The sequence below is a fragment of the Dunckerocampus dactyliophorus genome, chromosome 14, assembly GCF_027744805.1.
Source record: "Dunckerocampus dactyliophorus isolate RoL2022-P2 chromosome 14, RoL_Ddac_1.1, whole genome shotgun sequence".
NCBI lineage: Eukaryota > Metazoa > Chordata > Actinopteri > Syngnathiformes > Syngnathidae > Dunckerocampus > Dunckerocampus dactyliophorus.
The window spans coordinates 14,943,275-15,166,108 of record NC_072832.1 but is presented as its reverse complement, the minus strand read 5'-3'; the positions used below and the strand labels follow the sequence as shown (position 1 = coordinate 15,166,108).

The 222,834-nt window shown below is 40.2% G+C and overlaps 5 protein-coding genes across 34 annotated transcripts; 1 reads left to right on the top strand and 4 right to left on the bottom strand.

The window, feature by feature from the left end:
• Window positions 1–7,560: 7,560 nt before the first annotated feature.
• On the bottom strand, window positions 7,561–24,845 carry bmp5 (bone morphogenetic protein 5). The gene is made up of 7 exons (XM_054799572.1): window positions 24,048–24,845; window positions 18,338–18,530; window positions 14,406–14,554; window positions 13,509–13,706; window positions 11,748–11,824; window positions 11,027–11,137; window positions 7,561–10,906 (listed from the first exon to the last, which is right to left on the bottom strand). The coding sequence occupies exons 1-7, from the start codon at window positions 24,526–24,528 to the stop codon at window positions 10,757–10,759; spliced, it is 1,359 nt and encodes a 452-aa protein (XP_054655547.1). The 5' UTR covers window positions 24,529–24,845; the 3' UTR covers window positions 7,561–10,756.
• Window positions 24,846–30,197: 5,352 nt separating this feature from the next.
• On the bottom strand, window positions 30,198–53,443 carry col21a1 (collagen, type XXI, alpha 1). The gene is made up of 28 exons (XM_054799628.1): window positions 53,199–53,443; window positions 52,563–53,123; window positions 50,751–50,916; window positions 50,450–50,678; window positions 48,631–48,804; window positions 46,603–46,680; window positions 45,869–45,952; window positions 43,143–43,205; window positions 42,892–42,945; window positions 42,770–42,823; window positions 42,626–42,679; window positions 39,517–39,570; window positions 39,400–39,453; window positions 39,271–39,324; window positions 38,846–38,899; window positions 36,315–36,359; window positions 36,182–36,235; window positions 36,055–36,108; window positions 34,859–34,912; window positions 34,652–34,723; window positions 34,419–34,454; window positions 33,832–33,876; window positions 32,178–32,210; window positions 31,953–32,099; window positions 31,820–31,874; window positions 30,605–30,796; window positions 30,457–30,534; window positions 30,198–30,385 (listed from the first exon to the last, which is right to left on the bottom strand). Exons 1-28 carry the CDS (start codon window positions 53,431–53,433, stop codon window positions 30,198–30,200), a joined length of 3,021 nt encoding a protein of 1,006 aa, XP_054655603.1. The 5' UTR covers window positions 53,434–53,443.
• Window positions 53,444–63,425: 9,982 nt separating this feature from the next.
• On the bottom strand, window positions 63,426–81,038 carry zmp:0000000760 (collagen alpha-1(XXII) chain). Of its 2 annotated transcripts, none has more exons than XM_054799629.1 (26): window positions 80,899–81,038; window positions 80,227–80,350; window positions 79,054–79,447; window positions 78,899–78,976; window positions 78,740–78,835; window positions 78,607–78,660; window positions 74,069–74,122; window positions 73,936–73,989; window positions 73,803–73,856; window positions 73,676–73,729; window positions 72,545–72,598; window positions 72,421–72,474; window positions 70,725–70,778; window positions 70,560–70,604; window positions 70,424–70,477; window positions 70,241–70,294; window positions 70,105–70,158; window positions 69,920–69,991; window positions 69,816–69,851; window positions 68,759–68,803; window positions 68,655–68,687; window positions 68,422–68,568; window positions 66,811–66,987; window positions 64,184–64,274; window positions 63,987–64,064; window positions 63,426–63,892 (listed from the first exon to the last, which is right to left on the bottom strand). In XM_054799629.1, the coding sequence occupies exons 1-26, from the start codon at window positions 80,906–80,908 to the stop codon at window positions 63,675–63,677; spliced, it is 2,238 nt and encodes a 745-aa protein (XP_054655604.1). In that variant the 5' UTR covers window positions 80,909–81,038; the 3' UTR covers window positions 63,426–63,674. The 2 variants fall into 2 exon arrangements, with proteins under 2 accessions (XP_054655604.1, XP_054655605.1); XM_054799630.1 differs by having other exon boundaries at window positions 80,227–80,397; window positions 80,899–81,015.
• Window positions 81,039–83,458: 2,420 nt separating this feature from the next.
• On the bottom strand, window positions 83,459–211,011 carry dst (dystonin). 25 transcript variants are annotated; one of them, XM_054799098.1, is made up of 103 exons: window positions 210,042–211,011; window positions 209,788–209,882; window positions 208,694–208,764; window positions 208,477–208,508; window positions 206,323–206,514; window positions 201,179–201,392; window positions 182,690–182,751; window positions 180,052–180,141; window positions 176,485–176,562; window positions 174,053–174,145; window positions 165,553–165,719; window positions 165,084–165,196; window positions 163,037–163,143; window positions 162,836–162,955; window positions 162,143–162,238; window positions 161,939–162,066; window positions 159,123–159,216; window positions 158,090–158,244; window positions 157,577–158,015; window positions 157,354–157,482; window positions 156,272–156,349; window positions 156,027–156,188; window positions 155,845–155,949; window positions 155,617–155,712; window positions 155,421–155,546; window positions 155,188–155,340; window positions 154,740–154,894; window positions 154,532–154,658; window positions 154,280–154,463; window positions 153,230–153,387; window positions 152,982–153,160; window positions 152,761–152,899; window positions 152,500–152,693; window positions 151,840–152,002; window positions 151,684–151,767; window positions 151,462–151,569; window positions 150,968–151,066; window positions 144,965–145,111; window positions 143,903–143,991; window positions 143,076–143,215; window positions 135,886–142,544; window positions 135,654–135,800; window positions 135,341–135,556; window positions 135,126–135,266; window positions 134,349–134,585; window positions 132,964–133,116; window positions 132,645–132,878; window positions 132,279–132,566; window positions 130,677–131,225; window positions 130,304–130,480; window positions 130,101–130,224; window positions 129,792–130,000; window positions 128,932–129,249; window positions 128,680–128,846; window positions 128,299–128,455; window positions 128,005–128,131; window positions 127,844–127,894; window positions 127,199–127,434; window positions 126,167–126,296; window positions 125,709–125,908; window positions 124,382–124,880; window positions 122,274–123,742; window positions 114,654–114,815; window positions 114,346–114,516; window positions 113,943–114,109; window positions 111,834–111,993; window positions 111,345–111,671; window positions 111,124–111,208; window positions 110,804–111,045; window positions 109,532–109,738; window positions 109,337–109,456; window positions 109,154–109,261; window positions 108,862–109,080; window positions 108,577–108,780; window positions 107,773–108,004; window positions 107,474–107,700; window positions 107,281–107,403; window positions 107,097–107,198; window positions 106,173–106,274; window positions 105,620–105,793; window positions 105,383–105,538; window positions 104,509–104,706; window positions 104,043–104,171; window positions 103,510–103,680; window positions 101,651–101,806; window positions 101,316–101,522; window positions 100,333–100,452; window positions 99,567–99,736; window positions 99,274–99,433; window positions 98,522–98,845; window positions 97,636–97,779; window positions 97,331–97,519; window positions 95,585–95,714; window positions 95,229–95,392; window positions 94,972–95,134; window positions 94,739–94,893; window positions 93,501–93,575; window positions 93,331–93,348; window positions 91,205–91,322; window positions 86,523–86,713; window positions 86,243–86,353; window positions 85,592–85,718; window positions 83,459–84,367 (listed from the first exon to the last, which is right to left on the bottom strand). In XM_054799098.1, the coding sequence occupies exons 1-103, from the start codon at window positions 210,075–210,077 to the stop codon at window positions 84,111–84,113; spliced, it is 24,450 nt and encodes an 8,149-aa protein (XP_054655073.1). In that variant the 5' UTR covers window positions 210,078–211,011; the 3' UTR covers window positions 83,459–84,110. The 25 variants fall into 25 exon arrangements, with proteins under 25 accessions (XP_054655073.1, XP_054655050.1, XP_054655052.1 ...); XM_054799075.1 differs by lacking the exons at window positions 134,349–134,585; window positions 135,126–135,266; window positions 135,341–135,556; window positions 135,654–135,800; window positions 135,886–142,544 and adding exons at window positions 89,035–89,151; window positions 92,542–92,658; window positions 177,298–177,396 and having other exon boundaries at window positions 129,771–130,000; window positions 143,107–143,215; window positions 210,042–210,972; XM_054799077.1 differs by lacking the exons at window positions 134,349–134,585; window positions 135,126–135,266; window positions 135,341–135,556; window positions 135,654–135,800; window positions 135,886–142,544 and adding exons at window positions 89,086–89,151; window positions 92,542–92,658; window positions 177,298–177,396 and having other exon boundaries at window positions 129,771–130,000; window positions 143,107–143,215; window positions 210,042–210,972.
• A 291-nt stretch (window positions 211,012–211,302) lies between these two features.
• Window positions 211,303–221,463, top strand: znf451 (zinc finger protein 451). Of its 5 annotated transcripts, XM_054799107.1 has the most exons (13): window positions 211,303–211,413; window positions 212,404–212,464; window positions 212,861–212,944; window positions 213,031–213,144; window positions 213,774–213,885; window positions 214,000–214,153; window positions 214,233–214,359; window positions 214,438–214,597; window positions 214,730–214,877; window positions 215,593–217,031; window positions 218,599–218,700; window positions 218,987–219,064; window positions 221,009–221,462. In XM_054799107.1, exons 2-13 carry the CDS (start codon window positions 212,408–212,410, stop codon window positions 221,047–221,049), a joined length of 2,616 nt encoding a protein of 871 aa, XP_054655082.1. In that variant the 5' UTR covers window positions 211,303–211,413; window positions 212,404–212,407; the 3' UTR covers window positions 221,050–221,462. The 5 variants fall into 5 exon arrangements, with proteins under 5 accessions (XP_054655082.1, XP_054655079.1, XP_054655081.1 ...); XM_054799104.1 differs by having other exon boundaries at window positions 214,233–214,597; window positions 221,009–221,463; XM_054799106.1 differs by lacking the exon at window positions 221,009–221,462 and adding an exon at window positions 219,795–220,996 and having other exon boundaries at window positions 214,233–214,597.
• The last annotated feature ends 1,371 nt before the right edge of the window (window positions 221,464–222,834 follow it).

Below are 222,834 nucleotides of genomic sequence, written 5' to 3'. Positions count from 1 at the left end.
CAATCTAACATTTGGAATCATTTTATTACTAAAGCAAGCAGATTTATATTTTATCATGGCTGATTTACAACTCCAACTGGATGGTGAAAAAGTTACAACTTAAAGTGTGTCAATATTCATGGAGACAGAAATTGAATTTAACAGCAGCGGTAAATCCACATGACCGGGTTACATAGTGGCTATTGACAAGTAGCCTGTTTTAACATTTCACCACTGAGCCTTTTCTTGCAAGACTTTAGTAGGATTTTTAGGATTTTAAGATTTTAAGATCAAGATTAAGATTAAACAAGAGAGAAATGTGATAAAATGTTAATGCCTGTCTGAGAAAAGTGTTTGAAGTGTATGGCGAGGGGTTTTACAGCTTTAAAACCAACAGTCATGGAAAAAAGGATTAGACCACCCTTGTTTCTTCAGTTTATTGATCCATTTTAATGCCTGGTACAGCTAAAGGTACATTTGTTCGGACAAATATAATGATGATAACAAATATAACTCATAAGAGTTTAATTTACGAGCTGATATGTAGCAACTTCCATGGTTTTCTTGATAATAACCAAAATCACTTCAATTCTTACATGAAAACTATAGCATTGTACTGCCAAAAAATGTAACTCTTATGAGCTATTTTCGTTGTTATTGTTATATTTGTCCAAACAAAGGTACCTTTAGTTGTATCAGGCATTAAAATGAACAAGAAACTGAAGAAACAAGGGTGGTCTAATCATTTTTTCCATGACTGTTTCCATGACATTTCAGCACCATTTATACTATTTAGAAGACTCAAGGCACTTTTAGCGCCAAATGAAAAATCTACATCTAATAAAAGTCAAAGACATCAAGGAACTGGACAAATACGAAAGATGACATCATCTCCACTACAAGGAAATAAGACTGAAATAAGATGTTAAAGATTTTAAAAAGAAGACTTGAAGCAGCTGAAGTCATCATCAATCAATAAATCATCATCATCGATAACATAAATTATGCTAAATTCATCTATGTTAAGCAAGACATTTCATTCACCAATAAGCTATTAATGTATATGCAGAAATACTGAAAAATTGCGGGATGCAGTCGAAATTTCCATCCATTTTCTATACTGCTTTTCCTCTTTAGGGTCGCGGGGGTATGCTGGAGCCTATCCCAGATGACTTCGGGTGACAGGCGGGGTACACTCTGGACTGGTCGTCAGCCAATGGCAGGGCACATATAGACAAACAACCATTCACACTCACATTCATACCTATGGACAATTTAGAGTCACCAATTAACCGAACATGCATGTTTTTGGAATGTGGGAGGAAACCGGAGTACCCGGAGAAAACCCACGCACACACGGGGAGAACATGCAAACTCCACACAGAAATGCCCAAGGGAGAATCGAACTCTTCACGATCTCCAGACTGTTACTGTGTTGGCCAACGTGCTAACCACTAGACCACCGTGCGGCCCAATTAATATCACATTTTATAATGAATCCATCTTCCAAATCTGTATTTATCGCACACATTTTATGCAAATCTAAAAATAAGTACCAAAAAAAGACAAACTAAGGAAAAAAATAGTAGGTGATCTTTATGAGTACACACAAAACAAACACTAAAACACTAAAACAATACTGTGTTTGTCCTCAGTCGGCCAAATAAATGTGTAAATGTATAATCTGTTTGACTAAATTACCTCCAATTTACACTGAAAACAAAAACCCGGTACTTAACGATGGTGCAGCAGTGCAATTAATAGAAGTATGCCTGAAATCACCTGAGGGCCAAGTGAAATATACAAATTGCAGGAAATTATGAAAAATGTGTCATAACATTACAATTAAACTAGTTGGTTCAAAATGAAGCAATATCTGTGAGAACATTCACCACACTGTCTTTGTAGTTGTTCCTATCATTCAACCTTCAAGGAAATGAGAAGATTTAATAATTTGGTTGAAAGCATTCGCAGAAGAAAAGGAATGCTGAAGCCTTTTTTTTCCGCCAGTATTGATGCTGCCTTCATCGGTAATGGGAAATAACAAATCACAGCTCACACGCAGTCTGATGTAACCCTGACAAGCGGATATAATATATGCATACGTGGGTGACAAGCACAGGTAACCATGATTCAACATGGCCCTCTGAGAGGACACTTTCTCGCCGCAGCCTTGTCATACCAAACAACATGTAAAAATGTGACCCGCGTGCTCTCTTTTCTCAGGAGCGCCTGATTGAGCTGCATGGAAGCCATCGGCCACCCACAGAAGACAAGTAAGGAGAACCATATGTTGGGGGGGGGCAGGATGGACTGGGTAAACTGCACAACATTTTTATTAGATACAGTTTCACTTGCCTTTTGGATGGACTGCAAGGTGACACTATGAAAATAAACTTGAAGCTACGCAAAGAACATAAGGTTAACACAGCCTGGATCAATGGAACCAGACCAATAATATTAGGAAGTATGCTTCTTTATCACTTTGAATAAAATGAGAAGGAAAAAAAACAAAAAACGCATCTAAACAATCACAGTATACGGTATATACCCCATATTTTTGGCACACCATTTTTCTGGTAAAAAGTCTGACAAAAATGTCTTAAACTTGGAGTCTAGCAAATTATACATACCACACGTGGTGCCAAACGACGGCTTTTCTTCCTGTCACTCGCACACACTAGCGACGTGGGCAAAGGTTGTTAGCAAGTTAGCAAACAACAGAAGAGAATTTATGATGGTAATTGTAAAGGAAAATTGCCCATCATCCACAATCCTTATGTGGGACAGGAACACGTCTTTCTCTTTCCTGAGTGTTCTAGAAAGCCGCCTTGTGCTGACAGTTCTTCACTAACAATGCACGAAATTGGGATTCACCCATTCCATCTATAAAGCCCTTTAAAACGAATATCCAAAAACCTCCAACAACTCTGTATATACATGCTGTAACCATGTGGTAACAGGCACATTCATGATAACATGTAATATTTACAGTATTCTGGTCATTTTAAGCTTTACAGAAGCTTATTTCCTTCTTTTCCATTGATTTTAAAGGGCACATAGCCACTAATGGTACTACCATCAACAACTATAGCTTATAATGAGTGTGTTTTCTATGGCAGACTTTGAGAGAGCCGGCGACGATGACTACTTTGGGACAAATGAGAATCCAGAACTTTATCTTTTTGAGCCTGACTATACAGAGTGTGAGCCACAGGTTTTAGAAGAGACGGTGAAACGTCGGCGCATACGGGGGCTGAGAGAATCAGGACTGCCATGACTTGGTGGTGTAAATGTGGAGCTTGACAAGCCTTGCTGACAGACATGGAGTGTTTCTGCTGCACTGAGTGGCACACAGTGTTACCACTGGTGGAAAGGCTTTGTGTATCTGGCGAGGAGGACACTGCTCCAAGAGACTGCATCACAACTAACAAAGAATTGTTAGCGCCAACAAACCCTGCAGTGGTAGAAACCTATTTCCATCCATCATCAATTGAAAAAAACACCCCAGGTCAGCTAGACCAGATGGAAAATTGTCCAATGAGTAAGTCACCGTGATATTGAGTCTGATATATGGAGCACATAGTGCGTGATATCACAGCTATAGACACAGTCCATCTACGACATTGTTATGCAATAACAATGTCGCTACAGCTTAGTTAATATGCAGGTTACAGCATGTAAATGGAGCGGTTTGCAGTTGTGGGAGTTTTTTTCAGACGGACTTATGGGCAGAATAGATGAATCTCATTCATAGTGAAAAACTCCCAGCACTACGCGACTATCCAGAACGCACAGAAAAGAGAAACACGTGTTCTTGTCTCACATAGGGATTGTGGATGATTGGCAAAATTCCCCAAAAGCGCAGTTTTTCTTTAGGTTAATGGTGATCAATGAAGGAGTCATTGAACAACTTTTAAGCAGCTAGGAAATATATTTATTGCAATCTAGCTACCAGATGTTGTTTTACTGATATTGAAAATATAAATCTAAAAAAAAATGATTTTGTCTTAATTTTTTTTTTTAATAGGTCTCGAAAAGAGCGTTCATCTTACATTAAGGGTCATCTTATATTCGGGTCAATGCAGTAAATGTCCAACAGAATCAAAGTACAGTAGACGCCCCTACAACATAAATAATCCGTTCCGAAAACGTTTATGTTATAGGGTTTTTACGTTATACGAAGCGTAAAATACATGTAAATAGCCAAATCCGTTCCAAGATCTTCCCAAACTCACCCCTTTGGCCCTTCAAAATATTAAAAGTCCACCAAATATGGTGGGAAAATATAAGAAAATGTTAGCATAAACATAGTAGAGTAACATTCCAATGTAAAATAAGGTACAAAATAAGATTACTGTAAATGAATAAAACTGAAAGGCGTCACCAAGTGTACAGTACTCTTTTAGTCTGAACTTGCACCGACTTTAACATTTTTTTTTTTAAAACTTGCACCGACTTTAAATTTGCCAAAGTGAAACCCCTTTTTTATGTTTTCATGAAAGAACTGAAGCTGTACTTCAAATCAATATCCTTTGCTAATAACAAGAAAGCTATCAAGACTATAAATCTGTGCTCCCACTTCAATATCCTTAATTCAATTTAATTTTCATTGCTCATGTCCCCTGATGTAACTTACTTTAATAATTATTATTATCTTTATTTTTTTTATTTTTTTTATTTATTTATATATCACTTTTCTGTTACGTTTTTATTTCTTTAATTCTGATTTCTGTGTTATTTATTTTATGTGTTTTGTTATCCAACTGTTATTTTTCAATGCCCATGGTTTGATGCACTGTTAGTGTAATTTGTAAGGCATTAATAAAGTTCATTGGAAAAAAAAGATGCTTTACGTTATATGGAATTTCTTACGTAATACGATGCAAAAACTTTACATAAATTCTTTACGTTCAGTGGAATTTACGTAAAAGGAGGTTTACGTTATGCGAGGTACTACTGTACTTCTAAATCAGACACTTGAGATTTTGACATTTTTGTCGTCATTCTGTGCGTCTTATTGTGTTTTATTTTTTGTTTTTACATTTTGGTCAGAGTCTGTTGCTTTCAAATGAGCTCGTAAATAAATAAAACAAAATTTATAAATGCATTCACATTGCTATACTGCAAATATTTTCGTTACTTTTAAAAAAATCAAAATTAGTGATGTTTTTCACCAAAATTAAGAAAAATGGACTTTCAGCACGTACAATCGAAACATGCTACTGCACATGTGATGGTCAGTCACAGTAATCCTTTGTTTATCGTGGTTAATTGATTTCAGACCTGATCATGATAAGTGAATTTCTGCAAAGTCGGATTCCTTAATTATAAATCAAATATTTTTGTAGTTAGAGCATAGAAAACCTGTTTACAACCTTCTAAATATGATTTAGAAACATTATTAGATCCCTCTAGGCATGCAATTGATTACGGTTTGACAAGACCATGAGGACATTTGTGTTTCGCAACATGACTGCATTCATTTCTACCTGGTAACTGACTTAAATTATTTGAAAATGGCCATGGATTTGCATGTTTCGGAGATAAATAGTGCCAGTTTAGTGTGCCAGTTTAATAGAATGCTCATCCTGAAATGACCGTGTTGTATAACATTGTTGCACGTCCTCGTCTTAACCTAATCACAATTTTAAGCGATCACGTTCACAGAAGCAATCACAATTAAAAAAAAAAAACTGGTGTCCATTAATTTGATGAAAAGCACCAACACATTTTTGAGTCACTCCGGCAGCGCAAAGGGGGCTCAGAGAAGAATGGGTCACTACATTTTATGTGCCCTGACTTTCTTTTATTTTAGAAGTGGTGAAAAGTTACCGTAAGCGGGCATCGCAACTCGGGGGAGCTTTAATAAGAGCTCATTCATAGGAGATCCAGAAATATTGCTGAATTGCAAGGAATCCATGATATTAAACAGTAGATGCGATTGTGAAGTGCTGGGAATAATCATGCCAAGGCAACAGGCCGCAGGAATGCAAATCAGCCCTCAAGCCAAAGAGTTAAGTTAGCAGGTGGCCTTTTCTATTCACTGAACGTCAACACCGTCCACATAACATCTGGGCAGGCCAGCCACTGCTTTTAATTACGTGCAGTACACTCAATGTTCCAGCATGCGTGAAAAAAACCACGCATATAAACGTGTGCAGGGGGGTGAGGTGGCGCAACAGTACGTATCATGTGTTCCGTGAAGGTCAACACAGTTGTGTAAATAAATATTAATCCTTAACCTAATCCCCATTTCCACGACCTGTTAGAAATCCCTGAGCAGCCAGACTGTGGAAGTGCACCACTGGAGAAAATATGCTAATCCTGACAGATGTGCAACAACACTGCAAACTTTATACGCTCAGCTAAGCTTCCAAAATATGACAAATAATATGATGGATGTATCTTTCAGCCTTAATGTGGAAATGATTGCGTCTAAAATTATAAACCGTACAACTGGCGGACTCCTGATAATCACCGTTTTGGACAGGAAGGCTGTGGTACTTCTTTACACCCCGTGTGCTATAAATTCTCCCAAAATTGCATGATTTTTACCCTGACCAGCAATAGTGTGCAAAACATCTCTCCGAACCGAGTTACAGTAAAGGACTATTTGAATTACAGATGCTGTTGGACTTTCTGTGTTTGTTTCATTTGTGCGTAAAATAAAGTCAATATAAAGAAATCAGGGTTGTTCACGGCGGTAACTAGTTTATTTCATTAATTTCGTTCAAATGTTTAGTGTAATTAACGCATGCGCTTCATGGCAAGCCAAGCTCCTCTGTTTTGATGGCAGACGGAGGCACAGTGTAGCGTCCCCACAAAGTCACACAGTCTGACGCTATTTTATAGCTTCATTCTGACCTGAACACATCAACAACTGTGCATTACCAACTCCATATACTGCATGTTTCTTCAACTCTGTGTTTATCCTCTGAACGGCACTTCTCACTCCACGACCGCGAGGTGCATTCACCAAAAGTCCGCTCATCACAATATATTTATGATGCGTGTATGTGTGGTCTAAATAAACAGATAATAATGATCACGACTTTACATTATATACATTAAACAAAGTATTTGGTCACTTAAAGATATATAATCATCATTTGGACTCATTGCTTTCAGAAATATTGACGCTTAGCTAAACTAATTGATTCTGTATATCAGAGATTAAAGTCAACCCTACTGCCGTTGTGCAGGATTCAGATATAAAGCCAATGAAATACAGTATATGTCAAGTGAAATAGAAGTACTAACCTAAATAAATCAGAATAATGGACACACAACACTGCAGAGCGATCACCTGGAAGCTAATTTCCATCTCTCCATGAGATGTTTTATGCTCAGATAACTTGACTGAGAGTTTGTGTAGGTCCCTCATTTGATGCTACTGTTTCGATGAGCGAGGTCGTTCATGTCCACGAGTGAACCATAGATTCTCAGAACTAGGAGGTATTACAATTACCACATATATTGCTTTTTGATTAATAGAGACCCAGCATCTATGAGAGTGGAGGCCACTATTTGAAGAAGTACCGACTATTAAGTCAATAAAAAGCAAAGATTACGGTTTTGAAGTGGTATATTTATTAAAAATGCACAATACTCTACATTGGGATACACTTTGCCCAAACATCACATAAAAATAAGACCAGAGGAATGAGAAATGATGTCAAATAAAAGGTACATAAATGTCCAGTAAAAAGAGGACGTCTTTGGTAAAGTCAAGTAAACAATGATCATTGTAATTTCACGAGGAAGCTAGAAAATCCCTCTGGGCTGTTTGCTTTATCCTCCGATTGAGTTTATACACTGTGGTACACATTCGTTTTTGCTTCATTCCTCGAATGCTTCATATGTGTCGCTACTGAGTCCTGATGTTCCTTTCCAACGATATATCATGTGTGGGGGTGCAGCCATGCAAAGTAACCTTTGCATCGCTTCTGGAAATGGCTGTCATCACAACAAGCACATTTATTGGAACAAGGAACAGTAAGCATGACGTTCAGGTTTAAAATGGTTTTCAACGTTGTACTTTTATTGTTTTTAGGAAGTAAACATCTCAGGAGGATTTTCAGAGAGCGTTCGTAGCTGAACTTATTTTTTTCCAGGGGGAAAAACCACCAATGTATTAATGTACACTGTAGTGCACATCAGGACTTACTGTGTGTTCGTTGCACATTTGTTTAGTTGACATAATATCTATGACAGAGTGTGAGTTTTTAGAGCATGAGATTGTAAAGAGCATAGCTGAGACGGGAGAAGATGATGCCGATGAGGAGAAAGATGAATTTGACCAAGATGGAGAGGCTGTCTAACCTGCCGCATTCCTTCTAGTACTTACCCGTTTGTGTTTTCACTTAGCCGTTTTGCTCGCTTTTTGTTGTCTTTGCCTACATCACGTGTCAAACTTGTGCCCTGGAGGGCCGAGACGCTGCAGGTTTTCTCTCCAACCGGTTTCTTCGGCAGGTGATTTAATTGATGAGATCCTTCCCTCCAACTGAAGGTGTTGATCATTAAAATCCCCTGCTTTAGTGACTGGCTGGAAAGAAAACCTGCAGTGTCTCGGCCCTCCATGGCACGAGTTTGACACCCCTGGCCTACATGACTGTAAGTACCTGCACCTGCTTGTGCTTTATTAGAAACTCTTTTTTTTTTTGCACGTAGCCTCTGTCCCTGCATACTGGGAGTCCCGCCTTCAACAGTGCACAACACATTGACCAGGCACTAATTGAGGATATGTCCTTCTTCACCAACCAACACGTACTACTGGATCAGGCAGCAGCATGAACACAATGCCTGAAGTGATCAAAACCTCTTTCGGGATGTCAGTGTATACTTTTTTCCCCTCTGGGTCTTAGGAGGATATAGAGTATGTACAGGTGGTCCTCGGTTTACCATGTTCTGTGGTTACGTATGCGGTCCCATAAATTAATTACAAACTAAGTCTTAGTCCATAAAGACACTATGTGCTCAATATTGGCTGCACTTGTTTCAATCGCTTGACAGTCGTGACCATCATTAAGGATAAAGATAATATTGTATTGTCTACCTGGATGTTCCTATAATCCTTTAATGCAAAAACAAAAGAGGCTACTGTTGGCCAAACCATGCCAAAATCAGCAACCTGAACTGTCCTCTTTGTATGTAGCCGTCCTCAGTCTGCACCCACCCCCCCCACCCCCACACACACACACGCACGGTCAGGACTTGTGTCACATTCACAGACAGTCAGAAATCACAAAACTCTAACCGTACACATACTGTAACTGCCAGGTCACTGATCCTCTGAAAGCAACAGCAATAGCTACACAGTGTAATGGGCTTATTATTGAGATGGAAAGGTTGCTAGTGCTGTGACTTTTAAATTTTTTTTATTACAATTTCATTTAATTCTTGTATTTAGTGTTTAATTCTTGTATTTTATGCCCTTCAGGTGTTCTATGTACAGTGTTCGTTGATCAGTGACATGTGATCAAGGGAGGCACATGAGGCAAATAAAAAAAACAACTAAAATAAATATGAATATTTGTCCTTTGAACTGTATTATGAATGTGTTTCCTGTATGGTTCCAATGGTTTTTCACATTTCCGTAAGTAAAAATCGCTGAGTATGCACATTTCCTGATCAAATACAGAAAGCCAAGATAAGGCTGTCACCAGCATCTCTTGTCGACTTACTGTGCAAGCCCTGCTTACCGTTTGTGATTGTCAGCATGTTGCAATACAATGTTGCGGAAACATTTATTATCCATAATGACAGTCTAAAGCCTGCGTAATGTCTTTAATGTAAGTGTGACATCATTATTCTTGCTAATCGGACAATAAAATACATAAAAATGTCATATGTGGAGGTGATTGCTTGTCACTGACGTCCTTCCATAGAGGAAACATAAACTTTATTGAAACTTTAATGAAATACACAAACAGTAGTGTCGGCTAGAGCTAGTCAATTTCAAGATATTTTTCTGCTATGGTGAATAAATGAATGAAAGAATGAATGAATTTCACTGCCGAGATACAGAATTATATACACAAGCTCACCAGGAGGTGATCGGACTTTTACAACAAAGTATCAGAACTTTTCCTTGAGAAGGATAGGGTGCATAGATTTCACATATAGATTAAAAGGTAAGAACATAAACGTTCTTCAGTTGAAAACAATTTGAAAACATGTTTTTAACCAAAGTGAATTATTCTCATAAAAAACATAAAAAGCTCCCAATCAGTCAGTGCCTCACCAGCCATGAACCTCACCGCACATCACTGGAGTTAAGTTAGATTTAAGATCCGACTTACAAAACTCGACTTACATCGCAGTCTTGGAACAGAACTCGTATGTAACCCGAGAACCACTTGTACAGGAAAAGTAAGATTTTCCCCCAACAACCACCTCATCTTGTGAGGTAATCCCATGGGCATCTTTTTTGGGACATTTCTTTAATGTCCCAAAATGTCCCAAAATTGAAAATGAGTTTTTGAAATTTAGAAGACCTTAAAAGGTGTATCATGATGATTCCAGTGAAGATTTCTCTTAAAAGTAATGATTTCTAAAAGGGGGTGTATGCCAACGGACATACTTATGTGAGATAAGAACAATGTATAATCAACATTATTAATAACCATTTCAATATAACAATATTCAGTGCTATTTTTGACCAGAGAATAAATTAGGGAATAAAACTTTATATACATAACACTGTACAAGCACATCACATCCTGGGGCTGATGCGTTTTCCAACCTTTTCCTATTGCAGACAGCATAAATTAAACTAATGGCAACCACAAGACCTCACCACCATGTTTCGATACTTCTTGAGAATGACGTTGGAGCTGTCGTCAAAGTAAAGCACTGAAATAGCATTGAGTTTGGTGGGAGCGCAGCACGGCTTTGGCACGTTGTCAGGAAACATTAAATGGACCTATAAAAGACAACAAGTAAAGTAAGCTTGAGAAGAGGTGAGAATGTTGAGACGCTCACACGAATTACAGCCGTGGAGAACATGATGATGACGATGACAGAGAATGTGGAATGCACTCACCAGGGTTTGGACAATGGCGTGATTTGTTGCGTTCATGTGTGCATTGAGTGGAAATGAGCATTCGCCATCACAGTAAAAAGCAGCGTAGCCTTCAGGTGCTATGATCCAGTCCTGTGTCGGAACAGTACAGGGTCAGGCGAAATGATCTGACACATTTGTAGGTTGAATAAAAGGCAAATAAAGTAAAGAAACAAAGAAGTGTTTTTATTTTCGAAAAGTACATATAATGCCATTTTTTTTCATATAATGCCATTTTGCTTTGTTTCTTTATAATGCCATTGTTTTTCGTTTCTTTTTCAGTTGCTGCCATGAATTGGACTGGTGAGCATCACGCTTTCATTGTGGAAACGTTTATCAAAACAAACGAATCTGTAACTGCAACACAACGAGCGTTCCGTTTGCACTTCAATCTTGGTAGACATGATCCCGTACCAGCTCGAAACACGATCTTGTTATGTGTTACCAACTTCAGAGATACTGGATCTGCATTGAGTGTGTGGACAATAATGGATCCCATTTGACTGATTTAATTTTTAAAACATAATGAAACAGAATGGCATCATATGTACTTTTCCAAAATGAAAACACTTTCTTGTTTCTTTACTTTATTTGCCTTTTATTTAACCTACAAATGCGTCAGATCATTTTGCCTGACCCACTCCATTATTTGTGACAGAAGCGCAACGTCAGTCACTGTTTTTGTTCAATGTTTTTGTCTTACCTGCCAACCCAAATCACGGAAGCTGACATAGAGCTCGTGCTTCTTGCAGGCTTGCTTTTGCTCACTCGTGTTATAATCTGCAATGTAAGAAACGTTTCATTTGAAAGCGGGGCAAATAAGAAATTGCTGGAATAACAGTGATCACAAAAACCAATGGAGGAATAGAGCAGCTTAAAGCAGAAATAACTCTGAGCCGTAACGTTAGTGCTAACACAACATGAGAGCCAGTTGTAGGCCGCTAAACTAAACCGGTGAAACGTCTAAATGAAGGTCAAATTACAGCATATTGTTACTTCAGAAACTTCAGGTGCCTAACGCGGTCAAAACTACAAATGCGGGCAGTCAATGACAACTTTATAACCTGCAACCAATTTGTACCTGCAAAACGGTTAAAATATAAGTAATGCCCTAATGTCTGTGTAGCTTGGGAATGTTTTGTGAACATGTAAGCAAACATTTTGCAGTTAAAAACAGAATTCGAATGATGTTGGTTCTCCCAATGAATCGAACTGAAAGAGGTTGTTCATGTTAATTGCATTTATGCTGACTTTCCATCTTTTTTCTATGCCGCTTATCCTCACTGCTGACTTTCCACAAGGCCAAGTAACACTATGAGAACTACAAAAAATGGGTGCCATTGAACGCATCAGTCAGAGTGAGCCACCTTGAGAGGAGACAGAGGGCAGCAAGAATCTTGCTGTTGACGGTTTAGTTTATGTGTATTTGTTGATGTTTATTGTGGATAATGTTAGTGTCCATTGCTAAGGCAATGCAACAGGTTAAGTTAACATTAATATGTGTGTTTATTATTGTTTATGTATGTTTTGCAAGTTCAAGCTGTGTATCGCAATCTTGCAGCAATGATGTATGGCATTATCTGCCTGATACTACAAATAGTGCATCGTAGTAGTTGCTTTTGCCAATGGAAAAACATCAGTAAGCAGTGACGTGCAGTCAGGCGAGGCAGGTGAGGCTGTCATGATGAACATAACATTTTCTTAAGTAAAAATCGCTGAATTTGCACATTTCCTGATCAAATACAGGGCAGAAATCTAAGATGAGGTTGCTGCAGCGTTGCTTCTGGCTTAGTGCGCGAACCCAGCTTAGCGTCTGAGTGCACTCAGTGAGTGCGCTGACTTTTAGCATGGCACTTGTCAGTTTCTGTTTGTCAGCATGTTGCCAATAATACATTTTTTTAAAAGTTATTATACACCATGACTTTTTACAGTGCATGTAATGTCTTCAATGTAAATGTGACATTATTATTATTTCTAATCAGACAATAAAATACACAGAAATGTCATACGTGGAGGCGATTGCAGTACTCGCGTCATCCTGAAGGGATGGGAGTAGGAAGGTGCTTGTCACTGCCGTCCTTCTGCAGAGGAAAAGCCAGCATTTTTTTTTTAAGTCAAAATGTATTAAATATATTTTATGCTCTGTTGAATGAATGAATGAATTTGACTGCCAAGTTGAAGGATTATATACCCAAGGTCTGACTTGTACAAAGTATCAAAGCTTTTCCTGGAGGATAGGGTGCATGTACTGCATATACATGATAATGTTTTTCAATTAATGCAAAAAATAAATTAATGGGACTTAGAAGACTTTTTTTGTTGTCCTCTTAATGAGTATTACCTGTATTACCATTTTTAAAAAAGTCCAAAGGAGTCAGTGCCTCATCTGCCACAAACCTCACCGCACGTTACTGTCAGTGAGCAGTCATGCAGTAGAAAAGGAGCATCACAAAAGTGACTGTACCTCCACTTTTCGGTGCCCGAGATGATTCTTGTTGATGAGTGGATTTATTGCGGTTGTGGTTCTTCTTTTTCCCACCGGCGGCCCTGACCGATCGAAGCAACACCCCGCTGGCCTTGAAGAAAGCGACCAGGAATGGCTGCTGGGACTGCGGCCCATTGCGTCCCACAATGCCGGCAGATTTCATGTTGATACTGCGCCCTTTAAAGTGTAACAATTAGGATTTAATATAGCAGACAACAAAAGGGTACAGTGTCTTACACTACACTCTACTCGATACACACACACTACTACTATTTTATTAGGTGCACTGTGAGGAGACATTTTCAGTTCATTGTAAATGTACTGTATACTGCTATACAAGTTGTACACTGACTACTCAAAAAGCACCATAAAGTCCGATGTATAAACTCGGTGTGTAAGCCGTACCCACTAAATTTAGAGGAAAAACTGTATTTGTACATAGGTAAGCCACACATGTCCACGTCATAAAATTGTATATTTTGGCACGCACGAGTCTGTGAGGACCAGGCAGCTCTTTATTTGACAGGAGCCAATCATGAGCTATGAAAAAACTCACGACAAGCTTCTCAGCCCATTGGAAATTGCAGGAGGTTGTTACTCAATACAACAGTCTGACTCACGGTGTCATCCTACAAACGACACAAAACTCATCACACGGCAACTTAACACTCAAAGGGTATACCTAACATAAACATGTACCAATTCGAGTTTTAAATGAAAAAAAAAAACATTTTAAAGTTTTCCCATAATGCATTTGGTTTGAGCAAAGCATTTCATTGGAGGACAAGCAGCATCGCAAATGGATGGGTGGCGCTGTAATGCTGTCCTCTGTCATTGTTATTGTTATTATTAGGACAAAAGTTTTTCTTGACCTACCATCTAAAGTCTCCACACAGAGTTGGATGCCCAGGTTCTGCTGTGGGTTCATCACCCAGTGGTTACTGGTAGCTGTGATGTCAAACACCAGCCAGCCTCCATCAGTTGCCTGAACCCTTTTGGAGTCTAGCAAGAAGGTCTCTGCATCTCTGAATGTGACAGCACATAAATAAAACAACCATAAAATGACTTATAAACCTTTTACATACAACGTGTTTCATTTTAAATGTACTGTTCAGGTTGGTTATCAGCTATGCTCGTCATGCTTTTTGAAGCATAGCCGGTGAAATGAATGTAGGCACTTATTTGCTGCATTACAAACAAATTACTAAAGTCCTGGGTCAGCCTAGGCTCCAAAGCAAATAAAAACTTTCTGTGCACCTCAGCATTGCAAAGCCTTAATGGCTACACACACATAAAAAAAATATGGCTCTTTGAAGGCTTTTTCCCAAATTCAGGTCGCCACAAGTTAGAATAGAAGAGATAATAAATGAGGTAACAGAGGCTTATCTCTAATGGATGTTGAAGTCCTCTTGGCCAAAAAACGGAGTGCTTGTTGTTAGGTTCTCCATCTCTGTCTCTTGCTGCATTTCTTTTTAATCTGTCTTCTTTGAAAAGCCCTTCAAACTTAAAAACCCAGGAGTATGGTCCTTTTTTGGTTTGCAGGCTCTGCATTGCAACATCTTTGTTGAACTATGATCGATTGCAGAGCTCAAGTTTAATGCCATGTCATGGGCAAAGCATGTTAAGGGGTTTGTGATTGCCATGTTTGAGAATTTGTGTATTTCGGCATCAACATAAGGCATCAATCATGAAAAAAGGTCGGAAAACAACTTCTTAATTTGCCTTTCAAGTAGCAGATTGTTTCAAGCAGTGCCTGTTCTGCCTTTGTGGTTGCATTATGCTGATGTAGAAAGCAGCAGGATTTTCCATATGGCCTCAAAAGTTCAGGAGCTATGCATGTGTTTATTGCAGGTGTAATAAAACTGAAGCTCATGACAAATTTCACATAAATGTACAGTAGTGAACATAATTCCTGTTTGTACATTTTATACAGGTGTGCTGCTAGAAAAATTAGCCTGAAAAAAGGAATGTTCTAAATGAATGAATTATGCATTTCCATGCATTTTATGGTACCATGCTTTGGCGTGGTTACACTTGGTGATCAAACACTGTATGTTCCTGACATTGTGGCTTATTTACGAGTCATTCTGCTTATTTCTACTATGCAGGGTGGCACTTATGATGAATAAGTGGTGCGAGGAACATCTAGTTTGGGCACCAGTGATACCGTGCATGAGCGCAGCAAAGAGTGCTCGCACGAGGCAAACAACCAGGCGACATGAACTGGAAGTGATGTACCTCTACCTAGTGATGGGAGTTGGCAAATTCAGGTTTCATCAACCTTTCAAGCCCAAGTAAAAAGATGGAGGAGGTACAATGTTATGCCCATGATGATTACAGGCAGAAAATGTGTGCTACAGGTAAAAAAAAACTTTTTTTGCATCCAAATGCAACACTATAAAATATGAGTGCACGATAAATAATTATCAGGCCAATATGAGGAATTATGACATCATACCAATAAATCCGACAACATAAAAAAATGGCACCGATAGCCGATAATGAAAAAAATGTTCCAATGAGGCGAGATTACCCGTATTGTGCTCTAGGTAGGTTAGTGTGAGCAAATCAAGCGCTCCTTTTCTCCTACATGTGACGTGTTGTAAACACGTGTTGTAAACAAACATTGCGTCAATCATGTGGGACCTCTCCACTAATTGAGACATTTCACGCACTGGCAGCACCAAACGCTCAGCAAACACTTCGCAAAGACAGAAAAAAAAACAGCCACCCAAAACGCCAGCATCGCCATGACGGCGCCTCGAAAACTCATGAAGACCACTGTGCCGCCAAAGAAGCTATCCTAACGCCAGGTGCAAAGAAAGGCCCGGGGCCCGCTCCCATCACCGCAAAATCCTCCACCATTGCTGAAGACACCAGCCCCCGTTGGCCAGCAAACCACTCCAAGCCATGGTTTGTACCTCTGAGTTGTTGCTATTTTTTAAAAATATTTTGTTAATAGTAGTGATGTCATAATTTTGTTTAAATAGTTTGTCAAATCCAACTTTGTATGAGTAGTTCTTCCCAAAGACGCTAGCTATGTAAAACCGGATACTCTGCTGGGCGATATATTGATATTTTTAAAATATCGATATTTACTTTGAGCACAATATCAAAACCAACCATATCGTTGATATCCATATACACTGGATTTGCGCGGTATCGCCCACATCCCTGGATGCAGGAGGAGGGGCGGAGCAGAAGCCCGGAGGCTCCAGTTGAAGCTACAGCATCTATGGTGGAAGAATTATTCAGCAAGGAATAAGCGGTAGCTCAGTAATGTGGAGGCACTTTGAATTCAGAAAATAAAAAAATCTTTTTCACCACCTTAAAACTTGGCACAAACTCCAATACGAGGAATGTGTGAAGCTACGCGGTGTCTGCCGCGCTCCTGTTGCGTTCCTCATGAAAGGAAAAGTAAAGTTTTTTTGGTAAGGTGAACAACTTCATAAAAGATCAGATTTTAACAACTAATCCTAACTGGGCATCTTACCCTGCAGTGTGAGCAGCAATGTTGAAAACTACTGCAGTCCCTGGAGGCAAATGGCAAATGTGGCTGAAATGGCGGGTTTATCAGAACTGGACAGTTCATTGGCTGCCTTATTGTTGACTGGATTGGCCCAGACCACAGACTATAAATGAATCTTGCCAAAAAAAACAAAAACTATTCTGCATTTCTTTTGTTTGTCCAATCCACTTCCAAGAGTGGCACGAAGCCAACCAGCAAAACACCCTTGAAACAGGCCTGCTGCATTGTATTGTGCTAGTTCTAATACATTTACATTTTTATGAATTTAAAAATAAAATAAATGTTCGCTAAACTCATGTTACTTTATTAAAAATACATAATTTTCTTGTGTATCTAGGTTGGACACAGTTTTGGGTTAAATGTGTTTTACTTGGCTTCATACATCTTTCCAGGGGCCCTTATTGGCAATGGAGGGGGGGCCGCTAATCAATTATACATTTTTAAATTACGATCTCTACTACTTGTCATCAACTTTTTTCAGACTGTATACTATTTTTCTTCTTTTAAAAGTTTGCACCCCCTACATTTTGACATTTTTGTGCACAGGATGTAACAACGGCCCAGCCCCGCCCCCAGTGTTACTGCCACAACGATACTAAATGGTCCGCATTGCCATAAAGGTTGGGAACCCTTAGTTTATAGGATTCTTGTTTCAGCAACAGTACCTAAAACAGCCTATACCCTGTAAAAACAAATAAGCCAACGTAAACCTTTCCCCTTTAAGACGGTGTAGTTTATTGACTCTGGGCTATTCAAAGCCCTCGAGGGTCATATCTCGCCTTCGATCACCCGCACATATTTCTGGCAGAAAAGCCCACTTTTGCGCAGGCCCATGTGCATTCAGCTATGTCACTGTTTAAATTTCCGGAATCTTGTGGAGTCAGGCGAGCATGGTGGATATAACTTTGACCACAGAAGCAGTAAGGAAGCCCCCGCGCCTTTTAATATACAATCCCCTTGTGGTTTTGTCTGGGACTCGGCCAGCCAGGCAAGAAACACAAGACGAGTGATAACTGATGGACTCTCCAAGCTTCATAAGTGGCCAACTTGCTAATGGGCTTCTCTTTATCCGAGAACTATATTTGTATTGGTCGACATGGTGTGATTGAAGGAGAACAGAGATGGAGATACAAGGTTTAAGCACTTGGTAGACAACAGCTGCTACTGTTTCTTGTTGAACTGGTTAAAAAAAAACCTGAACCTTTTTCATTCCTTTTAATAAACCATTTTATATTCTAACGGCATTTAGATGACGTGGTGGTTTGGTGATGGCACTTACTTGTTGTGAAATTCCTTGATGACCTGATAAATAGTAACCTTCAGTGTGACGTTGTCAAAGCGAGCATGGCTGCGGTCCTTGTAGATTCGAAACTCTGCGGCGGTCACTGCCTCCCCATCAGGGATCTGGGTCAGATCAAAACGGAATTCCTTGTAGTGTCTTCGTTGGTGAGAAAAATCTTTATCTTTCTCCACTGGGGAAGAAAATATTTCAGTATGAATTTGATCACTACACCCGAGAAGTTCACACAATGACTTCACACCTTTTGAACGGATTGTATGAACCCACCGGGGACAAAAAAGTGAAGTAATTTATCACATCTTCTTTTACATTCCTGGTCCAATCCAAACATTTTGACTCCCAACAAAAGCACTTTCCACTTCATTAAATCAGTCAAGTGAATACAGGTAGCGGCTTGTAGACAGGCTCTCCACTGTGTGCTTAACTGCATTCTGTGGCCATGATGAATGGGCTGTCAGTTAAGGAAAACAGGCTGATTTCAATTAAAGACACTCTCATCTGCTCCTCATGACAGAAGAAAGAGCAGACAGGATTCCTAAATGTCTGCTCTGACCTCATTGCTGACAGTTGACCTTCTCTGATCATACCATCGTACCGTATTTCCGCAAACAGTGGTCTCAATTAATTGCCATGTGTCGTCCACTTGAAAGAAATCTTGCCAAATTCACGCCTCAACAGGTGGTGACTATAACACCTTCATAGAGACCGTTGCTCACACACATACATCAAGCGGGTTAGTCTTTTTGATGACCATTGCTGACCAAAACAGCAGCATCAACAGAGGCGAGTAAACAGTCTCTCCGATGAATGAAAGAGTGGAGTCTTACTGACTCCACCCGGTTGTTTTCTGCGCAGTATTTAAAGTGCTTGTGACACCAAAACACATGAAAGGAATAGTTCGGATTTTTTGACATGAAGTTGTATGACATCCCCATCAGAATTGTAGTCCAATAACAGTGATTTACCCCCCGCCCCACACTCTTAAATCCAGTACTGGTCAGATTTCCGTAATGAAGAACGTAGTTCCACTTAGTTGCTGGGGACAATTAAGTCAGGACTTTGGCTTCTCAAAACAATATGCGTTCAATATGCTTTCATGTCTGTGTGACGAAGACGCTCGCATCTACTTCCGTGACGGAGCGCCGCGGCCATCCTGTTTACGTATGTGTTCCACAGTGGAAGAAGATCAGAGTGTCTTCGTCACATACACATGAACGCACAGGCGCAGGGATACGGCAGTAGACAGATATAACGCCGAGCGTTTTGTGAGCTTTGAGTTTTTGAGAAGGCATTTTTGTGATGCAAATGTTTGAATCTTTTGAAGGCATATTGTATTTAGAAGCCAAACTCTTTACTTAATTGTCCCCAGCAACTAAGTGGAACTACGTTCATCACAGAAATCTGACCAGAACTGGATTTAGGAGACCAAGTGGGGGGGGTAAGTCTCTGTTATTGGACTACAGTGCTGATGGGGATGTCATACAACTTCATGTCAAAACATCCCAACTATCCCTTTAACCTTGTTATTTCCGCTGTGAAAAATAACATCGAAAGGCATATTTCCTGTGTTAGATGGATGCTTGAAAGCTGTTTTTTACACTTTTCGCCACTGAAACCAGAGAAGAAGGAAGAAGTGACCTTTCACTGAGAACCATCCAATCCGCAAGTGCCCGTGGACTCTATTGAATTTGATGTTGTTGTGGTGCAGTTCTGGTTGAATTTCTGTTGTTACATATATTTTTTATCTTATGCCCGCTCGTCTGCAATTGGCTGGTAACCAGTCAAGGGTGTACCCCGCCTCTCGCCCAAAGATAGCTGGGATAGGTTCCAGCATACCCCCGCGACCCTAGTAAGAACAAGTGGTATAGAAAATGGATGGATGAATGGATGAATGGATGCCTGCTGATTGTGTGGAAGGTTTTTGTTGCTTACATTTCCAAAGGATGCCATTCGCAGTGACAGATGCTTCGATATTTTGGCACATTCCGAGGCATTCACAGTCCAGACAATTGTTTTGATACTGGTAAAGGAACGTTTGAGACCGAATGTGTATTACCGGAGAGTGTTCCTACCATCCGCCTTTCCGACTATCTTCCGAGACCGAGACCGAGAAGACACAAGCACTGATGTAGATGTACATAAACAAAATGTCAAAAAACCCAGAAGCCATTCGACTGTGGAAGGAAAAGCGTGCCAAGGTAGCAGTGAGTAAATCCACATTTTTTCGACCAATATTCTCTACTAATATTCTGCTAATCTTAGAAAAATAACATGGGTTTTCATGCCTAATTGCGTCTTGCATCTTGCAGTTTGCACAGAGCTGTCAGGGTCAGTGTAAATCATTGCCAGTCAAACAACATACCTGTAGTGGCTGATTTTTAAAATGTTATATCATACTCATCATAACACAATATTAGTGAATGCTATTATTGTATTATTTTTGTGAATGTCACAACTTAATTTCACTCGTATTTTAGAGTTGTTTACTGGTGGCTGAGAGCAGCATGACAAAAACATTTTATTTAGTGAGCACTTCATTTTGTTATTGCTTCTTTCAAAGGTTTTGTTGGTGTCATTAGCACTTTAAGGCCTTTGGATGAGGTTTCTTTTGCAGCAATTAGGATTACAATCAACTCTGTGCCCACTCAAGTGTTGTGTGTGCACATTTTTATGTTTCCCGGCTGTGTGAAAGTGTGTCCCACAACACTATGTGAAGTTTAAGCATTCATATTATCTGTGAAAAATGATCAACAATGTCAAATATTATTATTATTAATGTTATTATTATTATTATTATTAAATGCATTTGTAAAAATACCATGTAATAATCCTAAAGTTGTACAGGATAATTTGGAGTTCAATCAAACATTTATGGAAAAACACACCTAAGACATCAAACAAAACTTCGGAGTTCAAAACTTCGGAGTTCAAACCATCGTCCGTCCATTTTCCATACCGCTCCGTTCTTCCAACCATCATTATACCTGATATCAGCACATTTTGTGATAACGCTACGGGCGAATACCAGGGAGAGCAAATAGGAAAAGTGTGACATGGAAATTGAAGTTCCCTCACCTTATGATAGTTAAAAAGAGTCTGGCTGCTCAGTACAAAATGGGCAATGCAATTAATTAAATAACAATTGCAGGAATCCCTCACCACTTTGCACTTTCAATTTCGCAACCTCATCACTCAATCACGGTTTTTCAAAAATATATTGTTGAAATTAATTTAATTTAAAAAAGTGATGTAATATAATAGGCCGTATTCAACCACAAAACGGCATGATTCATACGAACTGAATTTGTGAATTCACTTATCACACTTATCACATCTTGATCACTTATCGATCAAGATGAACGAGAGATGACTGTAACTACACAAATCAATTATGCCAAGCAGGTGACAGTATCACTCTGTGTGACGCGTTCCTATTCCCTCTCCAGCATGTGTTTGTCGGGCATAGTTTTATTTTATTTTTATTTTATTTAGTCAACCTGTGCCACAGAAAGTATTTTGTTCGGCTTTGGAGGTTCCACAGTAAAGGCCTATCCCCTACTAAGCACCTTGCCCCTAATACCTGCCTGGTCTCGGCAGAGGCCGCTACATTAGGAAATACAGTAAATAAGGAATACTCTATTTTTTGAAGTTACACTACACACACCAAAGAGGCTTGAACACATTCTCTATCATCGTTAAATGATGTTCCTAAAAGACAATGAAAGTTCCTGAAAAAAAAGGGACCGCCGGGTCTCATGCCCCCGCATGGAGGCAACCAAAATAAAAGGCATGCGGCAGAGGTCAGTGGCTTGTGCAGTGATATCATGCAGTGCACCTTCCTGATATTTTATCACAAAGGAACGCCTGTGGCTACTTAGCACACACAGGTCAGGGGTCAGTTCTGACTCTTTCCCGCTGAGTGTGTTCCATTAAACGAGCCACAGGCAGTAATTTGAAGCAGAAGTGCCACCGGGTATAAAACATGTAGCATTCAATAGGCTAAAAATTCAATAAGAGTGTCCATGATTACGTTGGCCTTCATTCAATACTAATGGATGTGATGCAGGTTGATACTTTTTCTGAGAAGATGAATCAAAACAGCTGTACATTCACCGAAAAATAGCCGATGTCGAGTAAGCCTTGTCACATAATGCACCTGGTTGGAGGAGAGCTGAGGTCAGTAGTTATATTTGAGTGTACTGTAATAAAGACAGAGGCCCATTGAACACTTTACTGACAGTCACCAGAACGAGAGCAGAGCTTTTAAGGCTGACAATGTACATGCCCCGGTGGAGTGCTAAGTGGAAACACATGGACTCAGGCCAAGGTGAGTTACTGCCAAGCAACTCTACACACAATTCACTTCTAGAACAAAACAACAAATATATATATACTGTATATATTGAGCACTTCAGCACCAGCAACCTTCAGCATCCAATTTCTGTTTAAACGGATCCCTTTAATTAGGGAATCTGTCAAAAAATATGAGTGGCTTGAAACTACTTGTGAACTAAAGGCAACTATCACTATCAGCCCCCCAACTTTAAAATGACAGGAAATAATTAACACCAATTTTCTGAAGGTCAGACGGTCACCTGATAAGGCACATTGAACTGTGGAGTCAAAGGTCGCAGCTACTGAACAAACAAAGCAATTATAGAGCTCAGCAGTCTTTTACAGGAGAGCAGCACAAATGACGTAAATGATCATATTGCACACTGACAAATAAAGATGAAAAGTTAGGTAAACTGAAACCCATACACTATATTTTTGAAGAAAGCCTGAAAATACCAAAGTACAGTATGAATTAGAATGAAATTATACATTATGGATCAAAAATACTGTGCTTCCTTTCGAAAAAGGAAATGAAATAAGGCAACTGATGTTTAACACAAACCAGAGGAAAAAAACGGTAAATCATTTCAGGGCTACAATGGCTTGTGTGCCTATAAAGGTCCGGCTCTTGTACCCATGACACTTTTACATGGATTTTTTTGCCTTGAACAAAGTACAAAACATTCCCTTGGATTCCAATACTTGTCATGTTCTCATGAGACACTCACTGACTCCCTCTTTTTAACAGCGTAAAATGAGTGCAATTTGGTAGTTGTATTGAACTCCAACATGGATGACAGTTGATTTCCAGTTGAGATCGACGAGAATTTTCTGCTAAAAATTGCCCATGTTTGAGGAGGCACAATTCAAAAGTCAAAAACTGCCGTTTTCCACTCCAAACCATGGAATATGCAATGGTTTATCACAGGGATTGCGCTTGTACCGTTGGCACTTTTGCCTTTATGTTTGTGGCCCTGAAGAACGTACAAAATATTGCCTTGGATTCTAACAATAATGCACACGAGATGAGAATAGGACTCCTACTGCCCTCTTCTTTAACAGGATAAAATGAGTGGAATTAGGTTGTTGTATTGAATTAAAACATCAATAAAAGTTGATTTCCACCTTAGATTGACTACAATTTTTACACTCCAAACCTTACAAAATTTTACATCCTTTTAGGGTGACAATGGCTTGTGCCTTGCAAATGGACTGCTTTTGTACCAATGATCGTTCGGCCCTAGAAAAAGTGCAAAATATTTTCTAGGATTGCAAAAATAAGCCCGGTGATGTACTGAGTCTCCTACTGAATTTGGACCTAAAAGTGGGTGCGAAAAATGTTTGTGTGGCTTACCTAAATTGACAAAACTCATCACCATGTCTGCGTCATTGAGAAAGTTGTTGTCATGTGTCATGGTGAGTGCCGGGCTCTGACCCAGCAGAGGGGCCGCTCGGTAGGGCTGGGCCACACGGGAGTAGCCTGCATGCTGGGGGCTGTAGAAACCTTTCCTGATGTGCCCTTGAGCCTTGGCAATGTGGCTCTTCCCCGCACCGTGCGTTAACCCTTCTTCCTCCACGGCCATGGCGTTGTAAAGGTCAAGCATGAAGAGCGGTGCCGAGGACGCCTGTTTACCTGGAGAGAAGGGCCTCGGGCGATGAGGCAAGCCCAGGATGGAGAGGATCTCCCTCTGGATCTCCCGTCGCTCGTGATTGCGCAACCTCCGGTAGATAAAACTGGAGTGCACATGGTTGTCAGTGAAGGCGCAGTGAGCACAGGACAGAAAAGTCAAACAGCTCCAAGTAAGTCCAAACACGGCACAGCTCCAAGGGGTCATGTTGCTCACTTTAGGCGCTAAAGTTCAACTACATTGCCCTTGTATGGAGGAGCAGATATCCAGAATCATGGACTGATGGAGGCAGCACAGCGTCCAGGCTGCTTGAGAGGAGACAAATGAGGTATCAGCTTGCAGCCCGAGCGGCACTCCTTCTCCCCTGTGCGAGTGTGGCTCTCCTGCACGGCTTTTTACTCATCCATCCAAAGCTTCAGGGACTTTTTATGGGCTTGTGACCCCGTCCCTCACCTCACGCCTCTTTGATGAAAAAAAAAAAAGTCAAAACATATAGTTACGCCCCAAAGGTCAGCAGGAGTGTCCCGAGGATGAAACTGCAGTTAAAGAGAGGCGACTCTTGCCCCTGTGCTCACTTTTCTCCCCCCACACAGAGAGAGAGAGGGAGTGCATGTGCACGTTGCCCTCTGAGAACATCCCACACTCAACTTTTTGTTTGTGCATCCACCTCTAGAGGCCGCAATAAAACGTCGACCCACTCCCACGGTGCACGTGTAAACGGAGACACTTGAAATCCGAGAGCCTGTCCTAACGAGTGAAAGAATAATGGCTGAGCCTTTTAATCACCTCTACTTGTTGAAGTCAGCATGCTTGGAGGAGAAGGCTGCAGTACTCTCTCACACACACAATGCCGAGGAATATTAATGACTGTAATAAATGTGTTCAAACTGTTCTGAATACCAGAGCCAGCATAAATGATTTTAGATGTGTGCACAGGATTCAATTCTTCTGACTGTGAGAGACATGAAACAATAACAACATTGTCTGATAGTTACTAACAAGCTGTGATTTTACACAATTGTAAGTAAGTGTTCTGAAGATTCTTACAAAAATACTAATATTAAGCTCGTAAAGTAGCTGTTCTCCCAGATGATACAAAAAAAATGAGTTTAGAAGGGCTGATAATGCCCTGTAGCTCCATCTAGTGTGCGGTACACGCACTTTCCACCTGTTGCTCAACGTAACGCAACAACTATATACAGTAACTCGTAATTCTGTCAGTTTTCAAAGCTATCTTATATTGTAACATTTTTGGGAGGTTCCTACAATATATATATATATATATATATATATATATATATATATATATATATATATATATATATATATATATATATATATATATATATATATATATATATATAGCATACAACATATATATAACAACATATATATATAACAACAGAACCGCGGACAAGTGAAAAGAGCGCTAAAAGTCGGAGAGACAATTAAAAAATAAAGAATCCTGACCAAAAAAGAGGGAAATACCAGTATTGTTAAGTTAGGTGATGATTTGTGACTGGAGTTGTCAAGCTAGTTGTTCGGTTGCCAGTGTCCTGTGAGGTGAAGCCAGGGGGTGTCAGGGATGTACCGTGAAGAACCAATGTCAGTTTTGCTGACTTTGCTTCAATACACAGTGCTGGGTAGCGGCGTTACTAGTTTAACTACATTTTTTAATTACTTTGAGTGATCGTAACGTTTTTTTCCACATCAAATATCTTGTCAGTCGTGAAGGTATTTTACTGATCAAATAACGTGATAGCCTCAACAGAAGCTACATTTAACCAGGTGTATCTAAATTTTAAATGCAGCAGAGTTTCTGCTGCTCGGAGCGGTAACCATGGTGATGACAGACGCTCCTTTAAGTGACTCCTGCTGCAGCAGGGCGGCTGGGGGTGACAGAGAAGGGGAGAGAAGTGTAGAGCGACTTCATGTCGTGATTCTTGACAAGCTTTGGGAAATACCTGAATGTATTTCCTTAAATTCTGCTTTGACGTCACTTGTCATTTTCAATCGGCCTGTTACCATTTGGACATTAACTAAGCTTTTTTTATATCAGGTTCAAGAATGTGATTGCCGAACCGGTGACCAAAGAGAAGGAAATGACCAAGGAGGCGCAGCATAATCACAGTAAAAGCATCAAAGTGTATTTCTAATACAGGCACGCCAAATTACCCTGACTCCTTTAAAAAAAAAAAGTAAAAGATTTTAACTCCCCCAATAGACTCAAAGTTACGCACTTGGTTCTACTATGTCCCTACATCACCCAGTAAGGCCTTAAGAACCTAATGAACCCGCAGTGGAACCTCTGACAACCCAAAAATGGCATCAAATCGTCCGTTTTTTTTAATACTATCGGGTACGTGCACAGACATTTCGGGAGTGTAAGTGCTCGAAGTCAGAAAAAAGGGCACCCGTCGCGAAACATATTAATGAAATTATAATTAAATAAATGCCATAAATGGAAAAAACTGAAAAAAATGTGTGCTCCGGCAGAGAGGGCACTCATGCAGGGCAAAAGGGCAGGTGCTTGAGCACCACTAGGTGTCTATCTGTGCTTGTGCCTGTGTACTACTATAAATGTAAATCAAATGTCAGTCGCTAAAAAGTGTTATAAATTGCCATTGCCTCAGTTTTCAATTTCCGCATTGACCCAAATTAAGATGACACAGACTGTAAGACAACTACTGTATGTACACTAGATGGCATCGTAACTACAGTATTCTTCTTAACACACCTCATGTCTACTGTAATGGGTAATATGAATGTAAGGTGACTATGGGGTGTTATTTCATGTCTAGATTGCTCTAATGTTAAAAAACGTATTTAGAAGATTGTAAACATGCGTTCTATGCCATAAATCTGAACATTTTCCATTTATAAAGAAGGAATCCGACTTCACGGAAATTCACTTTTCGTGGTCTGGAGCCAATTAACCGCCATAAACAAGGAATTACTGTATCGCTTTCCTGAAAGAGCATTGCTGTGGGCCATCGACTGGCACTCACGGGCGACTCCGTCTTTCTGGTGATGTAAAAAAAAAAAACACACACACACACATACACACAAAGACGTTATAGAAGTAAGTTCATTTGTATTTCTATTCATTTTTTTGCTCACTTTTTGTCTCCTACAGCGTCCATACAATTTACAAATTTACGTCTTCCCCTCCCTAACCCACTGCCACAAGTAGAATGCAGGAATGCTAAGGTGTTTTTGTGTATTAACGAAAAAAAAACAGTTTGCATCTAAGCTTTGTTTTTGCTGCCAAAGTGTATTATTAGGATGAACTTTCTTTTTGCATTCCACTTTTTTGCTTGTTTTTCTTTTATTTTCTCGTACATTTTATATTGTAACATGTCTTTCTTCTCATAATTTTCTGACTTTATAATATTATAACTTTTACCCAATTTTTATTTTTCCTGAAATTACAACATATTCTTTGTTTGTCATAATATCACGCCTTTTTAATGACATATTTTAGCCCTTAATATTTCAACTTTATGCAATTTTTTCGCTTAATATTACAGCTTTATTCCCCTAATATTTCATCTTTATTATTATTTTAAAAAATCACTGTTCTTTTTTTCCACTGTTGCTGTTTTTTTCTTGTTTAATTGTATTTTAGAATGTGACAAGGCTCGATTAAAAAAAACAGTCGGGGGGCCCATAAATAGCCCCTGGGCCACACTTTGGACACTGCTGCAGTAAATGACGTATGACGGACTCTTGAAAAAAAAAATGTTTTAATTTGGGTAAGACTGAAAATAAGGTTTACACAAAATCAAATCATTGCAATGCTAAAAATCAACAGTTATGACTCTGACTCAGAATTATAAATAATAAAAAATACTTGCTACAGTAATGAAGGGCTTGAGGGATATAAAAAGACATAATTTTGTAATAATAATATAATTGACCCTAATAATAATTGACCCTTATAAATGTAAGTAGAGCATTGTTCATTTGTGTTTGTCAATCCTTGTATATAGATTGTATACAAAAGTTAAAGGAAAATTGCTCTTTTTTGGGGGAATTTTGCCCATCATCCACAATCCTTATGTTCTACTGATATAAAAACAAGTAAAAAGAGACAGCTCATTACCACACGCAATGGGACACAGCTGTATCGCTTACAAAGACCGCTATTAAAACACCTCCAAAAACCTCCAACAAGGTTTTATGGTTTATATACTGTACATGCTGTGACCATGTAGTAACAGGTACATTCATGATAACATGTAATGCTTACAGTATTTTCCATATTTTGGTCCTTTGAAGCATTACTGGAGCTACTGTTCTTTCATTATTAACTGAAAACCTGAATGAAAAGCAGCCCGCGGGCACCACGTTGGTGACCCCTGAGCTAGTTGCTAGTCGGCTAGTAGCTAGCCCGTGTGGTGTGGCAAGGTGTCAATATGCCAGTAACGCAGTTCGAACGGTGTATAGGAAGAATATATGTTTCCCATTACATGCATTCTTAGCTCCTTCTTATTATCTGTTTATATATTTAAAAAAACTCTTCCCTCACCCACCCCCCATCTCCCCTGGTAGGGTGGTGGCTATTCATTTCAAGCTTGGGTCCTCTACCAGAGGCCTGAGATCTTGAGGGTCCTGCGCAGTTCCTAGGAACTGCGCTCTTCTGGACGGAGATGTCTGTTGTTTCTCCAGGTATCTGCTGGAGCCACTTCTCCAGTGTGGGGGACACGACCCCCAGTGCTCCTATGACCAGGGGCACTACTGTTGCATTCACCTTCCAGGCTCTCTCCAGCTCTTCCTTGAGCCCTTGGTATTTCTCTAGTTTCTCGTGTTCCTTTTTCCTGATGTTGCCATCGTTGGGAATGGCTACATCGATCACAATGGCTGTCCTGTGCTGCTTATCCATGATCATGATGTCCGGTTGGTTGGCCACAACCATCTTATCGGTCTGTATTCGGAAGTCCCACAGGATCTTTTCCCATTGCAATCTAGGGGTCTCCAGTCCATATTCTGCACAGATGTTTCTGTACTATACTGGCTACTTGGTGATGGCGTTCCATGTATTCTTTTCCTGCCAGTATCTTACACCCTGCTATTAGGTGCTGGACTGTTTCAGGGGCCTCTTTGCACAGCGTGCACCTGGGATCCTGCCTGGTGTGGTAGATCTGGGCCTCTATTGCTCTGGTGCTCAAGGCCTGCTCCAGTGCTGCCATGATTAGCGCCTCTGTGCTGTCCTTCAGTCCAGCCCTCTCTAGCCATTGGTAGGACTTGCTCATAACCGCCACTTCCGCTATCTGTCGGTGGTACATCCCATGCAGGGGTTTTTCCTCCCATGATGTATATATATATAATGTTTAGATATATATGTGTTCATGTCTCATGTAAGGATTGTGGATGAAGAGCAAAATTCCAAAAAGAGTGCTGTTTTCCTTTAAGTCAGAATGAATGCCTTAGGAGCAAAACAATGCAAGTTAATAATTAGCTACAGGCACCTTTACAGTGGATTTGTACACAAATATCACAGATTGTGGAATGTGATCAGTGTTTCCCAAACTTTTTATAACATTAAATGATGACTGAGTGACTTTCTGAATACATCCCGGGTGTAATTTAAAAACAGTTGGTTACAGACAGTTTGAGGACCACTGATCTTCAACCACGGGCCCATCAGACAGCGGTCGGTCACCAGGGGGCAATATGAGATCAGCTACGAAACACCTTCCATGTTTATCATGACAGTGATGAGATGTGAGGTGTTGAAAGGTCGTCTTAAAAGCATAGTCAAAAATCAACAAAACGTGATTGGATGTCACTCTGCAAAGGTCCATTTGTTAACGGTAAGGATGAGATCTTCCTGAGAATGGCTTGGCTTGTTTCATACCAGCTCCACACTGGTGCTAATAGTTTGGTCCTTTGCTGTATTGGGCCCGCCTCATCATGCTGCCATAGCATAAGGATGGATCACACACCCCAGGCTGGCCAGGAATACCGGGATTACCACTTTTACCCTCCACCCCGTTTTGACCAGGCGGCCCAGGCTTACCTGGAGTACCCGGTTTGCCATAGCCATGAGGACCAGCAGGACCTGTTAGGGTAAAAATTGGGGTGACATTATGTGCTAAAACTGGTGTGTTTAAGTTGATGGACGTGTCTTACCTGGAGGTCCAGGTGGTCCTGGATCACCGTGCGTGGTTCGTCCTGGGCTTCCACTTTCACCCTTCAGACCGGGTTCACCTACAAGCACAATTATCCATCTTAAAACGCTGTATACAAACAAAAAACAGCAATAGAATGTCGCTTTTACCTTTAAGCCCGTTAATACCAGGTCGTCCTGGATGACCTGGGTAGCCTGGTTGTCCCCTGGCCCCAGCCACACCAGGAAGTCCCCTGATGCCTGGAGGTCCTGAATCACCTGGAACACCAGGTAATCCAGGATGGCTGTGGCAGGCGGCACAGCTGCTCGATTGGTAGCTCAGCAGCATGGAGGGAAGTTCAGCTATGACAAAGCAGATAAGTGTTTTTCATATGAATGTATGTATTTGTTTGTGTAAGTTAAATCTTCGACTTCGACATGCACTCGTGCTAGATTTGCTGAACTGACATGCCCATGTATAAAAAATCTAAGCAAGACTGGTTGAAAAACATGGTCACCATCAACCGAAATATCTTTGCGGGGTGGGGCGAATTGTCCATAAATCACTGACCATTTTTCTAACAATTATAAATCTTAGATATCGGTACAGTAAATTTTTGTTAATTGCGGTTAGTTGGTTCCAGCGTGATAAGTGAATTTCCATGAAGTAGGATTCCTTATTTATAAATTCAATATTTTCATAGTTACAACATAGAAACGTGTTTACGACTTTCTAAATAAGGTTTTTAAAATTATTAGAGCTTCTAGACATGAAATGACACCCCTCCAGTCACCTTTACGCTCGTATTACTCAATATAGTAGACATAATAACAGAAAATTTACCATATAACAAGCTATTTAACAAATAAACAAATACATAGAAAAAGACTAATACTCGTGTGTGTTGCTGTAAATGTGTTACGGTAGCCAGACAGGAAGTGACGTTTACGGCTGCAACAGTAGTTTGTGTTAGGGATTATTGTGCCTGTTGTGCGATCAGTCATACCTGCAATAAAAGCCTGTTGTTCCGACAATCAAGTCTGGTGATTGTGTGTGTCACTGTATATTACAGTAATTCATTTAGGCAAAAAAAATTGCTTAAATATGATTTTTACTAATAATATGCCGTATTCACCCATGAAACTGCATGATTTGTTAATTGCTATATTTTAGAACAACAGTGATTGAGTGAAGCTGCAAAATTCAAAGTGCGACGTGGCAAAGGTATTGCATGTTCGTTATCGCATTGATTACAAAGTATTTTCAGTACAACCCATAGGTGGGACCACAAATGTCACCACATGGGGCATCCTAACATTTTCACACAATTGCATATGTCTATGTGTTGAAATGATCACATGTTAGCAGGTCACAAAGAAACTCACACTGAAGAATCTCTCTGCAAACTTGACGAATGTGCATGTCGGAAATCAAGCTGGCCTGTAATACCAAAAATCATAAACATGAACAATAAGATCATGAACAAGGCACAGTAGGCCAACGTGTGAGCAATATTACAGATCTTCCCGCAGGTCCAGCTTGGCCAGGTGGCCCTGTATCCCCCTGAGGCCCTCGGGGTCCCGGCTGGCCTGTCTGACCTGGCTGTCCAGGCCGTCCCATTTGCCCTTCTTGACCTCTTTCTCCCGAATCCCCTGTTGTCCCTTTCTAGCAAAAACACAAGGCCAATGTTAGCAGTGAACATCAAATTGGGTGGAGGTTTCCAGAATGATTAGGTACACGTACCTCCCCCTTAAGGCCCTGCAGACCTGGTGATCCCTGTCCATAAAAAAAACAAAAAAACATAGGATTTAAAAGCTAAGGTGTATTTGTCCATTTCATTAGTGCTGGACTAGGCTGCGATAATTTTAGATCTTTTAGCCAATTAGTCTTATGTCACGAGGTGAGAAGAAATAAGCGTTGATGCTGGCAAAATAAGCAGTGCAGGCAAAAGGTTACTCACTGATAGATCTCAGTCTACTTTCATCAGTGCATAATTAAGACACACATACTGTACACATACTGTACATACTGTACACTGTTATGCCAAAGCACTGTCAATTTCTTATTCATGAACACAGAAACGTATTTGGATGGAAACATATCATGTGCCAATGCCATCATTAACAGTCAAACTTATTACATAGTTTTTGTCCTCACCAAACCGCAGTACCGTATTACTAAACTGGTAGCATGCTTTTCATATATGCATTGCAATTATTTGAAATCACTACGGTGCCATCTACTGGCTAGACTGCATATAACTAATGAAAAAAGGATTGTATTTAAAAAAATATCTAAAATGTTTAACAGAAGGCAATGAGAAGATCAGTGAAATACTGAATAATAATGAAATGAAGTACAGTACAGTACTCCCGTGCCAGGCTTAATTACTAGTGACCCCTAGTGGCAATATGAAAAATGACAACTATCAAAGAAAGTATAGCACTTTTCATGAATGTAGACCAGAATGTTTCACATGGTAGGATCACTAAAATAAACACACATGCAGCTATTATATACTTTTATATACTTATGTTACTGATATAGGTGTGTGTGTGTATATATATATATATATATATATATATATATATATATACACTAGGTCCCCAACTTACGAACATCCGACTAGCGAACATTCGGAGATAAGAACGCATGCTGACTGGTCTATATTTTCATGTATTTTGCCTTGTAGTAACTCCATCAGTATTTACACTGCTACATGCTTGACCAGTAAAGGGCACTGTGACACTGCTAATGGGACCAACAGGTAGAGGAAGAAGAGGAAGAGGAGAGAAGAAGGCTAAGTTGTAGCTGTATAATGCAACCCGGACAGAGCGTGTGATTAAAGTTTATGAAGAGTTAATAGGCCTGCTTAATTCTACACCACCCACAGAACACAACCTCTTTTAGAAGAGTCTAACGACGACGACGATTTGTCCTTTTCTTCAATAACTCCTCATCCAACTCCACCACAACGACGTATGCTCCTCCACCACTCCTCTTCAAAGGTAAATAACGTTTATCATTACGTATTATTATACCATTTTTATTATTATTGTTTTTTTCATTAATTATCCTCGTTTAATATTACTACTGCATCCAAACTCATATTTACATACATACGCATATACTGTATATGTATACACGTACATGTACAGTATTACCTATATAATTGGTAAATTACCTTTTGTTGGACTTACAAACAAATCGACTTGCGAACGGTCGTCTGGAACCAATTGTGTTCGTTGGTTGGGGACTTAGTATATATATATATATATATATATATATATATATATACAGTATATATACATACACATACATAGCAAGCATTTTTCATACAGTAAAGGAATTTGGATGGATAAAATATTGCAGGTAATTAAAAAAAAGGACAACTTACATGATTCCCTGGTCTGCCGTGTTCTCCTTTTTCACCTTTTATTCCCTTAAAACACAACATAAAAAACAGGGACATGCTAAGCGCTTTAAATACTGAGTATCTTGAAAAGTGCGATATAATTCCAAAACATTATAATTATTATTATTATAAAAACATTATTATACACTGAAGTACAGTTTATCTTCCCAAAATGTTGATGTTTAGCTCGGAAGCGAGTAACCGAGCACATTATCTAGTCGTAGTTATTTTAAAATGTGACTTTGAATGCATGCTAAGTAAAAACAACATACTTATTAATTCCCATCGATATGATATACTGTATATATTCGGATTTGCACAGCTGTCACAGTCATGCATTTCATTCATTCGGTTGCTGAATAAGCTTTTCTGTTGACATATGCCGTTTCTGATGCCAAACCAAAATTTTAATATCAGTAATCCAAAACATAACATTAGAATTGCAATAAATTGTAATAATTTTGACTGAAAATTAGTGATCTGCTCGCAAACCTAGGAATCACTGTGTTGTATAGTTTGACATTATGGAAGGACATGCCCATAGATGTGTCATTTGTACACAGACTTACCATCTCTCCTCTTTCACCTCTGTGTCCCCTTTCTCCCTAACAGAAAAGACATGAAAGTACATTTATAAGACATGTGAGACCTATTATAGGACAAGATGTTTATATAATGTACCATACAATGGAATAACAGAGAATTATGTACGTTGTTGCACAGGATGTACAGTATATTAGTCATAGTGGTCTTGAGGTAGCTGTCATGGTGTTAGTTGTAATGGTCAGTGTTACATAAGTACCTTGCTTCCCACCAGGCCAGGCACCCCTTGGTGTCCTGGCTGTCCTGCTTGTCCTGGCTCCCCTGGTCTTCCCTTTTGAAAACATTGCACAGGGAATTTACAAAAAAGGAACATTCATTTAGAGTAATTGCTGTGGAAATGCATTTAATGCACATTGACGTCACCAAGCGTTAATAGCACAAAGGTTCACAATACATAGCAACATACCATAGAACCTGGTGTCCCTTGTTTACCCGGACTTCCACTTTCACCCTTACTCCCCTTCAAAAAAGGCACAGATAGCAAAACCACATGACATTATTGAGTACAGTTTACATGATTTACATTGTGTTCCCCTTATGCAAACCTTTAGTGGCTTTTAGTACATGAATAGAAGATTAATTTTAGCTTACTGCACTCTGGTTTCCATAAATGTGGAATTTACCTTCAGAACTATGAAAACGACTTGTATTGTGCATATGCACACCAGCGACGTGCAGTCAAGGAAGAGCGAATAATAAAAATAATAAACGAATAATGATGGCATAAAATAAATGTTAATATTTGTCAATTGAACTGTATTATAAATGTATTTTATGTATGATTCCAATAGTTTTTAACATGTTCCCAATTAAAAATCACTGAATTTGCACATTTCCTGATCAACTATAGGGCAGAAACCTAAGATGCAACTGCCGCAAGCCTCTCTCTTTTTGGCTTAGTGGTACAAGCCCTGCCCACTATTTGAGTGCACTAAGTGAGTGCACTGAGTTGGGCCATGGAGCCTGTTTAATGTGTTCAATTTGATGTATTTTAATGTAATTATTTTTGCTAATCAGACAATAAGATATATAGAATATATAGAGAATAAAATATATAGATGCGCTTGCAATATTCGCTTCATCCTGAAGGGTTGGGGGCGTGCGTGTGCGTGTGCTGGAAGGCACGTGTCACTGCTGTCCATAGAGAGGAAAAGCCAGCGTTTTTTTTGTTGTTGTTGTTTTTTACAGCAGCACCAACTGTTTAGCAGCAAGTTAAATGCAAGATATTTTATACTCTCCTGAATTAATAATGAATGTGACTGTCAAGATGGAGGATTACATGTGTTACATATCAGACTTTTACAACAAAGTATCAGAACTTTTCCTGGAGAAGGATAGGGCGTATGTACTTCATATACAGATAAAAGGTACACAAATGTTTTTCAGTTTAAAAAAAATACACGGGACTTAGAATTTTTTTTAACCTAAGTGAATTATTGTCTTCTTTTTTTTTGTTAACCTCTTAATGAACAAACTGTATTAACATGACAAAAACTCCAAAGGAGTCAGTGCCTCACCAGCCATTGACCTCACCATACGTCACTGATGCACACATACAGCACATATTCCTTGTGAGGTTGCTGCAAATTAAAAAATGGATACCTTTGGGCCGACTGGTCCATTTAAACCAGGCAGACCGGGTGGACCCATCTCCCCCTGTAGAAGATTAAAAACATCCATGTTGGATAATGGTTCAGAACTACTCAAGTGTTTAGTTCATTGCACTCACAGGTGGGCCTTCTGATCCCTGGGGGCCTCTTGATCCAGGAAATCCAGCCTCTCCCTTGATAGAAAAGAATATTTGTCAAACGTGACACTAAAGAAATAGCGTTTATTCAAGTGAGACCAAGGCAAGAACTTACTTTCTGTCCCATGAGACCTGCTATCCCAGGTAAACCAGGCATACCCTAATACATGGGGAAATTATTAGATTAGATGACGTTAAAAATCACAGCTCTGAATATTATAAACAGAGGACACTTGTAAAGTTAACCCCCAAGTCCAACACAGTAAATTGTCTGAATGTGTAAATAAATGATTACTGTCTCTTTTTTTTTATTACTGATGCCAACTTATTAGCCATATTTTACTGAGTTGCCATGACAGACATATGTTTACTGCTTTTGTCGCTACATTACTGATAGGTCAATTATCAGTCTATGGTTATCGTAATATATTTTATTTTATTGTATTGTATTTATTTCATTTTATTTAAATAAAAAATGTAAAAAATAAATACATTAAAATTAAGCGGAAGAAATGTAATATTTGCTTAATTTTTTTAATGTAATAAATAAATTATAAATAACATAAAACAAAGACTGACTTTATTCATGACTTGCTAGGTGACTGTGCCACTGATGTCACATTCAACAAAAGCTAATAATTGAGCTGCACAGAACATACTGTATTATGCAACACAATATATTCAATTCACTTGGGAAAAAACAATTGCAATGGCGATATAAATGTAATAAAAAACACACTGAACATTTTTGTGGTGAGCAGCGCTGCCACTAACCCTGGAGAGAAGATTTTTTGTTGTTGTTTTCTACCCAGATAAAGTCTTCCAGATGCTGAAATGGAAGCCCCTGACTGAGACTCTAACAAATAAGTTATATTTTGACAGGTTTAACGACAATGATCAGAATGACCAATCAGACAGAGAAGTCAACAGACCATGCAGGTTCTTGACGATCTATAAGTGAAGAATTCCCTGTGTGTCGGACATGATTAAGCAAATTGAGGATGTATTGTACCAAATCCGTCTCTGTGGATAGCCTCTTTGTTCTTGTGTGAGTTGGGGGGAGATGGCCTGTAGCCGTGTGGAGTGACTGAGTCATGTTTTAAAGACCCAACCTAGACTTTGGACAAGACTTCCAATCATGAGCAGGGGGATTGCGGCCCAGCTGAAACACTTTCTTCCGAAAACAGATTTGCCAGAGCTTTCCCTCGATTAGTCATTTTATGGCTTTAGATTAGAGCCAGAGACCTTCTTTCTCTGCCTTACATAACAAGGTTATCCTGGGATACTTTACAGGGGAAATACCCCTCAATTTCTACGTTGTCAGGTGTACTCATCACTGCTGTCAGAGAACAATCAAAAATCTTCCCTGCAGCATTTTTGTCTTATAAATTCTCAGCTCAACTTCCGAGTTCCATGTCAAAAGCTTCGCTTGCTTCTTCTTGGCTATATAATCATCAAACGCTAAATGTTGCAGACATACATGTCCACAGCAGGTTTTCATGTCCTTGGAGATGCTTATTCAGAGTAGCATCACATTTTGTTGTCAAGAGGGTAAACATTAGCCAGGATGAGCCTCTGAAGACTCCGTGATTCACCTTTAGAGGCCTTCACCGACTTAAATGTTGTTTCCACATAATGGAAGATCTTCTTAGGGAGCTTGTTTGAAACCACACTTCCACACTTTAATTATTCTAACTGTTTACATGCCTCAGTAGGTGCTGCTGTTTTGATTAGCAAGAGGGTATCTGAGGGAGAATATTTGTATATTTGAAATGGATGGACTCTCCCTTCCACTAATTGGAGCTACAAGAGTCCATAGTGACTAAGCTCTTTCCCGGAGTTTCCCAAACTGAGGGTCAGGATCCTAAATGGGTCACAGTCACAATTTCTTCACAATTTCTATGATCAATGTGTGTTGTAAGAAATGCATGCTTCCGTATTTATCACTAGCATAAGTACAGTACAGTATGCTGGGTGTGTCCGAAAAATTTCAGGAATGTTGATGTGAGGGCATTGTCCACTGCGAATTCTTGCCACATGGCCAGACGATCAACCAACACATCTCCTGCAGTATTTGCTTCATTCAGTGCAAGAGGTGAGAGTTGTTTCAGGACAACCCATGGCTGCTTCACCACGACAACACACCTGCTCACAGTGCTCTCAGCATCCGACAGTTCCTGCCTGAGAAGATCATTGCCGTGCTGCAGCGACCTCCCCACTCAGACCTGGCTCCATGTGATTTGTTTCCTTTTTCCCAAGCTCAAGGGGGTCATCAAGAGGACCCGTTTTGAAGACGTGGATGACATCATGATGGATGATGGAGCCGCAGAGGATCCCGGAAGAATCCTTCCAGGAGTGCATGAAGGCATGGCAGAGAAGACTGGGAAAGTGTGTTTGACTTCAGGGGGATTTCGTGTAAGGGGAAAACTTGTAGTTTGGATTTGAAATATATCTTTTGTGACACTAGCCATGGAACTTCTCTGTCAGACCTCGTATGTCCATGTTATGGTAATGCATGATGTATTTTAGTCTTCAGCTGAAAAAGTTTGGGAAACCCTTGTACTACAGGGATGGCCACTATTTTAGGAAGTACGGTAAATGAAAATAATATCCCACAAAACAGTTAACGCTGCAGTTATGACTCACTGGATGGCCTGCCCTTCCATCCGCACCAGGGATACCACTGACCCCAGTTTCTCCCTACAACAAAGGAAAAAAAATGTTGATGAACAACAGCTGATAAAGTATGACTAAAGGAGAGATATAAAAAGCATTTGCACACAAGTAATAACTTTGACTTGGCAGGTTCTAATACTATATAAACATAAGATGAACCTGTTTATATTCAATGAGTCACGTACTTTAATTTTAGATGATTACATACATATGTATTGCAAACTGCACTAACTCGGAGAAAACTTCTTGCCATATCTGTATGACTGCATTCCCATCGCTGCCAAACCTCAACGACTAAACTTTTGGGAACACCAAAGTCTTCTAGGAACATGCACACTTTGCCAAACTGCGTTTTCATCTGTCAGTGATCTTTGCACTGTATAATCAAATAGGACCTTTTGACCAAGTTTCCCAGGAGGTCCCTCCTTTCCATCTCTCCCAGCTTGGCCCTGTGAAGACAGCAACAAGGTTTAACATACTAGTAGCTGGTTAAATTCTAATATTAGTTTAATATCAATACATACAGTTGCTCCTCTATACCCTGAAGGCCCGGGAGGCCCCATGCTCCCTTTCTCTCCCTGTAAGTGACATCCAGTGTGAACACCTACACTCAATCACTGAATTAGTGTCAACTTCCTCACCGTTTGTCCAGCTTCACCCGGCATCCCTGCTCGTCCTGGTAATCCAACTGGACCCTGAAAGGTAGGCAAGGTTTAGATTTAGACTAGGTTACGACAAGGCAAGGAATTTCTGAGGCTGACCGGTGATTCCATATTTAGTGCAAGAAACCTCAACCAGTGACAGCATTAATGGAGCAAGACCGTTACAGCTAGTTGCAATGCCAATGATGTGTCTTTACATGCATATTCTTCCTCCTCTCTGGGGCTAAAAATACATTGGACGGTGGTATTATAGTATTGGAATTGAAGACAAAAGTATAGGTTGTGCAATGATTTCATTAATCGGCTGTTGGTTTTAACAGCGTGCACCTGCTTTGTAAATATTAATGGTGAGATAAAGGCAAATTTTTTTTTTAGTTACTGTGCTGCTGCATTTCCACGTAGCGTCTGTTGATGTAAAGGCATATCAGACTACCTGCCTTGCAGTGGCTTAAGGCTGCAGTCCACAGTTTGATGGCTGTATGACCTGATTGCACTGCAGTCTCCTGTTGCCTTTGGACTTACTGTAACTGTATATTCATAAACCAATTTTCGATCTACACACAACCTCTGCCAGGAAACCAAACATTCAACCCTTGGGTGGCCGTTCGGTATTAGAGCAACTGGCAAAGACACATGCTGCAGAAGTTCCTGCATGCTGTGGCAACAGTAGTCGTCTATCTATCATGGAAAATCCCCAGAAAATCTGTCAACGCTCAGCTCGTCGTGTCTTATTATGGGATTTTAAAAGACTACTTTTTATTGCTATTTCAAAGCCAGTACAATATCAGTACAAGACTATAACAAGAAATTGGACAGCTGGTGTAACTGTTCTTGATCACAAGCAGGCCTGGCCCGACGTTGACCACCTCATTGAGTCACTCCTATCATAAAATGAAATAAAACTTGAATTCCGCGGTTGTAGATGACCATATTGTATCCCATGGGGCATCTTCTACATTTCATGATACATCCAGAGGGTTTCAAAGCTTCTACTAGTTAAAGAACAATTTCTTAAACCTTTCAATCCACTAATTAAAAAAAAGAAAGGATTATTCATATTCTGTCTTTCACTGAGCTTTCAAGGATACTGTTTAAAACCTCAGTGTGAACATGTAGTTTGACTATCAATAGGATCTGTTTGAAAAATAATAAAGGACTAGATAGAGTCTGGATATGGATCATAGTGAACGCCTACAGCTTCAAAATATAGTATAAACGGAAAAGACTTTTTCGCTTTAACACATGCTCTAATATCAACATCGTCAGATATGCCTGTCAGATCTGTAGCTTCTAAAAAGAAGCTGTGACTGAACAGGGAAAGTGGCCAGTAATCCACCTGAGGCACCACTGACTCCACACTGCCGGGGACAGGATAGTGGGGTTTTTTTCAACATCTTGATACTTTTAATTTGTTCTGCAGCCATCTGAGGCTCGTAAAGTGGGAGTGGATGTCAAAGAGATTAGCCTGTCAGGCTCCTCTCTTTGGGGGTGTGATGTGTTTTGTTAAGCCAGTGTAGGTTTCTCGTGATAAGAAATGTATACGTATCTCAAACGCTCAAAAAGTAATTATGCACATTTCCTTGGGTATGTGCATATCAACTCTCAGGATGTGTTCTGCAGAAAGTGAGCGTTTAGGGTAGGACAGGGGTTAAGTTTAGTTCAATTTCCAGTCAATTTTATCAATCTCCAATTCACAACATAAGTCAAAGCACTCTCCATTTGGAGCAGACCCTGGACCACGCTTCCCACATGAGAATGCATTTTGGCGACAGAGGCTAGGAAAATCTCCCATCCACGCAACAAACCTTGAACAGAACCAAAACTCAGTAAGTCAGCAAATCGGACTCAATTTGAAAAGTGTGTTGTGGTCTCAAGGGATTTGCTTTTATATTGAAAACATGTGGCGACAAGAGAGATTGATGCAGCAGTGTTCAAACAGTGGATGTGTCTTGCAGAGATTTTCCTGTTAATTCACCACTTTATCTTTCAGAATAGCATCCAGTTGACTTTGAACTTGATGTTTGTATTGCAAAGAGGTACAACGAGTTCAAAATCCCCTGGATGTTTGCTTCTTGTATTTTGGTTAAAAGTCCTTTCTCTCCTGGAGCTACACAGGCAGACTTATTTGCAACAGCTGTCACCTCCACTGACGTGTTTATCATTTGGTTTCATCGAAATCAAACAGACAATATTAACTCCCATCGTGAGGCTGTTTTGGACACAATAGTACTACATGCTTCAAGTGAACGAATTCCGTAGCTCAGTTGGATATACGACATGATAGCACAATCAGAAAAAAAACGCATGGAATGTGATCTCCCCAGATACGTATCAGGCCTTGATCATATGTGGATTATAATCACAACTGGATATCTGTAAAATAGATTGGATATAATCTGGTGCTTGCAAACCAGTTGGTTTGCATGCATAAATCGCTAGACCCCGACTATAAGACAACCCTTCTTTTTCAGACGTTTTAATTAATAGTAGTATAATCATAAAGTGTTATACTCGGGTCAGTACAGTATTCTGTGATTGTTTATATCCTTTGTTTGTTTGCAAGAACTGTATTGTGGTTGTATTGTGTAACTTATCAGAAGTTAGATGTACAGTAATACAATGCTATACCTATAGTATTGCAACTTGCCTGATTGGCCAAGGATGATACACATTGCTTCGCATGAACCTTTAGTTACTATAGGCAATACTTTGCACATGAGACTATGAAATAAACCAGACTCACTGAAAACTCAGCGCTGATCTGATTGTGACTGATTGATTGTGCCAAATTTTAGCATATGATATGACTATTTGTTTACAGTATAATGGTGCCTCACAACGAGAAGCTGAGGCCTTTTGCATGTAGTTTGTGTTTCCTTCCCTGTGCTTGAGTGGGTTCTCACTGGTTTGTGTTAAAAAAAAATTGCTGTAGGTGTTGAGTGTGGACGCTTGTCTTTTTCTGTGTCTGCTGTGTGATTGCTGAGATCAGTCCAGTGTGTGTCACGAAGTCAGCTGGGATACACTCCAGCGTCCCTATCACCCATACATTATTTAGAAAATAAAAGGATGTATATAAGGGTATTATTACCTTCTCTCCTGGTTGCCCAGGTGGTCCTGGTAATCCCGGAACACCCCTTTCACCCTGAGTGAATGCATTACAAAATATCAATTTATAAAGCTGTTGATGATGAGTGAACAGTAGTGCCACAAATGAGCTTTTTGACCTTCCTACCGAAAAACCGGGTCTCCCGTGTTCCCCTTTCAAACCATCTGCCCCACGTTGGCCCTGACAAACAAAACACAAGTTTCACACTGTATTTTGTCGATTGATCTCGTCCTTAAATTATCAATTACCTTTAGTCCAGGTGGACCTGGAAACCCTGTACTTCCTCTACTACCAGGCACACCCTTCAATAGGAAGAACATACATGAACCTAATGGAATATTTAAATCCTCTAAACGGAGTCATTTGTTCATGTTTTACGCACTAGGATTAAACATTAGAACATTTTCTTTGATCAGATTTTTTTCCTATTAACTTGGTGGAAAATAGTTACCAGTGTGTTTGTTCTGTATGTTTGCATATTGAACTATGTAGTACTCACAGGCTTACCATCAGCACCAACACGTCCAGGCTGACCTGATTTGCCTCCATTTCCCTGTTCCCCCTATTAAAAACAGGATACAGGGTTTTATTGTCATGCTGATTTTGACAGAGCCTCCCAGAACTAGGTAATTGAAAACACAATTCATGAAAAGTCTCCTTCCTCATGGACTTGATCTTGCCTCGGACCCGCCACTACCTAGATGAGCCGGCCTCTTGTATATACTCACAAAAAACAGACTTCGCTACACATCTTAAAATAACTCTCTGTCAGTTAGTGGGAGTTTTCATTTTGTTTTTTCTTCAGCAAATAGGCTAACCTGGCATAATATTGCTGTTAAAATGTGACAGTAATGTTAGCATTCTAGATCACAGAGCTATGCTCTTGTTGGTAATGTCTGTGTCCTCCTGTCCCCCCTACTTAACTTATTCAATCGCAGCCATTTTTCAAAAGACAACCCCTTCAGTACCGGCCATTTTACCTTGATCTTTCAAGGCACACAGAATATTGTGTTCTATGGCTGTATAAACATGGAACCTACCAAAAGGAAAATTAGATTCCCACCTTTCATCAGAAAAAAAAGGTTTGTTTCTACCTTTTTCCGTTCTTTAGTAATCAGCAGTAGAACATAGGTAAGTTTCAGGAAAATATCAGTTCCCGACTAAAAAAGGGAGAAAACCAGCTTTTTGTGAAAAGATACATTTCAAGCATAACTTTCACTTTGATACAAATTTCTTGCTTTTGTGACAGCTCAAATGAACCTATCCCAAAACATAACCAATACACAACAAGGGTTGTTTTACGTCAAAATAACAATGTATATACAAATATAACACCATGAACTATTTAAAATGTTCACATTAGGACCTGAACTGTATGTGTGCATGTGTGTACATGTGCGTGCATGCGTATGCGTGCATGTGTGTACATGTGCATGTGTTAAAATGTCCCTACAATGCGTAACCTTCTGCACGCCACTTCCACTTCCTCCTTGCTGTAATCTATGTTTTTCCATTCAAATTCACAAGCCAAGCTCTTATCAAATGCACTTCTGCCACCTTGTGGCCGTTTTTATGGCTTAAAAATGCTCGAAAAGTGGCATCCATTAGTGTGCAGTTGCATCATCACTTCTTTTTGCCTCTTGCGCAAAAAAAACTAAAAGACGTATGAATACGTCTTTGGAATCCGGCGCTTGGGTTTATAAAAACGTATAAATACGTCTTTGGTATTGAATGAGTTACTGTAATGTTAGGTTGTTGTATGTGATCCATGTGATACACTGTGTATATGTAAAAAGTGGATAAAGTGCATAATCATTCTTGGAACTACTGTTCGAGGGAGGCGTGGATACAATTAAAGCTAAAGTTACACAAAACGGTGTGTTCCCAGCAATGTTCCCTCTAAGCTGCACGCGTGCACAATCGCACACTGCTCTCGAGCTCTCTGCGCACCGCAAAACCATGATGCACACAAAATACAATCCAACCGAAACTGTAAATGAAATAAACACATAACAATAACAATTTATTCTGTACTATTTTGCAATGCAACGGAGTGAGCGCCAGGAAACAACAACAAGCGGGACATATAACACAATGATGAGCACTGTCCAGCCAACGATAACATCCTGTTTGCACGTATTTACTACCACAGCCGATTAATTTATTTACAGCGCTACATGGTACATGCTGCTGTTTATGGCTGGTTAGCATATAGGTAATGCTGCTTGCTAACCCTGTATTATGGCGAAACAAACGAACAGTGCAAACAGTGTCTGCAAAAGCGCTGCTTTATAAAACATGCTGCAAAGCCGAAGTAGCAAGCCAGTTTTCTGAGTGAAAAGTGTGGACTGAATGTGTACGTAACGTAACTGCGCATGTTTTTACTGGCGTGCTTTTATTTTGATGAGCGGACGTACCGCATACAGGAAGTGTTACGCCGAGTTTGTGTTGCTGAAGGGGCAGGAAGGTCGGTTGTGAGTTCATTTTATTTTATATTAATATAGACAAAAGTATACATATACAACAAACATGGCATCAATTTCAAGTACATTTTCAGGATGAAATAGTGCCACAATGGGCTGCTTTAAAACAGAAAGTGAAAGTCAAATAAGGAAATTAAAGTATACCTCTTTAACAATATAAATGGTAAACAAGATAATAAATTGAAAATAAAATAATAAACTAGGGGTTTTCTACAAGATCCAGATGGTTACGTAATTGTATGAGACCATGGCTTATTTTGTCTGAGGTATAGAATAAAGAAAGCTACATTGTGGAATCCTCCTTGCCGTCTGTTTGAAACCAATCATATACAAAATATAACAGAATCGAAGTTCTCAGTTCTCGGGTTTTGAACATACTCATGTTTTGCGATACTACAGTGTGCACGTCTGATGCCGCTCACAGAGGTCCAAGGAATGCTCAGGTCGTTTTTGTGTACAGTATGCTCAGATAGTACATGAAAAATGAGAGGGAGCATTGGTTCCAAGTAGTACTCACTAAAAGCACTTTTAAATTCAATTTACATTTCAGTATCCTGGCTAGATTTTGGACAACACACTCTGAGACTTACGTAAAAATGGCAGAAAAATAGTATCACATGGAACCTTACTCACTATGACTAATTAGAGCTAGTATGGGTTACACAAGGCTCTACTACTAAAGTTTGTGGGGCATTTTGGGACCATTTAAAAGAAAACAAAAAAAATTTATGGAATAACTGACCTTCATTCCTGGAAGTCCTGGAGGTCCCGGTGGACAAACACAAGGTTCTTCAGTTGGCTCAGCGTAATCAGGACTGTTGGAACACTGCAGGACCATCAAAACAAGTCGTTTATTGTAGATTATAGTTCAGTGCACAAAAAGTGTCATTTGATCATGTATTTTGGTTTACTTTAGGCTTATTATAGGCTGTTAAATGCAAGCTCTTAATGTGTGAAATGAAATATATTCTACCAGAGAGATGTTTCATTGATAAGTGGACTTTTAAGTAAATCAATGAGAAGCAGATGCAATGAGAAGCTGTGATAACAGGAAAACAAATGTTTCGAGGGTATGCTTCTGAATTTCCCTTGCATTCGTAATCTGGCAAAGCTGTTAATCGTGAGTGCCAAACGACATAATGATGAAGCGCCAAAACAGTTGGAACAGTGGCCAAAAATATTTTTTAAAAATGGGTGTAAAACATGAAAATCAAAACTGCAGGATCCCCTCCAACAAATTACATAATTTCTAAACAGAAGTGCCGTAATATCATTTTACTGATCCATTAAAAAGGTAAATATGGGGTGACAAAATCATTCCATGCCATGTGTGCGGTTAACTGATGGTAAAATTGTGTGGTGTGTTTTCCGAGTGGAAACAGATGTGGTTGTCAAGAGTGAGAAGTGGGTGAGAAGAAGTTATCTGTTGGACAGAATAAACACAAGGACAACGCAGGCACAGGCTCTTGTACGTACCACTCCTGGTATTTCACATGCAGTCTCGCGGTTGTTCTGCTCAGGGTCACAGTAGATGCGCAACTTCTGGATTTCAAACTGAACATAATGGGTAAAAAAGATAGCACATCATTTTAAAAAAAATTGAGGAGATATAAAAGAAGCGAACAAAAGTTACAAAATAGTGTTACTATAGTGTCACTCAACTGCAGAGAGGACCAGACATCTCCAGTATTTGGGGTAAGAAATTTATTAGACCTTTACTTACTTTTGACCCTATTTTTTATACAAATACATTTCTATATCGTCAATATTATTTATTCAATCCTATGTTTTCAACATATAAATATTGATCTTAAATCTACAATTTAGCCCAAAATTATTCATGCACAGAAAATGACACAACAAAGTAGTAAAAGACGTTGTAATTTTTCATCCCCTTTCTCAGCATATGTACTGTCTATCCAAATCTCTACATTTTTATATTTTTAGTACAGTATTAGAATGGTTGTTGGAATGGTGCAAAATATTGTGTTACGTGTAAACTTTCAAATATCGGGGCCATAAACATGTTTTAAATGTAAACAATATTGAAAAAGGTCATTCATTTCATTATATTTTTATTCATATATTTTCGATAATATCTCTAGCACAACATTTTACAATAGACATGCATTCTTTCAAGTTATTGTAACCTAAAATTTTGTCTATATACTATAGTTTAAAACAAAATCAAGGGTCTATTATAGAGAAAATGTGGCGTAACAACAAGAACATTGGCAGGCGGGGCAGAATTAATTTGAAGACTCCCCAACTGGATGCACATTGTCGAGCGAGCAAGGAACTACAACATCAGACGATCACATGTTCTTCATAATGTAAGATAATGCATGTCATTAGGATCACGTTAATTCATGGAAAGACGGTTTACAGTATGTGCCTTGTTAGGTGCTGCTGTTTTGGTTAGCAACAGAGTTAGTTAGAGGTAGTTACATTTCCTTCAGTTTTTATTGAGGGGACAAAGGAGGCCTCTTTTTGAGGAAATGTGCTTATTTGTTTTACGTAGAAACATGCCTGGCAATTAATTGAAACTCCCTTATTTTGCCCTTCTTTCCCAGTGCCCTCCCGTTTTAATAGTTCCCTGTATTTTTCCCATTTTTTAACTTTTATGAAAAAAAATTCTCTCTTTACTGCCGGAGCAGTACAGCTTCTGGTCCGCTCGGGCATCATCTGCGTATCTCATCTTGTAGTCAGGAAAGTCAGGCCCTCCAAATAAAAGCACACAAGTAAAATAAGAGTGGAGACACCAGAATTTCGCTTATTTTCCCTCATTTTCTGAAAAGAAAAACAAATGCAAATTTTAACAGGTATTATAATGGCCAGTATTTGAGGAAATAAGCTCTATTGAAGCAGCTATGTGGTAAAAACTGTGCTTGGAAATGATGGCACACAAACCCATCATTAAAAGTTTTTATTTGGTATTTTATTGGGGGCGGTGATAAATTGGCTCCTCATTGTCCCACAGACTACTTTGACCTTGGAAGTAAAAAGCTTACGAAGGCAACATGACAACAGGGACGTGTATAAAGGTTGAAATATCATTTCAAATAGTTAATACGCCGCTCTGATTTACCTTTTTTAGGACCATTCCCAACAATTGTTTTTTCCATGTAAGAATGGATTTTCTGGACATGTATGGTATTATTTAGCATAAATTACCCTTTTATGCTGATGGCTAGAAATGGCTGGAGTATGTAATTTTACTCCAGTGACCATAATTATAGCAACCACTGCCACAATCAAGTCTAAACAGCAAAATAGTTTACATCTGTATCTGGAGTTTTGAATTGCCAGCTGCTGCTACTGTTGCATAACTAGAGGATTATCACAAGACCACTGATAATTATAGGACGTTTTATACGAAAGCATTAAAAGAGCCTGTTATAAAATGTTTTAACAAATAATATATAACATTTAATATATTGTGAAATAGTTATTTTAAAAATGTATATTGTTTATATGGACACTGGTTTCTCAATGCTAACTTACCGGTACTGTTGTTTCTTTACTGACATATTTTCCAACTTGAGTTTTTCCATTGATGAAAATGCCAACAGGAGGCTCCAAGGATAGTGATTCAACTTCCAGGTCGTCAACATACAGAGTGACATCTTCCTCTGTGACCAGCAGTCGCAGTTGATGCCAATTCTCATCAAAAAGTTTCTTTGGTCATAGAACAAATGAAGGAAAAAAATGGGAAATTGTCATTAAGACAGGGATATAAAAATGGTAGATTAAGCCTTTCACAGTTACACATATTGCAGGGATTTTTCTTGCTGATTAACCACTTTTTGAAAATGGCTTCATATAAAATGATTTTCTTTGGCACTATGTTTAGCATCAATACTCGACAGGTAACAGAAGAAGATAATGAACCCCTAAAAGTGATACTATCTCATCTGGGTGTCAATGTGAGAGAATGAGCTGGTTGAGTTGCCTCCATTTGCTTTAAGTCCTTCTTATTGTATTACCAGCTGGTCAAGTTTAAAGCTCAGATGTTCTGTTTTGTTTAAGTGCAAAGGAAATGATGGGTGCACCCACACTTGTCTCTCTCCCAAGACATTTTTGAGGAGTCAGGGTTTTAACTGACCCTTTCGGTGTTCTGAGATATACGCTAATGAACTCCCGAAGGAGGGTGCTACGTGGTCCCTCTGTGGAAAGCACGGCTGCTATAAACATTCATTCATCCCACTGTCTGTTAAACGTTTAAACAGACTTAAAGGGATAGTTAGGATTTTTTGACATGAAGTTATGTGACATCCCCATCAGCAGTGTAGTGCAGTGTAGTGTCTAGTTTATGTGTGTGTTCCACAGTGAAAGAAGACGCAAGCGTCTTGATCACAAGACTGCACAGACGACAGTGCTCAGGGATATGGCGGGAGACAAATATAACGCCGAGCAATTTGTGAGGTCTGATTTTTTGTATTATTTTGTAGAATGTATTACTCTTTTGAACGCATATTGTTTTGAGAAGTCAAACTCTTTACTTAAATGGCCCCAGCAACTAAGCGGAACTACGTTCCTCGTCACGGATCTCCGACCAGAACCGAACTCACGGGACCAATTGGGGGGTAAGTCTCTGTTGATACACTACACTGCTAATGGGGATGTCATACCACTTCATTTCAAAACATCCCAACCATCCCTTGAAGGCTTCCTACTGCTACAGCGTCACAGTGTCAGTGTAAGTGACGCAAACTAGCTCCTCCCCCTCCAAACCCTCTGGCAAGCTGCTTTAGGTATCGTCACTTGTTGTTTGGAGATTTTGTTATATGTCAAAATTCCCCAGGGATCGAGGATACAGCTCTCTAAACAGCCCTGGTCACAGCAGCCGGTTTTGAGAGACTGTCCTGTCTCATGCACATGAGCCACTGCTGGGGAAGCGACTAGAGCAAGCGAGTGAGGGCTGGGAGATCATATTCTTATGCGAGACCATCTGTGCATTCAACAAAACTGCAGCTCTCTTTCGACTTTGGCTTCGACTCTATAGTGATAATGTACAGTCACTTGCTAGTATAGAAAATGGTAGATCTTCACCCAGGAAGCTTCCAAGTTATGGATGGATACATGTAAATTAGCTTGATTGTCACAATTCCAACTTCTGAACAACACATTTGCTGACATAACATGTTTATACAAGCTATTAAAACGTCATTTTTTACATAATATGTCTCCTTTAAGCTAAACATGAACAGACCGATGACAGATGAATAGCAACTCCGTGTAACTTGTTTGGCAAGGGGCCGTGATTCCTTGTGATCATGAGCAACAGTTGCCTCCAAAAAACTCCAACACACTGTTAACGTACCATGGCTGTGTGTTGGGAAAATGTAGCAGTTTGTGTTCCACTTAGTGATTCACTGGTTGTGGTAAACTTGACAGTGCCATCAAGTCCATTCAGGGTCACTGCCATTTGAGGTCTCCCATCACGTGTCTGGATCCTCCACAGGTCCCACTCCTCCAAAGCCACTGATCCCTTGTATCTTAGAGTGGCGACGAATACATAGGATGGCGGGAGACCATCAGGGAAAAGTGTCCTGAAAACAACCAATAAATTAATTTTGAATACATCAAGGATAATGAAGATAGAATTAAAGTCTCATAATTACCTTGTGGCTTCACTCAAGTCAATACGATGTGTCACCTCATAAGCTTTAGTGCCATGATATGTTCCTTTTGTCTTTTTGGCTTTTTTGGCCAGATTTAAATGGAGTAGAATGTCAAATCCTTTCTCTTCTCGGGAATCAATAGGTATTCTTGCAGGACAAACAGTCTCTGAAAAAGGAAAAGGCGCATTAAAAAGTGTAAATCAACAAAATGACATGAAACTCAAATCATTAACCTAATGAGGACTGAATCATACTCAAATAAGATCACAAGATAATGCAACATCTGTGAAGAAAACTCATAATACGGCTCAGTTAGCCTGTATATAATCCCTAAAATATCTAAGTATGGTCCTGATGAAACAACGGTTGGTCTCCTGACCTGGATCAAGGCATCAGTCAGCTCCTGGACAGTCAAATAGATTCAATTTATCCTCCTGAAAAAGCTGATATACCCCAGCTGGACATTGTCACAAACCAGAAGGCACCCAGGGCCTACTGCACCAGTATGTGGTCTGACAATGGGTCAACAACAATCCCTAACCTCTGGTTAGTACATGAAATTCTGCTACCAGTTTTTGTTACTCTACTGAAGCGCTCTCCGCCTGTCCCATCTCCTGATAAGTGTCTAGGAAACACTGCAAATCTTCTGGTGAATGTTCCTTACCTGGACAGGTTGATATCCCAGAAGTAGGGCTGTCTTAGACTAAGGATTTTCATAGTCGATTCTGATTCGTTACATTTTCTCCCCAATCGTCTTATAGTCAAATATTGTTGTTTTTTTTTTTTTTTAAATAAACAAATCTCATCTGCGATTTTTTTTCCACCTAAAAGAAAAAGGCTAAACCACTCATATAAACAAATAAACATGGCAGGTGTGCAACAACAGTATCTTTATTTATTTAGTGACACAGAAAGCAGTTCACGTAGATGCACAGTCCTGGCAGCATTATGGATAGATGTTAAAATAGCTGCGGTTTGTTATTTTAAACTTGTATCGGTACTTGTGATGCATATTTCCTAGGTGTCTTTTGAGTGTTAAGTTGCTGTGTGAAGAGTTTAACTTTGTTTGTAAGATGTTATATCGAGTAATGACATCCTGCAATTTCCAATGAGTTGGCAAGCTCGGCGTGAGTTTTTTCATAGCTCATCTTTGGCTCCTGTCAAATAAATAGCTGCCTGGTCCTCATGGACTTGTGCATGCCACAATATGCCATTTTATGACGTGGACATGTGCGGCTTATACACCAGTGCGGCTTATATGAGAACAAATCTGTTTTTCCATCTAAATTCAGTGGGTGTGGCTTATACACCGCTGCAGCTTTTACACCACAATTTACAAAAATCAGAATCAATCTTGATCACGTAACATTTTCACATGATTCGACTGCGAGATTCATCGTTGAATTAGACTCTACCGAACCGAATCCACAAATAGCCGACTGAGACACTGACTGAGACACCCCTATTCAGAAGTGTGATTGACTAAAGATTTGCACTGCGATGATTGTGTGTGTTGCCCTTATTTTCTCCAGCAGTGTAGTAAAACAAGGATGGGTTTTGGCATCCCTTAAATGTTTACGTGCACTGAACAAGAGATGCAAAATTATGAAGAATGAAGAACAAGATTAGAACGCTTATGGATATTAACTATAAACACAGGAAATACAATAATTACACTAATTACATTTGAGAGAAGCAACAACGCTTTTCAAAATCCCGTTTTCAAATGTATTTGACGCTTTAAAACATAGTTGTCATGCAAACAACCATCGCGGCTCTCATTTTTCCATTCTGTTAAAAAGTATTTCTTACCTTCACACAGTTTCTGTCGTATGATCTGTATGATCCTTGAAATACCTTTGTAGTCCTCTACAGAGAAGACGTAGGTTGAAAAAGGCTTGTTTGCAATGTCTCTCAACTGTGCCTCCTCTGTCTCTGACCCCACACCGATAGCAAACAAAATGACTCCTTTCCTCCTCGCGGCCTCTGCTGCCTTCCGAACCTCATCTTGAGACTTTCCGTCGGTGAGGACAACTGCAATTCTAGAAACGCCCATCGGACTGCGTTCAGAGAGGCCAAACAATTTGTCCGTGGCAAACTCAATGGCCGTGCCCGTCCTGGTGTTTCCTCCCATGTACTCGATGGATTCCATTGCTCTGATGAGATCTTCGGTGGCGGAATACTTCCCCAGAGGTATTTCTAAAACAGGATCGTCGGTGTACTGAACAACACCTACTTGGGTAAACTTGTGTCCAATGTTGAAGTTTGTGGTTATGTTGACAAGCCACCGCTTTACTATTTCAAAGTTGACATCTTCGACGCTCCAAGAACCATCTACAATAAATACTAAATCGCCTGGTGCGGTCCTACAACCTGAAGCAGAAAGAAAACGTTAGCAATGTGATGGGTTTTTTTTAAGAACAAGCATACAAAGCAGTTACTTCTTACTTCTTAGGTCTTCGTCTTGTGCTGCATTAAGCCAATGAAGCAGCACGAAGCACAGGCACCTTAAGACACAAGCCATGGATGCTGCTTTGTACGCCATAGTGCTGCAACTTCCGATTGTACCTATAGAGAAAGGGGAAAAACAGGCCTTTACGAAATGGGCACTGGTAATCAGAATGATCACAATCAGACTGAATTTTATGTCTTTAGCCAGTGTTTTAGTGGTTGGTTGTCTCATACATTGTTGACATTGCTGGTTCTTCCTTGTTCTCGTTCTGCGTTCACCAGTTTAAGTCTTGTTCAACTATTATAAAGTAATGATTAAAGAAAAACACAGATTGTTGGAAGTTAAACAAATGGATATTTCGATGGCATGGTACAAAGAGTATGGAGGTATAATATCGCTTTAACTGTTTTCCAATTACCAGGATATAACCCAGCCAATCATTACATTTCCATACCCTAAACAAGGGGTCCCCAACCACTGGGCCGGGAAACTTTCAGGCGCAATGATTCAAAAAAAAAAAAAAATGCACTTTTCAAAAAATGCTTTTCTAAATAACTACATAAAATTTTATGGAAAAGCATATAAATTTGGGAAATATCAGCCATTATTTTATTAAAAATAATAATATACAGTTAGAAATCCCAAAGTTTTTGCATGTTTATGTTTCTTGCGAGCGGCGACGCGTTCCACTTTGTTTGATATCCTTGAACGTACCATTGTGTGTGTGCTAACGTTCTCCCACACTGCACAGATGCTATGCTGTATTTCTCCTGTTTTTCTTTCACCTCATATTTAGTCCCAAATGCTGAAACTATGTGGGAATGTATAAAAGGAAGTTTTCATTACGTTATTGAGTGCTAATGTGCATAGTACAACCTCAAGTTAAATCATGCTAGCACACGCACACATCAAACAGCTACGTACAATCTTCTCTCTGGAAAACCAACTCCAGGCTTGTACTGGTGTGTATATTTAATTTTAGGTATCTAATTAAAGGTATTGTGACCTCAGAGATTAAGAAAATATACTGTATAGTGCTAGTAAATCATGCTAGTGTTGTACTAAGAGAGCAGTGTTCAACACCAGCAATGACAAGGTAAGCTAACGGTGTCATAAAGACTACTTCACACTCTATCTGTCTCTCTGTACAGTATATCTTTACCTATCTATGTCTATGTCTATGTCTGGTAGCTCGCTAGCCATCTGTATGCCTGCCTACTATCAAGAACAAGGGGAAAATACTATTGTATGTTATATATTGGACTTGATCCCCACATCCATTCTGTTGCTCAACGCCTTTGGCACACCAAAGCATTTTTCTTTCAGACATGATCCACCACATCCTCACACAACTCTGTCAGTTCAATTTAAATGAATACTCCATTGATGCTATAACCGCAATTATCCTTTAACTAATGCTCATTCTATCCTGTTGGATCCTTCAAATCTCAGAACAAATCTTACTTGGTCCAAGCCCTATAAATATCTCCTTCATAAATTCATGCCAATACTCGTCCTTCACATGCCTTAAAATGCTTTATTGTTTTTCCTCCCTGTTAGCGCAGTAAATTCTAGTATTCAAATACACACTTGAGTTTGTGTCATGAATTGTGGGACTGCGGCTTAGGATAATGCACAGCTCATAATTTAATCACCGTCAATATGCATACTCTTAATTAATAATCATGCCCTGGTGACGCAGCTTGCTTTGCTTTTTAAATGACTAAATAATGTAGTAATGATTTAAGTGTGGCCATCCCAAAGGGCATCTGGTCAACAACAGTCTCATGATTGAGTTTCTAATAGAAGTGCACTCCTACTCTCTTTACTTTAAGCTGTAAATCTCATCTGAATAATGTTTTCCACAAATGAATGAAAATCACATTAAAACACTGCTGGCAACTGTTTCAAATGCATAATACCACGGACTCTTGATAAAAATCAATCGAGTATTACCACGTCATAGTATCGTATATTGTAGAGTACACTCCTGATCACTTCACTCGATCACGTTTTTTCAAAAATATATGAATTAATAAATCATTCTGTTTTGTGGTTGAATACGGTCTATTGTTAGTCAAAAAATATGTATATTTAACCAAATGTTACATATTTTTAATTATAAATTAAGCATTTTCAAGCATAAAAATGGCTGAAATACAAATATAAGGCATTCAGAGGACGCATTCAAAGACATGATGATATGTAGTATTCTACACTGGTCTCACTACAGTAGATATCAGTAATGTTACGGTAATGTTCACTGACCAGACTTGATCGCTGGAACAACAGGCTTTTATTGCAGGTTTGAATTATCTCAGAACAGGCACAATAATCCCTAAAAAAAAAAAACATAGGCTGCTGTTGCGACCGTACCCACGCCAAGCTGACATCCAACTCTTGGAATATATTATACATTTTATTATATATGATCTACTATATTGGGTAATGGGTCAGTCTCCTGAAAAGGGTACCAAAAGCGTGACATAGCAAGCAAAATTCCAAGTTATGTCCTAACCAATTTGCATATGAAAATATAGTATCACTTTAATATATATCACTATACCATCTATACTATCTATCACTAAAAGTGCTTTAAATTGACCTTAAATTGTCACAACCATGCTCCAAAATGGTGGCGTATCTTGCACATAACGCGGAGCTAGTGGTTGGACCCCGCTTCAAACTCCGTACGAGATTCAAAGCAGTGTTCTTTAAAACATTGTTTATACTCTGAAGTTCACATTGTGTGTCAAGGCAGAGGTCAGCTCATTTGCATATAGTCTTCCACGATTCAATCTGTCACACTCACACTGTGCGGACTACGCTGGTCACGTTTGCGACGGGCACACGTTTTTGTTGTACGTTATGGTCGGCAAATTGGCGCACAATGTGTTATATTTCGGAGATTGCAGCAGCTGAAACATAAGTTCCACCGTTTTGTATTATTTATTTAATCGTCTTTGTGACATACATTAGCATGTCACAAACGATGCGCCAGCGTAACATATTTGCATCACAAAACCATTTCCACAAGAAAGTCAGACCTCACAATCGCACTGCGCTACTTTCTCTATCACTGCATGCTGTTGCACACCTTGACTGATCGCTTCTACATCACAAGCCTCACTAGAGACGGGACCAGCATTACAACTTCTGGGTCTCACTTCATGAATTCATCATATTTAGCAATGTTAAGGAAAGCTGGCACTGCCATTATTACTAACAATATATAACAGAATCTAGATTGATTATGATGCTCGTCCTTAAAATGATGGACGAACTGATGAAGTTGTTTCTTTGTGATCGCTATATTAGCTTTCAAACATGTGGAAGAGAGAAACTGCTGACATACTCAAAGGCGGCAGTGCAAATGAGGACCAGATATTCTGCAATATGCTGTGAGAGGCAGGACTTCTGGAAGACATCACATTTGCATAGAAATGACAATAGTATGAATGTTGCTTCACATTGTGACCCAAGCAAAGAGTAGCTGCACCCTTGGCCTTTGCAAATCATCCATCCTTTTTTCAAAGGCATCAACATGACTCCATTTTTCCACCATTTCAAATCAACATTGAAGCAGTTCTCGTGAACAATGCTTCAACTAGTTGGGAAAGCCATTTTATTCCAAATTTTCTTCCACTAGAGCGCTAGGGGAGACTGGAAACCCCCTCATTGGCAGGGTCCAACCTAGATGACTTTCCCCTCAACTGACTTTCCCCAAACGGAGTGTTTCTACACCTCTACTTGAACCACATGGAATTCATTTACACCCGTCAGACAGACAAATTCCCGGCTGTCCACCGGCTCCAAACACATGTACTTCATGATGAGGGAGAGCAGCCTTCAGCGTGGAATAAGATGCTACTGAACACATGCTGTGAGCTACGAAATGCATGTCTCAGATTTAGCATGTTCTAAAACAGGGGTGTCCAAACATTTTCCAGCGTGGGCCACATACTGAACAATGAAAGGATGCAAGGATGCAAAACTGCATCTCAACTTTGTGATATAGGTGAAAAAGTGTATTATTAGTATGACATTTGGGTTTTTTTTGTTTTTTTTAAGGCTTTGGCTGGGATTTTTAAAAATTTTCTAAATATTTACATTTTCTTCTTAAATAATCTTTGTAAACGTTCTTATAATATTATGACTTTACTGTATGCCCATAATATCGTGATTTCTCATTATATTATAACTCCCCAACCTAGTTTTCCTCATTTTTTATTTTGTTGTGCTTGTTTCTCACAATATTGCGACTTAAAACAAAAAAAAACATGTTTTTTTCATTAATATTTCAACGCTATGTCACTAAAATGACTAAAATGAAGTTTATTCTTGTAAAATTTCTACTTTTTTTCTTCTTAAAAGACGATTTTTTTCTCTTAATATTTTGAATCGGTGACAAAGGGCAGCCCTGGCGGAGTCCAACCCTCATAGGAAAAGGGTCCGACTTATTGCCGGCAATAAAAACCAAACTCTGACACCGGTCATACAGGGAATAAACCGCCTAAATTAGGTGGTCCGGTACTCCCCACAGAATTCCTCGAGGAACACGGTTGAATGCCTTCTCCAAGTCCACAAAACACATGTAAACTGGTTGGGCAAACTCCCAGGCACCCTCTAGGACACTGCCGAGAGTGTAGAGCTGGTCCACAGTTCCACGACCAGGACGAAAACCAAACCTGAATCCGAGATTCAACTATCCAGCGGATCCTCCTCTCCAGAAACCCTGAATAAACCTTACCAGGAATGCTGAGAAGTGCGATTCCACAATAATTGGAACACACCCTCCGGTCCCAAGGGGGAGCACCACCCCGGTCTGCCAATCCAGAGACACCGCCCCCGATGTCCATGCGACGCTGCAGAGTCGTGTCAACCAAGACATGCCCACAGCATGGGCCTTGACGAACTCCGGGCGGATCTCATCCACCCGCCAAGGAGGAGTTTTTTAACCACCTTGGCAACCTCAGCCCCAGAGATTGGAGAGCCCACCGTGGAGTCCCCAGGCACTACTTCCTCATTGGTGGGCTTGTCGGTGGGATTGACTGCTTCCTCCTCCTGAGATGGCAGATAGTGGTCCAGAATCTTTTCAAAGCCGTCCGAAAGTCATTCTCCATGGCTTCTCCGAACTCCTCCTATGTCCGAGTTTTTGCCTCAGTGACCGCCAGAGCCGCAGACCGCTTGGTGTGTCGGTGCCCTATTGGGCCTTTTTGGCCCTTCTTCAGTTTGACGGCATCCCTCACTACTGGTACCCACCAACGGGTTCTGGGATTACCGCCACGACTGGCACCAACCACCTTCTGGCCACAGCTCCGATCAGCCGCCTCCACAATGGAGGCACAGAACATGGCCCACTCAGACTTAATGTCCGCCGCCTCCCTCGGAACATGGTGGAAGCTCTCCTGGAGGTGGGTGTTCAAACTCCTTGTGACTGGGGACTCTGCCAGACGTTCCCAGCAGACCCTCGCAATACGTTTTTACTGCGCTGAACACATTTATGTATTTTTATGACAAAAAATGTTGAGTATTGACTGAATAAACCAAACACGCAAAGGAAGCAACCACAAGGGTCACGACTCAACATTTATTCATTTCTGCACTAGCTATAAAACACCACTAAGTGACGGTATCTTTCTGCAACCACCTTCATGTTCCAATACATGTCTGCTAGAGTAGTTTTGCTTTATTTTAATTTGACTATACACAGTAATTAACTTATCGTCATACTTGTATGACAGCTAATACTACTAATGCTTACTTTAAACATCACGTTAACAAAGCTGTTATGATGGTGACAGTTTGAGCTTGGAGTGAATTCATTTACTAAACATTAAAAAAAATAATTGGAAGTCAACTTGTGTTTGGGAGCCCCACTGTATCTGTATTTGGTGTCATATAACTTCAGTGATTAACTCCAGTTGCCCTATTCAGATTGCGCAGCGCTTATCTTATATAAATTTGGCAAAAAGAAGCTATTCTATTGCAAAATCAACAACTTCTGTGGCTGAACCGCAGCCAAAGATCTTGGAGAATTACCGCTGCCAAGTTCTTCAAGCAACAAAGGAGCGCCAAGAATCCGTGTCAGTAGCGCTCCTTTGAAATCTGCTCAATAACCAGAAGTCTTGTAAGCATTAGCACAGAGGGGTCTCTTAATGCCTTCTAAGCAGCACGTCTAGGCTTTATATTTACACCTCCAAGTCACATAGACTGACCCTCATATGCTCTGCATTTAATGGTTACCTACTGTATTTGCAGCACTCAAAAATGTGAAGTGAGATAGCCAGGAAACTTTTGCAATGATTCTTGACAGGAGCACAAACAAGGGAATGATAACTACACCTAATGGCTTCAGTATGGTCCACGAAAAAGTAAAAATGTGCAGAATTTTAAACACAATCCATAACTAAATGTGCAAAAGTGAAGGTAAACAACCTGCAATGATAGAATGCACATAAGATATACATGAGAAGCCCCTATAAGCACAGGTGCATTGCATCCTACCTGCAAGTGTTCCAAAGCCTGATGCGAATTCCTGCTAATCGTCCTCATTAAGAGTGATCCCTGTTCATTACTTTCTCCACTACAGGATTGACAGAAAGTGAATCAAGCAGCGCACGTTTTGTCTGATGAATGAAAGAAGGTCCTCCCTCAGTCTCTGTGTGTTTCTGCCTTTCTTCTCCGTCTTCTTCCTCTTCTCCACCCCCCCAGCACTCCACACTCTTAACTGGCATATGGCCAGGCTCAGTTACCACAGCTGGAAAGAGAAGCTGATAAGGAGAGCATGAAATTGTTAAACAGGCAGCCCATCTCTTGACTGTCCTCAAGGAAAATAATAGTAATAATGATGAGACAGCAGCTTCCTTCCAAGTGTTGCGGTTTTGGATCCAGTAGCAGTTTTGCTGAGGACATAACCAGAAAACATGGAGATTTCTAGAAGCGAGACAAGCACGAGATCAACCCACAAATTTACGTTGTTTGACAGAATTGCACATTCAAAGTCCAGCATAAATGAAAACAGTCAATTTTGCCAAGTACAGTGATCCCTCCCCACTGAGCACCTCCAATTTTGTGGCTTCACGCTATCACGTTTTTGCAAACATATATGTATTAATAAACCATGCTGTTTCGTGGTTGAATGAAGCCAGTTGCATGCAGTCCCTTTAAAATAAAAATAAAACATAGTTTTGTGTCAGCAAATAGGCTAACCTGGCATAATGTTGCTGTTAAAATGTAACTATAACGTGAGCATTGCTCACAAAGTTATGCTAGTGTTGCTAATGTGTTTGTGCTTTTTTTTATGTCCTGTGCAGCCATTAGGGCAGATAGTATTGTTGATCTAAATGACTTTACGTGCTCAACAGATTTGCTCTGCCAGGGAAAAGTGTGCGATACAGAATTTATTCGATTTTATTTGATGTTGTTATGCAAATTTGGAGCGGCCGGACCGGAGCAGGAGGGGATAGAGAAGAAGAGAAAAGAAAACAGAGGGGGGAGCGTGGGGATAAGAGGGGGACAACACAGAGGGAGACAAGAACAACAGCAACAACAAAAAATTGCAACAACAATAATAAAACAACAGAAACAAACAGGACTACATCAGCAAATGTCTGTGACGGCTATAAAGTCCATGACGGAAAGGACAAACTAATATCAACAACCACAATGATAATACTGCATTGAAACAGTCATACATATTAGTAGTAATAGTGGTAATGAAATTATTAACTATGATAGTGATCAGAATGACAATAACTAATGCACACAATTGTAAAAACTATAATCATACTGCCGACATCACTGTCACTAATAAAACCAATAACATAATAACACCCTGGGTAACTCAGTGAGTAATGTGGGGAAGTACATAGTACATGTACACGTGTACAGGTGTCTCTGTGTATGTGTGCATGTCTTCATGTATATAAGTGTGCGCCAATGTGTGAACGTGTAATTGTCACTGAGAATGCATGAAAGGAGAGAAAGGACTGCCTCCCACCATCCAGTAAGCCCCGCCCCACACAGCCAAGCTGAGCCCCCACCACCAGAGAGCCATCGGCCCCACAGGAGCAGGCAGAACCAAGACCGGCCCCCACAAAGCCACCCCCCGGGAAGACCATCAAGGGGCCGCAAAAGAGGCGACCCCGACCAGAAACAGGACGGCCGGAGGCCAGCTAACCCCCGAGACCGGCAAGAGACCACACCCCACAAGGGCAGAGGGGCACTGGGGGACACACAAGCAGGCCCAGAGACGCCCCCACAACCGGACAAAAGCCCGCCCATGGCGCTCACGGCCAAAGTTTTGATTTCGATTTCGTGACAGAGTGGACCAGAAAAAAATGATGAAAATTGACCCTTTGGAAAAGCGGTGGATTTTCTTGCCATTTTGGGGTCCTGGCAGGACCCCTGATGAATGTATGGTTGGTTTCCTCCACTTCCCGGGCCAGAAAAGTAGAGTTCTCAGCAACTTGAAAAAATGCGATTTCGCGACAGCTGCGGACCTGAAAAAATGCAGAAAACTGACCCGTCAGAAAAGTGCCATTTTTGGCCATCTATGAATGTGTGGTACATTTCTCCCACCTCCCAGGCCAGTAAAATGCAGTTTCAGCAACTTGGGAAAAAATGCGATTTAGCGAAAGCCGCGGACCTGACAAAAAGCCTGAAAATTGACCTCTAATCTTGTCATTTCATTTCTACAGGGCTCTAATAAACACAAAAAACATATTCATCAACAGGTTTTCTATGCTGTAACACATTGCACATTGCCCGTATGGCTGTAGCTCAGCACACTAGGGACCTACCAGGAACAAGAAATAGGACCTCATAATACATGTTTGTCAGTGAAAAAGCAGGTAAAGCCATGTCGACTGGTCCTGAACCCCTCAGTTTGATACTTGTCAACACTGCAAGATGACTCAGAATTTCATGAAACGAAAACTTGATGCTGGAGGATGATGGCTGAAGGTTGATAGTATGCCGAGGAAACAAAAAGCGCCAGGAGAAGAATCATTCAGATATTCTTAGTGGGAGTCCCCCCCTTGGATGTGTTCCTCCCTTAGTTCACTTGTCATACAGAATTTCTTCAGGGCAGCAGGTAGTAGAAGCAGTTCTTCACAATCCCAAAGATAATACCCAGAAGTAACTTGGGGGGATCCAGTCCAATCAAGCAGCAGGTTTTTTGGCTGGGAAGTCCATGTTAAAAAAAAACACACACACACACACACAGGCCGGGAATCAAACAATGTTATTTTGGTTGCTGTGAAGTCTCCAGATGTTGGTGTCATTACAGTCCTCACTGCTGCGGCTTCTAAAGACCATATATGTATTGGATATCATTTACTCAACTGTTGACAGCTAAAGTCATGCCGTCGTCAGTTAAATTAAATGAAGCATGGTAACAGCTTCTAAAATATGCTAGCAGCCGAGAATCGGTTGAGGTGGGATTTCTCTTTATGTGTTTACTAAAGCAACTGGAAAGAATATGTCCGATGTGTTCATGTACCGTATTACAGGATGGTCAACATGTATAATAATGGTTTTAATAAGTACAGTATAATTGTTTTTTGGAAAGCTGTGTTGGTAGAAGTGATATTGTATGCACTTTATGGTAAATGATATAGGCAGATAGCGCTGCATGCTGTTCTGGCACTAATGTTTTTTGGGGGTGCTGTTAATCTTACTGGACACAATGTGTGGACAGCTGTGGCACAGGTGGTTGCTTTGCATGCTTGCATGTTCCGTGGGTGTTGAAAGCTTTGTCAGATACTACTGGTCATGGCAGGTCTTCTTTTAAATTGAATAAAGCACATTTTTATAGAATATATAGAATAAAGCCCCCCCACATTGGGGCTTTAACATGCGCATACATTTGGACTCCAAGACTGAAGTAAAAATAAGTTCTTTTATATTCTCAAATTTGATGGTGGTTTAAAATAAATGTCATTGTTATCTTTATTATTGTTATTAGATTTTTCAAATAATTATCTCTATTTTAAAAATCATTATTGATTTTGTTGCGAAACTGGCGCACCTTTTTAAAAATATATATATATATATATATATATATATATATATATATATATATATATATATATATAATTTAAAATAGTTTTCAGTGTTTCCTCAATTTGAACGTGTGTGTATTCTGAAACTGAACCAAATTAGAAATAAATATCAGTCTGATCACAAAAGTCAATCCAATTTTTTTGATTTTTATTATAAAGAACAGATGTGAAAACTCAGATTGTGAAATCACTTAAATAAGACTATCAAATAAAGATTGCATTTTTATACATAAATTGCCACACCACATTGCTGTTTATTGGGTGTTCATTTGTTCGGTATCTGAGTCTCAGTTAGCAGGAATATTTACATGAAAAAATACATTTTTATGACTGAAAACATATGAACATAAGATTGAATCCAACACCTTTCGGTCCTTTCAATATTCCCTCAGTCCACTTTTTCTACTACTGGCGGTTCCTCAATCTTCGAGGGGGTGCAGCCTGAGGTGCTGGCCGGGGTGCTGGAGTTGTAGCAGTGAGCTGAGCACACCCAGAGGTGAGGCACACACCGGGTGGCCCTCTGAGACCAGGGTGGCCCCTGACTCCAGGCAGGCCCACGTGACCACGCTCACCGGAATTGCCTGGTTGGCCGTTAAAGACCCGGCCAGGACGTCCACGCTGACCTGTGATTGACATATCATGACTCATGTAAATGAGGTTGTGGCTCCCTTTTAGCGATTATAAAGAATATTAAGCAAGCTTGTGATTTAATTTTACCCATTTTTCCCTGCTCCCCGGTGTATCCGGGTAGGCCGTGGCCCTTGGCTCCTTTATCACCTTGCTCTCCTCTGTCACCTGTATACACACGCACACATTTCTTTAAACACCAGCAGACTGATCAGAAGAAGCACCAATGTGTTCATGAATTTTGTGACTTCATGAGTCTATCCACAGCCACGCTAGTATTGTCACACCTGTCACTCCCTGCTGGCCTGGATCTCCGGCTTCACCGTAAAATCCTGGCAGGCCAACTTCTCCAGTATCGCCGTTTCTGCCAGTATCACCCTGATAACATCATAAAAATGAAAAACACAACATTCACCTTTTAATATATGTGTTCTGTGTAAATCTTGTTTTTTGTGTTTGTCTGAACGATCCTGCGCTCCAAATATGAATTTAGCTGTTTTGCGTCTTCATAATGTAAAAAATGTGATCTGTCGCTGGTCTAGTTTTGGCACACAAAATATTACAGAATAGTAGAGAATATAAAAGCGTATTTGCACCACAATACTACAATAATTCATTTGAAACAGGATTACATAAAAAAAGGCCAAATTTTACAAAAAAAGAGTTGTAATATTACGACAACAAAGTGGAAACGTTACGAGAAACGTTTTTAATTTTTATGAGAGAAAATATGTGTAATGTGTAATATTTTAGGGGGAAAAAACAGTGCTTATATTCAAAGAATAAAATCATAATACTGTGACCAAAAGAATTATTTAGTAAGAATAAAGTGATATTATTATATTATATTATATTATGTTATTACAGTACTAAGAAAACCAAATGTCTCTTGGAGATGAATGAAGTATCAATCCATCCTATCCACCCATGCGGAAGTTATTCTTATATCAATAGAAAAGCTTTTATTTAAGATTTTATTTAAGGAGATTGTAATATTATTATTAAAAAAATCATAATATTACAAGAAAAAAACTGTAATTTTCGAAACATAAAATTGTGATAATACTAGAATAAAGATGTATTACAAAGATGTAATATTACATGATTTTTTTAAACGAGAATAAAGTTGTCATATTCTGAGAATCAAGTCAAAATATTATGAGGCACATTTTTTTGCAAGAACAAAGTTGTATAAATATATAATAAATATAAATACATAAAGTTATATAAAGTCATAATATTGCAAAAAAAAAGCATAATTTTGACACATACTGTATTATAAAATTAACATTGTAATATTGCTAGGAAAAAGCTGTACATTCTTAATATTAATAGAAAAACTGCAGATTTTATTTAAGGAGATTTTAATATTACTAGAAAAAAATTATAATATATATGTGCCCTGCGATTGGCTGGCAACCAGTCCAGGGTGTACCCCGCCTCTCACCCAAAGTCAGGTGCTATAGGCTCCAGCATACCCTAATGAGGATAAGCGGCATACAAAATGTACCGATCAAAGTTCTAATATTACAAGAAAAATAATAATAATAATAATAATAATAATAACATTAATAGAAAAACTCGAGATTTTATTTCAGGTTTTAATATTACTAGAAAAAAGTCATAATACCTAAAAACAATTTTATGAGCATAAAGTTGTGATAATATCCATCCATCCATCCATCCATCTTCTATGCTGCTTATCCTCACCAGGGTCGCAGGGGCATACTGGAGCCTATCCCAGCTGACTTCGGGCAAGAGGCGGGGTACACCCTGGACTGGTCGCCAGCCAGTCGCAGCTCATATTGTTATAGAATTGATATTCCCATGACTACTACTAACTCGACACTTGCATCCCACTATATGGCAGAAGCAACACCACGCCTGTCATCATCGTAAGTTCACCATCAGGGAATTTAAAACTGCACCGCTGAAACAGGGAAGGAAGCTGAAAGGTACAAACGTCTGCATGAATGAGCATCTGACAAAACCCAATGCTGACATCACCAAGAAAGCACAAGACAGGGAAGGATACAAAGCACTTGGAGCACCAAAGGCAAAATCTACATCAAGCGAAATGGAGGACCAGTCGAAGCGAGACTGCTTGTTGTCTAAGATATCACCGATCTGGATTCATATTAAAGATCATATTACCATGACAACAAGGAAAATGGTGGACACAACCCACAAGAAAGAACCATGCAGTTAGAAGCATTGCATTCAATAACATTTTACTTGTGATATCATCATTGCAAGAGCCTGCTCAACAAAGTTCCTAAAATTAGGAAGCCATGTATCGACACTCAATGACACTCACAGTCCAACACGAAAGACGGCAGGACAGGAAGACGTGGAAGTGGATCCAGACAACAACATGGGAAAAGGGAAGAACTTTTTTGTTTGTTTGTTTGTTGTTTGCAAATAAACTCTGCTTCTTCCTACTCCTCCTCCTTTCGGACATGTGGGATTGCGAATTGTAACATGAAGCATTCAATGTAAACTTAATGTATGCTCGAAATAAATGAAACCATTACCAATTTACTTTTTAATTGTCCATTTTTTTCTTACCATTGTGGGCGAACACTCACTGATTCGTGGTCATAAGAATCATGGCGATAGACAATGTCGTGGAACGTAAACTGCTACTGTGCGGAATAACAATATGGAAAGGATTTGACAGCTGCCGAAACTCCAAAAAACATTCAACACATACCAGGCGTCTACCGTGCGACTCCATGTTTGTCCTCGTGGCGACGTGGAAATTCAGTATGTTTTCATTGCTAGTTTTTCTGCCAGATACTCCAGCTGACTTAGTCCAGACATGTGCAATGTGTTGCACAGAAGTGAACAATGTATGGGGAATGAACTCTGGTAGAGTGTTTAGGCTAAGGATGTGTAAACTGTTACAACTCACAGGAGGTCCAGGTGGGCCTTTCTGTCCGGGTGGACCGGGAGCACCCATGGGAACGTCTCCATAGAGAGGACACACTGCGGCGCACGTCCTCTTGACTGAGTTGGCGAAGGTGGACATCTGCTCCAGCACCACTTTCTTACAAACCTCAATCACATGTTGAGCCGGCAGGGCTGGACCCTGTGTAACGAATCATTAGCACATCCATCACAGGAAGTCGCACACCTCTGAAACATGGGGGATGAATATTCCAGCAGAGAGTGACGGCAGCCGTTCCGAGGAAACCCCAACAACAAATGAGGCCAATAGTATTTCCCATTAAAGACCCATTATAGATTTTTACGTACTGACTGATGGCTTGGCTGACAGTCTTGACGGATGAGAATCTTTTTACAAATTGCTCGTGACGCCAACAATTGTAACAGCCATTTGTACAAGTGATGATGTTGCTTCGCACAGCCATTGTAAGCACACATGAGTAGGCCTGTCACAGTAACAAATTTTGCTGGATGATATTTATCCTACAAATTATTGTCGATAATCGATTCTATTGACAACATTTTTTGAAACAATTTTTCATTAATGATATGGCAAAATAATGACAGTGCATCATATTTAACATCGAATCTGAAGAGTGTTTCAATAAATTAAAGAAACAACATAATAAACTGACAAAAATGTAGCAAAAATTGCACTTCAATAAAAATCACAATAATAACCCATAATAATAATAATATCCCATAATAATAACCCATAACAATACAAGACCGTGTCTCTGTTAAGAAAAAAAACACTCAAATAAAAACCACACACACGCATCTGTAGTGGCGGAATAAAATGCAATGTTGCTGATTGTCCTTCAATGCGTCGTTTTTCACTTGGTTACACAGTTCAGGAATTGCTGTTTGTGACATGTACATGTGTAGGTTCTCCCAGGCAATTCGTACTGTCTGTGAAATATATCTACCATGTCCTGAAATGTTGGCAAAATGATAATCATATTGAAAGTTTGCATTTCTTTTGCAATGTAGCGAGCAACACCGTCTGTGAGCGTGCACCATTTTGAGCTGTTTCGTTTTAGATTTACTTTGCCCATCAAACGACCCAGTAAGCGATGACTGTCGGGACGAAGGCTCTGCTGCACCGCCACATTGGAGCTTTAGCATTCGGCTTAGAAACCATAGCTTTTGTGCCTTCATTCATATTAGCGTTTGCTTGCTAACTGCTAGCTCTCTGTCTGTGTATCAAGTCACTAGTAGCCCTGCCTCCACATATTGGAAGCTGAATGAGAGGAGGGCTCACTCTCTCCGTTCATTCCACTATAGAAACAATGCGCACAGATACATGCAAAGTGAACCCTCTTGTCATCCAGCCTGTGTGGAACAGAGAGACAAAAAAAACAAAGAGGCATGCATGCATACGTCAATTTATCGAGGCGGCAAAATGATCAAATTAATTTTTTTTTAATCGTTTGACTAATCGATTTATCGATTATCGGGACAGGCTTACACATGAGATAAAATAGTAAGATAACATCCAGTGTAATACAATCGCACCAACATATTAAGAGTTCAAGGTAACAAACAACCATGAACAGGCTTGTTTTTTACATACTGGTGGTCCTGCGGGCCCTTGAAATCCATCCGGTCCTCCTTCACCTCGCACTCCTTTGACTCCCACGGGACCCGAGCGTCCGTCTGGGCCAGCCGGGCCGCGTTTCCCCCGTCCTCCCTGGGGACCCTGCTCCCCTCTGTCTCCAACCTAGACAGCAGGTTGACACCATTAGCAGTGTCACTAAGTGAAGTTAAGCTTAAGTGAAGATCCAGTAATAACACATTGGGACTCACCCTTCCTTTTGGCCCCCTGACACCTTTTTCTCCCTTTAAAAAAGCCAAGAAAACTTGGTGAGGGAATGACGATGGAGAGAACAAAAAGATGATGGAATATTTACCAGTGCACCTTTGACTCCTTGAATTCCTGGGATTCCTGTGTCACCCTGTTCAGAAAAATATCAGGAATTGTAATTGTGCATTTGCAAGAGCGGATTGTGTATGTTTTGTCATGCATTCGTTTGCTTGGGTCCGAGTCATAGTGTTTGTTTGTGATTAGTGTTTATCTATAATGTACATTGTGGCAGTTATTATTAATACTTGGCAGGAGGGGAGAGTGCTTCCAATATATGAGATGTACGGTGAATGCAAAAAAAGATTATTTTAACTTGTTCTGTTTATTTTGTATATTCAAAGTTATCATTACTAACCGGTGGGAAGATGATAGCCAGGCCCAGGCAGACTACTTCTTAGTGCTTCTGCATTTTGCATGCTTCTGAATGCAGTGTTTGTATTTTGCTTTTATTTAGCCTTTTTATGGTGTGCTATGTTTTTTTTTATTTGTTTCAGACTTGCTTAACAAGTTACATGAAGGAACATCAAATGGTTACATTGGCGCAATTCAACATGTCTGAAATTTAGGCAAAAAATACATAAAATGTGCTTAAATAAAACTTTTTTTTTTTTTTTTTTACTAATAATAGGCCATATTCAACCATGAAACAGCATGATTTATTCATTAATATATACATTTTTTAAACGTGATAAAGTGAAGCCGCAAAATTCAAACGGAGATGTGGCGAGGGATGACTGTACACTAGAAAACAGTTGTAGTTTGTATTTGAAAACGTAATAATAAAGTCACATATTATTAGGAACCATTTGTAATTTGGCTAGAATAAAGTTGTAATATTATGAGATTAAATATGTAATATTACAATAATTTTTTTTTTTACAAGAATAAAGTCATACATTACTAGGAAACATGCTTCTAATAAGTCTTACTGTAAATCTGAGTAGATTCATATTGCACTACTGGTGTGGTCTGTTCTGCCTTATAAAGGTGCTTAATCATATATTAAATAAATTATCGAAAAGTTGAAAATTGGAAAGAAAAAGCCATTGTAACGGTAAATGCATAGCTGGATTGGACGTCAGTTATCACATGTGAGACAGTACCTTGCTTCCTTGTTTTCCGACCACTCCCACATGTCCCTGTGAACAAATGACACATTTGAACGGCATTTAGTTGTGACGTTCCACTTTTAAACTTTTAGTCTTACATTAGGTCCTGGTGGTCCAATGAATCCGGGTCTGCCTGGTTTCCCTGCAGAGCCTTTGTAACCTCTTGGGCCCTCGAGAGTAAAACATTTGTTAAACTTATCTAAGGGACTGCTTGCTTCATTAATTCATTCTACTGAAAATGTAAAATAATACAAAATTCTTTTCTTCAATGATTCCAACTTACAGTTCGACCTTGGGGGCCCATTTCTCCCGGTGTCCCCAGAGAACCTTTCTCCCCCTGGCAAAGATGCACACACAACGAATGAAGCTACCAAAATGTAACACAACGTATGGAGCATTTTCAACAACATCTGGGTTACCTTTCTGCCACCTTGTCCCAGTTTTCCACGATGACCTTGTGGTCCTTGATAAGCCTGGGGCGGCATTTACAATGAGAACAATATTTTGTTAGAATGCATATATTGTAAAAGAAGGCATCAAAAAGTATAAAAATCGGTCCGTATTCATGCAACCCAGACCAAAAAATGAGCAACATACGGTACCTCTATTCCAGGGTCTCCATCTCTACCTGGTGTTCCAGGATCTCCAACAATGCCCTGTGGAAATGTTGCTTTATGTATTAGTATAAAGTAAACGAGGGATTGTTCAGTGGAAATGGGGCTGTGAGGGTGTCGTCACCTTTTGTCCAGTGGTGCCAGCTTTACCGCGACGTCCCGTGATACCCTACATTAGACAATAAAACTATGAATAGAACTTTGCAGTAGTGCAAGAAGTGTATGTGAACCTCAAATGCAAATAGGACACGTATTAAAACATTTCAGGTTTTAATGGTGGTATACGTACGGGCTTCCCCTTCTGTCCTGCGGCCCCTCGCTCTCCTGGATCTCCCACAATGCCCTGTCAAACATTTGGCACCAAAGAGATTTAGGCTACGTGTCACATTTTGTTGTTGTTTTAGTGTATAACAAATAACAATGTAGGGTCTTTATATTCTTTAATGAATTCAATAATAAATCATTGCTGGTTTGTGGTTTGTGGTGCTATTATTAGTTTTGTTTGTTTAATTTCAGCAAATTTTATATCCTCATTAGGGTCGCGGGGGCATGCTGGAGCCTATCCCAGCTGACTTCGGGCAACAGGCGGGGTACACACAGGACTGGTCGCCAGCCAATCGCAGGGCACATATAGACAAACAACCATTCACACTCACATTCATGGAGTGTGTCCTATGGGAGTGAGTCCTATGGACAATTTAGAGTCGCCAATTAACCTCACCTGCATGTTTTTGGGAATGTGGGAGGAAGCCGGAGTGCCCGGAGAAAACCCACGCGCACACGGGGAGAACATGCAAACTCCACACAGATATGCCCAGGGGAGAAACGACCCAGGTCTTCCCGATCTCCAGGCTGTTCCTGTATTGGCCAATGTGCTAACCACTAGACCACCGTGCGGCCAAATTTTATATATTTATATATTTACTGTATATTAAAATATACATATTTAAGCAACTGTTACATTTTTTTTGCATAAATTAAGCATTTTCAAGCGTCAAAATGGCTAAATAAACTAAAATACACATATAAGGCATTCAGAAGACTCATTCAAAGACGTGATATGTAGTACTCTACACTGGTCACTAGGTGTCAGTAATCTTACTGTAATGCTCGGTGAGACACACAAGCACCAGACTTGATCGCCGGAAAAACAAGCTTTTATTGCTGATTTGAATGATGATGTTGCGCATTGTCTCGCATGCCTCTTGGGGGTGCTGTTTTGCCAGTGGCAAAAACAGTGCTTGAAATTATTTAAAGGTAAAACAGCATTATTTAAACTAGAATGTGCACCGTCTGTCGAAATGCTGTACTGTAGCAAATGGTCCTGAACAATGTCAAATGTTGTATTTACAATAATTTTTTTCTCAAAACACAACAATTTTAAGCTTCTGGTACAATAATTTGTCATTTCCCATCTGGTAACATTGATTGTACGGGTAGTGGAAGTTATCTTAGCAGTGTGTTGCATCGCTTCGATTGACGAAAAAGGAAAATTGTCATGTCAGTCATGTCATATTTTACTGGGGGGTTTTTTTTGGTGTTATGTTAAATTATGCTCCATTTTAGCATTAGCATTGCTAAAACAAAATCTCCAAAGAATAAGTACAGGTTAGAAGGACTAATACACCTTTTTTGTGACATTTGAATCAGGCTAGCTGTATTGATGCCAAGCTAAGCTACTTAGCGTCTGAGAATAGAGAAATGTAACAGTGGCCTCCTATCCTAAGATGGTAGGTCAACCTGTATCTCAAACTTCTAGAATAATGACAATTCATTTTCTTCTCTAAAGTAAGACACGACATAATGGTGTTTATCACTGTCACCGAGGCTCTCATTTTAGTAACCCACTGTGGCTTACACAGTGTTTGTGGCGACGGCACATTAGTCAAAAACTCTATTCCGGACATTTTCCACATAAGAAATGTTTTACAGGGTTTCAAACGAGAGGGTTTTCAACAAAAATGTGTGTCTTGATTTGTACCCACCGTCGTTCCTCGCGGGCCAGGGTTCCCTTCCGGACCAGTGCTCCCTTTCTCACCCTGTAAATGGAATAAAATATGTTTTTTAAAAATAGCTAAATAAGAATGCTAACAGGGAAATGATGTTTACCTTTACTCCTTGATAGCCATCAATTCCTTCATATCCTCTTTCACCTTTAGCGCCCTTTACAGAGGAAGAGCAAAGTGACAAACAGTAAAATGCTGTAAGCTATTTTACATACATATTATTCATGTTTGTTCTTTTAAAAGTCCCCTATTATACTAAATGTACTTTTTACATATGTGTCCCTACAGCTAATTTTTGTGTCCTCCTGTCCCACTTATGTGCAATATTGTACAATAACCAAGATAGTGTTTGAGACAGAACTAATGCAAAAATTTGGTGAAAATTTTAATCGAAAACCAAATCATACAAAAATTGGGAAGTTTAAAAACTAAAGGTTTGACTGTTTAATGGCTATTTCTTTTCTTCCTGGTTATTTGGATCACGTTGCTGTCGGAGAAGTAGTCAATGATCAGACCATTTTCAAACTGGATTGAAAAACAAGAGCAACAGAGTTGCCACGCCCCTCTTGAAAGTCAAACTTAAGTTTGTGTGAAAGTGAGTGTTAAGCTGGTGTGAGAACAATGCAGCTCTCGTGTGTTTCCCAGTATCATTCCATGAGTCATATGTAAGTGACTCATGGAGGGTATATCATGGAGGGTGAGTGTGTGTATTATAAAGGCCACTATGAGAAGCAATTTGACTGAAATGCACCGAGCCATTAGACTATATAATATCTATATATATTAAAAATATATATAGAAAAATATCTATATAAAAAAATAAAAAATGTTTTTTAATTAAAAAATTAAAATAATAATAATAATAAAAATAAATAAATAAATAAATAAATAAATAAATAAATAAATAAATTAAAAAAAAGACTATATAATATCTAACCATAAATGTAAAACACGGATAAAGTAAACAATGTCGCTTCTTGGAGACACACACTCCGAGACAAACACAGCTCATTAGCATATTAAAGCCGGCATTAAAACCAGTACTCCTAAAAGCACTTTCAAACTGTCTTACATTCCGTCATCATACGTAGATTTTTGCCAACACGCATCCATTACACCTCAGAGACAGAGTTAAAATAGTTGAAATAAAGTTTAATATGTGACCTTTAATGTGTTTTCTTTTAAAGTACAGTATATGTTAAAGTTAAGGTAAATACAGGATGTTTGAACTCACCACTTGTCCAAGCCTCCCAGTATTTCCAATGTCTCCTGGGGCTCCACGAACACCCTTTCAATGGCAGTCACAAAGTGTCATTATAAAGCATTTGAATCCAATGTTGCATTAGAATGCGCATATTCACCTTGAAGCCTGCTGCCCCTTTTAGTCCCTTCAGTCCCTTAGTACCTCGCTCTCCCTGTTAAGAAAACATATTTGTATTCTAAAACATTGGATTATAAAATAGTGGGAATGCTCATGATAGATAAATCCGTTACCACAGGGCCCCAGAGTCCCCTCATTCCTTTTTCGCCTTTGCTTCCCATTTCACCCTGAGGACGATGCAATGTGAGTTGTCAATAATGAATAAACGCAAACATCACCTGCTAGCGGTGTGAAAATGCAGCTTACCTTATGGCCCGGCTCACCGATGTGGCCGTAGTCTCCCGTGTTTCCCCTGATGCCCTGCAAGACAAGTTGTCGGGGAATCACCAAGCAAATTTTTGACAGCATCACAAGTGGAAGAAATTTTGCTTTGTGAGAACACTTTAGACAATTTGAACACAAAATATATCAGTTTTCACTGAAAGATGTGCTAATAACTTTAATAAATAACTTTATAAAATAGAAATACTGTATGTACAGTATCGTGCAGTTTCGCGATTGCAGTTTTACATGCATTCAAAATGCATACAAAAACATAAAAATTATGAATGAGAGATAAATGAACATTTAAGGCTATTTTTACCTTGTGTTGACAGTCGCGATGTGGCAGTGAGATCAACAAAGACACCACCTTTGTGTTTTTTAGTTATTTCTTGAATTCAAAAAATATATTTTTTAATTGTAATATTAGGAGAAACAAACAAAACAACCAATAAAGTTGTATTTTTTTAGAAAATTATGTTGCGGAAAAAGTTATAATGTTACGAGAATGAAGTCAAAATATTATAGGGGGAAAAGTCATAATTGTGAGAAGACATTTGCAAGAAGAGAGTTATAAATAGTTGGGGGAGAAACAGCAGCAGAAAAACAGCTGTAATTGTCAAAATGGTACGAAAAAAAGTTGCATTCAAGCGAGAAAAAAAAGTTGCAATTTTATGAGAATAAACTCGCAATGTTATGAGGAAAATAATTTTAGTAGCAAAGAGTTGAAATATTAAAGAAAAACATGTTATTTTTTTAAGCCATAATATTACGAGAAACAAACAAAACACGTTTGATGTTGTCATTTTGGGAAAATTACATAGGGGAAAAATTTGATTACTTAAGTCCAATATTATGGGAATAAAGTCATCATATTATGAGAAGAACATTTGCAAAGATTATTTAACAAGAACGGTGACATATTTGGAAAACTAAAAAAGAAAACAACAGCAAAAAGAGACAAGTCTATTCTAATAATACATTTTTTCACCTATATCACAAAGCTGACATGCTGTTTTTTTCTGGAAATATATGTATATGTGAAATATATGCATATCAAAGTGGCCCTTAAATCCTATGTGGCGCTCGATGGAAAAAGTTTGGACACCCCTTGAGCAGACAGATGTCAGAGTGATATCTTATCCAGCTCCTCTGGCCTTTTAGTCAATGTCATATTAGTCACATTAGTGGAAAATGTACACTAGAATATTCCACACTCACTCTGTATATACACACAGCAATCATAAATGCAACTAAATGGAGCGCTATTGTTTAGACAGATGCTAACCACCTCAGAAGTAAAAGGAAAAGTGTTGCTCTGGATCAACAAACAGGGGCCAGAACGCGGACCCTTTTTAACCACAGAGATGGCCGACAGTATGGAGACAGGCAAGACCGTGAACTTTAAGGCATTTCTACCGCCGTATAGCTAGGGTGAGCTTAAAAAAAGACCACCCACCACAAGGGATTGGATGGTGCCTAAATGTGTGCCAGGAAAGCGCCTCCTCAGATGCAAGCACAGGAAGAGATAAACATGTTGGGTCCCTGTGATTCAACTTGTTACAAAAGACACATGTTTACTCCCAAATGTCCTCCAGCTGAAAAGTCAGGAGAAGAGAATGTGGCATGAATGGCTCTGGAATTGTGATCTGTGTAGGCGGACATACTGTACTAGGCAGTGTGGGGGATTTTCCTTGACTAAATGCATTCAAGTTCGCTTACAATGCCGCAATACAAGGTGATTTCTTTGTAGTTTCACATTTTCTCCAAAAGCCTTCTTGAGGTCTGGTGGAGAGCCCCCAAATTAAACTCTACTAATAAAAAAAAACCAGTTCATTAGGTCTGCTTCGACTTCACAGCGACTGCAAAGCATCAAGGAGCAAGGAATTTAAATGTGTTCAGTTCCCCGTGAGCCAAAGCAGTTCTGAAGCGCAATGTGCCAAATTTCACACTCTACTAAAGCAGACATGGTGTCATTAGAGACTCAAGGGGGTCTTGGCAGACTGGCTTCCATGTCTGGGGTAGGTATCAGCATGTTCTCAGGAGAATTTAGTAGGAAATTGAGCAAGAACCTAAGCACTATAGACTGGCCTATTTTCCAGTACCATGAAGAATCTTCCATAGTGACATACTTAAGGATGAGGTGAATAGAGCGCGCCGTACTGCACAAACATGGCTGGAGACATGCTATAATAAAAAGGGATGAATTAATCCTGTAGAAATACCGCATTGCCCTAAATACAAAACATGCTAGTGACCTGGAGAGTTGCAGCAGTCACACAGAAACACACTCACAAACAGTGGAGGCTTGCCAGTTAGCAAGTTAGCTTTGTCTTAAAAAGGTTTTTCCAAAAATGGATCTTGAAAAAGAGTCACTTGTATTATATTCAGGGTTGTCGTATCATCATGTCAATAAGACCAAATTGATTTAAATCACGGCAGAATAGTGGTAGACTAATGTGACCACTGTATCGGACAGTCTAGGGGAAGATCTGTTCCGATTCAAGTCTGGTCAGGCTTCATCAGTCGTGTAGCGAAGGGTTTCCCAAGATTTTTCAGCTCAAGACCCAAATAACATACAGTCAAACCTGTCTTAGCGGCCACCTGTATAGAACAGCCACTTGCCTATAGCGGCCGCTGAAAAATCCCCTGCAGAAAATTTGCGTGTTATAGACCCTGTGTATAGTGGTCACCTGTCTACCGCAGCCAGCGGCCACCCATTTTGTATCCCTTGGTCAATATCTGACCGCATATAGCGGCCAGAAGCTTCATGCACGAAAAAGTTTTGTTTTTTAAGCAATGAAGCCGTCGTGTGTAGACTTTAACTCCTGAGTCCTAGCTCAGTCACAATCATTCACAAGATCCACACAAACTGTCAGTTGTTCGACATAAAAAAAGCTGTCTTCTTTGGAGCTTGTTGCAGTGACACAGACAGTGACACCGTTTACTTCCTGGTGTGAGACAATGTGCACTGGTCAATACTGTAATGCCCCTTGTTGTGGGGAAGGAGAGACTCACGTCGCCGATGCACTTTAATGGCTTTATTAACAGCGGTTTATTAACCTAGTAGTGCTTTACAACTTTTATCCGCAGTCCCACAGTGCCCTCTACTGGTCAACATGTAACAGTATAATTACATGTATCTGGAAAGACAACAAGCTTCTAATCACAGACATGTTAATATGTGTGTGCACAAATTGAAAATGGCTGCCAACCCGTCTATAACGACCACCTGCCTATAGCGGCCACTTTTGCCGTCTCCCTTTAGTGGCCGCTATAGACAAATTTGACTGTATTTGTTTCCTCAGTGGAGCCCAAACATATTCAAATATATAATGTATTACCATAACATGGACATATTCACTAATATACTGATAATAAACTGATTTTAAAAAACACAGAAACCATTATTTTTACTAAAACAAGCACGGATCATGGTCCACAACCCAATGCGAAGTGACCTACGCCCCATTTTCGGTCCTAACCCACAGTTTGGGAAGCCCCGGTCTTGGGTACAGGGGTAACAATGAACGAAAGTTGGATTTCTGCCGTGTCAGAAATTGTCAAATGAAAAGTGGGTGAACGGACAAGTCCCGCGGAAAAGTGTCCCAAAGGTTGGGTAAGTTAGCAAACAACTAAGGAAAATATATGATGCTAATTTTAAGACGATGATGAATGAAGCAGAGTCATAAAATGAGCAGCTAAGAAATGCAACCGTTTTAATTGGTTTTATTTAACAGATATTGAAAACATTTTTTCTTTTAAGGCAATTAATGTAGTCGTTGATGTTGTCTTAAAAACATTTTTCCCAAAACAGGTCTTGAAAAAGAGGAGCTGTCTTATATTCAGGGTCATTTTATATTTGCATCAATGCGGTGTTTTGGATGCCTTCTGGACGCATCCATGGAAAGGAGTTCCTGGCATGTCCAACCAGGGGTAGACCTATGACTTGCTGGAGGGGCTACGACCCACAGCAGGTCCGATAACACCTCAGTATACCTATGGTGGGACGAGAGGAGTTGACCAGTGATAGGGAAGTTAAGGCATCCCGTGTTGGGTGGATGGTTGGTGGAATCTAGCATCGTTATGGCGAATAAACATAGTCTGTCCACTGTGTTCCCACCCAGTTTTGAACACAATACGGTGCTTAACTTTTTGGAGAATGTCCTGCAGACATTAAGTACCTTTGGCTCTGTTCCCTCCAAAATGCACAACCTTCCAGTTGGTGATGAATCACATTGATGTACACCTGAGACTCAGGTTTCAAATTTATCGTCACATCTGTGTTGGTCCGGTTTGATCTTGACTTCTTCCTGAATCGACTACAGGGCGGACACGAGTGTTTTATCTACCACGCGTTTACTATCCCTAAGTGCTTCTGGTTCCATGCCTGTTTCCACTCTACGGTGTCTCTGCTGTGCTATTTTCCACAGCTTCACTGTCATCTCAAGACTTAACTTTTATGGTGACATACACCCACCAGTCGCTTTAACCCTTAGTTATGCAGCACTGCATTCACTTACCCAGTTTCCTTGTCTTCCTCTATCTCCGGGCTCTCCGGTAAGACCTCTGTGACCCTGTGCAAGAAAAAACAACATGTTTCAATGTCTTATTGGTGTTGTATTCATACAGTTTTCATTACACGTTCGTACTCACCTGTGGCCCTGGACGTCCCTGAATGCCCGGCTGTCCGTGCATGCATTTGCAAGATGCTCTACCGGCTGTCAGACCAATCTCTGCATAGCCTCCGCACTGACGCAATGAGACACCACTGTTTGAGACAAGACTGAGAGCGAGGGCCGTGTTAGGACTCACCACACTAGAGAGTTCGCAGCATCCTTCGGAATAGGCTTTCTCCGGGTCACATGACACATCCATCTGCTGGAGGTCCACCTGGAATGAGATATGTGACATGCATGCTACAATCAAGGATGGAGGATTAGATTATTTCAAAAGAGAGACAGACATACTGAAACAGAGCGATCTCTTGCGGCTCGCTTGACGATGGAGGTGTACCCATGACGGATGACCGGCATTGGCTCATCGATGGACTCCACACTGACCTCCTCACAGTCTAGCAGCAGCTTCACCTGGCTACCCTTCACGCTCAGTGCCAACTTGTGCCACTCGCCATCAAACAGCTTATCCACACCGCGGAAGGTCCTTAGCATCTGTCTCCCGCCGGGACTGATATAAAAGAAGTCCAGCGAGAGGGCATCCCCCTGGAAACGTAGGCCCACTTGCTCCCGACCTTCTGGGTCGCTGACCTGCCACAGGTTCCAGGACGTCTTCATCGCGTCTTTGGTCAACTTAAAGGTTGCGATGACAGAATAGTCGGAGGGGAGACCATCTGGGTAAACGTCCCTGTGGTGTGAGAGTCATCACAACGTAATGAAAGTCTTCTATTGGTGTAATATTAAAAAAGTAGAAACAGACCTCGAGATCGTCTGCTTATAATTGATTAATTTGTTCAATCACGTCTGTGTGACAGCTTAAATCACGAGCATTCTTTGTTTCTCTCACGGGGCCGATCAACGGACACTACAGTTACAAAACTAAAGCTTCTGAAGGCCCACAGAGTTAACAGCATGTGGTGACAACCAGCTTTGAGCGCTTCATTTCAAACTGTACTTTGTAAAGATGAACCAAAACGGTCTGGTCTGGCATCAGTTTTACGCAATCGGCGATAGAACAGGCATGCAGACACATTCTCATCTTATCTGCATCAGGATTGCTGGATTGGGGGGGTGGAGTTGGGAGTGGGGTGGTCGGTGTCAGGCGCACCAAAAGGAGTCCAAGAAAAGTGTCACAGTATGATATTTTGCTGTAGGCTTTGAAAAAGGGGGAAAGTAGCGCCCTCTGGAGGACAAATAAAAAATTGAAAGTCAGTCGTTGAAATTGAAATGTTACCTACCATAAAGGATTGCATTATTTTCTGCTGTGGGATCAAAAATGCCATTTTTAACTGTCCATTTTCATGTCTCTTTTTGTGTAGCCTTCCCATTTTAGCCTAACTTGATGAACAGAGATGACAATTCTGAAAAAGTTAAGGTTCACAAAATGTCCCTAGGAAATAATGAAGTTTATGCAGCATTTGTGTGTTCACTCGCTCCCACAATGTATTTTACGCCCAACCGTTGTACCTCATGGTCTTCTGCAGGTGGATGGCAGGGTTGACACGGTAAGCCACAGCCTCTGGTTCAGAGCCATCTACTCTCTTCACTCCTCTCGACTCGGGTACACGAAACTCCTCCAGGAGATCAAAATCTCACAGCACAAGCACACACACACACACACACACACATGCAGTGAGCCTAAGTCAATTAGAGATGACATTTTTGGCATTTTTAACTACTGTCACTTGATGTTTATATTTCATGAGCACTCTTTGACCTCTTGTGTGAGTATATGGGCTGAAAAGTCAGGCGCCATACTGGTGGTCAATAAAACGACAAATACTGACACCTTTTGGCCTTTGTTTAGTAGTGCAACATTCACACGGTGTTCTGTTCCACCCATCTTAGTGTTTTATATTAGTGGTCCCCAACCTTTTTTGACCCACGGACCGGCTTGTGTTCCCACAAATCTCACAAATTTATGTTATTTATTATGTATTGTGTAAAACTAAGACAGGAATAACATCAAAAGCACAAAATGAATGGCGACCCACGATTCACCAGTTCAATTTTCAGCCAAGTTTTTCCAGAGAGATTATTACATCACTGTTTGACATGTGTGATAAAAGGCAGTGCGCTAGCATGAATTAACTTGAGACAAATGTGCACATCAGCACTCAATAAGTCATCAAAACTTACCTTTATGCATTCCCACATAGTATCAGCATTTGAGACCAAATATGAGGTGAAAGAAAAATGGTAAAAAAATACAGTAGTAGTCTATCTGTGCGGCATGAGATAAAGTTAGCACACGCACAATGGACATGCGTCAAGTGAGACGGATGTAACAGAGAGAATCCAGCCACTTTTCAAAATAAAATATATAAAAAAATTAAATAAACGAAATTATTTTTTCTTTCTGTGGGGCCCGGTACCAAATGACCTACGGCCCGGCCAGGGGGTTGGAGACCACTGTCTTATATAACTCATAATTGAGCGCTGCATTAGCATGTATGCTGTGAACAGTTACAAAAAAGAAAAGCGTACAAACTTACCTGGTAATGTTTGACCTTGTGTGCATCCTAAGATGAGAAATAGTGCTGCAAACACCAGCATGTCCACTGTGGCTGGCATTTTCAGATTTGGGAAAAGTCCAGGACTATAAGTGCCTGTATAATACACAATAAAACAACAATAAGGAAATAAAAAAGTGCATCTGCAAATGTTTTACTGTAAAAGTAACAACCAAAATAGATGCATAAATGACCAACACTCACCTGTAGTTCCTGTGTTTTAACATTTACAGAAAGTTTATAACATTATTATCAGGGTATCCTGATTGAAAAGTGCACCACCATCTTTACGCTAGTGATAGTTTTTTCATATTTAACATTTTGGAGGTGCATAAACAAGATCTATATTTTGCCCTCATTAGAAATCCAATCTTATCTTCATGAAGTCAAGTGAGAGATGAAGTAAGATAATGTGATAACTTACATATTCATAAAAATAGAAGGTTCTGGGTGCAGATGGGTGTATTCCAGTTCAGGCTGTGAGGTGATGTCCCACTCTAAAGTGCCATCCTGGGCCACACTTTGAACTCAACAGACAGGAGGACCAGTCAAAGTGGAAGCTCTGGGGATCAGTCCAGCGCAACCCCTGTGCTCCGCTCCACCTTTGGTCCCGACGGGATCATCCATCTCTCATAGGCCAGTTACATATCCAGTCACTGCAAGCAAACACTCTCATCACATGCAGGACAGTGGGACATAGCACCATGCAGCTCTATAATTAGCTGTGGACTATATTTGATAGTGCTTTTGCTGAGTGTACCTCTTTAAGATCTATTTTTTTGCATGCATCTTGTGTTTGTCCTGCTTCTTAAAAGCAGACATATAATGCATAGTGGCTTTAGTGTGGTGGGTTCACTGGGGCCAGTGTGTCAGCATCCTGGGAGACAGATGCAGTATGTCACAGCTGAACGCAAGATGCTGAGCAAACATTCCAAACACACAAGACCACACCTTCTACATTCATAGCCATCCAACAGGTCGGTCACAAATGTACAGCAGATCGGTACCCACTTTGAAATAAATCCAGAAGAAAAAAAGGAAATAAAACAAGCGGAAAATGCTATTATTGAAACCACTGCAGTAAGTCTTGTTCTTGTCCAAGTATGAACAAAAAATAAAATAAGTGAATACTCGATAAAATAAAATAAAAATGTTAATATAAAAAATTTAATGTTAAGTACATTTATGCATAAATCCAACTAGTCGACCTTTATTAATTTGTACTTAAGAATTATAAATCTGAAAATGGAATAAATTAGTTTAATACATTAAATAATAAAAAATGAATAATTTGTTTTAATATGAAAATTAAAAAAATAGCTTTACACAACAAATTTATTTAAAAAAACCCAAAGAATTAGTCTTAATTAAATCGTCAATAATAATTGTTAATGACAATAAATATGCAAGGACAAAATAAAAAAAAAATTGTAAACGAAATCATAAATTACCAAAATGACTTAAAAATTAACTTAAATACCTGGAACACTTTTTTCACAATTTTTCAAACTTTGAGGGTAGAACCTGTAGTAATAAGGTACCAGCCCCTTGAAAAGTGCTCTTTTTTTTGGACTAAAAATACACCAACACCCCCCCCCCCAAATATTAGAAAATTAAAAAATAAACTACCAAAACGAATTTGAAAGTTATCTTCATTAAATATCGGAAACAGCCATTTTTCAGTAGAGGTACAACCTGCAGTGATTGGTAATTTTTTTTTTTTTTTTTTTACCTAAACATAATAAAAATAGTATATAAAAAACAATCATTATGAAATAAAATAACTACAAAAACTATCTATGGAACGAAAAGAAAATAACAAATAAAAATATCCTATTTAAATGCTGAAAAATGTATCCATTTTTGTGAAGGTAGTCACGGTTCCATTCAAAATAGCCTAAATGGAGACGTATGTTCCAGCTACCATGCAACAACAGAGGAGTGCAATAGTGAGTATTATCACTTAATACATCCTGGACAGTGGCAGAGCCAGAAATGTTGAGATCATTACTCACATAGGGGTGTCAATAAGTTTATACCTGAAATGTCTAGATGGCCAGTGGGGTGGCCGGAGAGTGACCAGGGGTGGCCATGGCCACCACGTAGCTCCGCCACTGATCCTGGATGATCATAAACTGACCTGAAGACAGTAAAATGACAAGCAGGACTCCATGACCTGATCCATGTCAGTTTCTGGTAGCTTTGTGCAAGCAGGTTTATTACAAAGTAATGTTGGAGTAACAGCTGAAATGAAGCAACATGCCTACACAGGGAGCGTCGACACGAAGGGTCTTGACTCACATGTTGCTGTGAAGTGGTCTGCAAAATGGGACTTTGTGACTGCAAGGTTTCTGCTACAGGTCATAGTGTTGTTAAAGGTATCCGCAGTGCTTACCCTAATTATATTGCATTGCCCTTTAAAGTATATTGTTAGCACTTATAAATAAATATTTGCAGTGCCACATACGCACACGCACGCACGCACGCGCGCACACACACATACACACACCGTGGCGTGATGCTACTCCAAAGTTCAGCACACATAAATAACATAAAATTACATTCAGTAACATCTCGAAATGTTCCTTTCGCGTTTCAAGGAGTCCATCAAAAGTCGACCGGCTTAATAAAATAAAAAATAACATTTGACATTTTCACCAAAAATACATTAAAACAAATACGCAAGGCCATCAACATTCCATTCACACGCATTATTAAATCATATTGCCTCTCAAAGGAATATTTTACAACTCTACAACAATTCAAATAACACATTTGCAGTCTTAATTGAGACAATTCCAGTGTTTGTGGCGCCTTCTTTGCTGTCAAGGCCACTGACTATCGCTTGGACGCTTTGGCCAGTTTGCTCGTAGGGGTGCTTCTTTTCTGTGGCGTGGGGATCTTGGAGGGCTTCGCCCCGTGCTGGCGCGATGCAGAGCGTGGCGTCACCCGCGTGCCATCGCCGACAGTCTCTGACGCATCCGAGCACACCGACTGGATGTCTGAGATGTCAAAGTCGGATGCGTCGCTTCCTCTGCGGCTGCTCCCTCTGCTTCCTGCTTTACTCCCTGGTCTGCTGGAGCTTTTCTTCAATTCTGCAAAGACCCACTCAAGTTATTTACCAGTTGTACTTATAGTCAATACTAGAGAAATTCAACTTGGACACAGTTTAGGACAGGCAGTGTACAGCTTGCGTAGCAGTATAGAGTTACTATTCACTGATAGGAAAATTGTGTCTTTCCTACAGTCAAGCATGGTGGCGGTAGCATCGTGGTCTGGCGCTGCATGACTCATTTTCAGAGGATAGTAAATCTGTACTGCTATACAAGCTGTACACTGACCACTCTAATGTACTGTATATCCAATTCTACAGCAGTGTCCCTTGTGAAGATATGATAAAATGCTTGCTGAAATGTGGGGAGTGAGATCCTGTACAGGCATTTACACATAATTTAAATAAAAAATAACAAAAAATAGATATAAATATCTCTTTCAATACCAAAGACATATGGGTACGTTTTTATAATCCCGAACGCCAGATCCCAAAGATGTATTTTTTTATACTTCTTTTACGTTTTTTTTTGCACGAGAGGCAAAAAGAGGTGATGACGCAATTGCACACCAATGGATGCCACTTTTAGAGCAGTTTTAAGCCATAAAAATGGCCACAAGGTGGTGGAAGTGCATCTGATAAGAGCTTGACATGTGAATTTGAATGGAAAAAACATATATGAGAGCAAGGGCGAAGTGGAAGAATGTGGAGGAGTGTAGCGCGCAGACACGCACACACACACAGTTCAGTTCCGAATGTGAAAATTGTAAATAGTTCATGGTGTTATATTTGTAATTAAATAGTTATTTTGATGTAAAACAACCATTTTTGTGTTGTTTATGTTGTGGTATAGCTGTTTACATATTTGAGCTGTCACAAAAGCAATTTGTGTCAAAGTTAAAGTTATGCTTGAGATGTGTATTTTCACAAAAAGCTGTTTTTCTCCCTTTTTTTAGTCAGAAACGGATATTTTCCTGAAACTTACCTACGTTCTACTGCTTATTACTAAAGAACGGAAAAAGGTAGAAACAAACTTTTTTTTCTGGTGAAAAACGGGAGTCTGATCTTTCTTTTGGTAGGTTCCATGTTTACATAGCCATAGACCTCAATATTCTGTGTGCCTTGAAAGGTCAGTCAAAATCATGTAAAATGACCGGTAGCGAACGGGTTGTCTTTTTAAAAACGGCTGGGATCAAGTGAGTTAAAAAAAAAAATAGAAATGAATATAAAATTTAAAAAAAGTCACAGAAGGTTTCCTGCCACTCACCACCTAGCGTCTGTGCTCGAGCTTTGAGCACGGCGGCGCTGATTAACGTCCCCTCCTCACTTGACTGAAAGCCTTTTCCCGACAAGTAGCCAGGAAGACGCAGTTTGCTGCCTTGGACTGGTGTTGTCTGCAAAAGACAGAGCACGTATCGACAGTCAGTGATAGTATCGTCTGGAGTATTATACCGTGTATCCTGTTCAGGGCTGTGGGGAGCTGGAGCCTATCCCAGCCGACTATGCATAAGAGGCGGGCGTACACCCTCGCCTGGTCTCCAGCCAATCACAGGGCATTCACACCGTCACATGCTAACTGTGCACTAGTCAGCCAAGTGACCCATTACTGCCAAAATCTGTAATATGAATGGGAAGTCACAGGACAAACATCTGAGTATCATGTAAAACCTCATGTTAGTATTTGAGGTGTTTGTTCCACATGCATTAGTAAAGCTGTTAGGAATGGAGAGGTTAGGGCAGTGGATTGCTGCAAACAACACATTAGTAGTTTATGAGAGACCCAAATGGAATCTCGAGATTGATTTTTGATTTGAACAGTTTGGAAAGCATATTTGAGCAAGAACGATCCTTAGGATCTGAGGGAGATTCCAGTTGGGTGTGAAAGAGGAAGCGCTGCAGGTCATGTTTGTGACAATACCTCTGAGGATGAACCATGGCTCCCGAAGGAGTCGGATGATTTAATTGGAGTGGAGGGTTTGCTGTTTGTAAGCCATGGCTTATCATAATTGCGGCTTATGTGTTGGCAAGTCTGGGGAACAATGGCAAATCAACAACACAAACACGGAATGACAAATCAAATACTACAAGCAATACAAGGTGGAAGAGAACCAAACAAAAAAAAAGGCCAAGTAAAAATATGACTGGCGAGTTCAAAAGGATGGATGATCGATTGCAGTGAGAGCTCTGCCTTCTCTCACCTTGGGGGTGCTGTTGGCTGCCGGGTTGGACGGGATGGCACAGCTTTGACTGGACATGGACCTGTTAGGCGACGCCGCCCTGGACGACGGCCGAGAGCGGCGGCCTCTGTAGCGGAAACTGGCCATCACCTGCGTGGTGCCCTCGGGGAGCATGAACTTCTCTCGCAGCTCCATGTTAGTCCTGCCTTTAGCTGAGAGACAGCACACACACACCAAATGAGCATCTTTGTACACTTCAGTCTTCATGTACTCATGATGACGGTAATGATGAAGGTCTGATGAGAGAAACAAAAAAAAAAAAGGATGACACTAAAAACAACACCAAATGTCATGCGGCTGCACGTCTCCTCCCAATAGCGGCCACGCAGACTTATAAATAAACCTAGAAGCTTCTGCATTTGGATGGACACATTTAATTACACTCACAGGACATTTCATTAGGTACACCCAATGAGCACAGTCCAATGGGGTTCAGTACATGAACTGTTTTAAACATGCTGCCTTAGCATAAATAATGTAGAACGCATGGCTGTGACCACCACAGTGTATCTCAGTAGATATGCTATCATTTTGCACATGTAAAATTGGTTGTAATTTAACACAGCAAGTTATGTTGTGCCTTTTTTCCTTACATAAATTGCTAAATTATTTTCATTAGCTGGGCCAAGGACAGTCTTATTCTCTTTGACTGTTATTGGTGGCTAGTACGCAAGTCAGTATGTTTTAATGTGTATTAATGCACACTTGGTTGTTTCATTTTAAACATACAACCAAAAACATGATTTTCTGTATTGTTGTTGTTATTATTACTGGTGCTATGCGTTTGATACCTGTTGATGCTTTTGTTATTGTTAGGAAGGGAATATTTCCCACTCTCTTGTTGATAACAATATCCACTGTAGGAAGGGAATATTTCCCACTCTCTTGTAGATAACAATATGCACTGTAGGAAGGGAATATTTTCCCACTCCGATATTCTTATCTACAACAGAGTGGGAAAATATCCCCTTCCTACAGTGGATATTGTTATCTACAAGAGAGTGGGAAATATTCCCCTCCTAACAATAACAAACATTTTCCCACTCGGATATTCTTATCTGCAACAGAGTGGGAAAATATTCCCTCCCTAACATTATATTATATACAATAATAACAATAATAGCTAGTACAACATATTATATTGTATTGTCTGTGATTGGCTGGCGACCAGTCCAGAGTGTACCCCGCCTCTCGCCCGAAGTCAGCTGGGATAGACTCCAGCATATCCCCGCGACCCTAATTAGGATAAGCGGCATAGAAAATTGATTGGATGGATATTGTATTGTATTGTATTATATTATATTTTATGAATGCATCTTGATTGGTGCTATTATTATTATTATTACATTCCTGGTGCCATTATTATATTTTATTATTAATTAGTACCATGCTGAACTATAACAACTTTATTTTTAAAGCTCTTTAATACAACCACTGTTGACAACAACGGGCTGTACATCAAAAACAAGTAAAATATGGAAAAAACATGAAAAACAAACATTAAAATATAGGTCTGAAACAGAAGTAAAAACACATGGTTTAAATATCAAAAGGTGATATAAAATATAATAAAACGCTCAGTTAAATACAAATGATTTCAATGTTTATATAATAACAATAGCTAATACTACATAATAATAGAGTCATAATAATAGCACCAGATACCACCACAATCAGTTTATATAGTATATCTTTTAATATTTTCATCCTAAATTAATCCTTAAATCACTAAACAAACCGTGAGAAATGTCTCCCGGTATGCGGTATTACAGTTCTCCGCCACCATTTTATCTTTTTTAAAAAATAATTTAAATCCTTTAAATTTTTTTCATTTAATTTGACATTAATGTATTTTATTCTTTATTTTCTTGTTTTTCTTATTATTTAACTAAAGCACATTAAATTGCTGCGGCTATGAAATAGGTTATAAGCCTTGCGCACTGAATACTAGTATATTACTATAAATATTACTAAAAATATATTTAAATGAATACATTCTCAATTAGTGCAAAACTGATGATTTATCTTTGTAAAGGCAAAATGTTTCACACAGCTCTGTGCAGGTGTACTTAATGTTTTGACCGGTGAGTGAATGCACGAATGTGTTCAAATCGTTTTGCAACAGTTTTGTTCAAGATGAATGAGTTTCATGCATTTGCACCCACCTTGACAAACAACATCAGTTAACAGTGTGCTGCCTTTGCTTTCATTGTTACACTGATGATGACTGAAAGACGTTAAACCCTCGTTAACCTCTTACACACTATTCCAGTTGCTGTTTGTTTGAAAAGCTGCAAAAGAAGCCCGGCTGAGAAGCCCACCGAGAGAGAGAACGCCCGGCAGCAGGTGATGTGACCACACAAAACAACCACATGCATGAAAACCAAGATGAGTTTCACAGTGTCCACATGGCCAAACCCACGAGCCCAACACAAGCAGCACACATTGGGATGTGCGGGGCGGACAGACATACCACTACTGGTGGGTTCATGGAGCAGGGAGAGAAAGTGTGAGATTTGCCAACCTATAGGAGACTGAGTAATCGACGAGTTTGATTCTGAGCGCAACATTTTGCTCCCGTGGTGATGAACTAGAAGAAATGATGGAGCAGGAGGAAAGAAACAAGCAAAGAACATGAGCTGTTTGCTTACTCATATGTATATATATATGTGTGTGTGTGAAACTAAATCCAAAAAATAAATTACACAGTGAAACCTCGCTTTTCGTAGGTACAGATTTCGTATGATTTGGTTTTCAACAAAATTATTGCAAAAAAGATGTCTCCGTTATCGTACGGCCAAACACCAAAGTCTCTGTGAAGAACGGCTGGTGCTTCTTTTACAATTGGGGCAAAATGGGCAGATTACGGCCAAGGAATTCTTTAAATATTTTTATTAAGCGTGTGGGTGGTTTTTTTTGTTCATAAAACGCATACAAAATGATGAGCAACTCATATCTGTCTCCTTTCTTCGTCCTAATAGGCACATTTTCGGGTGTCTGAAATGGATTACAGCAATGCCTTTACCGCGGTTACTTGCAAATGGAATGTGTCATAGTTAGAGCAATGAAAACCTGTTTACGACCTTCTAAATACATTTTTTTTTTTACTTTATTAGCATTTTGTGAGCGTGTGTGTGTGTATGCTCGTGGCCCTGCTTCCCTCCACAGAGCCAACGCGACCGTATGACTGACATCAGGTGTCACTCTGTTCGAACGGCGTTGTTTTATGGGACGCAGCTGTTCTATGGAAGGTCGTCTAGGTGCTGAACCAATGCACAGAACGAACCCTCTTCCTGCCTGTTTGGGGGGCAAGAGACGATTATAACAGACATGCATGCACATGGCGATATATGGAGGCTGGCAAAATTATGGGGTTTATTTTCATTCATAGTGTGATTAATACTTTTTTAAAAATTTATTACAAGACCGTTTTTTTTTTCTGAACGAGAAATCTCGTCACCTTTTAGTCTTGCGAGATCTTGTGACACGAGACCTCATGACAACCCAACCACATGTCATCACGAATGCGTCTTGGGAATGTCTTATATTTTACCATTTTGTCATTTTTAAGGTTGAAAATCCTTAGTTTAGGCAAAAATATGTAAAATGTACTTAAATATTTTTTCACTAATAATAGGCCGTATTCAACCACAAACAGCATGATGTTTAATATATTTTTGAAAATTCACGCAAATTGGTGAGGGACTACCGTAACTGGACCTACATTACTTCTTATGGGAAAGATTGATTCGGTTTTTGCACACTTCGGTTTTCATCAGACCTTTTGGAACAGATTGATGACGAAAACCGAGGTTCCACTGCATATAGCATACACTTTACAGCAAAGCCCGTTGGTTACTTTGAAAAACTTTGCGCCAAAACTTGAGTGTAACTGTACGCTGCTAAAACGTTAGCAGCTACATACCGCAATATATTCCATTTTTTATTTATTGTGTATTTATCTATTGGTGGCTATTTTTGTGTGCTTACGTGTGTTACTGCACCTTGGAGGCAGATAAATAAATACAAATAAATATATAACAACAATACACTTGAATTATTACCGAATTATCTATCAAAATGACACAGATTACAGTCACAATCTAGTTGGATCCAAGACAAGAGCTGCTTAAAAAAACTTAATTTACAAAAATAATCAGTTTGATTGACACGGTATGACATGTATTAACTTAAGAATGTGTTTATTATTGTAGTTGCCATTTGCTGTGGTGCAGAAAGTCACCTTAGCAAAATGAAAGGGTAGGAATTATACAGACATCTCTCGATATGGTGCAGTGAAGTTCTACTACTGCAATCATGAACATAATATTAAATCAATATCAATCGCACAGTACAGAATTAAGCATTATTATGATAGTAAATGCCATTTTTGGACACTGTTCTTGTATTGGATCTCATTAGGTTGTGCTGATATTGCCGTTGTGTGTTATTTCATGTTGCCATGCTGAATTCTGTCCATAATAAATAACATTAAATGTATTATAATAATAAGACAAATAAAAAAGACATTAAAGACATTATGGATAATTTTCCCCAAACCTTCCGCCCTCATAAAGACATGATAGAGGATTTGCTTGTGACGCTTTTCACGCAGCCCTGACATCATGAACTGTTGAACTCACCTCGACAGGGGTCGTTCTTCACCAGGAACTCATCCAGCGCCATCCAGCCTCCGCCCACTCGCACCATCACGGTGCTGCGTAGGATGCGCACCAGGCGAAGCTGCTGAGAGTCTCCGAACTACAGCATGAAGGGGGGAAGGGTGAGAGAAGGGTGAGAGAAAAAAAAAAAAAAGAGGACAAAGAGGTGTGAACAAGGAGTGCTTTAACACTGCAGCCTTTAACCTGTGCAACACTGCAAACCAGACTGCGACGGCGCATCACATCAAATTGAATTAAGATCTATACGCATGCAACATTTTAGAATGAGTGATTTATTACTGCAGTCTTATTTCTTTTGTGTGTTGCAAAGGTTTGGCACAAAGTAGACGCACCAACATCAAGTTTTCATTCTCAAAAACACAACTCAAAGATCAGTCCAACTGTTTTTTTCTTCCAGCTTGTACATAACTGACTATGGACAGTATTACTGACTGTACCAATACAGTTCATGTTTGCACAACGATAAGTTGAGTCTTTAGTCGGGACCAATTTATGCCACATGAGGGCACTGTTGTATAAAAATTTGCTTTCTAGACCAGGGGTTTTCAAAGTGTGGCACAGTGAGCCTCTGATTCGGTAATATAATACATTTGAAGCCTCCCCTACTCCTTGGAAAATGTATTTGATTTTGTTAAGCATATTTTGTAGTATTTTTTTTTTGCTAAAAATCAACTTATTTTGCCTTTAAACATAACTGAAGTTAGCTTAGCAGGTCTGAAAAAGATGTTTTTCTTGCGCTTTCCCTGCACCATTCACATTCTGAAAACCCCTGCCTCGTGTCCAGCAGCCGTGCAAAGAGTTCTAATATTGGGCCAGTTGGATGTGACCATTGTTTGTTAGAACATGATTGACACAGGACGATCACAGCCGCATGCTTTCTGTCCAGATCACGATCATATGCCCACACACAAACAGCAACACCTCCTGCAATCCAGCACACTGTTGCACGCTGTGCTACTGCAGTACAATCCAAGATGCATTGACACTGATGCAGAACCAAGGCAGCGACAGCGCCAAATGACAGACATGAGGAATGGTTCACACTATCTCTAACATGTCTAAATCCATCACAGTGGAACACTGAAAACATGAGCAAACACTGATGACCCTGCGCGCTGAGTGTGCCTGACTCTACCATGTCTTATCTCACAACGGGTAATCTTGCAGTCTGTATGATCAGAATGATTGAATGCAACTGGTGATTTTAGTGATCAGGTACATTAACAGTGATGGAGATTGAGTAATGAATCTGGAGGGAAAAAAGAGGCACAAGAAAGACTTTAAGAATAACCATTTACCAGAATACAGCTTTCCACAACTGCAACGTGCAGGTGAGGGCTTAGATTTTGACTTTCCCTGTTTGCTATTGTCTCATCGCCGACTACGGAGTCATGTAAGCAGTGAACCAGACCGAACTGTCAAAAGAATTAATTCAATTCATTGTTGGGTGAGACATGAACACAAAGCAACACTGCTCCACTATCTCATCATCATCATCATCACTTACACCTCCCATTGAAAACCCAACAATGTGACCTGTAAATCTGTCATGAAATATAGCACATTTAAACATGCAGTTGTGTTTTTTTTTTACTGAACTTTGTAGGCCAAATAAAATAAAAAAGAATAAAGCGTCAGCCAATGTTGCGATAAAACATTCCCATGATACTGAAGCGCCCATAGCAAGCACACAAACACTTTAATTGTGGCCAGCAGATGAAGAACCACTAGAAATGTGGACCTGGAATGGTATTTAGCATATTAATATTACAGTAACTGAAACTCAAAAGTGGACTATGCTACTTTATTAGCATTTTCTATAAATAATAGTGTGTAATTATTTCCTGAAACCATTGATTCATTGACCATTTGGAGCTATAACAGCTCATACTGTTGGGCACATGGTGCCCATATGATCTGTGGACTGAATACAATGACCACATCTCTTTTTCCTACTTCTGAGTTCCAGTATGCAACCATCAGCCAGGGAATTGAGCAGAGTGTTAATTACAAAGCAGACATGGGGCATTTACAATACCAGTTCTTAAGAAACATAAGCACAGAAGGAAGAGGACATTCATATCTACCTGGTTTCCAAGGTAGAACTGGTGGTGTGGAGAATAATCAGAAAAAAATGCATGTTAGCATTAGACGTTATAATCAAGACTGACAATCCTACCTTCAGGAACTTCCAATGAACCTTCAATAGCTGTATGATAAATGTATGTTGTATGCATGGTTATGGAATTCTTCTCACCCTGTACTTGTTGGCACCAATTTGCTCCACTTGGAACCGTTTGGGGCATTTGCATTTGGCCACTTGGCGTGTCACCTACAAAAAAAAAAAAGACAACATTTATTCATTCAAGAAGGTTGTCTAAAGTGGCATTGTAGGCGAGCGAGGCTGTGGCCTCCTCCAGCAGATGGCACTGTGAGAAAAAGCTTTCTTTCCAATATGTATTGAATGTTTACTTCAACAGTGATTGAATTGTGAAATTAATATGTACAAAAAAACTGGTTTCCTATTATACCGTATATACAGTGAGCCCTCACCACTTCACGCTTCGATTTTTGTGGCATCACTCTATCACGGTTTTTCAGAAACATGTGAATAAATCATGCTGTTTTGTGGTTGAATAGTTGAATTAGTAAACATTTTTTTTGCATATTTAAGCAAATTTTACATATTTTTACCCATATTTAGCCTTTTCAAGCATAAAAATGACTAAATGAAAGAAAATACAAATATAAGGCAGGGAGACACAAAAGCACTTGATGGCCGGAACAACAGGCTTTTAATGCAGGTTTGAATTATCTTAGAACAGGCACGATAATCCCAAACAGGAGCTACTATGGCGGCCGTAACCCACACCAAAATAAAAGTAACCCCTGACGTCACTTCCTGACCGCCTCACTACCCATCTCCCCTAGCAGTGGAACACATTTACAGCAACACACATGAGCACTAAGTCTTATTGTCTGTTATTATGTCCACTATATTGGGTAATACGTATGAGTGTAAAGGTGACTATAGGGGTGTTATTTCATGTCTAGAGGATTCTAAATATGTTAAAAAATATGTTAAAAAAAGAACATATTTAGAAGGCCATAAACAGGCTTTCTATGCTCTAACTACAAAAACAATATAAAAAAAGAATATATATATATAATAACGAATCCTACTTTGTGGAAATTCACTTATCATGGTCAGGTCTGCAACACATTAACTACGATAAATGAGGGATTACTGTGGTGTGTTTTAAGGTAATTTACTCATAGTGTATCTGTTTGTGTTCCTGCCGCCTCTTATTGTCCGTTGCATTCTGCCTAACAAAAAATGTGGCTTGACCAGGTAAGGTATCATTTTCACTTTATATTAGTTCTGCACGGTTTATCTGCTTGGAAGATAAATTGTTAGTTTAGAAGGTAAGAGAGAGTAGTGGAGTGTCCACGGTGTGTAGCATTTCTAGAATTAAGCAGGAAAGTAGTCAATACCTCATCTTCAATCTTGTCTGCATCTGTCAGAGGTTTGTAAGCGTCTTTGTTGGGATGGAGAGCTGCAACAAACTCGTAGTAGTCAATATAGCCGTCACCGTCACGGTCAAAGATGTCTGCCACCGCGCTCATCTCCAGTCGACTGGTTGGGAATTCTGAGGAGAGGTCACACTCCGTGTTAAAAGCAGAATTCAGCTGGATTGAGCTCCATATGGTTCAGCGAGTCCACTAACTGGAGGAGAGGATGCCCTCAATGAACTCCTGTCGCGTCACTTTGCCATCCTGATCTTTGTCGATGCGCCGGAAGAAGTCCATGACGCGAGACTTTTTGTGGTTCATCCAGCGCATGTAGCGCTTCCGCCACACGTCAAAATCAAAGTTGGCAAACTCTTTCAGCTGGACAGCAAAAGGAAACGTGTGAGAAAATGGCCATAGGACAGCATATTTTGATGAAATCCCGCACCAAAAACATGATAGTGAACCTCATTACCTCCTCCAATCTGTCCAAAGCATCGTTGAGTTTCCTCCTCCTGTCCAGAGCCAGCAGCCACACGTGCTGCCACTTACTGACCAGCAGGTTGACCCGTGGGTTCTTGGTTTCAACCGGAGCTTGTGTCGCTGACACATACATGGTTTGTGTGGGAGAACGTTTTCCTGGAAGAAACATGGACAAAAACCTTCAAAAGCGGATAGGAAGTATTTTGACACGTTGTAATACGTTAGAAATGACATCACTCCAGGTGTCGCAGTGGACACAATGAGGATGTTGAGTCACCCAGCAGTGACTCATCACTTGCCAGATGGCTTAGGTTTTCGCTTTGCAAGGTCTAATTGTGGGATACGTACTTCCAGCTCTTCCTTTGTCCAGCACAGGGATCTGAGAGTGGATTTGAGGTTCCACAGCAGCCTTCCTCTTGTGTGTCTTTGTGATTTTGTCAACATCTGGTTGCTTCCTGGTCATTTCCTCCATGAACACCTGCAGGGCGCGGAAACAAGAATGCTCATAGTTAAGTTAGGTATTACCATACATATTTACATATTTAGATAAGACAACAAATGACTGTAGGATGACCCCTGTTTTTTGAAGACAAAATGTTTTAAATATCAGTATCCATATCATATTTCTTCATTTCTTTCAGTTGTAATGATTTTGCTTCATTGATCACTATTACCTTAAAATTAGCATCATAACTGCTCCCCTGCTAACTTTCCCAACATGTGAGGCTCCATATAGCTAGGTCACTGGTGTGTGTGAGTGGCAAGAAGAAAAGCTGTACTTACTTTGGCATCTTCTGGCACCACCTGTTGGTGCGCATATATAAACCTCTCGACCCCAAAATACCATCTTATATTTAGGTGTGTCATTTGCTGTTTGTTTGGTTGGCTAGTTAGTAGGATTACGAAGAAAAAAAAATCAAACCATTTTCCATGAAAATATGTGGATGCGTTGGGCATGGGCCAAGTGACAATCAATGTGTGCATTACTTTGAGCTTTTTACGCCACTATTACTTGTACATGAAAGGACCCCTATCCTTTAGTAACATACCACTTTAAACACCTTCTATCTCAGGGGTGACCAAAGTGCGGCCCGGGGGCCATTTGCAGCCTGTGACTCATTTAATATCGGCCCGCAGCACATAGTAAAAATAAAATTCAACACTAACACTCAACAAAACGCTTTGGCTTTTAATATATGTATTTTTTTTCTTTTAGCCTTTTTGTGAAATAACATGTTTAAAAAAGAGATCCAAGTGGCCCCCTGCATCCTTGGATTTTTTTGTTTTGCGGCCCTCGATGGAAAATTTGGACCCACCTGTTCTAACTAATAAACGTAATACAGTGTTCCCTCGCTCTATCGCGGTTCACCTTTCGTTTTTTTTTTTTTTTTTAAGTGCTTCTTTTTTTTTATTACGGCATATGAACGCTGTTACAGGCCGAGCCTGACATTTTAAGAAGAACTGCATTGTGGGAAGTGCAGTGTCTATCTTTTCCCTCTCTCGTCCGTCTGCACCATTGTTTTCTGCGTCCTGATTGGCTGTAGACCATGTCAATCAATCTCCTTGTGCCGTCCTGCCAATTCTCCTCCTGTCATCGCTAGCTTGCCTGTTTGCTAGCTTGCCTGTTTGCTAGCTTGTAAATGAATCTTCGGTTCGTCTGCAGCAATATGTTTTAACAAAGATATAAAAACGCTACAGTACAGCGGAACGGCGCCAGGACGAAAAGAGCACGGTCACAGGAGTGAAATATGCCTGAGTAACCTAATAATTTCTTGTGTTGATCACTAAGCGTGATCATTAAAATTCAAATGAAGGTTTGAACTTTTTTTTAGAGTGTTTAAACAAGAGAGAAATGTGATAAATAAAATGTTATTGCCTGTCTGAGAAAAGTGTATAAAGTGTATGGTGAGGGGTTTTAGGGCCTTAAAATATACAGTATATAATAATTGTGAAAAAAATTAAGTTGGCTACTTCGCGGATTTCACGTATTGAGGGCTATTTTGGGAACCTATCCCCCGTGAGGGAACGAGGGAACACTATATACATTATTTAAAAAAAAATGCACACTCAAATATCGAAGTTGAATTCCCTTACCTGGTGTTCTGCTATAAGGCTTTTGATCTCTTGGATCTCCTGTGGAAGGGTTTCCTTGTCTTTGTCACTCAGGTTGGACTCGGCCCACTGCAGCCAAGTCAGCAGATTCTCCAGCAGATCCTGAGTGGCTAACAACTCACTCAGAGCTGCAGCCAGGCGCTGCTGGTGTTGCCTGGCCCAGGCTTGCACCTGGAGTCAAAACATGGAGCTAATGACTCAGAACTCCTTGTGTGGCACTAACATCAAAAAAGTATTCAATTGAAGGTTGTTCATTAAGTAGGACATTGTTATAGACGATCATTTACCTCTTCAAACCGGGCTTTAATGATTGTGTTCCAGTGCTTGATGGTTGTGATGGAGTCAGGATGGCAGATGCTCAGAATAGCCTCCCCCATACTGGTGGCTTTATTCAGAGCCACTCGCTTTTCCTCCAGTTTCTTCATGAACTCCTTCAAAAACAACAGAAACCACTTTAGGTATTCAACCTAACACAAAGCCTGCTCATTTTAAATACTTCACAAACAAAACAAACTATAAAAAAACTATACAAACAAAAAACTATACAGTAAAGTAGAACTGCTACCATGGCAAATCCAAAAGCTAAGCAGCGCTGCGGTGCTGTTGGATGCACCGACTGTCACATATCATGATATCACCTCTCAGCTACAGAGTGGATTGTTTTTATTTACAATTGTTAACCATTCCTGTTTGGACTCGAGACCCTCCGGATTATCTTGCTTGCATAATAAAAATAAACCTGAAGAATTGCATAATAATCTTGTTGGTTCGATTAATAGAGTAATCGGTTCGGCCCTGGACAAACCAAATCAATATGAACCAAACCCAACCAGTTAGTGGTTGGTCTGCAACAGCATAGAGGCAAAAATGTTGATCATTGTTTTCCAAAGTAAAAGGTGATGTGTGTAAATATCTTGTTTTGCCTAAAACATAAAGGTGATAGGTCTGCTTTCACGGATGACTAAGGAAATTTAAAACATTTTCAAATTTGAGAGGCTGAAATCAGAGGATATTTACATTCTTAAATTAAAAAAAAAACATTAATCGAAAACCAAAATAGTTGTCAATTAATAATAATCCATGTCAATTAATAATAATCCATGAATCATAAAGTCATTGTTGCAGCTCTTCATAATATGTCTCCTTGAATGCAAACAAATCAGAAAGTCTTGCCTTGTGCTGGTCAATCAACGCACGCAGTGCCTCCTCATCATCAGGCAGGCTGCCATGGAAACGCAAACTCTGCTCGGCTTCAGCCAGCCACTCCAGGAGGATGTGAACGGTGGAGTGAAACTCCTCAGCCTGGCACAGGGCCTGCTCCAGACGTGCCTGCTTGGACACCGAGAGGTTACACACCGTCTCCCAGCGGGTGCTCAGCTCCTGCATTTGGACTTTGACCCAAGAGGAGTCATCGTGACTGCTGTCGATCAGCTCCCTGGCTGAGCGTTTGAGGGCCTGGACGCTCACGGTCCTCTTTCCCAGTTCCTTCTGGAAGACCTGCAGAGGATCATTGGTGAAAGTAGGCCACAGTTAGACATGGAAACACAAAAACATTTGAGAAATTCAATCATATTTTTTCCCATATAATGTTTACCCTCAACCAATCAAGCATTAAACACACACAGTTGTCTTTTCTGCACTATGAAGGCATAAATTAAACTTTTTTTTTCAGTAGAGTGCTAGCTGATGCAACAAAAAGTCATTTGTTGTGTTGCTTTTTTTCTTGACATAGTGCCATTGGAGCACAAAGGCATCTGGCTGAACATGGCTGAAAGGAGCATTTAGGCCCTCAACGCCAAGCCTGTTTATTGGTCTGTCGTCTATATTATGTCGTAAGTGTCCTTTGTTTTCAATCGTGATACATGAAAATGCATATTTGCTTTTGAAAGTGCAAATTAATGAGAAAGAAAGAAGTGACTTTGGACCTTGTGGTTGTCTATCAGGTTCAGAATCAGGTCGATGTCTCCGTGAACTGGCTGGTCCTCAGCCAGCTGAGGCTCCACTCTGTACAGCCAGTCAATGAGAGCCTGCAGAGCATCTGTGAACTGGCCGGAGAACAGCAGAGCCTCCTCCAGCTTATTTTGCCTGCAGGGACATGCACTTTGTTATCAACACGACGCCACGTTTTGCAAACAATCTCAACTGAATCTTTCAATGTAAAAAAAAGGACAAATATAAATCAATTGAAAGTGAAACTAGAGAGAGAACATGTCCTTACCTCTCTATGGACTTGCCACAAACTGTGTCCCATTTATCCCTCAGCTCACTCAGCATGTCGTCCAGTTTCTGATTATCATCCTGAAGCGAGGTCTTGTCCTTGAGTGCGCGCCCAGTTCGTGTGGTAGTGTCATATACTGAGTGCTTACTGCCCAAAGCCTTCTGGAACTCCTGTATATGACAAAATCCATGCTGCTATAGTACACACAATGGAGGTACTTTTGTATATTACATATATTGCTATCTGGCCTGCTAACTAACTACACAGGACATGCTTGGGGTTACAGTGGGGCTGCTGAGAGGATTTTCTTCTTAACACAGAAAGAAAATAATATCAAATAGTATCTTAATCTATGTGTGTGTATTCTGATTAGGAACACGACATTCTGCATGGGAAACAAAAAATGGGTCAAAACTCAAGAGCCACAGCTCCAAAGAGATTAAAAGTATCCCAAAGCACAGCCACCCCAAATACATTTGCTCTATCCCAGTATTATGACAGGATTAACACAATCTACCCGCACACGACCGCAGAGAGAGGATTAGGTAGCCTGCGATGCAATCAAAAGCGTGACTAATGTATGTACTATTCTGTAATTCATCTGAATAGGTTTTACTGGGGGGCCGTTCTGCGTTCTGAGTAAATCCACACACAGATGCGGCCTGTTAAACAGCCATGTCATTATTTACATGCCTGAATTATACACTCACTCAAGGGCTTCAAGTGCACAAAAGAAGGCTTCTAGGTTCTTGCTGTTAGTACTCACCTTGTGTTGCGACAGCTGTTTCTTGATTTTGTCTGGTTCGTTGGCGATTTCCACCTCAGAGTCCAGAGTCTTCTCCGATTCGTCCAGCCACTCCATCAGTTTATTCCAGTTTTCATGGAACTAATGAAGCACGAAGACAGGGACACGATGAAGAGGATAGCAGGAACATGTATGAGTTATCACAATTTCTGACGAATTAAGCTGTTTCGGATAGGACAAGGGTTGGGCATCGTTTGATTTTGAACGATTCCGGTTCCCATTCTGATTCCTCGTTTGGATTCCGGTTCATAATGATTCTCGATTCCAATGCTTTCAAAAGGCAGGGTCATCAAACACCCAAAAACACCGTACCCCTGCGCACTGTCGCCTGTGTGTTCATGTTAATGTGACGGAGACACTCGCATCTTCTTGCGCTGTGAAACACATACATAAACAAGATGGCCGCGGTGCTCCGTTGCGGAAGTACAGTAGATGCGAGCGTCGTCGTCACATACACATGAACGCACGGGCAACAGTGCGCAGGAATACGATGGGAGACAAATATATAACGCCAAGCGTTTTGTGAGGTAATTTTTTTTTTTTAGAGAAGGCATTTTTGTGATGAAAATGTATTAATCTTTTGAAAAGCCAACGTCTTAATTGTCCCCAGCAACTAAGTAGAACTACGTTCTTCATCACGGAAATCTGACCAGAACTGGACTTAGGAGACCAAATAGGGGGGTAAGTCTCTGTTATTGGTCTACAATGCTGATGTGGATGTCATACAACTTCATGACAAAAAAAATCAAACTATCCCTTTAAATATGCTCCTTGCCTCATTAAGGCTGTAAAGTTAATCTAAAAAAGTTTCCCAATAATAGAACTTGTACCAACAGTGAAACAAAGCCCATTTGACTAATTGGCCTAATGCCAGTAAAACCCACAATAAATGTGTTGATAATAAACATATACCACCCTCATGTCGTCTGGATGCCTGCAAGTACCTGTTTGGCTCTCTTCCTGGCCTCGTCCAGCACACGACCTCGCTCCACGGAGCGCTGCACCAGCTTCTCCCAGCGGCCTTGCACGCTGAGCAGCAGGTTCTTAATCAGAACCACATCCTGTTTCTGGCTGAAGTACTTCAAATGAGTGCCGGTCTTGTCTAGCTCGATGATGTGATCCCTGTGAGAGTTGACCTCAGTCACAAACATCTGAAGACAAGAGACAGGAGACAAGACTAAATGAGGTGTTGAATTTGTGACATTACTATATATACAATAGCATTCAGAAATTGTCTCACCAATAAATGTTTCTACGGCATGTAACAAGGTCATATTACCTTATGCTCATCAATCTGAAACAGGATGGTTTCCAGGATGAGCGAGGCAGGTGTCACCATGTTGAGCGTCTGCTCCGCTTGAGTCAGCCAGTTGATGAACTCCTGCAGAGAGTTGTGGAAATCTGTCGCTAGCGTCAATGCCTCCTCCAGTTTCACCTGTGAACATAAAACATAGTCATGGTCCACATACCAGCTGTGACATCAGCCAGAATCCCTTCAACATATATATAGTTACTGCTGTAGCATAAAGACCCTCATGGTAAACACAAGCCTTATCTAAAGAGGAAGTGAATATCTCTGTAGAGGCAAACGGTGAAGCAGATTCTGAATGATGGATCATTAATTGGATGAGGAGAAAAACATCCGTTGGGTCACATGCTCATCACTCGGCCATTACCAGCTCATCACATTACCAGCCTGATGTTTTTTTTTTTTAATTCTGCATCTCTCTCATATGTCAGTAGAAGTGCTAAAAGTTATCAGTTCGGTTCTTTTTTATATTATTGGCACACTGTCGGGCTGCAGAAGGCAATGTGATTCTGGGAACAGGACCAAAGTAAAGCGGGAGCAGAATGTTTCAGTGAGAGGGCCAGGCCATATTTGTAGAGCGACAGAGACGTTTTGGCTTTTTAAAGCCATAGCTTTATCTATTATAAGCAAAAAAAAAAAAAAAAAAAAACGAAAAAAGAAGAAAGAACAAGTAAAAACATCTGTTTAGTCCTTTTATTGGTCATTGCTTATTATTATCTTTCACAAAATCACAAAAATAATGAAATTATAATAAAACAACAACAATTATTATTTCTTTTATTACTGTTAGTAAAATAGTTACTGTTCTAATATTTTATTTATGTTTCTTTGTACATGCCATTTTACACAATTACGGTAATTCCACTAATTTAGCAATAAAAAAGATTGTAGAAAAAATAATAGCAAACAAATGAATAATGATATAAATAATAGTACAATAATATAATATGATAATGCGTTACTTTATTTTTCTAACATTAATTTTTTTCATATTTCTACAATATTTTTATTTGCTGATACAGCTTCCTACCGAAGTCTGAACACATCCTACATCAGGGGTCTCAAACTCGCCGCCCAGTCACACTTTGCGACCCGTGACTTGTCTTCAAAGATTACGGGAATGCGGCCTGCGAGGTCTGAGACAAGCCAATGTGACTCGTAGGACACACACACAAGCCTACACAACTAAAAGTGAGTGAGTCACGTAAAAAAATGGTAAAAAATTCCAGCCATTTTCATTTTCTCTTGTCTTCATGAGGGTCACGGGTAAGCCGGAGCCGATCCCAGCTGAATGCAGCAAAATATAAACTATGAAATTATTTATTTGTTTATTTGATTCACCCTATCGCCGTATCAAGGTATTGATATCGTGGGGTACACTGACTACTCCCAATATCTGATGTGGCCCGGCCTGACACAGACTCTAACTCCAGCGGCCCCCAGGTAAACTGACTTTGAGACCCCTGCACTACATTATGTCGTTATTTTTATTTAATTTTCTACTTGTATGGGTTATTATTTTTATTTTATGCCACATTTAGTTCTTGCATCATTTTCACTTTTAACCCAGCCATCTCCTTTGGTATTTTATTACATATGTATGCTGTCTGTGGGGCCGCACGGTGGCCGAGTGGTTGGCATGTTGGCCACACAGTCAGGATCTCTGTGTGGAGTTTGCATGTTCTCCCCGTGCGTGGGCTTTCTCCGGGCACTCCGGTTTCCTCCCACAAATATGCTTTTACTTGCCTTTTAGAACATTACAAGGGACGTGAAAAATGTTTTGTCATTCTTTTGCATATATAAACAAGACCTCAGTGAGGGATTAATACCTTCCTTTCAGCAACTTTGGCCTGTGCTGCTTCCCATTTGTCCTTCAGGTTGGCGAGGTCCTGCTCTGCGTTGCTGTCGGGACCCTCAGGGGTTAGGGCAAGCAGCTGTTGACCTTTGGCGAGCAGCTTCTGGTACAGCTCGTCCTTTACTTCAAAAGTAGAACACAACTCCTGCAAGGTGACATGATGCAACCGTTAGAAATAATGTGTGTTTAAAGTCAGTAGTGTGAAGTAAAAAAAGAATCACCATGTTCCCACAAACATTTAAACAGAATGTTTCTGCTTTGATAAGTAATTGTAATGCTGCTTCCTTTCAGTGAAGTAAGTGGAGGATAAATGGATGCAAAACATTCCGAAAGTCTTGTTTTGTCTGTCATTTTGTGCACGGGCAAACAAACACTGTCATTTAATTTCCACACTTAAGAAAAAAAAACAAAAAAAAAAACCAACAACAACACAGAAAAGACACGGCCCATCTCCTCATGGGCCGGCCATCTGCATGTGTACACCCTCTCGCATTGTTAAACACGTACCAGATGGGCGTTAAGCTGCTCGCGCGCCGTGTCTGGTAAGCCTCCCACAGCCTTTGATGCCAACAGCTGACGTTCTGTGTCTTTCAGCCATTGCAGCATATCTTCCACTTCACCATGGAAACCCTGAGCCTGCAACACAATACAAGCTGAGTCAGACAAAAGGTGTCTCACTCACTCACACACACACCCACACACACACACGTTGTTTGGAGCCTCCGAGGGGAGAGGTTCCTATTTCTTGGATTCATTCATTTCGCTAGAAAAGTGGCTGTGACATATTTAGTTGCACATGTGATTGATTATGCCCTGCGACTGACTGGCGACCAGTCCAGGGTGTACCCCACCAATGATATTCTGCAACCAAAGCAATGTTAAATGTTTCCATTTTACTCAGGCATAACTTTTAAAAAAATAATAACACCAAAATATGTTTCTCCTCCTTCTTCTTCTCCTCTTCTTCTTATACCTGTAGAAGAGCAGCTTCCAACTGGTGCTTCCTGTGTTCCGTCTTCTCCAGGATGGCTTTCCAGCGCTGGTTGAGGTTCTCCAGTTTACTACTGAGACATGAGGCTTCCTCTCCAGCACTGGATTGTACCAGCTCATTCCCTGCTTTGTTCACCGTCTCAACTGTCGATTTGTGAGCCAATACGTCAATTTGGAGAACCTGAGGAGATAACAACGGTAGGGAATTAACGCCTACATTCAGATTGTATAACATATTACAGTACAGAGCATGTACTATATCAGTAAAGAATAGGGATGTAAAGGTACACAGTTCGGTCTGCCCTGCACGGGACAACCTGATGGACCAGCGGACGTCGAGGTGCAGTGCGCCTTTACTGGACACTTTCTTAATAGCTGCAGCTATTAACTCTGCATTTCAAGTGAGGAACTTTATTAAAAATAAAATAATCATCACCCTGTTCAAACTCTTACTGTTGCACTTGCACCCATTACATCTACTATACTAATTTGCTTTGTCAACTATAACACGAGGCTTATATAGCTTATAGTAAAATACACTGACCACCAATGGATTGGTTTTAGCATCTTTAAGGTACACGTCTAAGTAGCCCCCATTGCCTTCAAGTTTTGTGTATGTTATTTATTTGAGAATTGTACTTATTTGAGAATTACCTGCCAGTTGACTGCAATTTCATTGTCATGCTTCATTAAAAACATTTAATGATATGAATAAATAATAAAGAGAGAATTTGGGGAGAAAACAGTCTTTACGCACTAAAAACATACCAAAACCGGACTAAAAACAACCCAAGGTACGGACATTACTGTAGGTTACCTGTATCGTTGCACCCCTAGTAAAGAAAGATAAATCTCACATGATGCTTGGCCAGTTCGATCTCAATGGCTTTGGGGTCTCCACCGGCCTTTCTCTGCTCATTAAGCAGGTCCTCAGTGTGGCTCATCCAGGCCAGCAGCTCATCCAGTGCATGCTGGAACTGGCCCAGTGCAAGAAGGCCTCCCTCCAGTTTGTGCTAAAGTAAACACATGAGGATGATGCACAGAGAGAAAGACCAGCACCACAATCTTTTTATTTTCTAAAGTTTTGTTTGTACCTGTCGGCTGATAATCTTCTCATCCAGGTTATCCCAGAGCATCTTGAGCTCGGACATGGGCTCCTGGATGGTGCAGCGATCTGCCTCCTCTGTCACCTTCTTCAGTAGGAGGCCGGCCTGGTGGTTCAGACGCTCCATCTCAATCTGAAGCTGGTATGCTTCGACTTTGAACTCCTAACACGCAGAATACCAAAGTTAAAATTCACAGTATATTATAAATGCTCCAATTGACGCATCTATTCAATGAACCCCAGTCTCGTACAGTATTGTTTCCAAATAATCACTTTTTTTAAGTGTAGGTTGGAGCCAAAATTGAATGAATGACCATGTGGTCACGGAGAGAGAATGTTTCCATTCCCACTTTCTCATGCACTCTAAATAATGCCTCTCTGCTTCGAAATGTTTTCTTTACATTTTAGGTAAATAAACACCTTGGCTAAAATATAACAAAAATAAGGAAGGGTGATGGAGATAGACAAAAACAAACTGATTAATGTTATCTGCCTGTGTTCTGTTACTACACTTCACTATGGATGTGCATTCCGAACTGTACCTTGAGCTCGGCAATCTGCTGCTTGACAGTTTCCAGGTCTGTGCCCACAGGTGACATGGAGTCCAGTTTGCTGTCCAGGATATCCACCCAGTCAAACATGCCCTGTGTGCGAGGTAAAAGTGCTAATTGTTAATGGGAGACAAAAAAAGCTTCGCACACATCTAACATTTTGCTAAAAGCACTATATTTTATTCAAACTGTTTAAAAACAAATGATCCAAATGCATATGGAAATGGATAAAATAAATAAAAACACTCGATAAAACGCAATAAAAATGATCAAATAAACCCCATGTTGTCATTTTAGAGGATTGTAAAAAGTTTTTACGCTTTGTCAAATCAAAGCAGCAGTGCGGAAGGACACTTAATTCATGCGGGTCACAGTTTGATCCAAATATAGCAGAGCAGCATGGGTGGTTTTGCGCTTAATTGGACCCTCATAAAACAGTTGTATCACTGCTGCTGACTGTGATAAATGACATTATAACCTGTGGTTTTAACCAAAGCCTTGAAAACAGTCTGCTTCTTTGAGTGTGTTAACATGGATTATTCCAATTGTTATGCACAAAAACAAGGACAACTTTTGTCTCTTCTTTTGAAAACATTTAAAACATGGGAGGTCATAGACATGTGGACATGTTTTGGATTTCTTTCACGCAATCCAATACTCAATAATAGTTTCAGCTCAATAAATTCATACATTTGTTTTCAAAGAAAATAACATTTTTGTCCCTTAAATACTATTCTAAGAACTAAATATGAATACGTTCCACAATCATTTGCGGTCTGTGTTTTACACACAAAAATCTTTTTGACAATGGATGCACGACTTTAATTTCCATGCATGCGGACGGGATACAAGCCTGACAATTTATGATTACTTCAGTTTATGGTTTTATAGAGAATAAAGTAGCAAACAACATACCTGCAAGCCGTCCTGGAATTGCACTGCAGCCTGCATGGCCTCCTCCAGCCTCTCAACTCTTTCTTTCCACGTCTTATTGAGATTTTCCCATGCTGAGTTCACCTGAAGGTATAATTTCACTCACACAAGTCACATGCAGAATTCAACAATTTTATAATGAAAAAAGGGGGTTTTAATTTGTTACCTCATCAATACTCTTCTTAATCACAGGTTTGTCAGGTTCTCCACAGGCGGTCATGAGCTCAGCTCCCTGTGTCCGAACTGAATCCAGTTCCTCTTGAAGCCCATCAATCTCCTCCTTAAATCCCTATGTTGATAAAAAAGGACATGTTAAACCTGCAAAAGCTCTCTTGTTCTCATTTATGTAGCAAGTCTACCTCCACAAATTCCTGCTGCTGTTTGACAACAGAGGGATCCACTCCAGGCTCCTCTAGCTCCCTCAGAAGGTCCTGGCTGTCCTTGATGGTGACAATCAAAGCGCAGTGATCACACCAGAACCTTTCAGCGAGGTCCATCACATCCAAAAGCTTGGCCTCCCGCTCCTCCAGCAAGGCTTGGATGTCCGTCCACAGGAAGACCATCTGGTCCAGTTTGTCTTGTACAGCTTGTGGGGAAAAAAAGACCATCAATTCAGAGGCAATATCCACATATCCACACTATGACTATATTAGTATACCTTTGGCAGATAAGTCCCTGTCTGCACCTTCTGACCGTGCAATCATCTCTTCGCCTCGTTGCTTCAGGGTCTCATAGGAAGGCTGCAATTTCTCCAGGTCCATGCTGACACATTTATTTTCCGTTATCTGCTCCTTGATTTTTTCCACTTCCACTGAGATGGAGGGAGGCTGGCGCAGGCGCTCCGCAATCCGCTCCAGAGATTCCAGCATGGGGTCGATTTTATCATGGAACTGGGGTGGAACAACGAAAGAGTTTGTTTCAGGCATTCAAGTAGTCAACATCAAATATGAAACACTGGAAAAACTGACTTTTTAATTGCTTACATGAACATATTTGGGTCTCTGGAGTGCCTCCCCAACCATCAAGTGTGAAATTCCACAGCCAAGTCATTTGATGTCAAAATGTGTCTCCAAGCCAAACGTTTAAATTTAAATTTTGGCCCTATTTATAATTTACACGAGACTGCCCTCACACAGAGTTTCTCTGCCCCTGAGCAAAAATACGCCATTCTCTTTTCTCTCAAGTGACTACACAGAACTACAATCAGGTGTACACCAACAGCTGGATATTGGATGCACTGACTGTCACATAACATCATCTCCCAGGCACAGAGGACATTAAAAAAGTGGGTCATTTGCCCCAGACAGAACAGCCCTCCAAAATCAGCTGCTCTGAACAAGGCTGTTCAGAGGTTGTTTAAAGTGTACTGTCATTCTTGATCCTTGGGGTATTTTGATTGAACTGTTTGCATAATTAGCTCCTTTTCAATAAATTAACTGAGAAACAAAAAACTTCTCTTCACCTGAGTGGATTTAGAGATGGCCTCGTCCAAGTTAGCAGCTCTCTGTTTGACATCAGCCTTCAGCTGGGTGTAAAGATGCTCAGCTGTCGTGTACTTCTCTCTAATGGGTATCCCTTCCTCTGGGCTTAGTTCCAATAACTGAGGCCCGGTCTTATTCATCTTGTCGATGTGCGGTTTGTGCTCGGCAATCAGCTCTCGCATTTGCTGTAGAGAGCATAAAGAAACATAAGCAACTGGCAAAGCTTCTCCATGAGGTTGATGACTGTAGCTTCTGTGTTTTCCTACCCTGAGTTCCTCTTGCTGCTGCTTCAGCGTGTCGTACTCGATGGCGGGCGGGGGCAGCTGGTTGAAGGTGCTCAGGGTCTCCTGAAGCCACGGTGACAGCTCTTCATAAGTTTCCCAGAACTGGCTTGCAAGAGACTGGGCTCTCTCTAGCTGCAGACAGCGCTCTGAGTTCAGCTGACTTACTGCACCGTACTTCTCTACTAGAGACTGGGTCTTGGCCTGACACAAAACAAGATCGTTATGAAGGCAGAAGACAGGAGACAAATATATACTACATCAGATATTTTTTCACCATTAACAGTTCTCTTTCCTCTGGCTTTTTGCTGCTCAAGATGGCCTTTCCTGTTTTTACTATCTCATCCACAGCATCTTTGTGCCTCATGATGTCCATAGAGAAGATCTGGAAAACATGGTAAAATTAGTTAGGCTAGGCTGAACAAACCAAACCAAACCACACACACTGACTCAGGCTGACCTTCTGTGCTTGGAGCTGGGCTGCGGTTTGATCTTGTCCCAGTCTGATCTCCCCCATGGACAACAGCTTCTTCTCAGCATCCGCAAGCCATGCCAGTTCCGAATCTGCTGCTTGCTCAAACTGGAAACGGAAAAAAACACATTTTAGGAGCCAAACAAAGGGAAAGCACTTCATTCGTTCAGTTCTCTGCCTCACCTGCTGCGACTTGAGTATGTCGGCGTTGATTCGGTCAACTTGCTGAGTGATGCTGTCACAGACAGCTCTGTAACGCTCATTGTCCTCTGTCACCAGCTTGTCCAGACCTTCTCGGGTGTGCCAGGGGATCAAATCCAGGAGTGAACTGCTCAACTCATTCAATGTGTCTATTACAGCTTTTTGGTCTTTGGTCTCCTTCAGCAAGCCCTGAACAAGAAAAGTACAAGTCACAGCAGGATGAATGAAAATGAAAAACATTGTCAAGATGTAATTATAATTACTATTCAATCATATATTAACATGGATTGCTATGACATGTAGACGGTATTATACAGTGGAACCCCCAAAAGTTGTAAAATTTGAGGTTCACACATAATTTTAGGTTAGGTTCCTTTATTAGTATCTCAAGTTTTTTTTGGACCCAGCAAGATCAACACAATCATTAACATACGACAAAAATAGGCAGATTATTTAAAATAACTACCGTATTAGTATTATTTAATACTTCTATACTTCCCCCAAACAAGGCTTTATGATGCCATCACACAAAAGAAGCAGTGGTAGCAGTGGAGATGTTTTGTTTATTTTTAACTTTAAGTTTCATTGATCTTTATTATACATCGCTTAATGCCTTTCTATGCTTGTATGACTGATCAATATGAAATCTTGAAATATAACAATTACTGACAATTGAAGGATGGTAACAGTTTAGTTTTTCACTGTATTTTGTCCCCACTTTATTTAAGTTGTATTATTAAGTGGTTGACTTCTCTCTATAGTTGTGTGATAGATAAAAAATGAAATGTTGAAATATTAATAAATAGATCACCAATAAACATTTAAAAGTGCTGTTTGTCACGGCACTAGCCTTCGAACATACAATAGCACGCCCTCTTCCTGCATATCCATGACTGCTAATTGTGGATAGCTTCTCTGAGACTGTGTGCATGTGTAGTGCACACTATGGGCATGTGCCTGGGCATGAGCCGTGACTGACAGCCATGACTGCCACTCCCCCCTTTTTGGGTCGTAAAACAAATCTCATTTAGTTAAACTCATAATTGTAAAGAATATATATTTTTTTGGATAACTGTTCTCTGAAACCACTATATGCTAACTGGTGGTGGCGCTCTGATACTTTTTTGGGTGTACCGGTAATATGATATTGATGTAATATGATGTAACTTTTTTCAACACTATTGTGGAATTTTTTTATTTTTTGTTTTATTTAGTAGTTAGTTAGTTTAATTTAATTGTTTTTGGATGTCTTACCTTTTGCATGTTTTGAGCTTGAGTGAGCTGCTGGCCGACTGGCTCCTGATCCACATAAGAAGTGACCTGAGCCTCTGCCTTCGCCAGCCAGGAGCTCAGTTCCTCGTGGGTATGCTGCACCTTGGCGGAGAGACTCAAAACACGCTCCAATGTGTTCAAAACATTGTCGCTCATAGAGGTGATCTCAGCGTACTTTGTTTTTATTCCATCCAGTTTGCCTTGGATAACAACCACCTCATCACCTGCAAACATAAATAAATAAAAAAGAAGGGTTTAATTTTGAACGGCTGAGAGCTTTTTTTCAGTAAAGGTAGACATGCCTGTTGTTTGCTTCAAAAGCTCCAACCCATTGAAGAGAGCCTGGTCAACATTCTTTTTCCTTAATTCAATATCACTTTGTAGAGCCTAAATGAAAAGGTACAATGTTAGACAGTGAAAGGAAACACATCCTTTTAGATAAAAAAAAGTAAAGAAACTACTGAGACATGATTGACTTCACAGAAAGGACAAAATGATGCCAGGCCTTGGGAGGAATGTGTACCCGTTGTTCTGCTGTCTGCTTTTCAAGGGTGTCTATTAAGTAGTCCTCCACGGACACTTCGCTCAGCCGTGCGTGCGCCTCGCTGAGCCAGTTCATGAGCGCCACCTCATCTTCCCCAAAGAGCTGGGCGTTGGCCAGGGCCTGCTGCAGCATCTCGGCTTTCCTCCTGCAGCGCTCCTGCAGCTCGATGTAAGCAGCCTGCGTGGCGTCCAACTTGGACTGAACAAAGTCCTTGTCGTCTACAGAGCTCACTGCTTTGAGCATCTGACCCAAACTGACGGCCTGAAACAGGTCTTTACTTCGATTCATAATCACCTCCTCTAAGGCCTGAGCGCAGGGGATGGGAAGCAAGGTGACACCAACAGAAAAGACAAACAGAAAACCAACTCAAATTGAATGGAAATGAACAAATGAAAAGCTCAACAACTTAAAAGGATGGAGGAATAACTTAAAGGATGGTGCAGTGACGACAACGACGTGGTAGATTACCTTATGATGAGAAATCTGCTTTTCCAACTTTGATGTTTCGGTGCCGATGGGTTCCGAGTTGGAAAGGCGTTTCTCTGTGGCGGCAAGCCAGTCGCTGAGGGGCTCCAAGGTCTCGCGGAACTGCTGACTGACCACCAAAATGCTCTGCAGCTGCTTATTCCTGAAACATACAAGAGGATATCATTACTGAGATACAAATAATGTGCACTCATATATATGAGAGTTCACTTGTTCACTGCGCATCTGCCTTAACACCCGGGCACGTTGGAGTGAACCCTCCTCTAAGTCATTCAGTCTCTTTGTCCTAGTGGGTGGAGGCGGGGCTGCTAGCGAATGCACACACAGAGAGTGCTGCAACTGAGCGTCGTGAGGAGCAACAGGCAAGCAAATGCAAATATGAATGAAGGCACGAAAGCGATGGTTTCTAAACCGAATTGCAAAGCCCCAGTGTGGGAATATTTCCTTTTAAACTGAATGAACAAGGTGAGCCTATGAACACCGACGAGCCTGTTGGAAAGTAGTGGCGATGAAGAAGGGGGATACGACCAACTTGCATGCGCACCTCAAACACAACCATTCTGTCCAGTTTGTCCTGTCTGGTGCAACGGAGCCTTCGTCCCGACAGTCAATGCTTCCTGAGGCGTTTGGTCGGCAGCACAAAACGGTGCACGCTCACAGACAGTGGCATTCGCTACATGTTAAGCCTTCCAAATAATATTCACAATATTCATTATTTATTAAGTGCAATATTGTTGACAGAGACTTGATATTCCACTTTATGTATTTTTATTGTTGTGTGTTTTTTTTCTTAAAAGAGACAGTGTCTATTTTTTTTGGGTTTTGGTTATGATTGTGAACACTGAATCCCCGATGTAACTCCCTGTCCGCCACGCACCCAGCTCCCTTACCACCAGAAAACATTTACACCAACACACACAAGCATTAAAGTCTTATTTATGCATTAAATGGCTTAATTTCTCTCATAGGGGTGTTATTTTAGGACCAGAGGGTTCTAATAATGTTGAACAGCTAAACAGGTTTTCTATTTAACTATGAAAATATTCAATTTATAAATAAGGAATCCTACTTTTCAGAAATTCACTTATCACTGTCGGGTCTGGCTTAGTTAGGGTAGCTTAGTATAAAGTGTGGAAATTGCGAGCCGAGTGTCACGTCTTTGTTGTGGCGATGACCCCAGAATGCAGATAGCAGGACCCAAATGCAGGCTTCTCCTCATTAGGGTTGCGGGGTATGCTGGAGCCTATCCAGCTGACTCCGGGCGAGAGACTTCTGGATTGGTCGCCAGCCAATCGCAGGGCACATATAGACAAACAACCATTCACACTCACATTCACAATTTAGAGTCACCAATTAACCTAACATGCATGTTTTTGGAATGTGGGAGGAAACCGGAGTACCCGGAGAAAACCCATGCACGCACGGGGAGAGCATGCAAACTCCACACAGAAATGCCCCAGGGGAGCATCGAACCAAGGTCTTCCCGATCTCCAGACTGTGACTGTGTGGCCAACGTGTTAACCACTAGACCATCGTGCGGCCATGCAGGTAAAATGTATAATTTAATAATGGCTGCAGTGCAGCGGCAGGGATTCAGCAAAGACAGTCGCATGCCAAGCTTCCACAAACAAAAAATGTAACGATAAAACCAAGAACCGGGACTAAATAGAAGGACAAGTCAAATAAGTAAATAAAAGAAAAGCCAATAAGGCAGACATAGAACAGGCAAAGCAGGAAGAACTACCAAAATAAGAGCATAAAACTGTCATGCAGGATAACTCACAGAGTTTGTCCAAAGTTTGTTAAATTATCTCACTAATAACCTGTTAATCCTTATTTTCTGTAAAATAACTTTCATCAGAATTAAGATTATAGTTGTGAATAGACTCTAAGTGTATAAAGGTCAAGATGAGCAAAATTGCTAACTATTCTTTTCAGCATCCGTAGACATGATTACACTTATAAATATTCCCAGATATAAATCTAGGTTCACACACACAACGTTGAAACACATTTCTCCACATTTTGTGCACTGAAGCAACAGGGTATACACACATGCACACGCACACACACACACACAACCACACTCACCTATTCTCAGCCTTTTTGAGCAGCGTGTCCCACCTCTGCCCCAGGGATTCAATTTCGTTTGCAACCTTCTCCTTATCCACAGACTCTGCTAGTTCCGCAACCTTCCCTCCCTCTTTTTTTATCAGCTCCACTGTGGGCTTGCGGTCATCCAGCAGTCTCTGTAAGAGCTGCCAAAGACGAACAAAAGAGAAGACTTATTGGGTGTCATTAAAATGCTTTGAGCAAAGGCGTTTCTTCATGGTGAAAAAAGAACAGTCAATTGCAGACAAATATTAAGTATCCATTAAAGCTTTGCAGACTGTATTCAAACTTTATTGTCGTTTAAAACAAGATTAATTGTAAAGCCTTAATGTTGCTTGAACTCGTAAACTGAATGTTTTATGCACATATAACACCTGCTTACTTTCTGCTCTTGTATCTGTGCCTTGACTACTTTAAACTCTGCAGAGGGCGGCTTCTGATTGGCCATGAGTTCCTCTGTGTCAGTCAACCAGCCGAGCAGAGACTCCAGAGCATCATGGAACCTTCCACAGTGCAACAGGGCTTCATGCAGCTGGGCCGAGCGCTCTGCAATCTGTGGATCACAAGGTAAAAATAGATAACACCTGTTTTGAAGCCAGCTGAAAGTGCCCCCTGTATAGCACTGGACGGAAATCTATTATTGCCACTCAATTTCAGTGTCGATTACAGTTTATGCAGTCCATATCTAACCTTTTTATTGAGCGTGTTCCACTTTGTGTTAACCTTCTCCAGGTCATCCTCAAGCTTCTTTGTGTTGGTCCCTCTGGCGGCGTTCTGGATCAGCCCCTGACTGAGGGAGTTGATGTCTTGAAGCTGTGTCTGCAAAGGATCGATATCTTCTTTCTGGAAAGCCTACGATCAAAAAGAAATGATGCAAGCACATATTTTACAATGATGGATTCAGGAGGGTGTACCATCATGGGGAATAAATAAGGTAAGTATTTAGGGGACTCCAAAGTCCACTCAAGAGGCTACATGTTGCATGCTATACCTAAAAAGCCTGAGGTGAGGTCCATTTATGTCACTAAACCTCCACCAGGGACACTGGTAAGCCAAGTTTACACAGATACCACAAAAGATAGCCAAAAAGTACAACACGACCTCTCAAAAGCTGCCATTTTCTCTGCTCTTTCCATTTGGGATCATGTTGACCTGGCAATTCATGGCAATTGTTGGCAATTCCAACTTTGGAGGTAGCATCATAGTAGTAAAATAGGAGTAACGTGCCTATGTTGCAGGCAATAGTGGAAATCTGGGACAGGGATTTGAAGTTTAACACCCAAGACTCACTTATCCTACCCTGTTGTACTAAACGCGATTGTCACAATCTGATACGTCACAGCAGACGTTATCACGAATGTAACGATCTGATTTCGAGACGTTGTGTTGCTGTGTTAGAGCAATTAAACATTTACAGATGTTGTCCTGTCTCTTTTACTACTTTTAAAGGAAGAATACTGGCAGAACAGCTTGATCGCCCCATTCTATGTTTGTGTTGTTTATGCAGAACAGCAACCCAAATAAAAGGTGGATAAATCTTGACCAGGCTGTGAAAAATGGGTTTTGGCAAGAACATTTTGTAATTTCATAAATTAGTCATGGAGAAGTAAAGGAAATTATGGAGAAAAAAAATGTCGTAACTGAGAATCCCAACAGACAATTTACTTGTGCGATCCAAAATAGTTCAAATGAAAATTGAATACAAAATTACAGGATCAGTATCAACACTTAATGTGCTCTACCTCTTCCACAAGGTTTTGTGGAAATACAATTTTACAAAAAAGTATTTTTTGTTTAACTCTTCTTAAGTACTGAGAGCGGATAAAGCAGATATCCTCATTCAATAAGATATTTTTAACTTGAATGTCTCAGAATGAAGTCCTGTAAAACTTTATTTGGAGTATTACGTCTCATAGTTACACTAACTGGTGGTCTTAATCATAAAATCACCCATAAAAATAAATGACACTGGCTCGATTATGATCTCCAAAATTGCCTTGACAGTGAGTTTTTCCAGACCCCGATGCACCATTTCCCCAACATGGCTGGGTTTAGTGCTAGGATCCAGCTCACATAAACAACCCTCTTGATGCTCAGTGCAAGCAGTGAAGCCAAGCTTCCAGTGAAAGGCAGCTGCACATAATCACAGAGACAGACTTCCAGGCAACGTCATGAGTGAAATCTAATTCACCCATCATGTAATCAGATATGTACGGCACTGAGCCAACATCAACTCCACTCAAGATGCGTATCATGGAGGAAAACATCCTCTATCCTAAGTAATGAAGATGGTCTTAGAATGAAGGAAGAAGCTATTCTTGGTAACCTGTGCGCTGAAGTACGCCATAGGGTCCACTTCAGGACAAATGGCGTTCAGTAAAGCCTCGATCTCTCCTGCATGTTGGAATGCTTGTAAATCTTTAGGCAAGCAATCCTCCACTGACTGCAGAAACTCCTCCAGCTCCTCCATGGTGTACTGGGATGCCACTCGTTGCACCGTGCATGGTTTAGTTTGCTGCCGGCTATCAATGGGTAGAGTTACAGAGTTTCTGTAAGTGTCAGGCTGAGTCACCAGCATGCTGACCAGCTCGCTGTCTTCCTGTGGTAACAACTCAGCCGTGGATAACTCATCGTAGTCTGTTAAAGTCCTGGAATGCCACCCGGAGGTTTCATAAGGTGCCCTAGAAGCTGTGGAGTATTTGTAATCTCCATTGCTCAGAGTGTGCTTTTCATTCATGTCTGACTGTGCCTCTTGGACCAGGCAACCACTTTGGCAAAGGGAATGGTTATCCCTAGCAGGAGAGAAAGGAAACTCATCCTGTCCTGAGCTAAGGGAGCGAAGTCTTTTCAAGTCTCCAGATAAGTGCATAGCCTCGGAAGAAGACAGGCTTCTGGTGCCGTGACCTGCTCTCCTGTGGGATCGTTGAGCATGATGATCCCGCTCCACAGTAGGACTATATAGACCCGAGTCTTCTTCCGATGTCAGAGAGCTGGTAACGCTCTGTCCTCTTCTGCTGCTGATCAAACCCGGCCTGTCCGCGCTCCCTGAGCACAAGATTCCACTTCGGCTGGCATACTCTCCAAAGTTCGTGGGAGCAAAAGTCCGCCATGAGCGCCGACAATGAGGTTGCTTCTCTCCGCTGTGAGGACGTGACTTCGGCAGCACCGTATCCGCCGCTCTGATGACGTTCCCGTTGAGTTTAAGACGGTCGAAGACAACCCGCTCGTCCAATGTGGCTGGCATGCGGCTCCTGAGTTCAAATGAACTTGAAGTGGAAAGAGTTCCGTTTCCACACAGGTTGTTGAGGTCTAGAGTGCGGTGAGTGTAAGGTAAGGTGCCCGTAAAGTGGCGGGTAGAAAGGCTGCCCTTAGAGCTGGAGTCTATTTGTTCATTGAGCCTCACGGTGTCATAAATGGACCTCTGAGGCACGTAGCAGTCATCAATGGTCAGGTCCTCCTCCTCCCCCTTCCCCATGCAGGATGGGTTTTGTCTGAGGCAATCTGGTCTGCTCAGCGGTTTCCCCATGCCAAAGCAATCCTCTCTATTGACTACAAAGAAAACACTAGGACTGTACTAAGGTGTATCTTGCTTCAGTGCAAAGTGCACAGTTATTGTTGGAAAAAACATGTGCCAAGTCAATTTCATTTAAAATACCTTCTTTAAAATAATTATTGCTTATGTATTCTACATGCTTAAAAAATAGCATCTATAATAAATTACAGTGCACCAATATTTAAATAAAATACATTCTAAGATACTACAGTCACTTATGACCACGATTTAAGCTCTTTCTACTCTCTAGACTGCCAAAAGTTAATCCCATTTCTTTTGGTTCAAGGTGCATCCTTTCTTTCCCTGAAATCCTTGCATCCAGCATCCATGCAGGCAAAAAACTCTTGAAAAATATCCCCGCACAATTCCGGCAGGCTGTGAGAAAAAGTGTGCGGTTATTCCAGAGTGCGCTGGTACTCGGAGGATAAACAAAACAGCCTGCCCTTCCTCCCTCGCCACTCGGCTCACAGTGACAGACACCCTCCTGGCAGAGGCTTCCATGCCCCGCCCCCCGCTCATTATTCACGCAACATCTGCCACAACTCCATTTGTGCTCGGAGCCGCGCCGGCACATGTTGATTGGTGGAAGCACGACCCCCACCCACCCCCTTCTAATTCCCCTTTATGTCTGCATGGCCTATATGACTTCACTTCTAAGCCATCTTCTACATGCTGACATAATCACTCACTTTTCTTTTGTGTTTTTTGGGGAACCTGGGGAAGGGGGGTTAGAGCACATACTCTAATGACATCACAGTCCGGGTTCTCAAACATATACAAATCCATCGCCTTTTCTCCTCTGTATGGTTTTGTCGGACCCTGCAGATATTCTTAATTACACTGGAATGCTGAGGGAGGCGCAGGTCCCAGGTAATTTAACACCAGCAGCCGTGCCAAGTGCATGAAGGGGCTTTTTTGACCTGGCTGGGGAGGTGGAGGAGATGATGACAGGAATTTATTTTTGTTTCCTAGATTGTCTGCACCATGGAAAATAGGGTAAGGGAGAGAACAATCCCAAACTCTTTGTCCCGTCTCACATGCATGGGAGGAGACGGATAGAAGACGTTGGCAGAGATAAATTAGAAGCAAAGTAATCAGCTTTTTCTCCAGCGGGTCATTTTGTTCTCTTTGTCCCTTTAAATAGGCAGTGGAAATTATACAAGTCAATTTTTTTTTTTGGCAAAAGCACAAAAAAAAAAACCCACTACTTGACTTATTTTCTGTAGTTCCATTAATCAGCCTCCGTCTAAACAAAGAGAGAGCCAGAATGTCCATTAAGAACTACAAAACAAGCTAATAATGAATGAGACTGTCCCATTATGAAGCGATTTCTAAAAATATCTAAAAATATTTCACTGTGATTGGCTGGCGACCAGTCCAGGGTGTACCCCGCCTCTCACCCAAAGTCAGCTGGAATAGGCTCCAGCATACTCCCGCGACCCTAACGAGGATAAGCGCATTGAAAATGGATAGATGGATATATCAATATATTTTTTCAAAATGTTAAAAATTGCAAAAATGGATTGATACGGAATTTTATTAATGTAATTGTTGGTTTTCCCTGGTTAATCACAGTTCCAACATAATTTTCAGTCCATATCAGAGGTTTTCAAAGTGTGAGATGAGATGCCAGAACACACACAGCATGAGAAAAGTAAAGAAAAACACAATTTTGAAACTCCCTTGATATGATTTTTAGTTTCTACGGTGAGAGTGTAAACAGACTCTGGGGTGATCAGAAAACCCCACAAAATATGTTCCACAAAAAACAAAAAAGCTTTTCAGGAACTAAACCCTAAACTAGACTAGAAGTGTTATGATAATATTGTAGACAAGGGGTTTTCAAAGTGTGGGACAGTGTCCTTTCCCTTAGAAAACATAATATGGCGGGGCCTCTCCTACTCCCCAAAAACTGGATTTTCTGGACTTAGATCTTGTGGCATTTTTCTGCTCACCCCAGACTGTGTATACTTACTTGTTCGGTGTAGTGACTAAAAATCAATTACCGTCAATCATGCCTTTAAACATTAGTGACGTTACCCAAGCAGGTTGGGAAAAAAAAATTTCGTCATTAATCTCAAGGTGATGCACCTTCCATGGCACCCAGATAAATAGCTTACAAATCATAGGGATGGAACACTAGTTTGAAATAGGACAATAGGATCACAATCTTTAGTAGTGGATCAGCCTCTCACGCAATTATTCCTTACTTCTGCTTTATGTGTCATTGCTGTGTCGTAAAGGTGAGTAAGTAACATTATTTGGCCCCATTGTCACTTTTTTTTACCATCATCTCCCTCAACATGGATTAGCTACAGTGACTCAGAAGATAGTGATTTCAATTAACAACAGACAGTGATGTAATGTCTGCACTGCATGAGAGCCACCCACGCTACAAGCGGTACTGATCTGCCTATATGATCCCATACAGTACAGATACTGTTCATACAGTATGCACCTTCCACAGGCCAGTTCCTGGAGCTCTTGAATGACGCATTACGTCAGGCATATCTCCTGCAAAACCTGACCTAAAATGGTAACAGAGGACTCCAAGAGCACTCTTTCTGTTTATTCCTCTAGCGCTCTAAAGCCAGTAACACAAACCTTATCCTTAGACTACAAATCAGAGCGTGACGCCATTTATCAATGTTTCCTTAGTTGTGGCTAAATATAAGAAAAGTTCCAGCTCTGCTTTGCTGTTTTTGACAATGCTAACACAAAAGAACACAACGGGGCTTTCCCACCAAGCCCCAGCTGATTCCATGCAGAAGGACAAAGAGGGGGCGGGCGTATCACTTCACTTCCCCATTCCTGCCACCCAAACAATTTAATCCATGCAATTTAAATGGAGGTTTGGCAGTGCCTCTATGGCGTCCACTGTTTGCCAAAAAGAGAAACAAAAACAATCCCTTGACCTACATCTTTGCACAAACACATCTGTTTACATTGTTTTACTATAATGCTATTTAATACCTTCAATGATACAAAGTGTTTAGAATACTACACTGGGCTGGCTGAATGTAGGCTAATCCTCTTTTGGAGAACTCCATAGGAATTTACAGGCTTTTAAAATATTTGACCTTGTTAACAGTTCTCATTTTATCCCTCATTGATAACAATGGAGACCTCCACCTGTGATGGTAAAAGTAAAAACAGACCCTCCAAATAACATCAGTAGATATCTAGTTGCGATTACAAGTTAGGTCCAAGTTAGGCATATAGATAATATACTGTATAAATATACACAAGAAAGGTTTCGGCCATTTTTTTTTTTTACTAGAAATGATATGTTCAAATATAATAACAGGCTGCACTTCACTGGTTAAAGTAAGAAACAAAATGAAGAGCAATTACAACAATGGACAATGAAGGTAGTGCCGGCTTTTATCAAAAGCATTTGACTCTTCATGTTAAAGTTAAGGATGCAAGCTCATCTCCATCAGTAAAATAACCAAATTCTCAACCTGCTAGTGACCAACTGGCCTAAAGTGTCCCAAGTTTACCGATCGCCTGAAGTAGCATCTCCTTTCTTAACAGCAGATGCCATAGACGAGCATGCAGTCCCCTGAGGATTGATACTTTCGTAGTGAAAGTGTTGAATGGAGCTTGTTGGTAATGTGCTGCATTGTTGTGGAAATTATCTGCATATTTCAGCACTACTCTATACCCATAAAAGTAGAACTTTGTCATTAGAGCTCGTTTGAAACTAAATGTATCAGTGAACGCTTCATTAGGTACACCTGCACAATCAAATGAGTTCCAATGCAAGAATCCTAGACTCCAGTACACTCTTAGCACCAATATTCATGTAAAAAAGTAAAAGGTAAAAATAATTTCACAAAATAATGATATCGGTGCTCCACACAGCACATAGCCAGCTAAGTATGTCCGCAGTCTAGTAATAAATAAGTTTTACCTTTGGATTGTAAATACGCAAAGTGCTGGTTATGCAAAGGGGAGAGTAAGCCCCCTTCCTTTAATACTTCTAATCTAACATGTTTTGTTCATGTTGCGTTTACACGTGACGAGACAATTTCAGTATACGTTATCAGCTATCGGTAAGAAAGCCCTATTTGAGTTGCTGCTTATATCGGTATCGGTTGATATCGATATTGGTAATGAAGAGCTGGACAATTTCATTATTATTATACATTATAAGCTATCTGTAAGGAAGCCCTGTTTAAGCCCTTTTTTCCCCAGTGGATCACTATATTGCAGCTGCATCTCTCCAAGTCACTGGTTTGTGTGGGTGACGGGGAAAAAAAAGCTCTGACTTCCTAGGAGAGAAGTTTGGCACCACCTGTTGGATTGCATGTATAAATGTCTAGACCAGGGGTCACTGACACGGTGCCTGCGAGCACCAGGCAGCACCTCACCACCACATGAGGGCGCCTGCACGCCTGCTTTTCATTCAGGTTTTCAGTTAATTAATGAGAGAACACCAGAAAATAAATTCATTCTGAAATACAAAGATACAGAGATGTGGATACCAGCATTTTGTTAATGATCTGGTAAAACAAGCATATTCAGTTTGTTTGGGTGAAATCAGCTATGAAAAGAAATGTTACAAAAATGAATAGCTCATTTTGTAAAAGGAGCGCTCATTAAAAAAAACGACCACTGGTCTAGACAATAAAAATAACTTTTTTCTAGGAAAAATGTCATCCTATATATATTCTTCAGTGTGGTAATAAAAGTAGATGCTATGGTGTGTGTTCTCTAGGCTTGTGTATCAAAACAAATGTTGGTGCACATACCTTAAAGGCTTCCAACTGTTGATTGATGATATCTGTCTCCATACCGACTGCCCCCTGAGATGCCTCCTTGTCCACAGCTCGGCAAAGTTGATCTTCCACCTGCCGTAGTTTTCCGCAGAGCTCCTCTAGCTTGACAAGAGTACTCTGCACCTGCCTCTCCCTGCCTTTGGCTCGGTCCATCAGCTTGCCACACTGCTTACTTAGAGCATCAAGGTCTCTCTTCAGGCCCATCAGGTCAGGTGAGGAGTCGGCCTCAAGCATCCTCTTACAGCCGTCCCCTGCGTTGGCCGTGTTGACCATCAGCTCTTGCAACTTGACTATAAAGCTCTCAATGCTGTCTTGCTGCTCCTTAAGAACCACCAAGTCCAGGTCCACTGGAGCCATGCCGTCCAACTCATCATCCAGGTCTGTGAAGCGGGTGAACATCTCACGGATGTTGTTTTGGAACTGCCCGATTCCTTGCAATTTACCTTCCAGGACCTGGCAGGTCTCCTTGAGCTTCTTATGAAGGGTGTTGTATTCTTGTTCTATGCTGTCAGCTTCAAGTAACAGGTCTGTCACTCCATCTGCATCTGGGATATCAACTACAAGAGTCTTTGCCAAGCTCTTCAGATGTTCCACTTGGGTTTGCACTCCCTCTAGACTCTTCTGTTGGGCTTTCATGTTGGTTAAGTTCTTATTGCTTTGTCCCTGCACTCCCTGTAATTCATAAGCGTCCAGAAGCTTCTTAGATCCATCAAGATGAGCTTTGGCATCTTTGGAGCCTTCATTAAATTCTTTAATTGCATGAGTGATCTTTTCCAAGGATTCTCTTTTGCTCTGAAGACCTTCCAATACACTGTCCACCCTTTTAGAGATGTTTGCCGCCCTTTCTTTGATTCCTTCAGTGTCTGTATCTGCCACCTCAAGAAGGTTTCCTGCGGCAGTGTTGAGCTGCTCCATCATCCCTCTGTGCTTGTCCACATCCTTCTGGAGAGCTTTCACTTGAGAGATGGAGTTATCCACGGCAGCAGGCGCAACAGAAAGTTTGACTCGACCCTCGTTGGCCTCACACTCTTCCACCCAAGAGGCAAGCTTCTCAATATGTTCTTCAAACTTCTGGGCTCTCTGAAGAGCAGCCTTAAGTTTGTCAGCCTGCTCCGCCGAGCTCTTCTTCACCTCCTGCCAGTTAGTAGACAGGAGAGAGAGTTGCCCCTGTAATGCCAACTTCTCCGCACCCTCAGTACTCTGCAGAAGCATCTCCCCTTCCCCTGATATAGTGTTGTAAGTGGCCTCCTGTTGGCTGAGCGCCTTCTGCAGTCTACTCTGCGATTCCAGCGTTTTTTGCAGGACGTCAGCTTTGCCAGAGATGGGCAAAGGCTTCATCTGGTCCTGCAGCTTCTCAGCCAGCCATGACTGGAAGTCTTTGGAGGTTTGATGGAATTGTTGGGAGCTGGCGAAGGTCGAGTTCAGCTGCTCTATTTGTTTGGCTGCAACATAAAAAAAAGGGGGACTCAGACGGCGCTGACAAAACTTACACGTGAAAATATGAAACGACTAACATATAACACAACAAATGACAATGTGATTTTATAAGATTTGACAAACATATTAGTGTTTGGCTTGTTAACCCAGACAGACAGATCTAAATATTATTCTTATTATATTATTTCAGATTTTCTTCTTATTTATATTTTATTTTATTTATCAATTCATAACAAAGCTAAGTAATGAAACTAAATTGAAATTGCTGCCAAATGTACAGTCCAGATCAGCATGAATCATATAGTAAAATAATATTGTGTAATAAAAATGTAATAAAAATTATTGATTTTATGCTATGTGTAGTTGTATCATTATTACTGTGGATGTTAACTTTTATGTTGAACTTGTATCAATTATTATTATTACTATATATTAATATATTATAGCAAAATATTACTACTACTGTACTACTACTAATAATAACAATAGTAGTAATATACAACAAATTACATGCAGTATTATATATATATATTATGTGACTTGATATAATATGAACTATGCTAAAAGTAAAGTTACACAGAAAGTCTTACTGATGGCACATGTTATTATAAAATAAATGGATTTGTCTTCCAAACATAACAAACCTGCTCTTTCTTCCAGCTGTCTAAAAGGTTTGCTGACACTCTCCAGTTGCCTGGCTAAGTCAGCCTTGAGATAGTCCTCAGTCACCATCGCTGTGAGCTCTGCATGAATGCCCTCAGCCTGCTTCAGCTTCTTCCTCTCCTCTCTCAGCTGAACTGAGATGTTATGGACGTCCTCCAGCCGCTTTTTCACCGCGTCGGGCTGGGTGCTGCTAGTGTGATGGTTGCCCAACTGATCTTCAAGCTGAGTGGCAGTCTGGCTGAGACGTCTAAGCATGTCTTGGAACTCTCCCGTCTTCTCTACAGCCTGGTCGATGAGGCCGTCTCGCTGGTCCAGTTGCATCATAAGACCTTGCCACTTCTCGGTGACTGCAGTGAGCTGCTCCCTCACCAGCTTACCGTTTGAGGGGTCCTGGTTACCCGAAGAGTTTAGGATTGCAGAGGCAGCTTCCTTGAGTTGGTCGTACTGAGGCCTTCGGCTTTTGAACTCATTCTGGAGGATCTGAACAAAGGAAAGAGCAAATATGATCATTCCATCGCAAAACAAGGGCAAACATCGCAGACCTCTGACAAGGCTGTAACCCTTTTTAGGTACTTAACTTGAACCACACACACAAGGTAGTTGACGAATAATGACTAATAAACACTAATTAATTAATATATGTACATGTAAGTAAAGAAAAGCTTATTATACTGATATTTAATATTAAAAAGATTTTTCATCAATATAATAACATTATTTTGGGGGGAAAATGCACAAAAGTAAAAAAAATAAACTTTTAGGGGTATCCATGTGTTTCAAAGTTTGACTGAAGTAATAAAATGACAGATGTCAGATAATATATTGTATGGTATGATTTTTTTGTTTCAGACATAACTTATAAAACACATGGTTACATATGCCAAAATAGTATAGATATATTTTTATTTTCATAATTTTGTTTACAGAAAACAAGTCGTATTTTTGTATAACAATATCTATTCAGCAATTTTTTTTCTTTATTTTCTTTACTATATTTTCTTATATGCTTTTTTTGCTTGAGAAAAAAAAACTTCAATAAATTAAAGAGTAAATCACAAAGAATGTTCCGTTATGACTCTTTTGTGCATTTGTTTTTCTTTCTTTGTTTGTCAACAATAGAAAAATATATTGAATCTTTATTTTATGCCATCAAGAATGTGTGGCTTGTCACCAAAATTAAACCGTAACATTTCTGAAAGGATACCATTCCAACATATACTTAAAATATCCAGGTTGATAAACCAATTGCATATAAACAAACAAAAAGTGAAGCAGGCTGAATGACACAAGAGTGTGCACTATGTCTACCTGGACTTGTTGCTTCTGCATTTTAAGCATGTTGGGGTCTATAGAGAGTGGTCCAAGGACACTCATCATAAGCTCCTTCTCTGACAGCCACTGGCCAAGCTGCAGCTGAGTGGTTTGGAGGATGTCCAGATTCTTGTTGGACTGCTCCAGGTGCTGCTTCCTCTCCACCACTGAGCCACTGATATCTTCCCAAGCAGCATCTACGTAGTAGAGTAGATGCATGTATATATTTAGCTTGCATGAGTCAGCGTCGTTCCATGAAGTGTGTGAATCTCACACTGTGCAGCAGTTGGCTGTATAAATGTGTAAATTTAATTTGCGTCCTGCAGAAAGCAGGTGATGTGACATTTGGCGACACCCTGGGCGGATCACCAAAGTGACATGTTGCATTATATAAAAGGACGGTATTCTGTATAATATGATTGGAGTTTCATTAAAGACAATATATTTCTGCATACCCATGTCTGCCAACATCTGTTTCCATTTGGCTGCTTCTTGGGAATTTGGATGACTTTCAATCAAGTGGAGGAGCTTCTCTCTCAGCTTGAGGAGCTGATCTTTCTTCTGTTTCATATCTTCCTCAAACACCTGAACAAATGAGACAATTATTTCAAATATTAAACATAACTATTGCAGAGGAAGGTAACTACAATTTTACAAAAAGTACCACCACTACAACAGTTTAGCTTCAAATATGTGGCATTTACCCATACATAGTTGTCTTATGGCATATGAAGTGAGTTAAACATAATATTACATCACAGGAAAATGTCATTTGAATTCAACTGAGAGTTGAATTCAATTGTCAAAAATCAATTTTTGAACCTGCGGCAGTTTGATGACACAGTTTTCCTCCATTTGTGCATATTTTTTCTTATTTTAATACTTTTACCTAACAGAGCTGCTGTTGCAATTTTGACGACAATGGCAATAAATCTTTCTTCCAGTCACCAACAATCAGAACAAATTTAAATGAGTGCATTTTGTGAGTTGCTGTGGTAGAATCCAGGTGCCAACACTGCCATTGCCATCTGGAAGCTTACTTTCCACTGAGCAGGGCGTCACAGTGCACATTTTAATGCTGTGTAACTAGACTGCTTAGCGTGAATGAAGATGTTGACAATACCGCAACACATGTTGACATAAACAACAATTTGTCATAGAAATACGTCGTCGGCCTCAAATTTTGTTGACCATTTTGTTGAGTATTTTTTAGTGATTAGAAGAACCGGACTGGGACTGGATCGGTTTGTCGACATAGACGGGCTAAGTAGGTTCCACTGTATTACATATGTGCATGTTTCTAATATAATTTTCTTTTCATGAGAAAAATCTCTGATGTTTCTGAGTACCAGCAGATGGAGCCCACATACCACCAAGGGTACTTACGCCACAGTCTGAAAATCTTTGTCTGTACTATTTACCCTGAAACCAAACCTTTAAATGCCAAGGCTCATTTATTGATTAGTGTGACAGCAACATCGTCACACCTTCTGCTGTTCAAGCTGTGTTTTCACAGTGTCTTTCTCCGTGGCTCCGTTTTTCCAAGACGCTGTGGTCTTTTTCATGTCCTCCAGCCACGTCATCATGTTGTCCGTCTCCTTTTTGGCGTCCTTCAGTTCGCGCACGGCTCCACTCAGCTCAGCCTCTCGACTCTTCAGAGTGTCACCCAGACTGGAGTAGCCCTCGTTGACAAAGGACATGTTTTGCTGAATTGTCATCAGCTCTGAGGGTATAATAAAACAATGAATGAGTTTCCATGTCTTCATTTCTGGGACGCATGTAGTTGTATGTATTAATTACATGTTATATACTGCATGTGGAATAACTCTTAAATCCAATGACATACAGGTAAAGTATCAGTGAGTGTTTTAGCAATTTCATGAATTTGGAAGTCTAGCACACACAAACAGCCGTTAAAAGTTTCAAAGCACTCATGCAAAGGTTCATGCACAAGTTTTTCTGGCATAAATCAACAAAGTAGGGTTGGACAAGGTACAAGGCTGTTTACTTTGCTTCAGTAATATGATATATTGACTCTTTGTATGTATTTTAACACGGCCTTAATAAGGTCTCAGTGCTACAGTACAGCCAAACCCAGTAAAGCCATTGAATTAACAAACAGACTTGATTACCTTTATTGGTTAAGTACGAATGGCTCGCTGGACCACCACCATTAGTAAGAGCTAACATAGAGACACGAAGACAAAGCTTGAGTAAAGAACACCATTCCCAGTTAGACTAACATGCTAACACCATTCCTGACAATAACATCATTCAGTATGCTGATGTTTACCTGACTTATTAGGCAGCTTTGTTTTGGCAGGGGATGTGAGAATTGCAATGTGGCTGCATAGTGATGATCCCCTGTTGTTCAAGTCCTGCACGGCAGGGCCTTTAGTGGTCCATTCTTCCAGTAATCCCTATGATAGGTTTATCAGTCAGAATATGTACTGTTAGATAAATGGCAGCTGGTGGTTAGTGATAAAATATTGATTTTAACTCCTCCAATCTGCCATTGTTTGCAGTCGTAATGGTGACAGTTTGGAACAACTGATGCGCGATTTTATGATATGATGCATTTACTCACAGTGACGATGTGGAGGTCCATCTCCAGACTTTTAGCGCTGCAACTTGTTTGGGCCACAGGCACCTTCTCATTGGTTTCCTCTAGCCACCTGCTGAGAGCACTGGCTGCAAACCTGAACTCACCCAGAAGGTCTTTGCAGGATGCTACCTCCTCCTCCCTGCAAGACCGTCAAAAAATGTCAATTTGTGCCTTTTTTGTGTCTAGTAATACACTCATTTGGAAATAAGACACTGTGCACCCTGATATAGTAGCTGCCATCTGTGAGGGGTAAGGAATGTATTAGAATAAATGTATTGTACATCCATCCATCCATTTTACCACTTGTCCTCACTACGGCAAGTATTTGAGGAAATAAAGTGATTTGAAGGCATCTTGACTTACTTTTCTTTGACAGTGTCTTTGAAGGTGCTGAAGATGTTTGACAGATTGTCCATCTTGCTCTGGATCTGTGCTCTGTTACAGTCAGTGCTCATTTCACACAGCTCTTTGGCTATAGTCTGCAACATCTCCAAATCGCTGGCATGTTCAACCATCTCGGCTTTTGTTTTCTAAACAAAAAGGCACCAGTTGTTATTTGTGTCTGCTGTAGTGTAGCAGCTACAATATACTGTATGTAATAAGTGGTCCACAGACCTGTGTTAGCTCGGAGAGTTCTTCAAAGGTTTTCCCTGGCCCGTCTGTCTCGTGTAGATCTTGAGAACGTTTCACGACGAACTGCTGGACTTTATCTGCGACCGTTTCGAATTTCTCCACTTTGTCTTTCAACTGTTCCAGATGTGAAACTTTCTGCTTGTGCTTGTCACATGCATCTGAGAAGCGCTGGGAGAGAGCCTCCATCTTGGACTGCAGGAGGGCCGCAGCAGACGGGTCGGCTGTTTCCACAAACCTCTTCACCTTGGATTTCATGGTTGAGATGCTGCTCTGGCGACTTGCTATGTCCTGCTCGATAGCCTTGACAAACATATGTTATGGTCAATTTTCATAGCCTAATATGCCAAAAATGGACATTAAGACTAGAGCTGCAACAACCAATAATTATCCAATAATCAACAACTTTTTTGATATGCAATTAATGATTTTTTAATTTAAACTATTTTGATATTCAGTTAATTGTTTTGTAATTAATAAATGTAAATATCCTCAGATTACAGCCTCTCAAATGTGAGTATTTGCCTTTGGAAAACAGTGATTGACTTTTTTGCCTGTTTTCTGATATGTTGCGTACCAAACCAATAACTGCTAACTGTGTTTGGTTCATATTGATTTGGTCCGTCTAGGGCCTAACCAATTACTCGATTAATCTAAACAACAACCTTCCGATTAATCGACTAAAAAAAATAATCGTTAGTTGCAGTGCTAATTAAGACTAGAAAATATATTTTGTATCTCCTCAAATCGCACAACTGCAGAGAGTAAGTAAGAGTTGAGGAGGCTAGAGAGGAGGTCATTTTTGGAGAAAATACCGTATTTACCCGAATATGAATGATACATACTGCTTCTTTGCTGAGTATGTCTCCGATGGATGCAGAGTCCAGTGGAATTTGACCATTCTCTTCCACACTGGCCTCCACTCCCTCCATCCATTCCATCATCTCATCCAGTCCATCCTGAACACTCATGGAGCGAGTCAAAGTGATCTGCAGTTTCTCATTGCGATCACTCACAGACCTGGACAGGTTGTCATAACGCTCCACTATGTCATCTAGAACGCAAAAGTTACACATCCAGTTAGAGCACATTTGAAAGTTCAATTATCTGAATGATAAAGTAAAAAGCAACTCTTGTGATATTTGGACCCCCACCTACGGTCTCCTGGATCTCATCTAAGTTGCTCAGCAGGTTTCCTTCAGATGTGACCAAAGACTCAGCTGTTTTGCGTAGCGTGTCAATAGCAGTTTGATGGCCGCTCATTTGACCTTGTAAAGCCTGTGGATGAAAACACAGATGATCAGAATGTCTCAACACAATATTACCACTAATGTACTGTACATGTGGTGTTTCTTGCCTTGGTGTCCTCCAGCTGTTTCTGCAGCATTTGTGGCTCAGCTGAGATGGTTTCGGACTGCTGCTTCCTGGCCTCCTCCTCGGTGCTCCCAAGCCACTTAAGAAGGCCTGTGCTGGAGTCGTCATATCGCTTGTACTTGTCAACAACATCTTTGAGGTTGTTGCCAAGCTGGTTGCACTGAATGAAAGAAAGGTATAAGTAAAGAAGAGAAATGGGTGTAAAATTGCTGTTAGTTTCAAAAACTGTATCTTTATAACATATGTCAGCAACTACCTGCATGAGGTACATATCTATGAAGGCCTAGGAAGATAAATGTTGCCACCATGTGGTAAAATGATGTCATTGCATGCTTCATGAGCTCTGAGAAAAATACCTGAGCATGTAAAGTTTTGTATCGGCTAGCTGCAGAGTCCAGCTTATCCTTGACAGCAGAACAGATTCCTGAAGTATCCACCTGCATCTGGCTGTTTTTAGACATTGGGTCAGATACGCCACAGGCTTTAGCCACATCCAGTACCTTCTGGCCCGAAATAGTAATAAAACGAAGGTCCCCCTTATGAGAGATGACGTCTTCGGAGAAACTCTTTTGTTGAAGGAGTTTATCGTTCAGGATTTTTAATGAGCCTGCAGAGGCGCCCAGCTGCTCCATCTCGCCCTCAGCCTGTGCTAACCAGTCCTCAAACTCCTCACAATCGCCCTGAAATTTCTTCACTTCCTCCTGGACACACTGGACTTGCTTCATCTGCTGCTCAGCTTGGGTCAGGGAGGCTTCGTACCGCCCCTTAAGTTCCAGGATGTTCTTTTGCAGTTTTTCTTTCTCCTCTGGTGACAGAACGTTGGCTTGCTTGTCCAGAAGAGCCTGGGCCGACTGGGTGGCCATGATTAGATCCTGCTGCTGGGACAGAATCTCTTGATGGCGAGCCTGCAGGTTCAGTAAAGACATGAGGAACACGATATCTACAACATACTTAGATATCATTTTATTAAAAAAAAACAAAAAAACATTAACATCAAATACAACTGCACCTTCTAACGTGATCTAACATAAGAGCTAGGAAATTGCCAGAAATTGGGAATGAGGCATTGGAATTAATGTGACTAAAAAAAAACTACAGCATAATTGTTGTTAAAACAACCAGATTTGAAATACAATTGTGCACTAAATCTTCTCAAGGGACAGTAGTATAAAAATGAAAGATGGGCATACTTTAGAGTAGCGTCAGTGTACAGCTTGTATAGCAGTACAGATTTACTATCCACCGAAAATGACTTGAAAGACAGCCACTATTGCCTAAATAACTAGCAGCACAAGCATCATGGCCTGCTTGTGCGCTGCTGCCACAGGGGAGGTGCGGTTCATTGAAGAGAAACACAAATTCCAACATGTACTTTGAATGAGAGAATGATCCTCTCCCTTGGGAAGCTGGGCCGCATGACAGTTTTCCAATGTGATAAAGAGGACTATAACCTCCGAGATGAAGTGCCTTGCCGAAGAAGCTGAAGGTGACGATGTATGGGTGGCCAAGTGTTCTCCAAACGTGAATGCAATTGAGCATTCTCAAGAGGGAGGTGGAGGAGTGCAAGGTGTCTAAAATCCACCAGCTTCTCGTCATGGAGGAGTGGTAGAGGATTCCAGTAACAACCTGTGCAGCTCTGGTGAATTCCATGCCCAAGGGGATTAAGGCAGTGGTAGATAATAATAGTGCTCAAACTAAATATTGACACTTGTGGACACAATTTGGACATGTTCACTTGAGGTGTACTTGCTTGTGTTGCCAGCTCTTTAGACAATAATGGCTCTGTGTTGACTTCTTTTCAGTGCATAGTAAATCTATACTGTTATACAAGCTGTACACTGACTACTAGTTTAGCTAGTTTAATCCTATTTCCATTTCCACACTATTGTGCCTTGAGAAGATACAATAAAGTGTGGTCTGAAACATGAGGGTTGAACTCAATTTTGCACAAAACATACCTTCACTCTCTCATACTGCTTGTCGACATCCATGCTGGCATCCTTCTTCCCATCAGGCTGACAGTCAAAATCACTTTCGCTGCGTTGCAGACAATTTCCATTAGCATCGTCCTTTTCTCCTTTCTGTAACTTCTCTAATGTCTCATCTGGTAGGTTTCCGTTCTCTTTGCTAATAAGGTCAGTCTGATCAATACTTCCGCTCTCATTTTCAGTCCCGATGTGGGATATCCACTCTAGTAGACCTTCTATTTTGTTCTTGCTTTCCTCCAGTCGCTCAACAGCTGCAGCCTGGGCAATGACAAGATGCAGACATGTTGCAAAAATTGCTCATATTTTAATGGCAGTGACAATAGAACTCCAGCTGACCTTTTCACTCTCCTGTTTTATGGCTGTGGTAACAACCTTCTCTAAGTCCTTCCTGGACTCCTCCGCTCGCTGGTGGATCATCTTGGCCTTGCTCTTAGCCTCATCCAACTTTGTTTCAATGGAGGCGATTTGATCGGTTGACAGGATGGCCCGGTTTTCCTCCAGAAACCTCTTTGTGCCGTTGATGACCTCATTTAATGCGCTGGCGGTTGTCAAGACGTCTTTTTGCAAAGCCTGGACACCACAGAAAGAGAAGGAGTAACATTCAGGACCTTGACTGATACTAAATATAATGCATCTCCTAAGAAGTTATTTGCACCTGATGCTCCTGCTGGTACTGCTGCAGATCTGTGACACTCTCTGCATTGTCAGCCTGCTGCTGGTGACCAATCAGACGATTCTCAGTCAAAGTGAGACTATCACACACTTCCTCCAGCTTGTCTGCAATCTCTCTCTGCCTCTCAATTAGGGACTGTGAACAAAACCACATAAGATCATTTGATTACTAAAATACTGTATATACCTGGTAACTTTGTAGAAAACATGCAAACATAAATCTTCTTTGACATAACAACGATGTAAAAATCTGGTATGCTGTAAACATGCTAGCCAGTCATTGCCGTGGTCTTGAGAAAGTGCACGAGTGCGTTATGCAGAGTGAGTTAATGTATTAGATCACTATGAAGGACTTCCAGCAATGCATTATTTCCACTGTTAATTTCTCATGGGGTCTCCTTGGTGCCTGTAGAACACAGCACAGATATTAGTGTATAGTACCAATCAAGCAGTAAAGCATGCCATCAGGTACTGAGAGAATTAAATACAAATATTACACATCAACATTTCACACCAAAGTATCCTCTCATACAGTACAGTCAAACCTGTCTATAGCGGCCACTAAAGGGAAACGGCAAAAGTGGCCACTATAGGCAGGTGGCCGTTATAGGGCAGGTTGGCGGCCATTTTGAATTTGTGCGCGCACATATTAACATGTCTGTGATTAGAAGCTTGTTGTGTTTGCAGATACATATAATTATACTTGTACATGTTGACTAGTAGAGGGCACTGTGGTACTGCGGATAAAAGTTGTAAAGAACTACTAGGTTAATAAACCGCTGTTAATAAAGCAATTAAAGTGCATCGGCGACGTGAGTCTCTCCTTCCCCACAACAAGGGGCATTACAGTATTGACCAGTGCACATTGTCTCACACCAGGAAATAAACGGTGTCACTGTCTGCAACAAGCTCCAAAGAAGACGGCTTTTTTTTTATGTCGAACAACTGACAGTTTGTGTGGATCTTGTGAATGATTGTGACTGAGCTAGGACTCAGTAATTAAAGTCTACACACGACGGCTTCATTGCTTAAAAAACGTAACTTTTTCGTGCATGACGCTTCTGCTTGAGTCGACATTTTGGCCGCTATTTTGGCCGCTATATGCGGTCAGATATTGACCAAGGGATACAAAATGGGTGGCCGCTGACCGCTATACACAGGGTCTATAACACGCAACTTTTCTGCGGGGGGGGAGATTTGTCAGTGGCCGCTATAGGCAGGTGGCCGTTCTATACAGGTGGCCGCTAAGACAGGTTTGACTGTATATTGGTACAAATAAACATCATAATGTGTGAGCCTCTATTACTGACTTGCATTTTAGGATAAGATCCATGCAACATATTGTGTGTAGCATATCCACAACCGGACCTTCGCCTCCTCTTCCCTTTGCTTGGTGTCCAGCAGGACATCTAAGGTACACCTCAAGGCGACCAGTCTATCCTTCTGGTCCCTGAAGGCTCGTTGGGTGCTGCTGAGGAGGTTGAGGAGGCAACTGCTCTGAGCGGGACTCAAAAAGAGTGCGTGCTCAGAAATAAAACTCTGGATATCAAATGTGATGTCATCTAGTTTGAGCTTGGCCTCCTGGTGTAAACAAGATTCAGCATCCTGGAGAAATGACAGGCTTGTGATACAATCATATTATGTGTTTTACATTTTGTTCACAATTCACAAAAAAAATTCTACTGTTGCCAAAATATGATATAATTAATAACAATACTGACTAATATATAATGTTACATTATGTTATTATGTTACATTATTATATTCTCAGAATTCAGATTTAAATCAAAATATCATACTGCTGTCAAATCATAAGAGCATGGCTTCTGTCCCTAATTAATTCAAAAAGATTTTTTTATTTTATTTTTTTGTGATGTTAGGCATTGTTCCAAAGATGTTTTCATGTAATGGATGTAAAATAATTAATTACACAATTAAATAATTTTGTTTAGCTGACAAACTATGCTGTAAATAGCATGTTTGTCATTCAGATGCCTTATTTTTCCTCAAACCTCATCATTCAGGTTGTAATCTAGTAATTTTTAACTATATACTGTACATGTTTTATAACTGAAAATGGATGACACATACTGTATTTAAATGGTATGGTAGTAGTTTACTTATTGCAGTCACTTTTTAAAATACCTTGTTTTTTTGTATCCAACACTTCAGTTCTTCCACATCACATGCATCACAATCCGCATCGCAGAGAGTTTTTTTTCGGATGAAGCCCTTTAGCTCTTCAAGATCAGCAAGATGTTTCTGGTATGCTGATCCCAAAAGTACCTAACATCAAATCACAACATCTTATGACACTTATATATAATTGTATATATATATAATTCTGTGTGAACACATACCTTCCTAGTTTCCATTGCTTGAAGCAACGATTGACTCAATTCACCACACATTTGGGCAATGGCAGTGAAATTTTCCTCTAATTCCACATACGATGAAGCCAGATCTTGGTGGATTTGTGTGGGAATGTTGCCATCCGCAGAATGTAAGAGCAGCTTGGCCTTTTTCATATCTTCCGTCAAAACACCAGCTAGCATTAAAAGCTGGGATTCTAGGGCCTGGATAAAAGCAGTGGAAACCACAACATTAAGAATAAAATATTGGAAACTGTTGTGTCGTGTCTTGTTCATGTATGATTACAATTCCCTTTCTAACCTGAAACTCCTCTATTTGGATCTGTAAATCCTCCATTTTGGCGCCACCTGGTTCCAGAATTAAAAGGTCTTTTTTGACATCATGCAAAACATCAGCATGATCTTGGAGTCTTCCAACACACTCAAGGTAATCCTGGATGGAGAAGGGCTGTTAGAAAACAAAAGAAAATTAGATATTTCAAAGACAACCATAAGGGTGGAATGTTGCCTTCACTGAAATAAATATGGGTTACCATAGTGTTGACCTCCTCCAAATTGCAGACGGAGGCATGAGGAGACACTTCTGTCAGCGCACCCTCCTCTGAGCTCTCCTCCTTGATGCTTTCCAAGGTGTGACTATCACCCCCAAGAGAACTTTGTAGGGTCTCCATCACTTCCTGGATCACTGAGAGGTTGTGGCCTGAGGAGACACTCTGGAGTACCTGCAGAAGCTGCTGCTGGATAGTTGGAGCATCAGACTCCTTGTCATCGTTTCTGGTTGGACTATTTGAATTTTCTTTTACAGGTAGAAGGTTGAAGGTAGAAGAGTTACTTTCATATGTTCCACTTGTGGTATCAGACCATTCTTCACCTCCTCTATTCGGAGCACCAAACCTGTCTTTATCTTTTGTTAGAGAGGCATCACACCCCTCATCTGCTACACTTTGGGTAGCAGACTCTTCATCTTTTCTGAATGAGGTATAACACTCCACCTCAATTTTTCCTGGTGACAAATTAGAGTTCTCTTTATCTACTACAGATAGGGAATAATAGTTGTCTTCATCTATCCCAGTTTGGGTATGAAATGCCTCTTCATTGTTTTCAGTTGTCTCATCAAACCACACTTTGTTGTTTCTCGTTTGAGTGTGAGAGTCCTCTTCATTATTTCCATAAGAGCTATCAGTCCCCTCTGCATCTATTAAGAATGGGGTATCAGACTCCACCTCAACGCTTCCAGGGGAGGCATTAGAGTTTTCTTCATCTTCTACCACAAAAGAATAATAGTTATTATCTTCATCTCTTCCACTTGGAGTATCAAAAGATGCTTCAACTCCTCCAGTTGGGCCATCAGACTCATCTTCATCATTTCTAGTTTGTGTGTCCGAGTCCTCTTTATCTTTTCCAGTTGGGGTATCAGACCACACTTCATCTTTTATAGTTGGGATATCAGACTCATTTGCAACTTTTGCAAGTGGAACATCAAAGTCTTTTGCATCTCCTCTAGTTAGGGTATCTTCTGCAGCATTTCCAGTCAAGGTATCAGACTCTTCTACCACATTTCCAAATGTGACCTTAGATTCATCTTCATCTTTTCTCGTTAGGAATTCACACAACTCTTTTTCTTTTACAGGTGGAGCATTCTTTCCTTCTCTTCTAGTCAAGTCATTAGATCTCTCTTCATCTTTCTGCAGTGTGGTATCAGACCAATCTTCAGAGCCTTCTTTATCTTTGCCAAGTGGGGCATCAGACTTCACTTTGTCTTTTCGGACTGGACAGTTACAGTGAATTTCAACTATTTTAGTTGGAGTATCATACTCCTCTTCTTCTTGTATGGTTGGTGCATTAGGGTCTTTTTTATCTCTTCTAGTTAGAGTATTGGATTCTTCTGCAACATTTCCAGTCATGATATCAGAGCACTCATCATCTTTTGTTGGTGGGTTATCAGAGTCTTCTTCATATCTTCTAGTTGGGGTACTGAATCTCATTGCAGTGTTTCCAGCTGGGGCATCAGATGCCTCTTCAACTTGTCCATTTAAAGCATCGGCCCACTGTTCATCTTGTATTGGTGCAGCATCACAAAGTTCTTCCTCTCTTCTAGTTGGGATATCCAACATCTTCTCACCATTTCCAGCTGGGTTATCAGAGCCATCTTGTCCAGTGGTAGTATCAGACCACTTGCCACCAGACCACTCTTCATCTTTTATGACATTTGACCCTTCTTCATAATTTCCAAATGGGCAGGCAGACCCCCTTTCGTCTTTTGCATGCTGAGCATCAGTGTTCTCCTTATGCTCATCAGTTGGAGCATCAGACTCCTCTTTATCTTTTTTAGTTGGAGTTTCAGTTTCCTCTTGATTGTTTAGATCTGCGGCATCCAAGACATTCTCATCTTTTCGGGTTGGGCTAACGGGCACCCTTGTAAAGTTTCCAATCAGGATATCAGACAACTCTTCATGTACTGCAACCTTAGTCTGAGAACACTCTTCCTGCTTTGTCGATGGGGCAGCAGAGGTTTCTTCCTCTCTTCTAGTTGGGGTACTGGACTTCTTGTTAACGTTTCCAGCTGGGGTATCAGACCACTCTTCATCTTTTATAAGCAAATCATTGGACACCTCTTCATCTGTTCCAGATGGGTCAGCATACCCCTCTTCGACTTTTTTTGTTGGAACATTAGGGTATTCTTTATCTTCTACAGTTGCAGTGGCATCAAACACCTCTTCAGCTTTTCCAGTTGGAGCGTTACATCCTACCTCATCTTTTGTTGTTGGAGCCTCAGTGTCCTTTTCATATTCATCACTTGGACCATAAAACTTCTCTGTATCTTTTTTAGTTGGAGCATCAGTTTCCTCTTTTAGTTTTACAGGTGGGACATAAAAGTCTGTTTCATCTTCTCTAGGTGAGATATCTGAATCTTCTGCAACCACAGACCACTCGTCATACTCTCCAGTTTGAGCATCAGACTTCTCTTCATCGTTCTTATTTGGAACAGTAGAATTCTCTTTTCCTTTTACAAGTGAGGCATCAAACCCCTCTTTACGTTTTCCAGCTTGGGGACAAGAATCCGCCTCCTCTTTTAAAAGTGATGCATCAGAGCCCTCTTCATCAGTTTCAGTCTGGACAGCACAGTTCTCTTTATCTCTTCCAAGTGTGAGATGAGACCTCTCTTCATCACTCCTAGTTTGAGCATGAGAGTACTCTTCATCTTTTTCAATTGGGGTATCAGACCACTCTTCATCTCTTTCAGTTGGGGTATCAAACACTTCTTCAGCTTTTCCAGTTAGAGAGTTTGTCCCTTTCGCAACTAGGTCTGTTTGAGCATCAGTGTCCTCTACATCTTCCTTAGATGGAGCATTATATTCTTCTTTATCTGATGAAGCATCACACTCTTTTTCATCTTTTCTAGGTGGTGCATCTGACTCTTCTGCAACAACCTCTCCAGTTTGAGCATCAGACTCGTCTTTGTCTTTCTTGTTTGGAGTATCCTCTTTTCCTTCTGCCGGTGGTAAATTACATTTCTCCTTACATTTTCCAGTATGTGTGTTAGAATCAGCTTCATCTTTTAAAAGTGAGGCATCAGACATGTCTTTATCATTTTCAGTCTGGACATCACAGTTTTCTTTACCTTTGTCAATTGTGGCATAAGACCCCTCTTCATTGTTTGCAGTTTGAGAGTCAGTATCTGTTTTACTTAAGGTGTTGGACGACTCCTCAACATTACCAGTCACAGCATCAGACCACTGGTCACCTTTTCCAGTGGGCTCAACAGCCCCCTCTTCCTCTTTTCTAGTTGGAGCATCAGAGTCTTCTTCATCTTCTACAGTTGAGGAATCTTTATCTCTTCCAGTTGCAGTACCAGACACCTTTTCAGCTTTTCCAGTTGGGGCGTTAGACCGCCCATCATCTTCATCTGCTGGAGCATCAGTTTCCTCTTTATTGATTGCAGATGGAGCTTCAAAGTCTTTTGCATCTCCCCTAGTTGGAGTATTAGACTCCAATGTAATGTTTCCGGTAGCAGTATTAGACCCCTGTTCATCCTCTCTAGAGTGAGAGTTCTCTTCATTCTTTCCAACTGGGGTATTGGACTCCTCTTTAACTTTTTCAGTTGTATCACTAGACTTCTGTTTATCGTCTACTGGTGGGATATCAGAATCATATACATCACTTCCAGTTGTAGCATCAAACCTATTTTGATCCCTTCCAGGTGGGTCACTAGAGCCTGGGGTACCAGACTGCTCTCCATGAAGTTTTTCATCTTGGAGTCCTGTCTCAGTTTTGTTGAGTGCATCTTTTCCCACTGAACTGATGTCATGAGCAGCATCATTCTCAACAGAAACACAGTCTAAATATAGGGCAATATTCTGACCTGCCGTACCAGCCTTTATCTCAGTGTTCCTTCCATCACAGCATTCATTTATCGCTTCCTCCAGGTGATTAACATGTTCATTTACTGAGTCCTTAACTACTTGAGGATTTCCATCTCCTTCCATTCCCTGTGTGTTGAAAAATGTATGAACTTTGTCAGAATCTGACTTTCTTGTTTGTCTTAGTTGTCTTTCTCCTGGGTTTACACAACCATCATTTGATGCACTGCACATGGAACCAGCCAGGGTTGGTTCTGGCCAGACTCCTGCAGGTGTTGAAGTGCAATATTCAACATTATCTTGATCACACCTTTCCATATTGCAATGATTTGTTGGTGTGAGTCTGTCAGAAACAACAGATGTCATCGGTGATGAGTTAAACTGTTGCAGAGGTCTTTCATCATGCAGAGAGTTGGTGGGTTCAGGTCCAACAATAAAACCACTCTCTGACGGAAGATGTAATGGGTCAATTCTGTCCCCATCTTCATTGTTGTTGACATAGTCACCTTGTGCTTCAGCATTGAAATGTTTCACTGCATCTCCTGGTGATGAAAAACCTACACTGTTCAGGATACCTTCTTCCAAACCTGAATTGCTAAATGAGGATTTGTCAAATTCATTTCCAGCTCTGCATTCAGATCCAGCTCTGTATAAATAATCATCAGTGAGCATTGACTCAATGTTGTAAAATAGATCAACACCACTGGCAGACTCACTGCCACTTTTTAGATTAATACTCTTGGACAAAATCAAATTGGGTAGACATGATTGGATAGCTGAAGAAGCACTTTCTCCCACAACAGTGCATTCATCCTTACTATCAGCCAGTGGGTTATTGACTACATCCAGTGATTCAGTGACAGCAGTCAGTGAAGCTGAGATGTCATGGACACACACTGGAGCAACATCCTTCCCAAAGGAGTGTGACACTACTAGAGGCCCGTGACTACGGGGAACATCACCCATCTCTGATATAAGTCCACTAGTCTTGTCATCTAATACTGGATGTCCATTCCTCCACATCCACTCTGGTGTTTTTTGTGTTTCTGTAGCTTTTTTCAGGGTGATAAAATCAAGATCTTCAAGGTACAACTGGGCGCACTCTTCCGAGTCAGGTTCAAGGATATGTGAGGATATGGATGGACTAGGCAACACTGTGTCCACCTCATCTTCAATTTGGTTACCAAAGACTGCCTCGTCAACTTCTATCTCCACGTCATAGTGAGCAGCCTCGTATAAAAGGCCTTTTTCTTCCTTCTGAAGAGGGTGATCTTGAAATTTAAACATGATCTCATCTGAAGTGATATTGCTCATTCTTGATGCATTCCATAATGACTCAGCATTTAACTCAGCTGGAGACTGATGGATGCATTCCTCTGACGGTGAGTCAGCATTAAGTTTATCTACAAAACAGGACATCTCTTGGGAAGTTGGAATATCATTAACTACATTTGCATCATCTCCATCCTCAATATATAAATGACCAGGAAACGTGCAGTCAGTGTTACTTTGATACCATAGACTCTGCTTTGCATCTTGTGTATTACCATCCAAAGAAAATGCATTTGAATATGTGTTGTCACCAAGTCGTCCATTGAATGAATGGACAAAATGATGAGGAAATTCATTTTGTGACTTCACCACTTTGTCGCTTTCCTCACACGTGAATGGCACCTCTAATTCCATCTGCTCTGAAAAATGACCAACATTGCGTTCAGAAAATACAGAATCTTCAAGAAAAAACTTGATCATTTTACTCAACTGCTTGTCGAGTATAAGGACCCTGTGTTGAGACTTTGAGTGGATGTAACTGTTGATCAATAGGTAGGATATGAACAGCTGCTTTGTCTCTTCAGCACGGCTGTGTGCATCAACTCTGAGTTTTCGACACATGAGCCAAGATGAAAACTTCTCATCAAGACCATCAACATCAAGACAATCAGGAATTTGGATGGACTTCAAAATCTCTGCCGTGTAAGTGTCGATGTACCCGTTCTGCACGGTAGAATTTACATCCACAACTTGTGAATTTTCTGGAATGTAAAAAGCCACTATTTTGCGTCTATTGCTTAGAAGCCTGCTGTCGAAGAGATCAGTGATGGTTTGCTCATTGCGCAGCAATGATGTGGAGCAAACGTTTGATTCACTGGGCTGAGGCAAGACAAGGCCTATAAAGGGATGCCCATTTCCAAGCACTATGAGTGTACTGCTGAAGCTCATCAAATCACACTGAACCTCTGCATCCACCTTGAGCCCTTTGCCATTGTGAAGGTTCCGAATGTGGGACATAACGCCTTGTGGTGAAGTTGCACTGCGCTCTTCTTCAGTGGGATCACTGGAGATGGACGTCAGGACATGGGCATCCCGTTCTGGTGTCAGTGATTTATTGTCACTTAAGCACTTTAACATCAGTTTATGAACCTGCAGTGCCTCTAAGTGTGACTCATTTCTATTACAGTTATCACCCATCATTTCCTGGCAGGTCTTTTGTCTCTGAATAATCTTCACATAGACAGAAGAAGGAATTAACCCCTCCTGAACCGTGCTCTCCAGGGTCATTATTTCTCCTGAGTAGGCCACCTGTAGTCCATCACTGACCTGGTTGACTGTAATCATCTTCACGACCAAGTCTTCTGCTTCCCTCACTGCTGTCGCAAAGTCAGAGATGGACACAGAAGTCACATGTGAACTCTGTATGCACTTGCTCTCCATGTTAAACTCTTCCACATGATCCACTAGAGATTTATGAGGAGGATCCCATCTAAGACCATCATTCCAGCACAGAGGATGCTCAGACTGTGAGAGGTTGGAGGTTGGAAGAGGGTCTACTCCTTTGGTCCAAATCCAACTACTGGTGGATTTCACAGCCTATGAAAAGAAAGAATTCCAGTTTTTATTGACCCGATTAGAAAACATGTCAGTGTAAGTATTAAAAACCAAATTCAAAGGAGTACTCACCAGTAGACCAACATGTTAAAGATTGCGTGCACAAGTTCAACACCGCAGTAGCGTTTCAACAGGAAAGTGTCAGCATAAAGTGAAAGCAATCATGCCTCTGGGAAAGTAACTTGTTACAAAAATGTGTGGGTTAGTCACATCGCAAAGTGGAGAGTTTGACGCATCAACCCTGTTAGCCAGTTAAACATCAACACACTGGTAATGATGATATATCAGACTGAAAACTGGCATGGCTCAGCATGTTTACAGCATACTCAAATTCAGTAGTTGTAAAAGTCCAAATAGAAACACTTCTCAATAATCTGCTGTGTGACAAATAAAGGTGATGCTACAGAGAAGAACATAGGGGTTACTCATGCAATAAACCATCAATCCTTTGACCACAAAATACAACAGCATTCCACTCAATACAAGAAAAAAAGCCCAATTTCCAACCTCATCTACTGGCGCATGCTGTTCGGAACAAAGCTGGGATAGTTCACTGTAGGCCTGACTGAGTTCATTCAACTGTTCCTGGGCCTTTTCTCTCTCCTCTTCTGTCATCCTGAAAGACAAAAATACTGAAAGAATTAGGCTTTGACTTAAAGAAGCACACTTAGTTTACTATAAATGCTGTAATTAATACCTCTTTAATTAATGGCATGGTATCCTACTGTCATCAGGTGCATGGTCTACAAAAGCAAATAACCACCAGGGTCTCTAACAAGCAGCTGTGGGTGTAGGCAACCTCCTCATGTAGTTTCTATTAACGCCACAAAATGGCACTAGGTGCATTTGTATCATGAGTGTTCAGCATCCAGCAGCTTTTTCTGTCTCTGCATATGTTTTAAATGTTGGTTGCACTACTCAGCTGTTGGTGTGAGACTCATTCATGTTACAATTGCCACACGAACACATCAGCAGTGTTAATGCTGGCTGAAGAGTTTGCTCCTTGTCAGTATTATAACGTTGGTTCTGTTGCTACTGTGTTGTGTAATATACTCATTAATAAACTATGTGGTCAAATAGAGTCAGGTTTTCCTTTTCACTTTCTCATGTACTCTAAATAATAATTAAAGTAAAAAAAATAATAATACTTTTTTAAATTTCGGAAAAATAACAGCCTGTCAGCTTCCAAATCACACACTGTCCTCTTTTCGGTTCAGCTAAACAAACGGCCAAGCTTTAATTCCAGCCTTTACAGTACATACTGCAAATATACTATATGCCAGTTTGCAATTGCCGCACTTACTTTTCACTATGTTTGTTCAGCATAATTTCTGTGACCCTCAGTGCTTCTGCTATCTGCTCCTTCTTTGTTGCCATTTCTTCAACAGAGACCTACAGCAGCAGACAGTCATTAATCAATAGTGTACATGAAGCATATACAGTACATCTTAGATTGCTTAAATTACATAAAATACAGTCACTGGCTATAGCATTAGGTATAATTATGCATAATCTGTTGAGATACAACACAATCACTTTGGCAAAAAATGCTTAGTTCAGTTTTGACTGATTTTGTCGCAGAAGTATTTAATTCACATGTTTATTATTCTGCTTGTGATATACGTAGAACTGCTACCGTGAGTTGTTCCTAATATTTTTGACCCAGTTATACATATCAGTCATAATCATCAGAATAAAGTATATCATCATCAATAAGGTAATGAGAAGATTAGAAATATTCCTGAATCTGATCGTACTGTTCAGATTAATACCTCCTTGACAGTGTCCATCAAAAATGAGCATTATTATTATTATAACAGAAAAATAATATGATACAGCTCTTTTACTGGCTCTCAACACATAGTGCAGGTGTACCAACCTCTACATACAACCATCTGATATTACATAAGAGGCAAATATTAACTCTTGGCCAAATATAATAAACAACAATCAAAAAAATTGTCTGCCCATCAGTCTGCATTCATTCCAATATACGGGCTATTTTGCCACATAATTGATGTGGATAACATATTTAGCAATTAGACCAGGAGATTTCTGATTATACATGTTGTTATTGTGAATTAAATTAACTTCTGACTGTATTTTTTCTGAATGTAATATATTGATTTAATGCTATATTTAATACAAATATTGATTTTGAGATAGATCATGGAAAGGGTTGGTGGTCTGATACATGGGTGCTTGTGCAACTGTAATGTTGTATCAGGTTCTGTTGATATGATACACAGAAGTACCTATTCCAATGTAAGATATATAAGTACATCAGAGAGCAGACATGCTTTTATTTGGCCTGTCCTATTGTTTAATCAAAACAGTCACAACAACAAACAAAACACATGATTACCTGAGGTTTATTTGAAGCACCAGTGTTGGCATTACTATCTTTCAAAGCATTCCCCTCATTGCACAGGTTGTGTTTCACATTAGACATCCAACCTAACAGTTTGCTAACTTTATCACCATGCTCTCGCTTCTCCTCATCAACAGATCTCTGGAATCAGAACAGGTAAGGGTTTGAAAATATCATTAATTTAGGAATCAACTGCTGACTCTTCAAATTCTAAATATAAAGTAGCTGAGGGGTTATGGTCAACACAATCAAATAACATAGAGAGAAAAATAAATGGATAAAAAAGTACATAGGAGCCAATAAGTGTTGCCATTGTGCTGTAAAATGCAATTTTGTACACAACTATACATTCACTAAAGGACTGGTCCTTTCTGCATACGCCTCTGTTAAAAAAATATAAAGTGAATTAACACACTGTAGCAACATAAAATTACAGAAAACAAAATTAAAAACAAAAACACAACATTTCAAGCAAAACCTACTATAGCCACACACAAATCCAAAATAAATCCTACATAAAGCTTTTTTTTTAAACAAAGATGAGCATGATGAGCAAAGATGAGTTTATTGTTTAGATTTCCACATTCTGTGATGCAATGTTGATAAGGATCCAAAACCTTGAGACTTAGTTGCTTCTAGTAATCTTAACCCAGTGTGACAGTCATAAATGCTTCTGTCCAGCGCTTCTTTGTATGAGATTCGTCTCTTGGTTTTTGGACAAGTGAGGCTTTTGGTGTGGGACTTCTCGTCTTTGATTGCTGAGGCAGTGGCTTTGTCAAGAAGGCCCCTCTGAAGGATTTCGTCTAAGAGGACTCTGTCATGAGTGTCAGGGTGCATCAGTCCACCAGTCAGGAGCTGGAACTCAATACAGCGAGTGCCAACGTCCTTGGGTAAGAGGTTTTCCTGGACTGCCTGGGGGATTGACAAAGGCTTTGCAGTTTTAGGGTGAATGATGCCATTGAATGCCTGCTCATACTGCTGAAGTGACTGAGCCAACTGTTCATTTAAAAGACCTTGAGTGAGTGCATCTTTGACTGTAAATTTCTCCCCAGAGAAGGGGTTACAAATCCCTCCAGTGCAGGCCTGAGCCTCCAGCAATCTCAAGGCAGTTGTCCTGTCAGTAAAGCCCTGTTGAAAACCCTGCAGAACTGACAGCCTCTTCTTCTGGTTGAGGTCCCATAGACCAGTAATGGGGGAGTTGACGTCCTCCACAACTACCATTCTGGAAAATATGATGTCTGCGATCTCATATATGCTAAGAAGGCCACTGCGGTAACGTTCAAGCTCAGACGCTTGAAGAAACCTCTGACTAAGAGCTGACTCTAGGCAAAGCTGTCTGCCATTTTTGACGTCAGTGATGATGTGACGCAAACATCCATTGGCGTCATCTACAGATATCTCCTGCCATTCGCTTCCTTGCTGTGACAGATACAGATACATGTGCTTGTCTATGTGTTTCTTCTTGAATGCTTCGAAGGCGGACATCTCAGTTCCACTACTGCTGCTGACAACTGACACCCGATGAGAACTTGTCGGAGAGCTATTTGTTAGGTGTCTGTCGCCAAGCGGAAGAAGAAAGACACCGCCATCAATATCATAAAGACTTCCCTTGAGTATTTCTGAATAGTATGCCTTCTGTCCAGTATCAGGGTAGTGAAAGCCTTTGGGGTTCCGGACAGGATCATACAGAATTTGAAAGGTCTCCTTGTTCAGGAAGCCATGGTCAATAGCAACACTAGGTGGCATTCTGACACCAGCCTCTGGGTTCATCACTCCACCAGTGGCTATCTGTACTTCAAGAATCTTCTTGCCTATACATCGCTCAAGAACCATTTCCTCCATTGCTTGGAACACAGACAGCCTTTTGCCAGCATGCACATAGCCACTATAAGCTTTCTCAGCCTCTACCAGTTTATCCTTTAAGGCTAATTCAATCAGGCCCCTCTCATGAGCCTCATCCACCAAGTATATCTGCCCTGTGGTCAGATCAGTGAGGCTTCCCGTTGCTGCCTGACTTTCCAGAAATTCCAGAGCATAGGTCTTTGCTAAGAAGCCCTTCTCAACAGCCTCTAGGAATGAAGCCTTTTTCTTGCTGGACTCTACATAAACTCCAGCAATGGCAGACGGTTTGCCGACATATGGCGCTATGAATGCTTGTACCTTATCAATTGTGGTCAAACCCATCTCTACTTTACGGAAGGTCTCTTCATCCAAAAGCTTGTACCTGATAAGGCTTTGAATTGCTGTGCTTTTTTTTAGATCAGGCAGAGTCAGTGCAGGTGAATTCAACAAGTTCAGGTTCTCCCTACTGACTGTAGCACTTTTTTCTGGTGCATCTTTTGCTTCAGGAGTTTCTGTGAGCTGATACGTTCTGGTTGTCGAGATGCTGTGTGTGGCCTCGGACATGTACTCTGTGGGTGCACACAGGGCCATGAATCCCTGACTTTTCATGACCCTCCTTGGATCAGTCTGTTTAGTTTCAGTTTCTTTTGGTGGGAAGGTGAGCTTTTGAGATACTGTATTCTTCACAGTTGTCTGACTATGACTGACTTCCATTCCACATTGTTTCAGTCCATTAAGAATGTCTTTTTTCTGTAATGTTGGAACCTGTAAATTGGAGATTAGAATACCTCTGAGTTAGAAGGACAACAGTTACAAAATAATACGATGATGATTTTGCAGATTGACTCCTATACCTCTGAAGAGCTTTTCATTTTGCGAGTCTGCTCCTCCTTGCTGCATTTCTGCATCGTTATATCTTCTGTCTTCAGGATAGACGTATCTTTCTGAAGAATTACAACCTCATTGCCATATGACAGAGATTCCTCTTCCTTTAGCATCACTTTGCGATTACCATCTCTTAGAAGCTGTGTTGAGAGCTCATTACTTTGCAAAGCATTTAACTTTGAGTTCAGCTTAAGTTTGTCCTCTTCAAGTTGAGCACTTTGCAACCTTGCCTTTAACAAATCTTGGTCAAGCTTCAATTTTTCTTTCTCCCGTTTGTCCAATCTTATCTGCACTTGCAGCAGATGGTCCGCTTGCTGCTTTGATTCCGGTGCTGTTTGCTCAAACCCTTGAACCTCTCCTTTGAAGTAGTTATTCAGCATCTGTCCTAATTCTGCACTCTGTGATGGTTTTTGCAACATATCTCTCTCACTTGTAATTTCCGACTGTGCCAATATGACTTTCTCTTCTATTTCTTTCTTTAACAGCATTAGTTGCCTTTCGTAACCCTGCCTCTGAAGTTGCAGCTTAGTTTTCAGCTCCTCCAGCATTTTCTTGCACTTCTCGACTTGTTCCTCCATCTGCTGGGTCCTCAGCCTGAGGACAGTGTTCTCTTTTTGCATCCGCTCAGCTTCTGCTTGGTTACACTGCAGCTTTTCTTTCAGTAAAAGGATTTCAGATCCCAATGATAGGCTTTTTTCTAGAGCGTCTGTTTTCTCCTTCTTGAGGACTGCATTTTCATGTTGGAGATTTGATCGGGATTGGTGAGCGTTAGACATTTGTTCTGTCACTGTGGGTTTGTTTTTCTGAAGCTCACTCTCAAGCTGTATTATTAAAGATTCTTTGATTTGTCTTTCTTTACTCTCTTTAGCTAACTCCTCTTTTACTTTTTGTAGAGAAAAGCTCAACTCTGAAACTTTAACATTTAAGTTTTCCACATTTTTCTCTGCTGCTTTTTTCTCCATCTGGAGAGCAAGCGCCTCCTGCTTTAAATTCCCAGTCATTTTCTCAGAGCTCCTTGTTGGGCCCTTGACATTGTGCTCGTATTTAAAGAGCTCATCTTCCAATGCTTTCACTTTGCTGAGGTGTTTGTTAATCACAGCAGATCCCTTCTGGATTTCTGCATTTTTGTTTTTCAACATCATGTTCAAATCATCTATTTCAGCACTTTGCATGTGGGCCTTCTGGTCCGCTAGCTCCTTCTCAGCTAACACAGATTTAAGGTCTGATTTCAGCGTCAATATTTCTCTCTGATAATTTACAATATTGGAGGTCAAGGTATGGTTTTGGTCAGTTAATGTCTTTATTGTCTCACTGTGGTCCTGTGATTTAATTTGAAGCTCATGAGAAGTCTGGGATTTTGTATTGAGCACCTCCTCAATAATTCTGACCTGTGATTTTGCAGCCTCTGCCTGAGACTTGAGAATTTCAATATGTTGATCTTTTCTGTCCATTTCCATCAAGGCCAGATCGTGTTTAGCCCTCACATTCTTTAGATTATTTTCCAAGTCGACATTTACTTGCTTTGACTCATCTGCTTTCTTCTGCAATTGAGAAGCCACAAATTCACAATTTTGAATTCCCGCTTCAAGGGTTTTACATTTGAGCAGACACTCCTGCTCAGATCTCTTCATTACTGCAAGTTCCTCTTTAGCATCTTGAAGCTGATCTTTCCAGCTCTGAAGTTCACTCTTTAGAGACTTTACCTTTTGCTCTGAATAGGATCTCTCTTTTTCCAGTGACTCTATATGGAGCTGAAGACCTCTAACATCACTGTCTGATGACATATTTATTCTCCTCAGCTCGGTACATTTAAACTTCAGCTGATCTATCACTGCCTGCTTAGACGCTAACTCTTCCTCTAAATTGTTAATCTTGCAAATGTTGTCCTGATCCAAGGAACTTCTTCTATGGACTTCTCCTTGTGTGATCTTGAGTTGCTCTTTGAGACCTTCAATTTCAGTATTTTGGAAAAAAGCATTTTGCTCCAATGAAGATTTGCCTCTTTGGAGAGATCGGACTTCATCTTGAAGTTCATAGATTGTTCGCTGCATGAATAGCGTTTCCTGATGAAGATCTTCTGATTTCTGTCTCAGGGTGAACCTTTCTGCTTCTATTTCCAGCTGATGTTTCTTTAGTCTATTATCACTGTCATCTAACAGCTTTTTATAACTTTGGGCTTTCTCTTCAGCCATTTCTGCTCGTTTCTGGACCAGGATTAACTCATCATCTTTCTGTTGCAGATCCTCTTTTAAGCGTTCATATTCTCTGACTACGTTTGATTGGGATTCATTGTAATAGCTTTCAAATGGTGAAAGCAACTCAGCTTGGACTTCATTGTGAAACTCTTCCTCAAGTATCATTTTCCTCTGAATCTTGGGGCTCTGCTTCATGAGAACTTGATTTTCATTGACAAGGTCCTCCAGTTTCCTCTGGGCCATGGACCACTTGGCTTCTGCCTGCTCAATTAACAGTTTAGCGTGACTTAGCTCCTGCTCATTTGCAGCTTTGTCTGCCATCGCTATGTCCAATTTTGCACGATACTGACCAATGTCATGCTCAAACTGGGATTTCTGAAACACAAGATTGTCTATTGTGCGCTGTTGTGTTTTCACTTCTCCTTCCAACCTTTGCAACTGCGTTTGTCTTTCAACCACCAAGGCCTCTTGTTCACAAAGCAGCAGCTGAAGTCGGTTAAGTTTTACGTCATACGCAGCTTTTTGGAGCTCCATACTTTCTGTCCTTTTTGCATTCTCTGCTCTCTCAAATGCCATTTTGTTCTAAAATGCAAAACAGTAAGTCATCCATCATGTTAAATTTGATGCAGAATAACACAGATTTTTTCCCCTTTTACCAGTGTTGAAGCAAGCGTAAGGAAGCTCTCCAGCAATTTCACAACATAACATCTTCCTTCACCAGTTGATTCTATTTCACTACAATCTATTACTTTGAACTGTCACCAAGGTATGAGAATTCCTTACATGGAGAAAGTTCAACAAGTCCTGAAAAGAAAGCTAAAACACAAACTCTTAACGCAAAATTACAACCACCAGCAATACATGCATCGCATTACCATGTTACCATGTTTTATACAGAGTAACATGTAAGCATAGTAGAAAACCTAGAGGAGAATGTGTTGGACAGACACCAACCTTTTTAGCATGACCTGCTAAAATAGGTTGATTCAAAAGAGAAAGAGAGAAAACATGCAAACATGAAAAGAGCAACATCAGCCTGCAAATGTCTGTACTCCTGCAAATGAGACAATCTCACCTCTTCATCTTCAGTTCTCTTCAAGGTTTCACTTGCAAACTTCACATATTGGGTCATGAGAGTCACAAGGGCCGTATAGCGGGTGCGAAGATCCATAAACTGTGGGAAAACATTAGATGTCACTGAGATTACGTATATAATGTTATGCTCTCCCACGCCAGGGCAGTCCTCCCTTGGGGAGTGCCACAAGACTTCAGGGAAGGCACAGCAGCTTTTAAATATATTATTAAAAAAATAAAATCAAACATATAAAGAAAACCATATTTTTATAAATAGGCTAAGCAAACATCAGTCACGTCAAAGGCAAAATGAATTGATTTTTAGTTTGTACAGTGATAGAGTGAGCAGAGTCTGGGCTGCATATAAAAACTCCACTCACTCCAGAAAATCAGTTTTTCGCGGGGTAAGGGAGACCCCCCACCACTTATTAACTGAGGGGAGGCACATTGTGTCATACTTTGAAAACTGTTCAAAGCTGATTATTAAGAGTTTACCTCCTGCTGGATGGTATCAGAGGAGGTCTGCATCCTGCGTTTCTTGAGAGGCGATTTGTGTTGAGAGTCAACCATTGCTCTGAAGGTCATCAACTGGAGCTCATAATCCTAAAAAAAAGGTTTATGTGTGAGGTCACAAGATTCTCTTTTGTGTTTCCCTTAGATAAGACAATGTACATTTGGGAAAAAGGTTGAATCATGGCTTAAAATGTTATTAATTACCTTTACGGAAGATGAACATTGTTCTGAGTACTTCTGACAGTCATCAATATCGCTCTGCTTTTGTTCAATTTCAGCAACAAAAATCTGAAAAAAGGAACATTTATAAATTGCAACCTGTGCTGTTTATTATTAATGATAAATTCATTATTGCCCTACCTTCTGTTTGTTCAACACTTCGGCGAGAGCCTTGCTATCTTCTGGTTTGTTTTCTTGAGCCTTCAGCTGCTTTGCTTCAACTTCTCGAACCCATTCGTCAAGACTGCTGTAGGAATCTTTGTAATGCTTCAGAGATCGGCTGATACCGTCCAGGTCCCTGAGCCTGAAAAGCAATACATGTAAAAAAAAAATTAAAAAAAAAAAATCGTCATATTGTACCGGGGTGAGCATTTGACTAAATGTCCGCAGCTTTTTCCTCTCAGGGGTCAATCACATTAATGCTTTTGGCTTAGTGGATGCCCTTCCTGATACCACCCCGTCTGGGAATCAAACCCATGCTCTCTGCCATGAACGGCAGAAGAATTTTTTTTTTTTGTTAACTATATGCTTAATAGGATGGGAGAATCTCTCTCTGAATGTTCTGAACTCCTGTTTCCATGACAGTGTTGTGCTGAGCAGAATAATTCACGTTGGTGGCAGAGCTTTGCCATAGCATGGATGTAGCCCAACTTCTCACAGCTGACATCATGTTCTTCTTCTTTATAGACTCAACAGCACCTCTGCTAGTTGCAGCCAAGTTCTGCACTCCATTTTGCCTCAATTTCTCCAAAACTAATCAATAATGAATCCCTAATTTGTACTGTTCAAAGCTACTCTTACCTGTTGTCAATCTGGGAGTGAATGTTATGCCATCTCTCATTAAGTTGATCGGCCTTCTCCTTGTGCCAGTCCAGGTCAAAGTCGCGCTCATTGTGGGTCTTAAACATGCGATCGCTGATGAACCGCGCTTTTTGCAGTTCGTCTTCCATGTCGTGGAACACTTCCTGTTTTTCATCAATCTCTGTTCGCCATTGCTACAACCAGAGGGATATTTAGCCGTGACAGACAAAAAAGAGTTAGACAAGTTCAAATGTGCAATACCTTGAGAGTTGTAATGACTTTTTCAATTGACTGGAGGTCAGAGTTCATAGCATCTTCTTCGTAGAGTTTGGATTCGTAGTCCTTCACTAGTGCCTCTGCATTCTGGCTGTGCTTCACCACCAAACTTAGTGTTTTCAATCTAAAAAAAGAATTCAAATTGCATGTGATGATATAAGAATGCATGTCTATTATTTCTTTCTGGACCCTGAATTCAAACTTACTTGTCCATGTAAATAGAAGACATAGAGTAGACTTGGCTCATGCTCTGAACCACGACGCTAAGCTCAGAGGAGAGAGTCGACGCTGATGGGAAGCCAGCGGCTTGTCTGAGGAACACCTCGCACTTCTCCTTAATGTTATCCAAGTCGTCTTTAAATGTATTCAGTTCGGCCATCTTCTTCTGCAAAGCGGTCAATGAAAATACATCAGCACAAGCCATAAAGTCCTTCATTATGTGAAATATTCCAACCTCTTGTTCAGTGATGCGCTGGAGACTCTGGTACACGTCATCTCTTTCCAGCGGTGTGCGGATTTGCCTGATCAGGTGTTCTTCGTGGGCCTCCACATGCATCCGGAAGTTACGTATTTCTGAGATGTAACTATTGAACAAGGACTCCTCATGTTCCTCTATTTAAAACATACACAAATATATTACTCATTTGAAATAGAGACAGTTTTGAACTCACTTCATGGTATGCAACATCTCCCTCAAATACGGTATGTGATTAAAATATTCAGTCTAACATTTGCCTCGAGGGGGCATTGCATTGTCGTAGTTTGACAGCTAGATAGACAGACAGATTAGACAGTAGATTAGTTGCAGTGACACTGAGGTCATGACTATTAAGATAATAATGGCCACTGATTTTGAGTTTTTTTGGCCCTATTTGTGAGTCTTCTGCTAAAATGTGCATTTTGGAACGTTTTCTTTCAGTTTACCGCAGAGTCTCCAACATCCACAGAGTTTATGCATCTTAAAAACAACAACAAAAAAAACTGCCAGGGTCTCGAATTAGCCCCGGGTCAAAAAGCATTGGCATTAACAATTGGCCTACATTGGCTGTAGGCAACCCCCTAATGTCGATTTTATTATATTTATTATCTTTATTTAAAGTATCTTTATTGGAGGGCAATCTGTAGCTTTGTCTACCTCTATGTGCAGTTTAAAGTGTTACTTGAATTACTCTACTCGGCTGTTGGTGTGAAACATGCGTGTTACACTTGCCGTACTATTGTTTATACTGTACTCCTCAGCACAATTAACGCTGTGAGTAGCATGCTCTTTACTGCTACAACATTAGTTCTGTTGCTGCTGTGTACAATAAAAAAAGAGAGTCACTGTATGTTTTTGCGGTTCAGGTAAATAAATCCTCTGCCAAAATTAGAGCAATAACAGCATCTCCATAGTTCTATGAGATATTCTAACATTGTGCTCTGTGTTTCCCTTGCAGCACTGTATCCAGTGCACATCTGTTGCTCCTTATAGAGACAGACAAGTGCAAGTGCAACTGAGCCTTGCCTCTTTCTGCAGATCTCAGAAGTTCTTGGTAGTATTCCTTGCAGGCTGCAACATCCCTCTCCAGCTGAGCGCAGTCTGCCACGGTGAACACCTCAGACTCCTCGCAGTCTTCCAGGAACTCGTCAAAATGAGACTGCAGGTTGCTCAAGACCTGCTGATGCTCACCCGGCAGCATGGTCTTAAACTGAGAAAAATAATTATATTTGGTGTGTGATTGAGGTGATAATCAACTTGTACTGCAAGAGAACATACAGAAGCTACATTCCAGTGGCGAATGACTCGTATATCATCCATGAGACAATGCCAAGACACCACACTCTTCATGTTGATGTGAGAGTGATGCCAAAGCGCCAGCACATTCTGATATAACTGCTCCGTTCTGCAAGAAAAACAATAAGGTACGGATCACTGAGTGTGTGCGTTCCTTGACAAAATAGTAGACAAAAGAAGAAAATCTCACTTTAAAGCCATATCGATAGCCTCTTTGTTAGGGGGAGGTACAGTGAAACAGACAGAGGGCACCATGGCCTCATTGCCTGCCGGGTTGATGACTTTCCACTTGGCCCGGTGAGTGTTGTTGGCCAGCACACACTCATCGTCTTTATAAATGGTGATCTGAAAGACATAAAACCATAAGACCATAAACCTGGTTATGGTCATTGTTTGTGGATAAAAGTCATGGGGCATTCTGCTTCATCGACTTAATTAACTGAAGCAAATCGTAATCCTTCATCTTGTCAAGACATTTTAGACAATTCTATGATGGAAATGTTATGGGAAGGCCCTTTTGGTGACCTCACAAACAGATGAATCGACAGAAATTCAGTCTTCCCTGAAGAGTGAAAGCTGACATCTCCATGGACAGGTGTCCCAAAACTTGTAACTATATAGTCGTACTTTGGCATTACCTCTATTTGTCTATAATCACAGATGGCTTTCACAGGGATGGAGGATCTTAAAGGCCAGTCAGGGTTCCTGGGTTTGAGCTGCACAATGTTCTTGGCCCTCCCCATCAGTCCTGCTACAGTGTTGCGGTACTGAAGAAGTTGTTCTTTCTCCTCCTGAAGAAACATCAATGTAATATTATTACCTTGAGGTGTAATTAAACCTACTTCTACGTATCATGCTTGTGTAAGTTCACCATGGATTCCTGAATGAGATCCTCCAATCGGTGTAGGCTGCTGGTTCGGTCGCAGCTGTACTTTCTCTGAATGGAATCTTGTAAGCTCTTAAGGAAGTCCATGGATTCTTTGGCATCACTGAAAAACTGCACAAAGGGAATAGGGAAAGACCCATGAGTGGTGCACAAAGGAAGCAGGCATTAAAGCAGAACACACCTCAAAATAAACAGCATTCTCCTTGAGATGCTGCTCCACACACGAGCACAGCTGCAGGATCCAGCTCCATTGTGTTTGCATGGCAGCTCTGTACGCCTGCAGGCAATCCAATACAGAAATGAGCCACACAATAAACAACTATAAAAGGACTCATAGTAGGGTGGAGACTGGACTGCTAATAAAAATCATACTGCACAAAGAGAAACTAGACAAAATATGTTGACTTACTTCTATAGTTAACCTGGCTGGGTGGTTTCTTAAAAGGAGACGCTGTGCTAAGTCCTGCACAGACTTGATCACGTCCTCCTTTTCATCCAGCTCCTTCATCAGATCCTGTTTAGACACATTCAACTATTTCTACCATTTCTACACAATTTATTAAATGGGAAGCATTATAAAATGAGTCTCACTGCATGGTAATCTCTTTTCTTAGATACATTGCTGTTGCGATCGCTCCAGTCAAATGCAACCTCCTCCTCCTCCTTCTCATTAAGCCAGATGAGTTCACGGGTCGCCTGTGACACGAAGTCCTGCAGACTCTCCAAGTGGCTTTGACGATCTCTTGAACAGCTCTGACGAGCACACAAGTTCAGAAATGTGAAGCTTTTATGGGAGGAAAATTTCAGACTGAGACGGTTCTGAAGATGTCACTCACCAGTAGTTTCTCATACTGCTTCTCTAGACTGCTCAGTTTTTCAGAATAGGAGAGTTTCAAGGGTAGAGTCATCTGAATCTGCAGAAAATAAAGATAATTGATTGATGATTGGCAGCAGATACACAGTAATCCCTTGTTTATCGCGGTTAACTGGTTCCTAACCCGACCGTGATAAGTGAAAATCCGCAATGTAGGATTCCTTATTTATAAATGGAATACTTTCATAGTTGGAGCATAGAAAACCTGTTTATGACCTTCTAAACGCAGTTTTTAACATGATAAGAGCCCTCCAGACATGAAATATCACTCCATAGTCACCTTTACTCTCGTATTACCCAATATAGTAGGTATAATAATAGAAAAAAATGCCATTTAAGACATAAATAAGACTCACACTTATGTGTGTTACTGTGTACGAGAAGTCAGGAAGTGACATTGAGGGTTCAGAGTTTACTTCTAGTTTGCCATGGATTACGGTCGCAACAGTAGCTCGTGTTAGGGATAATTGAGCCTGTTGGGAGATAATTCACACCTGCAATAAAAGCCTGTAGTTCCAGCCAACAAGTCTGGTGTTTGAGGGTCTCATCAAAAATTACAGTATCATTACTAACACCTACTGACCAGTGAAGAATATTATCATCATATCGTTGCAGCGTCTTTGAATGCAGTTGTTAGTTCATTTAGCCATTTTTATGCTAGAATATGTTTAATTTAGGCAAAAATCTGTAAAATTTGGCTAAATATGCATATTTTTGACTAATAGGCCATATTCAACCACAAAACAGCATGATTCATTAACTGATATATATTTGGAAAAATGTGATTGTTGGAAAAAGTTGCAAATGACATCTGTTTATTTGTTGGGATCGCCAAAAACACATTCAGATATTAGTCGCCTATGGACAAACTCCAACAAATCAGATATGACCATGAAAATCCTTCAAAATCCTTCAAAGACAGCCCTAGTTATTTTAATTCTTCTTTTAAAATTACTACAACTTGAAAGTCAACCAGCATCACGAAAGGAATTGTGGTCAGTTTTGGAAGTTCCACTGTAGTCCGTCCATCATGCATAAACTTACCTCGCTAAGTCTGGCCTCCTTAAGACTCATCTGAAATTCGTCAATAGCTCTGTGTACTGTTTTGTGGTTATCTAAATGTGTCTCCACGCTTGGCAAGTCAGATCCCCACTCTGAGCGATCCAACTGTAACTAAAAAAAGAAAAGAAAGAATACACACAAGCAAAGTCAGTTATCCTTAACTAAAACTACATGACAAACTCTTGCAAGGCCTTTGATGACTTACCTGCATCTCTGCCACCCAGTTCAACAAGTCCTGAACATATTTGATGTTCACCTCTTCTTCTGTCAAGCTAGGGTCAGCCAGTGATGACTTCATTAAGGGTTTGGGAATCTGCATGTGTGTCATATGTCTGAGGCTGCCTGGCTCCATGCTACCAGCACTTCCACTGTAGGTCTGCGCTGAAGCAGCCTGCAAGGATGGGCTCAGGCCCGGTGTAAGGCTAGAGGTGAATGTCAACCTTGAGGTATCTAACCCTCCCTGGATGAGTGCAGGAGAAAGGTTTGGTGTCAGGCTGATGTTCTGGGAGAAGTCAGAATTCAGGCTCTGCGTGATGCCTGAGATCATCATTTTGGTCTGCTCTGTTGTTAGGGTGCGGCCTTTGCTGTACACGGAAGCACACTGCGATCTTATGGATAGAAGATCATCCCGTAGGCTTGATACCCTGGGATGTAACAATGTGATCACTATTTGTACAGCATTTCTTTAGGGTGTTTTTTTACAATCATACAATTTTACCGTTGAACTAGTTGATCTGTGAAAGGAAATTTGCCATCGAGGAGAACTTGGATGTCCACCACTTGTTGTCTGAGGACATTCTCACACTCCAATAGGTAGCTAGCAATCTCTGCTTCATGTAGAAACTGAATGCCGGACTCGAGACGCTTAACATCCTGAGGAAAGCAGAGAAAAAGTCTTTAATGCAGGCGTGTGTTTTCAAAATTTGACGTGGGGCCCAGCAGCTTCAAAAAAACTATAAAAGCTAAAAAGGAGTAGGGAAGCCCCAATCGTATTATATTCTCTGAGGACACACTCTGAAAACCCTTTCGACAATGTATGCAGTTTTATTATTAAGAGAGCGCCCTGCTCCCAAAACAGCATCGCCCCTAATCCCCCAAGGAGGTCAAGTTAATTTAATTTTTTATATACTATAGCGCAGCACAGAAGTACAGCAATAATATAAGGACACCTTTCATATAGAACAGGTCTATACATTCCTTTTTAAATTCCTCAAATAGCCTTATCTGTTTTACATGACAGCATGTCATTTCTGTCTCCACATTTGGAGTCTTTCTAGTGCTTTCGATTCTGAAAGTTTGTGAAATGTTAACTGTAGAGGTGCGACCCCACTACAGTCAGCTTGTCTGCATGTGCGCGTGTTTGTGGCCCCTTGCCCACCCACCCCCAACACTGTCAAATGAGAGGGAACACCGAATATCTTTTCTCATTTCCTCACTTATACTCGACTTTAATCCAGATGATCCAGAATGATACTTTTTATGGAATTTATCTATGAAAGTGTATCTATGTGGCCACTTGTTGCTTTTATTTTTCTATGTCAATGCTGACATGTTTTTTTTCTATTGTTGGTTTTGTTTATTTTTCTTGTGATATCTATTCATTTATTTACTTTATACTAGTGTATTGATATATTTATTTTGCTCCCAGCTCACAATTTTAAAGTGACATGTTATGATTGACAAGTACTAATAATTGTTCTAAATCATTTAAATTAAATTGAAAATATCAATAAGTTATACAAAGAACTTACAGATTGCAGGGAACTTCTAGCCAAAGCCAGCTTGTCTTCACCATGAACACAGTCTCGTTGGACTCTGTTTGCAATCTGCTGCAGCATATCAAGCCTGCAAAACAGGGCAGTAGTGTTGATTTCATCTGTGGTATTGTACAGGAAAACAAAAGGCAAGTACACCCGCAACACTGAGCTAGTAACCCACCTGGATCCATAGGTGATGTTGTTATTTAGAACAAAAGAGCTGTTCATTAAAAAAGGGTCCGGTCTAATGTAGCCAGTGTCACTAGATCCGTAGCTGGTGAAACTACTGTTGCTAGCAGATGAGACCCTGCTCAGGAAGGCCATTTCTTTGTCAACTGTACTTTACTGGATTCAAGCTTCTAACCATGACAGTAGAAGGGATTACAATTTGCTCTCATTTATAGTGTCAGGATCAGGTGAGGAGGGTGTGAGAGCAAACCCACCCTGAAATAATATTCTGTCCTCAGGGCAAAGCAAAATAGCATGTTGAGACAGTGCCCCTTTATAAAAGCAACCAAAGGCTTGTAATTGCTGATTCTGACAGCTTTTTAAATACACCCTCTTTTAATGCTGTTAACATGGAGTGTTTAAAACACAAACAAGCATGGGTGGATATGTCAGCTTGTCAACTTGGGTCCAAACTATTGTCAATGGATGTCCAAAAATATGTTTCCATAGAAATAACGTCCACTCAGCAAACAAACACTGGTGGAAAGAACAGACTGAAATCTAAAACCTGCTGGAGCCTGCAGTCAAAAGTGTGGGAAAACATTTTAACTGATGCACGCTTTCACAAAAACAACATGTGAAATTAGGAAATACGTTAATATTGTATATACCATAAATGAGGGTGGCCATATTTTGATGACCAAAAACCAGGACTTGGCAATGAGATACTCAAATGATACTCAAAGTTTACTCCAAGATGCCTTATAATTTCAATACATTAAAAGTATGCCTCTTCTGTATGGATAGAAAATACTGTAGTTATATTACAAAATACTCTCTACGACCAAAGACACAAATTCAAACATCACATTTTATTATGCCTACAATTAGTATCTATTAGATTAGTTTTTATGGTGCAAACATCCATCCCATCCATCCATTTTCCTTCGCTAATCCGGGTCTGGGTTGCGGGGGCAGCAGTCTCAGTAGGGAAGCCCAGACTTCCCAGTCCCCGGCCACCTCCTCCAGCTCCACCAGGAGGACACAGAGGCGTTCCCAAGCCAGCTGTGAGACATAATCCCTCCAGCGTGTCCTAGGTTTGCCCTGGGGCCTTCTCCTGGCTGGGCATGCCCGGAATACCTCACCAGGGAGGCGTCCAGGAGGCATCCTGACTAGACGCCCGAGCCAATTCAACTGGCTCCTCTCGATGTGAAAGAGCAGCGGCTCTACTCTGACCTCCTCCCAGATGACTGAGCTCCTCACCCTATCTCTTAGGGTGAGTCACCCTATGGAAGAAACTTATTTCAGCTGCTTGTATCCGCGATCTCGTTCTTTCGGTCACAACCCAAAGCTCATGACCATAGGTGAGGGTGGGAACATAGATCGACCGGTAAATTGAGAGCTTTGCCTTCCGGCTCAGCTCCCTCTTCACCACGACGGTCTGGTACAGCGACCGCATTACCGGAGATGCTGCGCCAATCCGCCCATCGACCTCACACTCCATCCTTCCCTCAGTCGTGAACAAGACCCCGAGAACTCCTCCACCTGGAGCAGGGCCTCATTCCCAACACGGAGGGAGCAATCCACCCTTTTCCGGCTGAGAACCATGGCCTCGGATTTGGAGGTGCTGAGCCTCATCCCAGAAGCTTCACACTCAGCTGCAAACCGTCCCAGTAAACGCTGAAGGTCACAGCCCGATGAAGCCCTCAGGACCACATTGTCTGCAAATAGCAGACAGGAGATCCTATGGCCACTGAACTGGACTCCCTCGACGCCTTGGCTGCGCCGAGAAATTCTGCTCATGAAAGTTATGAATAGAATCGGTGACAAAGGGCAGCCTTGGCGGAAGCCAACGTTCACCGGAAACAGGCTTGACTTACTGCTGGCAATGTGAACCAGGCTCCTGCTCCGGTTGTACGAGGACCGAATGGTACGTAGCAGCGTGCTACCAATCCTGTACTCCCGGAGCACCCCACACAGGAAGTAAGCAAATTGAGCAGCCAGCATTAATACCACAGATTAGCTCATATAGCAAGCTAACACACATGAGTTTAACACCAACAGCTGAGGCATGCATTCCAAAACAAAAACTACATCAGGAAGTTGCCTACAGCCACAGTTGTTAATGCCAATGTTTATTGACCTGGAGCTCATTAAAGACCCTGGCGGTTGTTTTGTTTTTTGCAGATCACACACCCAGTAACTATAAAAAAACTGTGAGGTTAACTGCATAGAGGATTTTTGAACGTTCAAAGCCATAACATGACATATACCTGACATCTAGTGAGTTGCATCAACATAATGTATGTTTGCACACAATGTTGTGGCCACTTATATAAATTACAAATTGACATGCAGTGTTTAGAACAGATAGAGAAAGTAAACCCAGGCATAAGATCGTACTGCTTGCCAGGATTTATTATACTGACTCATGCATCATACTTTTTGTTGATGTTATGCAAAATTGTTCATTTCGAAAAGCAAACATTTAATTCTTTACATAATGTGCCTTCCAGCAGTCATGCACTTTATAACATAATGAAATTGTATCAGACATTTAATTTGTGGGTGTTTTAGACTGATACTATAAAGATTATCGAATAATAATTTCTCCTGACAAGTGTATTCAAACAGTCACATACCTTTCCACCTCAGGCCTCAGGCTCTTCTCTCTTTCCAGCATGGCAACAATTAATTTTCCCCACTCCTTCTCCACGTCATTTGGGTGATGACCCGGCGGTAACTGAATACGACCGAACTCGATCCACACCTGTCAAACACGCACAATTGCAACAAGATTGATGTACCTTTAAAAAAGTGTGACTTGTTCTTTGAGATTTGTATACCTCAAGCATTTTATAGAGATCTTTGATTTTTGTTTTCTCGTTTTCTTTTAGTGGGATCTCATGTTCTTTGAACTGCAGGTATTGTGTGTAAAGTGCCTGTGAGACAAAGAAGCAATGAAGTATCAAAACAATAATTCAAATGCGGCATTTTTTAAAAGGGATAGTTCGGATTTTTTGACATGAAGTTCTATGACGTCCCCATCAGCAGTGTAGTAGTGACTTACCCCCCCCAATTGCTCCCATGAGCCCGATTCTGGTCCGACATCTTTGACAAAGAACATAGTTGCGTTTAGTTGCTGGGGCCATTTAAGTAAAGAGTTTGGCTTCTCTATATTTGTCTCCCGATGTATCCCTGAGTACTGTCACCGCTCCATTCTGGTGTATGTGATGAAGACGCTCGCATCAAATATAACAATATAACGCAGAGTGATTTGTGATTTCCGATTTTTTTGAGGAGGCATTTTTGTGATGCAAATGTACTAATCGTTTGAACACATTGTTTTGAGAAGCCAAACTCTTTACTTCGACGGCCCCAGCAACTAAGCCTAACTACGTTCCTCGTCACGGGACCAATTGGGGGGGGTAAGTGACTGTTGATATACTACACTGCTGATGGGGATGTCATACAACGTCATGTCAACAAATCCCAACTATCCCTTTAATATAAAAACTAATGACATTGTAGTATGATACCTTAAGTTCAGCAGGGTTGTTGGGGAATGATCTTTCGGACATTACAGCAACATTGTGTTTGATCCACTGACTGAGGTATTTGATCATGTTCTGGTACTCCACCCATTTAATATCAATGTCCTGTGTAGAGCAAATCACCATTATAAAAGAACCACACTCAGGACAAGGAGGGCACAATAGGAGATGATGCTATCAACTTACATTGGGGCTTATTCCTTCTCCACCATCAGGTACTTTAGGGAAGGCGTCATACAGCGTTGAGACATACGTGATGACTGACTTTTCATCAGGAGACTGAACATCTACGTCTGGTAAGAGAGGAGAAAACCCAAAACTCAGTGACAACGGGTGGAGTGCTTCAAGCTAGTAGGTCATATACAGTGGAACCTCTGTTTTCGACCAAATTTATTGCCAGAAATATATCTCCGGTTGCATACGCTGTCTCGGTTATCGTATGGCCAAACAGTGCGCCTAACAAATTAGTTGAGTGCCCAAACCAAACATCTGTGAAAAATGGCTAGTGTTACTTTAACAGTTGTGACACTATAGACAGATTCCGGTCAGGGAATCCTTTCATTATCTTTATTATGTGTGTGTTGGTGGTTTATTTGTTCATGGAACGCACACAGAATGATGAACGACTCTGTATCTAGCTCCTTTTTTCCTCTTTTCAAGCACTGTGTCGTGTGCTGATGAGGTGTTCAAGCACACTGCATATTTTTGAGTGTTAAAAGAATCTCTGCTTGTTTTTTTATTTAGGATGGCTGGAAATAAAATTGCAAATGCCAGAACTTTGATTAAAAAAAAAGATGAGAAACACCATTTCATTCAAGAAAGAAGTCGTAGCACAGTAATAACGTAGCATCTGTTACAATAGGATTGTAATGCAAAGGTTTGTTTACACAGGTTGCAGAGAGAATGGTTTACTAGTTTGTAAAATCTCAATGGCTTCAGTTTGACAGCTTGACACAGGCTACGCAAATGGATGTCAGCGTGTTTGATCACCCCCTTATCAAACCTATTGCCGTTCAACTTTTCTTGCGTTTGCATCTTTGTTGACACGCTGTGCCCTTTGCGACTGTCTGTACTTTACATTGGCAGCAGCTATCTAGAGTTATTTTCCTAGCTTCTGGTCTTCGGACTCCTACTGTGACTTTTTACCACATTCACATTTGGTTTGTAAAACAAACAAACAATGCAGTTAGTTTGGAGCTTGTTTTTGTCCCACGGGAAAGCCTCACGTGGATATCATGTTCATGGAGTATGTACTTTTTCAAGTGTCAGTGAAAAACCTGTCTCTCTTGTTGTCATTATAATAATGTCAAAACACTATTTGTGTGTCGTTGTTTAAAGAATATAAATGCATAGCGTGTTCAGCCTTATGATGGTGATACCATGGCAGGGGTCTCCTATCTCACTAGCTGATTTTAGCTCACCAAAGGGTCAAAGAATATTTGCTTCAACTCCTACTTTTTTATTATAACTGTTGAATGCAGACTTTATGCCTTCACATAATGACAAATGACCACAAAGACAATGGTTTGGGTGGAGATATGCTTGGTAAATGAAGTAGTGTACAATTTAAATGTCGCCAGTCATAAATAAAACAAAAGTAGTTGACAGTGATGAAAGTTGGAGACCCCTGCAACCTGGACACTGAATTTATTCTGTTTTAAGTTAAGCAGGACAGATTTCTATTTAATAAGGCTATTTATTTGTATTATTTTATTCTGTTAATTTAGTTATCTGGAACTAACAAATAAATTATTGAACAGTTTATTTCCCATGTATTTGAATTATTCAAGTTTATGTCAGACAGTTTAAAAATCATAGTACAAAAAAAGACAATCCGTCCAAATGTTTATTTTTTTAATACTTGCCTATTTGCCAGGTGCCCTTGGAATTGTCTAACGGCACCCCTGGCCAATAGCAGTCATCATAGATAAATTGAAAAATGTACAGTTAATCCATGGTATTGATATCGACCGATCACATTGATGATCGGTATGGGAATCGGTGGCAGCATGAAACCCTGATCAGAGAAAACCCGAGTTTTATGTTAATATTTTTGAGTGTCTAGAACGGATTAACTGGCTTTACATTAATTCTTGGGAAAAAATACTTCATACTTTTTTCGTTTTCGCCTGGCCTTTTCGAACAAAGTAATAACAAAAAACGAGTTCCCACTGTAGCTTATGTTGTGCTCATACAGAATGAAACCAAATATTGAAGTGTGTGCAGATTATACCCTCAGGATCCAGCAGTCTGGCCACCCCAAGCTGCTCTGCCACACCAAATGCGTTCTCTAAATTGGAGCGGTTGGTCTGCGTGGAGACCCGGCTCATGTCAACTAAGTCAGGTCTGGAAAAGACAGGAAAGAAATGGAAGCCAGCAAGAATGAAATTGCATTCGTAAGTGAGGAAAACTGATGAAATAATCAATTAGGAATGTGAATTTTAATTCCTTTGACCAGATATGGGGAAAATTAGCAATCGTTGAAAAAAAAAAGAATGTGAGAATCTCTTTCTGAATGTTCTCAACTCCTGTTTCCATGCCTGTGCTGTACTGAGCAGAATAATGAAGCCTGCCAGAGGTTATCATAACTGACGGCATGCTAGGTTTCCTTAGACAGCAAACTAGTTGAGACTGAATTAAAAGTGACAGAACCGTGCTTGCATTACAAAGCTCATTGGGCTGCCATTGTACGGACACAGTACCTGTATTTATGAATGATGGCATTGAAGAGCCTCCCATCCCTCCAAGAGGTGGTAAAGTTGTCGCATCTTACGCCGACATAGCCTTCTGTTAGCTGCTTGGACCAGAGCAGCAGCCTCTCCTTGGCCGTCATGTCCTCGGATTCTCCTGTCACATGAATCTCCGAGATCTGTCACAGAAGAAAAAAGACACACTGGATTTGAAAAGGCAAGCTCAACTTTTCATGATGTCATGTCCAAAAATCTTCTTCCTCGTAGACATGTGCCCACAACTTCACCGAGGACAGCTTTGTAAAAAAGCAGGCTTGCTACACATCTTAAAATAAAGCCTGGTCAGCAACACCTGTGGTAGCTGTAAGTTTGATCATTTTGTTTTTCATCAAAGAATAGGCCAACCCAGCATGTCGTTGCTGTCAAAATGTGACTGCAATATTAGCTTAATTGTTACGTTGTGGTAACAAAATAAGGGTGTCACAAAAATAGCTTATAATAATACAGCACATACATATACAGAACAGTGTTAAAAGGAGACTCAAAAAGCCTGAAGGATATTTTCAATTGTGGTCCTAAATGTTCAAAATGATCACATCACATGATCTTTTCAAGTACAACAAACAACAAGCTGTTGTAAAAGTGAATTAATTTAGAGTAGATTAATTAAACCAACACAGCAATTTAAAACTGTAAGTATGCCCTCGGAAGAAAATCAGATGATCCAGGTAGTAGACGTTGTCTGTGGAGATAATTCGCATTGGATGCGGATGAATGCGGTGCAATTATAAATTCACAAAAAAGCGTCATGCAAACGGTGCATGTGAAGTTTTCAGTACCAAAGGAGGAAACACTAGGAACCTGTTGAAACACCTGAAAGACAGACAACCCCGATTTGTTTAAAGAATTCAATGTGAGTACATTTCAGTTTAATAAACGTTCAGTTATGGGCTTGAGAGTCATCTTAATATGCCCCGTAGAGGCGCACTCTTCGAATACTCACTCGCTCCCATACGAACAGAGATGGTTCACTAATACGGTTCACTAATATGGTTCATAATAACATTATGCGATGCTCTATAACAGTGTCAAGTTATGATATTTGAACTACAACTTTATTTTTAGTTGTCTCAAACTCGCAGCCCACGGGCTATAATTTTATGCAGCCTGCTACTTGACATCAAACTCTAGTGTAAGTGCTGCCCGTACTCCCTGGGGAGATGGTGAGACTTAGATTGGATTACATTAGATTAGATTTATAGGTGCCCAGGGGGAAATTTCTCTTCAATGACTGTATATTATGGAGACAACAAAGCACATCACATACCACAACAGCAGCAACATACTATCAACATGACAGTAACGACAACAGCAGCAGTACAGTAACAGGCCAGACAGACAGATCAGCGGCGCCTGCTATTCAGGGCGCGTATGGCTGCAAGGAGAGGCACTTTAGCTTGCTTAAAAGGAAGACAGCTCTTTGATTGGGCAAGCAATAACCAGCAATGAAGTCGCATTGAGTATTGGGTGTGATGGTGTGCCCTACTGGGACAACCATACATTTACCATACATGCCATGAAGTCTCACTCCAAGGTTTTCCCACAAGGAGGCAGCCCTGAAAACGGCATGTTCCCAATAGTGCTTCTTAAAAGTACAGTACTTTTAAACAGTCTGAATTCCGGCATCAAGGCAAGACTTTGGACAACAATTCCAATACACCAGTGGTCCCCAACCTTTTTTGACCCACGGACCGGCTTGTGTTCCTACAAATCTCCCGCGGACTGGGGGGGCGGTCGTACATTATAGCGATCTAATTTATGTTATTTATTATGTATTGTGTAAAACTAAGACATGAATAACATCAAATTAAAAGCACAAAATGAATGCCGACCCACTATCCACCAGTTCAAGTTCCAGCCAAGTTTTTCCAGAGAGATTATTACATCACTGTTTGACGTGTGTGGTAAAGGCAGTGTGCTAGCATGAATTAACTTGAGACAAATGTGCACATTAGCACTCAATAAGTCATCAAAACTTACCTTTATGCATTCCCACATAGTATCAGCATTTGAGCCCAAATATGAAGTGAAAGAAAAATGGTAAAGATACAGTAGTAGTCTATCTGTGCGGCATGAGATAAAGTTAGCACACGCACAATGGACATGCGTCAAGTGAGACGGATGTAACAGAGAGAATCCGGCCACTTTTCAAAATAAAACATAAAAAAAAAATGAAATCATGAAAATTATTTTTTTTTCTTTCTGTGCGGCCCGGTACCAAATGACCCACGGCCCGCCCGGGGGTTGGGGACCACTGCAATACACTGTTGTGGTATGATTATTATTTATTTCAAATCGCCACAAACTGATAGAGTATAGGACCTTTAAATCATATCTGTCTTATGATGCCTATAAATAAAAAATACAGGGCAGATAAGTCTGCATTACTACGTCACTTAAAACCTCCAAACATAAACAATACGTGCAACAGCAGCAGCAGATAAGGTTATGTAATAAATTAACACATGCAGTACTGAAAGGCTCTTGATCATATTATGCACACTTTCAGTCTTTCTAATGAAGCCAACTAAGACACGTAGTGAAAGCACATCTTATGTTGTTGATCAATCCAACAAAACTGCCGTTTTTCCAACCTAGTGTTCAGCATACGTGCAAAGATCCATCATTACTTACAATAAAGACAATTTATATTATTTTACATCTTATATTGCAAATAAAACATTTTAACAGTACGTTAATAAAGTTATTGGTTATATTATTTTTGCTGTTGATATCAACTATCATGGATGTGCACATAATGACAGATATCAATGGATCCAAACAATGCACCTTGCTGAGGATTTCTTAAGGCTAGGCTCAAATACGTCATAGCTAACAATAGCAATTAAAAAAAAGATGATCTGTTTACCTCGTGTTGGCCGGGAATACATCTCACATGATCAATGTAACCAGAGAAAGTGCAGGTCCTCCATCTGGTCCTCCCATGTGGCTGAGAGTCCCAAATAATCCTGTTAAATGCTTCCTCCCTCACATGTCCTTCATTACCCCTCACAGCGCGTAACATGTGCTCCACTGCCCCAAAACTAACGGTCCTCCTGAGTCGGCGCCTTAGCAGCTTCTTGACAAGCACACCATCCTTAGCTGAGATACCTCCAGAGTCAATATGATGAAGATTGTCATCCTCATTGTATCTCCTAGAGGTAAAATCCGGACAGTCACTTGAGAACCCAGTTATGGTCATACCAAGAGGTCCTTTAGAGGGATTTGCTGGTACACTTGTGATGATGCTGCGTTCATTGCTTAGATGTGTCTCTACCCCTGATGGTTTATCCAGTGTAAAGTTCTCCTCCTTGTCACCCACAGGAGGGTTCCTGTCAGATTCAAAAGCATGGAAGTCAGTGGATTTGTGCTTCTTCCTCTGAAAGTAGCGGCGACCTTTGAGCTCTTTCGATCCAGGACTCAGTGGAGCGTTCTTGGGGTCCACATAGCATTCCTCGTTTGGAGCCCGCACACAGCCACAAGTATTTCCCATACTTCCAAAAGTCTTTTCCAGAGCTCAAGCAAACAATCCAGCTCGATCTCACCTATCCCACTGACAGGTAGCCATCGAGCCAGAGTTAGTGTTTCCTTTCACTAACTCTGAGAACTGGTCACCCTCTCTCTCCCACGTGTGACACCGGAATCCATTCTGACCTTTGAAACACTTCCCCGGCTACGCTAATCCAGGACAAACATCATAAATGCACAGACGCAGTCCACGTGTTTGCGGCTCTCAGCTGAACAAACTTGTGCACAGACCAGTTTGGAGGCTGTTCGGTCGACTCTTGCCTACACAGTAAGCAAATGCGGGTGCCTGTCGGGTTTCCCTATATTTGTGTGTGCAATGAGGTCATGTTAGGCTGGTGAGAAGTTTTGCCTCAGCAAGTTGGTCCGCTCTGACCCAGACAGTTGCAGCTAGTTGTCAGACATGAGCAGCGCTGGCAAATCCAAGAGAGCTTTCTCTTTGTCTTTTAATCAAGACGAATACAATGACAGAGTTGGAGATAGCTTTCATACGCAGTGGTTAAAAGAAACTCTTTTATCTGAACAGAACAACAGCTCAGATCAGGAAGTGATTTGCCCTATGAGTCCATTACATCATAATTACACAACTAGTATCCACCAAGAGACGGATACAAACAAGAATAACAACTACTATATATTCCTTTGGCGTAGAATATACATATAGAGTAAATACAATGCAGTCATGCATCTGGACTAAAAATAACGTGTTTAAGGTCAAAGTCACTTGACAGCCAGCACAGTTCAAACTACAATGTACATACACTAAGTGGCCACTTCATTAGGAACACCTGCACAATCAATAACTATAACTACAGTACAACTATGTCAACCTGTCCACCTTCAAGACTCATGCCAAAACCCACCTCTTCAAAATGGCTTTGACTATTTAATGTTTCAGTGTCCAGCTGCTTTTATTTTTACCGCAAAGATTGATATTTTCTATATTTTATTTCTTTATGGAATATGTATATAATTTATTTTTACTGCTTTATTGCAGTGCCATTGAATTTTTAGAGAAGCAATTTTAAATAAAATGTATTATTATTATTACTATTATTATTATTATTATTATTATTATTATTATTATTATTATTATTATTGATGGTATGTAATATAAGCAGTACGGTAGAAAATATGGTTGTTATAGTTTGTGTCGAACTTTTGCCCCTCTCATGTGGCTGATCAAAATACAGTATTAGAAATATATTAGAAAAAGATAATGCAGAGCAGCTCCACAACATTGCGCTTTAAATTTTTATCCATTTATCCATTTTGTTCCACTTATACAAATCCAGGTTGTGACAAGCTAAATAAAATATCTAAAATCAAGGTAAAAAAAAAAAATCTATATTTTTTCTTGAAAAAAATATGGATTTTTAAAGATTGTATTTTTTCTTAAAAAATACTTATTTGAGACCAATTTGCTTACCTTGAGTAATATATAAAAAAATCCAATATACTTAAAATGATCGTAATAATCTGTAATGTTGCCAAATTATTTTCCTTTCCTATTAATGAAGCACAGACTTAAATGCATATTACTTAATATACGCAAACTGACTAACATAGTCACTGACTAACTGACTAAGAAAAAAAAAGTAAAAGTACTTTGGACATTGATTTCAGATATTTAATCCTTTTTAGATTTCATTTTTTGCAGTGCGCAAAAATAAACACATATTGTTAAATGAATACCCCGCTGACAGAGCGTTAATGAAATAATTATAATATTAAGACTTTTTTTCTTTAGATTGTGTGAATGTGAATTTTGTGTGGATTTTAGAATGTATTTCTCAGACTAACTCATACTGCCATTGCTTGGGTTACATTACGATTATCTCAGATTCCAAGTTAGTAAAGTATTCAGTGAATGAATAAAGCAGTTTTGAGATTTGGGCTCCATAATCCACAGACTTTAGAAAAACGCAGGTCAGGGCAAAACAAACCAGATTGCAACAAGTGAAAAAGTGCATTGTCAGGTTTTCCTCCACTGCACAAATACACTCAAAGTGATAGTGTGAAGAACTCACAGTGTGAAGAGCACGCACTACAGTTGTGTGTAATCAAATCTTATCTGCAGTAATCGTACGTAAGATAGCAACACCCTTACAAAAGGTTCATCAGTGAAACGGCAAAAAAGTGCAGCAGACACTCACAAGATTGGCACTACATTCACAGATATTACTGTTAATAAAAAGGTCACCAGCAGCAATGAGAAAATCAATTTACTCCAAAAAGAATATACCGGGTTTCATTAGCCCAAGTCATTAAAACAGGAGCATGTAATACTGTCAATCTTCAGTGCTTTTATTATTTTGGTCTAAAATGGGCTCACTGCTTTCCCCTGACACGCCCTGTTATCCCTGGAAATCAAGAAGGAACAGGCCCGTTGCTGCAGGATGGACTGCTGGAGGGCTTGCGTGAGACTGAGTGTAGCAGGTGCTGGCACCATCACCAACGCTGCCTGTCAGCATGCTTAAGTAACAATGTGTCTGTGGTTCTTCAAAGACGCACACACGCATGCTTGCACTAAATGAACATCGTAATTCAATGACTTCACGAGTAGGGAATTGTATGAAAAGTATTACTGTATATACTTTACAGTGTTCCCTCGCTACATCGCGGTTTACCTTTCGCGGATTCGCTGTTTTGCAGATTTTTTTAGCAGCGTATGAACGCGCATTGTGTTCTGCGTCCTTGTGGTGTAATGGAGCAATCTATCGGTGCTCTGTTGTATGTGTTTGTTATTGTATTTACTACTGCTACCAGTAGAGGGTGTTGTATACTCATGTTGAAGGTGTGTGTAGCTGCAACTGTCTCAGTGTGTTTGCCTGTACAAGCATATTAGGAACCCAAAGTAGACAAGAGCCGGCCAAATACAGAGCCACAACAGTCCTTATTGGCTAAGGGAGAACCCGCCCATTGTGTTCTGCTACCTGATTGGCTGTAGGCCATTGTCAATCGATTTCCTTCGTGCAAACTAGCTAACTGCATGACGGACTTAAAACAAAGTACATATTTTAGCCCCACCCATTCCGGTTAAACCACACCCACTTCCAGTTTATGCCCCGCCCACTCCAAGTACAGATACGGATGCAGACCATTTAGATGGGTGAACAGATACAGATACAGAAGGTGGTGTACTCGTTCATCCCTAACCCACACTACCTTCACGATCAACCGGTAGCTTGTGATCGGTGTAATCATGGGTACCCCGATTTAGAATGTTATCTGATTATTTTCAAAATCCAGAATCCACTTTCCTTATCAGCACCAGAAGTAGATGGCTTCCATGTGGAAATGTTCCTTTAGTGGAAATTTGGTCAAATAAATTCAGTACATGCACAAACTTGCGAGATGCACAGCCTGCTGGCTCTTGCGGTTGCAATAATGAGCCATGTACACTGTTTTTCAAAAATATATAAATTAATCAATTTAACATTATTTTTTGCCTAAATTGAGCATTTTCAAGCATAAAAACGGCAAAATGAACTAAAATGCAAATATAAACCAAAAACACAATGATATGTAGTATTCTACACTGGTCACTAGGTGTCAGTAATGTTACTGTAATGTTTGGTGAGACACAAAAGCACCAGACTTGATCGCCGAAACAACAGACTGTTATCGCAGGTTTGTATTATCTCACAACAGGCACAAAAATCGTGAACTTGAGCTCATGTTGCAGCCGTAACCCTCACCAAGCTAAAACTCAAGTCTGAACACCTGACGTCACTTCCTGTCCTCCGCCCACTCAGCTCCCGTAGCACCGTAACACATTTGCAGCAACACACAAGCACGAGTCTTATTTATGTCTCAAATGGCAAATTTTCTGCTGTTATGTCTCCTATATTGGATAATAAGAGTAGAAAAAAGTGACTATGGAGTGTTATTCCATGTCTGGAGGGCTCTAATAATGTTAAAAAAAACTATTTTGAAGGTCATAAAGAGGTTTTCTGTACTCTAACTACAAGAATATTCCATTTATAAATAATGAATCCTACTTAGAGGAACATCTCTTATCTCGGTCGGGTCTGGAACCAGTTTACTGCAATAAACAAGGCATTAGTGTTTACTCAAAATTATGAAGTGCTGACTTTAATAGATATTTTCTTGTAACCCAGTTGCATTACTGTTACTGTTAAAATATGAACATTTACTTGCCGGGTATTTGTAATTGGTCTATATGCTGTAAATGTGTGACTGTAGTAACTACTGCTTCTTGTCAGTTGTATCTTTATTTGTATAATTTGCCACAAAAGCACTATATTTTGCCATAATTAAAAAGCAGACATGTTGGACAAATACCCTAAGGTTATTTTCAACAACTATCAAACATCCAATACAAAGAAGCTTTGAACTTGATTGATTTCTACTATAATGCATAACTTTTTGTACAGACTTATGGAGGTCTAAAAGATGTTAATAAACCATGCCAGACAGAAAGAGTGGAGTAGGAGTGATAAGCGGAAATATTTTCTAAAACTTGCATTCCTGGCATGTGCATGCATATTAACTGCACTATGCAAGAGAGCATTTCCAAGAATATGCAAGGAGAAACATGAGCTCATCCCTGAAGACTGCAATGCAAACTGGAGCGGTACCAAAAGACAAAGGGTGGATCTGCACAGGCTGTACTTTTCATCCCATTGAAAGACTATTGGTTTGTGTAAATACATCCGAGGGACAGGCAGACTGACATGACATCATCCGGACCTCATCCTACTGCGCAACACATATCATGAGCTATGTTTGAAGTGTTTTCAGATACAGATAAATACCATAGTTCAAGCTAACCACATCTGTACCTACCCTTAACATATAATGTTATCATTCATTCATCGAGATAAATTACATTGGACAATTATGTTGGCAATCAGCTGACACAGAATAAACAATGAATAGTCAATGAGATGATCACACTGACCTGAAAGTGCAGTATTATGGTCCAGATCAATCCCAGTGTCAGTTTGGGGTTGCCGTCTGTGATGTCATCGTTCCTGATATTTACAAGTTTCACCTTATGAAGAAGAAAGATCAGATTAAAATGTTAAAGAGTGATGTAACTCAATATTTGCATGCATCATTTGCTATTTTACTAATCTAGGTGTGTATCAAGCATGAGGCCGCATTTTACAGTTTGTCCACACGGTGGCACGATTGTCTCAAGTACAGTATACGGGAATTGGAGGCACCATAATGAAAAGGTTTCTGCCTGGGGCATCAGAAAGCAGAATGATGGCTGAAGAACTAGAAACATTTATTCAACCATACCAGGCAAGAAAAACATTATCACTTAATTCTGACAAGAACAGATACTGTATGACTGCAAGAGGAGACAATAGAGAGTCTTCTTTGTGCACATCTATGACTCCTTTGTCTGGAGCCTGGCGTCACATGTGGCAACAGCTGAGGCTGCCTGTTCACATCATCACGGGGGAGGGGCGGCCAATCACGAAACCCACTGATGGGATTTGAAAACCCAATGATGGGATTTAACGGCAACACTCCTTGAGGACTTGTTACTTCAGAAAAACCTATAAAGCCTCCAGCCAAATAATAATGTATGCAAACGACGTTGCGTGATTCAAAATTCAAAAAGACTGAAGGGGAAAAGCAATCAAATATATTCTCTGAGGTTATCATTTTCGCATTTAATTTCCCTCCCAGGACTATAAGAAATAGCATAATTATCTATTTTGTCTGGTACATAGATGTGAATGACTGTTATGTACTGTAAATAATATTGAGTCCCTGAAAATGGAGGCACTGCATGAAATAGCAATGATCAGCCCTTTATATAGAGTATACAAGCACACACATATATATGTACAGTATATATGTACATACAGTACATACATGCACACATACTGTACGTGTGTGTATGTATACTCCTCCTGGGAAGGTTCACCACTCTTCCATGTTTTCGCCATTTGTGGATAATGGCTCTCACTGTGGTTAGCTGGAGTCCTAAAGCTTTAGAAATGGCTTTATAACCTTTTCCACACCGATTGGATTTTTTTTCTCCCTTAATAATAAAAAGTTTCATTTAAAAACTGCCTTTTGTGTTCAGTTGTGTTGTCATTGACTACACATTGATTAATTAAAATTAGTTTGATGATCTGAATCATTTAAGGGTGACAAACATGCAAAAAAATAAGAAATCAGGAAAGGGGAAAACAGTTTTTCACACCACTCAATATACACACACATACTATATATGTTTATACCAGTGGTGTGACAGTTGGGGCCAGCAAAGCCTTCTTTGCTGGCCTAACCACTACGAGAAGCACTTAAATTCTAATACTGGTTCCATTAAATTATATTAATTAATTACCAGCAGTCTATTATCTTCATTTAGTAGCTTATAGCTTGGCTGCACTGCTTCCAGTAGTGTATGTGTATGTTAGATTCTTTACATTAGATTTCAGGTTTTATATGTGGCCAATCAATATGCAATATGCCCAGGGCCTTCAGAATGAAATTCACGGACGTCCTGTCGAGGTCGCTGTCTCACAGTAGCAACGGGACTGTTTTTTTTTTTTCAAGCCAGATTTTAGATTTCTGCTTCGACTTCTGATTTGCCTTAAAGCCAGCATGCAGGTTTGCAGCTTGATTGGTTGATCAGAGCAAATGGTAGGCCTTGATTGGTTGATAAGAGCAAAACTGTTCAACAAGATAAGTTACGCCAACCATATGATAATTTCTCTGTTTTCTGCATGTGAAACTATAATTATTCAATATAAAATGAACTATAATTATTCAATATAACATCTTTTTTTAATATATTTTTGGGTGTCATTATTTCCTATGTGAAAAAGTGCCTTGGTTTTCATACGTTTCAATTTTCATCTGACCTTTTGGAACAATTTAATAAAGAATAATGCACCGACTTTTATTTTAACAACAGCTTTAACAATGATTTTGCATGCATGAGAAAAACATAACTCTCTTTGACCACATGGGCATTTATTAACAAGTACATTGCACAACACAGAAATAACAAACTGCTCAGTCAGAATTTAATACCACCGATGAATTCATTACAAACAACAGAATGGTAAGTGGAACAGGCATGAGTTTCACACTAACCGCTCAGTAGCGCAACCAACATTTTTAAAGCGCATGCAGTGGTAGATAAAATTGTTGGATATTGACCACTCATGATACTTTAAATGCAGCTACTACTATCTCGTGGAGTGAAAAAAGGTTGCCTATGGCCATAGATGTTAATTCCAATGTTTTCCTCACTGTCGATTGAGATAATTGTGAAACGCACATCCCTACTGTTAAATTTGTAAAAATGCCACACTGTCATCCACTCCTTTAAAAAACGAATTTGATAACATTCAGTCTTACCTGCCGTCTTTTTAAATAATCCAGCGCTATTTGTACATTCTGCAGCCTGTGAAAGCGCATCCTTCCTCTCTCTCGAGGCTGCAGACAAGAGGAAGAAAGGCAGGTGATCACTTTGTTCTGTTTCTGTGTTTCTGTTTCTAAATAAAAAGTTTAGTATCATGGAAGATACAGGACGTGCTTCCACAATCTTACTCACTGATCATGTAAAAAAAGAAGAGATCACACTTAAAACCCTTCTAATAAACAACATTTTCCACCAATTCCACCTCTTTAGAACATGCTCTGAATGTGCAACTATATTTATGCATTAAAAGGATGCTTTTGTCCAAATTCTTGCACTAATTCACTCATTGACGTTCAGATATACCACACACAGCGAGAGGGGATGAAATGGAAAATGCAATGACGCGCGGATGCAGCAGAGCTAAAAGACCGGGCGCTGTATTCAACCTTGTCTAAACAAACAGCATTTAAAACTTGTGAAGCTGTAGAGGGATGAATCAAATCAATCAGAAGATGACATGTCTCACGAAGTTTGGGAATGATTGCGTGGATAGGTATTGCAGAAGGCAAGAGCCTTTGAGGAGAATTCTAGCATGACGGAGCATAATCCTTATCTACATCCATTGATCATGACTAAAAGGGGCAGTTGCACTCTGATCTGATCTTACACACAGACATAATGTCTGCTAATGCATCCAAAGAGAAGACCAATTATATGGTGGGATCGTCGCTACACTCCTAAGTGGCCACAGCACACTCCCATGTTAGTTGATTATGAGGGCGTGTGGTGGGTGGGAAATCCACACGTACCCCCTTGTCATCATCCAGCACATCTCCATGCCGCTCAACCGTGCATGCTTCTGTCCCACTCACCAACCGCAATGTCTTCAGGACATCGCGCTCCCTCGGCTTATCGTCCCAAAAGGAGACACATAGGAGAGGGGGTGAGGGTGGAAAAGGAAAACAAGGAGACAGACAAAACGGCCAAATCAAAGGGAAGTCAGACAATGGACAGAAAAACAACCAAAAACCAGAGGAGGGGAAACTAGATAGCTAGAGAATGAAAGTTAGTCACAAGGAGTAACTCATGGGGTGATGTAGGTGGGAATACATGCTGTGTAAAAATACAATGAAGCACATGATGACATAATGACTGCATATGGAATTGGCAGCATTGTCAAAAAATCTCCGGCCACCATTAGATTGATTGTTTTACTAAACTAAAGTTACAGTAACGACACAGAATCTAATAATTTCGCAGTATTGGAGTACCTATAATCTTGTGAGGTATCAGCTCAGTGAGCATCTCAATGAATCAACTCCTCAAGTGTTTTTTTTCCTGTTTTTTTGAGGTTAAAGTGAGGAAACGTGTGATAATAAGCATAGAACTGGCACTTTGAGCAACATAGAAAATGGGCCAGCTGCTCAGTCGCATAATCTCATACCTTTATTGTCAGAATTCTTGTACTTATAATACTTTCTTATCTACCTCAAATATTATTGTTATTGTTTCTATCCAGTTATATCACTGAACAACTTATCCACAAGCTCAAACTGTACTATCAAACATCTTCACCTTTTTCATTCACCTTAGGAAAATGGTAAATTGATACATGTTGAACATGAAAAGTGGATAACTATCAACACTACAGTTGCACCAATTGACCAATGAATCAATGATTAATAGATTATCCAATTAATCAACAACTATTTTGGTATTTGAGTAATCATTTTTTTTGTTTGTTTTTTTTTTTACATTTTAATATCCTCTAAATTTCAGCCTCTCAAATGTGAATATTTTTTTATTTCCTTAGTCATCAATGAAAGCAGACATATTATCTTTGTGTTTTAGGCAAAATTCCTACACACCAGCTTTGACTTTGAAAAACAGTGATCAACATTCTTGATATTTTGCAGACCAAACCACAAACTGTGTTTGGTTCATATTGATTTGGTCCATCTCAGGCACAACGGGTTACTCAATCAATCAAAACAACAAGCTTCAGAATAATCGACTAAGAACATAAAAATTAGTTGCAGCCCTAATCAAAACAACTGAAAAAAGAAGAAGCTAGGTTTACATAAGCTCTGCTTCTTCCTAAACGTGATGTACAGTACTTATTTGTAAATTGTCTTTGTAAAAAGTCTTAAATTTTGTCCAAAATGGGCAGGGCGCCTTATAATGCGGAGCGCCGTATGTATGTGCTGAGTTCCAAAATCTTTAAGTGTTGTTGTGTGACTTTTATGAGCGCCGACTCGACTGACTGGGAGCGTCTCCTGCCGACACGCTGCTTGTACAGAGGAAAGGGACGTGGACGTGACTGAGGACGCTAAAGGCACGCCCCAGTAGTTATATAAGTATATTTTATGAAATGGCGCCATCTATCCATCCGGGCAGGGACTACCGTGGCGCAGCAACATCCAGCGGATTACAAGGAAAGCTGGCCATCTTCCGCTCAAACAATCAATGCTCATTACTATAAAAAAGGATAACTATAAGTGGTGTAAGTATAAGCCAGTGGTGGCTTCAGACACAGTGCCATAGTGCTGAGTGAACATTCTATAACATATTATGAAGTGGCATGTTAATAGGGGAATGAAACAACTGATAACATGCAGCACAGCCACAGTCACCTAAATTCTACATGTAAGCACTTCTTACATTGCCAAAAAGTGCTCCATGCTAGTGAGTGGAAATGTGGGTCTTTGCCACCTTTTTGTGAAGTTAAATGTAATTACCATATTGACCCGACAAACAGCCCACATTTTACCTAAAAAAAAAAAAAGCCTGAAAAAGGTTGTCTTATATTCAGGCCAATATGGTAAAATTCAGACAAATTGTGTGGCCAGGAAAAGTTGTCAACAAACAAGTTTTTTCCATTGGTTTTTGTGACACTAATGCTTTTTGTGTCGTCTAATATCCAAATAAAAAGATCATAGAATATAGTTCATAGAATAATTACCGAGAGTACTTTCTTCCACTTAATCTAGTCATGTTATTGTGATTCATTGACAAAGAGCCCTGGCAATTGTGCAGAACCAGCAATTGAGTGCCAAAGCTAGTAACTAGTTATTCATATTTCATGCTTTCAATATAACACTTTGTAGAATTAGTGAGTTAAGGAAGCTAATTAGGAACTTTATTAATGATTAAAATCACATTTTGGTTGCAAAATTAAAGGCAAAGTCCATTTGACAGATTTTTCCTGATGACTGTTTACAGTACTGACACGTACTAATAATTAAGGACGTTTCAAGCATCCCACTTCAGCAGACTTTGCTCAAACCAATATTAACTTACTTTTGGCCACTTAGGGGAACAAAAAAAAGAAGCTTTTTTTTGGAATTGACTAAAACCATCACCATTCAAAAAGACAAAAGATACTGAATCAAACTGATGATGACATTATTTCTGATTCAAAGTGTCCCCTAATACTGATTTGAATTCTAAAAAAAATCAACATAATTAAGAAAAATACACAAAATATATGTCGTTATGATGTAACATGTGTGTGTGTGTCTTAAGATTTAATTATCATTAAGAAATAAAAAGTAACAACTTACCAAGGTGTCACCAGACAAGACCTCAAGCAGCGAGATCAAGTTATGTCCATCTCTCAAGTCTTCATACAGGTTATTTATGTGCTTCCGTACCTAAAAGAATAGAAATTAAAACGTGTTGGTGATGATTAAAAATAAACATTTCGTCTCCAAAAAAATATTTTTTTCAACCAAAAAAACAAGCACACTACAACCGGCTAGTTACCAACAGTGGTTTGAGAGAGCAGACTGAAGAAAAAAATGACCATTTTTCACAATTACGACTTAAACTGCATAAAAATTGGCGTCAATTGGTCACTCACATATGTCTGGTATTCACATGCATGTCCATAGGTCCACACAAACAAAAGCAGTCTCATAGAGGTGATCAACAATTTGCAGGCATGCTCTTGCTACAATAGGCTGTCTATTTAATGATAGCTAACATTAGTAGATAAACGTTGTCAAATTGCAATTATTAGCTGACAACAGGGCGCGGTTTACATACTCAAAGCAGGAAGAGGGTGAGACATAATGCTTGCAGTAGATTCGAACGTGGCAGCCGTGTAATCAAAGGCTGACAGCACCTTTAACACAGTTGAACTATTGGGGATTCAGCTCCCAGTCTCGCCCTACAGTTGGGGAGTGGGATTTACTTTTAAACCAAGTCAACGGCAGTAAATGTTAACTGAGGCATAGAGTCTAGAGAGAAGAATTAATGAATGCCTTACAAAAGACATGAAGTTTGTAAAAGCACTACGTACAACCCAGAAATGTGACTAAATTCAGAATGTGCGCATTTCTGTGTAGTACATTGTGCATTACCAGCCAACAACATGGCTGTTACACCTTATCAACAATGTCTGATATGCACTTGACAACTTCCAAGGCCCTCTGCTTCCAGTAGACATATCTCTAGCCTCCATGTCCTAAATAGCGAGCCCCTATAATCAGCCTCCTGCTGACCTGCTTTCACACAGGGCTTTCAGCACTGTAATCCCACATAGCAGCCACAGCTGTGGAGCCAAAATAGTCCTGCACCCTTGTGTTATTTGGTCAACGGAGCGGATTCCCAACTATTACTCAGCACTTCTCGTTTGTGGGAGTTAGTTCTTAAATAGCGTTAGATTCTGGTGTCGTGCATATTTGACTGTATTTCCTTGACTGACTACAGATTTTGCAGATGTAGGCCTTAGATGATGTTCTGTTCTTTTTTCAGACCGCAAACTGGCACCTCTGATGGCACCAATGCCACGCAAATGGAGAGAATCCTGAAAAGATTCTTGTCTGCGATAAAAACCATGACCATGTCATTTCGGACTTTTTTTTTTTTTTACATCACAACAGCATATTGGAGTCAAAGGGTGCGACTGCACCTCCCTCTCCTGGTCCCCACTGGCTTGCACTCACACCCAGCATTCATGCTTCAGCCCATTTTGCTTGTGCCATCATTTGTGCAGAGCCGTATTACTGCAATTTGCCTGACTTTGTGGATTATTTGTCTTATTTTGAGTGGCTCTGATTATTTCTATCGTGCAAGGTGGCAGCAATCACTTGCTAGAAGAGTGACGGCATTAATTAAATTACACTTTATTATGCACACGAATGTACCAGCGAGTGAAGGAGCGTGCTGTAGGTTTTGACCTTTAAACTATTTAGAGCAGTGATTCTCAACAGGTTTGGCTGCGGGACCCACTATCACCCCTAAATGACAAGCGGTAATCCAAATTGCAGACTGTTTGGAACACAAGGTGAGGTGCAGCGATGAGACGCAGTCTATGACGCGCTCTTCTCCAGCAGATATCCGCAGCTGTGTGTCGGACGGACAGCGCATTATGTCCCCACTCGATGTCCTTCCCTTCCAGCTCAAGTTTGACAAAGTCGCCCAGAAACATAGCATGCAAGCTGTGGTGGCGTAGCAAGCGAATAGCACAGACAAGAACACGAGGTGCATTCATGAAAATCGGGTCATTACATTATTTTTTGGTCCAGGCATAGACCCAGCGACCCATTGAAAACGGCTTGGCGACCCATTTTTGGGTCCCGACCTACCAATTGACTGATTTAAGGTATTTCTATTGAGGGTGGCAGTTACAATAAAGAACTTGCGAGGAGAGCTCGTTCTGTCACTGCTATGCTCACACAATATAAAGAGTCTCAAGGCTGGTGTACTAATATTACAGGCAGCGATAGGAGTTGCCAAGACAACGATAGAGATGCTACTATCCTTCGTGCCCTAAAACAAGCCAGTGTACTGTATATCATAAATCCTTTTCATCAAGGTAAAGTTATCATATACAAGTAGTTGTTATTCTTCAGGACAGTACAGTATGTGTCGAGCACAAATGATTCCAAGGTAGTTAATAGAGTAAATGAGGTGAAACAAGCCAGCGCTTGTCTGTCTGCTGTAGTATTTTGTTAAATTCCACAGACGTGTGAAACTTCACAGTAAACAATTCCAAACTAAACACGACTACAGCAGTGGAACAGCACACACATGGCCCTGCATGACTTCTTCCGCCAAGCTTTCATAATATCTACGCATGAATCTAGTACACATGTTAAAACCCATCATGGGGGACTGATAAAAGTTACCAAAATGTTGTTTATACTGAATGGTTTGTTGAACATAAAAAGAGGAAATATCCCAAGTGAGGCTTACCTTCATCAGATGCTGGTTTATCCATTTTGTGAATGTCTTCTTTTGCACTCTGTCTCTTTCATCTGAGGAAACAAGATGAAGACATACATTCGGTTATCCTTTTTTATAAAACTCTCTTGAATCTTGAATCTTGAATCTTTTTCCCTCGAAGATCACTATAGAGTCATTGGTGCAATGACAAATGGAATCAAGGCAAATGGGCCCGGCACAGTGGTTTGCGCTTGGAGCTAAGAAGCTTCTCGCAGGTTGGATCCTTCTTAAAAACATGCAGCAAGTAGGGTTCATGAATTTCAGGTTGACTGAATTTAAGAAACTAATGGTGTTAAATTACCAATTTATTGAATGATTGTTATTGGTAAATGCTACTTCCAATGGGATGGGAGAACAGGAGAACAGTTGTATTACAGGGGTTCTCCTGGAAGAATTTGCGCCAATTTGTGTTTTACTGCCTCATGGCATATTCTGAAAAATAACATCGGACACAGAAATGTTGACCGTTAACAGCTGTGGCTGTAGGCAACCTTATGATACAGTTTATTAATGGCAGTAGCTTCATTTTAAATATTATGACTTGTCAGCATCCAGTCTTATCTACCTATGCATGCTTTAAAATGTTTACATTCTTTACAGCATGCAAAGGTTGGGCAGCCTGAGCTAGGCCTTAGCTGACATCATGTTGGTCTTCTCAATTGCTTCAAGGTGTGTTTTATCAATAATCTATTCCACATAGTGAACCAAATTTTAACAATCAATTGATTATTGTGCCCATCCCGTTTGTAGGCTATTATGTGGTTGACTGTCCAGGCTTGTCTCACTCGAGCATGACCCTGCACAGGATAATCTATTCAGCAAAAGGATCGATGTACACACGGTATGCTTTATTAAAGATCTCCTACTTTGCATTCTGCTTCTTAGTGAATTTCTCTTGGAGATAAAGTATCTATCTTCCATCTGTTGCACAGTTGTGCTAAATTACATGAAATTACAAACACTATGAGTAACGCTTGTTCTAATGAATAAAAACACAGATGTCATTTCCCTAATTTGACAAATACTGCATCACGCTCTGTGCCGACCGCATGTTTCCCTTCTCCATAGCAACCTGAGCTCCAGCGACGTAATACTCAAGGAAGGAACACAAAGGGGTTGAATGAAAAAAATTAAATAAATTAAATGGAGTCTTACATCATTACGCATCATTGTGTGGGATCTGACACAATTCAGGCCAATAACCACATTTTGGAATCATGGTTGCAATCACAACCTCTGAGCGCCAAAAAGAACACACCTACTGACGATTACTCAAGAGCATAAGGAGAAACATCAAGTCCAGTTTTACAGAAAACCTATTTGTAATCCTCAACTACAAAAGTAAATTGAAAAAAGAAGTTGTAGCAACCACATAGCTTCACTTTTAAGAATAATACTGACCCATGCAACACATTAGAGTTACCAGACGAGCCCTGTGCTCCCTCTCCGTTTCAAGCAGATATTTCATCCTCTCCACCATCTCCAGAGAGCCATCGAGGGGAGCTCTCTTCCTCACAGAGAAGGATGCAAAGTGGATGAGAGACTGAGGAAGCAGCCTCGCTCTTCTCTGCTCACCTTCCTGCCTACCAGCCCCTGCATCCCGACTGAGTCCTGTCAGCTTTTCCATGGCGACTCACTATATTGAGCAGTGATTCACTGTTTATCCACCAGCAGCACTTAAACCCGCAAAAGAAATTAGTGCTTTTGCTCAGAAGGAAAGTTCTGATATTCCAGGGTGGCTCCATCCAACTAAGGGAGGCGGGAAGGCACAAGACACTGACGGAATAACGCAGCATGATTGGTTCACTTGATGAGAGACATCTTATCAAACACACCTTCATCAACAAAGATGTGCTAATAATCATCTCCATTGTACAAATGCCAAAGCTCACAAACGTGTTCCCATGAGCAGAAACAACTTTAAACACATCCAAGAAAACAATAAATACCTCTCAGGGAAAGTCCCTCAGTGATGAGTGATGCACTCAAAGTGAGTTATCTATTGAATAAGCCATTCTATTGCACACGACCATTTCCATATAAGACAATATTTTTCCCCTAGAATAAAGTTTAACAAAGATGGGTCATCTTATATTCGGAGTTTGGAGATTTATGCTTGCAAACCAACAGGTAGCACCAAACAATGAGTCACAGCTTTTCTTCTGGTCACACACACCAGAGAGCTGCAGAGTTACAGCCGGGACACAGAGACCCACTGAAAAAGTGTCTCAAAGATTGTTAACAAGTTATCAAACAAAAGCGGAGGTGCTATGATGGTAAATTTAAGATGATGGTGAACACTGAAGCAAAGCCATCAAACAGCTGCCGAACATTTAAGAAAAATATCCTTTTTAAAAAAAATACATCTAAATATTACAAGTTTTCAAGTTTTTCAAGATGATCAAATGAAGAAATAAAAAATATAAATATAAAAAATATTTCATCCATGCTTATGACAAAACAAAATGTTTAGTATTGGGCTTTTTTGTATTATTATTGTTTGTATACGCTTTGGTATATGCATTGTAAAAATGTCTATCGTTAATTACCACAAAAAACATTCAACTAAATATTTCTTATGCAGCATAACAAGCTGCTATTGATTATTGCTGCTCTCATTGTGATTCGTGGATATCTTGACTGACACAACAATTTGCTTTAATTTAAGGAGTGTTTTAGCTCTTTCAAGATTGATGAATAACCATAATAGTCACTAGTTTAATTTCAAATGGAGCTAATCACTAAATTTAAATTCTAACATTTAGTTAATTTAAAAACAAAGCTGACAGAAACAGCTTCTCAGGATTGCGGGTTGATGTGACCGTGTGATTTAAACAAATGAAGGAAGTAATGCACCAACTACCATCTCAGGCATCCAAGGTCAAGCATCCAGGTAAACAAAGTAAAGTAAAATTTGTCTTCACATTAAATGTATGACTCAATTGCTGCAGTGTGACTCTACAATAGGATGACACCACTTGGCACACCTCTTCCCAAAGACTGTAATTACCTCATGAATAAATCAATAATATTGATAGAGTGGCTAAGAGGGTCTTCCAGAAAACATAGTGTCATCCTACTATCCGAGAAGGCTAGCAATGAATATTTTTTTAACAAATCACACAGGCATAAATGCATACAGATACTGTATAAGAGAGTTTTATATTATGGTGCCCTCTTCAGGATCTAAAGAGGAAGAAAGTACGAACTTGAATGACTCAGACTATCCTTTAAGTCAGCAATAAATGTCATAGTTTGGTGGTAAATGTCCACCAGAGTTGCACATGACCTCTGACCTTTATGGGTTGATCTTTGACCGAAAAGTCTAACACAAACCATGACCGTAGTCTGCAAACTGTTATAATGGAGACTTCCGTTATACATACAGTATGACGTGAACACTGACAGGAGCTGTTGTCTTTACACTGTCGTGTACTGTGAAAGTCACATGAATGGAGTGGGTCTGCCTTGTTCCCATCTACACCCGGTGGTCCCCGGCGTTAACGAGTCCACCACATAGTGCTCAAACATGCAGCTGTAAGAGTGCCTGGTAGAGACACTTATTTGTGGACCTCAGCAAAGCACATGTGCATTGCTATAAATAACTACAACCCTAAACCACGCTGCCCCTGCAAAGACACACACGCCACATAATCTTTGCTGGGACGTTTCATTTCCATTCATGTGGCCTGCATGATGACTCTGATGTGGATTGAAATCTTTGTAATTGAGAGGCATTCTTGGGGTCACTTTATGGCGTATGTAATATGCCTTTCTTCTGAAAAGACAGTTTACGAGATGTTATAAGACAATGCCCAATACTAATGAATATACAGTACGGAGCAAAAGTCTACCACCACTATATTTGTCGTTTTAATTATCTATTTCACAGTTGATATAATAGGAGTACATGGTAGACTCCACAAATTATACAAAACTGATTTCTAATTTCCTTTATGTCATTAATGGAACCACGCATCCCAACACGACTATAAGCGGCATAGAAAATGGATGGATGGATGGATAGATAGCCTTTCTGAACAAGGAAGTAGCCGGCTAACTAAAGCTAACTTCGTATTTTTTGTCCACTTTTGTTAAATGGGACTCGACAGCTCTCTGGCCAAAGATCTGCACCGGGCCAAAAGCTAAGCAGAGCTGCAGTGTTGTTGGATGCATAAATTTCCACACATCATTACATCTCCTACCACCCGCAGACGACATCAGATATAGTGAATTTATTTTATTTACAATTGTTTGCAGCTGCAGCTGGGGCTCCAGAACTTGGTCGAGAGCACAGAAGAACCTTGTTGGAGGTCTTCTATGAGACATTCTAGTTGCCTTCGCCACTTCGCACTTCAAATTTTGCAGGTTCACTCTATCACATTTTTTTTTAAGTATATTAATAAATAATTCATTCTGTTTCGTGGCTGAATACGTCTAAATGTTACTACCAAAAAAAATATGCATATTGAAACAAATTTTACAGGGTTTTTTTTGGGCCTAAATTAAGCATTTTCAAGCATGAAAAAAAGCTACTAGAACTAAAATACAAATGGCATTCAGAAGACACATTCAAAGACGCTGTGAATGACATGTAGTATTCCACACTGGTCACTAGGTGTCAGTAATGTTATGTTAGCAATGCCATTTTATATTTAAAGAAATATATATTTTTTTTAAGTCATAATATTATGAGAAACAGACAAAACAAAGACACTGTTGATATAGTCCACTGCTGAAGCGGATGTCATACAATCCCTTTTTTTACTACCCCTTTAAGAAGAAAGTTGCGATATTTGGAAAAAAAACAAACTGCAAAAATGGGGGGAAAAAACGCAAAAAAAAAACAAAACACGTCACTGCAGACACTGCCCCTCCCCCCATCTTGCTCATCCAATCAGCAGTCAGAATGCAGTGTAGATGCATTGACTGACCTGTGGTGAGTGGGATATTTCAAACTCTTTTCCTCCACTTCGGTGTTAAAAAAAAAAAAAAAAAAAATCACACAGCTCAACGTGTTAGTCGCCAACAAGGAGGCTGAAGAGCTTTGGGTTGCTGACCTGTTGCTGATCTTAGCATATCTAAGTGTGGGTTTACAAAATATCAAAGTGCCCCTTGCATCCTTCATTTTTCAGTATGTGGCCCTCGGCGGAAAATGTTCGGAGACCCCTTCTTTAGATGACGCAGGTGTCATCTAAAGAAGTGCATCTAAAGAATTATTTTCTTACAAGCACAGAAAGTAATTGTTTTTTGTCAGGGTTGGTGGTCAGTTTGCGGACACTGTATGGCATCTTGTTACATCAGAGAGCCTAAAATAACAATCCTGAGTGGGGGCAAAGTCAAAAAGTCCTCCTCGCAATCAAAATTCAGCCTGCGTAATCCTCATGACCGATCATGGAAGGGAGCAGGCACAAAGTGTAAAGTCAGCTAACCTCTCCACCAGTGACTCGCTAAACATTCCTGAACTGCTTTCAATTTTACATCAGTTTTTCCACGTCTGCCCTTTACCAAACAGCTTCTACTTGCTCTTTCCCGGATTGAAAAAGGAAACAAATCTTGTAGAGATCCAGACTTGCAGCCTCCATTTACAACACAAAACATAAACATTTTCTACCAAAGATTTAGGAGATCTGAAGAACATATTGCTAAATACAACACTGTCCTACTGAAGTATGATGAGCCAGCTCTTCCTCCTTCCCTGCAATTAAACAGGCATGTTGTCATCATGACGTCCGTTCAAGTGGTAAACATACAATGGTGTGAAAAAGTGTTTGCCCCCTTCCTGATTTCTTTTTCTTTTTTTGCTTGTTTGTCACACTTTAATTTTTCAGATCATCAAACAAATTTCAATATTAGTCAATAACAACACAACAGAACACAAAATGCAAGAAGGGGGCGAACACTTTTTCACACCCCTGTTTATAGGGTCCTATAATTTCTGCGTTAACGGAATCACAGACGGAATCTCAGAATTGGCCAATATAAACGGGATCTACTGTTAAATACGGACTCTTACGGAAATTGACAGCGTGAATGAAATGCTGTAACCGTGAGCAGAGGGAACGTATGGGGAAATATTTCCCCAGCGGACCGCTCATTCGTGGCGGCATGTCCTCGCAAACACTAGCCAGCGCCCTCCTGGACTAAACACGTCGAGGCGGCAACCAGAAACATAGGCTAAGTCGGTGAAAAAACGTTGAAACGCTTACTTGTCACCGAGCGTGAGCGTGAGCTCACGTATAGCAATAGCCAGTATAAGCTAGCTGGGTTAGCTTAGTTTAGTGGAGCATGCTAGTGCGGCTGTGTGTACGCCACTCAGGCTGTATGAGTTGTGCTTTAGTGCTTGTTAATGTAACCAAGCGTTTTAGGATGGTCGCTGACTTCGTGCAAGTTGTGTGTCAACTCAAGACAACAGCCACGGCTGCAAGAGGCACCCAGCTCGCTATCCCAATTAGCAACAGTCAAAACACATTTTTAACACACAACCACACTTCAAAATGAGTGCAGCACAAATCCTGTCTAATAGTGGTAATAAAATAAGGGTACAATAACAACAATAATAAAATAGCTTACAATAATAAAGCTGTTCCAATTACATCTGCAACTACGTCTTCTTTAAACACAAGCACAGATATGATCGTTTTTTGAGGATTTTGTAGCAATGAAATTTTTGAAAAGTTAGCGAAGCTACATCCGTTTCTGAAATACTGGGCAAAATTGCCCAATGATGATTTGCATCAATAAATGTAAGGATTTTTTTTCATTTATTTTACAGTTATTTTATTCACTGACACAAAAAAAACACACAATCTGTGGTGATAAAATAACTGTAAAAAGTCAAAAACTGAATTAAAAAAAAAATTAAAATGTCAAAGATGGGATTTAAGAAAAAAATCAAACAGAATTTGGAAAAAAAATTAAACGGATTTCATTGAGACCTACATATACGAGCAATGACACATTTTTGTCATTGTTGCAGAGTGACAACACCAGTCGGCTGTCTCCATAGGGCAAGGCAGCGTCTAAGATACGTGACAATAACAGGACACATACTGAAACAGGTTCCGAGTCTTCTAAGCAGCCTTTCCAGCCAGTACAGTCTCTATCCAGACTACAAGCAGATTATTAGAAACAAGTAAAGACAGAAGGTAAGAGCAACCTACGCTGACATTAGCATAGCTTGACACAGTAACCTTGAATAAGATACTGAGTTGCTTCTCATGCTTTCACCACTGAGAATGTCCCTACTGTGAGACTGATAAGGTTTCCACTTTTTTTACTTTTGTGACATTTGTGTCAAATGCCACCAAGGTCCAGTTAAATGCAATAGAAATTTAGTAACAAAAGGCACAAAAAGTTTCAAACAAAATGACTCGATGTTCAAAATACACTCTTTCCCAGGAACATGATCATCAATGCCTTCTGCGTGAGCTCTGTGCACGTGTCAACCCCCTGCAGGGAAGCACCGCAAGTACTGTCACAACATCCTCTCTAAACATGGCGCACTTCTAAAAACATGATATTTCGTAACTAAAAATCAAGAAAATGATATTGTCACAGCACATAATTTGTCATGGAATTGCTATATTTTGCCATTTAACACTGCATTTTGTCATGAAAAGGTCACATTTTAGCATGAAGATCTATTTTGCGATTCAATTTTGTTTGTCATGAAATTCTATGTTTCATATTTTGGCATGAAAAAAGCTCATTTTTGTCATAAAACTCATTTTGTCTCACCAATAACTGCTTGTTATGAAAATGCTACATTTTGTCTACAAACCTATATTTTGACATGACAATGCTACATTTTGGCATGAAAACTATAGTTTGTTACAAAAACGCTACATTTAGGCATGAGACACAATGAGCTGTAATGAAAACACTATTTTGACTTGATAACAGTTTTTGACATGAAAAACCTACATTTTGTTGTGAAACCATAATTCTGTCATAAAAACACTATTGAGGTTATGAAAATTGTATATTTTGTCACGTAACGCTTTATTCTGGAATGAAAACATTATATTTTGACATGAAAAAGCAACATGTTGTGATGAAAACACTGCTTTGTCACAAAAACAGTATGGCATGAGAATGCTATTGTTTGTCATGAAACACTATACATTGGGAGGAACATTTTTTGCCATACTTTCAAAAATAATTAATGTTATTTCATCACATTCACGGAGATACACCCAAAAATATGTCAGGCTGCTTCTAATTCAAGGACCTCTTTCCATTAAAAATAAAAATGTATAAATGACATTTGTTAGCCTGAACTGAATTTATAAACAACATTACAATCACTGCGAACAAATGTGTTTCCTGTTGCCATTCCAAATGAAATTGTCGGCATGTACCACTCTCGAGGGAGCAGGAGGGTGAGGTTTGCTGGAGAGGAAGAGGAATGGCTACGGCGTGTGAGTCAGAGACGGAATAGATGATGTCATGCGAGAGGAGCTGAACAGAGGAATGAGGTCCGGTCCTGCTGCTCGCCTCCTTGTCACCATGGCAGCAAATAAATACAACATACGGACTCACTGTGTTTCAAGGTCAGAGATACAAAAAGCTGAATGTCACTGCATTAAAGGAGGAATTCACAATTGAAGAGCAGCAGCATTAAAATGTATTGATCATTTGTATTAATAAAATTCGAGTAATACATTACATACAAACACACTACAATAATTTGAGATTTATAAACTATAAGAGCTCTGTTGTTGTGAATCACATAGTCCATTCATAGATAACGATGATCAATACATCGTGTCCTGTATTGCACTCTCAAATGAAAGTTTAACCAAATTTTTCAGAAAAACTACACCCTAAAATGTTGCGCAATAGCCTGTGAGACAACATATCAGCATATCAGTAAACATCACAAGCAATGGTTTCAAATTACTTCCGAATACTTGATGGCGCTCAACTTCACCCAAACTCTACCTCCCGCTGCCCCCATGTAAATTAACTTTGAAATCCCATCTTATCTAAACCATCAACTCAATAATGTTTTGCTTTTTGTATGGATTTTTGTAAGGAAAAAGTGTGACGATAACCATAGAAGATGAATGTCTTGCAATGTGATAAATCAGTACATACCGCTTTAACCTGGCTGCCGAGTACAATATGGCAAGTAACAATACAATTGTGTGTGAGTACACATCTTTTACGTTTTTGCCATTAAAAATGTTTAAAAGCAGGATGCATGAAATTGACTAACCTTCAACAATCACCTGTCCTCATTCCGCACATCAAAGGGTGATTAATTTTGCTTTATTTTACTTTAATTTACTATGCAGTGGTTAACTTATTTTTACACTTTATACACTGTTAACATGTCACTTACTAATAAAGGTTTTGTTTGACTGATTATTCTAATTTTCATTATTTCCTAAGATTTTTGGGATATGAACAATTTACATTATGTTCGAACTCACAGGCGCCACTGTAATTAAATGAACTATGAACTGGTATTCAATACTTCAGAAGTGAAAGTGGGAAGGACCATATAAAAGGATTTTAAGTAGGCAGGGCTTTTATATCGTGATGCTCTTTAAAAATGAACTCATCCTACATGAAACACATTGATTTGGCTGATTAATTGTGAACATTGCATTATTTATTGGAAAAAAAACTACAGCAAATATATTTAAATGTATTATTCTTAGTATGCATAATATAAATTGTGAATAAGATGACCTTAGAGGGTCAGTGCTCTGTTTTGGGAAGCCCTGACGCACTAACTGAATGCTTTTACAGGTCTGGGATGTTAATCTGTTCAGCATAAGAGAGCACTCACAAAGCGTTTTCAAATGTCATTGCTCAGTCAAAAGGCGTGTCACCAGCATCGCTATCGACTTGACACATGAACAAGTCTCTGGAACTTGTACGCTGCACCCATAAAAACAAAGTGTCTTTTGTACAATAGCAGTCAGTCTCCATGGAGAAAGGCTGACGGGCTGTGGTGGGTGGGTGGTTGGTTGGGCCACTGACTGGGCCGTTTGAATGTGATGAGTGGGGATGTTGACATGGCGCAAGAGCTGATAGGCGGGGCCGTTCATAGGCAACGCCCAGGAGGATGGGCAAAAGAAGGGACAGTGCAAAAAAAAATAAAATAGTACCCACAATGCTCTCTCTCTCCTGGATGTGCTGTGTGACAAGATATTGTCTTGCATTCATAAAGCTTTAAAGAAATACTTTTTTCTGAGATTTTTCTCACACAACCTCTCATAATACACTTTACAGCAGGGGTCTCAAACTCGCAGCCCGCGGGCCCTTTGTGGCCCACCAAATCATATAATGCGGCCCGCGACTGGACATCAAAGAGTCGTGTAACTGCAGCCGCAACATCCGGGCAAGCTCAGTGTTACTTACATAACTAACAGCAACAACAACTAACAACTAACAGTGGTGTTATCACATGGATGTATTGTATTGAATTGTATGATATCGTGAGGCACCCTGAGATTCCCATCCGTACTCCCAATCCTTGATGCGGCCCAGCCTCACCCAGACTCTACCTCCACCAGCACCCAGTGAAATTGAGTTTGAGACCCTCGCTTTACAGGAATGCCTTAGGTTGGCCACAATAAAAGGCCACTCCAAAATGTGGAGGTTAACTGTACTGAGGGGTCAAAGGGGGTCAAAAACTGGTCAGTATCTGGTGTGACCATCATTTGCCTGAAATAAAGTATACAGTAATCCCTCACCAGTTCACGCTTTGACATGTAGTATTCTACACTGGTCAATAGGTGTCAGTAATTTTACTGTAATGTTTGGTGAGACACACCAGTACCAGACTTGCCCGCCAGTTTGAATTATTAGGCACAATTAACAGCAATAATAATCCCTAAAATGGGCTACTGTTACAGCCGTAACCCATGCCAAGCTAAAACTCAACTCTGAACCCCCGACGTCACTTCCTGTCCACCCACCACTCAGCTCCCCTCGCACCGGAACACATTTACAGCAACACACACAAGTCTTACTTATGTGTTAAATGGCTTATTTTTGTTTCTTATTATGTCTACCATATTGGGTAATATGAGTGAAAAGGTGACTATACGGATGTTGTTTCATGCCTAGAGGGCTCTAATAGTGTTAAAAAAACATATTGAGAAGGTCGTAAACAGGTTTTCGATGCTCTAACTACATAAATATCTCATTTATAAATCAGATTCAAGGAAAATCACTTTTCACGGCCAGGTCTGGAAACAATTATCCGCTATAAACGAGGGATTACTATACGCCAATCCAGAACATCCCAAACATGCTCAATGGATGACATGTCCGGTGAGTATGCTGGCCATGCAAGAACTGGGATGTTCTTAGCTTCCAGGTGTATAGAATTGTACAACATGGGGCAGTGCACTATTATGGTGCAACATGGGGTGATGGTTGTGGATGAATGGCACAACAATGGGCGTCAGGATCTTGTCAAGGTATCTCTGTGCATTCAAAATTCCATCATGCATCTTTGTTGAGGGTCGAGTTGGCGGGGTGGGTATAGGCATATATTATGGACAATCAACACAGATGCATGGCAAAAGTGAGACGGATTCTGTTATGCATTAAGTGTTTTATTGTTTGTACATCTCAATATTAACAGTGGTTATTAAAATTAAAACATTTAATACATTGATCGACAAAAAACTGACAAAAACACAAACATTTACAGATTTTACTAATTTCTGTAAGTAAGCAGACCAAAGTTTTCTAATTTAGGACTGTTTCAGAGTTTGAGCAGCCCACCAAACAGGCTTTGCTAGAAAACTCAGCCCAGTGCTATTCACACTCGTACGTACCTAAGAACCGCTGCCTTTATCTCATTCCTCAAGAGTATAGTCGTTTGTAAAGCCTTCCACTGAATTTGCAGTCTAACCCAGAGCAGTTCCTCTGTTAAGTGTGTTATTACCTCTAATACCTAATTAAAGCGGCATTCTTGCAGGCGAGCACTAACAATTACATGCCTGGCTCCATGTAAGTTCTGTTATGCTGACAACTACAATGTTCAGACTGTGTATGGTATTATACTTGTTGTTCAATGCTGAAGTGGTCAATCATAAATCTGAAATACCACCCCCACACTCACTACAGCGATGGTACATGCATTAATTAGTGAAGCTAATGTATCTAAATATGCAGTTTTATACACTCTTAAATTGCAAAAATTACCGTTTTACATCTTGAGTAAGTAGAGCTTCAAATCAAGGGTGTTGAACTACCAGCTGATGAACATCCTATTTCAGTTTAATGGTTGTTGAAGCAATAAATTGCTTACTCAAAAAATGCTTTGTCTAACGCTCATTTCTTCTTTTTGCATTTTAAGCTCTACTTAGAACCTCCTTAAGATCCAACAGTGTCAAATGTAAATTGTTGCAGTTTTTCAAGTGGTCTTAACATTTGAATCAGGTGTGTATTAAACGGGTGGCAACAATGACGGTACTGTATAATTTGATAAAACAAAGAAATCACTGTGCAAGCCCTGTGGCTGTTGGCTGGTCTTTATGCTTGTGTTACTGTTGATGATTTTGCTATGGAAATATGTTCTTTTTATTATTATTTCATCACATGGAAACAAGCTTGAGGCATGGACTCAACATTCACAACAGCAATAAATAAAACCAAAACACAAACACGCTTTGTATGGAAATTGTATTTTGTAACATTTGTCAACATTTGAACTATTTTTAAGACTACTTGTGCTGTTCAACATTTAGGTAAAGTTAATTCGTTTTTGATTAACACAAGCCAAAACATTAGATTGATGAGATCTAATACCAGAGCTACGTCTGTGAGCGAGGTACTTAATTCAACAATACGTTCATTATTGTGGTTGTAGTGGTGTAGAACTTCACGGCATCATACTGGAAGATGCTTGTAATATTTGCATTACATTATTTAGCTAAAAGAAAGGGACAAAATATGAGAAACATTCTCTGTGCAATATTAGACATATTTATAAATTGCTGTCACCTTATCAAAACCAGACTTTTTGTCTTTGAAAAGGCATCATTTTAATATGTCTGCATTGCATGCATTGGATCTCATTAGATTGTGCAAGTGTACCTAATGTTGTGATCTGCATTTGTATACGCATAATATCCATATCAACCTGTTAAGATTTGTTTACATATAATCGTTGTGATAGAAGTGTTGAAGAATGTATTCATTTTTCCCGATAAGAAGGTTAGAAGCATTCTTAAGTTTCTAAAGCCTGTCATCCTTTTGCTTCACCATATAATCTACTAGATTATCTATTCTTAAAGTGCCAAGATTTAGAAAAGGCTTTTCTACAAGTAATAGTTCGCCAACCACCTGAAAACTCACTTAAACTCACATGATTAAGCATGAATAATTGTAAGTCTGTACAACACTTTCTATAAAATGACAGAATGATGAAAAATGTACAGCAAAACCAGTCTTACCCTTCTTGATAAAGTTAATCTGTCATGCAAAAAACAATGTTTATCAAGCACAAACTTGGGTACTTAAAGAGAAGAAGTCTTGCTTGTTGTCTGTCATAGTTCTGCCTGATGATGTTAAATCATGTGATCTCACTGGAGTGTTTCATTCCACAGCTGACTGACCCTGGTAGTTTATGCATGTAACAGCTCATAAGTGCACATTGTATCCTATCTATTCCCTTTTTGTTTTACTTGGCTTGGAGGAGCCACAAGAGTTAAAAGCCCTGCTGTCAGTTTGAATTTAGCTCCATGGGATCTCCACACCCTTCAGCCTGGCCTGACAACTCATGTGCATGATTTTGTCTCAATAACCGCTCACATGTGATTTGCTCATATCAGCCGCATTCACAGCGCCGCACGACACACCATGACGACTACAAAAGGAGCATCTCTAAGGAGGAGGAAACGCCTCATCGTGCTTTGTCATTGTCTCTGTCTCACTTAAGGATCATGCAGTGGCTGAAAGGAAGATCTACTAAATCACATCTATAAAGGCTGAATGGAAGCCAACGCCTTTTTGTTGACAACATTTCCCTGTTTCATCCAAAAAGGCTTCTTGACAACAGACTGCCATCATATGGATGACACAGTAATGCTACCACCTTTTTCAACCAAGACACAAATTACAAATGTGGTTCCTCTCTGGAATGAAAATTACAAATGCAGTGCCATAATATCACCATATAATAGAAACCACAACACACATCACACATTAGGAATGTGAACCAGAGAATAAACTTGCTGTGATACGGTTACACGTATGTGTTGCCAATGATGCTACCATGATACAGCAATTATCAATAAATTGAAACATCTAGAAAAGGAAAAACATAAAGTATACATACTGAACAAATGAGAATAATTAATAATAAACAGTGGCTGGGTAGATGGTCTGCAAATAACCGCCGGGGTCTGAAAACATTGGCCTTAAGAGCTATGGTTGTAGGCCACCTCCTGATGTATTTTTTTATTAACTTCACAAGCTGGCAGTAGCTACATTTGAAGTATCATGAGTGGTCAGTTTGAGCCAGAAGCATAATATACCTCTGCAGGCGCTTTAAAACGTTGGTTGTGTTACTCATAGAGTAATCCCTTGTTTATCACGGTTAAGTGGTTCCAGACCCAACCGTGATCAGTGGATTTCCGCAAAAGTAGGATTCCTTATTTACAAATGGGATATTTTTGTAGTTAGAGCATTCAAAACCTGTTTATGACCTTCTAAATTCGTTTTTTAACATTATTAGAGGCCTCTAGACATGAAATAACACCCCTATAGTCACCTTTACACTTTTATTACCCAATATAATAGACATAATAAGAAAAAATGAGCCATTTAAGACATAAATAAGACTTGTGCTCTTGTGTGTTGCAATGAATGTGTTCCCAATGTGTGGCGGACAGTAAGTGACATCGGGGGTTTAGAGTTGAGTTTTATCTTGGAGTTGACTACGGCTGCAACAACAGTCCATGTTATTATTATGTTATAATTATTGTGTCTGTTGGGAGATCATTCAAACCTGCAATATAAGCCTGTTGTTCTGGCAATGATGGCTGGTGCTTGTGTGCCTCACCAAACATTACAATAACATTACTGACATCTGGTGACCACTGCTATTACTACTGAATGACCACTACTATTACTTCTGAATGCCTTATATTTGTATTTACATTAATTTAGCCATTTTTAGGGGCCGCACGGTGTCCTAGTGGTTAGCATGTTGGACACACAGTCAGGAGATGGGGAAGATCTGGGTTCGAATCGCCGTTGGGCGTCTCTGTGTGGAGTTCTCCCTGTGAGTGCGTGGGTTTTCTCCGGGTACTCCGGTTTCCTCCCACATTCCAAAAACATGCATGTTAATTGGCGACTCTAATTGCACTGTGATTGGCTGGCGACCAGTCCAGGGTGTACCCCGCCTCTCACCCAAAGGGATAGGGATAGGCTCCTGCATACCCATGACCGGCATAGAAGATGGATGGATAGCCATTTTTATGCTTGAAAATGCTTAATTTGGGCAAAAAATCTACACATCTTTTGAATTATAATAGGCTGCATTCAACCACAAAACAGGATGATTTATTAATTAATGTATTTTTGAAAAAATGTAATAGACTGAAGAAGCAAAATTCGAACAGCCATGTCATGAGGGACAGCTGTAAGGCTTAAATTTGTAATTTCATGACACATAATTAGCACTGCAGCATTAGGACTTTAAACATACATGGTCGCGTACATTTGTAATTCAAATTATTAATGTGGAATTTTGTCAAAAACACAAGCTAGTTCGCTGGAGGTTGTTAGTTTAGGCCAGGAGTGTCCAAAGTTTCTCCACAGAGGGCCACATGAATGAAGATTCCAGGATGTGGAATTTTGCTATTTTTAATTATGTAAAAAAGGCTTATGTAAAAAAGGCTTTTAAGGGACAAAGACATCTGGCAAAGCACCTCATAAATGCTGTCATAAACACTTTCCAGTCCAGTGAAAAGCTGATACGTCCAGCTCTTCTTTTTTGTTTTTAAAACAAGTAAAAAAACATCACGTTCTTAGTTACAAGTAGCTTAAAAAATGTAAAACTATATTTACTGATGTCTGTGTATCTTGAGAGGTAATGATGAAATATATTGCAATATTAAGAATTTGACTCATCCCAATCAGACATGAATTTAATACAATAAAAATGTATGCCAGTTGACCACTATAATGGCTTGTAATAATTTACTCTGAGGCCCTTAGTGACAATAAACTGTGTATCAACTGCTTAATCCACAATGACTATGACAATGCAACATCTGAACTCCAATCATATGACCAACATTACAAATGAATACATCAGAAGCTCAAATTCAGCCTCAATACATAATGGCACACATGAAATATGTCCACTCTTCCACAGCAACGATAAAGACAGTATAAGACCAGCCACCGAAAAGGTTATAGGGGGTGTCTGGCTGACTGACTGACTGACTAACTGGGTGGGTGGGTTATGCTGACATTTATTGCACTGTCAAGCAGTAATCAGAGAACATTTTTAAACATTCCCCACAACCAATTCAGCTGTCCTTACCTTTGTATTTTTCCAAAACGTCCTCATAAGCCTGGAGGTATTCCTGTTCGTCCGAGAGCACATATCCCTGCGCCATAACACGGTCTCCCCACACTGGACACTCACCAGCAGAAGCGGTAGACAGCCACACGGCATGTATGTGTGTGCATAATGTGTGTGTGTATGTGTGTGTGTGTGTATGCGTGTGTTTGTGTGTGTGGTGGATACTCAAGAGTGATCGGCGCTGTTGTTGCACCGAAGGAAACGCCCTACATCCCTCCCTTGTCTGCACGCCGTCCAATAGGACCTACTTCCTGCCCGGACTTGACTGGAGTGATAGGAAGAGCTGCACTGTAAAAAATGTCGCGGCTCCCCTGTCAGATAAGGATCGTTTCGTACTATAAAAACGCGTGATACATTTTTGTAAAACACAACAGATGTAGCCCAACAATCACACGAGCCAACAAATCCAAGGCAATACACGTCAGTAAATAATGGATTAAAACCAGTCTAACTCTCAGTGCAATGACGCATTCATTTTTTGCAACATCCGGTAGGCGCACTGTCAATGAGGTGGCTTCAAACATGCACTTCACCAGACGTCTTAATGATAACACATTATGCATATTAGCTAGATAGATTTGACTCAATAATCTAATCACTCACTCCTTAATCTTGATTATGTGTCTTATTAAGACATTTTGACAAGTCTATGTGTCCAACTTTGTGAAAACAGTTTGGGAAAATGCCCATAACGGCATGGTTATGGATGAGTTTGGTGTGGGAAAACTTTCCCAGACCCCTGACCTCAACCCCATCTAACACTTTTGGGATTAACTATAACAGAGATGGTGCAGGTTTAAAAAAAATTCATCTGAATTCCCCATTTTTCACACTAAATGTTGCTGTTGTAGTGCAAATTTACTCCATACTTTCTTCCTGTAGGTCAGTGGTGTCCAAAGTATGGGACGGGGGCCATTTAAGGCCTGCAGCTGGTTCTTTATTGGCCATTGGCACATAATAAAATTTATGTTGATCCCAATAACTAACAGTTTAACATATTTAAGACATAACAGTCTTTACATATATAAAACGTTTTTCGCCTTTCAACAAAATTAAAAAAAAACATATAAAGGGCTTTTATCTAAGTGGCCCCTTGCATCTTTTGATTTTTTTAGTACTTGGCCCTCGGTGGAAAAAATATTCTTTGATTCTAACGTTGATCACATATAGCTGGATTGACAGTCAATCAGTTCAGAGTGTGGGATAGACCCCTTAAAGTCTCCTAAATGTTGATATTTTTTCATCTTAACCACACATGCTTTCAATAGTTTTGGGAAAGATGCATGTATAGATGAGTTTGGAATGGAAAAACCTGAGAACCATGATTTGAAACCCAGGAAAACCCTTTGTGATGACGTACAACAGTGATTGTAAGCCAACAGACCATCACCAGTCTAACACCAGTGACAACTTTGCAAGAATTGTTACAGTTAAATTAACTCAGTTTGTTTCTACCTGGGGCCGCACGGTGGCCTAGTGGTTAGCATGTTGGCCACACAGTCAGGAGATCGGAAAGATCTGGGTTCCAATCTCCGTTTTGTGGTGTTTGCATGTTGCGTGGGTTTTCTTCGGGTACTGTGGGTTCCTCCCACTTTCCAAAAACATGCATGTTAGGTTAATTGGCAACTCTAAATTGTCCATCGGTATGGTTGTTGGTTGCAGCATAGAAGATGGATGGATTTTTCTTCCTGAAGGTGTTATAGCCAGGTGTACCAATACTTTTGTCACAATTGACAGACACATAAAATAGCATCCCGCATGGCACAGTTCAGGGTGTGTCATCCACAAAGGCTATCGAGATGACAGAATAAAGCCATATACTGTAAGTGAGGAGTCTGCTCTGCTTCCTTGCACCCCAATAATAAGACCACCCAAGTGTCTCTCACCTGCGATTCTGAGCACAGCTCTCTCCGCTGGATCCAGCACAGATCCTCCCTGGATTTTCCTCTTGGACCTCTCATGTCTGGGCAGGTTCCATGGCAGAGTGTCGCCGGGTGCCGGTGATGCCGACCCAGATTTGACGGCGTAATCTTCATCTTCGGATAAATCCACGGAGGAAGACATGGAGCAGTGGAGGGAAGGGTTCCCCGAACCTGAGCTCTGAGACAATAGAAAATAACAGTGGTAAAATAAACCTCCTCATCACTTAACAAGAAATTTAACGGGCAAAGGCAAAACGAGCAGAAATGTCTATACAGTCTCGCCATAAAGTGCGTTTAGGTGTGAGCATCACAACAAAAGAAAAATGTCAGTAATATGAAGTCAACAGTCTAGCTCCCCCGCCAGGTCATCATTAAGACTTACCACGCTATACATCATTGGAAGAAAACACAAAAAACACAATCCTATTTGGGCGTTATTAGCTTCCACCGTTTAATCCCACATCCCGTGCGTCCGCGCAATGCCACACCCTTTGTAGGGATGCTCCAGGGCGGGTCGCTTTTGGCTCATTTAGCGGAAGATGCGAGGGTGATGTCAGATCTCCAGAAGGAGCAGAGGGGATGGCAGTGATGGTGATGATGGTGTGCTGTGTAGTGTCGAAGCAGGCAAGCAGGGCTGGGCTTGTGCATGTGTTCCCCAGCGTCACACGCGCAGCAAGCCAAACAAGAACTAGCAGCCAACAGCGACCCACAAAGGTGCTGGCAGGCTACAAACACAACACAAGCTGGGAGGAATAGCGCACCAGAGGGCTCCCGCTGATCTTATACAACATAAGGTGGGGGAATTTGGATGCAGTTTCAAAGCATAGCCTATGCACACACGGGACACTTTAATAGGTACATACACCTAATGCAGCAGCACATTTTAATAAGATCCAATACAAGAGTTTTATCAACAAAAACAATATTGTGGCTGCATCATACTGAGAGGTGTCTCTTATATTTTGGTTGCTGTGTAGCTGTTACAGCATACACTCATGATGGCATTAAAAGTCATAGTAATTTTGGGTCCTTTATTATTCACCTGAACCATTCTTTTTGTAGGGTGGAATGATTATACAAAATACATCAGTGGTGTCCAAAGTGCGACCCAGGGGTCATTTTGTCCGGCAGCTCATTTTTGTACTGGAATATTTTAAAAATAAAATTAAACAAAAAGAAAAACAACAGAAAAAGTGCAAAAGAGTGAATATTTGACACTAATAATAGGCTAAGCTTTGTCACGTACGACAGAAAGCTGAGATGCAGGTTTTTACAAAATTACAAAAAAAAAAGAGAGATTCTATCAGCTACAGTCAATCACGATCACGAACGAGAAGGGCTTGGCCTAGTCAAGTTAAGACATTCAGCACCACTTTTTAAAAGATTTAAATAAATGTACTGTACGTACAGTTTGGTTTGGTTTCATTTTATTTGAACATGCATGCAGGTTACAGTGGAATACATCTCATGAATCATTTCACAGTTCCACATGTCCAAAAGGAGTAGGAAGAAGCAAAGCTTATTTAATCCAGTTGTGCTTGAAATTATTCCAACCCCCTTTTGAATCACATTTATATTCAAAATGTACAAACTTTCGATAGATGGACATTTAATAAATAGTGTTTGTTCTGTTGGTTTGTTGCAAATTAGTACAAACCTTTTTTTTAATCCAATTTACAATGGAAGTTGAATAACTTAAAGTTGAATTGCATATACATTCACCTAAATCTTTTAATAAGTGTAGAATATCTTTTATTTTGACAAGACCAAACCTTATTAAGTAATAATGACTGGCTGCAACTGGTAGTTTCTCTTAGGATAATTAGTTTTCCAGCATCAGCTCAACCAATACTCAGATCAACAGGAGGCCATGAAACTCAGTGACAAAGTATCTACAGTGAAAATTATTTTTCCAGATAATATACAGGGGATACATTGTGGTGGTCTGCAACCATGCATGTTGTGTTATCTTGCAGACTTTAGGACACAGCTCTTGTGTCATACCACATTAGAGTAGGCCTGTCAAAACCAGCATATGTGAAAGAAGACCATAATTGCAAAATAACCCAAAAATGTGCAATTGAATGCAGGAATACAAATGCAAATTAAAACATGGTGTGTAATGAATGTGCTATTCTTTAGGAGAGAAAAATCTGACAGAGTTGCTGCAAACTACCACAAGGTTATAAACATTCAAAACAAATAGGGGTAATTTCAAGTGTAAATGTACAGTGTACATACATTCACTTAAATCTTTTAATAAGTGGTGCTAGAAGTTCCAGAATGCCTTTTATTTTGACAAGGCCGACCCCTATTGACTTAGTGATAATGATTGACTGCAGCTGATAGTTTCTTTCAGTATAATTAGTTTGACAGCATCAGCTTAACCAATACTCAGATCAATGAGAAAGTCCATGGAACTCAGGGAAGAAGTATCTGAATTGAGCATTATTTTTTTGTGGTGGTCTACAACCATGCATGTTGTGTTATCATGGAGACTTTTGGACGCAGCTCTTGTATTGTAGCACATTAGATTTGGCCAGTATAGTTCTTACATGTAAAAGAAGACCATAATTTCATGTTGTAATGTGCACTTGAATGTATTTAGGAAAACCTCTACAATTGCACTTAAAAAAACATGATTATGGTGTTTAATTAATGCAATGTGCTATTCTTTAGGAGAGAACAATTTGAGAGAGTCGCTGCACCACAACACACCTGACTTTGAGCAACTAAACAGACACGAAAACACAGGTTAAAAGTGTTGACATAATCTGGTACAAGGAGGAAAGGTTTAAAGAGCTAAAACACAGAAAAACAGAACTCGGATACAGAAAAAAGATTGTGATTCTGTAAAAGGAGCATCAGAAAGCATCGCCTAGTTAGTTTAAGGCTTGAATAGGATATGGAACAGAAAATGCAAGTTTGAAGAATCAAAGACTTCTAATTTAAGCCATCAACTGCAGGAAACTGTTCCTAGGTCAGTCAGAAACTGTTAATAATAGAAACAGCTTCATCTTTCCACCACGTTTCATCACAATAAAATGTGACATGTCAGCACATCAGTCATCATCTTTTTCTGCGTGTTCCAAATTCCTTTCACTGAAGGATACATGGCCACATCTGGGTAAAATATAAGCTTGTGATGCCATGGGGAAAACTGTATATCCTGAGTCAGCCTTAGCAATACTCCGTTTTATGTAAGAAGCAATCTGGGGATAGAGGGATAAGAATAGCTAACAGATTAGAGCCCAGCCCATGGTTTTTTAATTCAAGGCTTATCCTCTGTCTTACAAGATGTACTGTCCACCATTCATAGTTCTGTAATAAAAGCCCACACTTTTTTAATCATACTGTATGTTGCATCCACCATTCTCTTACCCAGTCGTTTTGAAAAGTAACATTTGAAAGCACTCTTAGAGGATTTGTGTGCCGTCACAATTTGAAGCCATGTTTTTATCTATGCATTTCTGTGCTGTATGCATAAATAAATAAAACTGACTATAAATAGAAAAATTTAAGTGGTTGTACTTTTATGCTGCTCCGCTACAATTCAGGATCACTCACCACATAAAATTTTTAGGCATTTTTGATATTTATTTATCGCCGTTGTGTTTGCCTTTTGGCGAAATGCATCTGCATTAGCAATGACCGTAAAAACCCTCCTGTTTATTCACCTGCACAACAAACAAGCTATCACAACGACTTAAAGCACTGCAGGGAAGAAAGGACTGAGATACACCTCTTAATCAATTAATGAATAGACCCATCTGACTCAACAGCAAGATAATGTCCATAAAAGCCGTAAAGTCATAGAATGGAACAACTGAGAGCCCTGACCTAAAACCCCATCAAACACCTTAGGGATGAACTTGAACAGTGTAATGTCTGCAGTTGTCCATCTGTAGTAGTCTATTCAACTTTACTGATTATAACAAATGGCTCTGCTCAGTTTGATACATTTTATACTGTCGGTCTGCTATCAACATTATTGCAGCCTGACTAATGGAGAGGATGTTGCCTCAGTGCCGCGGAGATCAATGAGATCATTTCCCACGCTGTAATCGGGCCAAACATAAGCGCCACGTCATGTCAGTCGCACCAACTGTAGACATTACTTACAAGAAGGGAATGTCTGTGGGACACTTAGTACTCTGTGTGATATACAGTATCTCATAGAGGTGAGTACACCCTCCAACATTTCAGCAAGGCTCCTTCAGGGACAATATTATAGAAATGAGACGTGGATACAACCTAAGAGTAGTCAGTGTACAACTTTTACAGCAGTATATATGTCACAATCCACGTGACAGGTTTTGTATTTTCCTTGGTTTTCACTATCACTTCCTGTTTTATGCTCTTATTTTGTATGTCCTGTTTACTGCTGTGCACCATAAGCAGCAACTTTCCTTTCCTTTGTTGATGCTATGTGGCTGATTGGTAATCAGCACTATTAAGTTCAGCTTGTAGGTTCAGCTAGTTGTGTGTTGTGAGTAGTTGTAACAATATATTTACGATGCAAATTCACTGATGCATCCATTTTTGTCTAAATAGCTGCTTCTTGGTGGATATATTCAAATTGTGTCCAAAGTGTTAATATTTAGTGTGAGCACCATTGTTATCTAGCTTTGAATTCTTCAGAGCTATACAGGTTGTTACTGGAATCCTCTTCCACTGTTCGAGCTGAAAATTGCAATGCGGCCCAGTTTCCCAAGGGGGGGAAATAGTATAGTATAGTATAGTATAGGATGTGGGGGAATATAGTATAGATCATACTCTGCGTCACAGTACGTATTGGAATTCATGTTTCCCCCCAGATCATGAAGCCCCAGACCATTACACTACTGACACCATGCTTGACTTTTGGCAAGACACAGTTATCTTGGCACTTGCTTGTATTGCCAACTACTTAGACAACAGTTGCTGTGTGTTGAGTCATTTTCAGTGCATAGTAAATCTACACGGCTATACAAGCTGTACAGTGACTATTCTAAAGTATAGCCACGTTTCATGTCTATGGTATTGTTCCTTGAGAAGATACACTGTAATAAAAATGGTTGCTGAAATCCTCACTTTTTTGACATCACAGAGTTAAATGGAGTACCTACAGGTTTGCGTGTAGGGGTGACTTGCACAGACTGGTAAAACTCCGGGAGGACCCTCTTCTTCACTTTGCGCTTTCTTAGAGACGATGAGGAATCCGGCTCACTCCCGGGGACCTCAACCAGATTGGACTTTTCCTCCGTCACTCGAGCATGCTGTGTGCTCCTTTTGGCGTGACGTGGACTGTGTCTGAAACACTGCGAAACACGAGCAAACAATTACAATCACATTTAGGCTAGTTTAGGAATGGTGTGTTTTGTTGACATATAGGTGAACAACGGAAGATGACATGACAACCACATACCCACAATGGTATGTGGTTAACGCAAGCTTTTGGTTTTTCATTTTGTTAATTCATAACAATGAGGTCCACAAAAATAAAAACAATATTGTTTTTTATGTAAGTATAATTCAGATTTTTGGTTTAATATAAATAGCAAAAATGAAGAGGTTTACGTTTGACATTTCCAAAGCTGTTATCTATTACAAAGGATATAAAGTATTATAAATAAAATTAATTAAATAAAATAATGTTAAAGCCACTATAAATACATACAGAAACAACAACCGATTTGATTTGATTTGATTTGATTTTTCTTGGTCATCGTGTTTTTCAGGCGGTTCCATCCATGCATTTTCAAATTTTTTTGTAGGGCTTTTTTGGACAAGGAACCATATACGTCTGTGTAGGCTCTCAGTCATACAGGAGTTGTCCAACGAGGGAAAGGCTTCTTGAGACGTCATCTGTACTTCTGTGAAGAAGGTGTCGGACGTTTCACTCCTCATCCAAAGAGCTTCGTCAGCGAACTAACAAGTGCTGGTAGCCTAGGCGTTAAATACAGCAAGAGTGAACGGAATTGGTGTGCCAACACCCTCCTCCTATTGGTTCCTTACACTAAGACTGGGAGGAGTTGTGGTCTAATCCTCTCCTTCCATTAGCACCTCCGATCAAAGGGAAGTGTAGCTCCCTGTCGTTGGGTATGAACGACTCTGATACTGGCTCGTTAGCATCTATTGTTCTGGCTCGGACCTGGCTCCTCCTCATTTGCATGACTAAGAGCTGTGGGTTTTGGTCTCAGTAACCTGCTGAACACAGGGTCCAAATTAAACCTCAAACCACCATTCCGATTCAATGATGGGTTCTGTTGTTTGACAAAAATAGCTTCCTTTACTCCTCTTTCAAACCATCTGTTTTCTTTGGCCAAAATCTTTACCTCGCTGTCCTCAAAAGAGTGATTGGGAGCTTTAAGGTGTAGATGTACTGCTGATTGAGGCCCACTAGAATTTTCCCTGCGATGTTGATAAAGCCTTTTTTGGAGCATTTGAAAGAGGAGAAAGGAAGCTATTTTTGTCAAACAACAGAACCCATCATTGAATCGGAATGGTGGTTTGACGTTTAATTTAAATAAATAAATAAAATATAAATACATTTATAATCTTTTTTTTGGGGGTGGGGGTGGGTATTTACAAAAAAAAGTATTTCAGCATGTGCCCTAAAAGATTAAAATGATCTACAGTATTTTTTAACACTTGCTTCTATTATTTTACAAGGTCCCAAACCGGACACAGCGAAATCGAAATTCGTCTTGACTTAACAGCACGATGTTGTACAAATAATGTGCTTTTTTTCCGTCGTGTTAAGACCAAGTCTAAATGTTATTTTGTGCATTATTCAGAAGACACTACTTTTGTCTATTAAAGTAAACTAAATATTTTGACTCTTCTTATAGTGTCAAGTTAGACATTCATTTTCGAGCCGTTAATTTTGAAAACTAAACCCATAAACCGGAAACGGTGAGCTAACTGTGATCTTGACGCACCATAACGTCAAAATATTATGCTTTTAAACAACGAACGAATGTGTCATTTAACTACGCGTTGTTGAGACAACACTGTTACGAGTATTCAACCTGCTTGCAGTGAAACTGCCAAATCACCCCCATTATTGATTGCACATGCGCATTGCGCACTTTGTGGTCCATAAATAGTAATGCAGTCTTTCAAGTAAAGTAAAATGATTCATGCCTGAAGTGTGTAACATGTAAAACAAAGACACATATGGGTACGCGTTAAGCATTCATTTATGGTAACTCGCGGTGCTGTTGATGACAATGATGCTGATGACGTAACAAACTTATCATGACAAAAGTTCTTCTTACCTCTGAACGAAAATGATGCGTTCGGAGACCCACTGAGGGAAAAATAACACAGATTATATTTATGTACAGGTATCGTGCAAATGTAGAGATTAACATGCCATGTTTATAGGCAGCATAAGCACCCTCATCAGTTGGTGATCTAATGTCCTCTTTTTGTTGTACGAAGCAGCGTGTAACATGAGACACGGTGATGATGAGGATGCACAACAGTACTCACCGCGGCTCTTCGTGCGTCCTGACAGCACTGATTTGATGGGATGCTTCCCTTGGACGATGCTGCGATGCCAGCTGCAGAAAAACAAAATAGTGGCAACAGTCCCAAGCAAAAGCAACAGCAACAGCAGCACACACTGAACACTGAGCGGCCTGAGGAGGACCAGGAACACGGCAGCGATCATCATCAAGCTGAGATGAGGCTGCAGGGAGCCGCTAGACGCGCACCTCCTCTTCTTCCTCTAGTGTCCTCCAAGCCGAGAAGAAGAGAGGAGACACACGGAAGATCTCCAATCATTGCACCGCCTGAGCCCCACTGTGGAGCAATACACAGCACAGGCTAGTGATGCCGTTTTGTTGTGTATGAGTCAGCAGCAAATGTATTTATTTATTTATTTCTGACAGGGTGCACACAGGGAGAGAGTAAGCACATTCACTCGAGTCTTTGCTTGCAGTAATAATCTGCTGCAGAGATGGACAAAAAGCATAAAGCTATATTGCTCTCATTTGGCTTTATTTCCAGAGTCATTTATATAACCTAAAGGTTAAAGGGCTCCAAATAATTATTACAGCATTTATTAAAAGTCTCTATGCAATTTCATCATTGCTATGTTTTGCTACACAGGAATTTGACCAGGATGTTCTTTTGGGAGGAATTATTGTCACACTTCAGGGTCATTCATTCATTCCCATGCCAGCCTGATGCAATGGGGATTATGTAATTTTGGGCACACTGACATTTAGAGCTTTAGTGCAGGTAAACGTTGAAGAAAAAGCACTATTATTTTTCATATTGGCCTGTAAAATACTGGTCCACTCTTCTTCAATGGCTGTGCAAAGTTATTGCATACTGACAGGAATTGGAACAGGCTGTCGTACACGCCAATCCAGAGCATCCCAAATATGGTCAGTGGCTGACATGAGTATTCTGGCCATGCAAGAACTGAGATTATCTCAGCTTCGGGAATTGTGTACAGATCCCTCCAACATGGGGCCGTGCGTCATCATGCTGCAACATGAGGTGATAGTCGTAGATGAATGGCACACAATGGGACTTGTCATGCGAGCTGTGCATTCAAATAAATCAATAAAATGCACCTGTGTTCATTGTCCATGGCGTCATCCACAGCATTGACATCAGCAAACCGCTCACCTACACAACACCATACAGTACATGCTGTCTGCCATCTGCCCTGCACAGTGAAAACCGGAATTCATCTGTGAAGAGAACATCTCTCGAAAGTGCCAGACACCATCGAATGTGAGCATTTGCCCTCTCAGGTTGGTTAGGACAACAAACTGCAGTCAGGTCAAGACTACAATGAGGATGACAAGCATAGAGATGAGCTTACCTGAGACGTTTTCTGACAGCTTGTGCAGGAATTCATTGGTTATGCAAATCGATTGTTGCAGCTACCCTCCGGGTGGCCAGTCTCAGACAATCTTGAAGGTGCAGATGCTGGGTGTGGAGGACTGGTGTCGTTACAAGTGGTCTGTGATTGTGGACTGGTTGGATGTACTGCCAAATTCTCTGAAATGCTTTTGGAGATGTCTTATGGCAGAGAAATGAACATTCAGTTTATGGGTAACAGCTCTGGTGGGCATTCCTGTATCAGCATGCCTGTTGCAAACTCCCTCAACACTTGTGACATCTGGGGCATTGGTCTGTGTGATAAAATTGCACATTTTTAGAGTGGCCTTTTATTGGGGCCAGCGATAATCATGCCATCTAATCAGCATCTTGATATGCCACATCTGTGAGGTGGATGGATTATCTCAGCAAAGGAGATGTGCTTACTAACATAGATTTAGACCGTTGTGAACAATATATGATAGAAATAGGTCATTCGTGTATATAGAAAAAAATTAAGATAGCTGAATTCAGCTCAGGGCTGCACAGTGGCCTAGTGGTTAGCACATTGCCCACATAGTCCGTGTTTCTATTTCCCTTGGAACATATCTGTGTTGAGTTTGCATGTTCTCCCTGCATGTGTGGCTTTTTTCAGGGTACTCTGTCGTCCTCTCTCATTCCAAAAATATTGCATGTTTGGCTAATTGGAGATTCTAAATTAACCATCGTTGTGAATGTGAGTGTGAATGGTTGTTTATGTGTGCCTTGCGATTAGCTGGTGACCAGTCCAGAGTGTGCGAAGTCAGCGGGGATGGACTCCAGCTAACCTGTGACCCTAATGAGGACAAGCGTGATGGAAAATTGATGGATGGAGTTCAGCTCATGAAAGACGGCCGCGAATATAAGTGTTGTGTGTTAATTTTTGTTGAATGTATATAAACACCCCGAGTACCACTGCGATTACGAACAATGGTACTCACCACAGTTTGAGACTACGTAGTAAACAGAAAAAAGTGCATAGTGCATGCATTTGTTCTTCCACACGGGAGCGCCCCAAGAATTCTGCAGTTGCTGCCAGGTCCTCAGTATATCCAGCCATCAATACACCAATCCATCGCAGTTTATCCCAGTAAGTTAACATTTTTAATTACATTCGATATGTCTGACTTAAGCGTCAAAAAGCAGCTTTTGTTTTAAAATGTTTGCCTGGAAACCGCACAAACACCGCCCATGTGGGTCATACGGGTATTTCAAAAGGAGCGCTCACTCACAGCTACTTATGACGTATACATTCTCGCGGAGTTTTACATGCTAGCAAAGAAGACCACATTGTGGAGCAGAAGTCGACATTAAATTAGAGGATAAGCAAGCGGGTAAGACCATGATTAATCGTGCTAGTTGCGTTCTATCAGCCTATGTTTACTTCACATTTGGTCTGTGAGAATTGATATTGGCTACACGTTTGCTGTGTTCCCAACATTATCAGGTAGAATGCGCGTTCCCTGAAGTAGTTGTAAAATTTAACAATGGCGTCCAATGGCAGTATAGCTAAGAATTGTGACATTTGTCTACGAAACGCTTGTACATACTCATTTGCGCTACACTTCGAAACTCAAACGTTCACCTCCAGGCCGCTTTATGTGTTCTTCGGCCATGAACAACGTGGTGATGATCAACGCATTATTCACACTGCTGCCTGTGGTGGTCACGAATAGCATTGCAACAACACAATTCTTTTAACTAACAGGGTGCGTGATCCATGAAGACCGTTAATCTTTTTTTCTTTACCTTTCTTGAGTGAGTTTCCTTATAACACAGCACTATATAAGGAATTTGCACGATTTGTCTTGCATTCCAGCTGATAACAAGCGTTCTATTTGTTTCTACATTCACGTGGCTTTTAAGTGCATGTCGACGTTTTACGTTTTAACATTTGCCAGTTTTTCCGCTTGCACCGAGTATTCAAGATGGAGCTACATTAAAGGAATTTTATGACGGACTATAATTGTATGGATTGTAGCTAGCGTTGTAACTATATACATGATTAGATGCTCATGTTGTTCGGTTTAATTTGCTAATTTGACTGATTGGATTTATAAATTTAGGTATTGTACTCCTAGGGTATTTTTACATGGTATAGATCAGCACATTTTCCAAACCTGCTATGCTAACCACATTTGTGTTTTTAAAGGCGAAATGAATTGATTTTTAGTTCCTACAAAGTCAAACCGAAGTCTGAGATAAGCAGAAAACACCAGAAAACCAGCCACATTATATTCTCTACACTTGCAATTGAAAACTCTTAGTTGTTACCTGTTTGTGATTTGGTCTGTGGTTTAATATTTGTTGGGGTTTTTTTCTAGATAAATGTCTTCTCCCAGGCAAGCGGAAGAGGATGAGATGGAAGACGTGGAATTTGTGTCTGTAAGGTTCCCATAATTGTAGTATTTAGCATGTCTGCCTCACTGACAGGAGATCTGTGTATGAATTTGCGTTGGAAGGTGTCTGCGTGGAATTTGCATGGCCTCACTTTTATGTTAGGTTAAATAGAACACTCGAATTGTCCATAGGTGTCAATGTGAGTGTGAAATGTTGTTTGTATGTATCCACATGCTGTTGTGCAAATGTAATAGACAATAGACAAATGTAATAGACAATAGTTGGACAGCAGGACACCCCCAATAATAATAATAATATATTTGATTGGTTGTAAAGGACAAAGTATTTAATAAGAATATCTCATTCATTCACTTCTAGGATGTGTTAATTTAGTGTACCCTTTGTTTTTGAACAGTGTATTTTGACCTCTGCTTTTCACAGGAGGGGCCCCTCAGGCCAGTGGTGGAGTGTGTCGACCTGCTGAGTGATAGTGATGAAGAGGGCTGTTCTTCATCGACAGGAACTGTGAGAGAAACAACAATGCATTGGAATTAGGTGGTAAAGACACATAATTTGACTGATTCATCACCCTGGCCTTTCTTCTCCTCAAGATCGATGATAAAATTGACCGCCAAAAGGCACATGTAGCGTCTACTCTGGATAGACTGGCACAGCAGGTGGCTCTGGAGAAGCGGGAAAGAGCAGACAAATGTAGAGCCTTCAAGGTATGTAAGTAAGCATGGATTAGAACAAGATTTGAATCCACTACAGTCACTATTAAGAATAAGTTTTTGGAGAATTGGAGAATCCCTGTCTACATGTTGTGAACTTCTGTTTCCATGCCAGTGTTGTAATGAGCAGATTTATGCTGCCTGGAGGAGCACACATAGCTCAACTTCCCATAGTTGATGTTTTGTTGTGCTTCTTTAGTCCAAAACGTAGTTGTGACTGACTCAAGAGTGTCTCTGCAAAGAGTGCATTCCATTTAGCCTCAATTCCAATTAAAATCGCAATACCAGTTGTGCTCACGCAATATAAAATGCAAATGATGCCTTTTTCCAAAGCGCCCACTCTTCCCACTCATTTTCTTCTATAAATGTCTTATTTTTGTTGTAGTCATTTACTGAAAAGGATTAGGAGCAGCTCCTTGGCATATTTAATAATTAACGTGGGACGAAAGAAAAGCAATTATTGGAGCAACAGTGCCATCATGTGGACAGGGTAGAAAGTATGAACGTGTTTGCAATATATTGCTGTGCATCAGCAGGGTCGTTAAATCTTTGGGTTTCCACAGAGTGTCAATAGGTATGTGCATAAATATGGATAATACAGTTATGTTTTGTCCTTTCTCCAGGAAAAACAGATGCAACAAAGAGTCCATGGACAGCAGGAGCTTATGTTTAGATCAACAAATACAATGAATCAAGAGGCAAAGCGCTGTGTGGATGCGTGGCTAAAGATGCCTGGTATGTACGGCACTATATGGAAGAGATTTATTAGGAAATATCCACACAAACGCACATACAGTATTGAAAAAAATAAATAAATAATGGATGTTTTTTTTTTTTTTTTTTTTTAAGGCCTCCAGCCTGGAGTGATCAGTTCTGGTTCGGGAAGACGCAGACATCGACAGTCTGCTTTCCCAATGAACCCTTCAATAAAACACACATGTCCAGTGATTAATTGTGGTCGGGTTTTCGACAATGTGTCTCTCCTCGACGGTCATCTAAAAAGGTGCTGGGTTTTTCCAATCAGAATGTTTTGTTTAAATTCAAGGGGTTCTTTTTATTTTATTTTATTTTTTTGGGGGTAGGTTTGACCACTCGCCTTGTGATCCCACCATCACTCTCAAAGGAAGTCCCACGATGCTGTTTGCTTGTGTGGTCTGTTGTCGTCACTTTCGGACCAAAGAAGAGTGGAGGACACATGTTCAATCTAAGGTTTCCCTTGTCATAAAATCATCCTATGTTGAAATTAGTCATAAAAATAGCACATTTTTGTATGGATTCATTTATCAGGCATCCTCAGTTAATTCTGAGGGTCACTGCGTGTCCCAGAGCTACCAGCGCATTGTTTGCTTTGCTTGTCCTGCCTGCTACCTCCTCTTCAACTTGAGAGATGAGTGTCTTCAGCACATGTCAGCCAAAAACCACTTTACAGAGTCCCTCGCAATGAGTGGTAAGATGGTCCCCGAAGTTTTCGAGTAACAGTGTTACAAAAATCACTTCGAAACGAACAAGTTATACCTCATATTTATAAGACTATACTGAGGGCTTTCTAGATGTTCTCTTTGTATTGTGTTTCTTCTAGACAGTAATCGAGGAGCAGTGCCTATACCCATGCCACAACACGCTAAGAATCGCCTCATCACACTCTGCAAGGAAGCCCCGTTCACCGTCCAATGCACTCTGTGTCACAAAGTGTTGAGTTCACATCAGGCAGCACAAGCTCACTTTAAGTAAGTTTCATCTTCAAATTCCCCTTTCTGTCATTCGCCCGTCTTGTCAAGTCTTGTCTTGTCTTGTCTTGTCTTGTCTCACAGGTACAGGGCCGTTTTACTTAAAGAATAATTATGACTGAATACTTGAATAAAATAAACAGACATATGTTCATAAATAAAAGCAAACATAATTGCATTTGTTTTAATGAAAACAAACTGAATTAAAGTGAATTTTTATCTTTTTGCTGGAAATGACATAATATAGTGTCAAAAGACTGTAAGACGTTGTGATAAGATATTAATGTAATATTTTCAAGTTCCACGTCCAAAATTACTCCTACCAAAATTGTACTTTGTTACAGTGCACTATATTATGATAGAAGTTACCATTGCATTTTGTCAAAGTTGTTAGAGATGTAATTTCTACAAAAAACACCCAGCAAAAAAATTAATACAGTATTTGTTCATGTATATCTATCTATAGCACAAATTCTTAGTCTTTTGCGACTTTCTTACATCATTTCCAGACAGAAAATACCAATGTAACAAATAAAAATGCTGTATAACTCTGAAGGTATGAATAATTATGTGTTAACAAAAAAAATATGTAGAAAAGCTTGAAAGTTGTTCTTGAAAATTGATCTTGAATTTGACCTTCATTTTCAGTAGGAACTTTCATGTTCACATTGCAGCTGATTTAGTGGATTTCCTTTTGCAATCTGTCTGTCCCCAGTGTGCACTGCAGACAGGGCTGTGCTATGGCCAAGGCTGATAAAACAGTGGTGCAGTTAGTGAAGCAGCTGCAAGTGCGAGGCCAGTGCTTTCTCTGCTGTTTAATCTTCCTGAGCCAAGCGGAAGTGGAAAGGCACAGAGAAGCCACCAAACATTACGTGGAGGTCAACAGTACCATGGAGCGAGCTCTACTTCAGTACTGCAGGTTTAGTGAAAATCAACACAGGGCTGACAACGAGGAGAAAAGGCCTGTCACTAGCACACAGTTTCAAAAAAGAAACAAGAACAGCAGTGAGCATGAAGATTTTCCTGCCAAACGACACAAATTAGGAAGCTCTGTTACAGTGTGGTTCTGTGAGTGTGGTCTGAGGTTCTCAGAGGAAGGCTCAGCCAGTAATCACGTCTTAGCTGTCAACCAAATTTTCTACCAGTGCGGCGTGTGCGGCAAACACATGGGAGAATCTTCAGTCACCCGCCTGCACATGAGCCGCTTTCACGGGGGAGCTCACCTCTCCAACTTCTTTTTCTACTGCCGCAAGTGCAAAGTGGAGATGCCTCGCTTGGAACATATCATGTCGCACGTGTCGGACACACACCAAGGGCATACCTTCTTCACCGAACAGGAAGTGCCCGCAGAAGTGAAGGCCAAGCCGTCCTTCATGGACCCATGCTCTTCCTCCACACTTTCACCCATCCCAGCGGAGGCGGCATCCTCTTCCAAACCGGCGCCAACTTGGATGTGCAGGATGTGCGAGGATGTCTTTGACTCGGAAGCAGCCGTCCAAAAGCACTGCAGTGACATAAGCAGCCACAGCTTCCAGAGGTTCGCCTGCGGCCACTGCCCACAAAAATTCTTCAAGGAGTCCACTGTGCGACGGCATTGCGCCAATGAGCACAACGGACAGATTAAGAGCGCGCACTTCTGCGGGCTCTGCGATAGCATGTCGTTTGAGTCTGAAGGCGAGTTCCTACAGCACTACAAGTGCCTCCACAGCAGAGACTACTACAGCGTGGACGACGGTGACCTTGTTCAACCTGCTGCAGCTGCTGAGAGCGTCTCACCTGCGGACTCATGTCCATGCATGGGCTCAGAGAAGACTAAAGATGCAATGAAAGCCACATACACACGCTGCATGATGAATCTAGCCTCTGAAGGCCACTGTCAGTACGTGTGTGCGCCTTGTGCTATAATTGCCCCCTCCTATGCTCAGATCAAGACTCATGTCCACACCACACATGCGGCCTTGAACCTGGACAAAACATTTGAAGTAGAATGCAGAACTTGCAGGGAACGCTTTGCAGATGTTCCAAGGTTCCATAAACACCATCACTCCCAGCACTGTGCGCTTGACCCATGCGTGAGCTCCAGGACCGGTGGGGATAAGGTGAAAGAAAAACCCCAAGTACTGAATGCTGTGGAGGTCAAAGAAGAACTTCATGGTAAAACATCTTTTCATATTTAGTTTGTGCAGCAGTTAGTTGCAAATATTAAGACAATTTTCTGGCATTAAACTGAATTCTATAAGGTACCACATTTTAGATTTTTTTTTTGTTTTGTTTTCAAAGTACATTTTAGATTTTTTTTTTGTTTTGTTTTTACTTAACTGTTTGCATGGGTTTGTTTAAATGTGCGATTTTTTTTTTCTTGTTCGTCTATCCTTCCTAATTTAATTTAGTTCAGTTTCATCATGATCAAAAAATCGCCGTGGAAAGGTTGCAGATCGACACATTGGTTTGTAAAAAGACATTGAGAAAGCAGTGAAAAAAGTGTTTAAGTTTAGCTAATGCAGGATTTCTGTATACATATACCCTGAAGTTCTGAGCTCCTGTTTCCATACCAGTGTTAAAAAGAATTCAGCAGAATTATGCTACCTGGAGGAGTTTCCATAGCTGAATGCAGGTCAGCTTATAAAATATACGCAGTGGAACCTCAGTTAGAGTCCGCCCCGGTTAACGTCAAAAATGTATGTCACAGCTTTGCCTCGGTTTGCGTGCGTTCTCCAGTTAGCATACAATTTGGTGCGTGTCTTGTCGTTCTTAACACACTGCCTGAGTCCAACTGTGGTCTTAATGTGCTTTTATTACAAAACATCCTTCCTTATTAGCATTCTATTAGCTAGCTAACAAAATGGAACAAACGGAACCGGAAGTCAGCTACGTTAGGTTGGACTCTCAAAAATGTTATGACGAATGAAAGCGTTAAATGAACATTTAAAGTTACTTTTACCTAAATTGAAGACGTGACTTCCCAAAGACACAATGTGGCAGTGAGATCAACCACCACCACCTTCCTGTTTTCCCCATGAGTTATTTCTTCAATAGTGTTTCTCACTTGGAGCTGTTTTTGGCTGTATTTTGAGTTAATTGAGGTGAGGGACACTATTGAATTCAAGAAATAACTCATGGGAAAACAGAAAGGTGGTGGTGGTGATCTCGCTGCCACATCATGATGAGTCACATTTTCAGTGAAGGTAAAAGTAACCTTAACTGTTCATTCATCATTTCTATGTATTTATATATGTTTTGAATTGTTATCTACAAGTAAAACTATATAAACATGTTTTGTGTTAACATTTTTGGCTTTCTATAACGGATTAAGTGGATTTACATTATTTTTTATGGCAATATTTTATTCAGTTGGCATCCGTTTAACAAATTAATGACACTAACCAAGGTTCCACTGTGTATATATACTGTATACTATATTTCACGTATCGAAGTATAGCTTACAAATAGAAATATACAAGGTGTTGCCGCACACTGCATTACATACAGTATGGTGGTTGTTGTGTGTGAATAGAAAGACCCCAACTGTGTTTAACCAATCGCTGTTGTTCAGCACAGTCCGTTCACAGTCAGTTCAAAAATATTAGGGTCAATAGGAAACTTAATAGGAAAAAGTTCCTGCAGTGGAAAGGTGGCTAATGTCCCTCAGTTGGTTCAGACACTCCCTGTATGTTTATCCCTAGGGGTTTGTTCATTTAAAGATTTTTTTCTTTTCATGCAGAGATGGAAGATGACATGCTGCAAAGGTTCTTGAAAATGGAGCAGACTGAGAAAGATGTTGGTCAAAGTGAGCAACAAAAGCAGCATGGCTCTGACTCAACAGGTTTGTTTTTACAATTTGTATTTCTAACTTGCTGATTTGTTTTTTTTAATACTTAGAATTGCAAATGTTAGTAATTATTATATATTTAGAGACAATGTATCTTAAGTTTTTAATTTCAGTATCTTAAGCTTGACCCCACTTTTATCAATGATAGCCTCTCTTACTGATGTTTTTGGAATTTTGACTTTCAAGTACAATTTTAGACTTGTACAGGAGCAGTTGCTATGATAGTGTAATTGCAGCTTGTATTTTTGCTGACTTCATTCAAGTTTGTCTTCCACTACAGATGATGATGATGATGATGATGATGATGTGAAACGGGCACTTGCTTTGAGCGTAGAAGAAGAACAGCAGGAGTCAGCAGGTATGTCATTTAAAGGCCAAGCAAGAGATCTATAAATATCAACAAAACGGCAAAACTAAAAACAAATTTTCAAATGGAGGATCTTGACAGAAAGAGTACAGGAAGTGATTGTGTCCTACATGTCCTCTTAAAAGTATGCATAACAAACAACCATTGAGACGGCCGCCGCTTTAAACATGGCGTGCTACCGAACTAACTTGTTAACCTCCACTTTGTTTATTCTAAACTTAAGGGTTTCAAACGGAGTGGGGAAGAAAGACAGAAAGTAAGATGCCCAAAACTTACCACTTCCTCACGGGGAGGAGAACTTTTTTAATTCACTGTTATGTCAGACATGGCATGGCTGACATGCAGTGTGAAGGTGATCTAATCTAATGTCATGTCTCATCCATGTAACATTACTGGCTCCTAGTGACCAGATTACTACATCTAACTTGTCTTTCAATATTTATTATTATTATTATTTTTCTTTACTCACAACAGTGTCAACTAGGCATGGGCTGGTATGAGATTTTGATGGTTTGATAACCTTGGGCAAAAATATCACTTTGATAGTTTCACTGTATTATAATTACAGCCCCAAAATAGATAGATATTTTATTCATGTCCAAGAGATGTTATTTTGAAATATCTTTATTGAAAAGAGAAAACAAGTCCAGTCAAAACAGTCATTTTTAAAAAAAACATATAATATAACAAGATGAATTTCTGTGCCGCTTGTCCTCGATAGGGTCGCGGGGGTATGCTGGAGCTTATCCCAGCTGACGTTGGGAAAGAGGCGGGGTACACCCTGGACTGGTCACCAGCCAATCGGCACATATAGACAAACAACCTTTCACATTCATACCTATTGGACAATTAAGAGTCGCCTAACCTAACATGCATGTTTTTGGAATGTGGGAGGAAGACGGAGTACCCGGAGAAAACCCATACAGAGATGTCCAACAGAGATTGGAACCCAGGTCTTCCAGATCTCCCGACTGTGTGGCCCAAATGCTCACCACTAGTATTAAAAATAAATAATAGAGAAATAAAATGCTATTCTGAATGCAGTCTACTGTGGCTAATCCTGCAAATCACTCACACAACACAATAGATATTTTCTGAGTAAAACAAAAACAAAGCAAAATGCAAATATGTTTTAAAAAAAACTTGTAATGTTACGGTATTTCAGTGTGGCAGGTCGCACTTTTCAACAAACTTCCCTTTCTGAGTCATGTGATTGTTGTTAGCACCTGAGACGTTAAGTAGTTGTTCAGTGGAGAGTATATACTTTATACCACTTGTCCTCCACTCCTGTCTCCTTCTCAATCACATTTCCACATTTGGTGACCCTCCATGTGAGTATGAACATGTCGACAGCCTGTGCTATCTATGCCCGACGTATGGCAACAGCACACGCCTGCGTTTTCAACACATCAAAGCCCAGTTTCGACTGTGAGGAGCAACGCAAGGACATGATCAATTATTTCCACGTAGTGGCCGCTCTGAAAACCGGCCCATGCCCAATGTCAACCACGAAAACAGCGGTTTATTAATTAGCTTTCAAAAAAATGCAATAGAGTGAGGGAGGGATGACTGTATACATCTCTACACTGAAACACAGCCCAACACTGAAACACAGCTCATTGTTTCAGACTTCTTTCTCGGGGACAAATGCAGTCTGAGATTCAGGTCAGGACAGTACAGTACATCTTCCACGCTCAGTTGGTAAATTGTTGACTATAGGGCAATAAGGACATCTGCCACACCACTTTTATGACACCCTCTTTAAGTTACAAGTGTTTAAAGCGTATTAAACATTGCTTAACTGGTTGAATGTTTAAAATGTTTTAGGATGGCGACAGGTTGACTTTTGATTTCCACTACTCTCTAAGAGAAAAATGGTTTTGAATTAAATCTGAGTTAAATTACTAACACTAATGCTGCCTAAATCTTTTACAGAGTTTGCAGAGGCTCTTAAAAGAAGTCTTGTGGACTACTGAAGAGAAAACCTTTGCACCTTCCTCAGGAGGTTTTCCACTTGCATCACTAAAATATGTCAAATGTTATTCCACAGTGATGTTGTCCTGTATGGGAAACAGTACAGGACACCACAGGTCAGAGATGTTTATTTTGGAAAGTTGCTGTTTGTGCCTTTGCTCTGTTGAGGGACTACTGGTGCGTCAAGACGTGCTATTGATGGCATCGATGACGCTGCAGGATGCCACTGTGCTCATATAACCACACTTGTAACACCACACTGCTAACGAGCTAGTTGCTTTCTCTTCAGTGCAACTCCCAGGGAATGAGTCCTGTTTAAAGCTAGCCACTAATAACAATGATGTGTTATTTGTAAATGTGAAATGCCTCATCAGAATGTAAATAAAAGAAACTAGTGAGATCTATTGAAAATCTTTATTGTGACAGTACCTATTTTTAATTTTTACTAGTTAATAGTCATTATGGTGGTGATTGTTTTAAACAGATGTTCTTTCGTGGTTGCTTTTTATTGCACTCTGGTGTTGTTTACACGTCAGGTGCTTATGACCTCACTCCTGTACGCCACCAGTTCATTTTGGTTCCGTGCCAGCCATGTTAAACATTAACTAGGGTTTCACTGAGAATAGTTATTTAGATTAGGTTTGCGTGTTTTTGCACTCGCATGCGTCTGCACATCAGCTAAGGAGCGGCCTATCCATTTTGATTGATGCTGCCAAGACGTATTTTAGCGTGATGTCAAACTGCATCGTACTGAACTGGGAGATACTAGAAAGCATTTGCCTCTCATGAGGCTAAATTAGATATCCAAGATATTAGAAACAACTCCTCAGTAGAAACTACAACCACAATAGTAAACATGTTGTTAAATGAATAACTCACAGACTCAATTAAAACTGAACTTAAAAAAAAATAAAATAAAATAAAAAAAATATATATATATATATATATATATATTAGTATAATATAATTTATTAGCAGTAGCATATTGTTTTATTAATGTGGTGGTAGTAGTAATAATCATGAGTTAGTACAGTGGTAGTAATCATGTTTGATTACAAGGGCTGTCAAAAACTGTGTTAACAGAGGTAACTAATTTAATTACATTACATATTTTTGCAAGATTAACGCATATGCATCATGGCAAGCCACGCCTCTCTGTTAGGACGACAGATGGAGGCACAGTGTAGCATCCCTACAGTCAGAGTCTGACGTGCTTTTATAACTTCATTCTGACTTGAACACATCGACAGCTGTACAATTCCAACACCAAATACTGTATGCATCTCCAACTCACAAATACACATCTGGTGCCTTCGTGATCGGAACGACACTTCCTCATTGTCACAAGACGACCGCGGGACATTGTAACTCTTAATGCGACAGTACGATTTGCTGCATCTAAGTATGCTCGGAAATCCCAGAAAATACACTCAAATGTGAATTCAGCTTAAACGACGTAGTGTCTTTGAAGGCAACCCCTCGTTGCTGGTGTGACTCAAATGTTCTGCTATTAAAGAGACTAGTGTTAGGTAAATAGATTATCAGACAAGTGTGCTATCGTTTAGCTTGATTTAAATTTACAGTTAATTTGAAGCTGATAACACAAATATATACAGTATTTATAATCCTGCCCTGTCATTTATCTTTCTTTCAATAAAATACAGTAAAAGTGGGCATATTTCACACACAGTTGCAAATGGTGATTAATCATGATTAATTTGAAAACTGCTATTAATCTGATTAAAACTTTCAATCATGACAGCCCTATTAATTACTAGTACTAGTGT

Excerpts from the sequence above, each read along its gene's own strand:
- bmp5 (XM_054799572.1), bottom strand. The coding sequence starts at position 24,528 with ATGACCCCTTGGAGCTGTGCCGTGTTTGGACTTACTTGGAGCTGTTTG. Across the intron at positions 14,555-18,337 it reads ATCAAGGAATTTCACAACAA|AGATGCAGAGACCTTCTTGC; the intron begins GTAAGTGCCATC and ends TGTCACATTCAG. Across the intron at positions 10,907-11,026 it reads ACGCCATTGTCCAAACCCTG|GTCCATTTAATGTTTCCTGA; the intron begins GTGAGTGCATTC and ends TGTCTTTTATAG.
- col21a1 (XM_054799628.1), bottom strand. The coding sequence starts at position 53,433 with ATGAGACAACCAACCACTAAAACACTGGCTAAAGACATAAAATTCAGT. Across the intron at positions 42,824-42,891 it reads CAGGTCCACCTGGACTAAAG|GGCCAACGTGGGGCAGATGG; the intron begins GTAATTGATAAT and ends TTTGTTTGTCAG. Across the intron at positions 36,109-36,181 it reads AGGGATCAGAAGGCCCACCT|GGGGAGATGGGTCCACCCGG; the intron begins GTGAGTGCAATG and ends AATCTTCTACAG.
- zmp:0000000760 (XM_054799629.1), bottom strand. Across the intron at positions 69,852-69,919 it reads TTGGACCACCAGGACCTAAT|GGACATGTGGGAGTGGTCGG; the intron begins GTAAGACTAAAA and ends ATTTGTTCACAG. Across the intron at positions 66,988-68,421 it reads AAGGGCCCGCAGGACCACCA|GGTCCAGCCCTGCCGGCTCA; the intron begins GTATGTAAAAAA and ends TTCGTTACACAG.
- dst (XM_054799098.1), bottom strand. The coding sequence starts at position 210,077 with ATGAATTCCTGCACAAGCTGTCAGAAAACGTCTCAG. Across the intron at positions 156,350-157,353 it reads AGGAGGCCAGACTTAGCGAG|ATTCAGATGACTCTACCCTT; the intron begins GTAAGTTTATGC and ends TATTTTCTGCAG. Across the intron at positions 128,456-128,679 it reads AAAGACACTGTCAAAGAAAA|GGAGGAGGAGGTAGCATCCT; the intron begins GTAAGTCAAGAT and ends ACGGTCTTGCAG.
- znf451 (XM_054799104.1), top strand. The coding sequence starts at position 212,408 with ATGTCTTCTCCCAGGCAAGCGGAAGAGGATGAGATGGAAGACGTGGAA. Across the intron at positions 214,598-214,729 it reads AGAGTCCCTCGCAATGAGTG|ACAGTAATCGAGGAGCAGTG; the intron begins GTAAGATGGTCC and ends TGTTTCTTCTAG. Across the intron at positions 218,701-218,986 it reads GCATGGCTCTGACTCAACAG|ATGATGATGATGATGATGAT; the intron begins GTTTGTTTTTAC and ends CTTCCACTACAG.